The following is a 241,137-nucleotide window of genomic DNA, read 5'->3' as shown; positions in this document are numbered from 1 at the left end:
TGCCCACGTTAGTAGGGGCCTGGGTCACTCTTAGGCACTATTCACACTATAGGTAACGCAACGGTCCAATCACGCAACAGTCACGGTCAAGTCAAATATTATTAAACTATTTTTGAATTGGCATGTCTACATTATCGATAAAGCTCACGTCATGGTCCAATCACAATCAGCTAACGATCAATTCAAACAATATTTTATCGGAGCGATACCTGCCCTTTCCTAGGATAAATTATCAGTGTGAATTAGAAACGCGCACGTGCCAGTCGATTTGAATTTTTTTTGGTTTTGTGATATTTGTCATTTACATTCATAGTACCATGAATAAAAAAACCAAAGTTACTGGCTGGGATTTTGAGAAAAGTACGTAATTCATAATATATTACATTATGTTTTTATTTATTATACATTATACATTATATTTAATATTATGACTTATGATCAATAAAATAAAAACAATAAGTAATTTAATATACAATTTTTATAACATAGTTTTCAACTATATCATACATGAAATTGGTTGTTATTATGAACATTATTAATTAAATAAAGACAATATGACATTATGTACTTACCTACTACTTATATGAATAAAATAATTATTATAAACCTAAGAATATGAAACTATTTTAAATATTATATAATTTATTATTATATATCGTATTGTAAATTATGTGTTTTATGCAGGTGAACAGTTGATTGAACTGGTGAGGAATAAGCCAGAATTGTATGATTTAAAATGTCCCCGATATAGTGACAATATTTGTAAACGAAGTGCTTGGAATGAAATTGGATCACAATTGAATGTACAAGGTAATGTAAATATAAACTAAAATAATAATAAAGCAATAACTACATTTTAAATAATTAAATTATAATATAATGTTAATTTGAATGAGTATAATAAAATGGTGATAGGTATAATTATTTATATTTTATCCATTTGCCATGGCACGGCCCCAGCTGGTGAATTAAAAAAACATTTGAAATTATTTCTTACTATAAATGCTTCTGTTTGAGCATTTCCTCCATGTTTTTTGAAGTTCATGATTCGATTTTCATTTGAAGATTCATTTAATGTTTCATCGAGATTAAAATTAGCTTTATTTTTTCGTATAATATTATAAAGTATACATGTGGTTAAAATTATACTAGTAGCATTGTTGGGGTTCGATTTCAGTCTTCTTGTATAAAACCTAAAAGTTTGAGTAAGAATTCCAAAGGCACACTCAACTAACCTTCTGGCGCGTGATAACCTATAGTTAAATATCCTTTTTTCAATATCATGTGTCTGTGTTCCTGGAAAAGGTCTCATCAAATTTTTTGTCTGTGGAAACGCTTCGTCCCCGACAATTACATATGGAGCTACAATATCACTTCCTGGAAGTTTAGCATCATCTGGTAAATTTAATTTTCCTTCATATAAAGCTTTCCCAAGTTTAGAACTCCCAAAAATTCCACTATCGCTGTTTTTACCGTATGACCCAACGTCCACGGAAATAAAACGATAGTTAGCATCTACAAGAGCTAATAAAACTATCGAAAATGTCTTTTTGTAATTAAAGTATAAAGACCCACTCTTAGCAGGGGACTCGATCACTACGTGTTTGCCGTCTAGGGCCCCAAGGCAATTTGGAAAATTCCACATTGTCCAAAAATCTTTTGCAATTTTTTCCCAGTCACATTTATTTGGTGTTGGAATAAATTCTGATAACAAATTGTTATTAATTGCATTACATACTTCTAGAACTATATTTTGTACTGTTGAGTGTCCTAAACGATAACTGAAAGCAATTGTTTTGTATGAGTCCCCCGTTGCAAGAAATCTAAAACATATTTAAAAAATATTTATATTTATATTAATATATTAAAAAATTCATCCTATTGTATATTATTATTATTATATAGGTTCAGAGTGTAAAGAGAGATGGGAATCTTTAAGATCACAATACCGTAAAAATGAAAATAAACAAAAAACTAAAAGTGGTCAAGCTGCGTCAAATATTTCCAACTGGAAGTATGCAAGTCAAATGCATTTTTTAAAGCAGTTTATGAAAGATAGATCTCGTGTAACTTCAATGACTGCAGGTGACGGTTCTGATGAAGAAAAATCGGATGAAAGTACGAACGAATGTGAAATAGAAGCTAGCAATAATGAACAAACAAATGAAAATAATAATCAAGAAAACGTTGACAAAGATGTTGATAAAGAAGTGACACAGACAAGTAGCTTAAAAACGTCCAAATTAAGAAAAAAAATAACCCATACAGATACAAAGGAAAGTGCTTCAACAACACTTATGAAATATTTGGTCCAACAAAAAAGAGAAGAACAATCTCCTCATCCAATCGATATTTTTTTTTCATTAATGGCCACAAGTGTAAAAAAATTCAATGCAACAGATCAACATTTCGTAAAAACCAAACTTTTTTCACTTGTAAGTGACATTGAAGCAAAAAATATAGAGTCTCAAAACCGTAGAAACTTTCAACCTGAGTTTATTCATGGTCGTTCGTTACAGCCGTCACCCGTTCTTTCCCAATATTCGGCTTTATCTACAAGTACCTCATATAATGATGTTTTTGGGCCTAATCAACAGCAATTAAATCCAATTCAATCTCAACCTCAAGTATATATATCCGGAAAATACTCAAACATTCGCTATGGCCTTCGCAAACGATTTTAATCGACTGAATTAAAATATCAATTGTTTTGTTACCTATAGGTACCTATTATTATTACCTATTACCTATTAATATATTTATATTATATTAATTTTATATTAATATATTAATATAAAATACTTAAAAATAATTAAAAGTTTTCTTATTATATTAAATAAATATTAAGCAATCACATTGTACATGTAAAATTAAATAATTTATCAAAAAATAAACTTTATTCCATTGAAAATAATAATTTGTATTGAATTTAGATTAATTAGTTGTATTCAATAGTTTTAATTTTCATACCTAAGACATACAACCAATTTTTCTCTTGGCGTGATTGCTTCACGAAAAGTTGTGTCTTCTTTCTGGATATCTTTCTGTATTCTAGAAAGTATCATTTCAAACGTACCAGTATTCATACGAAAATATCCATGAAACATTTTTTCATCTTCTATTAAATGAGGTAAAAGCGTATAGAATTCTCCTTCTGTTTTTCTCTTTAAAAGACTCGGATGAATCCATATTCTTTTTCTTTTGAGGTGTTGACTTTCCTCTTCATTTTCTCGTTCTTCCTCGTCCAGGCAAATGGCAATCAAAGCCAACTGTTCCAAAGAAAATTTCGTAGCCATGAAAACAAAGTCTGTACCTTGTGAAAATCAAGCAACAACTGACTAGACTGACACCGTACTGTGACCGTTCAAGTATGAACGACTAGGGACCGTGACTTGACCGTGATTGTTGCGTGATCGGACTGTTGCGTTACCTATAGTGTGAATAATGCCTTAGTGTTCTGTCAGTATAGTATAACTTAGGGANAGGTCATTGATGAACTTGCCAAAAAGCCTAGGAATCTGGACATAATATTGTAAAATATTAAAACATTTTAAAACATATTTGTAAATGTATAATGTTATGTAATATAGAATGATTATATTTACATGTGTTGAGTTATTAAATTATACAAAATATAGATAAGGGGGGTGTGGGCCGTGGGGGCAAAGGCCCCCACAATTTTACCCTACAAATTTATTTTGATCCCCCCCCATCAAACATTCTCAGTTACGCCACTGGGTAGGAATGTTAGGTAGTTTATGAAATTTATATTTTCATTACTCGTTTTAATATTATTATAGCTAGGTATCTTTACTTCACAAATAAGAAAAAAAGTTACTCAATAAACCAAATTTATAAACCTACTGCTAAATGCTAATTGATTAGTTAATTATATGGTTTATTCAATGGTTTATTACCTCTTTCATATTACAACAAATAAACTACAAAGCTAAAAACCACTTAAGATTTCTTTTTTTTAAATGATGACCTATACTTCAATTTCCTTTAACTAAAATAATAAACCATATTACTTAATATTATAAACGAACGAGTAAATGAACTGAATTAAATTCATAATCATCTCAATAATTATTTACCATAGAAAACACAAAAACAATTGTTAAAATATATTTAAATAAATTTAGGTACCTAGGTACCTACTTATGTAAAATGTATTATTTTAATAGATTATTATCATGGAGGAATTTAAGATTTAAGCTTCAACCAAGTTTGAAGAAAATTTTATTGGCTAACGGTTTTGACAATTCATATGTAATAAGTAAAATAAATGAAAGTGATATTTCCAGTAATGAAGATTTTGCTAGGAATACTTTGCCTGATTTAATTTCAGAAAGTCAATATGAAGAATATTATGGAATCTTCAAAATAAAATATTTCCAAGTTCAAATTTCTCGATGGCCATAAAAAACAGCAGACTATGGTAATAGAGTATTATAAAAATCTTTATTCAAATAAATTTGAAATAAACCAAACACCAGAATCAAATCATAAAGTAAATAAGAATAAACCAAGTTAAAAGATCAATATTTCTAAAGAACATAGAGTTATATAATAACAAGTTTTAAACATTAATCTGCCAGAAGAGAAAAAAATAATTGAACGTAATATATCAGAATGGATAAATCAAAAAGATGTTAAAAATAATCTCGAAAATAATGAAAATGATACTGACAGTGTAATGTATAATAAGCAAGACTTAATCAAAAATATATTAGATAACCAAACAGTTTCTGTAAAATTATGTAATCAAACATTTAACAGAGAAGATCCTGATGATATAGAGTTTAACGAGGAGTTTAATAGTGTGACAAGTGATATAACTTGCTTTTGCGGCATTCATACTAAAGTATTTAAAAGGGTATTGGCTGGGCGTACCCATAGGACTTGGGTGTTAAGCAATTATTATCGACACATTATTAACCATATAGAAAATCAAGGAAAAAAAATTATTCAAAGGGTCTGTCCAACAAACTAATACAGTAAAAAACTATTTTACATTAGCTAATAAGGGAAATGTTGAACCTACTCCTACACATGAATCTATCACACTAGAAGTTATTCCTTGCACTTCAACCTAACAAATTCAAGATTCTTCAAAATGGAGGAACATGAAGTATAGTAGATCAGAGAGAGCAAAACGAGCAAGAGAACAAAATTTAATAGCTTGCGGAGAAAAACAGCTGCTTATAACAAACTATTTTGAAATTATCGATAAAATAACTAACTATGTAAAGGAGCATAATATATTTATTGAATCATTGGAAGATTTACAGAAAAGTATGCCGCCCTGGAAAGAAACACCTGCAGAATTAATGTTAAAGAAAACAGACACTAGCACTTTATTAAAATCATTGTGCAATGCAGCCTTAGATAATTCAAAATCAGCTAGTAAAAATTCCAATCGATATAATGAATCTTTTAAAAAGTTTTGTGTTTTTTTGTATTTTGTTGGTGGAAGGTTACTATATGAAACATTGCAGTCAAATTTAGTAAACTCGTTGCCATCAATTAGTTCATTAAACAGATTCATTTCCTTAAAAAAAGATATTTTAGTGGAAAGGGACAAGATGGAACTCGAGTTTAATTATGATGAAAAGACTCCTCGAGATTAAAGCCCCTTAATCTGCTGCATTAACATCACTTCCATGTGCTCTAAATGGCTTAACTGCAATAAAATGGGAATTAATTGAAGATTGTATGCCACTATTGACACCATTTGAGAGCATGACCACTTGTATGGGGCCTGCAGTATACTATTGGGAAGAGAACGCCAGACTGCCACAGGTCAAATATTAAAAACAACACTATTAAATGCAGTTTCCAGACGTTTGGGGTCTTTGGAAGGCAATAAAATAATTGCCAAATCTACATTGATTGATCCTAGATTTAAAAAAACTGCTTTTGGTCCGACTGAAAATGCGAGCAACGTTCAAAAATGGATATGTGATGAACTAGGTGCCATAACTTCCGAACCAGATCATTTAAATACCACAACTGCAAGTGCTGATATTAATGCTCATGAACAAAAACAATCGAATTCACTACGGCAACAATTTGACTCAAAATTATTAGGTACAAGTAAAAACTACTATTACTCCAAGTGTGATGATCACACTGATGTTACCCCAGTACTTAGACATTCCGCACTTGGAAAGAACAAAAAATCCATTGGAATATTGGAAACAATATAAACAAACATTTCACGAAAGGTACAAGTTAAGTTCATAATATTTATCTACTCCAGCAACTTCGGTACCGTCAGAAAGTGTTTTTTCTAAAACTGGACAAATCACAAATGACCGCCGAAATAGACTTTCACCGAAAAATGTGGATATTATAATTTTTTTAATTCAAATTTAATTAGTTCAAACTTATTTTAATTTTTTTTTTTTTTTGGATTTCATTATTAGGTATATAAAATATTAAGTTGAATTTTGATTGTTCCCATCACTACCTCCAATGCTTCCTGTAATGACCTGACGATCACAGGCGTACTGGTATAGAGTGCCCACGTTAGTAGGGGCCTGGGTCACTCTTAGTGTTCTGTCAGTATAGTATAACTTAGGGAGCTCCTCGTTTGCCTTATTGACTAATACCGCTCCTTGTGGACCATTATAGGCCCTGATAGTTACCGTGTCCCACATCTGTGCCAGAGCTAAAGCTACGGCTGGCTCCCTTGTACCAAAATTCTGCACATAGTCAATGTTACCATTTTAACATGTTATATTATAAAGTTTATATATTATATTTAATGGACTTAAATTCTGATTACAATATTTTGATTATAATCAAAGAGGCTACAAAGATAGCAATCACTATTAAGTTAACGAAAAAATGTTTTGAAATACAATTTTTACCTCGACGTGTTCTGTGCATTGTCATACGGAAACGAGGATGACACCGTTTAGACGGATGTGAATGTAGAAACAGTAAAAAACCATGCATTTAATTGAAGCGGAATTCGCATTCGCGTACGCCGTATTATCGAAACGCGAAAAAAAACACTTAAACGGAGTTAATATTATTGTCAATGATGTGGCTAAGTCGCTAGGAAAACGCTACAAGTCGAATAATAACGGACGCGGTGATTAGACGATGGCACGATGCATGTAAATGGCGGTCGGTAGATATCGGATACCATGACAAAATAAAATACTCTTAATATTATCTATATTACACCGCAAAAACACGAGGGACACCACAACAGATATGACTATTTGTATTATGGATTACGATTTATGAGTGACACTAGGGTACAGTACGTCAGTACGTCAGTACTATAAAAAAAATACACGAATAATGCGTATAAAAAAAAAATACAACGAATAAAACACGAAAACTCAACGACAGGCAACAGCCAAACAATGAACGAATGAACGGCCCTTGGAGCTCACCACTCAACATCAACGATAAAAATGATTTCAACGAATGTAAACTGAAAACATCATTCTATTATTATTATAATCATGATTATAATGTTCGTGGTTCGTGTTGTAAAATTTAAGGTTAGCCGGCCGGTGGTGCTTGCTATACATATTTACGTTAGGTCCATGGTCAATTTATATAAACAAATAAAAACAATAACAGCGGAAGCATGTTTGCTTGTGAGCGGAGACGACGATTGCAATACCACAACCACGACCGCAGTAATAGTTATTCACATATTCGTGGTGGCGGGTATTTAAATTTGAAATGTTTTCGTTTTTTTTTCTCTTCATAACTGAAATACCTACTGTTTTTAACTATATTAGTATTTTTATTTTATTATAATTAAGTATATTTTACTGAATACAAAACTGCAAATAAAAGTCGTTCCAATTTTTTCTTCAGTAATATAAAAAATAGGTTATACTGTTATATAAGTATATAACTGGTAGTTAGGAACTTGAATTAGTTTGGGCAAGTATTCAAACCATATAAGATGACTGAAAGAGCATCCCAATTTTCATTATGTATTTTTGAATTTTGTATAAGTTTAAATTTTTAATTTTTCCTGGATATTTCCAATGTTAAAATGAAAAGGTGTCAAGGTTTCAAGATCTAATGTAGAGCCTATTTTTTTAGTTTTTAGTATTTTTTGTTTCATTAAATTTGAGTATAATACTGCCAAAAATTAGACATTATTCATAATACACATTACTCTTTATACATTTGTACTACCTACACAGTATAGGCAGTAAGTTCTATTATTTGTTTTTTTTTTTTAATTTCAGTAATGAGATTATGATTTTAATGTATTTTTATAGTAAAATAATCAATACACAAGTTATAAATTATTTACAGAAGCTATAAACTTTATTCAATCATGAAGAAAAAAATATTGCAATTTATCATTTACTTACTAATTACTTTATAACATAGTTATTCTCTCAAATAATTGTTAATTTAAATAATTAACATGTAAACAATTCTGTACATATAATTATGGTTAGTTTTTTTAGTGCAATTTTACAAACTAAATAATTTTATTGAAGTAAACATTTATTCAAGTATAACTTTAACATTTATCCTACACATTTGTGTAAGATTATTAGATGTATATTATAGATTATTTAATCCATATAAAATCTTATCTCATAAATCATAATGACTCACTTTTAAGTACATTTTTACAGTAAAAAGTTTAGAGTTTCTAATGTTAAAAAAAAAATATTTACAAATTTAATAGCTAACCCATAAATGTTAGGTAGATACAAAAAATAAAACTAAGAAAATATAATATTACAAAGCACAGTTACCTATATAATATTTAAAATTGATCAGACCATGTCACATACAACATTTAAATAACCATACAATATAGTATAGGTGCATGCACTAATTATAAATAATAAGAACTAGGTAACTAAAAATTAAAAATGCCACAAAATATTAATAATATTTGACATTATTTAAATATTTGATCATTAACATATTATGGATTACAAATTAGATACACATAAAGTTAGATTTAGATCCTGAGGTAAATTAAGCATATTTACATTAAATGCTATCTCAATATTTTTTTGGGCTGTTTTGTCAGTTGTGGTGATGAAATGAATTAAACCTTCACTTTGCGACCCAAAGAACTGACAATTTTACTCACATACACATAGTCTTTTGGACTTTTAGGAAGATCATAATTTATAACCCAAATCTGGAAAATCCTAGCCTCTCTGTAATTCAGGAATAACGAACAAACACTGCTAGTACCTACCAGATTGAAACTGATGTAATATGAGATGCTGCTGAATGCTGATGAGTGTCCATTTCGTTTCGTACAGTCGACACTAAACATGTTGTAAGACTCATGTTTTCTGCTGTTCCTAGAGACTTGCTCCATGAGTTACAATAAACAGCAGCACACATAGGTGAATTAAATTGAGTGTTTTATGGAGTTCACAGAACACATCAAATGTCCATTATTCAGGTACATTAACACAATACTGTTATATATCTATGAACAAATACTTTTATTAATAATTTAAAATTGTATTAGTTATTAATAAGTAATAACCAATATAAAACTTAAAGAATTATAAATACTGCTCAATGAAAGTTTTTCATCTGGGTAGGTATATATATTAGTATATATAAGGATTCTTCATTAAGTCAGAAAACTGATCTAAGATTTCCTCTACTTTTGAAGTGGACACAATAATTAGTTGATGGTTATTAAGAAATAAAAAAATATATCTAATTTCTGTATCGTCAATTATAAGCATTTTAATAAAATCTTTACGCAGCTAGTTACATCTGATCATTTCGCACAAACCAATAAACCATGCAAAGTACTGATCACTACATGAGGCACCAGTGAAAGTTTACAAGGAACCACCAATGAATGTAGATATATTTAAAAAATTCCCAGTTGATTTCTTTGTCTAAAAAAAATTAGTCATTTAAAAATATTAAAACTGTACATGACCCTAATAATAAACTAAATATCATTGAACAGACAATGCCAATTTTTTAACGTTGGAACTAATACACTAGCTCGACATTAATTTAAGCTAGTGTTAATCCTTTGCAATACTGATATGAGGCACACTGTAGACTTCCCAGCATACTCTTGACTCTTGAGTATGAGTGCAAAATAATATCACGTCCATTAATATAATAGGACATGCATTGCCGTTGCAAGGGCATTAGATCCTGAATGCCATGCTGATGAATATCATTTAGTAAATTAATCCTTCAGGTCTATAGTAGGATATAAGTATATACTTTATGTAACTTCATAGGTTTTTTGTTATTATTTAATAGAATACAGTTTATCATTAATATTGGTCAATAAATTACTCAATTCTTCAGTATTAAACAAAAAAAATGATTTCAACTTTATTATTTGGACAAACAGGATTAAGAACTTCATTTTCATTAAAACGAATAACAGAATTGCAAACATTTTTAAACTTTTAATGTCACTAATGCATTTTGATTCAAACTGGTGGTTATATTACAGTTGATCATTATAAACTTGACTTTCTAATTTTTACCTCTGTGTTCACTTTTTATTCAATGAATTTGTTTGATACATCAGATCAGAGATATTCAAACTATGCACCGTGGCTCCCAGGTGTGTCGAAGGGAGCCGTGTAGTATAATTGAAAACCAATAAATATTTTTACGAAAAACATTTACTATAATATCATTGAGGCACACCGGTTGGGAAACATTGAATTGTCTACAACAATCATTCGCTAAAATATAGCTTTAATTTATTTTATATATGTAATATGGTAAATAAATTATAAAAATAAAATATAAATTACAACCATATAAACATTGATTTTTTTGTCATTTATAATTTGGGAGCCGTCAACATTTTGTGAAGACTTAAAGGAGCCGTGGGATGAAAAAGTTTGAATACCTCTGCATAGAATCTTCAGTAGTAGATGATAATGATGAAATAATTTTTTCTTCATATGTTTCAACATTGTTTGGAAAAACTGGATTATGACTATTATGAGTTTCACTTCCATAACTGGCATAACTATGATCATAGCTAGGTACCTAGCTACTTGATATGCCCAGGTAGGCTTTTTAAAGACATTTCAGGGGGGGGGGGGTGAATGGTACAGCATTTTATGGTAACACTGTAACAGTGATCTACTCAATGAACTACACTCCAAGCCTTCTATATACAACAGATAATGTAAAAATAGTTTTTAATTTCAAAAAAAAAATTTCACTATGTGGCTAAACATATCAAACAATAAAAGTACAGTAGAATCTCAATCATCCGTGTTTGCGATTAACCGTGCTCACTCTTCCGAAAATTTAAAAATAAGTATGGACTGTAGATATATATGTAGTTATAATCGAACATTTTATAGAAGTGAAGTAAGGAAAATTATTTCAAACGAAAAAAAAACAAAGACTGATAACTTCATATTTTAAGCCCTAATAACTAATTGTTGTATACAATATTATGGATGTATGTATATTTCTAATTATAATTGAATCAACATTTTTAAAATTTCATTATTATAAAATTGTACCTATGTATTTCTAATTATAATTAAATAAAAAATTTCATTATTATAAAAAGTCTTGATTAACCGCGATTTTCATTTATCCGTGTGACCCCCTCCCCATCATTACCCCGGATAATCGAGGTTTCACTGTACATGATTATATAAATAAATAAACAACTAGAAATATGTTTACAAAGTTTGTTTTATTTAAAAATATGAAATACACAAAATAAAAATAAACCCCTATCACAGCCTACCAAATAAATAATTGCTAAAATAAACTAGAAATACCTAGATAAGTTAACATAAAAAAAAACTAATTAGCTGTGGAAATAAAATACTAATCAAAATGATTGATTGGTGTTCAAGGAAGATAATATATAAGTACATTTATAGTTTTAACTTAAAAATAAAGTTATTTAACAATTCAATGATTATTTAAGTGATTTTTAGAGAAAATTAGAAAATTAATTTGGTGAAAACGCTGGTATAAATTGAGAAAATACATATTCATTCCAAAATATTCATAGTCATATCAATTAAAAGTTATAAGAATAAAAACCATTTAAATTACATGAGAAAGTTGCATATTAACTTAAACAATCATAATACTATTTTAATATCATTGCTAAAGCTCATAAAACAGGCAATTAATGGTAACCTAGTATCAAGTTGTAAGTAATTAAGAGATTAGTATGATAAATTTCTAAATTACTAAGTAGAGTTTAAGTCCAAATAGTTTTGTATAAGGAAAATAATTATCATCTTGTGTAATCAATTATCAAGCATGTGAATAAGCTATTAGTAACGCACTAACAAAAAAAAAAACAATTCATGCAAAGTTTGGTATATATATATGTACCATTGATTTAATATACATATTATTTATACATAATATAATATAACCTATATAATATATTTATTATTAAATAATAATTATATATGTAGAAGCACCTTGAGCTTATTAACATTTTATTTAAAATAATACACAATAAGGCGACACAGTTTTGTTAGTAAATTTAATGAAATAGTAACGGTTTGATCTTAATTCATAATATGTTAAACATAACATTTTTATCAACACAAAACAGAAAAGAGAAAATAAAGCAGTATATCAAGGAATTTAAAACTTGTAAATTAATACAGTTGGTCATTTAGAAGATATGCCCTATTTTAAACAATAGTCTTAACAATGTTATAAAATAAAAATAGTAATGTCTAATAAGTCAAGCATATCTGTTCCGTCATAAAATATGTATATTTAACAAATAATATCAGTTCATAGTTCAATACTCTTTTTCAAAAGAGAATAATCACTTTTTCTCATACAGTTGATGCTAGTGCATTGCCAAGACCAAATTTCTCATACTCTGCTCTAGTCATGTTTTTCAAAGATCATGCAAGAGATTTTTAGATCGTCGAAATCGGCAGCTCACCCATTAAAACAGGTTGTTAGTGGGAGATTTTATACACCGACACGCAAATCAGGTGGCCAACATCATTATTCAACTTATATTCTCTTTTAGAACAGAGTATAGGTCAAAATATCCAAATCAAAATATCTCAGAACAAAATAAATAGATAAAAAATTATTATAAAAATCCTAGGTAAAGTTTTAATTTAAATAGTATATAAATAATAACTCAAATAGGAAACAGACATTTTGAAATGTTTCTATAGTCAATAGATTACACTTTTCTAATAATATAGAAACATATTGTAATGAAGAAAAAAAACGGCTAGCAGTAGTATTAACGAAACATTACATTTTAAATATTTTTAATAATATAATAACTGTGATGGTATCGTTAAGCAGTTATAATGAAATATAATTGATAGGGCCTGGACTATCAATACAAACACATTTGTATCGAACTAGATTTTAAATATACTAATATCATACAAATAAGGATTGCATAAGTTCCGAGCCCTGGACTAGTTACTACTACATACATTATGCATAGAATACAATGTGAGCCGAGTTTGGTGAGAGATTTTATTATATAATTATTAACATGTAAAACAACAATGAAAAAATATATTTTAGTTTGGATATTTCAACGAAATACTACTCATAATTACCAACAAAGAAAAAAATGCATAACGTACATATTAATTTTATATAATACATCTAAAAATAGGCAAAATTTAACTGTCGAGAATGTTAAATTATACCCTAACGATTTAGTTGAGTTATTATAATATGAGATGTGGTTTAGTGATTGGGTAAAATAGAGATCCAAAATATCGAACAGGAGCAACATTTTTTCCACGAAATATTTTCAATTGAGTTTAGTAGTTTTATATACTTGAGTATTAAATTCGGATTGGAAATAATTTAAAAATGTATTAATGGTTCTCACTAACTGGACCATAAAATATTAGTTCTGGAATCTGCCCTCCTTGAACTCCAGTACCATTAGTACTTTCCGAAGAGCATTGGAATTGAAACGTCACACAACCAGCATTTATTTCACTAAGTCCTTCTTGGCCAAAATAACTTAATTCTGCACCATCTAATATAGCTGAAGCAGTATAAAACAATTCGGGATCTACTTGTACAGGATGTGCAAAATAAACATGAAAAGTGTTACTAGAACCATCTGAAAAGAATTTTGTGTTGTTTTCAGCTAAAATACGGCCTAAACGTTTGAGTTCGATTTTAACAGTGTAATCAGATGCCCCAGTTGACGAACCGTACAAACCGAAACCGACTATGAATACACGGCGATCAACACTAAACTGAATGCTATCGCAACGACCTCGATACCGCCACTGATTGCTGCGATAAGCACAGGACTGGAATCGATGGCACGTCTGAGGTTTTAGTCCTATTCGTGGTTTAGTTGGATAAGTTAAGCGAGGTTTGTTGGACGCAGTGTAGTGGAGAAACAAATCAACGGTTTCTTCTAATGTTAACATGCCCATTTGAGCAGGTCCGTTAGCAAATTCTTCTAGGGACATTGCTGGCAATCTGAGTAAATACAGAGCAGAATCTAATACTTGTCGTTTATTAGATGGGGTTGGTTCTATTTCACGTCTGCTACATTCAGCAGTGGCCCAATTCATGGCTGCTTCCCATAGGATGGTTTCTTTGCAATTAATGGTTTCACGTCCTAATACACTCTGTAACGTATCAGCATCAATGTCAACAAAGCCATCTGAATGTAATGCAATCTCTGCCTGTATTAGAAAAAAAAAAAATGTTAAGATTCAATATTGAAAAGTTAACTGGCACTTTTTTTTGTAAAGTTACTTGTGCATCAATCACTTCCCAACATCTCTGCATCAACTCTGGCTCCTCGAATAACCGCGATTGACTGAGGAGCAGACAAGCATTTTTTGCGGTTAGACTTGTCTCCAAGTAATTTACGCAAGCCCTGGCTAAATGTGGTACGATATATTTTTTAGCCACATACAATGTAGCTAGCACTGTGTCAGGTTCCAACTGGATTTCATCACAATATAAATATCTAGAAAAACAAAGAAAAGAACAGTTTTAAAATAACAATATAAACAGATAAGCAAGAATAATAAAAAACAAACCTTAGTAATGTGAGAAAAGCTGTTGGCTCAACATCAGGCACCTCAATTTCTTCTTTAGTGTCTGCTAAGCCTCCATAGAACATGGCATAAAAAACAGAACTTCCAGTCGCTAAAATGTACTTATGTGATGGTATACGTTGGGTGTGTCCTGAAATAATAACAATAACAGACGTATAACAGTGTTAGGTGAACGTATATTGTCAATGAGAGACTAACCTGGATTGCCCACGACAAAGTATATATCCGCCATGAGGTCGTTATTAAACATGGCAGCATTACGTTCGCGTACAGTAGACTTGATGGCCTGCCAGTTGGGATCTAGAGTGATGTTGGAGAAATCTGATAACAGCTGTGAGACTGGAGAACCTACTGGTGATGCCGGCGCACTGGCCGGCTGAGTGACAGGCAAGAAGCTGGAACTCTCTCTCTGGGACACAGTGGAACCAGACTGAGGCATTCCATACGAGTTGACGCTCAGCGTATCTGCAACGAGGAATACAGGGATATAATATTATAATGCTGTAAGGACAGTGGTTGTTTTTAAGTCATAATAGAGGCAACCGTAAACGGTTTGAGTCGGTCATGGGGAGACTACTGAATGGGCCAACACTGTGTTCATTTAATACATTATAATATTTTATTAGCCGTTAGGTACGCACAAACGTCGTTGTCGATCATTACCATTCTCACCGTTAATCCACTGGTTGGCTTGTGATATCTCTTGCAAAGTCATGCGTTTGGTCATGGGTTTGGTGTAAGCTAAGCTCACTTTATTGTAGAAATTCGACATTGTACAACCCCTAGCCACGAATAATTAAACTAATAATGCGACGTCAATGGGGCGAGGGCGGGTGGGCTCGGTCGCAAGACTCGAATGGGGGAGTAACGACGGGATTCGTACTCGCGTGATCTACATAATAAATCGTATTTCTTCGGAGCCGCCGAGCCGGTGACGAAGATGATACTATTTAAACAACGACGACGACGGTGGCCGTCAAACGTTACGACAGGCAACGAGCACGGACCGCAACCACAGTAGACTCACAACGCCGATGAAAACAACAACAACTACACTGGTCGTCTCTCGTCTGTTCGTCGGGCACTCGGGCGGGCGGCGGTGGTGGTCGTCATCTGACTGGGTCACGGTGGAGCGGGGAGCGGTGGCGTTGGTTGGCTGGCAATAGGTAACGCGAACCACCGTCGTTGAACGTTGCGGACGATGGCGCCGGTCTTGTGACGTCACGACAGACCATCCGCCCGCTAAAGAGACCGGTGCACGTCGCGCGGTGACGTCGTCGCGGCCCGATTGGGCGGGTCGCACGCTCACCCGTCGTATTTCTACCAAAATGACGTTATCCTCGTAGTCCAGTTTTGAAATAAGTCTTTTTCGCGTTTGGTGTTTCCCAATCCCGCCGCCGCCGCCGCCGCCGCCAGTCCACTCGAAACCCGTCGTCGGGTGTATTATTATTGTTGCTACATCGTCGGTGCTCGCAGTATTATGATATTGTGATTGTATAATAACATTATTATTGTTATTATTTTAATCCGAATCGGGATTTTATCAGAAAACAGCAGCTCTTGATATTTGAATAACTATTAAAATTGTTGTCTAGTTTTTGTTCATTTAATTTTAAGTCATTACGAAGAGACATATTTGAAAAAAATTTTGGTTTTTTTACTATTATCTTTAAATTTTTTTCATTTTAACGACATTTTCAATTTTTTATTGCAAAATCGGAGTGTTTCGGAGTATGTAAATACAATTTTGAATCACTAGACATCAGTAGTTATAAATATTTGTTGACCAACATTTTGCGGGGCAGTGGGTACCATATTTTTCAAGCGTTTATATAGCTTTTAAACCAATGGTGTTAAAGTGTTTTATGTCTAATGTCTTTATGAATCACCTGGTATAATAATATGAATAATATGAAGCGCAAGTAAAAAACAGCCGATGCGCAGTGTCGGTGTGTCCACTGTCCTCGTTTCGACGAGAAACCAGAACCACAGAATAAATTTTACTCAGTGCCCGAACCGCGTGAAACCCGATATTATGTAAAAATATTTTGTAACTATTTTAATTTTAGATTTTGAACTGATCGATGAATGTATTGATTTTACAATGAAGTCTGTTTTTTTGTGTCTGAAGAGACACCTAGATTTCTGTTCTACAAATGAGGTACCTACAGCAGAAATCATTTTTGTCCAAAACAAGAAAGGTATTTTCCATGTTCTCCATCTCTTTTTTTTAGATCAGAATCATGTCAATTTTCGTCTAAATATTAAAATTATAGGTACATTTAATTTTTTTCAAAATGAGTGGAATTATAACTCAAATAATTTGATTTGTATTCTTATAAATAAGTATGTAATATAACACTAATATATCGTAAATTAAATTTATTGTATTTCTATATCATACATAAATAAATTATATTTTACTATATATTTTTATTCAAATGGTCAATATTTGTTTTGTTTTTTGTTTTTATTTGAAGGAAATTGAACATTGAAGAAATACGATACCTATCTCATTTTTGATGGTAAAATGGCTCCATAATAATATCATAACATATCTTTGATTCTTTCCCTTACAACTATTGGTTCGGTTCAAACCGTTCGCATTTTCGGAAGATTTACTATATCATTATTCGGTTTTTTTTCGTCAACAGAAACACATTTTGGTAAAAAACAAAATTGGTAAGAAAGAGGTAGTTGACTCATAAGAGGTTTTTATACCTCAATGTAGATAAATGTATAGTAATATTTCGCTATATTTGTACTATGTATATTTCATATAACTAGAATAAGCATATACAAATATATATAGAAGTAAAAAAAAAATACATATGTTAATACTTATTACACAATTGACCTAAGTACCATTTCGAATAGATGTATAATTGTATGTATAAAATGTCCAAACAAATAAATGAACAGTATAAATTAAATAAGAATTGAAATACAATGTCATTCACGTATCTATAGGTATAATTATTAACCCTTATTTGTATATATATTAATTTATACTTTTTGAGAAAATGAAAGTTGTCAAGAAAAAAATACGGTCTCGAGCCATGGCTTAGGTCATTATGCAATGTGACAGTTGATAATGTTCTCATGGTGCACTGCCTATAATACATCATAAATTGTTGGCCGGTGTACCTGTAGGTACCTACAGTATTAAAATTTATTTTATGATATGTATATATTATGTATACATTATACACTTAATGAAAAAAAATAATCAATGTTTTAGTGCCTATTATAGAAAAATTACACTGAATTGAGATTCAATACAAAGTTGTATGTATTATTTTTTTTTCCAATATTTTTTATAATAATGTGCTATAGTTTATACTAAAATATTTTAATATACATCGCTAATTCGTTCGTACCCGTGCTCGATAATAATATTGACAATTTACCATTAAGTATAATACAACTAGGTGATCTTCATGAACTATTCAGTTTTTCTTTATAATTCTGGTGGTACGCAGTAATGGAAATAATCATAAATGAATAGATATTTTAATTTTGCATATTGTATTTCTTAGAAAAGATTAACGCCGTTTAAGGACGTAAAGGATGATAAAATTAATATTCATTCTTTCTATCATAAACATTGTTGACTGTTGTAAAACCGTATACATTAACATACTGGCTATTGGCTAAATCATGCAATTATAATACTTTTAGGTAAGCATATACCGCGTATACATATTGGTTTAGGTATTCAAAATAATAAGTCAAATATGTTGACAAATAAAAATATTTATTTATTAACAATTAAATAAAAATTGTTGTGCAATTTAATAAACTTACAACAATGTTAGTTTTCTTTTAATGGTAGAATTTGTAATTTTTGTTATCAAACATTTTTAGTACAAGTTATATTTATAATATTTTCATAACTACAATTTATACTTTATAGGTTAATTGGTTAATAGGTATAAGGTATATCATATGTAGATATATATCATAGATAATCGTGGTGTAGAGACGTAGAGTGTAGACAATAGTATATAATATATAGGTATATAGATTATAGATAATAGAGATATTAATGGGTACATTCAATTTTGACAGTCTCAGCGCTATACAGTTGATTTTTGTCCAGGGTAGTAGGTCACCTTCATAATATTTTGACCGAAAAAAGGTTTGTTGTTGAATATTTGGATTCGACTATATCTCGTGCCTGGTTTAATATTATATGACAGAAGTATTTTTACCAAAAAAAATTAATTTTAAACTAGTGAAATGTTAAGAGATTAATATTATGATAGCAAATAATTGTTTTAACTTTAAATCTTCTCCAAATGTCACACAATATAGTGCCATGCGATTTTTCTAAAAAACATGCAACCCATAATTACGTCGAATATTGAATATTATTGTAATAATACATTACATAGTATATTGTATACATAATGCCAAAGTGCCTTATTAGTTATTTGTTTATGGCTTTCAGTTATAACTCTTAAATATTTAACACGTCCAATAAATTGACTATTCAAACTTGTTTTATAGGTAGTTGTACGGTTATTTGCCTGTCAATTTTTCTGTATTCGTCATTATAAATTAAAACAATATAAATTATACATACATTTTTACCATACAGTTTTGTTTGTTTATTTAAATGGTAGCTGTTTTGTAAACAGAGGTGAAGAAATTTAAGTATCTATGCAGGTATAGTAGGTATACTGAATAGAAATATTTTATACTCAAAACGGCTAGGATTAAATAACACGATTAATTTAAGGAGGTAGAGAAAGAATAATGGATCACTTTTCAAAAAAAGTAAATGAGTAAACAAACTATTATATTGGTTAAACAATTTAAATAAATATCTTGCAGATAATTAATTCGTTATTCGTAATTATTCGTACAATTTACAGTTATATGTATAGGTAGTAGCCAGTAGGTACTTACTGTATTGTGCACTGATATCTAGTAACGACTAACGGTATGGCGAACGCAGTGTTTCACAAAAAATGTCTTTCTAAAACTGAATCAATAAGTTTTTTTTTCTAAATAATTCCATTTGTGGGTTAAAATATACCTTTGATTACAGAAATTATCCAGGTATAAGAACTTAATCTCAAAACATTATTTTGTGCTACAAATAGCTAAAAATCTGACGTTGTTGGAATTTTAAGTAGGTAGGCACCTAGGTGAAATTGATTTTATTTTAGTTGTACTTAACTGTTGGCTATCATTTTGGGTAACGATTTCTAATGTTATAACTTTCAACAATCGATAAACATTATTATAGGATTTAAAATCATACAAATTAATTGAAGACGTTAAACTGACATATTTTGTAGTCTCCGACTATTACAAGTGCGTAACATAACTAATTGTATGATTAACAGATCACGTTTCATGCCGTTAGTTTAAAAATTAGAGTGAAATGACCGCTTATAAAAATTAAAGGTCAGAGTTATATATAGGGCATTTTATAAGCTTTTCTTTATATTTTAATTTTAAAGCGAGTTATGAGTTTTTTAAGATGTAAGAACAATTTAAAATTTAAAAATACCCATAGCTCGCTTTAAAAGATGGTATCATAAATCCCACGGATGTCCTAGATAATAATCTTACTTTTTATTTTTATAAGAGGTCAACACTCCTTAATTTTCAAACTAAAGGAAGCTAAAATTGCCGAGCGTAAAATGTTCTATGTTACACACTTGTAAGACGGAGACAATAAATGTCAGTGTAACGTCCGCTTAACAAGGGTATTTTATTATCAATGTTGTTATAGTTGATGAGCATTTTATAAAATAGTGTGATTTTAATGAGAAAGAGAGAGTAGTATTTAAAATATTTCATATATTTATTAGCTATAATAGGTATACAATACATTTTATATGTATAGCTACTATAGCTATAATACATATATTAATATTTTGAAATGTTGGTTGAAAATGGTTACATAAATCTATCAAACTGCTAAATATTTTTAGTTATATTATATTATATCATAAAAAAATAAAAAAAATTAACATATTATGCTTGAAATTTGGACTACGGAATGTGTTTATTATTTTAGTAATTATAATTTGCAGATTAAGGTATAAAAACGAGCATGGATACATATTAAAACTATAATATTTTAGTCTTAAGGTCTCAATTGTTTATACAGAAATTGTAAAAATCAAAAATTACTTATGTAATAAACTAAGTTAGAAATATATTAAAATGTTGTAAGTACAACACAATAAATCCATGGTGATTAAACCCATTGCATATAATAATAAGACTTACAATTTCTGATTTCATCATAGAGAGGGCTGCAGTATCGTGTACATAAATATTAATACTTAATTACAATACTTAATATAATTGCGCTCCTAAAATTAAATTAAACATAAAAATATGACGAATTTAAATTACAAAAACATTTATTCATATATACATTCATTTATTTTGTGTTCTGAATTAATACCTGTAATGGCAGAAAACGTAAAATATCTTATGGTATACCTATTACGTACAATTATTAAAGAGCTTTAAAATAACTAATTTCTACATTGTTGTTAGCGTAAAAAAATCTGATATTATTTTTTAAATAAATTATAATAAAACATTTAATATTGGAACTCACTGTCGGGACTTTGGGAAAAAAAATTGCTAGCAGTTTAAATTAAAACTAATAAAGTGAATTCATGTTGTAAATGTTTAGTTATAATAAATATATATTTTATGTATGGAAATGTAGAAAAATATTTATCTTGAGAAATGAGATTAATGTACATCAAATGAAGATAAAACTGATGGGTAAGATATTATATTATAGGTAATAACTAATAAGTAATAACATAGATTATTCTGTGGTAATTACATTCAGTCGAGGTCAACAACAATTATAAAGACAGCAGTGATGTCAATCATGTACAAGACATAATCGAGTACCTATATTGTCCTAAAACTTACAATCATCGCTTTTTGCACTGAGTTATGAGTTTATGACTATATTTAGGGTTGGTTTTGTTAAAACTTAAAAGATACACACGTACTAATTATTTATATACCATATGTTTAATACTTGTTTTGATGATTGTTTATTTTTTATTTTTAGTGTGTTTACTGAATTTTGCAACGACAATACAACTTTTAAGTACTTAATTGAAGAGTTTAATTTAAGATTCTGAATAGAGCGATTACGGATGAATGTATTGGTTTTACATTACATCGTTACTTAAATTATTATTTTACCTACTCAACCAAATTTTCAAATTTTTTTGAACAAGTGCTGATAAACGTTTTTTGTTCGATAAAAAGTATTTAAAATGTAATATCCCACATAAGTTGTTCTTATAGAATTTTAAAAATATTAATATTTCTGAATTCATATGCATGGTTTTTTTTATAAGCGTCATAAGTTTAAATATTCACCTTATTGTTAAAACATGAAAATGAGACCTATATTGTAATAAAAATGCATATTTCCAATTTGTTTAGCTTAGGCTTAAGTAATTAATACAAGATTCCTCATAATAGTAATTCTTACTGAAATTCAAAAATCAAAAAAATACATAAGCATTATTTTTAAAATTTAAGTTCAAATTTTGATTAAATTGATACTTACATTTTATAAAAATGCATAGGTATTGAAAAAAGAAATGATAATCTAACAGTGCAAGTATTTTCTAAGCTTTGGTGATATAACGAAAACTATTGTTAGGTACCTAAAGTGCGAAGGTGTTTATAGTTTTGACATTTAATTGCAGAGTATACTCTGAAATGTCATTAAGGTCCTTGCAGGTCAAAAAGTACACTATCACATTATTAATTTCATGCTGTGATTATTCGAGACGACATGTAGGTGTGCAGTGGGCACTATATGTCGTATTTTCTCTTAGTGGGCGATAATCGAGTTAATAATTATTTGTTAGATATTTTTCAATTGTGAGGAGCAAAATAATAACTGATGAATATTAGATTCTATATGAAATTATATGCATCTGTAAAATAGACAATACTTGACACGTTTAGTTCATGAACACACTTCATATAAAGTATATGTTAAAACTACCACTACGAAGTTAGACGATATAGGCAGATAGCAGGATATTTTTAAGGCAAATTTCACATTTCCCGGGTACAATAATTTAATACTAAGTTTTCACTTTTAATACCAAAATAATATACTATTATTAATTATTGCAGAAACTCCCAGCTAATGATGACGGTCAGTAAAGTCATCATAAAGAATATGATATGTTAGATTAATTCTTGAATTATCAACGGATTGTGCACATCACACGATGAAAAAAATAATAAGATCACTCACTACTCAGTAAGTACATACTATAAGTACACTCTGCATTCGTTATAAAAATATCGGCATATTGAGTAGGCGACATTTATATATAAAAAGTATCATTATATTTTTATATTTTATATACTTATAAGACTCACCTACTCATTACTTACATATCTAAGGTGATGTACCTAAGTTTTTTTTGTTATGTAAATGATACACTTAGACAACTGGTTGACATTAAGAGAAAAGAAAGTAGGATTACCTAAATTATGAAAAAATACCTAATATAAATAATTAAGGCAGGATGTGAATTTAAAATACCTTTTTTTCAATTTTTTGTTTACGTTTTTTTGCATATTTTGGGGGGAAATTATGGATTGGGCCATATCTAGCTGCCTATCGTATCTACCTACTTAATGATTAAATATGATATTTTATTTTAATAAAAAAGTTTACTTGGTGTAAACTGTTAAATCAATATGACGTACCTACCTACCTACAAAGATATCGATGTCAAACACTTATATAGATTTTTTTTGCCACACAAAATATTGAAGTTTCAGTAGTATACCTACAACTTTAAATTTGCGATGGATAGAAAATACTTTTAATATTGTCAATCAATATCTCATACAGATTACGCATGAAAAAGCTTTAAATGTGATGTTTAATATTTGATATCGTATTTAGTTATAGGTACAACTAAAGGTTTATGATTAGAACAATAGAATTTTAAAAGTTTAACTATATTATAAAAATCTATAATCTAGCTTACTATTGAATTTGTTAGTCGAAACTCATACTATAGACTATAGTCTATAGGAATATTATTATAATATTTAATATTGTGCTTTAAATAAGATAGATATATTATTTAATTATATAGAATTTGTTAATAACTATTATTACATTTATCTTTAAAATGTGTTGAATATGAAGTGATAGTATGCAGTTTTCTATATTATGCACAACTAGTTTTTAACCATGTACCTATGTATTTTTACCAGTAGGGCAGTAGCCAAGCACACCATTTCTTTTATAGGCTCCTCGACGTTTATTTGTTATTAGTTCATAGAAGGTCAATTCATTTATTATCTATATACTATACTATTTACCTATTTATAACTATAATTTATATTGTAATTTACAAATGCACGTTAGTGTGTTACCTTTTATAATTATATTACACTATTAAATACCTATGTATTAATTATAGCAATATTTTTATAATAGAGCACGGCTAAGTACCATTATCACAAGAAGAGGAGTATAATTTGCAATAAAATAACTATCTACTCGTATATACATATAACAATTTCCCAGTTTGTTATTTATATTTAAGTAAATTAAGGTTCATCAAATAATATATTTTAATATTTATATATTACCTAGGCATAGTATTAAAATAAATAAATGAAATTAAAATAATAATTTTTTTAAAATTTAAATCTGAGATCAACCCAAAATGGTTTAAAGCGAAGGTCGACCAAAAACGAAAAAAATATCAAGATATATTATTGTGATATAGTCACTAATTAGACTATATATTGGTATAGAATGCATGCACACTTTTTATCAGAGGTTCAAAAATCATGAAACATAATTCATGAATATATTATATTATATACGCGTTATTATCAATGCTTTAATTATATTTTATAATTTTAAATAATATTTTTCGGTATATAATTGTTTTTATCATGATCGTATTTTACCCATACCTGATTAATGGCTATGGTTGATGAGAGTTATTTAAATTTTCTGGACATAACCCAATTCCCTTGCAATTTGCATTAATAAAGAAAATAAAGCAATAGGTAGGTAATTTTATTTAATTAATTATCCAAATATAGAGTATGAAATATATGCTCAAACTGTATGTATGGCATACAATATGCATGTTAGGACCGTGGGTCATATATTTAAAAAGAAAACCTAATTATAATTTTAACATTATAGGCCCATGGACGGATAAACGTGTTATGATTTATGGTGTAAGCACTATTACGTACTTACTATTTTAGCTGCCACTATTTTTTTAAATATAATTATTTGTTCGTTAAATTCGTTTCGTCAATGTTATTTAACAATGTTCTTATATAACTATCAACTGTGTAATATAATATTATAATGTATACTATTATCTTAAGTATTTTGTTTGGAAAAATCTACCTTGTCTATAATATGATGCCAATATGCTACAAATAAAAGAATTTGATCTTGACAATTTATCTCATTGTATATTATTATACAATTTCACGTCACGTATATAAGCAGTCATCGAAGACAAACACGCACGTCAACAGCTATAGATGATATTATATGTTGTAATACTAATACATTTTAAATCGGGTACTATATCACAAGGGTTGACTTGACAATGTACGCATTTTTCGGGATTCTGTAAACGATTTTACGTGAATATTTTTTACAAGTACCTATTTTGTTCTCTAAGGTCAATATATATTCTCTTCGAAAGTAATTTTGATCATATTTTATCCGAATTTAATTTATTTAATTCAATGTTTCAAATTTCGGCATTTTGGTTTACAGATTAAATTATATATGAAACAAACTACGTATATCGCAATTCCGTACTTTGTCATATTCGTAGAAGTACTCGAGTACACAGTACCGTGTACTAGCGGAAAACACTACATGAGTACGCACTACGTTGCTAAAATGTTGGTTAACCTCATACGAATACTATTACTACTACTAATACTATTACTAACTTTTTTTAAAATCCTGAATCGTCGACCCTACTACTATACTATTGCTAATAATAATAATAAATGTATAATAATGTTATAAAACTTTACTGTGACCTGGTTACTGCGATTTACTAGTTTGTCGTGATGTTTTATTGTACATATTTATAAATTATCCGTATGTAATTTTTCATCGATTTATTATTATACTCATAAACACAGTTTAGGTACATTGAATTACTAGTAAGTGTGTAGCATAATAATTTATAATATTTACAGCGTGTACCTAACTATAAATTATAATATTGAGTAAGTGTACATTATTTTGTAGATGGAAAACTATATTCATTTCTTAGATATAGGTACATATAGGTAGGTACGTTTCATGAGGGTTTTATAAAAATGTGAAATTAATTTGAATAGTTTTCCGAAGCGGTTTGTATTATATAATACACTCCAAGGCTATTTTAGTACCTACTATTATTGTCACTAAGAACTAAAATTTTTTTTTTTTATCAGTTTCTGGGTTTGAAAGACAATTATTTCGTAACTCCATAGGTAATGCATATTTTTCACCTTAAATTTATATTTTTAGTTAGGCCTAATTCGCGGCAGACCTGCTGGCACGTACCTACTTAATAAAGTGTTTTGAGAAATTGTTATTATTATACAATGTAATCTACTGTTATGATGATATAATTTCGTCTGTCGCGTCGAGTATTTCGGAGGAACCATGTCGGATCGTGTAACACAATGCGACCGGAAGACAATTTTCAGGCGATTTCGCCGCTTATCGAACTGACCATGGTTGCGGAATGTGTTCCGACTCGATCCGACGCACATCCGGAAATAGGAGCCTACATGACTACGATTTATAACATTCTCCACCGATCACCGATAAACGGACAGACTGCGATTTATTGAAAATCGCATAGCGACGTCAGGTCTTGATTTACAAATCTGCAAGCGCTGTCCAAGATTAAATAACGTCATATATTCTCTGATCTACAGGTACTTACCCACGCGAAGGTATATTATAACATCGTGTATAGTGTATACCCTTATCTATATAATGTGATTACTATATAATAATATTTATTATGATTTATGAGTTATTTCGATATGGGAGCACACAGTGCACAGTCCATCGACGTATACGTAGTATCTAATATATAATATTATATTATATATCATTTTTTTAATCGAAAAGTTGGACTCGTTTCATTTTCCAACTAAATATTTCATATTTAATCATATTATTATAATAGGTTATTATTATTCCTTATGTCGTCGACGGCGGGTGCACACCAGCTCCTGTTCTCCACAGATAATATATTGGACCCCATGGAAATGCCTTATCTGGCAGTGCGTAAACAAACATCGGCCTGCAACTTCATATCGTATTTATTTATCCGAGAATTTCGCATAGGTGCGAGGGCATGTAACGCGTACCTATATTTATATAATATATATATTAAGTATTTACGAAATGCGAGTTGTTGGAAATAATGTTTGTTCATATTTTTTTTTTGTGTACCATACTCAAACACCTATACCGACTTTCAATCATCGATGTCGAGCTGAAAAGAAATCACGAGTGTTCAGAGCACACGCACATTTATATACTTTATATATATACATATTTATTCTTTATATTATAATATTTTCCGGTGTAGTCGCTATGTATGAGCAGTAATATGGTGCAATAATGTTGGCATAGCAATATAACTTAACAATAATATTAGATAAAATATTATATACATACATTTTTTTTATCGTAAAGTGATATACTAAAACGTCTCTGGACACTTTTACTGCACCAGTATACCTATGCTACTCCATTAAACGGCAATCACAAAAGCAGATAACTCTAATACAGTAGAAATCTGATTATGATTGGTAGGTACATAAAACCAAATGTGCAAAAGTCTTTTATGTATGTGTTTCAACAAAAAATAAATAGTTAACAAAGCTTAATTGTAATGGCTTTTAAAAAAATCAATTTTCAGCGAAATTAATCCGAACAGTTTTCATTTTTTTACGATTTTCCACTCCATAGAATTGCACAGTGCACGGCATTTCTTGTAACGGCACAAACCACACTAAAACGGCTTTTCTCAAAGCCAACAAATGATTTGACTAAAATAGGACATCATGCTAATGTAAAACAACACCGTTGAATACATACTCCTTACAGAAGCATGTGCAAATGACGAGTTAAACACGAGATCGACCGGCTAATCAGGAGATAGACTGTATCGACAAACGGGTATATATACCAGCCCGTTTGCCGATATCGAGGACTCTTCTCCAACAATTCAAGCTCTTAACAACGCGAATAAGACAAGAAGAAACTGAAGACTGAAGCCGAAGAAATCTATGAGCAGCGGTCCAAGCATTTCCAGCTGCTCTAGACAACGACTTCGAGCATCATTATAGACAAAACGACCAGCTCCAGTGCCATCAACCGTTCCAGTACCGCAGACGAATAAACCACCAGCAACATTGAAAGCATATTGCGGGTTGTATATCTCACCGACTGACGGCAACTTAGTCAACAAACACCTCTCAGGGTTAATCAACAATCGAATACGATCTTTAAATCCAGACGTCCGACGAACGCCCTCGACGTGTTACAGATTGTGCTCGTCGTTTGTGAGTCGAGCACCTGCGGTGCATCAGAAGTATCGGCTGTGAAGCGGCCAAGCAGTGGACATTGAAGATAACTACGCTAACCATTTTCCTTCTGTACGGCTGATACCCGTACAGTGACCACGGGAAACCATAAAATGCCCTTTTCAGGGCTTAAAAATCAAAGTCCTCCCGAGGCACCTGCTCAGGTCACGCATCCCGGTCGGACCCTGTTGCCATACGCCAACGCCACTTGCTTAAGCGGGCCTGACACTGCAGTGGTACGCGCCACATCCCGCATTGTGTTAAACCCCATTCCTGAATTTATTGTCATCGAGGATATCAAGTCGTCGGGCGTACGGTACTCCGCCCCCTATATTTGTATCTAATATATAAATTAAAGAGAAATAAACCACAGTTGATTACTCATAATTTGTACTCAAGGCTAAATTATTATCGGGCGGTGACTCGCCAACGGATCATATTAAGATGCAATGAGGTTGTATTTTTAATGTAGTATTGATACATCCACTTTGTACTGGAAGTACATTGAGATTCTATTATAACATTGATTACATTAAACTGCTAATAAATAATAAACATATTTATCGACATTCGTATAACTCATTACTGTATATTGTATTCTATTTTAAGTCTTTAACCCTTTCCCTGCCAAGCAATTTTAGATTATTGAACACTCAAAGGTCAAGCCTTTTTTTAATCTGATAACGACATTTTGGTACACCACAGAAACTAGAAAATATTAATATTTTTAAAATATCTTTAGTAATTCCTACACTTTGTATTCTTGTGCTTAGTTAGTCTTTAGAAATACTACCACGGAATAATTATTCTGTGATATTACGAATAAGTTGTTATCATTTTTTTTTGTCATAATATCATTAGATTTCAATTTAAACTAGACGCACATAATATGTGTCAATGGCCTGTCAATATAATTTGTTATTGGTGCATATGTGCGTCATAGCGCCAATGACAGGGAAACGGTTAATCATAATTTATTAATTTTCAATAAGTTCATATTAAAAATCGTTTTAAATGTTAAAAAAAATTTCACAGCACAGTATAATAAATTTAATAGGTACATTTCGTGAAACATTTATTCAGGTAACGAATTGCATATAAATTGATATCATTATAATATAATATACTCTTACAGAAAATTATAAATACTTATAAGTTACATAAACATATTCACAATTACGTTAGGTTCTAACTTAATTTTAACGATTACTTTAGTCTTTGCTAGTTACAAATAGTAACGGTAAACCAATTAATAATGATGTTAACATTTTCGAGTAATTAGTATAAACAAGAGGTTGACTCATTTTCTATAGCAAATAATAATTGTTTTCTACTAAAATTTAAGTTATTAGGTAAATTACTATTTGTAAATGTGTATAATATAATCGGCTTACTGATGGTTCAGTATGAACTGTGTAGTATTATAAATTGATATGCAAAGTTGCGTAAATATAAGCAGAAACAAACATTAGTAACTACTAACTTCATCATTCAGTATTTCAGAACTAAATAGTTTTATAAGCTTTAAACTTTAATTGACGTCCAATACTCCCCTCTTCAAAGCTCCGAATTTAATTAATAATAATTAAAGAAGGAAGTAATTGAATGAACTTGATGAAATGCCAAATTATATATTAGATATTTTTCTACTGAAAATGATTGAAGCTTGGTGTAAACTTATTATGAGGCATACCAATAATAATGTTATATCTAATAATAAGTATTTTTATACTATCGTCCTTATATTTTCATACATAACATTTATAATCAAGTAATCAGATTTATTTGTATAATAATTATGAACTAAAAGACACTTCTTGTATATGGCGTATCAAACTGAATAATTATTTTTAATAGTACCTACAAATTTAAATACATTTGATGATTTCGCCCTCCCGAAAGAATTATACATTTTTATAATCAGATCTGTATCTTTCTACATAGTATATAAGTAACATCGTACGACCTTCATAAACAACGATAAATTATATGGGAAATCTAAATTCTATAATAGGGCGTACACAATGATAGGTGTAAAAAAACAACAACACTGGGTTATTTGGAAATTGCACAATTTATATATTGGCGTTTGTATTGTAATTTGTTTTGTACACGAAATATTGGACATATATTACTATAGTGTAACATGATAATTATCATCGAGTACTTACAGGCACACAACGTGAGATGACGTCAGCATCCCAGACATTTACTATTTATGTACTCTCTCCTAGATTTTTTTTAAACATTTTTTTTTTCTTCTGTTCATAATATTATTATTACGGAGACGCATAAATCCCAGGTTAATGTTTGCGAACTCCGCCGTGTGAATTGCCACCACTTACCGTCAATGAGTGAGTGGGCATGAATGCGTAAAATTGCGTAATTTTTTTGCAATTGCAGCATGCGATTCGGGTACCGCGTGTGTGTATGTACACGTTGTATATATATAGGTGTTTAATACATTGTATACATGTAATGCATTATACGAATATTACCTATACAATCATTGCTTCATATAAACATATATATATATATACTTGTAATGTGGGTACAAAATATTATTTATTCCATTTTTTTTTTTCAGACATTCGTCCCAAAAGAAAGGAGTTATCCTCTGCGAGACAGTATGAGACACGAGCTCGCGCGTTGGCGATTCGACTACGAAAACGTAGGAACACTGGAACAGGTTTGGTACAGTATAATATTATGGTATCGTGCTCGGGTAAATGGTATAACCTAATTACGGCATCGATTAGACAAGCCGTATGGTTAACGGCAACCGGCCAGCGTTTTTGTCCGATAACCGCGACTCTGCGCACAGTCAGTTTTGCACGTCTACAAGTATTTTACGCGAACTGTTGGTACATATTTTACAGAAAATTACTCTTGTAACCAACAGACGAGCGAAAATTTTATGTGAAGGGTGAGAGGCTGAAGTCTCCGCGATTTCAGAATACCAACGCTGATATCGATGAATATATATATACCTACATTATACATTCAGAGTTTCGACGAAATTGCGAAATTTCTTAACGATTTTCATTGAATTTAGTCATGTTTCACAGTCTTGTTGATATCGCGTGAGTCTTGTCGAAGCGTTATTGCTCGCCGAACGTGTGCAATAAACGTACACAAAATAATATTATAATAAGTATAATATATATAATATATATTATTGCGTCTGCGGTATATATGTTGCACACCTTAATACCATATACCGCAATGTTGATCGAAAACAAATGCCACAGAAAAAAAATGAGATCGAAATTATCGACTCACATAATATGTATACCAGATTTGATCGTTTTTAAGTGAATACGCTTAACTGGTGTTTTCATCATCGGTCAGTTATTGACCAACGCGCTCGGCGTTCATTTTTATTATACTTTGTCCTTGCAAATATAAGTACTATAGAGGTACTAATGACGACGAGGGGATTTTTAGTGGAATGTCATAATATTAAGTCGACGTAGAACTCGCACTGTGTCTCCGTCTTACAATCGTAGGTAGGTACAATGTAGCAAATTTGCGTTCAGTAGCACCAATCTTATGTTGTTGTATTTTATATTAAAGTGAATTGACCTATTTATTATTACAATGCTTTAAAAGGTAAAAATATCATCTAGGGCACATCATAAGATTTTATTGATGTTTGATTTTTAAATATTAAATTGATCTATAACTTATAACTCACTTTAAAAGTAGTGACTATTTATGAGTTATAACTAGGTATGTACAAATGTTATAATTTTAAAATTTTAACATGAACAATAGCCTACGAGATATCCTGGATAATATTATGCCTTTAAATTTGATTATAATATGTCAATTCATTTTAAACCTAAAACATTCAACACAAATGCTGAACTTATATTTGCTTTACACAAGCGGCACGTATACGTTCTTTTAATATTAGTCATATAGATAGACATTTGTTTGATGCTTGGGTCTAATCGTATTTTTATTTTATCATGTGATTTGTATAATGTGCTTCCCGAATACATACATTGATACATATACGTATCTACATGTTTAAATAGTATGTATAATATGGACATGCAGGTCGTAGGTACCTATATAGTATAATATTTAAAAAATTTTTAATTATTTTTAATTGATTGAAGTTTTCAAAACTTATTTACGATTATAGTAATTAATAGATTATATAACATGAATTTAAACAAACAGCAAATAATAATAATAATGTAATAACAATGAATGAATTTGAAATATTGTCAAGCTATGCAACAGGTTATTATGAAATCAAAAAGTTGACTGAAGTATGTTGTTTATTTGTATAACTCGTATTGTACATAACGTTAAATAATTAATAATTTATGCTATAAAATTAATCAGACAAGATTTATCGAATGGATAATTCAAAATGTTGAATTCACTGCATGACCTTCGTATATAACAATAATAGCGGTAAAACATAATTTTGCTCTCATTTTTGAGAATTTGCGATAGTTGTCGTAGCAATAATTAATTTAATAATAACTTACTTATGCTCTAAAATATAGGTAGTGTATTTGAGTTTCAAATTTCTGGAAATTAGAGTAAATTGGAGTAATCGTAAGGAGTTGTACGTAAAAAAGAATATGATTGTTCAAAACACTGTGTGTATTATGTTCGAATGGACTGCTATAATGCAATAGGTAATATAAAATATAATGTTAAAAAATCAGTCATAATGACAACGAATTAGTTATAGTTGGTCAATAGCAAATATAATAATAAAACATAGACACTCAATTTGCAAATAGCAACTATTATATAATATGAAAAAAAAAATACAACCTGACTGAAAACGGTTGAACACTATTTCTCATTTCAACCAAGTAAACTTATAGTAGCGTAAAGTATCTTTTGTATTAATATACATTTGAACTATTTATCATAATATTCGAAAAATTATTTTGATCTAAGATCAGCTGCAGTTCAAAGTTTAAGATCTCGCAGTGAAATTTATTTTGTATTTTTATCAGTTTGTATTTATAGTTTTCCTTTACGCTCGGACTCATTTTATATTACACAGATATAGGGTTGCACAAAACAAACATATTTTACTAGCAGAAAAAGCGAAAAAGAAAACCTATGTAAACTATATTGATCCTGTTTTGCTTTTCTAAATAATTCTAAAAGTGAATACATCAAAATCGAAATGTACTAGCTCAAACAGTTAAGCTTGTATTGTAGTTAAACTGTCACATTTACAGATTTAACAACCAAAAATTGCACAAACAATATGAACATTTTTATTGATTTATAGTTTTCTAAGTTCAGTTTTCTAATTTAACTATATTTAAATGATTTGAATTTCTCCGTAAAAGATTTTATTGACACCATATTTAGATAACTATTTATTAAGGTTCGAGGTAGAGTGCATAAGTGGTTCTTTATGTAATGTGATATGTATTTTATAGAGCTCCAAAACCCATATCTTTTTCATGATCTCTGCATCGAAATTGTAATTTGTTGTATAGTTTTATTTTGTTGAATTTATAATAACTAGAAATCACATATTTACTTTGAATAACTTTTTTATTGAATAAACTATAATAAAAAGTGACAGTTAAAGTTTTAATAGATTAAAATCTATACACCTACTCAATAGAATTACAATTTTAAAACGTAGGAAAATTGTTTAGATTACACTTAATAATTATAATGTTAAACGGTTATTAAAGTTTATTTACAAATTTTCAATGTATGTGATGCATTGAGTATATTATAAAGTATATCAGAGGAAAATAAATAACCATATAAATACAAATATTACTTATATATATTTATGTTTCAATACTATATTGTGATTTTTATACCTAGATATGTACTTTTAAATGTTTACAGTGAAATAATTCGGACGTTTTACTCATCACTGGCGAGGGATGTTATTTGAGGGTTTGTAGCTGTTCAAGACTGGCAAAGGTAATTATTTATTTTAACAGACTGAAGTTAATTTAAAGTTAAAAGTTACCCTTTAGCTTTTGTTTACTTCTACAATTTTAAAGTTAATATTATAAAATAACATTATTTAATTTAAAGTTTAAATTTCAAACGTTATAGTTGACCAATAGGTACAAGTTTAATTAGAAGTATAATAGGCGAAATCATATCTGAATGTCCTAAGTTATGGAGGTATAGATAGTATACAAATATACAATAATAATAACAATACCTAGCATTAATGTCATAAAAAAATACAGTTGTATAAGAGATTAGATCTTTGAGAGAAGAATGGTTGAAAATAGCTTCCCCAGGGTATCAATATATTTTAATGTATAAAACGCAGAAACTAAAATAGGTTAAGTATAACATTCCAATGTATTGGCACTTAAAGGATACTACAATCAACACTGGATGATTAAGAATGTAGATTCAACAAATTTCCAATTTGATACATTCTGTCAACTTTTTGTTTTGTCTTTCCCTGAGCTTTTGAGAATTACTAGGTCCTAATTTTAAATTTTGGCCCCCTGAATGCACCAACTAGATTTATTTCTCTACCAGAAAAGATACTGTATAGTTTAAAATCGAATTACTATTTCGACTACTTATCGTGTGCACAGACACACACAAAAACAAAAAAATAAAAATAAAATAAACACATAATTGTAAAATCAATACATTCATCACTCCGCTTCAAATCTAAAAGTATGTATTAAACTTAATTTGAAGTTAAATTGTTCTTTCGAAGAGATAATATTAATTCAAATTTTAAACCCGTTGAAATCTAGATTTTATTATTAGAACCTTGTTTGTAATTACATCGTTTAAGCGAGAGAGATGCATAGATGACTGTAGTTACAGGTTTGCTTTAATGATGTTTACTCTGAATATGATAGCTGGTGACAATGAACTGAATATTATTATAAGAGAACCTGTAAAAATATCCAAGTGGGTCAGCGGTTGTATATTCAGGTCCTACTATAATACGCACAGCATAGTCAAAGCAATATATGATCTGGCGTATATTTTTCAGCCGTTATTTATTCACGAATCATAAATAAGGTTCATAAACAACCGCTGAGTTTACAATAATAATCATCGTACAACACATTATTACAGTATGCGTCGATGTGATAAATTTATGTTATAATATTATACTGAACAATACTATTCATAACAATAATTTTGTGATCGGATACCGACGATTGATATTTTCAGACGCTAAAATGGTGGTTTTTATTTTTGTACTTATTTCCAAACACTTACAATATCACATCGGCGAATGACTCAATGTGTATAGTCATCAATAATAGGAAATTATGAATTGTTTATTTCTAAGTCATTCATTCTATATTACAACTTACAAACGATTTAAATTATAGGGAGTAAATACCTATATAATATTATTATAAGTCGTTTATGGGTACCTATACAAGATGGGTACCTATACAAGATGGTTTCAACGTCAATGATGTCAATAATAATGCACAGGATTTAAATTTAATGCATACCGAAATTTTACCTCTAGTATTTGAGAGACGTTTAATATTTGACTTAGCGAGTCAATGCATTATTTGCTTTCGGTAAATACGTGTCTTGATTGATAATACAGTATAATATTCTATCCATACCTATTTACGAATGGGTCAACAACTCAAAACTATATAGAATACTGTAAATTCATTAAACGAGTTTTTAATGTCTTATTAAACAACTCGTTCACGAGTTCTCAAAATGTATCTGTATGCATATGATTTGTATTTGGATAATCGCGAATCGTGATTTGCCGAGAACATCATCCGAAAACGAATCGAGTATCTCAATGATGTTGAGATATTTGAATACAGAATAACCCACATTATCCAAACGACTGAGATTTTGCTGCAGGAAAAATCTATAATAAAATGTAACCAACGATTTTCACAGTTCACTCAACTGAAATAAATTTAATCTTCATATTTGGCTATGCACACGATTTGAAATTCAAAAATTAAAGATACGTGTTTGTGTTACCCGAAATTCAATTGAGCAATATAATATAATATTGTGATCCTTTTGTATTAATGCAATAATGTTGTCTGTTAATGTCGACATTTTAGAAATGGATTCATTTAATTAAACCTGAGAGTAAATGCTAAGCCTAGTTAAAACAACCAAGACATTTTGGGATATATTTTCATCGAGTTTAAGTTGAATAAGTTAGCATTTATATATATAATTAATATGAAATAGTGTTTAATTTTACGACAAAAACAGTAGATGATTTTGAATTTAATAGTGATTATGATTTATGATAAATTATTTAACTATGAAAATAATGTTGTGAATTCTTATTTAAATTTATCAAACTGAACTAATTATCAGCATATGTGTTACCAACTTATCTATTATTTTGATGGATAAGGACATTTAAAACTTAAAATAATGATCCTGATTTGTTATGCGTATTCGACAAGGTAAATATAATATAGAGTCTATATTATGTCTATTAAAATGATGTGGCTTAACCAAAAATAATTATTGAAAATTTAAATCCATCACTGTTACACATGTATGATAAATTATAGGTAGGTATTTATTGGTGAATATCTAATGTTATGTAGCTACTCAGCTGTACATCGTAATTTATTTCATTATTTCAACTTGTCTTATACAATGCTTAGTTAAGTTAATTAGTAAATGCGATGATTAAAAATTATATTTTTTTAGACTTCACAGTAGGTATACACTGCAATAATTTTGACGATCACACCGTGACATTACCTATAGATAGTGCAATTTTAACAGATGTCTAGCGAACAAACAAGACATTAAACAGGAAGAATGTATGCTTTCAATTAATCAAAGTGATTATGTCTTTTTAAATTTTTTAACTCATTCAGTCTGAGTGATTACTTCAATACGATAAGCTTAACTACATTTTTAAGTAGTATAATATGTAAATATGTAGAATGTTAAAGGATTGAAGTATTGATTCTTTGGAAATCTTTGTAGAGGACTTTGAAATCCAAATGTAACATAATATTATAGTACAGTGTAATGTCAAACGAGCCTTTAAAATTTAAATAATACTAAACACATAATTAAAAAAGTGGATGTCGCTCTGCTGCACATTAGGTGCTTATGAGGTCGCTATAATAGATGGTACTAAATTATTTAAATTTGAATTCAGTGATATCAAATTATTGTATACGAAAAACGATTCTGAGTGGAGACTGTGTGTCAGTCTAGGATATTTTATATTATTATTACTTATTATAAATATGGTAGCCGGTAAGTTGAATTAATATTATTCTTAAATTATCAGTGGTGCTGGAAAAATATAAAATATACCTATGTAAAATTGGTCTGTTTTGGAACCGAATTACTACAAAATGATAACCGATAACCGTTATTTTTTGTATTAATAGGCAATTTTGTCCAAATTTGAAATTAAAATATCTGTAAAATATAAGTATAACTGTATTCATATATTTTTTAGTTACGAAAAAAATTGCTTCAGTGGAACCTTGTTTTAAATTTTCAATCGTAAGCTGTAGACATTGAACATTTTATACATTTTTAACTAAAAAATTATTTTCAATTTTTAATTTGATAAATATTTCAACATTTGAATTTTAAATGCTCACTAAAAAATCGTGCATATATATTTTTAATATTTTTCAACTTCTATTGTAAAAATTTATTAAGAGTCTTGTATTAAATTTTCATCTTTTTGACACAACCAATACAATTTTACTGATATTAATAGAAAAAAAAATGAAAATTGAAAATTTTATCAAATATAAGAATTGATGAAATAAACATTTAGTGTAAATTTCAAGTGTCTACAGTTTTTTTTCTCGTATCATACACGTGTGTGTTTGTGTTTTTGACAAAATTTCTATTGGGCAACCGTAGGTTTCTGCCGTGCCCGGTTGGGGATGGCGGCACTTGTTTCCGGTCACCGCGACTTGTCCGGAGAAAAATGCCACCCGGTGGCCGAGGATCGAACCGCGACCGGCTGCGTCGCAGCGGATGTGTCAGATCACTCGGTCACCTCGTCCCCAAGTGTCTACAGTAATTCGTTTTTGAATGACAACAAAATAAGAAAATCATTATAAGAGAAATCGAGTGAATATCCAATGTTGTAAACATTTCAACTTCAAATGCTCATAAATATTTAATTTGACTTTCCGGTTGGAATTTTTTTTGATAAAGGGCTCAACTTTTCTTTTAATTGTTATTAACAAAACCTTACAAGAAATCTTGTATTACATTTACAAGTTTTTTGACCAAGTGAACATTTTTTTATCGACTTAAGTTAAAAAAAAAAAATAATAATAAATAATATCATATGCCTATAAATAGTTTAACCCTAGTCAAAATATTTTGAATATTTTATGGTTTATATGGAAAACACCAATATTCAGTGAAAATTTCATGTAACCTAACCTATACGTTAATTTTTTTCAGAGTTACACTAAAAACCAAAATCGATTTTTTCTAAAACTCGTTTCACATAAAAATTCTCGTTTTTCCTTAATTGCTTGTATGTTTTCCTTGCTGATTTTGAAAACTATTGGGGATTTAAAATTTTGACCTCCCGAATGCATTAATTAGATTTACTTTCCTACCAGAAAAGTTGAGGTTTAAGAAAATCAAAGCACTTTTACTGCAAGGAACCGTGATGACACCACACAAAAAAAATAAATAAATAAATAAATAAATATAAAAACAGACATCATTGTGAAATGTTTACTTACAGTTAATAATTTAATAATATTTAAAGTACAATGTTAATGAATATAATTATAATTTATAAAGAATTTGTATATTATGTTTTTCTTTTTGGAATAATAATATTCTGTTCAATATTTATAGCAGAGATATTGATATGGGATATGTTAATCATAAACATGAAATTGTTATTAAAGAATAAATGAAATATACCTGTTTACGTATATAGAGTTTAATACTCAATAAGTATAAAATTACAGGAAATAAAATAATAATAAAAATATAAATTAGATAGTAACTTGTCTGAAGTAAGTATATAGGTACAAATAAGAAGAAATCAAAATACATAAATATACATTATTTTTGTGCTTCAAACATCAACTTTGAGTGTGGTTTCTGGTAGAAAATTTGATTTACTTGGAACTTTTGGATATCCAGAAATAAGAAATTCTAAGTAATTTTCTAAATAATTGGGGAAAACTAACAAAAAACCGAGGGAATTGAGAAAACGGAAATAACACCAATTTTTTGACTAAAGATAGGATTTTTTTTTTAATCAAAAAAATATTAATAAGTGTAGAAACTTGAAATAATTATGTATTACTCAAATTATAAATTCCCTTACACAATTACATTATCAAAATATTTATAACTAATTTTAAGTTATTTATAGACATTGGAAATGTTTTATTTTTTAATTTTTTTGTTGGATTTATGTTGATAACATTTTTGTCTGTCTGTCTAAAATCTTAAAAATTGAATATAACATTTCTGAGAAGAAGTTGTTTTTTTATAGAAATTTAAAAATATGAAAATTGCATAATGTGCTCAATGTTAAAATATTGACAGCGTTAAATATTTATACGAAAAATAACAAATTTTCCTTATAATTAAATTTAATTATTTTGTAAAGATACTTTTCGCAATCACGTATATTATTTTATTATATTCATAAATTAATTCATAATATATTTTATTCATCATTTAAAATACCTAATAGGTACACAAAGTATCACAGGCCTATTCCGACTATTCAACGGTACAGGTATTGACTTACAAGTTAAAGACAAGGTTTTTTTTCAAAAATTACTTCAACCTAACATACAAAGAAAATAATAACAATATTATAAAATATATAGAATGCCATAAATTATCCTTCGAAATAGATACTGATCCATCTGTATCCTAAGCACATAATCGTTTTTCTTATCTGATACCAACAATGATTTATTATTAAATTCAAATTTAGCTCGTTCATTACAGCCGTGTGACCTACTCAATGAGACGACCTACACAAGATATCTACTATACATCAAGTTGAGTGAGTTATCTGCTTAATGATTTTTTAATATGAAGTTGTCTACATCTAATTGTTCATAATTTACATTAAATTGAAAAAAACGCTATAGTACACATTACATGATATATGACTAAAATCCAAACCGACTCTAACTGTAAATTAGTTAAAAATGTCTAAAATACTGTCTACAATTTAGTACATAGTCAGTCAACACTAATTAAATTAGTCTTGGTACCTACCTAGGTAATTTATACTTTCCATTAAAATAAAATTAGATTTTCATAATTTTGCAATATGTCTACTTATTTATTTATTTTATTGCATTACACTTTATTTAGACCGTGGTGGTGAATATGATTTTCAATTGTAAATATTTTAGAATTAAATATTTTGTACAAATTTAAATATAAAATTTTATGATATCTTATTTTGTTTATTATTGATACCTAACTTATGTTTAATCGAAAACTGCTTGAATTCTGAATTTGGGTACACTTGGTATGAGTTATGACTTTTATGTAAGCTAAACCTATATAAGTATATATTTTTTAACTATTGGAAAATATTATATTTATTTATTCAGTTATTGGTTTCTTTTTAATTTTAAAAACAGCAAAGGTTGAAACACTGATGATTTAGAAATTTTTTGGTGACACTTTTTTGGTTTGTAATAAGCTCCAAAAAGTTTTGTGTACTTTTATTATAAATAAACAATTTATTTAAATGATACCTTCGAATGAGTTATTTTTAGTGTTCCCAATAGTTTCCTTAACCGTAAGGAAAACTACAAAATGCAAAAATTGCGAAAAATATTGAATAAATCTAAGCAAATATGGTTTTAAACTTTCAACTAAGCTTGGATAGAATCATTTTATAGTTCGGTGGCTTAAACATTCAAATTTATAATAATAAATAATAATACATCACTGTAATTGGTCTTCGGAGAGTGCAAACATTCTGCCGTGCTGTGCTCTTTTTTCACATCGCGCAAATAATTTTATTTTATAACTTATCGTATAAAAACTATAAAGGTTTTAAGTATTTCTTCGTATACAATATTAAAATATTTATTTTAATAACCGTTGTTTAATATTCTGTGAAGTGCTCCGACCTTTCCTCGACTATACTTTTTACGATGAAAATATCATATATTAATAAGTACCACAGAGCAATATTATGCAAAACACAAAACATTAATTTATCGTTTGTGTTTACTTACAATGTTATTTCAAGTAATAATCAATTCATTTAATCATTTTTTTCGTATAGATCATGTAAGATGTTTGTTCCGATTTAAATATACCTACTTAATGCTTATTTTGTAGAGTATTGACTAAATTGTTTCACAACGTTCGTATACAATCGCTTTAGTTCTGTTTCTTTACAATTCAAAACGTCTCATCAAGATAGTTGTTTTTATAAAATTGTAGTGCCTACTCCTTAATCAAGATTTTTCTAGAACCTAGTGTGAAGTGGTGAGGTTTATTGATATTAAAATGGTTGTCAATGGATATTTATAATACATATATTTAATATAAAGTGGCGTTCATTCAATTTTCTTATGGTGAGGGGAAGGGGATTAAATTATATGCTTATCTGAGTGCTTCACTCAACACAATGAGTTCTTTCATAGTTAAAATATTCAGATGTATATTTAGATGATTGTGTATATACTGAAGTTTATATTTTTCATTCTAACCATTTCAAAAATGAGTTTTTTATTTTATTTTTGTCCTTGGGGTACTGATATTGTAGGTATTTTTTTTATATTCTTTCAAAATACTGGGCCCCATTAGTATATACTTTATTCCTTAAATGAAATATTATAATATAAATATTGGTTAGTTTATCATAAAAACTGTTTATATTATGTCACCATATATTATTATTTATTATTACCTAATGCAAAATTCTTAACTGTTTAATGTTTAACCGTTTGCATAAATTTGAAGGGTTTTATAGATTTTTTGATATAATATGGGTTTCAATATATAATATACAGTTTTGTGGTTCGTAAAAATAAAGTATGCCAGGCTGCATGCCTAAGCCTGTTAGGTATTAATGAAATGTGAGAGGCACAATGCTAGACGATTGGAAAGGGCTATCAACTATAAGGGTGAGCGATCATATTTTAAACGAGTTATGAATTATGATAACAACAAACAAGTCGTTTTACTGAAAATCATCGTTTGGTCATTTCTAACGTTTTTTTTTTGCACAGTAGACGGTCAAAACTAATTAAAACAAACGTCAATGGATAAAAAAAAAGAAAACAACCAATTCCAATATGCATTTCATATTGTAACCCTGAAAACGTATTATGTAGACGGCCGGTAGACTCAAAAAAACTATACCTATATAATATTATAGAAGCACGTACTTTACCATTAACTGTGTAGTCCACTTTGGTAATTATTTAAATATTATCGTTTAAGTATATTATTTTTTTTTTATATTTATATACGAAAATAGACGCTCAGAAAAAATCATCTCGATTTTTTAACACAATATAACTTCATAATATCGCGTGTGACCTACTGGTCTGTTTTCGGGTGTTTGAAAATATTATGGTCTTCGATCGATTATTATTTATCGATATAGTGTGCGAACACGCGTTACATACGAATATTGTGTGCGTGGAGAATAATAACATTACTATAATACCAGTAACGGAACAACTATAATAATAGGGTCGACGATATGATGGAATTCGTTCGCTTTTATCTGATGTCTTATCGACGACAAATCACTACTAGGAGTAACCAATTAATATATTTTTTGAAGAGCCACATTATAAATGTGGACATTTTTCTAGGGTTATCAGAATCTCTGGCATCAGTGGCAAATCAATGAACAAAAATGATAAACTATAACTCTATATGTAGAACGTGTAATATTTTTCATAATATTGTACTTAGTTCTGCTGAATAAAAATTTTGGTGACCCCTGCATTATAACGAATAAACGTCATCGATTCCGTGCTAACTCACATGCTATTGCTGACCCGGCGCGTGGTGCATAAAAACGTATAAAGTTAAGTACAGTTTTCGATGGGAAGAATATAGCAATGACGCTGGACTACTAACCGAAAGGTTTGATCGTTGTAGGTAAAATAATATTAAATTTCCGCGGTACGACGACCACCTATAAAGAGCAGATTTCCCGGTTTCACAATCTACATAAATCAACCTCAACATAATCAATTCGGATTTTAATCATTCTTATGAAAAACTATTTGCTTGTAGTCAACGCAATAATTAGTGCTGCTCGATTATTATTTAAACAACATTACATCATCTCGACAGTTAATAATATAATGGTTTTTTATTTAATACAATGAAAACAAGTGTCTACGTATGGGTGATAGGTACTCAATGCAAAAAGATAGTTAATATTTTTTTTACATTAAAAACCATTTATTAATTGGAAATTCAGAAGATTATTCAAGGAAATTGATATTTAAGTACCTACTCGTAATGCCGACAGTTGTTTTTATCTAGATGAGGGGAGTTAACATTTAGGCACAAAACGCTGTTGTCATTAAAAATGTGTTTAAAATTATCATCAAGACGTAATCGTTTCGGTTGGAAAATCGTTTATCAAGTACAAATCTAAGAAACACAAAGTGCATCGTCGGGACGGAGTAAACGCGGTCACTGTGTAGCGAGAACTATTATTGCAATCGCAACGTACCTCTGCAACTGCCGGCGTCTTCGGTGACGTCGACCACTTCGGCGATGTGGGTGCAGCTGTTGCGGCGGCGGCTGGCCACGCTGCTCCAGGGGCTGTTGGCGGCGCTGTTGTAACAGCTTCCGCCGCTGTTGTAACTGCTACCGCAGCCGGAACTGCTTCGACGGCTCCGCGAATCGCCGGTGGACGGGGTGCGCGAGAACCGGCGGCTGGTCATGTAGGCGAACGGTTCGTCATCCGAGTCGGTGTACCCGTCGTCCGTGTCGTCCTCGTCCATGCCGCGGTACTGGTCATTGTCCGGCGACAACGACGACACCGACGGGGACGGAGCCAACGCGTGCGACACCGCGTCGGCCGACGATGGTGAAGACGGCGACGACGGAGGCGACCAAGACGACGACGCAACGCACGGCGCCCGGTGCGACAGTCGGCCGTCGGTCGGCGACCGCGGCGACGACGGCAGAGATCCTATGGCGATCGGTCGGGCCGCACGTTCTCGGTCCCGCGGTTCGCGCCGTTCCCGCTGGTGGTCCGGTTCCGGCGACGGCGGGGATCCCTGCTGCGCCTGGAACAGTTCGTCCAAGATGCCCACGCTCCGCGCCACCGGTTCGTGCAGGTTGACCGCCACCAGCTGTCCGCACTTGTACAAGAACAGCAGCCAGATGTCCGGCTGGGCCGTCAGACACCGCACAATGTACCGGCCCAGTTTCAACACGCCCGATGAACGTTGCGTCGCCGGCTGCATGTCATCCGGCCGCGCGCACAACATCGACGCGATTGAACGTGCACGCGAACACCGGCGGCGGCCGCGGCTCACCGGGCCCGCCGCCCGACCGACCGAATTCTCAAGGTAGACCGCCTCGGCGTTATCCCCTCCTCCGCCCGCGCACGGCGGTCCGCCCGCGCCGCCGTCCAATTTGGCCAATATTATGTAAATAACAATAACGTCAATATGGTGATACGATGATAATAATAATGATCGAGCGCTTGAGAAATCTCAGCTATTACCGGTTTTTTATTTGTTCGGGCTGTCACTCAGTGACGACGACGACGACGACGACGACGACGACGACGGCGATAACAATAAGTCACTCAACTCGAGTTTAACCACGGTTACGCGTATGGTACATATAAGCTGACCTATAAGTGTAACATAATGCGGTATCCGATAGTGCAACTGTTGCATTGTCGGTCTGAAAATCATCAGCACTCTTGCAATGGATGTGGTTCTATTGAAATAATATTGTGCGTTGTACAGGGACAAATGATTTCATATTGGACTGAATTATTACAACTCCATATTCGATCATAATATTAGGTTATATTTATATAGGAGGTAAGCGTAGAATGCGCCGTATTGCGTTTGTGATTTGTATATATTTGTTTTAGAAATGATTTTATTGCTGTGGAAATTCATTTTCCTGCAATGATTGAATTATAAGACGTATCTGTAGGTATTGCATATTTTATAACGATCATTGTAAGACTGTGATATTTTTCTGGTCCGAACGAGGCGTTCAAAAATGAGAAACGAAGAAGTAATATATATACGTAACGGTGAACTCGGAGAATATGCTAAAAAAAAATATGAGAAAACGTGACTATTGTGGCGAATCGAAAGAAACCCTAAATCTATGTAATGAATGTACCACATAAATGGCCAAAAATGTCGTTTTCAAATACGAAAAAAATCATTTTTTTAAGTGCACCGATAAAAGTCATAACAATAAAAGTTTTCTTGAAAGTTGAGTCGATGTATTTTTGGATTAATCTTTTACAAGGTTTGGAAAAATATAATTCACTGGTTGAAGTCTTCTAGCCGTGCAGGCATGTAAAAACTATTAGACTATTAGAGGACCCTGGCTTAAATACCGCATATCATAAGATGGAACCACAAGTGTGAATAATTTATTTTATTTTTTTATTTTTAGTGATCTTATACGCATCGGCGACTATGGCCATAAACCCATAAGCATTTTGTAGGGGGGTTACGGTTGGTTGAGGAATACGTGTGGGGAAGATTCTTAACTAAAAACCCGGGTGGTCACCCATCCGGTAACTAGTGGTGACGGCCGATACTGTACCTTAGAACACATTAATAATTCAGGCCAACCACAAAATCACACCAGGCCTCGCAAATAATTTATCACGCGGCAATTCGTTTTCAAACGAGGAGCAATCATAACAACAATCAATATTTTTGAAAATTTTTACCACTTGAAATGTAATATAGTTGACGCCGGTTGGGTAGCAAACTTCATCAACGAATTAACGGTGGTTGGCATATTATATTGAACGACTGCCACAGTGATGTCATTAGACTATTACAAATAAGTAGGACTCGACTGTTTGATGTGATTGTTTTTTTTTTTTTTTTAAACAATTGTCGTTGAATAAGACGCTATAAAAAAGTTTTGTTCCAACGATGGCCTGTTTCAAATAAGTCTTCTAGAGAACTGCGGCACACGCGGTACCCGGTAGTTTGTTTTAGGAAAAAAAAACATAAATTATTTTTTCGTAATTGCGATTCCGAAATCATAAAGTTGTTTTATCCTATTTTTGGCATTTGCGCTTACCTATACTGTAAATCTGGTGATTCTTATAGTTACTTAGCATATTATTCTTATCATCAGTATTATTACTTTTTTTTGAGATTTACCCACGATAAACGGTTATAACATATTTTTACATTCTATTGTATTTTTAATTTCATAGTCACGAAATATAATTTCGTGCAAATGTCGATGAATAATTAATATCGAATATTGAACGAATAGTTCTTAACCAATAAGAGTGTATGGATAAGAGTAGTCTGAAGTTAACCACTTCAATATTGGCAATTCATCATTCCGCTCATACAAACTTTAAATGCTTGTATAATATACATACTATTTAATTTAATCGAATTTTTGTTGAAGTTTAAACCAATAGGTGATTTTCTTTTCATAATATTGTATTTATTTACAATCTGTAAATAACGGACCTGTTAACCTCTTCTTTTCCGTAATCGAGTACTTAAGACGAAGATTTATGAATTCTGTTGAAGCAGTTACGAACACAGAGTGCATTATCACGATCTTAATTAACAAGGGAAAACGTATAATCATAATGATATTTGGCTTAATGTTGGATTCAAGCTATATTATACCTGTTAACTTAGATTGAACAGATACGGTGCAGCTGTATACTCGTGTTATCGCATATATCGAGGGTAGATATTATACTGAATGGCCAAAGTTTAGTCATAAAATAAACACGATTACATTTCAAAAGTAAGAAATTGAGACATTAAAACTTAATAATATATACACTGCAGGTTGGCGCGTAAGTTTGCACAGCATATATTGATGCATACAGGTGATGTGTGGTCATTCGATATGTGCTTTTAGTGCTTCCATACCAATACGTCAATATTGAAATATTATATATTTACTTTAATAATAAAATATTGTCAATTTTTTAATTTATTAGATACGATTTACCTTGGCTTAAGACAGTCGTAACAAAGTTGTAATAATATAGTATAGCAGTATGGTAAAATAAAAATAATTTTGTTCAAACTGAATAACAGACAATTGGAAATATTAATATAGTAAGATAATATAAAAATATTGATGTAAAAAAAGAAAAGTGGTTTTACTTTTAAATTTAAGTAAAATGGTTTACACAGACATATTGTATAATTAAATTACTAAACGTTAATTTCAAGATACACTCTGTTGTCTATACCAGGGGTTTCCAAACTGTTTTATTTGTGGCCCACATAAAATATCAAACGCTCTTTGGGGCTCTTTGAGGGCCAAAAACTGTATAAATACATATTATCATTTTAGATTTTGAACGGAGCAGTCACTGTATTGATTGTACAATGATGTGTGTTTTTTAAATTTTTTTGTGTCTGTCATAGACCATAGTGTCATCACCTTTTGTGGCAGCAAAAATATTAAGATAAAACGAAAATTCTTATACAAAGCCAGTTTTAGACAAAATCAATTTTTTTTGTTTGGTGTTTAGCTTACAAAAATAATAAACCGAGAATTAATAATTCACGCCGAGACACAGCACAAAAATAAGAGCTGATTATTTAGCAGCTTAATTTTAGCTGATACTTAACTTAACCTTGTTACACTCGAATAATATTATAGGGGTCCGTGAAGAAACGAGGCAAATTTTTTTTTGTCATAAATCAGGTTTGGACGATATTAAATTTTGATACAGAACAAATTACGAATATGTCTTTGCAAGACCAAGACTAATCAAAACAATCCTCTCGTATAAGAAATACAACGTACTCGGAACTGTGTGTAGGTTTTTTTATTTTCTGGCGTAAAACCAAATAGCTCCGAGAGAATTATTTTGATGAACAAGGTCTGGTCTAAATACAAGGTAGCTGCAAAATTTTTTTTATTTTCTCAAAAGTTCTAAAAATCGAATCGATTGGTTTTTGGACTGACCCCTTCAATTGCACAATTATAATTTATATTAAATAAATACTTTATTTATTTTAAGTTTGGATTAATATTTTTATAGTGGCTTAATACTTCCGGGATAGTCTTAAATACTTTTTTTTTTTACGTCATGTTAATTATAATTGGAATACGTATGTACCTTAAATTTATATAGTAGAGTAGACAAAGTTAACGAAAACCGACCAGATACACTGTATATAGTGAGACACGATTTTTCTGCAATTTCCCATTATTAGTATATTATGAAGGTTAATGTTTGTTTGGTTGGATAATAGCGTATGGTTAATTATTTAAAATTAGTTTGGTAAATATTATAGTTTTAATTTACATATTTTATACAGTACCTACTTTTACTCGCAAAGTTCAATTATGTGTTGGCCTTAAGTATTAAGTAGATAACTTTTAATAAGGTGAGTGACATGACGTATTTATTGTAATTAACTGTATTAAGTATACATTAAATATTGTTTACATTATTCTCACCAATTAAAAATTATCTTATAAAATCAACAAGATTAAAAATTGATTTTAACTTTCTATTTTCATGATATTTTAATAAGTATAGCCGAAAATTTTAATATGAGTAGTTGATAATATAAGATTACAAATAAATGTAAGTCCCTCGGCACTTCCACTTTTGATTGTCGCGTTGTAATGAAATTAGTTCAAAAACGTGAAACATGTTTTCGTATTTACCTTACAGCAATTATAGCGAATGGTTTTAAATTTTCAATAAGTAGTCGAAGAACCGAAATGTATTTGTCATTAAAATAAAATTGAAAACTTGTACTAAATTTTAGCAGCGTGTGCATTGTGCTTTTATTAATATCTTAATAAATTGAAATGCATTTTGCTCACACATTTTATTTTTGAAATTTTGAAATTTAAAATCGAGTCCAAATTGTTAATAACTGTAAGACTATAAGAAATTCATGAAACATTTTTTGTCGCTTAAATATTCCGTGAATGTTTGTTCTTACATTTAACCTTATAAGTTATAACTCATATACTTCACACCGAGACCCGCTGAGAATCATAGTTGTTTTTGGAATGCGGTTACGTTGTCACGTTCAAATTTAAATAAATAACATAGGTTTTACTATCACATAATATATTACATATAATATTCCACGGCCGAGGTGACCGATGTGATGCTTTTGAGATGTGGTATGCGGTACTTGGGATGGCTGTCCGAATTTTTATTTTGGTGTAGGAATCTTGGAAAAACAATTATTACTGCATATTTTCATGTATATCTTTCTTGTACAGCAGAAGTTTCATCTCCAAAGCGACAATGTTCCTAAGCTAAAACCTACTTATTAATATTATTGTAACAATAGTAGATACATACAATACAAGTATACAATTTTTTTAAACCCCCAGACGCCTCCCTGTGTATGGGATATTGGTAAATTACAATTGCATCACTATTATTTTCGGCTCAAAGTCACTAAAAATATGATACATTTTTAGTTGGTTAAATTAAAACATTTTTATTTTTTTTTTTTTTGATAAGTGATAATTGAAATGTATTACTAAAAACCATTTGTATTCAATTGACGAGAAATATTTCTAGATTGGTTGTACAGACAGACAACGATATATTTCTTTTACTATTATTATTACTAAAAACAAAACAAATAATAATAATATTATTTTTTGATTTTCGAAGTAGTGTACGTTTTATTATTATTGGTATTTTTATTTCGTTTCAACTGTATTGAATGGGTACCAGTGTATCACAAATAATATTAAAAATGTTTGGACACATTGTTGTAGTTGTGTTACAAAATGTAGATTTATTGGTGGGGTTTTGTCTGCAAGTTAAACTTATTGTTCGAAAAGGGTTTGATAAAAAAGGATAATAGTTATTGTTGAAATTATGACAATGTGCAAAAAGGTATTATTTATACAAAATATAATGCTTTCTACTATTAAACCTTTCAAAGATTAAGAATTCGATGTCACTTAGCCTTAGAGTAGGTCACATGAAATTATTTTATTGTTTTTAATGAAACTAAAATGTCATGTTAACACATTTCAATGTATCTATTAATAAATTATATTTTCCGGACATCAGACGACTATGTAGCTAAATATTTCTTATACATTTGTAAGCGTTCAAAGGTAAATAACTGAAGTTCTTCAACCACGTGAACGTTGACGTGTAAATCCGTCCTGTGCACGGTGAGCTTTATACTGAAATGCTTGAACTCTGAAGCATATAAATATTTCTTAAGAATTTGCCATGCTCGAAATACGTCCTTTTATATTATAGTAGTATAGTAGGTACGTAATACATTCTATCTGATATCAACCTGGGTACTATCACTATACCTACTAACCTACACTAAAGTATACTAAATGCAGAAAATAGAAACATATATTTTAGTTGCACAACATTTAAGATGATAAACAAAACAAAACAAAACACGTTGTGCATGAATTTAAATGACTATTTATAAGTATAACGAGCTGGTTGATTGAAATTTTAAAAATTGTGTTATTGATCTGTTTTTATCCAATTTTCTTCAACATGTGGCGAAGACTGGACATTTACGTAAATTTAAATACCATACGAATTTTATATTTCAAATTACATATTGTTACGATAAATTTATTTCCTAAACTATATTTCTATGGAGTCACTTTATTATAATTTGAAGTGGGTTTAGAGTGTGCCTTCTTAATTAGTCTTTATTAAGTTGATCATTGTAATAGATTTGAGTTCAATGATAAACCACTGATTAGGAACGAAAAAGATATTTAGCAGAAAGAGCAGCCTTTATGTCTAACGATATTTTATAATACATTACTTTAATTTGTTTTTTGTTAGTCGTACTATTATGCTGAATTGATTGTTGACTAAAACATCTATATCATACCAATATATCATTATAATATTAAATCATACTATTTTATTGTCATTAACTAGTAGGTAAGTCGTAAGGTAATACGGTGTGAATAGGTTCGTGGTATACATAGCTCATAATTAATCCAAATGTACAATCCATAAACAAAAGTATCATTGAATTCAAATTTAATACATACACATAGGTATACACATACCCACACCCGACAGGCGACACCGCACCTATTATACAGCATAGTCACTTCCCCGTTTTTGTTATAATATGTAATAATCTATAAACAATAATAATATGTAATGGAAAAACATTCGAATAATTTATTTACATAATTATAACATAATTATAGAGTTAAAAATTATAATTTAAATATAATAATATTATAATATATACGGTTTTGAAATAACTTTTTTATTTTAATTTCGGTAAGTTATGACGATCGGTTGGTTTGACCTATTTATTTCTGGTAGGTACCTTGAACGTCATTATATAAACGATGTATTTTGAAAATCTAAGCGTGTAAACAAAATAATTTAAGTGAAGGTGAAAAGTTTCGAGTCCATTATGTGGTTAACATTTTTTGAATTACGACAAAATAAGCTAAAATAAGTTGTTAGATGAGAAATTATTATTTTTTGTAAATACTTTTAAATTTTCTGAAATATTTTTACTTCGAATATCTATTGAAAAAAAAATGTAATGCATGTCATGTATTATCGATGTTTTTTAATTGTTTTGAGTAAATTCTTTAAAGAATCTTGTATTCCATTTTTAAGCCTAAGTATTAAATATTTAATGAATTTTTAATTACAAAATAATTTGATTGAATTTAATCTTGATTCTGATGAATTACTGTAAGTATGTTATGGGTACAAGTATTCTATTTTCAATAGTCATATAATGTTATGAAGTCGAAACTAATTATTTATGTATCGTCATTTCATATTTTGTTTAAATTTTGGTTTTTACTTCTTAATAATAAGCAACCCTATTTTACATTAAATACTGAAACATTAGTTTAATACTAGTTGGGCTTGGACCTTTGGAACCATTTTGTTATATATCCGTCAAATGAGAATAATTTTGAATAGATAATTTTATAAAAAAATGTTTATTTAATATTCCTTCTAACTTTTATGCGGGAGAACTTTCGAGGAGTGATCCTATTTTCATGCTTAAATTAAACATAATATATTAAAATTCTGATTTTTGGAATTTTTTAACACACTTGTAAACCATATTTTCAATTATTTGAGATTTTTTGTAACAATTAATGATGATCCTGTGGCAATACAAATGTCTGTTTATTGAAAAGGAGCCCCCATTTTTCGTTTTAACTATTCAGCAGATATATTTTTTTTAAGAATTTTGATGTACTTATCTAATTCAAAATTCTAACGAGTTGTTTTTTGAGTTATATAGCATTGTAAACCAAGGATAATAGGCAATGGGTTAAGTGAGTATGTGGGCTTAGATCATTTGTTAGTAATAACTTTAATATATTGATCTATTAATATAAATAATTTGTAAAATTTATCTAAGTAAAATTAATACTACGTTTAATTTTACCTACATAAAGTATATTTTTTTGTAAAGCCATTTTTAAGGACTCTTATATTTTGTTGTATAAACATTTTAATAACTCAGAAACTACTTAATAGAATGTCAATAAAGATACATCAAAATTTTCAAAAAAATCACTCTCTAAAAACTGTGCAGTAAAAGAGTAAAATGAACTTTTTCATTTGAAAATTAAAAGTTTGTAACTCCGTACTTCTTTAGTAGTGCGACAAATATTTTAGGCATTATTTTGAAATACGGTCTTTTGGTATAAAGAAGGTAATGATTCTAAAAATCAGAATTTGAATAAATGTATTATTAAAGGGAAAAGTGGGGATAAGCATGTTTAAAAAATTACCCTGTACGTATTAGACGATTGGAAAATTTGAACAAACTAAATTCAAAAAAGTTAGAAAAGAGTACCTTTAGAAATTAGAATACTCGTTTTTCTACTTAAGTCCTTAAGTTTTCTAGTTATTACACATTTTGTGCTAGGGATAATACATTTTATAATAGAGAAGAAAGATATGCTTAAACAGTTTACGTTGTTATCTATAGTCTATACACATAATATAAAATAATACGTCATTTTACATCTATTTAGTCACAAAATAAGGTAAATAGCAAGTAACATCCTTCTTGATTTATTTAGTTATTTTTCTTATTCAATGAGGAAAACTGTATAAGCATATCCCTATTATGGACTTTTATCCTTAGTACAAATTTTCCAATAACTAGGAAACCATTAGTTCGAATTTTGATTTCGATAAGTACATCAAAATTCACAAAAAAATAAATAATTTAAAGAAAAAAAATGTGGTTCTAATTTGAAAAACTAAGACTCGTATCACCACTTGACATTTCTTAAGTGGCACAAAAAACCTCAAGAATATGAAAATATGGTCTTTGAGTATATTCAAAGATTTCCAAAATCATATTTTGAAAAACTTCATTATTAAAGAAAAAAAGGGGGTGGGCATACTTGTTGGATCCCCCTGTATATACACCTATATATGTATATAAACGTAAAATTGAGAAGCAGCTATAAGATATTAGAGACAAAGTGTAATGTGTAAATAGTTGAGGATTATATTATATATAAGTACCAAAAAAATATCCAACCGATTTTGACAAAAAACAATTGAGAATATTCCAACTGAAGCAATGCGGAACGATGACAGATAGACCGATTATAATAGAAAGTCGGTAAACACATATATATCATTGGTAATTTATATAATATCTAAATGACGCATAATATGCAAATTCCACAGTTATTGACCAATGCTCTGTACCAAATTTTGTACACATATAATTTGATGCGATCTCGGACGGGTCGTAAGAGTATTCGAATAGAAGCTCAGGGATAACAGCTATTAAATTATGTAAAAGAAAAAGTGTATTGCTATGAGGCTTATAGAATCAAAAAATGCTCGACCAATTCAAGGAAGGTATAGTAGATAGTAGATTGGACCAGTTATTTTAGGGTGGTTTACCTACTGTTAATAACATTAAAATCATAACCGCATTACATTCGTCCTTTATTTTTCTGGTCACAATTGGTTACGCGTAAGAAAAAAAAGTTACAGCTACATTACTATCCGCCTCAGGAGGATTGCCCGTGACGGTTTCGTTTATCCCCACTCCATATCTCTACCTATGGTCTGATCAGGTTTACGGATTCTAATAATGCAATTAGAAGATTATTATTGTTACCATATACCTTTGTAAGAACAGACATCATAATCATCTCATTATTTCGAGATGTACAGATCTTACCGATTAAACTTACAACTTTTTACAACATAGAAAATACAATATCTGTACATTTCAAATCTCTTTACTTCAAATTTCATGACCTAAAGTTTTAACATAGCTATCTACCATGAATTATGAAAATAAATACATTTATGTTCTAAAAATATAATAATATTTACATAGGTGCCTACTCAAGCAAATAATATACAAATTATTATTGTAATATTGTAATAATACGAAATGGTAGTCTGTGCTCACAGAGTAACAAACATAATAAACTTGGGTCTAAAATATCAGTCCAGAATTATTTGAATGCATACTTAATTATATTATGATAGATATAATATGATTTATATAAAGCAATTAAAATGATTTGTTTTTTTTTTTAATAAAACAGAAAAATGTATGGTATTTATAATTAGCTACTTATTCAATACGTTTTATAAAAGGTTGTACACTTTTCACGAAAAAGAATTTCGTCGGAATTTTCAAAAGGCATTAGACGGATTGGGTACTTTTTGTATTTTTTTTAAATTTCCATAAACAATGTGATTGTGTTGTAATTGTTCTTGTAACACTTATATTAATAAAATAGTTTCTTGGCATTTTTTTCACTTATTGAAACATCGTAGAGTACAATAATTGTTAGTTTTTACAGCGGTATTTTGAATGAAACATAATATATATAGACTATGCCATTGATCGAGTAGATACTTCAAGAATTTATTATCAATGCACATTGCACAAGTAATTACTGCCAATGCGTATAATTTGTTCTAGTTATATTTTTAAGCTTTTGTAATATTTACTGTTGAAACTTAATCGTCATAAATTATTATTTTTTAATATTTTTATATTACAAGGGATTTACCAAGTCCCAGGTCCGAGAGACCGATTTGGTTTGGAAGCACCAGTCACCACCCTCTCTAAACCACCAATGCAGCATTGTTCATGGAATAATATAATATGATCTTGAAATTATTTAGAGGTTTATGTCATAAAAATATACAGTAAAATAATACTTACATAACACATTATTAGGGAGCGAATTTCAATGCAAATTTAATATTTTTTCTGTATGTCCTAAAACGGCTAATACAGTGCTTACCAAGCATAAAATTTGTTTCATATCATTATATAATTAAAAATAACCCCTTTATTTTGAATTTTTAGAACTTTTGTTATTTTTTCACTTTTACATACTTCATAGTGTTATCATAAAATTTGATAAAATTTATTTTGATTTCCTCCCATAACCATAAAAAATATTCATGCTTATATTTTTAATATAAAACCCGGCGATTAATTGAGCTAAATTATGTTTTTTTAAAGAATTTTTGAAAGGCATTTTCTTTTTTTTTAGAGAATTTAAATCCACTTCACACATTACATAATAATAGCATTTATCTCGTATAAATATTTATTTTTGATGAATAATTTTCATTTAAAAATTATAACTTCGGTATTCAATTATTAGTTTATACCTATTATAATGTACATTTTGCACAATATTCGTACAGATTACAAAAATGTTTGTCATTTGTAATTTTGTAATTTATCAATTTTATGCTTTTGTGATTACATTATTATAATATTCAAATGTCATTTTGTTGGAATTCAACGTCGATAAGTGAATAATACATTTTATTAAGTGGATTTTATTGAAAACTTATATTGATTGTAACCGTTTTTAACATACGATTATAAAAGATGATTTCCTGACGGATTGTTAATAGAAAAATAAATTGTGTTTTTATTGAATTTATTTGAAATATTGCGTTATGAAAATCAACTCTACAGCAAGCCTTTGTGGAGATGAAAGTACTACATTAAAATATAATTAGTATTATTTATTATGAAATATTTTATCACTCCATGTTGAATTTTAAAATGGACGTTGAAGTGTGACGGCCATGGTTCCGTTTTTGGTTTATTGTAAATTGGTATATACGATTTTTTCGAATGAGAATATTGTTCAATTGTTTATAGTATATTATTAAATTATATCGTAATGTTATAATTTCGTTTGCAGTTGGCGCTGTATATGTATCATTGTTATGGCCTATGGGTCATAATAGGTGTACGTGTAGGGGGAGATTTAGTCTTATATTTTGAATGTATGGTTGAAAATAAGTAATTTTTGAACAAACAGCTTTCAAATAAATGTTGACTAAAGTTTTTGGATAATCTATGAATTACTATTGGGTGGGTGGTTTAATTCAAAAACTCGAAGTCTAGATGTCATTGGTGTAAGCCGTTTAAGGCTGAGAAAGGAAGCAACTTCGCCACCCAAATAAATTAGCATTTGAGTGATTTGACATTAAGGAATACTAACATAAAAGCACAAAAGTGCAGGAGTGTTCTCATCAGCTACTTCTCTGAATGTTTTCTAGCTTATCAATTATAACCTATAATTTTGTCTTATAAACAAAAATACATAATCATTTGAAATTTGAAATTATATTTAAAACAGATAATTTCTGGACTTCCAATTATTTTCAATTATTTGACACTTCTCTGTTCGTTAACCTCATAATACTATCGTAGGTTAGGTTAGGTACCTCCTATTTTAATTTTTGACCGTGACTGGTTCTAGGGAGGGGTGAATCAAACCAGGTGGGGGGTACCTGGCCCCTGAATATTGTACAATATATTATATTATTTGTTTCGTTAGTTATTGATACAATACATGTATATTGTATATGTATGGAGTGCTTACCTATATATGAGTTCGAGGATCGACGGCGTGCGCTGCAGGCGAGAGTTGGTCGCACAACAAAGATAAGTTTTGGAAAAAAAAAAAAGAAAGAAGAATTATTTGGACCGCAGCTCGGTATAATATTACAACTGTGGTGTACGAAACCACCGCGTACGCGTACTAAAATATCGTTGCGATTTTATTGTAATTATTATTTCGAAGCTGTATTGTAAAATCATAATATAAAATAATGCGGCTGCAGTATCACATGGGCGTAACTAACACTTCGACTGACTCGACACGGGCCTTGGGCGATATTTTAATATTCTAAATTCCGTCGTCATCATCATTATACAACGACGACGACGACGGCGACGACGATGACGATAATAGTTCGTCCGCAATGTGTTATTTTTCACAAGCAATATACGGACACAGTAGCCACGCTTTTATTGTAATACATATTTTTAACATATCTAATATTGTACGGGGTGGGCCTTCGAGGCAAACAGAACCATCGAAACGCCTCGAAAATAGCCAGTCGCGACGAGCACCGCTCTGTATACGATTGCCAGAGATTTGCTTTTCTGTTATTTTTTTTTAAGTGTGACCCGACACGGTCAACGCTGTGGCGACGACCGATTCACGTCCATTGTCTCGTCTCTTTGTATATAATAATATACATAAAGGTGTTATATACATGGCTACTTATAACACGCATTATACAATATATTATAGACACACCGACTCGGGACAATGACTGTATATTATGATGTTATAATATGGCGATTTACTATTGCACATTAATTATCAATAATTATGCACAACGTACGCTTCGTTAATATTGGTCCAAAAGAAGAAAACCTTCGCCCATTCCGATCGAAATTTCGCAGGTAGGTAGGTATCATGCGAGTGTCCTAAATTTAATATTATACAGTAATAGTATACAGTATCAATATACCTACGTTATTTTATGAGACATAATGTATCATTAAATATATAGAACCTACAACATCAACGAAATTATATGATATAAAACAAAATTATATTACTTCACCTGGTTTAAGGCAAAGTACAACTTGAAGCAATGACACCATTTTCAGTTTTTTTTTACTTAGAAGAATAATAGAGTTAGAATGAAAAGTTCTGAAAATTTTCATAGTCATCCCAAAATGCGGTACATTATTATGGATATAGAACACGAGTGCAGAATATTACGATATATACCTATATATAATATTTATAGTTTAATACTCCTATAACACGTTGTCGGCAGACCGCGTTTTGGACGTATTAATATTATTTTGATTGGCAGATAGTGTTCATTTGTTTTCGCGAGAAACGAGAGATTTTAATTTCGACGTTATCATTGTTATGATATTATAGCGAATACAGCTAGGCAGCAACAATAGTTATTTTTATTATTATTACCGTTGAAACACACACGAGCGAGCGTTCAATATGTCTGCGGGCCACAGAACTTTACTACTGACGTTTCATTCGAAGTTTTTCACACGTCGTGAATAAAAAATTTCGTGATACGATATTTCTTGTTACACAAGTTTTAATCTGACACTCACTCTGTATACCTATATATGTAGTTCTATAAGCCTCGACGTCGTCGATTCTTTACACGGGTGGACTATTTTCGATCGAAATGTTTTGTCACGCGGCAGCAGGTACCTAGTGCCTAAATGGTATTTATAATATCATCGCATACCTATACCATTGATTAAATATACAAAGTATATTTAATCAATGCCTATACCCAGGTATCGTTATGTTGTGGTGAGTGTAGAATATTGCCGCGGATTACAGTGTGTGCAGCCTTTGGTATAGTACAACAATAATAACTCAAATATTATTATTGTACGTGTACATATAATATTTTGTTTGTAAACGTAGGTACCTACCGACTTAATTAATTAATTTATCTGGCAGTTTTAGTAATAATTAATCAATTTATCATCAGAGGAAACAATATATTTCGCTTAGAATTATTATCTATTATATTAAAATATGTTGTACCTACCTAAGTCTTAAGTACGGCATATTATATTATTATAGCTGCATTCAGTTGATAATGCGTCAATATTGTATTCTGGTAATCCTCAAAACAAATATTATTTCAACGCCAAAAACCGAATATTCTTAGTTACGTTCCATATTTTTTTGCTACAGGTATTCGAAAACTGTGAACGTTAATGCATCTTGATTTGTATCAACGTAAAACATTATTGGATACATCTATTTTGACAGGAAAACTGGACCGTTCCTAACAGATAAAATATAAGCAGCTATATTTATGATGACGAATCTTATAGCACCATACATATTGGCATTCTTATAAGATTTAATATGGACCTAATTAGTAAAATATGTACAAGTGTATAAATCTGTGATGTAATTAATGAAAAAACAAACAAAGAACGCGACAAAACGGTGATCAAATTTAATCACTATAAAATTAAGAAATCTACAATTTTTAGTTTTGTAGTTTATGTAGTAAAGGTGCTTAAACGTAATCCAAGTATGCACCATGTATTAGATTTACGTAGCACTTTAATTTTAAATCAGTGCTAAGATAACATTTGAGTAAAAATAACGCTCAAAAGCATCGGGGAGTTTTAAAATCCTCTTGGGACGTGTTATCTCGTTATTACCAAGTAAATTGTAAAATAATCAGGACAGGATGAAATGCAGAACCAAAAAAAGTCGTGCATATTATATATACGATGGCATGTACATCATGAACCATGATGATTTGATAACAACTCTAAACCAGAATTAAATTATGGTTTAAAAAACTGCTACTTCTCTTGAAGTTGACTTTAAAGTAGTAGGTATAATACAATATATACATTTCAAACGGACTTTATTTATAAATTATTATCAAAACTCAGAAATGTTATCGTTTTAAATTATTCTTACCCAATATAATATAAATAATTATGATTTCGTTATGGTAAGTTGTAATATTATATTTTTCATTGTAAAATGTAAGTATTATGACAGTTTAAAAATCATTAAATTATAAAATATAACGTGCAAGTTGGTATTTAACGAGAAATCTGTTAAAAATAATTGTCAATTTGTGTAAAACGGTCGAATTAAAAACTTTAATCCCATTAAATGACAAAACATACGTTATCTTCATAATATCCTCCACTCATATCATTTAAAACTATAAAACATTTCATACCAATAAAACTATTTTATTTGTACAATAAAAACTAAGAATTACAAATGTTATACATTTAATAAAAGTACTTGGGTATAGGGTATTGTAATTTTTTGTTGGATCGAAAATATTCTCAGACGCATTCGTAATATATGTATAATTGTAAACATAATATGGTTTCCTTAGTTAAAAATGTATAGTATTAATTTAATTAATGTAATAACTAATAAGTAATAACAAAGCACTCAAAGTTTAGATCAAAATGGAATACAGTATTATAATACAATAATAGCTGGTAAAATCTCCAAGGTCGTATTATATCGAGTTTAAGGTGGGGCTGTTAAATACATTTAGTCATTAAGTTAAAATACGAAAAAAATAATATTTGAGTAAAAATAAAATAACACATACAATGTTAAAATTATAAAACTACAAACGATAATTTCCTGGTTTTAAAACTTCTAACATATTTTAATAATTAAGATTACAACTAATTGTTCATAGGTAACCAAAAATTCGTTATAATTAAATCGACGCGTTCAAATTACCAGATACCTAGTTAAAATTACTAGCTTTAAGCACGTACCAACAAGTTAAAATAAAAATCGATATTAAATACTAAATTGATAATAAAAATAATTATGACTTTATTAGGCTGATAGTATGAATTCTGCATCAGTTTTTCGATACCTACCTAAAGAAACAAAAAACGGTTTGAAATGTTTGGACTTTGGACCTCGCATTATACCTATTATTTCGTAGGTATCACTGATTCACAGTTTCCCCACCACATGGACCATCCAGCAAGTTAAGGTTTGATAAAATATTATTTTACTAGTCTATATAAGATAATTCACATCTATATGGACGACCCCGTTACGGCACAGAACGGACCGACCGGCTATCATCCGAAAGAATGACGTGTTTTGACGGGCCGATTCGTGATAGTGAGTTTCGGTGCAATGTGAACATAGAACAGGCAAACAATAGGTACTGGAGAGAAAATATAAAAAAGAATGTTATTTATTATTTTAGTTTATATAATTACGATTATTGATGAAAAAGTTAAAACAAAATAACAAAATCGATTTCTAATCATTAAGAAAAGTAATGTGAATTGCTTAGTATTGACCAAGTAACCAACTAGTTTTTTTACATTGCTACCAGAAATCATATTGATTCATTTTTTCTGACGTAAAACCTGTCTTTAGACACATCACTGTAAAACAAATACATTTGTCAGTCGGCTGAAAAATCTAATACGGTTCTATAGGTGACAAATAAATAATAATAATTTATTAACTGTGTAAACTTATCTAGATGAATATATTCGTACGCGCCAGGTACGGAACAATATATAAAAACTCCGGCTATTAGCGCCTACAAATAGTGAAGTACTGTAATATGAAAAACTCCGGAAATTATAAAAAAATTTAAAATCAGTTTAGTCAAATTTAATAGAAAAATAAATAAATTGTAATAACATTAGTACCGGCATAGGTGATACGTGATATTGAAAGTTAACCATTATTAATTTTACAAAGAATCTTACGTTTTTCATATTTAATAAATATTTTAATACTCGCAATTATTAAAAACTATTATTTATGGAAGTAATAAAAAAATTATAATTAAATAATTAAAAAAACAAATTCTTAAAACGTTTTAGTTTTTACATTAACTGCATCGCTACTTTGATTTTATAAAATAATATTTTTTGTTGTTGTAATGTATCTGAAATGTGGCTACTTTAAAAGTTACACTTTAGTTTAAATATATGCAAAAATAATGAATGCATAATACTGAGAATATAAAATGACAAATACCTTTAGTTCACTTCAAAGAGATTTTAATACCGATGAGACTTCAAGTTATATATAAAAATAATATATATATATATGTATAAATAAAAAAACAAGCAAACTAAAATTGAGATAATACACAGATATATCTATTACTCAAAGTATAAACTTTGTATCAAAGATTTTTTGAAAATTGCATGTTAAGCCTTTTAACAGGTTTCAAGTATCGTCTAGTTTTCTTAAAATAAAAATCAGTTAAAAAATAAGATAACTGATTAATATTATTATAACTTAAAGTGCGATTTAAAAGTTCCCAGTTGAGTGTAGAAGTATAAATTAGGTTTTTTATAGTTAAATACTAATTTAAACATTCATAAATAGATTGACTAGGTACTGACTATTATAATGCACATTTATAAATATGGTTAATAACCGTGCTATTGACTAATTTGAGTATGTCATAGTATGTGTATATAAGTATATTTTTCAAAATGTCATTAAAATGTATGATCTATTATTTCTATGAAAAATATTATCGTTTTCATTTTAAACTTAACTTAGATTGGCTTTATAAATGTTTTTTCAACTGTCTCATCGAATAAATTACATTGTTTGTAGACTAATACAAGTTGTGTACAAGTTATTTTAAAATTACTTAGTCAAACGCACTACAATATAATCTTAGTTTATTAGTTTTTGATCATTATTTTTTTTAAAGTTTGCAGGGTTACATTAAAACTGTATAGTTAAACTTTTTTTTTGAGGTTCCTTTATAAAATTGTTTTTTTTTCTAAATATTAAGTTCTTAATTTTCATTGTTAGTGGGTGTATTTAATTTTCATTAAATGAAATATTGCTTTTCTACGCTAAAATATTATTTAAATACCTACTTATATTTTGGAATCTTTAGGTCGTTAAAAAACCACAATTATTGTGTCAAAATAATCCAATACATGTTATACACTACTAAATGTTTGAACACGGACATATTTAAGCAGCACTGAATTATTATTATTACCTACTAAAATAGAAGACAATTTTATGAATTTAATGTCCTCAATATGTGACATAATTACATGGGTAAGTTTGCTCAACTTAGATAAAAAATTTTTGCAAAATTTTTTTTCTTTTTAAAAATACATACATTTATTTAACACAATTAATGAATGGTATACTATTTACAGACAATTAATTTGTACAGATATGATTAATGGCGAAAGTTAGCTAACGAGTTTTCTCTGAACTTAATGCGTGTACGTGTATGTGTTTCCACGTTGGAGCTAAAGTCGTTATACCTCGCAGTCGTACGTGTATGGTTATGTTGTTCCGTCATCTGTAAAATCGTACATCGGTTGAATTATATCTTTTGTTTTTATACTTACAAGAATATAGATTATTCTTTATTTATTAAATAAATCCAAGAAAATGCAGTGTACGATTGTGTAACTTTTAGTATTTTTATGGATCGTTATTAAAGTGTTAGAACTCATTTTGTGAAACCAGCCAACCACGCACAACTCTGTTTTAAGGTTAAAAGTCAGCACTACATCTAAAAAGACACTTTCTAGAAAATGTTATTATTATAACTAAGATATAAATCAAAGCAGCTGATGGATTGGTTTTGAAGATTCAATATTGTCGTTTGATGTTGCAGTAACGTCCCCTCTCCACCTATCGCTCGGTCTTGATCGCGACCTGTGTCGATCTGTTTATTTTTAAGAGGTCTCGTGGACTCGACCTCGGTGTGTGATATTATTGTTAGGGATCAGGGTTACCTTATACGAAACAAAGTACACAACGCATATATATATGTAACGTATCGGTTATTAAATGTTAATGTATAAGTGTAATATATTTATGTTTAAGTATTAGCCGTATTTATAAACTGTAACAGAGGGTTACCGATCGGGTCATGGTGTGTCGCGGGTGCCGATATCCAAATCTGGGTTGGTTGGTCGTCCACGGGTCCTCTTCGGGCGTCGTCAGCCCTCGACTTCCACTCTCGACCATCGACTGTCGTCCAATCTATTGACTCTCGACTCCCGCCATCGACTGCCCCGAGTCCCTGTCGGTTATCAACACGACGAGTGCTAAACATCGCGTCAGCATAATATATACGTATAGGTATGCATATTTGCTATTACAAACATTCAGCATATTAGCCGTGTTCAACGTAACGAGTACTGTACGATGTCGATGACGACAATCGTTACAATGTCATTAATACTTTAAATTAGATTATCTTAAACTAACTAGTAGGTTTAATACGAATAGGTAGGTATAACCCTTATCCACACGTAAATATCGGCGATAAACGTCAAGTTTATACGAAATCTTTCATATCCACTCAACAGTCTTTACTATAATACGTGATTTAAATTAAAGATTTTTCACAACAGAGTACATGCTTTATAACACGAAGCTTTAACGGGCATGCCAGAACTTCGCAACGGTTTTATTGATGCATACAAATGGAATTTCAAATGAATGATTATAAGTTATATTAAGTAGGTATATGTAAATGTAATATAATATGTATATAAGTATATGTTAATATAAGTGTACTAGTGTAGTTATAACTGGTAATAAATAGTTTGTTATTAAATAAATATTTATTAAATCGGACATTGTTATCAATGACTAATTAATATAGGGATTTTCGTTTTGAAAATAAGTTGATATTGCAGTCCATAATAATATTATGTTGTCTTCGACAATTATAGAAACATAATATTAACTATAATCGATAGAAGAAAAATATAGAAGAGATAATATTGTTTGAAATATAGAAATATATGCGAGGGGTTATAGAGTTAAGCAGATATTTCCTTGAGATAGGACGATTATAGGTCGATTGACAAATATTTTTTCATAATATTATAATTATATTATTATTAAGGTACAGTACGATTTCCTGCCCCTCAACCTAACTTTACCGCAAAAATTGTTCACTCTTCGTATCTTCGACACGACGTATATGTGACCGTCTAATAAAACCCGTGAACATTTCAGCCCACGAAATCTAATTAAAATCTCCGTAGGTCGTGTGAAAGACACGGGAGCAAAAATTCCTATACATATATATACAGTATACACAGTGAGTGTATAATAATATATAGGCATATGTTTATACCTATATATACACACAGTGCGTGTGATCATATCACGTCTTGTAAATAAGTAATAAGTAATACGTATGTAATATAATAATGTATACTTAGGTGCCTCTAGTTATCTTATACCCTCTTCCACTGTATAGGTATAATATAATATTATTTTTGTAACTATTAATTATTATCATTAGGACATTACGACACCGTATTGTTGCAGGTCTGGGACTTAACAGGCTACAAACACGCTAATCTATACAACCACAACCGCCGAGACGTGGTTTGCTTACACGCTGGCTGTTCAAGGGACGGATCGATGCAATATGGAATGGCAGACTACCTTCCAACGACCAACTTCAGCCCAGCCTCGTCTATCGTCATCAAAAAAGTGGCCGAAACTTGGCCGGGTCGAGACCGACAAGAGGCGCACTTTCGGTCGCCTAAATATCGCCGAAGGCCCGACTGGAACACCGCGAATCATCTCGGAAATAAAAGTTTCAAATAAGCTATAAGTACTACAAATGACTAAAACTATATTATTATATTATTTTCGGAGCGTTTGAATCATATATATAGTTAGGTACCTACCTGTACACTATACAGTTACTGCATGTAGGTCTGTAGTATAATAATTTAGGGTTAACTACAATGTGGCTTATTTAGGGCTGAAATGTCGGGGAGGAGGCTGTAGTCGCTGGTATTAGGTACACAAAAAATTAGTGGTCCCATACATATTCAATTAAAAATATAAAAAAATTATACAAAATAAAAACAAATATTTATTTACTCAGGTTGTATTTTTCACAATAAAAATATACTGTCAGTCTGTCTTTATACATTCTAGTTCAGTGCATGTACTGTACAATTATGAATAATAATCGTACCAATATACTGACATACGTAAATTGTTTCGTTAAAAATAATACAGGCTTACAGCTAATTGATATTTACAATATTTATCACAGGCAATATAAATTGATAACTATTATAAACTTTAATGCCCAATCCCTATTTGTATTTTCAAATTATAAATAAGAATTACAGTTTAATTTTAAAAGGTTTATAATATTTTCGGAAACAATTGAATAATTTATCTTGGGGGTGCTGTTACAAGTTTTTTTTTTTTGGGGGGGGGGGCTTCCTAGATGCGCCCACGTGACTATACTTGACGAAACATGTGCAATGTCCGAAGACATTTATTGCTTACTCATATGTAAATAACGTTCTTTGGTCGAGGATTATGTTTACGTAGGTAACCATGATGGGCACTTGGTGAACACCTAATGTTAATTTTATTAAAACGAGTTTCTAAACTATCTCGAGGTGCACCCTGTATAATAGTTTACTCGCTTCCTATTTACACATATCGTCGTGCTTGTTGGCTATGGTCCAACATATATTATACTAAATATGTATTATATTATAATAATATGTAGACCGTAGAGCTTTAGTTATGCAAACAAAAGTGCAAAAGTGCTTGCCTCTGGTGAAAAATATACCTCGCTTCATACGTCGTAGATTACACATGTTCCATACTGTATTGTATAGTAATAAGAGGCCAAGAGGATAGGTCGTTCGTGGTCCGTGCCACCACCGTCGTTATGAATTTATTGTGATGGCTCGTCGCCAGTGAACGATTTCAAATCACTAGGCACAGGTTAAAATAATGATTCATTTTGACGTGTACAATAACTTTTATTTTGTTACAGTCGAAGACAGCATCGGCGGAATATTTTAGGCATAGTTTTTGTTTTTTTGCATCCTATCCTGAGAGCATTAATATTTTGAAACATTTTAGATAAAAATATCTGTGGTAAAATTGTTCAACAAAAAAACTGTCCTTGGCAAAGTTGTTCAGAATTAAAAATAGGATAAATATACAAATTAAATTAAATTATAATACACAATACACATATTTTACTTAACTAAAGATGTATTTAAAACATATAATTATTGTATTAAAAAAAAAAAATAATAATTATATTTGTTTTTATTTTTAAATGTCAGTTAATTAATATTATTCAAAATTGCCTTTCCCTACTACTTTATTATTACATTGTTGAAAAACATTTCTGGTTTAAAAAAAAAACTTATAATAATTAACACATAAACACCTATTACTTATTTAAAATTTATTAAGGTCAACGATAAACCTTTAAAAACATTTCCATATACTCCTTTTATTATTTTTATACTCCACGCATATTATTTTAAATTTTTCTTGGAAATCAACATCTTCACATTTTTGTTCTTTAGCTGGAAGTTGTCCAATTTATCTTTTACTTAATTTAACCAATTAGTAAAAATGTATAAGCTAATTTTGGTTCCTCCTTTGTTCCACTACGATACTCTCGTTTTTTTTTTGATTTTGAAAATTGTTGATATCAGATAATTTTTATATAGACTTCCAAATTTTTGCAGTGGGTATATCAAAAATTAGTGCTTTTTATGTTCCTCCCGCTAAGTTGAAAATGAGTGGTAGTACTCATTTTTATTTTTGTGTATTCCTGAAGTACTTATTGAGTAACTATTACTACTAACATTTTGTAGTTTATTGGAAATTTGTGCTTTTTATCCTCCAGCAGTGTGAAGTTAATGGGAGGTTTTTAGTACCGTGGATAATTGATAGGATGGAGCACTAATTTTGTTATTGTGTAATATTCTAAAAGCACTACAATTTGGCAGAATAGCTGGAATTAATGTTTCACGTGCTTCCTCTAACTTCATGGACCTAATATTTGTGTGGTTGTGATTAGGAGATTAGGAGTATTGTAGTTGCCATTCTATTACTTTTATCATACAGGGTGATCCACCAAGCATGCTTATCCCAATTTTCTCTTTGAACAATCAATTAATTTCAATTCTGATATTTGCAATTTTTAAATAATATGTTACTTGAAGGCCATATTTTCAAATGCTTAAAATTATTTTTAAAAATTATCTACTTTTTAAGGATAGTGTGATTTGATGAATCAATGTTCTATTTTTTCAATAAAAACCCCATTTTTCACTGTATAGTAAATGGTGGATAATTTTTTTACCATTTTCCTCATATCAATTATTCGTAAGGCAATGCCCTCAATGTCTTAGTGAAGAACGTCTTTTTACGTCACTACACTGCGGTAGTCATTGCTATTGTTAGTCCTTATTGGCCTAAGGCAAATCAGACTAGAACAATTAATTAACTTCACATAATTTGTTCCTATACGTACCTATATCATTAGCAAACGTGTATTCATGCTTATAATTTAAGTATAGTATAGCCATTAGCCTTACACTGTGTAGGATTAGTCTAGCTGTATATATAGTGAAGCACTATACGATTGACGAGTAATATTTTATTTACCGTTTGGTTTAATAATATTTAATATATTGCTTGGTTCATTTAACGTTATATTCAATGGGTTGAATGATTTGAAAAAAAAAATATTAATATATCAGTGTTATTTTACACGATGATTATAAGACTACATAACACAGTTTTATTATACGAATAAAACTGCGTCGAAACCGGCGGTGTCTCAGCTAAATCAGCACCACAGTAAGTAACCTTAACTCTATTGGACATTTTTACGGGGGATAACTTATAAAAAAAAAAACGCCTTCGACACGAGAGAAATATAATATAGTTTTGAACTCAGAAACTTTATAAACGTAAGTTCTACTTCCAGTGCAGTAAAATTAATAAACGCCCGCCGAGCTCGCGGAGAACTGCAACACATCTACATTAATGTAAAAACTATGCTATGAATCACTGTACCTAGGTAGTGTAACTAATAAATAGGTACTGAAAATACAGTAGGTATGTACTGTTATTACTCTTAAAAGTTTTGACCTTGGCGGATGGATACTAATAAACAATTTAAAAACAATGTTTTAACGACGTTGCCTAACAGGCTTGTCATAATATTAACATTTGGTTCACCTGCACGTCACAGCGTTAAAGTATAATTATTTTATTGATGATATTCAGAACTTAAAATTAGAAATTTTAATAATATAATATATTAGTATGTGAAAAAAGTAAATCATAAATAAGTTCGTGATTAGTTTATTGTAGGTATGTAGTATTCAAGTAAATATTACTTTTTATCAGAGACAAAAAATCAAATCAATTATTCCTTTATTTGAACTAATTACCTATTTATTATTACTAAAAGATTTGTTCTAATTATTTTAAATATCTACCGATTACTTGCATAACATTTATGTACAATTGGTAGCTTCCAAATTATTGGTTACGATTTTATAAATTATTTAAAATTGAATTGAAAATACCACGTTCATTTTATATACTCTAGAGTTATTTAATTATTAAACCACGTACACTACATCCCTTTTGCATTGCATTAAAATTCATTACATACCTAGTATTTGAAAACGTATATTATTATTTCTTTTGAGACAAGAAAAAATCTCGGGAATAAATAATTTATTAGAAAGCTTGGATTGGAATCTCAGATATTGTTTTTTTTTTACAATATTACGTATACATTGAACTGTAAATTGTTAAAATATATAATAGAAGGTTTAATAATGTCAATTAAAATTTAAAACAGATCCCAGAGGTGTTTTCGTAAAAATACTCTCATTTATGAATTTAAGACAAATATTCAATGCATATTGTGATTTTATATGCACAAAACTTATCAGATTTCTGTAATTTATTTTTCGAGACACTAACACAGAGTACATTCACAAATTCTTAAACTTAAAATACATTTTTTAGTATCCAGTTTTATAAATATTATATTTATGTACCTGATTAGTAGAAACTGTTGGGTCAGATTTCATATTCTATAACATTTGACTTCCACATTTATAAGTCTGTAGCCGGCAACTCGAACATTTTATCAAAAAAAAAAAAACTCCCATGATCACTGTCACGGCCGTTGCTTAAACAATACCAATACGTAATACCTGCACTTATAATATCCGGTAATAACCAATGATTTAATTATTTGTTACACGGTTTTAACTTATAAATAATTGATACGTGCTTATTTGTACTATATTTTTACAGGGTATATGCTAAATCCCCAAATGAAGGGATCAGTGAAAAAACTAAAAAAACCAGTTTTTATTAAACATCTGGTTTGAATAATATTTGATAAATAAAATAAAATGTTGAGTATTTATATTAGAGAAAGAGATAATAAGAAATATAACATACGTACTTAGAACAATTATTTGGTTTATTTTATTTTCTGGTCAAAAACCAGAGAGTTCCAACAAAATATTATAATAAATAAAATGAATGAATACTAAATTCTGGTAAAAATATGATAGCACCAAAAATTAAAATAGTTTTTTATTTTCTAAAAAAATTTGAAAATAGAATTGTTTGGTTTTTGCATGGACTCCTTAAAATGGTAAATGGGTATACACCGTACTACCCAATATACACTCCAAAACATAACTCCAGATACCTAGGTACCTTTTTATGTGCCAACAAAATGTTTTCCTACAGAAAAGGTATGTTTGTAATTTTTGTAATCACCAATAAATCCTATATATATATACCCACGACTGCGAATTATAACTGCATTCGATACCACAATATTTTTATTTATGGGTTGGCTGAAGAGTTTAGTTGATTTTTCGAAAAATAATGAAATAAAAATTATTGATTAGTACTTAAATTCAATGGTACTTGCCTATATAAGCTTTTAAATTATTTAAAAAAATATCAACGTTCACAGATTATATTTAATTATTGATTGTGTGAATAACACAAAAAATAAATCTATTCTGTCATTATCATATTATTTTTTCCAAACTTATTTCCTCAAATGATAATTAATATTTTACTGTTATCAATAAAGTCATAAAATCAGATTATGACATATTAAAATGCAGATAGTAAAATAAAGTAGGTATCTATATTATAGACTTAAAGTAGGTATTCAAATTGTACACTCCCCTAGTTCTCTCTCCTTAAGAGTTAACTATTACGTAGTACATTTAGGTTTTCAGAAAATCATTAAGTATCAAAATTTAAATTCAATAATAATTTTGTATTGATCACTTAATTGGATGTTATAAATAAAATAAGAAAATTATTTGAAACAATACACAACCATGTATACCTACAGTTTTTACTTATTGTAATAATTGTCATTTACTATTTATGAATTATTAATTAGAATTTAAAATTTATATTTTGAATTTTCTTTTTTAAAGTGTTGGCCATAAAATTAAAATGTTTCATGTGGTCCAGAGTTACGTCCCTAGAGACAATTTTATTGCATCCAATTAAAACCAGAATAGCATATTAATACGTTAGTGATGATAGTGAGTTATATTAGGTTTTTTAAAACTCAAACGATACAAAATTATTGAAGGTAATAAATAATAATTTACTTGAAGTGGTTATTTTCATATTATACATTTAAGTACGTATAAGAGTTACAACTTATCATATTTGATGACATGACCAAAGGTTAATACATACTGAATCATTCATTGAAATTATGTTTAGTGTGCACTGTTTAATAAATAAAATAAAAACGATTTGTAAAAAAAATCATTATAATGGTATTGACTTTGCCCAAGTACCTACCTATACTAGGTAGAGAACTGTATAGGCGTATTAATAGGTACTCAAAAACAAATATTTTCATATCTAATCATAATCATGGATTTAATTCTATTAAAAACAAAAACAAAAGCAAAAACCTATTTTATGATTATAAAGTTCGTTTTGTTGTACAGAATTTCGAGGGAATTATTATTTTTTCCTATTGATTTTTATTTATTAATTACTATACTAATAATCAATAAAATCCTGGGTCGATACATTTTTCACTTACAAGTTATTTTACATTATTTTAATTTTAATCGAATGCACATTATATTCTGTATATTTTCTGAATAATCTATTGCAGTTTATTATTGCATAACCACTTTAATTTATTTAAATTGAGTTTTAGATTATTCTTTTATTTCCTTGTAAATATAGTGTCACTGTGATGATAACATTTGTTCGTAAGCATTAAAATAAATAAAATAAAATTCTACCAGCTATAGCGTTCATATGGTGTTTGGTGTATTGGTGATCTAAAAAACCTCTTATATGGCACAGCAATAAAAGTTTTTTTTTTAAATAAATAAAATTCTAGAAATGAATCAGAATACGGGGTAGTCGCTCTGCTATATTGTGGGTACCGTGTGTACCTATTTATTGATTAGGTCACTATAATAAAAGAAGTGATCAATTTAAATTGAATGATAAATCATTGCATAATATGATAAACGATCCTTCCCGTCAGCCTATATATTTTCTAAGGATAATTCTTAAGATTTTTTATTATATAAATAATATATTGCCATTAGAAATATAATTTTAAATTAATATAATAAAGTTGGTTGAACCAATTTTTGCAAAAAACAAATCATAATAAATAATAATATAAATTATATAAGTGGTAATTATAGTATTATATTATTTAATATAATATCACTGGGTAGTTCTTATTAAATAACAAAGTCAATACAGACGTATCTACCGCAGAACGGTGTGATTTAGATTCGTGGTAAAAATAGCTAAAAATGAATCTAAATATTCTGAACATTTAATTTTGTATACATACGCATAGTTTGATACAGTAAATAATGATAAACGCTATCACAATTCCTAAAATAACGATCTATTTACTATTATTATAGTAGAGTTGTCTGTAAAATCTTAAAGCACTAAAAGTTTTTATGTAAGTTATGTTAATAAATATTAACTTAAACGAGTAATAAGTTGGAAAAGTTAATTTAATATTTAACATTATATAAGGAAAAGTTTGGCATGTATGTATTGTTTGTTTTTGTAATAGGGTTAAACACCTATGTACTTAATACACGCATGTCACATAATTATAATTTATTATACATAATATCCAAAGGTTACATTATTTACAGTAAGTTTTTTAAGTGTATTATTTATCGAACAGTGAGGAAATTTTAACATTTAGTTAGAGATTAAAAATGTAGATACCTATCATTTAATAATTAATATAATTTTAGTGAAGTTTGGGAGAACATTCTATAGGTACTGAAATAAGGTCATAAGTTATTATAACAAGTGAAGTTATATAATGTATAGTTTTAAGAATTGAGTTTTAGCATACTATTACATAAAAATGGGCCTACCAAAATATGCCACGATTTTAATATCCATTTTAAAGTTTGAGTGTCTTTATAACATGCCTATCCTTATGTTTGTAAAAGCTTGAAATTAGTCACATTCTATTTAGCTCTCAAGCCTTATTACTAAATTAGACTGTAAAAACATTATATGCTCATTCAACAATATAAAAAAATTGAAACTGTTAATTTAATGAATTTTAAAAATGTGTTTGAAAATGTTCAAGGTGAGATATTTCGATACGGCATTTTGCTATAACAAAAATTGTGAAAAATGATGAGCTGGATCAAATAAAAGCGAATAATGCCTAATTAAAAATTTTAAATGTTATGTTTTTGGATGACAACTATCTTTACTGAATTTTTTTTTAAAAATTGTATGGCTTTTTCATGTAACGTTCAGCCCTCTGTCATATTTAGTTCACATTAAACTCTTGAAGTTGTTAGTCGTATCTAATGCCGTTCTAGCATTTTAACTTTCACTATTTTGATATTATGATGAACAGTTATTATACGCAGTACCTATACACTAAAAATATTTATTACGTTAAAATAATTTGCTATAGAAATTGTATTTTATACTGGAGTTCACTGACAATGATACCTGCTTACTTATCGGTTAAGTCCATAAAACTTAAAATATTTCTATGGATTATTATTTATTATTATTATAATAGGTATTATATATTTAATAAAATACATATTATCTTATGAATTGTACATATTGTGAACTTATGTACTATCTTTAATTATTCGTATTAGTTAAGTTTCATTTTTTGTTAAAAACACAAATACCTTTACGTTGTCTCGAGCTTACATTAATTTACAAATTAAAATTAAAAATGCGTTTCGTCCAAAGATACACCCACAAAATATTTAATTAAAATATGTATTGCATTGTACAAATAGCTAGGTTTGCACGACAGGCGTTACGTTTGTTTATTTTAAATGTACAAGGTGACAGGTGTTTACATTTAGCTAATGTAGTGTTTTCCATGTGTATTAAAATTTAATTATCCATGATAATTTAATTGTATTTTATTTATCCGGAGAGGCTTAATGACAGGAAAAATTAATGTTCTGATTTACTCTGATTAAACATTCGAACTCGTATTGTGGTAAAACGAAATGTTCTGGTATTCGCACGTATTAAACGAAAGTATTCTGTATATTAAAATGTATAACATTTTATGTCAAAACTTATATTACATCAAAGTCTAAAAAAAACCACTTGTAGTCTTAAAAGTATTTGGGCGTTATGCTTCGATATACACGACAAGTGCATTCTTAAATTTCATAATTTATAAACAAAATACATTTTTTTATTTACCTTACGGATTGCACAGAAATTTCGTGTGATCATTATTCTTTTTCATTTCAATACCCAAGGAATATATACGAGGAGATTTTGTTATACTTTTGAATGCAGCATGTTACACAGTGTGATCAATTTCCTGTCACCACAATGTCAACTTATGGTTTATATTAAAAGTATAAGTAATGTTAAAGTTCCACGTCAAATAAATTATTGAATTATTCATTAGGTAACTATATTTTGTATTTTTTTGTATTTTTTTGTATTATTATTTTTATTTTTACATTTTATACAATATACGCAGAGATATCGCAGTGTTATTTCGTACCTAACTTTAAAGATAGTTATGATTAGGTACAGACATGTTGTATAGTAGGTAGGTACTATAATACATAATATACATGGGTATTATTACGGGCTAGTTGTATAATATAATATTTGCCAACAATTTACCAATAATATAATATAATTTGCTATTTCGTTTTATGTACACATCGTGTTTAATTAAAACCGTATACTTAATACTATAATAACAGTTTTACACTTAAAGTCTTAGCGTTTTGACTGGCATACAGAATAACGCCCGTGGTAAACGGGCGAGTTGTACTGTGTTGTTGTTATTGCAGGTGGTTAGGTTAGGTCTGCGTTTGAAAACCACTTTAATATTGTCGTAAAAATGTTATCGTTAAGTAATCCGGTATCCGTTGGTAACGCGATTCATGTGTGTGCAGGACGCGCAAGGAGTCAACGCAACAGCCATGCCCGCGCAGGACGAACGCAATATAAATGCTGCTCGACCATCTTTAATCCTTTGATATATTTTATGTTTATAGATCTAACCAATGCAAACGTTTGTCTGCGTTTTCACCCGTTTGAGGAGTAACTAGTGTGAAGCTGTTAGTATTTATAGTACGAACAGTTATTTCGCTCATCGCAATAACAGAAAAAAATGTCAAAAATAATGTACACATCGGAAGTACGAGTACAGTGTTCCCGTTTAAAAAGTTGAGCGATTACCTTAATCCACGACGACCATGACATGTTTCCCGAAAATCAGTAATATTTACATTTCAAATACTATTTAGTCAGTAATACCTACTATAAAACAACTTGACGCCTATATGAACTATATCCAGTGGCGGCTCGTGCATAGGTGCGCAGGTGCAAGCGCACCACATGCCATTTTATCAAAATAATATTTTTTATTTTTTTTAATACTTAGCCGTTGTAAATTTTTTTTTATAAATATCGGTGTTATTAAAAAAAAATTGTTTAACAATATTTTTCGGTAAGAACTATTATGTCGCGAACATATTATTGCTCCTAAAGTAAAAAACACTTATGCAAAATGCACACACTAATAGGTGCAACATTGACAGCACCGCACGCCTGTATAAAATACGTATGGTTGTCGAAGGGGGGGGGGGAGTCGCTAAATACAATGCAATTTGGCGCGCAGTTACAACTGCGAACCGATTAAAAAAAAAACTTTATCTACGATTAATTTTGAAATTTTTCCATTTGTAGTCTGATTTCTGTATCCAATTGTCGATATTATTTCATAATATATATACATAAATTTTAACGTTTTAATTTAAATTATAATTGAGTTATGATAAATGACTTACATATTATTAATTAGATACATTATTTTAAACCCGTAAAAACATGTTACATCATAGTAAATGCTTGTTAGTTATTATTTTATGCAATACCTATTTTTAACACCACTAGGCGCCACTGACTATATCAACGTCCAATAAGTATTCAAAAATCGTTGGTACTTTATAATATGTTTTTAGAACAAATAATAACTAAAATATTTGTATTGTTGAGTAATAGAAATTGTATGACCTATGTTTAATTTTAATTTTAATAGGTAAAATAATTTGGTGTCGATGATTTTCTTTAGGTTTACGAATTTTTTTTAACAATGAGGACGCATTTTATTTAAAACAAACATTTGCAATTGATTGATTTGTTATTAAATGTCCTTTTTCAATTTGTTTTAACGACTAAAAATTTTTTACCATCATATTATACTATTTTATTTTATTTTCAAAACATTTTACTAGACATTTTTATATTTAAACAGATAGTATTTTCACAGTGCGAATTCCTCTCTTAGGATAAACTTTTCATTGTTTTATTAAAAATATATTTCATTAATTCTTTCAATTCTTTTGTTTTTGATGATTACGATAACAATTGATTCAATAATAAATTGTTCCCAAGAGTAACAAAATAATTTGTCCTATTTTCACTTGGATATAGTTAGTTAGTGATTATTACTAATGAGTAATATTTTATCATACATGTGTCATGCATGCACTGACTGAGAATGAACAACCGAACTGTTAGTTACATACACAGCCCGGAAATAAAATTTATTTTTGACAAGTATGTACACGAATTGAAGTTAAATTACAATTGGATTAATCATTTATTTTATCATACGATGCTTCACGTTTTATTATACAAGATTTTCTTTTTTTCCGCGTCATATATATATATTATGTAATGGTAAATATTTTTAATATTATTTCTTGGTTATTAATTTATTATAATTGTTCATCTGTATGTCTGACACAGATTTTTATTTAGGATTTAGATTAAGATAAAATGTGTAATTCTAAATTTCGAAATCGTAATATATTTAGTCATATAAAATACGACACCATCGTAAAGAAAAAAGTACAATAACATTTAAAAATAATTCTAGACAGTTGATGCTAATAAAATATTCTCTTAATTCCAAACTGGTAGAATGGTGACCATAATTACTTGTAAGTAAAAAAGTTGATTAGAAAATTACTAATTGCTCCAACGAAAATATAACTTGTGCAGGGAGAAGAGAGTGTTTGAGGAGATGATAAAATATTTTGGTTGTCCTTAATTTTAGTTCTAGCTGTAACCTATGCCTACCCGTGGTTAAATAGTATGAAACGTTATTGTTCAGTGTTCACTATGATTCACCACATCCCGATTGTCCTTAAAATATACTCTAAGTATAAAAACCGGATTTTGGGGTGATTGAAACTTTTTATTTTTCTTTCCAAATTCTACGAAAACGGGTAATACATCTGAATCAAGTGAAAGTCAATTTAATCAAACTATACAAAGCTTTATTTTCCTCAGAATTGCATATTTAAGGGTTTTTGCCCTTTGAAATTTTGTTTTATTAAAACGCACGTTTATGTATATTATTATTGAATCCCTATAGGTACAGGTATTGTAGGTAATATTTGAAGTTTATGTTACTTAATCATTGTCATAAGTACTCATAACTGGACTTGGAACTTAATATAATGCACTTATGCGATACAATTAAGACAAAGAAGCTGTGATAACCAACCGACAATAGAAGGGCGGATATACTTTAAATTTTAAACTTTATAGTACCTACCCACAGTCTACCCTTCATGACTGTGTTGGAAGAAAACTTACATGATAGTAAATTTTAATAAAATGTTATAAATTATTTTAAATTGTATCTCCCTTATAGTTGATATGGCTACGCTGTATACAAAAAATATTATACCATGAAATATATGATTGAAAATATAATTTGAATTATATATTTAAGCTCACTGAAAAAATTGTTGTTTTTTAATTCCTAATGCATGACAAATTTAATTTTAATTGTGCGTTTTTCAGCCATTTGCTGCTCAAAAATTTAGCCTTTAATCATAATTAATAAGCTTTGAATCGTTATTGAAAATGAAAACGTAAATAGATGTACGATAAGAGGCATTGGTGTGCAATATTGTGCTAGTATACATAAGAAAAGGCAATAAAATCTAAACATTTAGCGTAGACGTACTTGAAGTCTGTGAATTTTCAAAATTAAATAAACCATTATTGACAGGTAAAATAAATTGAAGATGTAACCCAATATCGTTTATTGTTCATCAACGATTCACCTCTCATCGAACACAACCTAAACGTCATGTTATTGTCTTATTGAATCCGATATAAATCATAAAAGTTACAAGTTTATAAATAAAACAATTCATTACCTTCAGAACCCACAATAATTATTAATCACAGCGAAGTAGGTACTAAAATTTAAGATACGAATACGGTAGGTACTTAAATGAATATTAAAAGATTACTTTTAATGTAATACGCAGTTACATTGAAGTGTTTAATTAATTAATTATTATAGTTCACATTAAATATAATATACTAGGTACAATATTATATTATACTGATGTTACACTCCATAGGACATCCTTCTAACAACGAACAGTATAAAATCGTTCCAGTAGTTACCTTTTGTGTTATTTTTTTACTATTGTAATAATTGTGAATATATTATACGTCATACTATAAAATATAATATACTCGTAATCATATTATAGTAATATAATCTTAAACAAATTAAAATATATTTAATTTATTTTAATTGTTCTCGAGCGAATTAATTGCATTATATGGGAAGTATTTTTTATAATTAATACAATAATATTATGTATTTAGATTTTAATAGTACGTTTATGTAGCGCATTAACTCGCATAGTCATTTTATAGAACTATATATGTATATATATATAGACTATAAGAACATTTCCTTAAGTTGTGAAACGTTATTAGTATAGCAATAATAATTCTTAATATTTAGTTACTATAATTAGCTATAGTAATCGCTACGATCGTTGATTAAACATATAAAGATAGAGGAAAGACCTCCTGCAGCTTTTATTCCTAATCCTATTATTAATCCGTGCTTCGAATCCGTCACTTCGATTCTTGAATCTTCTGATATCCGCATTTTATTATTTAAATTTCGGCCAGACTTTACTTCCATTATAAACCTCCTCCTCCTTACAAAAGTTTGAAACAATATTATATCCTTTATCTTATTTGCTGTATTTGTTGTGTTAAGACTCATTATTGTGTTTACCTTCACATTATCGTATCACTTTATAACGATGTCTGGTCTTTACATGTAAAAATTATTTCTAACATAATATACAACTGCAATTTAATTTCCGAGTTGCAATAACATTTTGTTAAGGTCAAATCAAAAATAATAGATCATGATGTCCTTATAACTTATTTTAGCCATCTGATCGACACCTTATCAGTAGGTACCTATGTGTAAACGTTTGTAACTACCTATGTAATGGATTGTTTAATAGATATATTTATGATATATTTACAGTGTATTTCTAATACACTTTGGGTGGAATTTCCATTACAAATAAATTGAGTTAAATGTAATACTAGTTTTTTTTTACTTTTTTGGTCACCTTGTTCATAAAAATATGTATACATTTACCCACTTTTTATATAATAAAATAAGGAAAATAAAAATGTCAGTGTAGCTTAAGGATCTTGCTGGTCTAGAAACCATATTTTGACTTTTATTCGCATACGGAAAACTCGAAACTGCAACTGAGAACGGAGATTTGATTTTCAGTCTGGTCTCTTAAATTTTAACAAGTTGTTGGCTATATTTCAAAGATAAATAAAGACACAAGACATCCGAAAACATTGTACATTATTTTCAGGTGTACTTAACATGGCGACGCATCGTGAAAACTTTAAAATATATAGAATTGGATTGGTTTTTGGCAAAAGGCTTAATCGGGTATTTGCAACTAAGCCATAATATATAATTTGATGTACACAAAAATCATATGAACATGGACAAATTTAGAGGTAGGGGGAAATTAATCATAATCAAAAAAAATATAAAATTTAAAGTTATAATATAATATTGAGATTTTTTATGGGGGGAGGGGGGCTTCCAACAGTTCAACTGCATACGTGCTTATGAATTTCACGAATTTAAGTTACGTATGGATTACTCCGAGTTACGATATTCAACCAAAAATAAAAATGAAATAAAAGTAACCATATTAATTATGCAATAGATTTTCTGTACAATATTTATTAGATTTTATTTGTCGTTGACTCGTTCGATTTGAAACGTTTGACTTACACTACATTTATCTTGGAGCTAATATATTTTTATTTTTTATTTTCATTTTCTTAAAGAATTTATACAGTATTTTCGCTCTATATGACACCGAAACGATTTGCAAAAATAAGCCTTCAAAATAATGAAATTTATAGTTTGTATTTTCTTATGCGCATTCGCTGATTAGTAGTACAATAATTTTTCATGATCTTTGCGAGAAATCCTTTATCCTGTCAGCAAGAGATACGTTAATTGTAAGTTCTATTTTAAACCATTTCATTGGATTAGATTTTATATGATTTTATTGCCAGACACAGCCGACACAGCTGAAGTCACTGTCAAGCATCAAACATTACAAATACCATGCAAGACAATAAAAGAAACAGAGTCTAACATACCGAAGTGACAGCAGTATTTGGAAAAGAATTATCAATCTAAGAATGAAAAACCCAAAACAGTAGCATTAATGTATAATAATCAGTCACGTTATAGCTACAAATGTTTTAGGATAAAAGATTTATTAAATAGGTAACAATAAAAGTAACATTATAATAATTGTCTATGATAATAGCGTAATTTATACGGACAAGAACATTAATGAAATAATTATTAATTTAGTTAATGGTTTTTTTTTTAACTCAAATATTGTAGCTGTCTTCTAAAACTTAACAGTTTATAATTCAATTGTGGATAGAAATAAATCAAATAAATTAAATATATCTAAATTTGTACATGTAACGATGTTAATCATTTTAATAATGTTTAATACTAACATTAATATATAATATGTTGTATTATTTATTTTATATTGTACATACTTTTAAATAAACTAATACATATTAATACATTTTTAGTGTTTATTTTGTATGAAAAATTTTACTGTGAACAAAAAATGTAAATTTTTTACTGTAGTTTTAAAACAAAATATTTTAAAAAAGATACAATTTAAAGTATTAAATAATGGTGAGCAAAAGTAAAAACGTGTTGGTTTTTCATGAGCAATAAAATTCAATTTTTACTCTATAAAGTTTCGTCTGAAAAGGTATTATTATGTTATGTTTCATATTTTTCATACATTTAAGTGATCGTGTTATTTAATTATTATATTATTTTAACTGATGTTGTTAAATATACTATTGGAAAATGTCTGTTTATTTGACGAAGTTGATAGAAAATTAAAGAATATATATTATGATGTATTATTATTATACATGACATTGCTTTTCAACGTTTTTTCCAGTCAGCAGTTCCAACGTTTGAGATAAACACCATATAATTTAACTACGTCTATACCGGCAACATCATCATCATACGATTAAAATAACTGCATCGTTCGTATACCATTTCCTTAAGGTATATAATAGTAAATTATTACATATATTAATTAGTATATTTTCGCTGTTAATGAATATTATATTTCAGTTGGTTATGAACGATTTCTATAAAAGGCATAACCATTAATTAACTTAGTAAAATGTAATGTGACACATCTAGCTGCCTAGCAGTAATATGAGTTATTTCGTCCAGTTCTCTAAAATAATGTTTAATACTACTGTTCATAAACGATAAATACTCTCTTCTTTCTATATGATTAACAAAGATCTTTAGATCTTTTTTACCTGCCTTCAAACTCCTTATGAGGTTTTTACTGAATATAGTGATCAGCGAATGTTTATCTACCTTCCAACATGACCGTGAACGGCATAGACCTTCATCACGATATACAGAGTGGAAAAGGGGATGGTCTCCCACAGGAAATTCCTACTTGGTATACATCGATTAATGATTGTATTTTTTTTTTAACTTAAAATTGACTTTTTTATTATAACAAACGGCAGTCTCGGAAATTCCCAAAAATGTTCACTCCCAGAGGGTTCCATGAGCGAAATTGTTCCTAGGATCACAAAAATGAATAGGTATATTTTCGTATTTTTTTCAGCTAATTTATAATTTTTACTTACAATGATAATTTATTAAAACAATTGTTTTATCATAGTTTGTAATAATTTCCAGTAAATAAATATTCGGCTGTAGGTGAATCTAGTAAATCTGAATCCTTTCAACTTTCAATTGTACATCAAAACACACTCACGGTGCAAAAACCAAACTGCAGTGGTCACAGTGTAAAACAATAACAGCACCAAGTAGGTACTAAAAAATTCGGTAAGTTTACTCCAATGCGATTAGCATACTGTTACGGGTTCGTTACTAAAATAAAACATCACCCCATGATCCTAGTCACGAAATCGGGTGTCGTATTCACTTTTATTTAATGTGAGTTTAATGTGACTAAGTTATGTGAGTATTCAACGGGAATGTTGTTTTTTCTCGCCACTCAAATATCATGATCGTACCTACAATTATTATCGTTTTAGTTATATCGTTTGATCGTTTTTAGTACAACGCTGCAACAGAACATAATAGGTATCTATATAGTTGTTAATTATTATCAAGTATGAGTAATATTGTAGTTTGTTCGTTTATACTTACAGAGAGTGTTGCATATTGTTTATTTGTCTGTTTTATTTTGTGTATTGTGCACCTATACATTTTGCAAAAATAAATATTATTATTATTATTATTTTTATTTTTTTTTATTGATCTTGAGCCAGGCAACTGTGGCCATTAGCTATTAGTAGGTATTGTAGGTTTGTATCGATGGTTTGTAGGTTTTTAGTACGGTAGGGGGGAACACGTGTGTGTTTGTTTTGGCAGAATTTCGAATGGGGCACCCGTAGGTTTCTGCCATGCCCCGGGGGTGGGGGATGGCAGCACTTGTTCTCCGGTCACCGCGACTTGTCCGGAGAAAAATGCCTCCCGGTGGCCGAGGATCGAACCGCGACCGGCTGCGTCGCAGCGGAAGCGTCAGACCATCACTCGGTCACCTCGTCCCCCATTATTATTATTATTATGAACTATAAGCCGATGTCACGGACACAGGTATACCGGCCGTGCTGTCACATTACTATTATGCGCATTTTGGCATATAATTGAACCATTACTATTCGTTATGTAGCTGCTACTCGCAACAGTATAATATGCTGTATATACTTAGATACGCGACGCATCCGATCTGAACATAGTCGGTATTCTAATGAAAATCAAAGGTTGTCTGGGCATGCTCGTTGCGCAAGACATGTGTCCGTCGACCGTCACGCGGACGTGCGCCCAGATCACCACATCCAATTGGATTATCTAACTATATTATTTTATGTTTTTTTTTTAAATTTATCAGAAAAAAATACAACTTGTACAAAAAAGTACAATTATCGATCGGTTTAGCCGAGGAATATGATATTAAACTAGTTTGAAGAGAAATCACTCAATAATTGTACTAAATATTTGTACTGCTGAAGTTTTTTTACACTAATTAAACTATAATACACGCCTATCGTCTGCCTATATTATACATGCATAATAATATAATATACCAACTACTATTAATTATTGTTACCTAATTACAAAATATGAAATATGATTCTGGATCATAACTCATTATGTCCAATTAAAAATGTCTAAAATGGGATGTTCGTTTTCCACTACAGGTGGTTCAAAATATCTAACAGTGATTTAATCATACACATTTTTTAAAAAATTATTTAGTTACCTATTACGTTTTATTGCATTTTATTCATCATAGTATAATATATACATTATACATGTTACAGCAGTGTGATACCGTATATCGATGACTACATTTCATTGATGTGCTAAAAACAAACTATAACAGCTCATATACAAATGCAAAATAACATACGATCACAGACCGCTTTATTTATTATTATTATTACTTTTTAAATACGATACTTTGTAATATTTCATGTTTATAATATCTACATATAGAAAATAGTATACATATTAATATATTGTTAAAAATATAATCAAAATATAAAAGTAAATATGACGCGTTTAAAAAGGCGTTCACCGCCAGCAAGTGTACTCTGGTCGTTGTGATGGGTATTGGGTACCTAGACATACCAATTTTAATATTTTTGATCATTTCAGATCAACTCGATTACACCATAATATATAATATTAATAAGTGGTTGCACGGGTCCATAAAAAGGTGAGTAAAACGGTCTAGAACGTTAGGAAATTGGATATTATCCTATTTAATTTTATACACATTACGTACGCGCGATCAACCGTGTTACGATTTATAAGAGCGTACCACACACCCGCAAGTGTGTATGGGTGGTTGGGTGGCGGTTGCTTGCTAATATAATCGGCAGATTTAATTTTCGTAGTCACGATCGTTTTTCCCCCTTACGAATTTAACGTTTTCTCGACGATGAACCCTCCTTGCGAACTGTCATTATTTTTCACCGCATCACATACCGACATATATGCGTGTAATAATCTACAAACATAAAATCTATCATATAATATAACCTTTTTATTTATAGGTTGAGTTTTTTTTATAAACCACAGACACTCTTTTTACCAGATTTGTTTGATGAACCAGGTTTTTCAAATCTATCTTTTTAGTTTTTACAAAAGTATTTATATTTTGTCCTAAAAATGTCTCTTCGAATTGGTTAGGTTACCTTATACATATAAGCTATTTTTAGTTGATAGATAGGTACTTCTATAAGGCGTGTCATAGCTGACACAAAACTCCTTTTTTCCAAATAATAATTGCCTTTTTTCTTTTATTTTGTTAAGCAGGTGAAGTTTTTGAACCTTATGATGGTGACATTCAACAATTATTTTAGTAATGAATATTTATCTATATACATTTTGTAATTAGTAGGTATTGTTAAGAGCTCGTAGTATAGTGTAATGAATATTATATAATATCATTATTATTATAATTATTATTTTACATCCTCTATTCGTACATGTTCTATACATTTTCGTAAAACTATTTTTAAGTACTATAAGTCTATACTTCTATTGTCCATTGTATATAGTATAATGTACACCTTATAAATAACTCAGCAACTACCTTTTTCGAATTTTGACTTAAATAATAAATACATAAACATTTTCAAGAAATCGACTGCTTAACAGCGAACAGAATAAAAGGTTGGATTTTGTTGAAAAACATGAGTTTGTTTCTCAACTGGATAGTCCTTATACTTTAATTATATAAATAAATGTTAATAATTGAAAATATGGGTCTTCAGTGTGCAAACAATTAAAAAAGTACCCACCTACTCTATACAAAATTCCAAAAATCAGAATTTTAATTAATTCATTATGAAAAGAAAAGTAGGGGTGAACATGCTCTTCAATTATCGTGTGCGTTATATTATTACTCGAATCTCGCTTTAGGAAACTAGTGAATATTACTTTATAATTTATGCGTGATCTGCGCAGATTTGGAAATAGTAAATTTGAATTTCCCTTTATACAGAGTAATTCACTAAGCCCTTGTTTTTCTTCATTCATTCAAATTCTTGTGGTTTTTGTGCAATTTAGTCAGTGTTTTGTGGTGGTACAAAAATTTGTCTTTCAAATGAGAACACCCCTTTTCAACTGTTAATAATAATTCAATGGATAATTTTTCTGAAAAATTTCTCGCATCAGAATCAAAATGCGTACTAGTAGTTTTTGAGTTACTGAACTTTGCGTTCTCAGCGTAAAAGGTCCATGATAATGAGCTTATAAGTTATGGGACCTATGGTGATTTGAAAATTTTAGTCATCAATATTAACCCATCAATACTAAAAAAATTGTAAAAATAGCCAAGGTATAATAAATACTATAGTCCGTTTTATAATTTTGTAAAACCATTTTTAAGGACTATTATCCTTAGTACAAACATTTTAGTAACTAAAAAACTACTGTTTAAAATTTTGAATTAGGTATAGGTACATCAAAATTTTCAAAAAAATATTCACTAAATAATTTACAGTAAATAAAGGGGGGGAGGAGGAGTCCGCATTTGAAAAACAGAAGTTTGTATCGCCGGTTGATGTACAGTATAGGTCTAGTGCAATAGCTAATAATTTCACGTCAACGTGTTGTGCGGGAATTGCACACACACATACATGATGAGTAGGTAGTTATATATTATTATGTTTATGCATAAAGTGGAGTATCGGCGCGTTACACGTTCGGTGTACGGAATTAAAAGCCACGCACTAAACCGGAAGTGCCAGGAAACGTATACGTATTATATAAATGTTCAAAAATTATTGTGTCTGGGTTAGGCCCCCATAGAGAGTGTGACTTTGGCGTGGGTATTCCTTCCGCCGCTTCCGGAAATGGCGTTGTCGTTTCGGCTGCAGTGACGGTAAATCACACGACGGACCAGCGTACCCGGAAACGCGTGTTTCGCGCTAGAAACTCTCAGGGAGGAGGGGGCGTATGCTTCGTGTGCGAGGAAAACTTTTTCCGTAGGCAGGTACCTACGCGATTTATCGGTCGAAACGGGAGTGCAGACGACCGCGGCGTTACCACAGGTACCCTAGATTCATAGACCTCCCATCGAGTTTTATACTCGGTATTAGGTATATAGATACCCTTTTCTACGTATTATTACAAAGCCGGGTTCCCGCCACCGTGGGCGATCCTAGGGTTTATTTTAAAGGGGGGTTTGGAGCGAATTTCGCTGACTTCCGAGAACAACATTTGACGACTGATATTTTATAGTCGTCGGCAGTCGTTTAATGTCACTATTTTGGTACTGTACAAAACAGATGACATAAGCCGACTGATGAGTGTGAAAATTAAACGAAAGTTAATGTACATACCATTGATTTTATAATATACTAATTATTTTAAAATCAATACACATATGTACGCCGTTTGGCCAGTACTCATACAGTTTTCGATAACAATACAATTGAAAACATCAACTGTGTTATGGATTATGTTATAATGTTAAACATTATAATGAACAATGACTACTGCTATTCAAAAGCTATTTAAGCCAGGATTCCTGTATGATAGCACTATAAATTATAATATAATAAGCTATGTGTTTTATGATAGATTGATAGTTGGATATTTTCATCTTTAGTATATTTTACAACACGTACACATTAAAAATTAATTGATAAATAATCAAAAAAAAAAAATAACAACAGGTATAAGCTATTTTGAGTTTAAACATACAATTTTCATTTTTATTAAAACGTTTAACTTGTTATCCTATTCTTTGTTTAACCAAGGACCGCTTTGTAAAAATATGTATTTATGTTGATAGACCTCGACTGTACTTGTATTTGACGAATATTTGCTATAGACTATTATAGCCCGTTGATACTCTCCATGTTTTGTTGGGGACAGAGAGTACCTACGTTTTGTATACTTACAAAATACTCGGTATTTGGTAGTCGAAATTCACCACACTTTTCCATGCGGATATTAACTGTGACATACGAGTCAGAGAAATATAGTACATATATTAATATTAGATTGGTAAAACACACGAATAGCGGGAACTCGGCTTTATAATATGGCTAAGCGAAGAAAAAAAAGAACGCTGTTGGAACGACAACGCCGAAACCTCGACACAGTAATGGTAACAATCAATAAGCATTATCATTTTTATTACATATTATATTGCAGAAATACTATGAATTAATATTGTGTGCAAGCCAAAAGCATACGTGCTGAAATAATCGTTCAAATATAATATCAATCGTTGATAATCGATTGACTTAATTTTTGTAGCCATGCTGCAGAGTCGCTGCTTTACATCACGACCCTCTAGTGAAACGAATCGTGACTACCGAGGACAGAGGAATTTCGCTGGATACTCCAGCACTGTCTCGACATAATTTAATATCTTATATTTTCCAGCTGCCGTATACGCGCACATTGCAATTTACAATATATATATATATTTATATGATATGATACGAATCGACATATATATATAACACATTGTGTATCGAGTATATACTGCTGCGTTACGCAGTGGTTTATGTCACGTGTGTAATAAATAAATGATAAAAAAGAGAAAGATAAAGATAAAAAAAAAAAAACCGGAAAAGAAGAAAACACCTCCGTCGTGTTTTTTTTTATGTATCTACACATATATATTATATCCATATAGCCACGTAACACGCCGTGTCCCGAGCTGTGTTTCGGGCATTATTAGAGGTGCACGGTTGAACAGAAAAAAAAACGGCTCGCATAATAAAAAAAATACCTTTACGATTGTTTTTTTCACTCGAGGAAGCGTATCGTTTCGGGGATTGGACCGTTCGATTTTCGGTCAGAATATAACGACAAAAATATCATACCATATAATCTACGGGTGTGTGTGTGTGTCGGAGTGAAAAACCAAACGGATTTGGAAATATTCACTACGTTTCGGCGCATATACCCCGTTTTAAGGGCTTGCAGTTAATCGACAGTTTATAGCTACGGCGTAGCGTCTTCCTTTCCAAGGATTTCGCTCGCAGTATACGTTCGCCCAATAGGAATATTAAGGGATTTATACAGATCGCTATAATTAAACCGGAGTGCATAATGTGTATTATATTCAGTGCTCCCGTTTTCAGACGATAAATCGGACGACGAACTTGGACCATAACCAAATAGATAACATATTATGTGTATACCTCCCCACGTCAAACCCTCGAGCGGCGAGAACTGGTTTTATTGTTAATTTAAAACTTCAAATGATTATTATTAAGTCCTAAACCGTTAAACGGAACGCGTATGTGCACTACATACGTCATGCCGTGACGTATATTATATGATCCTCTAAGACTGTATTATTATCATATTCCACGAATGCCCGCAATATAACATGCGCCGAATGTAGTCCCCGGCATAATATCTCGTGTGAAATTCATAAGACATATTATTATTATGTTCTGTGAGAGTGTGAATAAAATCGATAGATACTCACTCCTTGTGTGTAGGTGCCTGCCTGTTATACGTACCGAGAAAAAGTGTAAACAAATATTAGGTAACCGTTTTAATTATATTTTGAACTTTAAGACCGATTGTGATACACATATTATATACAACAGGCGTTACTCGCTTTTGGACAGAATTGCAGACGTTAAAACTGAATAATATAGTGAATACCTACCTTATGATAAGAATCATCCGCCGCCGCCGCAGTTTCAATTAAAGTTCTCGTATAGTTTGAATGCGAGCCACAGCGTGTTTAAATTAAATGTAAACATCGAATTAGGCGATCGCATTGATACGTGCAGTAGTTGTGACAAAACGTTATGACGAGTTTGTTGGACAATATTCATGGTGGTTGTCGTAAGTACTCTCGACGATAATAGTTCGTGAACCGTCCGGATAATTATACAAAAATGAGATAAATTAAGCGTAATAATAAATATTATGTTCAGTATGATTTAAACATTAAATTAGTTCATCAGCTCCAGTGACTTTTCGTGGCCTGCTGAATTTACATCAATATTATAGGTGTAATGGTGTATATTATACTGCATAATATAATGTTGTGATTTTTTCTTCGCGGAGTATAATTTATGCACAATTTACATAATATAGTTTCTTGAATACTGTTTGAACTGAGTGATAAATAATATTTTCCTTCCTCAAAACGAAGATTAAAATAATAATAATATTAGAGCTAAGATTTCGTTTAATATGGTCCTCAGGTATATGTAAATATTGTATAATAATAGTAATATAATATACTGTGTACACATTTTTTAATTTATTATTTATACGACCAATTATTTGCATTTTGTATATTAATGTCATACTATAAATATCTATAATACTGGCATTTAAAATTCAATGCCCAATGGTAATATTTTTTATTTTGTCAATATTGAAGTATTGAATCACCATGGTTCAACCATGTATTTAATCCTCGTATTGTAATGAATTTGTAATGAACACCGATATAATATATATTTTTGTCTCCATTTATAGCAAATTAAGTAAATGTACTGGCGGTGCGATATAAATTCACATTTACTTGATTTGTTGAAAAACTCTCCAACAAAGAACTCACCATGATTATTTATGATTTGGAGATGTGTATAATATTATTATAAGAAGTTAAAACTTGGCCCTCGGTGATATTGTTTTTTTTTTTACACCGGTATAGAAAAATAGGTAGGTATGTAGGTATAATTGAACGAAATTTGAAATAATAATAACCGTCGCCGATGTAGGTTTATAATGTTATTTATTTCATAAATTGTCTTCGAAACATTAAAAAATTAAACTAAACAACACACACACTTAGAGCAGCAATACAAGTTCATCAACACTAAATAATGTATAGTAAATCTTTATATATATATATATAGTATAATACAACATCTATAGGTAGTCAAACATTTATTAAATTCTCTTTCTAACGAGTAAAACAGTCATACACACATGAATATCGTTCATTCGTACAAAAGTAAAACGCGGAACATGAATATTATACACTTGATAATTATATTATATATCTATATGAGATACTTAATGACTTTAAAGTCGTCATTAAAATATTCTATACAAAACATGAGTTTTTGAGATTTTTCAAAACATTTATAATATACTGTGTCATATTATAATATGTGCAAATTACATAGATACAACTAAATAATGGTTTAACACTTTTTACTATACGAATACAATATTTCATATTATTCATTTGTCGACTAATCGACTTTTCACGACATGTGCCGTGTGTTGAAAACATAATTTACTCTCTATATAATATTAATCGCAATAACATGTGCCGAAATGTCGCATTCTATATGCACTTACCTACTGTACAGTGCACGTTGTATATATATGCATACAAGGCTGGGCATTAACAAATCGACGAGTTAATAATTACTTTCGTCTAAATCCTATAAAAAGTTAAATTTTTTTTTTTGAGACTATATAAAATCTAACTTAACGAGTTAAAATTTATCCCATGATATTTACTGCCTTGTCTATAAGTATAGCGTCTATCATCATTCATCGGATGGTCTCCGTTTCTGTTCTTTCACTGTTAATTACTCTTACGTGACGTATTATTTTTATAATATATTTTTGTTTTTGTGTGCTTTAACGAACTTTACTAATATTGTGATTTGGCATGTATTTGAAATATCCAATTTTAAAAAAAGTAGTTGTCTAATGATTTTTAACCGAGTTACGTGCGAGTTATTATTTTTCTGTTCAAGTCGTAAAATGTTCAAGTCAAAAAGAAAGCAAAGCATCTTTAACTTAACTTACATGTTTTACCTGCATAATACTTGTATATAATATGATATTAACTTAACGAGTTGAAACAAATAGTCAACTCACCCAGCATTGTACGATATATATATATATATATAAACAGCGTACACTTACCTAAACTCACCTATCTTATATCCTTTCACGCGGCAGGGTCGTAAAATGGAAAATGGAATTGTTTTTACAGAAAACGGACGAGCAGTTTCACAATAATAATTGATCATCTCATCGGCAAGACACGGCGGCGAAACTCTCAAAAAATCTGGCGCGCTCGTCAAAATAGTAACAACGAGTTAATTATAGTCGAAAATGGGCGGCGGTCATGGATTTCGCTCGGATCGACGGTGCATCTTCGAGCGTCAAAACGTCGCACACGGTCACTCGCTGCATCCGTCTCGCGACCTCGGTCGCAGTTGCATCGAAACGACCAACACGGAATCGCCGTCGTAGTCGTCGTCGTAGTCGTAGTCGCGGTCTCCGGCGGCGGCCGTACGTCAAGCCCGGTGCAGCGGCATCAGCTCCAAGTTCTGCTGCAGTGGCGTCATCAGCGACGGCTGCTGCAGCTGTTGCACCGGCGACGGTGTGTGCGGCGGTGAGTGGGTGCGATGCGCTGCGTATTCGGCGCTGCAGTTGAGCTGCTCCTGGAGCGGCGTCAGCGATCCCGGCCGGCACGCGACCACCGAGTCGACGGACGTGACGGTGGTCATCACCGAACCCCGGTGATGGTTACTGCCCCCGCCGCCGCTCTGTCCCACGTCGTCGTATCCGCCGCCCCCACCCCCACCGCAGTCGTCGCCGCCACCGAAGCCACCCCCGCCACCACCGCCACCGCCCCCGTAGCCCCGGCGGTCCCGGTGCCGTTGCGCGTCATTGCAGTGGGCCTTGCGGCGGCCGCACGGCACCGGGCCCGTTCCCTTGTACTCGTCCGCGCGGCGGCTGCACACGCCGAACCGGCTGAGCAGGACGAACAGGTCGCGGCGGTACTGTTGAGTGAGCAGAGCGTACAGGTACGGGTTGGCGCACGAGTTGAGCGGGTAGAAGAACACCAACAGGATCTTGGTCTTGGGCACGTCGATGAGCGGGTAACCGGCCAGCGCGGTTAGTCCGAAGAACGCCACCGGCGCCCAACACGCGAAGTCGGTGAACACCAGCAGGGCCATGCGCTTGGCCACCGTCATGTCGGACCGGGCTACCGAAGCCACCGCCTCGCGGCCGCCCCTGATCGATGAGTACATCTTGGCGTAGCAAGCGCATATCACCACGAACGCCACTCCGTTGAACGTCAGCAGGGAGAACAGGTACACCTTGTCGGCGAACGAAGAGTTGTCCATGGGTAGGCAAATGCTGCAATTATCATAATATTTAATTACTGTCGAGGTGAACGCAAGGGTGGATCCGAAATTTCTTTAAGGGAGGGGGGACTAAAAGAACGTTTTCGCGGTACTAATTTGAAATTTCTAATAATTAATGAAAAATTGTATAGTATTTTTTTTGTGAATGGTAGGTGGCACGTGAACTCATAAACAAGTTCACCCTCCAAATACTTATGAACAAAAAGAGTTGAGTTAATGAAGAACGTAGTTTTAATTCGGAGCACATTCGTTAGACAAATGTTCTCAATATTACAAACTAAATTATTAATTACCTATTATGTATAGTATGGAGTGTGGACAGCTGAATTTATATTATATTAATGAGTAATTAGAACTCATTATAAAATAATAGCATTATTATATTATTATGATAATATTATAATCCATAAAACAATTTTTAATTTTTATATTTATTTATCTGATGAATGATAGTGATCTGCATAAAAAAAATAGTGGTTTTTTAATTAGTGATAAATTGTCAAGGACGACCAATCAGATGGCATTACCTCATTGTCCCCTCTCTTATTATTGACCAATGTACTTCAACGACTAATAAACATTTAACAAATTACGTTCAAGTTCATGTTACTATACTGAGGCCGCCAAGAGAACTCTGCTTTGTGGCACACTTATATTGGCAAACTGTTTTGTGTGGGTGGGTACTGCTTACCTTTAATTTAACATCAATGATAAGTAAGTTTTTTAATACACTATTTATTGACAAGCTCAACAAATGTATGTTTTTTATTGAAATTTATAATTTTTTTCAAATATTAATGATGTAATCATTATAATATGACCAACGGTTAATCGTTAGATATTATTCACCCGAAATTGAATTAGGTGTACAATTATTAGGTATATTATGGGGCTTAGTATAATAATATGTGATATAGCTGCAATAGTCAGTGCAGGTATCCTATCAAAGGTTAGAATCTCCAATGTATAACTGCCCAAAAACAGATATGGAGTGAAAAATCCCAAAGGAAAATAATGTACTACACCTATACAGATACCTAGGTATAAAAAGATTATTTAGACTGATACCTGCAGTACAATAACCACAATAAATCTGTGCAGTGCTTTCGCCTACGCAGACCGTTCTTAGCCGTTTGTAGAGGTTCTCCTCGAGTTTCTGGTTTCGGAAATAATCACGTGAAAAAGAAACTCACGTGTCTGGGCGAAAAGCGGTTTTAGAGATTCGGTAAGCTAGATAATGGTGCTCAGTACATGCTCGAGTGGTGTACGTAATAATAATAATAATAATAATGATAATAATAATATGCAAATTCGACCTTAATAATCGCCGAGCGCTTTTATTCTTCGGTTACACGCTACGCCGCCGTCGCCGTTCACTCGGCGTCACTGTGGCTGTATTATAATATTATCATATACGTCGCGATCGTCGAGAGACGGTTATTCGTGAAAAATTAATTACATAAAAATATTTGTTTAGTTTCAAAATCGATTAAAAATTAACGGTGTTGTGAATCCCTATACAATATATAAATAAATTATAATAATAATAATAATAATATTAAGTTCCCCGTAAAGCTGTAATTATAATTAAAAACCGTTCAAAAATAATTATTTTCGTTCGTTAAGTAGATAAGCGCTGACTAAAAAAAATAAATAGATATAAATTAAAAAACTAATTAGTAAAACTACACCGTAACTTTCCTCGAGTTTATCAAAGAGCACACGTCATTGTTGTACCCGAATACGCCTCATAATAATAATAAATTTGTCATGACCCATCTATGGGTACTTAGAATTCGTTCACGTCATATCGGCTGTCGAGGGATTTGACGTTGCTCGCAATCATCGTCACACTTGTTCATGTCCAACCGTCGATGAAGTACAGTCATTTTTTTTTTTTGTTTTGTGCACTCGACAACACTCTCAAAGCCAATTAAAATAAAATATCAACATCGAAGTAAAAAGCCGTTCTCCTTTTTGATTTTTAAGAAATGTTTAGACGTTATTGACGCATTAAAGTGCCTCGATTATAAGACGCATACAATATCGTCTCAAATAAGTCCCCAATTTTAACAAAAAAAGAGACAATTTTTTCATCTATATCAGAATGGAAGGGTCCGTTTATCGATGCGAAATTTTAAATTTTGAAATCGCAATTGATCCACGGTGGGATCAAAATTCAATATAAACGAGTATAGTGCTCACGTGCCGAATTTTCGTTGATTTTTCTTCTTAAGAAACATGTATAGAGTACTGAGATGAAAACTATTCACAATTTTAAAGGCACACGGACATCGTGTCCAAGATATATTTTTCCCTCGAGATTTTAGTCGTCATAAATCGAATTCCCTTCTTCTAGAATTTATGTTCATATTTGGCTTGTGGGTAGTAAAAAAAAACACACACATATGAAATATATCAAATACCACGTGGTATAAACCGGGTTGTGTTGTATTAGCAATTCTAATGGAATGGAATCGTTAGCTATTGTCAAAATAGGATTCTGTATAAAATAAAAAAAAACCATCATCGCGTGGTTTATAAATTCGTAAATGTATAAATTATATTGACGAATAATACTGTGGTTATCATTACGACATTTCATAGAATATTATATTGGAAGGACAAACATATTTAGTGATAATGTTGCAGCCCAAACGATTCTCGTCAAAAAAGGCTCCACCCAAATTTACCCAATGTATGAGTTTTATATTTTTTATATGTTTTTTTACTTTTAAATCACATATGATTTTTTGTATAATTTTTATTATTTACTTTGAATATGCAATTAAAAAAAAAAATCATAACATTTTTAACCACATCTCTTTTAAAACAGTTCTAAGTCTGTATGAAGTTCAAAGGTGTTTGTGTTGAAAAAAACTGGAGCCATTTGGGAATTGATCTTTTTGTAAAATGGGAGCTGAATGTCCTATGCCCGAAACCCCAACCCTATCAGTTTTGTTTTATTTTTAAAATAAAAATAATCTAGTATATTTTAACTAATATATTAAATGTAAGGTACATCTAGCATATATTATAAAAGTTGTCATAGGTACTTGGCATAATGGTATATATTGTTATTAATTGTACTTAATAAAAAAACACTAACATTTAAAAAAAATGACCAATGTTCATAATACTTCATAGAGTTCAACGATTTTATAAGGTTTTTAATTTAAACTTTGAATTGGAGTAGAAATGTATTTCTTTGGTTGACTTAATGATTAACATCTAACCATTGATTTCAAATATGTAATGCAACCTGATAAAATAATTGTTGTTTTGAAACATTTTATATGTAATTTATATCTAGTTGCTGCATTGTGCCAGTACACCTATATATCGCTATTGAGAATGGAATCAAACGAAAAGCTTCTATAACAAAAATTTGGGTTACAAGTACACTTTTGACGACTATTGTGCTTACGCACTACATTGGATTTGAAATTATGATTTATGGAGTATATAAGTTGAAATAAAGTTTTCAAATATTTCTCAAGTCGTAACAAATATGGAACTAGCTGTTTATACTTGGGGTTTCCACCCAAAATTTAAACAACCTGTCTTCGAAATGATATAATCGTATCTATAAAAAAAAAGGTAAAATACGAATATTTTTATTATATAGTCGGCGTTTTAGATTCGCTCCTGAAGGCTATTGATTTTATAGCATATATTTTTATTTCTCAGAATAAAATCTTTGGAAAAATATATTTCAAATATTTAATTTACATTAAACTGTTCAGAAGAACTGTTCGAGAAATTAATTATTGGTAACTTATTAGTTATTATGTATAAAATAACAACAGATTTGGATAAAATCAATTTAAATTTTAAATTCTTAGTGGTTTTTTCACAATGTAAAATAAAATACAATACAGGTTATATATAACTTGCACAACCTCTTAATCAAACGTTATTTTTTTTTCAACCACATTTTTATTTCCAATATCGTTTTATTTAACGTTAATGACTTACTGCGTACTGAATTTTATATTTAGACAAAATATCATAATATAATTTTTTTTCCTGTTTTTTTTTTTCAACTGGATCAAAATTGCAATCATAATATTCAATATTTAAATTTTTTGATAACTCGATTTAATAATTTATAAGCATACATATAAAATTTGACACCGGTTTGTCGAGGTTTTCCTGCCAGAGTTAAGATGGGAAGATCATTTGTCGGAGGATTATCAACTTAATTTTGAACTCAACAATGAAAGCGCATTAGAAAATAAAATTCGTGATTCTACTTCAAATGATTTTATTTCAAAATCATTATGAAAAGTTTTTAGGTTGAAGTAAATTGGCCTTGGAATGCAATATTTTGGAAAGCTTAAATTCTACTTGAGTTTGATTTGTCGTTGAACAATCAAAAAATTTTAATTTGATACACGTTGTCTCTCTCGAACTATGTATTTCCAACAAATATTCATTTCTAATAAATTTACGGTGAAATAAAGTCTCTTTCAAAATTGAAAATAATGATATTTGAGAAACGGCCTTGCAGCAAACTTGTTCTTAGTAATTTTTTTTCCTCGTCGAAGAACACTCGGCTATATGTGCCCTGATAGTCCATATACCACTCACCTGGTCTTCGAGTAACCACTGGTACCCATCAGCGGCAAAGCACCCATGACCACCGAGAACAGCCAACCGACTGCCATTATGTTGACGGAGGCGCCGAGCTTGAGTCGACGGTTGAGGTGTATGGCGTAAGTGATGGTGTACCAACGTTCGCCGGTGATGATCATCAGCGTGAACACGGACAGCATGCACGAAAACACAGTCAGAAAACCGGCGACTTGGCAACCAATACCTGCACATTTGTAAAACAGTGACCGCCAAAGGGTTTAGGTTATAGTTTATAATCTTAAAACATTTATAACAACAACAGGATTTGGTTTGTTGTAATTCATTGAACGCATTGTTACAAGCACCCGACAAATTAACTTATATTAGTATCGTCCTAACCAGTGGCCTATCTAAGATTTTTTTCTAAGGGTTGATATGACGTTAACTATTTTGAACATTAAGAGCCATGCTGGCAGATATCCTTTAGGACCTAAGTCAACAAGGTTCTATGATCTTGGGCCTAGGATATCTGTCCCCTGCTTCTCCTTTTGTTACTTACCTTTTAGTAAAGAGAACTTTTATAGGCTATGATTTAACTTATAACTATGCCAGCATTTAAAATATTAAACATTTATTCAATAGTAAAAAAAGCTCTTTGGGGGAGAGGGGAGGGAGGGTGTGATAAATCTCCCAGATCACCCTCCATAAAATACGCCACTGGTCCTAACTAGCTTATGATAATTTTAGTTATAAATTATTATAATAAAAAGGTGTCTGGGTTTCATAGTCGTTTGAACGACATAGATATAATTAATGTTCTTTAATTAATTAATTTGTGTAAGTATTATTGAGTGTGCAGTATATAACCATCATAATTTAGGTACGAGTATGATTGAAAATAGTTATTATTGTTTCTTTTCGATTTCGCTCGCTTATTTTCAATCGGCGAGAAAAATATTTCTATGTTTACACCCCGCGTTAGAACATTGTCTGATTCGATATATTATTGCTCCAAGTACATGCCATAAATATTGTTTCGTTTAATCTTCTACATTATTTGTCTATAATAAAAAACATCTACGAGTTCAAGAACACCAGTGAATCGGAGTGATATTATTTATTGAACATATAATTTTTGTAAATTTACTCCAGAGTTACCGTATTTAAGATATAACATATAGATTTATATTTTATGCTATCGACTAATCACTAATATTGCTTACATAATCGTAGTATGATATATTTATTTGGGGGAGGGTGCGAGGGGAGCTAAGGCATATAACGTTTCAGGTACATGAACTGTACTCTAAAAATGAAACTAAAAAAATGTACGGGCTTAGTCCCCTTAGCCTCCCGCCATTATACGCCAATGACTGCGTATATCATGCATATGGTATATCAATACACTCATAATACTAGGTATTTATAGTACATTAGTACGAGTGCATGACCGATACTTTAGTGGGTAAATAAAAAATCGTGAAATCGTTACACTTGCCCGAACTGTGTTTAGCTATCGACGAAATTAGTCGCAGACGAGATACTGTTCAATTAGTAGTCGCCTGTAACCCGGCAGTTCGAATAATGCTCATTTTTACATAGAGCATGTTGTCCACAAGATATATTATAATTTATAAATACTGATTAAAAATGAGTAAACGAAAATGTGTTTTCTGTTTTATGTCGGAATCACAAAGAACTGCTCTCAAACTCTGACGCGGCCTTTTTTTTGCCATAAAAAAGCCAATTACGAAAAATAATTAAATTTTGCTGTCGAACATCACACGGAATGATGCAGATTGCAGGTATCTTGTATGACTGCACACTATTATAACTAAACAGTCACCTCGAACCACTACATAATTAACGTATGTTAAACACTATAATTTAAAATTAAATTAAAACAAATTGGACATTTGTAATTATACTAGACAAAATACATGTTAAATCTTTCAAAAATAAAAATAAAAATCGTATGCGGTTTATAACATTAGTGGTTAAGTAATTACTATTCAGCTACCAAAAGCTAGTAGGTACCTATCTACTATAAATGATAATGAGTAATGAGTACATAGGTGCTAATGATTGGTTATTGGTGACTACTTATTAAATATATAAATTATAATGCAATGAATTAGTTGAAATTTATAATTCACATTAATCAAAAATAGTTGTAGATACGTGAAAACGTGGTTTTTATATAGTTTGGATAGTTTTTTTTTTTACATTTTTAATATTACTTTTATTAAAATATAAATTTGGGTGATACCAAAATATGAATTGATATAATATAATAACTGTTAATTTATTTTAATAGTCTAGTAGCTTTATATTTGGGTATAGACCAGTTGGGCCTGAAACAAAATTTGTATTTTAGGAGCCAGTTAACGAATTGTGCTGCTTATATTTTAGGTCAGCGTACAAATTGAGCTGCATATGCTTTATGTGTGTTTATGTATATTAGGCATATTTTAAATATTAAATATTAAAAACTATTATTGACAGCCATTGTACAACGATTGAAAAATTTGAAGAAAAAATCATTTTTATTAAATCTGAAGTAAGCTACTTATCTATACATTATGGATAATTTTTAATCATATACTAAAAATCTACTGTAATGTAAAATAAATTATAATTATACAAGTGGTTCATTTAATTGCAATCACATATTTGTGTATATTACTCGTATTATGTTGTATGTATTATTGCTCATGTTCATTTTATTCCAATGAAAAGCTATTGAGTACAATTAATATTACTCTGAAAATTGCCGAGTGCAATTGGTCTATCGACTCAGAAATTACCGACCTCAATTATTAGTCTATCGACCCAGAAAATGACCGAGCACAATAATTGGTATAATATACGATATCAAGTGCGTTTTGAGCTCAATCTGTAAACTACCGTACATTTATGTCTGGGTGTGTAAGGTAAGTGTCCGCAATTGAGAGTGAGTGTGTGAGCATGTGTGACAGACAATACACCTTATAACCTGTAATTGTGTGTTTTTGTACCTACGCACATTACGCAATATTATATTTTATGCGCAGACTATTTTCCGCGTATCTCTTTTATACACGCACAAAGTCCGTCAGCGAAAGTATAGTAGCCGTGTGCATGGCACAACGACGCGACGGTGTACGATAAGGCACCGAGTTGTGCTATAAAGTGGCATTTATGGCGTTTAGTTATTGCCGTTTTAAAGGACGAGAACGAATTTAACGTTTTTAATGTCCTTCTACACAACTAAACGTCCTATATTGTATAAACCGTCGTTATCAATGTTAATAACCCGAACAACTGCATTGTTTATAAGTATAATATTGCAGTATTGTACCTTGGTGGTGATTTAGCCGACTATAGTTAAACTGGGAATTGATATATATTTTTTTTTTAATATATTTAAATGGATACAATTCAACTAATAAAAAGCGATACTAAATTTTTTTTTAATGAGGAATCGTACATAATGAATAAAATTTGAACGCGATATTATTAATATACATATTATATATGTAAAGTATTGGATAAAAGCGCCACCGGATGGATGAAGTTTTCATTTTAATAATAATATTATATTATTAACTATGGTACTTTATTGACACTGTTATAGTTATAATATGCACTTTTTCGAAGAGTTTTTTATACGTTTATACGATTTATATGAATCTACGAGTGTCGCAAAACAACTGTCACGCGGACAGTAATAAGCGCTAACGAGTCGGATTTTGAAAATTCGCAATATAAAGGAGCAACAAGTATTTATACCTATATTTAGCACGCATAAACTAATAAATATCGTGACAATCATCGTAACCCATTTGGTACGTACGCGACGAGTTTCATTTTTTAATTTAAAGAAACAAAATACACGCCGCCATACATACAGACATACAGTATTGTATGTGAGTGGTACATATGATGTAAACAATTAAAATCGTCTTCGATTACAGCAGCAGTGTTCCACTTGGCGCATTCTCTCTCGCCGATGATAAAACTATTTGTTCGTCTGGAGACCTAGAGTCAACGGCATAATATTTTATTTTCGTAATTAAATACACGGCCCACAAAACTGCAAAATGTACTCGGCGAAATTGCGCGTAACATCATCGAGTAGCAGATCCGGTGTAAAGTTTGTTAAACTTGTTATGATGTACGTCTCGTCGTTTTTGAACAACGTCCAATTAATGTGTCCGATAATGATACCTATGAATTTCAAAGTGCACGGACAACAAACCCTCCGAAATAATTTGATCAACTAAACGCAGATACGGTATTTTGAGGCAAGGGATGTCCTTCGGGACAGCTCACTGATTAATATTATAATATATTTTAATATAATTATAAATGAGCCAGATGCATGTACTTTGTTCTATGCGAGTAAGGCACTCGTTTTCCCCATTAATTGTTGTTTTTTTTAAGGTTTTTGAGGCTTTTAAACTCAACAATGAAGTAAAATATTTAACATCGTGATTTTCTTTTAGGTTTTCGAATTCATTTTTAAAGGCCGCCCACATTCTTAATATTTCTTTTTGTTAAGAATAATATTTTTGAAAATGAACTCATTCATAAATATCAAACATCGAATATCGAACCAAAAGTTGCAGTATCTATATAAACATTAAAGTTTCGACGAGCAATGTGTAACAATATAATATCGGTACATTATATTATGTCATATACAAAGTATTTAAATATTAAAAATCTGAATGTATTGTGTAAAATGATTTCTACTGTATTTGTTTATTTGCTTAAATTATCGTAATTGAACATTACATGTTTAATGCTTATAAATTATTTAAAGGTTTGGTGGTGATGGTATATGTATATGATACTTCTATAACAAATATTCACAATTGAAAATTAAAATTACCTCAGCTATTCCGCACTAATAAGAATCTCTAAAAAATTACGAATGAATTGAAATGAGTATCCTACTTTAATAAAAATCTTCGCATAATATAGTTGTGGGCGGAGTAAATTCCATGCATTCAACTTGTTATAAGATAAAGCTGCAAGTAGGACGCTTCCGTTCACTATTCGCCTTGGACAGGAAGGAAACATTTAAGGGTGAAAATCTTTCACCTTCCGGTACTTCGGTAAACCTATATGTGTACCTAATCACAAATAATTAATTCTTGTTAGCTGGTTACCTCTCTGCCAGAATATGGCGTGATTGAAGTAGTGGCCGATCGATCGGGCGTCCATAACGGCGATCAGCAACAGATAGAGTCCCATGCAAAAGTCGGCCATGGCCAAGTTGCACATGAGGAACTTGGGCACCGTCAACCGGAACCGACTGCTGAGCAACACGAACAACACGGCCATGTTGCCCAGCAGAGCGGCCACGGCCACGATCCACACGGCCACGCGGAGAGTCCAATTTCCCATCAGATCCTCGCAAGGGTTGAACGCATCTGGCGCCGGGTAGCACTTGACTTCCAGATAGTTTTTCGACACGTTACCGCAAACCACGTCAACTTTGGTGCCGACCGTCACGTCTGAAGCAAACGGTTTGGTCAGTCGGAATTAATTATATGGCCGTATGCAGAGCGTACCTTAGAGTAGGTATCGGCCCCTACCCTACATGCCCTTTTTTTGCCTCGCTTTATAAAAAAAACTTTATTCTGAGGCCTTAACAAAAATGAATTTCGCCCAGGCATAAAATTATTAATTGATTGGCTGGTTACGTTATATGGTGGACGGTAAGTGTGGTAATTATATTATAAGACTAGATCAGTGGCACAATTTGACCGACGATGCTATGGAATGAATTTGCATGAATTTGGTTTTGTTGTAGTGTGGTTTGTTTCGGTAGTTGATAATTAATAAGCCTACTCTATTTCACTTCCTATCAACATTTGAAATGACGCAACTGTATACGAAGTATTTGTATTAATTGTTTAACTAAATCCTTATTTTTTATCGATTCACCCTCTCTACTAGAAACAATACGTTTTAAGTTATACGTATATACTATTATTTTTAGTTATTCTATTCACGTCGAAGTACGTCCGTCGGGAGGCCGCTTTTTTCTTTTTTTTTTTTCCTAAGTCGTCATTTATTATATTTATCACTTAAACTTATTTTTCTAATTGAAACAGATGTCACACCTATAAGAATTTTGATAAAAAATTAGTGATACTGAAAGATTTCACTATTTTTGCAACGATAAAATAACTGTTGTTCTTATTTCAGGTAGCAATGGTAGATTAATATTTAGGAATATTTTGTTTTATAAATAGTTGCCAAATAGATATTGAATAATGAGTAATTTAGTTTATTATTTTTAAGCATTTAAAGTTTAGACACTCGGCGACTCGTGGAAAATATTGGTGAAATATTATCTCCCCGCAATTCAAACATTGTTATGGTGTAGTCATAATAGTTGAGAAAATGTTAAAATATTTTCGTAAAAACGTTTTGTACAATATTATATATAATATACAATTAAAAATAATGTTTGCAATTCAGTAAGTAAGAAATCCGTGCTGGAAAAATAAATAAAACATATTTTGATCTCCATTATATTTTTCAACAATGTATAATGAAAAACAAATTGGAGAAAAATAATGGTCTTATGCTTGAAAACTATTATCATATCTATTACAGACATATTTGATCATCCTAATATTATACCTATTATTATTCACGTGAAAAGATTTATGCGATAATGCTTGACGTTAATATACCTACTGTCACTGCCAAAAACTCAAACTCATAATTATTTATCATTGACAATGTTCGTTTGGGATTTAGCTGGAAAATAATTGAAATATGTTATTGGACACGATTTGACTATGAATTATTTGAATGCATTAATTTATTGTTTAATCGATATCATTGTTAATGACGTGTATTTATGAAATATTATACATCTATGAGTTAATGGGCTAACCTATTACTGTATCAGTGGCGGTCAAATGATTTTGTCATGATGGGGGATATGACTGTTTTTTTTTTTAAACATATTTGATTATTAAAAATATAACTTACGGTTATTATATCTTAAACATTAAAATTTAATAGTAAAATTGAATACATTAACATTATAGTACAAATTCAAAAATGTCATTGGTATAAATATTAAAGAAAAAAGGTCATGGGGGGATGTATCTCCCCCCCTCCCGTTTGACCGCCACTGTACTGTATTAAAGTACAAAATTTTAAATTATTAATTACAATTCGACTGCACATTGTCATCGAAACTTTAAAACTAGGTATATATTATGAACCCTAATATTATGGATTTATCATCTANATATAATCTCCAAAAACGGTTGATTTAATTAATTAAGTTAATACATAATTATTATTATTTATGTACCTAAGTATTTTCATGTTTTAAGATTAAACGATAGTAGATAGGGTAATTGCTGAAATTCAGTAATATTTTACGGACACAGTTATTTTGAATTAGTCATTTATATAATCATATACTTAGTTGAAATAATTATTGGGTCATATTTTACATTCTCTTATGTGCATATTTTTATGAGCATCAATTTACTTGAATTAATTTTAATAAATATACCTACTGAAAAATAATTTATACATTCAGAAAAACTAAAGCTATAATACAAACAACAATTGTATAATACAAATTTTATACTTATATATTTTATTTTAGAACAAAAAACTAATTTATGACCAATATATTATACGAAGTATTTATAAAAATATTGAAAAATTAATCATTATCAAGTTGATACGGAATAACTTTATTTGATTCACTAATTGACCCGACATTTCTTAGTTTATTTCAATATGCATAGATTCTGATGGCCTGATTAAGGGTTGAAAATAAAAAAAATTGATCTTGAAATATGAGAAATCTCCTAATACAGTAATTACGTCATATACTTGCGGGGTATCTAAATTGTTGAAATTATATGGAAATCTGAGGTCAAAATGATTACTGAGTCACGTTAATGTAATTTAAAATCGTTCCCACATTATTTTTACAGCTCAAAATTTGAGCATCGTCATTTCGGTACGCTTTAAGTTTCAATTAGTATTTTATTTATAACAATATTTGTATTATATTATTAAATCAATTTTAAAATTTAATAGTAAAATTGAATACATTAACATTATAGTACAAATTCAAAAATGTCATTGTTATAAATATTAAAGAAAAAAGGTCATGGGGGGATGTATCTCCCCCCCCCCCCCCCTTTTTCCGCCCCTGTTCTGTAATTAAAGAAAAAAATTTAAATTATTAATTACAATTCGACTGCACATTGTCATCGAAACTTTAAAACTAGGTATATATTATGAACCCTAATATTATGGATTTATCATCTATCGAAAAGCAGGGATTTTTTTGTTTTGAGATCCCTTTTTCACGACAGTCCTATAAATAAAAAAAGAATTGAAAGAATTAATATTCTCCGTTTACGTTGGTTGCATTATTATTTATTATACACTCAATAGTTTAAGGTTTTTGTATACAAATATTATTTGATTACGGTTGACTGCATTGTTTAAAGTTAGTTTTAATATTTATTTATTTTATATTGATTTTGTAATAGTTTGTGTGTCTTAAAAATTATCTAATAATATAAAATATACAAAAGAAGACATTCTTAATTTTGGTTGAACGAAATTGAATAATTCCCTAATGATTAGTGTCAATTTTTGGAATAAGTATTGATGTTTTTTGGTGATGATTTCAAAAATAAATATTATAAATCCGTCCACCATCTAAACAGCGAATATCAACTGCTAACCAAAAGAAAAGTTTTTTATCATTCAACTAAATCAGATTGATTTTATATTGACTGACAGATAAATATTATTAGCGTTATATTTATTTACAATTTTGTTGTTTGTACTTTATATGTTTGCACTTTTCACATAAATAAATATTGATAAATTTATTTTACATAACAGCTTGAAAATAAATTAAAGTATTATGTATTTACTCTTTTAAAAATTAATTGTATTTATTAGTTTTTAAGCATATTACAAAATCAAATGTTTTAAGTAGACATATTCCATTTTATTATATTTCATAATATAATAATATTATTTATATTTGATTGTGTAGAGTATATTATTTGAAATAATTATCAATTTACTTGAATTAATTTTAATAAATATACCTACTGAAAAATAATTTATACATTCAGAAAAACTAAAGCTATAATACAAACAACAATTGTATAATACAAATTGTATACTTATATATTTTATTTTAGAACAAAAAACTAATTTATGACCAATATATTATACGAAGTATTTATAAAAATACTGAAAAATTAATCATTATCAAGTTGATACGGAATAACTTTATTTGATTCACTAATTGACCCGACATTTCTTAGTTTATTTCAATATGCATAGATTCTGATGGCCTGATTAAGGGTTGAAAATAAAAAAAATTGATCTTGAAATATGAGAAATCTCCTAATACAGTAATTACGTCATATACTTGCGGGGTATCTAAATTGTTGAAATTATATGGAAATCTGAGGTCAAAATGATTACTGAGTCACGTTAATGTAATTTAAAATCGTTCCCACATTATTTTTACAGCTCAAAATTTGAGCATCGTCATTTCGGTACGCTTACACACTTAGTGTGGCAATTATAAGATAAGAATCTATTGACGGTTTCGATTAATATAAATCACTTATCATTAAGATATGCACATTTATTTGAATATTGCGTTAGCAAGGTACATTATATTTAATTTAAAAACATCTATACTTGCATTGCGTTAATCCTGACTTTGTTGTTTAAGTCAGGTTTTCTAACTTGTAGGTTTTTTTTTATACTGCAGATACTCGTTTTATGGCTTTCGTTATTTTATAGGTGCAGTTGCAGTTGCGGCATATATGATAACAATAATAATTTCCAACTAAAAAACCATGTTTGAGGAACAATATTTTATAGTTTTTGTATGAACACATATAATAAGTATACTATAGACTATAGTGTATAGAGTATAATACAGCATATCATAATATGAACTATAACACATTTTTTTTTTTTTTTTATTATTCATTTTGATTTAAACATTCTTTGTAAAATGTACAACTATTACCTTATGAGTTATGATTTGTAAAATATTAAGTATTTGAAAATGTTGGTCATATTTTTAATTTAATATAAATGGTGTAGGGTGGTAGTGGTAAAAATTGAGTTATGAAGTATTCATAAAACTAGTATACTAGTAATTTTTACAAGCTATTGAAAATAAATGAATGGATGTTTATATTTTTTCTCATGTTTACGTAATTTACTTGAAAATTTATTATTATGAAATAATTATGTCATTCATAATAATTAATTGCATATAAGTATTTTCTAAAATAATGATCTCAAGTAATATTACAAACTATAGAAAAATAATTGCCAATCAAAGTCATTAAAAGTAAATTGATTTATTGTAGAATGTATTGACTATTGTAAGTATTATAAATAATTCACATTTATAATTTTTTTTTCGGATTTATATGTTCCTTACATTACTGTTGCATATTGTATTTTTAGTAATTTGTAGTTTTGTTTCATTTAAATATAATTGTTTTTAAATTATAGTTTAAATATTTATATTTATGATATAACCATATGCAGGTATTCTTAATATTTATTTAGGCATATAATCTCCAAAAACGGTTGATTTAATTAATTAAGTTAATACATAATTATTATTATTTATGTACCTAAGTATTTTCATGTTTTAAGATTAAACGATAGTAGATAGGCTAATTGCTGAAATTCAGTAATACTTTACGGACACAGTTGTTTTGAATTAGTCATTTATATAATCATATACTTAGTTGAAATAATTATTGGGTCATATTTTACATTCTCTTATGTGCATATTTTTATGAGCAATTCATAAATTGCACTTAACAGATTGTTGCAATTTTTTTTTTTTATCAATATTATAATTTGATGATTGTTGGGCAAAATTTACCAATTCACATATTTTACTTTCTATTTATCGCTACAAGTTCAATGTAAATTCTGTTTTATAATTCCGGTTTTTTTTTGTGCACGATCACTTAAGAAATAAATATTATAAAATCAAATAGTTTATTATTACTTGGACAATATATAATAATACAGTAATCAAAGTCTTGTCAAGTATTTAAAGTGGGACAGTGACCATGGTACCTATTCTATATCAAAGTTCAACGATAGTTAGGTAACTATCTTTTGATATTCGCATATATTGTGCGTTTATTGAGCTCGCAAAAATATATATCGTTATAATAGTAATAATGTTAAACATTATTTAAACATAAATGCTTACCGCCTGAATGAAACATTTCTTCGCCAATAAAATTCTCCGTGGTCGAGTGCATTGTTTTCACAGTAGAAATCGGGTCTACAAATGGTATATTTTTGCATTCATGAAACATTTTTTGTTGGAGTTTCTAAAATAATAATAATAGAAAAAAAATTGTTATGATAACGTTTTATTTTTACTAAAATATAATATGAACATTTTTTTGATGTTGTTTTAGGAATCACGTACATATAACTACATCATATTTGACAATAATATTACCTCATGATCTGCGTATCCTTGCGGGTTGTGTGTTTTCGGAAAATGAAAAGCACAACAGTGATACGGATACGTTAACCAAGCTTCTTTAATGTTCTGTAATATAATATCATTAAATGTGTACTTATAATAACAAGTCAAAATAATAATAGGTTAGCGCTGAGCGTTTAGTCGAGAAAAAAATGTCACCACGTCGGGTGAGTTTATGTAACAAAACGACGAGTACAATATCTTAAGAGGACATCGAACCCACATGTGTTGTCTCCGTCTTACACACGCATGACATGGTGAATTTTCTGTATTTTCACACATACTCTGTGTTCTCTCTTTGGTTTTTACAATATTTTAATTTTTAAGTGAGTTATAATCATTTTCAAATATTAATGCTTAACATACTCACTTAAGAATTAAAATATCGTAAAAAACTGGCTAGAAAACATAGATAATGTTCTCATGTAAAAGTTCTCTACGTTAGTTGATAACAGGTTGATTCGCTTAAATATCAAAACTAACGGCGCACTATTTAAACTAGTGAACGAAAATTTGCCATGTCGTGCGTGTGTAAGACGTAGACAACACATTCGGGTGCGACGTCCTCTTAATACAGTGAAACTTCCATATAACGAACTTCCATTTAACGAAATTTTCTGTTTAACGAAATATTTTTAAGAACTATTACCTTCATTGTTAATTACACGTAAATTTATCTCCAAATAACGAATCCGATGTTTCTATATTATAACGAAATAATTATTCGATAAAAACCAGTTTTTGTAAATGTTGTCACTATCAAATTGATAGTTTATGTCATAGTAGGTCTAAAATTGTACATGAACCCGTACATTTGTACATTGAACCCGACAAAGATAAGACACTGAAGGTAGGCAAACTGATTAATTTTACTGTAGTACACTTCAGTTCCAATATTGGTGCAAACGAGTATACATTCTTTCGTTTTCTCTTCGTCCGTACAAAAAAATGTCAAAACGTAAATGTTTATCCATCTCCGATAAATTTTAAATTTTAAACGAAGTTGATAAAGGTGTTAAAAAAAAAGATATTGCCGCAAAATATAGTATTCCAACAAGTTCTCTATCAACCATTTTGAAAAACCGTGAAAACATAACCAATCAAATGCAAAATTCTTCTCTCCTCAGCAATAGAAAACGAATGAAAATTTGTGTCTATGAAGAAGTTGACAACGCTGTTCTTAAATGGATGACTTGTATACGAAATAACAATCTGCCTATATCAGGTTCGTTAATCAAAGAAAAAGCAATTTATTTTGCTCAGAAATTTGGTTTTATCGATTTTCGTGCAAGCTCTGGATGGTTAGATAAATTTAAATCGAGACATAATGTTGTGTTTAAAGTTATTTGTGGTGAGAGTGCTGATGTTCAAGAAAATGACTGTGATACATGGAAATTAAATGTTTTACCAAAATTAATTGAAAAATTCAATCCAAAAGATATTTTTAACGCTGATGAGACAGGTTTATTTTTTAAATGTTTACCAAACAAAACGTTAACTTTTAAAAATGACAAATGTTTCGGAGGTAAGCATAGTAAAGAGCGAGTTACTTTGATGGTGTGTTCTAATATGACTGGAACTGAAAAACAAAAACTTCTAATTATTGGAAAAAGCAAAAATCCAAGGTGTTTCAAAGGCATAAAATCACTTGAAACAAATTACGATTTTAATAAAAAAGCGTGGATGACATCATTAATTTTTGAAAAGTGGTTACTAGATATTGATCAAAAAATGAGTCAAGAAAATCGAAAAATAATTTTATTTGTGGATAATTGTACTGCTCATCCTCGTACCTTATCTACAAAGTTAAAATCTGTAACGCTTGCATATTTTCCCCCAAATACAACAAGTAAGCTCCAACCAATGGACCAAGGAATAATAAATAATCTTAAAGTGTATTATCGAAAACGTATTTTGAACAAAGTTATTTCAAATCTTGAACAGAGAACAACAATTACTCNATAATAAACAAACAAAACTTACTGATTATTTCTTTTAAATTATATTTAAGGTTAAAAATTAAATTAAACTATATTTTTATATTTATTTCTTTTAAATTATATTTAAGGTTAAAAATTAAATTAAACTGTAATACATATGATGTTTGATGTTGTTTTTACATACATACAATATACATAATAAAAAAATAATAAAAAAAAAGTTGAAAAAAATACGTAATTCTATTTAACGAATTCCTCTATATAACGAATTTTTTTTGCTGCTTATTCGACTTCGTTATATGGAAGTTTCACTGTATATAAAAATCACGCGTACAACGAGTTTACGTGCGATGCACTCCAAAACTACACAACCGATTTTGATGAGATTATGTTCAATGTGTGTGATTTGGTCTGACTTAAAATATAGGACAGTGATTGTTATCTCGATAAGTGGCCCTTAAATTTTTTATTGAACATTTAATTAAGTAAGATTTGCGATGGAAGTATTGTTATTTATAAATGGCCGCTATTGGTTACAGCTTACAGATTACAATACTATAACAGTGATAGAAAAAATAAGTATTTATTGCCGTTGCAGGTTACTCGGGCAAACGAGATAAAAGTATGCATTAAACCGTCACTTTTATGGTTTTGAATAAAGAAATCATACAATAAAATACACAATAATATCATATTTTTTCCGTATGAGCGTCGATCGAATACTATATTATATTTTATCCCAATAGTCATGCATTCTTAATTAAACGCGCAATCAAGGGGAGATACAACAATGTATAATAGTATTCACTGCGAGTGCGAAGTCAATCCCGTCTCATCCATCTTTGTTGTGGCGATAAATACGATCTCGAGATATCCAGCTACAGCTCGAGAAGTGCTTAAAACATTCAAAGGCGGCGGTTCGCGGGCAAAATAATTACAATCAATGGTAATAATAATATCTAACAATTAGTGTGGGCCCGAAATACTGTATACCGTATTATACGCATTCCGTTGACATGCGGACGACAAAGATACGATCTAATTCGCAGACTTGCAGAACAAACCGTATGCAAATGCACCCACACACACACACACACACACACACACACACACACACACACACGCACACACACAAATGTGTATATGTGTGTGTTTAAGTTGTGTATTATGTTGCCGCGGTATTATAGCTATCGCGTGTCCAACATGAATAAACCATGAACGACCGTTGTAACGAGTAATGCTATTATTTTGGGGATGAATCGAAATCGGTTGGATCGCCGATGACTGTGCAGCAGCAGCAGTACACCATAATAATATATTACATGTCTTGCAGTATGTAATACGCACTAATATATATATATATATATATACAATACTATATTAATACATTAATATGCTTCCACTTGCGAAACTCCGATACCGGAACGCGGTCATCGGTCGCATTTCTATAACGACGTGATACTTGTATATGTATATAGATATAGATAGGTAGGTACAGCAATATTACGTCTTACAACTTATAACACGAGTGTTCACAGTACACACACCTACGTATATATATATATATAGATGAGTTGGGGCCCCTCTATCGAGAAGAAGATTATAAATAAAAGAGTCTAGTGGATTTGTATGTCATTAAATTATACATCTAGGTACCAACTATTATCGCATCTTTGCAATGTTGAGTGTATGCGGTTTGATGGCAGTGAAAATCCCAAACAAACAAGGTTCGTTAAGCACAGATATATATATTTTTTTGTTTTTTTTTTTGTTTAGGTATTTTAGAATATATCGAGGTTTGTCTGGCATAATATATCATAATATCATTATAATAGTTTACTCAAAATAATAATACCTGGAAGTGAATTTAAATTTAAAATGTTCATTATTGATTTTAAATTTTGGTAAGCTGTATAGTGTATATTATACGATTCGTATTAATCATTTACCAAATAACGTTCTTTCGCACTAACTATGTATTTATAATAATTAGGGGTAATTCTCAAAAAACAATTTTTAATTTACATATTAAAGCATGTTGCGTAATTTTGTTATTCGTTGATTATTTTTGCATACTTTTCTTATTTTTAAAATGATGTAATTGAAATACATTTTTTAGTTTTTTTTTACAGTATATATTACAGTATCGTATATTTTTGAACATTACCGGGTCTCCAACATTATAATTATAACATATGATATCGGTGATATGTTGATTTAATGGCTTAAAATATGTCGAAACCTGGCGACCAATTTTGATTACACCGTCGTCTTCAATTCTTCAAAATCTTTACTGATAAACATGATATTTGATATAGCGAAAAATACAATATTGTACTTTATTTCGAACCAACTGTAAGTATATACATTTACGATTTTCACGGAGACCGTTGTTTAAAATAGTACAGTGGCGAGATTTTTTTTCTGTGGATACTCTTTTGAGTATTACTTCGATAGTTTCAAACGTTTCGCAAATAGTCACATTTTTTGTCGACTGAAAATTTCATCCAGTTCGTGCTTTTTACAACGATATGTGTTCTGATTTTCGTTGAAAAAGGTTTACCCGAGCGAAAGGGAAAAACTATAGAAAAACTCCGGAACATTATACCTATATTAAATAAATGTAGGCAAGCGCGGTTCATGTTCACGTCTGTCCAAACTTCGCTCGGAATCGTTTTTCGAATTCCATATTCTACCTAAATAGAATTGTGATTGTTGACGAATTTGGTATTTCGACAACGTTCGACTGGGACAGAGAGGCGCCCAACTTCAGTAAAGACTTTTTTCCCCTTCTATCTATTTTGGATTTAGTGACCTTATACCGCGAATCAGTGGCCTTTTTAATGTCACAACACCGACACCACTACTGGTACTATACTACCAAATATAGCGCGGTTACCACTACCGGAATGTTTCTACACGTGTACCATATTAATCCCGAGTCGCGCAATCACTAAACATTTAATGAGTCAATAGCAGTTGTTAATTTATTATACTTAAACGCACTATTTAGTATACTTTATTGGTCCATTAAATTATACAGTGGCCAATCAACCTAAACCATTTCTTATTCGACCCAGAGATAAGCGTAATATTATAATATTTAATCAAACTCCGCGCCCTGCCGTAGTTTCGAGTTGGTATAATTTATTTTCACCTTGAAGTTGTAGATGGACGGGAATACGTTCATGGTGTAGGTTTTTTCGATTTTCAAAACACCTAGTTCTTCGAGACCGGCTGTAGGCAGATCCTGGATTGATGTTTCCGACAAGTCTCTGTGGAAAAACAATGCATACATATATATATATATATATAATGTGTGTCGTAATAACGATCCGCGGAAAAGCGGCTGTGTTTGGCGGCGCGGACAAGTGCAGGTTATTGCAGCTGCGGAACACAACGTGGACAACGCGGAAACAACGAAAGTTACGGATGACACCTATTTCAATTCGTCTAAAACAAAACTTGTTATAATAATATAAGTTCACACGAAATTATCTTTGAAACTATTTGTACATTTCGTCCTACTGTCTTGCCGCGTCTTAGGTACAGGTATATGCTCCGAGCCCAAATCGTGTTGCGTTTATTTAATAAAAACTTCGTAAATGCTCTTAAAATATCTTTTTGCGTCTTAAAACTTACAGGTAGCGGAGACTTTTAATCCCGACGAAAGCTTGAGCGTCCAGTTTTTGAAGTTTACGATTGCCTCTCAGTTTACTGCAACGACACAGGTAAATATGCGATGAATGTTTTCCCTTATTGGCTGGGTACTTATTAAATATTATTTAACATTTCGAGTTAAATTTAAAAAAAACTTACACCGTGGCGATTTCGGCATCTTTGAATGCCAATGGTCCTAGTTCGGTAATGCAATTATAATTAAGCTGACTGTAAAAAAAAAAAAAACAATTTAACTTCAAAAAGTATATTGAATTTTATTTGATTAATAGTATTAAGTATATTATGTTGTGTAAGTTATACAATGCGTGTAATATTATAGTAGTACACACACTCGTAACATTGTAAAAATGAAAATTTATTGAGTTTAAGATTATAATTATACATTTTTTCATTAGATTTTTAAATGCACATTCATGAAATAGTATAGACAAGAAAATGTCAAACTATGGTCAAATCCTAAAATTGCTTTTTATTTTATGATTTTAAAAGCATGTATTCATAATATTATGTTCTATTAATATTAACTGAGAGGATTTTTTTATTAAAGAAATATTAACGAAAAATATTATTATGTTTATCTACCTCTCAAAAGAAAATTTTGCAGTAGGTACTATTATATAATTACATATGTAATATACGACAGTTATAATATCCTTATTGTATGTATTCAAATAAAAGTATAAAATATCTATAACATAAAAATAAAATGTATATCATAAATTATAATAAGCTAATAGAGAGCAATTATAGAAGGTTGCTAAAACTCAGACGTGTAATTTTTCTTATTTTTTAATTAAATATTATATTTACAAAGGTATCATTGTAATCATTATGATGAGTTATAAATCATTGTCGATCTAATTAGTATGTGTTAAATATAGTTAAGATTCCCAATATAGTTTATCAAAAGGAGGTATCTAACAAATTCTTTTCATCAACTTTTACTGTTTTTATTAATTTAAGTTCCTAACTTACACTATAATTAATCAATAAAAGTCATGTACCTGCGTTACTAATATTATAACGAAACATACGAATACCTAAGTGGTTGTTTACGTTAAACGAGTGACACCCACTTTACACCATATTGTAATTTTTTGTTCAGTACTGTAGAACAAATTACTGTTTGGACAAATACCATTTACATTTCAAGGGTGAATATGGGATAACTGATCATATTGAATTTTCCTAATAAATGACTTGCTATTTACAATATTACACGTTAAGTCGTAGCAAGAAAGAAAAAAATATTGTGCCGAAGCTGTTAATGAGAACAAGGAGCAAGCTTACAACATGTGATGCTTAAAAAGTTTCGAACTATCATAAAACGATGTTTACTACTAGCGTTAAATATTCTGAAATACCTAAGTTTATATTGTTGTGATTTAGTTTTTTTGTACTTTTTGGAAAATAAATACTTTAAACTTCGAAGTAGAACTTTGTTAGGGCAGAAGAGATTTTGTTTTATTTTTAAAAATACAATCGAAAAATTGGGAAAAATGTCGAAAAACACTCGTTTTGAAGAAAATCTACATCGTTTATTTCGTCGTAATTCAGAAATGTAGAAACTATAATAGCTGTAGCCTGTAGGTCTATTAACTTAGTAATAAGTAATAACCCAGCTAAGTAATATAAATAATATAATATTTAGGTACCTACTTCATATTTACCGGTTATTTATTTAACTATTTATATATAGACGTAACCAACGTAATTATCATTTGTATGATTAAATAAACAAATTCTGTCCTTAAGGGTCTTATCATAAGCTTTACATTTAGTTGTTTTGTTATTTTATAATTTTTAATTATTTAGTACACTATCCTTACTTATTATGTTTGAAATTCAGCTTGTACGTTTTTCCAATCAAAAATAAAGATTGCCTTGTGTTGGAAATGTTGGGCCTCTTACAGATAAATTTAAATTATCGTTTTTCTCTATAAACAGAGTACCTTACCCTTACACTATTGTTGTCATTGTACATTGACTTTTTTATTCATTTATAAGTAAACAATATTTGTATAATAATAATAATCAAATATCAATATTTTGGACTTTTAACAAAAATATTGCGTTTCCAATTAAAGATTTTTGAAAAAAAAAACAGGGAATATATATTTTGAGTTTGATTTCGTCCACCTTTATTGAATATTTATGTAATATACCTGGTATGGGTGAAAATAAAATCAATTTACAACAATTTATTTTATTTAACTAGACAATAACGACTTCATTGCATTATTATCGAATACATATTTTATATGGTACTTTATAAAACAAATTATTAATTAAAGAAATAAACGGCTTCTTTATGAGAATATATTATTTTAGACATGAAATGGGAAATTAATTTTCATAGTGTTTTTTTATTTTTTATTATAAATATATTTTTCTTTAAGGGCAAAACTATGTATATGTATATATGGTAAAATATGATATTATTCAGTAATGCAAATTGAACGCGTTTACGTCTGAATTGCTAATATTATACGTACAAGAAAAAAATTGTTATTTTGAAACTAGTGGTATTTTTTGATACCAAGTTTAATAATTGTATTTACAGTTTTTCGTTTTATATCATATAAATATATCTATCAAAAATTCTGATGTACAACCTTTCAGCTACTTTTTCTGAAATCATTAAACAAATGTTTTTTTTTTGAGACCATTTATTTAATTTTTCATATAAATTTGATAAATCGCCTAATGAATAAATTTAAATTAAACATAGTTTTACTTTGCCTAAATTAGTCTGCAAAATTATTCATACTCAATGTCTAAGAAATATGTAAAATCTATTACTTATAATGTTATAACTTATGAGTTCCTAAATGATATGAATGAACAAAATTCTATTTGTAATTTAGTTTTTTGATCACCACATAGGCATCTACTGCAATAAATATAAAATAAATCATAATTTTTAGACATATTCCTACTAGCAAACATTACAGCAAGTTACATAGGTAAATACAATAATATCAGTTTATTTTTGGCATCCCGATGATGGGTTTGAGAATTCAATGAACTTCACGCTGGTAGGGTTTAAGCAGGAGTTCTTGAATAGACTGTGATTACTGATTGCACCCTCCATTAGAATTATCTTGTATTATTATATTATTAGTATACACGATTTCAGTTTTACGATAAGTGAATAAGAATTAAGAGCATGCTTGTTAGTGCTATTGGTTTTCAACCAATGGGTCACGGCATCTTTGCCATTAGGCGCGTCATGACTAACCAAGTGCATTTTAAGTTCAACATTTGATTTGTATTTTTAGTCTTTATTTCCATCGTTTTATTGATGAAACTAGACTACTTTTTTGTATTTGAATTTATGAATATCATGATAAACGTTTTGTGCCCAAAGAGGATGGTATGACTGACGAGTGACGAATCATAAAAGGTCGAAAGCAAATGTGGTTTTTAATTGTTGTTATAATGCTACACTGCACAGGATACTAGGCTTTTGATTCACCAAGCATTCTCACTGGCATTTTTTTATTTTAGAAAAGAATCAGCTTTAAACAATTATTCATAGAGTTTTCAAGTATACCTACCACAAAGTAAGAATCATATTTTCAATTATTTTTATTTTTATATTGATATTTTAATTTAAAGAGTGTCTGTGACGATACAAACGTCTTTTATCAAATGAGAACTTACATTTTTGCAGCAAATTATTAAACATATAATTTTTTTAAAAATGTTGAAGTGGGTACCTTCATGAAAATTCGAACGAATAGTTTCTGAGTTTAAAAATAATGTAATACTAATGATAATAATCCTTAAATTGGTTTTACAAAAATATAAAATAAATGTTTGGATTTAGCATACATTTTTATTTTTATAAATTATTAAAATATGTTGATAGAATGATAGATTAATATTAATTAATACGATTTTCGAATCATCAAAGGCCCTATATATTCCAAACCCATGGATTTATAATAGTTAATACACAACATTAAATTACTCAACAATAACTAGTTTAAATTTCGATTTAGATTCATCAACATTTCCAACAAAATCATAAGATTAACAATTGACAGGAAAAAGGGGTGATTTTTATTTGAAAAACATAAGTTGGTATATCCTCAAGACCATGCTTGAATGGATACAAATCTAAACTTTTGCGAAAAATGGTCCTTAAGTCGGTACACCTACTTACAAATTCCAAATATCATAATTTGAATAAATGAGGTTGAGCTGTCTTGGTTTAATACCCTATATTACTGCCAAAATCCTCCTTTTAAAATATTGACAATGATATAGTTATATTAATAATATATCAGTGCTTATCAAATTTTGTTCAAAAATATTAAATACATATTATATTTTTGACCCAATAATAATATTAATTTTTATTTTACAAAACGACTAAAACTAATGTAAAATAGATTTCTATCAGCAAGTATGTATCGTGATTTGTGAAATGTTTTCCTTGTATACTTCAATTCAATTTTCTCCTTCGGTGAATCGGCACAATATAGTATCCACTTTCAGTATACATAGATGATTTTCTTTGGTAAACTAAATTTGAAAACTATAAAAGTATTTTCTGTGGTTATTTAATGTCTGCATGCACCACATATTAACAACAATGGCATTTGGCAGTCTGTACAATAAATAACGATTCCACAAACAATATCGATATTAATTAATTAGAATTTTATTTGATTTGAAAATTTAAAAATCAAATCTTAATTATATCGGAAATATAAATTAAACTGTGTAATAAAAATAATACACGTAGGTAAATGTTTTCATTGACTAAGTGGCTTCCCCGGAAGGCTTCGTTATTTTTCAAGTCATAATGTCATTCGTCTATTTACTTATTGTTCTATATGTAACAAATTTTAGATTGTATTATGACTAATGAGAAAAGAGAAAAAAAGGTTAATGTTTATTTTTACATGATAGCATATTTTAACAATTTTATTCGTGTTAATGGTATGTATACCTGTATGCTATAGTTTGGATTTGGTAAGAAAGCAGCCATAGCTGTTTGGTTAAAACACGTTTTTTTAGTTATATCTATTTATCTATTTAAAACTATATGACTCATTTTGTTGAAATACGAGAATGTCTACAATCTTGGACTGAAATTTAAAGTACCTTTAGAGCTAGAATCGAGTTCAATAATTCACATGTTAAAACTTTTTTCGACAGTTTAAATCACGCACATTCTTATCTACGTGACATAATTTATACAGAAAATATACCTGAAGGAATCATTATTTTATGTTTATGTTAACATTTAGCATAATATATGTAGGTGGGTGAAAACGTTTTTTTGAGCTCAACTCGTTACCTACTGGCTACTAGTTATCTACAACCGAAATGTTTACATATTATTATATGTATAATTATTTTGTTTTAAGGTTAATAAGCACTATAATACATTTATAACTATAGGTTAGAATACCCATTCATTTTACATTAGCTATTTTACCAGATTATTTGATTTTAAATGTTTTAAACGTTTAAACAAAATAAAAATATCAAAATAATCAAGTCTTATATCTATGCGTCGCGCATACAAATATACGATTTGTATCTTATAAAAATTATTACACAATATGCATATTGTATAAAATGATAAATAATTTGTACCTACTGGCTACTAAAGCGATCTATCTAGAAATCGGCTGGTCGATCTTTAAATTAATATTGGTCGATCGTATTAAAGATTAATTATTCCCAAAATAGGTTGACCATGTACCGACAATTTTAAACACACTCTTAAGCATTATGAACAAAGTAAAGTGTTTATAAGCATGGAAAAACGTACAATTTTCCGCTGGATGATAAATAAGTACAAAATAAGAATATTACTAGGTATAGGTACAATAAATGTATTGTTATGCGCATGTAATATAAATAATATACCTAAATAAATAGTGGTCGATCATCAGATACTTTAAATGTTTAATTTAGCCCACTAAATTCTAACTCCTGTTCTAAGAGGTTACACCCCCTAAAGTATGATCCTATGGTCTATAGATTACTTAATGAGTTATCATTGATAAACACAATATAGGTAGGTACTAAAATATATTACGACTGTAACCCTATTGCCTATAAATCAATAAGGTACATATTTTACACGTGTAGGCAGCTACTTGTTGTGTAGTAATTAATGTATAATTTTAGTATAATTGTGGGTTATTAATGTTCATGTCTATATAGGTATCTATTATTATGTACGCTATACAATAATATTATATTATCGTTAAATCGGTCGTTAAAAATGTGTTACCAAATTTTTGGATTCCGCGCTCACGAATTTCTAAATAAAAAAAAAAAAACGTTGATTTTAGGAAACCTAATAATTTGAAAACAAGATGTTCGATGTTTGACGAGCGTAATATTTTGTTCTACGAACAGATGAACGGCAGAAAATGGCAAATATCATGAGAACCCATGAATATTAATACGAGGGCTCCCGACATATCCATGTCAACATCAGCTGCAACGTTGTTATGATCCAAAAATTATAACAGTATACGATGGGGTGTCTGCTTACGAAAATTATGAAATCTTCTGTTTGAAATGTAAATTAGCGTGAATAACGAAATGTAGACGAATAAAACGTGTCGTCGGGTTTTCCCCGCCGCTTGTCCTTCGAACTGGAAAAGCATGCACTAATTTCAATATTATACAGCGTTTATGAGGGTTGAACGTGCAGAAATGTAAATAACAGTTACAGTGTAGTACCTTTTGTGTAAACGTGTAAAAACCACGAATTGAAACGTCATAACGGTGACATTACGTTTTTTTTGAAATTTCAAACGACTCGAGTTATTATACCTACTAATAATATAATAGCGTGTTGTTTATTTATTATTCTTTTACTATAGGTACCTACAGTTGACGGAAACGGTTGAAGTCGAACTTAAAACCAGATTGCGAACAACCTTTCAGTTAATCACTTGTTTATGCTGTATTTGTTTATTTTAAATAAGATACTAGAATAAAATATTATAGTTATAATAGTTGTAGTAGAAAGCAGAATTTAAAATACAAATTTATACAAAAGGAAAAATAAGTGTCACTCATTTTCGAAATAATAATTCAAAAATAGAGTTAACATACATCACTATTAAACGCTTTAATAGAACGCTGTCATTATAATGAGCCCATTAGATTCATTTTACTACTTATGTATGTATATGGTTACACCTCTCACTATTTTAGTTTTTACATACGTATTACATAGAAAAAAATAGTTGAATTAAAATTTAAAAGTCTCAGTGTAAGTGTCATCTCAACTTTGTTTTTTGGTCAAAGGTGCGATTTGTAGAACATTTATCAAGAATGTAAAAACAATGTTTAATTATAGGTGAGTTGTTTTAATTCCATTTATTATTAGTACGAGTAGTACGATAAGAATTCATCACAAAATAATTTTAATTTCAAAAAAACTGTAGGTCACCAATATTGACTAATGACTATATTGTTATTGAAAGTAAGTATGTGCATAAAATAAATCAAATCAAAGTATTTAACATTGGTACATTTGTTAGTTATAAGAAGAGCACGAATTTTTATGAAAAGTATCGCAACAAGTGTCATATAATTTTATGTGAAGTATAAATCGTGGAAATATGCAATAAATATGTGAATAATTGTTTAAAATAAGCAACTGTAGAAAAAAATGTACAAAATGAAATGGTTTATTTGGTGATTATTAATTAATTAGGTATGAAAATAATTGTAAATATATTTAACAGCTTAATTACTCATTAGGCACTCAATGCAAAACAAATATATTTTTCAGTGAATTGTTTGACAAGATTATGAACAAGGAAGTTCACATCATATTAAAAAACCCATAAAATCGATATTTGTACTCTTTCGAGTCGATGAATCATAATAAACGGTGGGTAGGTACTGGATAATGACTTTGACTTATAGAGAAATCCGACCAACCGAAATAAATTAATTGGTAAGTCCAACGCTGAATGATCGATAATGAACAAAAAATTTGATGCACCTACAGAAACTTCGAGATACAAAAACTCGAGATAGCGAGAGACCACTGTATATTTGCAATAACGGTGTCTATAAAATTGCTTAATTTGGTTTCTTATACTCGGCCTGAAAAAATAAAAATTCTACAATTGCATTAATGTTTTGACAAGTTTATCACCAATTATGTAAATAATATATAATAGTATAAAGAAAGTTATAGCGATAAACATAATAGAACTAAGATAATAAAACATTTTTAATAAGACGATATGTACCTAACTTTTTGAACTCAATTAGGTATCCTACTTAGAAGTTAAAACTTACATTTTAGGACTTAATATTTATATATTCATCGAATTATAATATAGTAATTAGTATTTTTAATTATTTAATAACACGTTAAAAAGCAAAGATTATAGACTATAGTATTAGTATTTCGACGAAGTTTCTATATTAGTTTACCGAAAAATGATAGGTTTGTAGTCTACATAATTTATTATTAGGATTTTCTACTTCGATAAAGTATTATATTTTACGTCATTATTAAACTTTGAAAATATAATATAATTTCCATATGCAATAGATATTACTTTTTGTCCAAACTCTAATGATGTAAAATAATGACGAAATATAAAAGAAAAAATTTGTCATTAGCTTGAAATCAAAAATATAAAAGTCAAAGGAAATTATAATAACATAAAAACCTGTTTTAGTTATACGTTAAACTTATAACCCATATTGATTCAGTTTGTGTTGATATGACAAGTATAAAATAATTTAGATTAGGTTTTTTTTTTTTTGGACTTCATTTGTGTTAATGACTATCAATTAATTTATAAAAGAATAGTTTCTCTTCAGAATAATGTTTTGTTAAAAATTTTAGATTATATTAAACAGTAACTTACTGAAAACGAAAACACTACGCATAACAGCTTAATATTACTATAAGCCGAGGTCTTTACTATGTCAGTTTTCATAAACATATTATATTACCCCTCGACAAGCACACCAGCTAAAATACTTCTTAAGTACACTTCTTTAACAGCCTCTTACCTAAACTTTAAAACTCACATATTAGGTGACTGTGACGTAAATACTTAACGAAAATCAGAAACCCCACTTTTAAAATATATTTACATAAATTGACTGTATTATGTTATAAAATAATATTATATTATATTATGCGTTTTAATGTTTTAATTTTTCAGCTTAGGTAATAAGAAAAAAAATATTTATATACTCTTTTGCAGTAATAGTTTTACGAAATCTTGTTCCAAAATTATTTATCAGGAACGATAGACATTTACTTTAGACAAACACGATGAGATGTGCTGTGCACACATGGGTCGTGTACTATAATACTATATTTTATAAACGACTGGATTTTATAATACGCTGTGGAATATTATTATAATATTTATGTCATGGCAAATATATTATGACGTGTAGCGTTCACGAGGTGCATAATTATTATGTATTATTATGACATGGGAAAAATCCGAGGATGAGCATAAATTAAGAACGTGATGAAAAGTAGAAGGAGTCTGTAAATATTTCCAAGGCACTGTCGTACCTACATATTGTTTCGGCACATCAGGAATATATCTACAAATAATTATGATTTATATAGGAAGATACCTACGTAAAATGATGCTGCAAAACTTTCTGGCCCGAGACGACGACATTAATAATATCGTGTCATACATTCGACATAAATATATATTATGATATTTATAAGCACTCGATTTTCTTTTGTTTGAATCCGGACCCGGGGCGTTTATTTATTACCATATTTCGTTTAACGACGAAATAAAACCAATACTCTCGCCCATTTTCGACCTCATGAACGTTATGTTTTAATCTTTGAACGAATCAATCGTCGAATGACTCAAAAAAATATGTTGAACAACCTTATTTCGGTCACACGCCAAACACTTAACCCATTTTTTTTATTTATTTTTTTTTTATGAAATCTCAGATTGCACACAGTAAAAAAATAAAAATAATAATTACACAATAAAAATTTATAGTGTTCGTTTTTCGTTTTTTTTTCTACAAAAATCCGAATGACTATTAGACGTTATTACGCGTGCCTATTACTCATGAAATCCGTTGCGCCCATTACAATATAATATTTTCATAATTAATTTTCATACCGGCTATAGTAGGTATATACCACATATACCTGCATCGTTTATTACCTCGTTGTCGTACATACAGTATAATATGATGTGCATGTTCGTGGGTGTACGCGTTATATAATAAAACATGTTGTTTTACATTAAATCCCCTGTAGCATATTGATGAGGTGGGTTAAATCAACAGATGCCCCGGTATATTTTGGTGATCTTACACATACTTACAAATATTGAAAATCGTACATCATAATTGCAAATGTTAATTTATTTTTGTTTCATGATTTTTTATTAGTTAACGAGTTTCAAATTGCGTATTGAAATTTGAAACACATACCTTACTCATCAGCCATTTCTTCAGATGTACAGGTTAGTTTTTCTTTTTTTATGTATCATATTATTTGGATGTTATCCTATGAAAAGTACCTATATATCCCCACAATAATAAGAAGACAAATAACCAATAAGATATAATATTTATGTATGCAGAGGCTATTCAATTTTGACAGTGCGTTCTTATTCACACTAACAACTAATTGGTACAACAATTATTTTTGAAAACGTACCTTTGGTATTAAAAATCAGAATGACCACGTCATGTAAGTTAGATATACGAGTACATCATTTTAAATTTACAAACCATATGTATAATAATAATAAGTTATTTTAAAAACACAGTCTCTAACATATTATATACTAGGTAGGTACTATCATTAAATATTAAATCATATTACGAATTAGGGATTTTTTACGGCTTTATTTTTTAATTTTTCATTTAGAACATGATTATTAATTATGCTCACTTGAATCTTAGTACTTAAGATAAATTAATACTAATTATATTATATTATATTTTACTAACTTAATACTCTTCTCCTAGCGTACGTTTTAGACATTTTCAGCACGAACGAGTTACTCACTCAGAGAATTGAGCGCATGTTTATTTAAGTTTATAAAAAATAATTAAAGATCGGTGTGATTTAGTACTTAAATTTAAAATTATAGCTGAGTCTTCGCAACATACTATATAATACCATAATAATCGATACGTTGTGCTATTAAATCATCGTGCAAATCATTCACTGGCTAACCTTGGATTTATTTTTTTTCATTATGATTCAAAGTTATGCACAATGTACCTACCTATAGTATACAACATAAAACGTACAAAAAGCGTTTGTGATGAAAGTAATGTTTTCTTGCTAATTAGGTACACGAGAACAAAGTCGCTTGTTGACGACACTTTCAACAAGGGAGGAAATATAATATATGCACGTGCACAACATATATATATAAATTTGTTTAAAAGGTCACGACACAGGGGTCTTTAAGGTGAAGGGATTTCGGTCGACTACGGTATATAAAAAAAAAACAACAAAAAACTATCGCATTGACATTTCCCCACACGACCAACGTCGTCCATACATGATTATTAGAAGATTGAAATATGTAAATCAGAGTTAACCTGTTTACCTGTTTACCTATATAGTATATAATTAAAGCAACAATGCTAATAATTTTTTTTTTCTCTACGATCCGCTATGTACGTATAACAGTACCTACTAATTATTTGTTTAATTCAATACGCCCAGGTATGGCGTAATAGGTAATTCGGATATTCACACACGATTTGTAATAATATTAAAACCATCTCCAGGCCTATCGAAGTCACTATACGTATATCGTATATGTGTGCATATTTAATACTGCTATAACATCGTGTACGCGTATCTTATGGCCGAGTTAATAGTGCGCTAGAATAAATTTACGGAGAATAAGCGCCACCGGAATAAAAATAACTTTACCGGAAACAAACCGTAGACATTCGCGAACCCTCGTCGTCCCTTAGCTTGCTCTTAAACACGTCGATTAATTTTTACTACTTACGGGTCAATAGCCAACGCTCATAATATAAAGCTGTAAAACCCGATAAGGATGGCGCCACATGTGCGACATCGTCGATCCGCACAACACACTGGTCATAATATTGTTGTTAATTCAAATCCGCGTCCAATGGACGTATCATTATTATTATGCCGATGATATTAGAACCAAATTTCGATTTTGGGCACGACGTCATGTCAGACATTATGTCGTTTCGGTAGGTATACCTACAACGGTAATACGATTTTTTTTTATACGTTTTTATATTAACTGCCTCGGAAACTCGGACAAGAATCTTAGCAACCAAATTGAGGAATCATTCATTCATATCTTATTTTGCCGTTAATCAAAATAAAAACATGTTTAATTGATTATATTTTCACTTAGAAGTCTTAAAAAATTTCAAATATATAAATCAATATGGAATAACTTTAAAGTTATTTTTAAATTCTGATAATTAACCAAATAAATTAATATATGATTTAAACACTCAAATGTTTCACATTTTGTCTCACATGATAGTATGGGTTTGACAAATGGACAAAATATAATTAAAGAATAACTCCATTACATGACGGGATGCCGGGATGGCAGGACAAGCCTTCTTGGCTTCATATATGCCTTAATTATAAGAAATAATTTGTTGTGTCATGTTGTTTGTGTCAAATGTTAAATATTATTTTGCACAATTCTTACAGTTGTTCTGCGCTGATCGATAGTTGTCCCGAAATCACTTTTTCTATTCTATTGCTTTCGAGGTCTCTGGAAAATATGATGGTAAATAAAATAATTGTATCGTTAACTATTATAGTAATTTGACATAGCTCGAGATACTTACACTATGCGAAGATGTTCGTTGGTCCTCAACAAACTTAGGTTCGGCGGTTTCTTGATTCCCGTTCGCACGATTTCCCTATTTAAAGGTAAAAATCAAATTAATTTAATACTTATTTAATATACCAATCGTTTGTGAATGGTATATTTTATTATTTATAATATTATAACAATGGATGTAGTTGTATATGTTTTTCTTTTTACTATCAATATTTCTAGAATAGTTGACAAGATAAACGAATATTTAAATTAAATTATTAAATTTTATCCTAAAAGCTAATTATCCTCATAACTGATAACTGAAATAATAAAGTCAAATAATTGTTCAATGTTACTTATTATGTGTTGTAGGTAGGTATTTCATTTACGCGTAGGTATAAAAAACATTTTTAGAAAAGTATTTTAGGAAATTAAAAAATATGGATTTTATAATAATGTTTGTTATTAAAAATTAAAAATAACTAACCGACCCACGTGATAAGAAAATTGCAATAAATGTAATGTTGAAAAAAATGTATAAATATAACTACCAACAGTTGTCTGCGTATAGATATAAAAATGTATTGAAATAGTTCAAAAATAGTGTCTTACAAATTAGTGTTATAAAAATCGATATATGTATAAGTTAAAAATGTTTTTATTGGTGATTTTATAGTTTTAATGAACAGAGCGTTCTGCAATTACTGTTGGATTCATAGTTTCAACAATAGTTGAAGAAACTAATTAATTTTCTTTATTTTTCTAGTTTTATTGAACTTAGATGACATACTCGTATATTGACCAACGGAGTAATAATGAATAGGGCTTCAAACTGAAATAACTCTGTGCTAATAGACTTCTGTAAAATCCATTTGATTAATGTATTCAAAACAACATTTTAAAATATTTATACATTACAAAAAACATGAAAACCTATCAACCATCTATGTTACTTACTACCTTTATCTTAGTAAATACCCGATGAATTATAATTGATTAAATATCCATCATCCCATCAAAATAGGTTACTAGAAAACTAAATACTCCTAAAAATTAAATTGTGTTTGAGTGTCACAGTTATTTATTTGAAAACAATACACATTTTTGAAATTCGATGGACTAAAATCTTGATTTTACATATAGTTTGTTGTTACAATTGGAGTGTGGTTACCAATTATATTGTAATTGACTGGATATTAATAATTACATTTACAGTATTGTAAAATATTGCTTTTTCACTTAGGTAAAAATCAGAATTTTATGCTAAAGTTAAAAAAAAAATTGTCTCCTGTAATCTATATTGTATTAACTATTGAGAAATAATATCTATCTGCAAAGACTAGAATAGTACATATTATGATAAGTAGGCAAGAGGTAAACAACTTTTTAGAAAAAATAAATCTATTATATGGTTGTAAACAAAACCCAAGTTTACAGCAATAATAATATACAAATCTAGGATCTGAATTTTCTCCACACTGCAGTTTTTCCCAGAATTCGGGTATTTTCAGTAATGGATTACTAAAAAAAACCCAGAGTATACTCCATGTTTTACGCAGATATAGGTGGTAATGGTAGAAACTCTGTTTAAAGTCAAAACAATTTTTTAAGGTGAAACCTAAAATAATATTGTTTTTTGTGTCCAATATTATTCAAATCAGATACACACGTAGTTGTTATGGTAAAAAATCGTTTTTGGATATTTCTTGTTGTATTTTTCCAAAAATAAGTCATGAACGTTGTCCGTCTACATGACTTTTATAAGATCAATTTTGATCGTTTGAGACTAAAAATGAGGATTTTTCACACATTATTATTTTTAAAAGTATAAGAACAATACTATGATATGAATCACTCGCACACAGAAACATACACACAGTACACACGCCCACACACTCATAAGTATAATATTATTTATGATAATTACATACATATTATGACCAGTGTTGGAAATAGATAACTAATAATTTATCTAGACAAAGATAAAGATAAAAGATAAATAATTTTTATCTAGATAACTTATCTAGATAAATTTATCTAGATATTTCCCAACACTGAATTTATGACAAGAATAACGAATTAAAAAATACTCAGAAATAATAAATGTATTGGTTATTTTTTTTAGTGTTTTGTTTAAAATTACTATCGAAAACCACCTGATATCTATTATTTGTGCCGTCGGAAAAATTAAAACTGCAAATAATTATAGAATATTTTGTTTATATCACTGTAAAATAATAATAGGTATAAACAGGACCGTATAGGTACCATCGTACTTTTATTGAGTTTAGGTTTGCGCTAAAAACTAAACGAGAGAAGTGAATATTCCCTCACCCTTTCAAAATACAACTACTGAGTGTTTCTTTAATAATAAATTTAATTAAATATAGTACAGTCATAATATTAAAGTTGTATATAAAATATTTGAATGATTGCAATAGTTGTAAAATTTATCGAAAATATGTTTTGTGAGTATACCCATTGCCCCAACTTTAAAATTACACATAAATACAACTTATTATTATTATATGAAATGTGCACAAACAATAGTCATGAGTCATCGCAAAATAAATTAATGTCATTCGCGTATGTATAATATTGGATAGAAGTGCAGGATATAGGACAATCACAATATAAACTAGAAATAATTCAAACTTTTTAAAACTTTTTCTACAATAAATAAGTTGTGTTGTTGAAGTTAAATTCGCTCAATTTTAAAATGAAGTTACTTATACTTTATTCATATATTTGAATTGGTCTTTATATACGTGTCATGTATTCAAAATAAGTCAAAGACGCGAAAAAACTCGTATAAATAAATATGTATTATTAAAAAAGAGGAAAAATCTATAAATATTTTATTCAGATGGTATTTGTGAAAATAAATTTGATTGTTATATGATATGAACTTACGAAAAATATATTTTCTGTTTGTAATTTCAATCAAAAATAACCGTGGAACCTATACTCCGTTTTATAGTGAGTTTCGAGTGTATATCAACCTAGACCTTGCGATATTCTAGCCCCTCCACTGGACACAGCAATGAATCTGTTAAATTCGAATTTAATTATAAATCATTGCACACGAAAAACGATTTTGAACGGAAACTGTGTGTCGACCTTTGTAACTAATTTGTTTATGAATAATATAGTATGTTTTTTTCGATACCATAATATATTATGGCAAAACTTTTTCATATCCAATACACATAATAACCAAAACCGTTGTGCAAAAAATAGTCATTTTTCATTCAAATATAAAATTTCTTCAAAATTCATATGAATTCAAATTCTTCAGATGTCTATTATTAAATTTGTGCATATAATATAATATGCAGAAACCCGATGTTGCGTAAAAATTCTAGTGGTTTTAGTAATTTTTTTTAGTTTTTCCAGAAAAGTACTGAGAATTTTTCATTTTCGAAACATCTACTATATATAGATCCAATTATTACTACCAGCTGATACCACCCGCAATTTCGAAGTTAGAAGCAATTATTGTTTTGTTCCAAAACTTGACTTTTATGACAAAATCAAAAATAATCACTCATTGTAAAACCAATACATTCTTTGTTCTACTCAAAATGTAAAAGATATTAATTTTTAATGATGACTTTGGAATGGATTTGTGTTGAATTAAAAATAATAACATTTAGTATAAAAGCAAAACTATAACAATAATATAATATTTTTTTTGGATTAAGGCTTCAACTACTAAGGTCATTAGCCTGGTACTGTGTGTTGGGGGGGGGGGGAGTGATTGGTTGAAAAAACGTTTGTATGTGTGGCAAAGGTGTATTGCTAAAAACCCGGATGGTCACCCATCCGAGAGCTAGCAACGACGACCGGTACGAACTCTCAAAGCGTTGCCGCAGATTGAGCGTACAACCGCGCCTCACCAAGCCACAATATATTACATAATTATAGTCAATTTCAAATAATACTGAGTAGTTATGTGAGTGTATTTTTAAAGAATTATTGTGACATTTTAATGTACATATTATTACTATACAGTATTACGCTATTACTCCGTATATTATTAAAGCAGGTTGCGTGACTGAAATTATATTATGTTGACATTTTAAAATGTGCACAGTCACATTAAGCTAATTATTCAGGAAAAAATCATTCAATGATTTAGAGTTCTGTGATACTGATTAAATTATTAATTTAATTAATTTCAAACAACACGAAAAAACAATGTGTGTATTTATTTAAAATTAATACAAATTAATTAATTTAGAAAAAAAAATTAATTTGCTTTCATAACCATTTACTTTTGCAATAGTTAATACACAAAAGCAAGTCGATTGAATATAAAATAGTATTTCAGTTATTATTTACAAATGTTTTAGAATACAAAAAAATTACTTGTGTTTATACCTCAACCAGGAGCATGTTTAAACAACATTTGATATTATGCTTTTATGAAAACATCGTCATACCACATTTTTTTACTAATAATTGTGTATTATTATGAAAATTACACTTGATTATCATCAACATTTCTATAACTGATTTGCAAGACTATTTTATACATTTCTAAAAACATTTACAATAATTTGTGCATTACATTCATCAAATGACTATTTTGATTACGAAATTTGCTCTTTGACATATTATTCACTTTTGCATATGACATAATCTCGATGACTGGTACCTGTTAAATATCATCGCGAGTTTGATATCTTGAATATTATCTTAATTTTAATGTTGTATGTTTATTAAAGCACATTTGAATCTGAACTTGATTGGAAAAAGTCATTATGCTTAGCATTACACATGTCACATAATATTATCAAGGTTATTTGGTGAACATATTATACATATCTACACTTTCGGCGGCCATCGAGGATTTCAGGTCAGCTTGAAAGTATTATGATAGCGCTGTAAAATGTTGCTATGGAATAGATCTTTCCTGCAGGGCAGAATACCTGAGGTTGCAATTTACTTACTAATAAACTCTATTATTTCACCGCATTATCATCTGGATTATAATTGAGTTAAATAGATACTGACAAAATCTAAGTATAAGTCGCTTTTATTTTAAAAAGTTCTTCTCGTCAATTCTCTTAACTAATTACGAAAAACACTAACACCCCTATAAGTATATTATTGGATAAACGGTTGACTTCAGGTCGTCATATTAAGGGGAAAATAAAATCAGCACATATACGATAACTTCTCCTCCGTCCTCTCCTAAACTCTAAAATTTCACAACGTAAAAAACTTCTAATAAATGATGAATCATAAGGATGTTTGGTCCTATAGAATTGCAATGTGGGGTCCTGCCAAACCCTCGAATATCTGACCAATTCGTTCATTCCAATCCATTGCACAATTCCAAAATGATTTGTAAACGTTTTCATCAAAATTTAAGCATGTGCAAAATAATCATTCACTTATTCCTCTTATTTCTACCATCATACTCTCAAAAATTCATCACACAGACTAAAACGGTGTACAGATGACAAATGGTATAGAGACCCATATTAGTTTAATTAAGAAGTGTTAAGAAAGGGTGATTTCCTCATCATGTTATTCATGTCATGTATCATAGGTACCTATTATATTAATTTATCAGATTTATTTACTGTTATAATTTCGTGCTGATCATAACTTATTGTTTTAATTTTTTTTTTCTAAAGAGAGTATAATCAAATATTGAAAATCTATCCATACGCGTATTCATAACTATTAGGTACTATAGACAAACTTACAAGCAATAGCGATGTCTATGATATTTCGATAGTTTGTCTCTTATTTGGCTCAAAATAGTATGAAATTCTATACTTGTATTTATTTATTCGATTGTCTCAAGCACAAAACAAATCGTTTTTGCGTTGACGAGTTTATTGCCTATCACGTACTTGACATTTAAGAGTATAACATTACGACGGTGACGAACGTAAAACGAAGACAGTAAAACATTTTTAAAACGACGATATTTACCTTAATTTTTTAAACTCAATTATCCAACTATAGAACTTACATTTAACGACTTGATATTTTTACTTTTATGCAATTATCTCGTACTCTTTATTATGATTTATTTAATCACACATCGGAGAACAACGATTACAGACTAATAGTAAGATAGTAAATGCCGAACCCGGTGTAAAACTGAAAATGTCTAATTTTGATGTAACATTTTTTTTTTACATAAAACTAAGAAAAACACGAACTTGTGAAACTAATAAAATAGGTACATTTTGACGCTGCAAAAATCATTTTTTTTTTCTTACTGTTGTAATCGTATGGTTCGTAACGAAAATAATAATCGTGTGAAAACCTCGACCGTCGTAGGAGCGGTGAAGCGGAGGGGAAAAAATATAGCAATTATCGGATTGGTGTTTGACTGGTAGAACAAAAATACAAAACGCGTATAAATGTCGCGGACGACCCGGTCGCACGATCATAGTATTATGATTATTGTCGTGGTGATGGTAAATCGAGGAGATGAAAACCGATATCATGAAAACCAGAGGAGTATAATAAATATATCGTGATAAGTGTAGTGCCGGAATACGGTTTATGAGTTATGAGTCGTAACTTATGACAGACGAACGATCGTGGTATAGACGTTTATGTGGCATCACTATAACATTTTATACGATGGCTACGATGTGTGTCTCCGGCAGGGGCGGCACTGATGCCGCGCGGACCATTATTATATTATACGCTTACCCGGTGTTTGACCGGTTTTTCATTTTTCGTATTTTTTTCCACAGTTACAACAATAATATGATATTATGATTTCGTTTTTCAGTTCGTATTAAGCGCTGTTCAATAAAATAATGTATACAGCATACGGACGACGTATCGAGTAATTCGCATACACATATACACGCAGAAAATATTATTATATAGACAACGCGCGTGTGCTGGCTGGTTTATTATTTATGCGTGTACGAAACGAACAATATAATAATAATACGAGAATTATAACCGATATTATATAGGTATTTGCGATTGTTGTGCGCGGCCTATGTATGCATTATGTTATAATGTCACTGTCGAATGCAATAATTTATCGAAAAACCAAAATAATAATAATATGTTTTCAACTGTGATGAGCACATTACACGGCGCTACACGTGGTGGAGTTGTACACTTATATTGTACCTGCAGTGCGGGGACGACCGATCGCATGCGATAAAATATTCAAAACACACTATAGGTGTACCTGCACTTCGGCGAAACCGATGAGAATATCATTATTTTTCAGTGACGACAATGAACGCATTCGGTTTTTACCAACTTTCGACTTGAACGACAACGTTTTTGGTTTGTTCACTGACAGTCGATGTCAACTTTCAGTCATCTCATAATTAATTACACCTAACTGTGGTATTGTATAGTACACATTGGAGTGGACCGAATTTTCGTCGAAGAAACGACTCCATGGACGAATATTTAAGTATTTTCACTGCAATTTGTATATATTATACGAATTGAGATATGAGATTTTATTTTTGTATATTGTTATTATTGTATTTTATTCTGTGTTATTATGTATTATTCACTATTGTCCGGCGTCTACCAATCGCATCTATATTTTCAACAATTTATGGATATTATATTTGTAAGATGGAAACTTCCATTCTCAATTCCAATTTCGTCTGTCGAACGAAATATTTTTGAGAACCACAACAATATTACAACCAAATTTATTTAATTCTATATTTATAACAAATTTTTCCTTAATGTGAATTACTTTTGTTGACGGTCGAAAAGACTTCGTATGATGATTAAAGTTTCACTGGACTTATACCTTAGGTAAATTTAGGGAACTTGAGCTCGAACTAGTTCGCTTTTAAATAGAACTTTAAATTTACCCGACACTGCTATTTCATAGAATCCCTGTACATTTTCAAATGCCACTTAAAGATTTCATCGAAAATTAGTTTCACAAATAACAAGGTCTCTCGTATACGGGTAAAGTAGTATTCATAAAATCACCCAACACTTTTATTGCGTTTACCGCAGATATACCGTGCAAAATAACATTAGGTAACTGTCGAATATACATCCGTGACGTTTAAAAAGGTTTGCTATTTATCACAATTATTATTATTATTTTAAATATGTCTTTCACATTGTACTGGTAGGTACAATAATAAATGTTTGAAACGATCGCTAATCGGTTTTATACTTCATTCGAATGTATTGTTTAATGCGACTTGGTGTATAATAAAACAAAAAAAAACCGGAATAATGGCATTAAAATAAAATATTTTATATGGATACATTACTTTTCAGTTTTCACTAACCGATTTTCATTAATATAATGACACTGCAGTTAATTACTTCATTATACATTTTAATATACGCCTACCTAATGTCATTAGTTTTTTATAAGTGCGTAATTATGGATCATATGATATTATAATAGTGGAAACATTTGAGTTTCTGAGAAAGAGTGAAAATGCCGAAGATATAGTTTTGTATTTGCAGTGTACGTATGTATTTTTTTTTTTAGCAAAACACCATTTGGAGCAGTCAATATATTTTAAATTAAAAAATATACGTGGAATCTGTTCAAACTTTATATCTAGAGTCTTATAAATAATAATTTTGAAAACGGCTAAAAAGTTAAAAGACTATGGATCCAACCCGTGGTACACCCGATTATAGCACAGCTGCAGTATTTGTGGAATTGTAATGATTTTCTTTCACGAATTGTGTCGCAATTTATCTAATCACTGGCATATGGTTGATTTATGATACAACTCATGCTGTCGATTTACTTAGGTCCTTAAACCCACAATAAATTATTCATGCCGAGTAACGTGAAATGTATACAGTGCTTGAGCAGTCGAGCCTCCGAGCAAGTATTATACTTGCTGCAGTTTTGGCGTTGGATACCTATATAGGTTATAATTCTAGTTGTGCGGATACTGTCCCTGTCAGATTATCGATTTCTTAAGGTTGGCTGATTTATACGAGTGTCGATATTAATATATTAATAACTTATGATATTTAAATAAAAAAACTCAAAAGTGCATGGGTAGTAGGTATAATGTATATGTTAAATATTTTTTTCAATGTGCCCATTTCATTTATCAATACTTGTGAATTATTCTGAAATTCTACTAAAAGAAATCCTAATTGAACAGCTTCCTCCGAGTAATTAATTATAATTATTATTGTAACTATTTAGACTATACATCTTACAATGATATAATATGATTATAAATTAATTATATTGTTTTACTTGACTTTAAAAAACAAGATATAAATTATTTAGTTAAAATGTTTGATAATATTATATTAAATAATAACATCATGAAAACATTCATCACATCTGTTCTTCTGCACTGTGAAACTACACCTACACATGCGTAAACATTGTTATACATATTTTTGTTTTAATGAGAAATTTATAATATTTTTGGTTCTTTTTAACCATTTAAAATAACACTGTTATTTTCACTATTTAATAACATGCATGTGATTTATAAATTTAGTGAAGTGAGTTGAATGTTTATCTCATAAATTAGGTGCCAAGTGGACTTCAGCCACATCATGTGTCGTGAAAAAAAAAATATTTTATTAAAAATATTGAATTTCTTTTGACATATCTCTCATGTAGTTGATGTGTATTTGTGACAAGGGTAACAAATTTTAAAATATTGACTATAAATAGAAACTAAGAATAAATATGTGCAATAGTATACAAATAATATAATATAAAATATAGGCAGTCAATATATTGGTTTTCTGTCATCCATATTTATTTCAAAATGTATTAGTTTTTATAAACATTATCTATTGATACGTATTTGATATTTGGACAAATATAAAACGTTGATTGAAAATAAATATTGGGTCATTTTTCAAAAATCATAAGTTTGTTGTTCTTAAGTATTTTTTTTAAAACTGTCTATAAATGTTTACCTTACCTATGTTTGTAATATTTTTAATATATTCAAAATTATATTTATCTAATATGTTTACATTCTAACCGTATGTCTGTATTGTTAAGTAATATCACCACCGTCCACCAATATATACATTTATATTTTATTTACGATAATTGTATTGCATCTCTTATAGATGACACGAAATCTGGCATATTATAAGTTTTATTATATGACCTTCTAAAAATAAAAAAACTGTGAAAATCTTTTGGCACCATTATGCCTACTTAAATTAATTCTAAGGGTATATATTGAATATGAATATTAGACTAATAATTTTAAAAGTTTATTCGTTTGTTTATTAAGTGTTTATTGTGTGTAATGTGCATGCAAAAAAAAAAACAGAGAAGAATTTATTATTTTTTTAAATTATAGCTGTACATTGTTAACCCGTATCACAGTTTGCAATTTGAAGTTGATTTAACACTACTGAATTTGTCAAACAGCTTAATTATAATAGCTTTGGAGTGTTAAAATAACAACAGTGTGTGTAGAATGAAATACACATGGCTCAGCACTAGACCTATACTCAACATTGCACTAAGTATATTAGTATTATCAACTCTGGATAGATGTTAAATAGTTGAATATTATATTATCCACTAGCTTATAGTTAAAGTAACACCGGTAAATCGTTGAATTAAATACATTAAGTGTTAAATTTCAAAATATATTGAAAATCATGTGGGTAATCATTGGGTATAAATGTATTCACTAGAAGTCCATAAAAATAGTAAGAACTGCCACAAGGGCTGCACTATCAATGGGTGAAAATAAAGTTCAAACTTGATTATTTAACACTTAATAATAACAAAGCCGGATTCAAGCGACCATGAACTTATCAAGTACATCAATAATAGCCCATGTCGAGAGATTTGCAAAATATAGAGTGTTCCGATGACTGACGTATTTATCAAGCCTGCATAGGCCCACATTCAGTCTTAAACTTCATAGGTCTAATATGTTTTTAACCAAAGTAGCCCGTGAGGGGATTTTCCCACTCATCCCCTATACGACTTTACAGTTTACACACCAGGCATAAATTAATTTAATTTCAAATAATAATTATAAAATAATGCGTTCAAAAAAATTAAAGTAGTAACCCTGATTTTCGATAAAGAATATTCTGTTGACCGATATATTATAACCAATTATTACAACGACTATTGCATTCTTCGATGAACGAGTTATGCAATCAGGGTCATCCACATTTTCACTACTTTCATCATTTTTATTTTTTATTTGTTTTATTGTATTTATATGTACTAAACATATTTAAACAGAAAATATATGTCCTCGGCATCACTGCATTACTAATACAGACTGGAGTAAACTCATCATTATAAACGCACAATAATTACATTTTAAACAATATTTTTAACTCAAAATAATCTGGGGGCGTTAATTAAGGACTCGGAGTACCAAGCACCTCCTGGCACCTCCGTATGTGAGCCAATGAGTAGGCTAATACTCGCGCACTTGTAGTCAAGTAAACTGTTCACACAGCTGGTTAAGTAACGTCAAATATTGGCGGGTGGGGAGAGTTGCTTGACATAAGAGTGGATAAACAAATATTAAGTCGTCAAAACAAATGTATGTAGATGTAGGCACTATATATAATATGCACTTTAACTTAAATTTAAATCTCATAAATACATTGGCACTGATATGTATAGGTAATTTACATTGATCTACTTGGTTCTTGTTTAGTTGCGTTAGAATGTTATTTGCTAATTAAATTCACGAGTACAAAGCGTTGTATCTCAGACACGGAACTGCGTCCTCCGGGGTCTTTAAAGTTGCCCGTCGTGTCCAGTAGATATAATTGAGTCTTCGTAAAAATGCAAAAATGAAACTGTTTTTAAAAATAGACTGTTCTTCGGGACACACCACGCCATGCACCAGTTATTTTGTAGGGAAACAACTCGTTAACTGCGAAATACACGACCCGACATGCCATGCGTATATGTACTGTATAGTTTAGAAGCAAAACGTACTATATTTAAATTCAAATAGTCGCGTGCATTAGAATGTGTCACGATTAATCAAGTTCCGCATAAATCAATGAGCGCATTATACTATTTTCACGTCAAACGATGGATTTTGGTTTTTACATATTTACGTTATTACAAAATATATTTGGGCAGGATTCGGAGTATAGAGTGATAGTTTGACGGCTCATGATAATGGAGTGTAATAATCCGGGGAAAAATGATTTCCAGCGATGTGAGGGAATAACATCGGAATTTGTTTTGACTCAGAAATCCCAGACAATAATGCCATTTACAAATGTATATAAACAAAACGTTGAATTGAAAATTCAATTTACTTAAGGCGTGTACTTACGTTGTAGTTACATACGATTCGATCCTGGATCAATGCCGAATTTTTAATGCTATACAAATAATAGTCTTAAAATACATTTAGATATTTGGATCAACCGTATTTTTTTTATGATTAAGCTATTCTGATAAAAGCATACAATTTACGATTTTCGAGCTGAAGCATCCAAAGGTTTCTCATAGATTTTGTTATAGGCAGATGTCACTTACACAGTTATATCAGCCGTAAACACGATTTAATAAATTCTGACAAGTTATAAATGTATTAGTATTTATGTCGTATTATAATACTTTAGACTACAGTAAACGTATCGTTACAATACACAAATCGTATTAGTGGTTTATCAGACTTGAGTAAAACGAAAGAGGAAACGTGGCTTGCGTTAATTATTTTTCCCACGGTTTTTTGCAGTGTAGCGACAATACGAGGAAAACTTTAAAATATATTAATTCGGAATTAAGGCGTTCGGGGGGACAATGCACAACTTTAAACCGCCAGATAACATTAAATAACAAGTTGAAGGATAACAGTTTATTATATTTTTTTTTTCAATTGAATACTTATAAGGCACTGACGAATATGGGTACCTCTTTCAAGTTACTGATACACCTAGGTACGTCTGTAATAGTACACGTCTCCTTTCGAATAATTTTATAGAGATAACTTATTTTTTTCCCCCGTTGTATTCAATATTATACAGCATTTCGTTATCGTGAAGCTGCCACGAGCAGAATCGACTCCTGTCGGTCTACAAAAAGCACGGGTCAGATAGTTGTAGTAGTTATCGTGATTAAACCGTTTTGAATTTAACAATATGATGTGGTGACACGCATGCGCGTCACAGCGGGCCAAGTACCTATACATCGCGTATGGGATGTAATTTCCCAATAAATATATTTTGTTATCCGTCCGAAGCATCAATCGCAAAAAAGATATTTATAATTCAAAATTCGTACACACAAAGCCGATAACGATATTTTAACGTTTGGTGAACGTGTATTAGCCCCTGGACCACATCATACTTCTGAAGTGGCGCCGAAGTGTTTAAAATATACTATGAAATCGTACATCGAGGAGTGTCCCATCATCTCCCCCCCCCCCCTACATAAAATATTATAAAATTAAAAACTTGATATTTTATGGCTTTGTAATTTTACCATAAAATTATCAAAATATACCCTTATATTGATATTACAGCCCGTATGTAAGTATATTGTTATTCCAATCCATGCCTACCAATATACATTAAAAAGTTATTTTTCTAATTTCATTTGACTACTTCCACTTAAATTGTATATACACTTGAACTTAATTTAAGGTCCTTAACCATCCAGTACATACATAACAATGCAAATGCATTTATACACTTTTTCAATTGTAATTGCGTATCATAGGTATAGTATATTCTCACCATTGACATAGATATTTTAAATAAAGTTTTCGCAATCAATGTTAAAGAATAAATTCAAGGTTATCATTAAGTACTTGTTGTTGCATAAGGACGAATTCATTTAGAAATTTCTACAAAATATTGTTTTAATATATTATTCTCTGGCGTAAAATGGACAACAACATGATTTACACTTAGATACCTTTACATTGTATGTGAAGCAATATTAAACACGAAATCGACTTATCATTTTTGATTGGTATAATATGTTTATGTGTATCATGTTATAAATTGTGTTAATGTTACTGTATTAAGAATACTAGTTTACCTTATTTAAGTCGGGTTGTATGGTTAATCTTACAAATAATTAAAATATTATTGCACTGTAATGGCTTAGCGTAATAAATATTTCATAATTCATTTTTTTTTTTTTAAGGAAAAAATCATGTGTACTTACATTTATTTACATACTAGCCCCGTGTTTCCCATGCCAAAAATTTGTTTTTGTTATAAATATATTTTTAAACAATGTATACATCATATTTCTTCTAAACATAATAGTAATATTATAACCAGGGGCAATTATTTAAATTGACAAAAACATTTTCATTTTTCGTTTGCTGAAAAATAACTCATTTGTGATCGACCCTATATCTACCTGTTAGGATTGAGAAATAAGCTATAAACACCTTCCAAGCTTCGAGGAATCTATTGATATAACTTTTATTGAAAACGGTCCAATATTTTTGAGGCTATTAACTTTGAATAAACTAATATTCATTTTTAGTTATATAAACTTTTTTCGTCCCTTAAAAATATAAAATACACCGATATATAGATGCGTCGAACCCTAACCTAACCTTTAAATACCTACATTATGTGTTGTATTTAATTTGTATAAAAACGATTGTATTCGTCCACAAATTTATTTTTCTATTTATTTAAAATTATGTATGTTCTTATTTTGAAGCCTATAATCTATATAATACAAGTATAGCGAAATCTCTAAACACCGGATACTTTTAGTCAGCGAAATTTAGTCCCCAAATCCAGATTTCAGATTGTAGAAAGTTTATAGTTGGTTCCCTAGAAAACGCCCATTTCCTATCGAGAGGCATCCGTTAGGGAAACTTTCACTGTGTATAAAATTACCTATAATTTGAGAAATGTACGTACTACGGAAGTATTAAAAATGTTGATTTTCTACACCGACTCATTCGAGACAAAATGTGTGAATCAAATACCTACACTTTGAAACTAATTATATTTAAATGTTTTCAAAGCTGTAAGTATATAATAAATATTAGGTGAACAAACCTTAATGAGATTACATATGCATATCAGTATATATTGATTAATTACTTTAAATTCATAATTTATTTTTTACGATTTTGAACTATCTATGATCTTACTAACTAGGTAACTAAATATTTTATTATTATATTATAATTAAGTCAGAGATGTAATAATAATGAAAATAAGACGTCGTCTCACATTTGTATCGCTGGAAAAACTATCAGAAAAAATCAGAAAATATACTATACCCGAAAAACGATAAATTGCACAGATTTCGTAGACATTGGGGAAATTAAAAATCTTATGAACCTAAACAAGTGAAATTACTTTTCTCAAAATGATATCAACAGTTTTTTTTCATCCATAAATCTTTCAGCGATTTATTATTTGTGTTTTTGGTATAATTTACGAGGGCAAAATGCTCGCTTTCTAAATACTCCCCGAAGGACTCTTGAGTCTCAAGTGCTCTCGTGTACGATTTCTTGTACGTCGCGACAAGTCTAACTAAGGCTTTAAGACATTTCATAGCTGTATTTTCTGAGACTGTTTTTGCACAAAATATTTATTTATTGTTATATTCAAGGGCAAATGGTTTTTTTACAAGATTTTAATAGCTATTGTAAAATTTCTGACAGAAAGTCTAAAAGACAAGTGTATAATATTATTTTATCACAATTATAATATAAATAATAATATAAACATACAACCTTAAATCTCAATATAATATGTTGTTTTGAAGAAGCTACAAAAAAAAATTTATTTGACGGTTATCGTATTGGCCAAAACAAAAGCTCTTGAAAAAAATGCATTATTTCTATTGTTGGTATTTTAATTAGGAATTACAAATAGATCCAAGTCTCTTGCGTTTCTACGTGGTATACCGAAACCAATCGCAAGTAATAACCCTGAACGGTGGAGGATGTTGTTTACAATATCGTAAACTGTTCATTGTAAGATTTGGTGGTTATTTTTTTTTACTTTACGACCGCCTTGTAGATTTTTTTCGTAGATTTAATTTTATTTGCGGTTTAGAGTTTTAGCTGTCTCAGCTATTTAAACACACACTGTCCATTGTTCAATATTCGATTGTAGTACTACAGTGATACGGTACATACTAATTTTAAATTTCAATAATAATAACATGATGTGATCGTATAAAACCAATGTTGTATATATAACGAAATTATAAAATATTAAAATAACATACGAAGCAGAAGTCAAAATTGCTACTACTTAAGGCGACGTCTGCGACGGGAGCGGGACTGTTTTTTTGTTTCACTTATTGTCGTAGCTAACAAGCAGTATTTTTACGTTTCTTTTTATTATTTGTTTTGATATATTTTATTATATTTAATTCCCTTTTTTAAGAAAACCAAGTATCACTGTTTTTCTTTACTTCTTTTTTTTAGAATATTTTATCTTACTAGTGGATACAGACACGTAGTGGTGAATAACACTTTTAGAAAAAACAGGTAGTAAGACACTGTAGTACTTACTATCTCGTCCAGCACTCACTATCGTGGTCAGTCGAGAAAGAGTAAGACTTTGTCTAGGTAAAAGACATCTCACCCTCGAGCATCCAGTACTCGTTATCGTGGTCAGTTGTTCGGGAGTAAAGTAACCTTAGAGTTGTATAGTGTAAATCCTGTTGGGCTTTTGTTTAATTATCCTTTTGCGCAGCACTCGTTATCGTGGTCACCAAAATGAGAACTTAAATAAAACTCATACAGCAGGTGTCGATAATTTACTCGTTCGACGGTTAGAGAATCGGAAACCGTAATACATCTGTTATATACGTCGAGCCTTTGCGTGGCGTATGCGACATTAACAATAATATAAATAACAGCAAGTCCGCACTGAACTTATTATCTTATATTACATAATAATTATATTATTGCATGTAAGGCGATGTCATGCAAATATATATTATATTTCATTAAAATCGGCTGAACAACAACAAAGCAAAATAAATACGAAAGTCATCCATACAAATGTACAATATAATATAATAAACATATTATGTATGATATTTTTACTCCTGTACCGCGGTTGCCACGGGGAGAGGATGATTTTTCATGTTCACCGTTTACGTTTGTTTGATGGTTACCTATTACATATACCTATACTATGTAAATGTGTACAGTAAACATATTATATAGTATATACCTACTGCAGACGCCGATGAATTACGAGTTTAGAATTTCCAAGTGGGGTCGGGAAATCACTTTAATATGCTCTTTAGAAACCAACCATGTGGCGCGCGGCGTAATTAAAAACAAACTGGTAAACACAATTGAAAACCGAATTTAATATACCACGTATATACCTATATATTATAATAATATTATACAGTCGCCATAATATATTACATAGTTATGTGCTCGTGTCATTTCAAACCTTCGTATATTTTATATAGGTATAGGTAATATCGTGTACCGTGTACATACATCGTCGTCGTCGTCGTCGTCGTCGCATAACACTATAACCTACCTGCAGTCTACCCATATGCGTAAACAATAAACATTTAAAACGGTTTAAGTAGGTAAGCATATATATATATACATCGCATCAAACAATTAATATCATATACCTATACGTTTTATATTATATTGTTATAATATTACCCGTACGTTCAAAAATTACAACCACAGCTGCCTTTGTGCTCCGTCGAAATGCTAATGAAAAATCGACTTTACGACCACGTTATGTATTACATATTTATACGCACTGAGACTCACACGCGAGTGCGCGTAAATGGAAGCAATCAGTTTTCTCTCGATTAGTGGGGCTCGAGAAACACGTTAACGGTTTTCAATCAAATATCGCGTTCTTTGAGGGTGAAACGTTTAAATATACTTTCTCACTGCGCAATCATTAATACCAATATATCGTATAAAAGCAACCCTATTCTTTAGGCAGGTACAGTGATTTCAGTATATTATAGATAACCTGCGCTGCAGTGTACGTTTTATTTTTTATTTTTTACAATAATCATTGGTTTTGGAAATAATACATGGGTGGGTAATGCCATCAACTGTTTTGACTTGCTTTAAAATAAGAAACAAGCGGACAGGACGTATACACCCTCCAAACCGCAGCTGTACAGTAAGTTGTAGGCCTCGAGTGTACTGCTATTGTCGATGAGTATGGGTCACTGTATAATGGATGTGCAATGCATTTTAAATCATATTATGCTCGAAAAACGATTCTGACGTTAGACGCTCTGTCTCAGCCTGAATTACCAACTTATATAGCAATTTATTATATCATATGGGTAGTCTACAAGCAGTTCGCAGAAAGGTTGAATTAATCGTTGTCAAAAACATTGCATTTATTATATGAGTTATTGTTATTATAATAGTATAATATAATTAGATCATATACCTACTATTGTTATTACTTATTAACCAAAAGTCCGAAAACCTTTGAGCCAATGCCGACTTGCCGTAGACGGTTTGAATAGATTCGTGGTATAAATAGACAATAGCTTAAAACTAATCTAAATGCTATTGTGCATAGTAAAATATAATAATGTATTCAAAAAAATTTTGTCATACATAGATAAATAAAAAAAGACTTAAAAAGTAGAAGATTTAAAATTTCTATTAACAGCACAAAAGAAATATTTTGAAAATTATTTCAGTCTAGTAAATGTCTATTAAATGCTAAACTTAATATTTGGTAAACATTTAAATCGCAACGGTTATTTATTTTTCAGTTACAGTAAAAATATTTTTCAAAGAATTAGTTTTGTGTAAAATTCTAGTTCTTCAATATTTTTTTTTCGGTATCTAACCTATTATTATTAAAAGTACTGAAAATATTTTTATTGAGTACCTATCTACCAACTAAATCTAATTTTCTACCAGAAACCACCTTCGACGTTAAAGAGCAAACCATGTTTTCTTCTTTAAAACGAGTACACTCACGAAAAAAAACACATTATTGTAAAAGTAGTAGGTACATTCATAGCTCCTCTGCGAATCTAACCATTTTCACTTTGCTTATACAAATTTGCTATGCATAATATATTTATATAGTTGATTATAGATATTATAATAGTTATAAGCATTCGATTAATAGTATTTTTAACCAATAGTTGTATGTGTGCTTATTAACATTAAAGGACCGATTTGTGTAATGATACGTTCTAAAGCATAGTGTTTTTAATTTTCTAATCAACATTACAGTCAAATGAATATATGTGTCCTAAATTTAAGACAGAAATCTGATTACTGCAAACGTTTTGAGACACTCTGTGTTTACTTTTACGAGATGTATAGACGTTTACCATATAGTAGTGAATAAATGACTCTTTACAGATGATTATTATCCCTTCGTGTTTATTACAAACCATGATAATTTAGTCGACAATACAACCGAGTAATACACACACACACATTACATACATGTGACCACATCGGCTTTGTATTATTACTATTACTATTATTATTATGATTATTATTACATCTGTAGTGAGACATAAACGCGTGGTTATTGGTGTCACGTAAAGTTTAACCCTTAACTATTTATAATAAACAACACTTGCAGACATTCGACGTGGCTATCATCGTAATACCATGTAGGTACGTATAGAAATGTGTCTCCGAAAACGTAAAAATAAATTGTTTGCACTTTGCTCCACAAGACCAAATATGTATAATGTTATTATACTGCACGATACGTTTCAAATAAAACATATATTAGCCATATAATAAATTAAAGAGAATGATAGGTGTAAATACCTATACCTACCTATGTGGCTATGTGCTAACAATCATTACCGAGAGAGGAAATACGAAATAATTGTAAATACTCGTTTAACACAAGATTTAATTTTTGCCCTTGACACATAGCCATATCCAACCATTCAGGTTCAGATTAATGGGTGGCAGGGGGAGCGTCCCCGGGGCCCACTCTTGTAAGGATCCCATATTATGGTGTTGTCAGTTTAAAATGTAATTAAATGTTACTTAATTTGTACTTTTTATAGGGTTTTTTAAATATTTTATTTTAAGACAAACTAAATGAAAGAAAAATTATAACCATCTGTGTATAAATATACATAGTATAGTGCCATATCACAGCTAGAGGTTTTAACTAACTTATGGTTTTAGAATATCAATAATATTATTCCCTAAAAGATGACGACCACAACAATGAAAATAAAATTTTTTTTATCACTTTAGTAATTTGGCCAAAATTAATCAAACCAGAAACACATGATTGTGAGAATTTAAATTATAATATATTCAAAAGTAATAAATATTAAATATAATATTATTATATCTATAGAAATGTCTGAAACAAAAAAGCAGTTCAGTAGAGCAGAGAAGAGAAAAAAAGGAATATATTAACAATTTTTTTTTATATTATCCAAAAATTACGGGGTTTATATTTTTTCTTCTAAATTATATTCACATATATTTATTTAAGAAATATTTCAAGGGTAAATAGGAAAAAATATATAACACATAATTAGTATACTTTGATTATTTCTAATAAATTTAAGATTAAAAAATATTTTTTTTTATCAATTTAGTTACTTAACTATATTTTTAAATAAACACATTTTGTTAAATTTTGTATTTTGTATTTGTTTAGGTACGCAAATTGCAACGTTTAAATTATTTCATTTTCGAAAAGTAATAATATGCTTACCTGGGTACATAGACATCCAATACGTATTATTTAAAAATGAGTATGTATTTTTTTAAAGTGTTAGTGCAGTGTCATCATAATGTTGTATTAAAGATGATAATATATTTAACAATATTTTATGAAAGCTTCTAAGTAATAAAAAAGTGTAAAGTTTAATGAGAGTACCTAATATTATTACGTTTACGTATTATGTATAATCAATCGATTGTGATAATTTATATAATATATCATGAATCCAATGCTGCCAATATTATAATACTTTACTGTTCAAACATATTTATAGATAAGAACAGGACTGTATTTGTAATCCACTGGGGAGGACCATAACCGAGTATCACTCTACGTCTTAATCTGGGATTGCAAAGAAAAATCGTTTCCTCGTCTTTCGTATTATAGCTCTGTTATACTAGGTATTCGAATAATATATCATAGGTTCTCATAGTATAGCTTATACTTACAAGACTTTCAATCTAGGCAAATACACGTTGAACAGCGAGTGAGATATCAACTTCAGGTTCGGAGCGCTACGAATAACACTGAAACAGAAATATAAACAACATATTTTATCATCACGTCTTGTTATTGTAGTGTTTGGTTTCGATAAATCATTAGACGTATATATTTATTAAATTTTGAAAACAAAAGTTGCAGCTACATAGTATGCGCAATCCTCTGACATTTGTTTGATAAAGTGCGTTAAATACGTATCATACATATTATATGTAGGTATATTAGGGAGTTTTTTAAAAAATGATATACCTTATTTTTTTATTATTATATTCTAAAATATTTGTGTATCTGTTGGACTGCCAAAAATACATCAACGATATGATTTATTTTTTTATGCAAATCAGTTTGTATGTAAATTTTTATCAACTTTGATTAATATTATATGTTTATTTTATTCATATTAAATATTTAAATATACGTTGTCATTAAACCCTACCTATATTATCGAAATATTAACAGAGTTCTATTTTAACTTTTAAGACTTAGTTTTTGTGAAGAATTCAACAATAATTCACATAGTATGCCAAATAATATTTGTATTACCTTAAAATAAATCATTAGAAGATTTTATTTTATATTTTAAAACAGTTATAAAATAGAAAAAGCCACGACCGTGAACATGCTTCTCGCACTAAATACTCATAATACATTGATACTTGAAAAAAATAATCAAATTTTACATGCAATTATATTTTATGTGTAAGTTAGTAAGTTCCATGTATGATTATTAAATATGAAACATTCTAGTTGAAAACAAACACTAAACATGCTCAATTTAAAGATTTCAAAATGTATTTTTTTTTTGTAGTTAAAAAATTGTCATTAATTAAATTCAAATCGATTTATGCTAAAAATATAATGAGAAGGACTGTCATATAATTTAAAATGTATGTCCACTTTAGGCACAGTGATTGATTACGACTATTTACAGAAAAAAATCTTCCTTTATGTTAAGATGTGACATACATTATATGAGGTTAATCTACAACTCTTTCGGGAACCCTTGTCAAAATGCCTGTCACGTCTGAAATGATTTCCTAGTCTTTCCCTGCATAAAAGGATTACAAATACCAAATTACCCATGACCACTTACTGGTTTTAATTTATGTTATCGTAATGCATAATTTAATTTAACTTACTCACACCTATGACGTATATACTTATAACATTTTACTGTGTAGAAATGGAAATCATAAGTTTAATAATATTATAATATAGATTAGTAAGTTACTAAGTTATTATTATTATTATTCATTAGTCAATTTTTAGTCTTACTGTTCAATTATTTGGAAATAATTATATTTATGATTTTAGACGCACATAATATAATTACTTACATACACGTACCTATACAAGTATACGAACGATTTTATCAATGTATTTATGACAAATTATTGAATTAATATTAGAATTTTAAGTAGCAACTTCATATTACACCCTAAGGTCATCGTTATTTAAATTTAAAAACAATAAGTAACACATTTTTAACATTTTGAAATATTAAAGAGTAACTACTTTGTCTTTACATGAGAAAAATAAGTTAATATTTTAATAGCCTATAGCCTATAGGCTATAGGTACACCTAAGACCTATTTATGCGAGAAAATAAAATTATAAACAGCGAGTGTTTAAAAAATCATTAGCATGATTATTAAGATTTTAAATATTACAAATAATATAAACAATTTTCATTTCAGTTCTTGAATTCCACGTGGTACTATTTTAATTTTTTTCTTAATATTGTAATCAATCTGTATTTTTAAACAAAGCAATTTTTTTAAACCTTACACATAATAATAACCTTTTTATAATGATTTTAATTACGGGTTTAACGATATGAGTAGTAACAATATTTTGTAATATACTCAAATAAGTAGTGATAAATAAAATTAAAATAATATGTTACTGAACTCGTTTACTTGCACTTTGTAAAATCAGCTAAAATAATTTGAAAAGAACCCATTAAAAATATGACGTATCCAGGTATCCAAACATGGATGTTTAAAAGTGCCAGTGTCGAACACAGTCAATTTACTCTGAAGGTACTTCCACGTCAAACACACATTATTAAAGATGGTTGAAAAAAAAATATTAATATACATAAATATATTATAAGATACACCTACAACCGTGAATAAGATCACTCAAATAGTCAAAACCAGTAATAGAACATTTCACCACAGATTTGAGTAGAGGAGGGGGGGACACCAAAGAAACAGTGATAATTAAAAATAACTCTAAGGACTTTTTATACTTTTCAAGTATAATACGTTTAAATAATTCAACTTTATTATTAAATTTTGTACAAGATTATTATTTTGTTTGAAACAAGTATATTTCAAGATGTTGCGTTGGAAGATGTACGCTTCTAGAGAGAAATATACATATATAATATTGTATAGGTAGGTATTTTACGGTAACAAGATGTGATTCTTTTCTGAATAACACTTTTTAGATGACTAAAACTAGGTATGCATTAAAGCGTTCTGAGTATTAAATTATAATAATATCCTTTTGATTGGCGTTGGACGAAGCGTTTACCGAGTGTCTGTGTCGAAATTCCAATTATTCTCTACAATACCTTAAGAAACTGCAAAATCGACTTTATCATTACCAAAAATAAGGACAGAATGTATTTGGGACTTACAAACTATTTAAACCGTATAAAATGTACAAGATGATTTTTCAGCAATAAACACTCATTATTTTTAAAAAATATTAACGTTTGTGAAAATATTATTTTACATAATTTAAGTAGTATATATATAATACAATTCATTACAAAAAAACATTTTTTTTGTTTTTTTTTTTTTTTAAATTATATTTTCACTATTTATATTTTATCGTTAAAATTTATAAAGTTTTTTTACTTTTTCGAATATCAACATCCATTTCTAATTTCATATTCAGGAGAAGAATATTTTTTTGAGAATTTAATGTATAAAAATCGAATTTCAAACGAGCAGTTAATTAATCATAACACTTGTAAGTTGTAAGTTTCGATAATCAGGACAGAGTAATCGAAAATTACGGTGTACTCGTATTTAAATATATTTGCCAATAAACGATTGAAACAGAGGAGTAGTATTGTTAAAATAGAGCCTCTTCTGTTGTCGGTTAAACAGGAAAAAAGAAAAAGAAATGGTACTAAAACTACCACTCAACTCGTTCAAAATGTAAATGCTTATAATTTATATCTTATTGATTATGTACTAATTTAAAATTTGATTTGTATATGTCAAAATTCTTAAAAAAAATGTTCTTCTAAAATTCAGAATATGAACTTTAAAATGGATGTAGTACAAAAACGTTAGTTGAAAACTTTTCGGTAGTTTATAGGAATTTACTATTAAAAAAATCAAATAATTTTATTAGAATACTTATTGCTATGTATAATAAAGGATACAAAGTCGCATGTTGTGTTTATTATTTTTGTCTTATTATATTATCATACCTAGTATTATCTATGGTTCAAAACGTATAATACGGATGTCTAGTTTAAAAACGTAGATGAAAAAGTTCTAAAATCTCATAAATCACACGGAGCGTAGTATGAAAACAAATGAAATAATTCGTAGTTGTAATCGTTCTACGAATTCCGCAAATATATAAATATATACTATTATACAGTACAGTATGACATAGTTGTGCACACAACATATTATTGTATTAGTATTTAGTAGTATAGTATTATTATTATACATAGTTTAGGTATACAATTTAAGTTGTAATTATAAATTATTGATTTTGCTGTATGGTTCAAGAACAAAAATAATGTCTATAAATCTTACAGTTGATGTAGAGTTGGAACAAAAAAGTTTAATCAACTCTTAAGATAAATATTATAAACCAGAACTAATAATTTGTACGTAGTCACACCATTATAATATTCCGAATACAGTTTGGTATCTAATTCAAATGTTATTTTTCACACTGATAATGTGATATTACTGACCCAGTGACCCAGTATAAAAGCCTCGTGAAAAATAAACCAAGCGCTAAAGTTTTTATTTTTGTAACGTTTATCAATCGATCATTGGATGATACCTGCAAACACCAACTAGAATGTGTATTTAAAAAAAAAAAAGAATAGAAAAACATCAAATAAATCACCGAAAAGACGTATTGCATGGGTTACGTTTCGGCTGAACACCAAAATACGTATACATCCCACTCTGAAGTTTGAGGAAAAAAGTTTTGATATTGAAATATTCATAGAAAATACACATATCACATGTGTTGTGTGCGTGCGTATATGAGCGTGTGAGCGCGTGTGTGTCTGAGTTTTTTATTAAGTCTACTTACTGTTAAGGATTCAATTAAGTCAGTCAATTTAAAGATTAATTCGAACCTCTCCGCTCCCGGGGGAAATATTTTACGTGTGCAAGCAATTTGTCGGTGAATCAAAATTGCCGGCAAAAAAACTTTTGGTTACAGTACGTGTCATACGCTGCACACGCTGCACAGTACACAGTGTATGAAAATATTACAAGAGACCCTGTTTGTAGCGGAACTTTAACAATAAAATTAATGAAAGTAAAACATTTTTTCGATTCAAACATTATTTTTTTCATTTTTCGAAATTCTTTAGAAAAGTTAGTTTTTCTCGCTTTTGCAAGACGAACTTCCGAGTGAAACTAATGGAATTGATTAAAAAGAGTGCACTATAATGATTTATTGTTTTTGCTCTGCTAATGGCAATATGAAATAAACAACAGTTATTAAACGACGTTCACGCTGATCGATTATCATTAGCGATACGAATATTTTAGTTGATACCTAAGTACGTCTTCATTTTTTAGAAGTTAACACCTAAATAAGAAATATTGAAACCATGGACTCTACTTGTATCTAAAGTATCGTGTAAGTCGATTGCTTATAAATCGTTATTTCCAAGTAGTTACTGTAGTTACTATTAACTTGTAGTACATTTAGTACATACTTAACAATTATTTATGTTAAATTGTTAAATTAGGATTAAAGGTCTTATCTACTACAAAGTTATATATATAATATATATGCATGGTGCCATGGTATATTTAATACAAGATGACCCGAAAAAATATTATTATATTAAATTTTTATAAAAATAACTATTAAAATTTAAATTTAAATTGACTCTTCGAACACTTTTGTAAGTAATCAGTGTTAAAGGGTTTTTGTTATGTTACATAATATGTTTGAGACAAAAACAACAATAACACTGCAATAGCATCTTGCTGTTCATAATGAGCAGCACATTTAGCACTCTATTGAAAACAGAAAAGGTTCATCAGAAAATTGCTTTAATACATATGTCACTAATAGTCATAAAATTATTTAGGTTTGGTACCAAATTTTTGGGTACTTACATAGTTCGTAGTTGACGCATATTATCGAAAATGCCATTTTCTATGTTAACTAAATTTCTTAAATCTCTTAATGCTCTGTAAATAAATACAAATAATAATATTATCAGTTGTAATATTTAAAAAAAAAACTAATAATATGTTTCAGTATAGAGCTATTTTATTTAAATCAATATTAAATGTAATTTTCTAATTTCATAATAATTATTATTTCGGGACCTAGTGAGATTGTGAAACCTATTTATGTGTATAGTATACATTTTTTTAAATTACTAATCATACTACTATAATTGATAGTTATTATTTGTTTTTGCTTCAAACAAGTTTTTGTACTTGTAATGTTTTCCAGCTTATAGATTTAAGTTTAACAAAATGTTTGAATTAAATAAATATGATATTTTATACAATTTTTGGTTAAACTGAATAGTTTTTAAATATTCAAAAGAATTAATGATTAGACGATTCATCTGAAGACTCAACTCTCAATGAAAACAGTTTAACTCCTCCGAATGTCAATTTCCTAGCTGCCGAGTATAGTTCAATAAATAAAATCAATTAATGAAAAATTTATGACGGCGTAGTACTCGGGTTGAATACTTTCAATTTACAAAAATTATGATAATTTTTAAATCAATAAATGAAAATTAATGAAGTCATAAAGAAAATTCCAAAAGATTACAGTGAACAAGTTGATATACACAAAGGTACTTTGCTATTATTTTTATACGTGTTTAACAAAAACGTTATCTTTAAAATCATAATACATTTATAAATCTAATAATCACGAAGTAAGTCATAAAAAAGCTGTAACGTTTGCTACAGAGTGGGTTACTGCTTTTCAAATGTAGGTAATATATTTTACGAGATAATTATTACTTTATAATTTTAAGTTATTGTCTATTATTATCTGATAATTGTTATCAAGTCGCTATCACCTTATATCATATGATCTAAGCATCAAACGAATTACGTCACAATACAACAATTAATTATCTCGGATCGTGAGTTTTGTCTGAACTCCTCTCATTAATTACAATATTTATGAATACGATAGGTGTTCAGAGGTTCTAGCACTATAATAGTAATTGTGTAAAAGGACTACATATACGGAAAATCTATTTTCCAAATTGGGTCATTCTTTGATTTCGAATTGTATAAAATAGTTTGAATACCAAAAATATTGCCAATACTTTTTTATCTATATGATGATTTGTACTTAAAATATAGTATGTATAGTACCCATACTTACATGTCTCTAAGACTTGTTTTGTAATTGGCGAATGAATCCTTTGTTAAATTTTCAATTGAAGCACCTCCAATTATCCTTAAATCAAAAATAGAAATGAGTGTATGTGTTCAAGTAATATATAAGACATTTTATCATCGTACAACTCGTGTAAAGGCGTAGGCAGGTCATTTGGAATTTCTTTGAGTTCGCTGTGAACACATTGGCATTTCACCGATTCGTTATCATTAGTCGTGTTAAAACATTTGCAAAATTTATGAGCAATGGCGATTTCCACACTTCCAACCGAACCACATAAGTAATCAGCGAAAATCAAAATAAGTGCTACAACACCAGTGATAATGTAGTTGGGTGGCATTTTCAGACCTAGAACATAAAAATTTAATTTATTTTTAAAAATATGGATTTACAGGTAACGATTTTAAAGTTGGATCATAATAAACAGTACAGTGGTCACCACTTAATGTAATCACTTCGGTACGGGACATAACTGATAACATAATCCGATTGATGACACTAAACGAAACTCGAAAGTGTAAAAAGTTATAAAAAATAATAAAACCTACGTTACACATGTAGGTATAAATTTGAAATGTAAAAAAATGAAATATAAATAAATATGTATAATATGGGCGGATGCATACAAACGCGATACTGGTCGACGGGCAGTGATGGTACTGTCTTAATGCTGTACGAACGAAAGGTAGATAATATAATCATATAAATGTGTATACTGAATAGACATTTATATTTTTACTACAATTTTTATCTTTATTATGAGACATTTGACGAAAACATTGATTTTATGTTACAAAATGATGATTTTATGACCTCATACTGATAATATTACGCGGTGTATTGATTACAATAGCCGACATAATTTGCACATATAAGTATACATCCGGCCCGTACTTATATACTTTTCGATAACAATAAACGTTTGATAACACTAACCGCGGTTATAATAAGCGGCGACCACTGTATTTTGGGGGATAATACATTGGTTTTAAATATTGTAATTCAAAAGCTAAAAAACATAGGAACCAACTACATTTTTATTTTTATTATGTAATAGTATAGAATAATATACATTCCGGAATACAAAGGATATTTTATTTATATCTTCTAGACAATACTAACTACTACGGTTTTGTATTGTTAGTAATAAGTATTCAAATCAAAATTAAAATCACATTCTCATATTTTTTTCATTTGCACATAGTTTTTAATGTAAACATTGGTTTGTCGCACTCTCCATTCTTGGGTGCAGATTTTACATACAAAGTCGACGATAGACCTCATTAATTGGTCCATAAGATTAAACAAACAAATCCGAATGGATATTAATATTATTGTATGGTTACAATGATTATTTAATATATTTTAACAGTTTGTACACTCATTGTAGGTAGTATTATTACGTATGTGTTGACGTTGAACGGAAAAAAACAGATCTCGCAGGAGTTAACACTTAATACCAAAGTTAGTTACAGTAAGAAAACTTGCTATACGTATAATAAATGTATACATTTTTGCAATTTAGTGATTTAGTGAATTGACACTCGAGGAGATTAGACTAGGACTGGCGGTATTTCAATTGTTGATACCGGTATTCGGTTTCTGTTTACTATTACGGTATATACGGTAAGAGTATCTCGGTAACCGGTATTTTCGATGAATTAAGAAATTCAACCCAGGAAAATGTTACATCTATAAAATCGGTAATTACCGAATCAGGTTTCTAAAATACCGCCAGTAATAAGTTAGACTATGATAGACTAATAGATGTGATGGAAAATATCCACTGTCATCTGATCACTGATGTATATTTATAAATGTTTTATTTGTTTATAATACTTAGAATACGATAACACAATTAAAAATGTATGCATTCACAAAATAAATCATATGTTAGAAATGACTATAATATCTATTATGTTATGTCAGGCATAATAAAATATTGAAAGATTTTTAGATGAAACACAATACAAATTAGTCATTACTCATTACCTAAATACAACTTGTTTAATAGTTGCATCATAATACGCATTAATGACTACCGTTAATAGTTGTAATAGTCAGTTATTATTATGGGGTGAATTTTTTTAAATTTTTATATGATGAATATTTCTTCATTTTGTCAGCTTGCAAAACAAACTTAACAACAATACAAAGTTTTTTTTTCACTCTAGATTAGTGATTACTATTAACATTCGCATAGAATTATTAAGTGGAAAACGCCGTGTCTGTGGAATTACTCTATTGTTGCAAAAATACCTAAAAAAAAAACCACGAAACTTTTCCTATTAAATTGTTTAAGTCCCATCTGTAATTTTTAGAACACCAAAGTCTAGATATTATACGTGAATTCTCGTTCGAAATGTTTTTAAACAAATGAACGACCAGGCGTAATTCCCCTGGAGAATAACGACGTGCTCGACACTGAATGTACTTGTCATTTGGGATTTTAAATTATTAGAAAAAAAACGTAACATTTTGTTATTCGAAGAAAAGTTCATGTGAATAATGACGCATAAAATAGAAATAAAAACATTTTTTGTGTTATTAACATATTATATAATAGTGAACTGAACTTAAGACTAGTAATTTATTTGACTATTTAAAATGTGACTTTGAATAATAATTTTTCTCTTACTTTCTGTAAAAAAATGTGTTTATACTTGAGTATAAAAATATTTTTTTGTTTTAAATTTTTATTAACATTTCGAAAATATGTTACAATAATAATGGAGTTAATTGTATAGACAGTTAAAATTATAAATTTGTCCAATAATAAAATAACCTTATTTATTTCGTGAAACAATATAATCATTATTGTTGTTATGAATATCATAAACCTCATATTACTTATTTACAAAATAATGTTTTATTGCAAATTAAACTGGTAAGTATTGTATGCAAATAAAATGAAGAGTGTGTTCACACATAACGACACGTAAGATCGATAAATTATTTATTATAAGACGTTTATATAATATAGCGCACGTGATGGATTTCAATTTTATATTTTATATTTTTATCGTTGAAACTGACAATTCGTACAATTTTAACCTGACCTTCTTAATACCTATATATGTACATTGTACACTCGTATTTAAAAGTAATAAAAATTGCAAGTCCACATCGATTTGAAAGTAGTAATATGAGAAACTATCATAACGAGAACCGCACGATCATTTGTGTCACGAATCACGATCATTGAGTAGGGCCCGAAAATGAATACATTAATGTGTATCTTTTGTTTACTTCGAGTTATTGTTGACAATTCGGTGTTATTTTTTTAAAAGCAAATAAAATCGTCTAAAAAATCAAATTTTTCAGTTTTTCAATTAGTTGCAAAATGATCAACTTGAGACATCGATAAATTGTTATTATTTGTTGAAAATCCAAACAAAAGTTTTTTTTTTGTTTTAAAAATTAAAAATTCGTAGTTGTACATGTCCTATAATATTATGCTTGTGTGGATATTTTCGATGTAATATTTATTCACGAGCACCCTTTTAAAACCGTGTTATCGTATGGTTCATAATATTATGTATAGGTATGTCGTGTTACATTAAGTCACTCGAGAATCTTATAGCCGGTATGATTATACTTGTACATTAACGATTAACCGTTTAAATAGAGTTAATACACTAATAAATTTCAGGAACAATTTGTTATCAAACGCTAGGTAACCGAATTTTAGGCGGTTAACGTAATTTTGACAAAGCGAGATACGAAAAAAAAATGCTCGCAAGACGCTGCACACGAAAAAGTCTACAAAACACCAAAACACAAACGTACACGATATCATAATAATAAATAATTGTTATCTAAACCGTCATCAACCGGTGGTGGTTCGAACTGTCTGGTGAAATATCGCGGCCTAGTCTCGGTGTGCGGGTGAGATAATAACGCATTAAACGCAATAATAATAATATACTTAAATCGCCCATATAATAATATATTACGCGACGAAATGGCCGTACGGCACGTTTTATTTTCGTCGTTAATAATTCAAATCTCCATCCTTCCATTTCAGACATTACACGGGATTTAGGAGGTTAAGATTTTACTATCGAAAAACACTTTATTATATTTGAGAAGAATACGACGCGTCGCGAGTGTGATCTGGTTAGGTGACCACGGTACATATATAACCAGACTTAAAATAATTTATGAATCTATTATTCATCGTCTATCGTTTTCCAAATATCGATCATTACAAAGTTATAGCTGCACCTACCATCAATGTTAACGTTAAATCCAAGAGTTTTAATTCATCAAGAATATATGCTCCCCACGTACACGAAAAAAAGTTGTTGATACTATAAATAATAAAAATGAAAAAAAAACACTTAATTATACATAACACATCACTTATAGGCACATATATATTATTATGTAGTAGAGGTGCACAATACTAAAACGTAATTTATTTATTTTCTCTTATTTTTATCTCCAATGTTATTGCACACTAACATTTATTAACGTTTAAAATGAAATTTTTCAGTAAATCAAGAAAATTTCAGAATTCCAAACCAGCATAATAATAGCTATAATTTATATATATATATGTGGACTTCGGCGCCAATCGAGAATGAATCCGTTAACATGTTCAAAGAAAAAAAAAACCAAAGTTACATTTTTCAATTATTGCTCTCTCTATTTCTCTCTCTTGAACTTTACGCCTTAAAGACTTTTTAGAATTCATTTATTCCGTTTTGTAGAAGATTGATTGATTTTCACAGCCATAAGGTTATTATTGATCGGTACGATTGAGTTTAACAGAGAACGTTTCCTGTATTAACGAAAGAGAGAAACAAATTTAGATATTTATTTAATGATTTTAATGTTTTAAACATTTATATTTTTGTTACACTGCACAACAATAACATATCAGGTAATATTTAGTGATGAAAAGTGCCTCATTGATTTATTATTCAAGTGAAACTTAATATATGCAAATCACGTTAACGGATTCAACGACTTTTTTTGAACAGAACTTAAAATTTTGGAGTGAAAAAATTAGAAGAATTAGCATGTAATTAAAAATTAAATTTTTTAAAGGTTAAAAGCTGTCATGTGTCAAAAATAGATGCAAGTTTAATATACAATGAATAATGGTTAGTTAAAACGCTAAGTAATTTAAACAAATAATTAATAATATTCTGTTTTTATATTTAAATATTTAATGTTTATTATCTAATGATGAAAGGGTGCGTTTGAATTAATAAATTTGTAATTATTCAAATTAAATTAAAATATTCTAGTATTATTTAAAAATAAATATATTTTATTTAATCGACTATAAAGAAGGATAAACTTATTAAGGCGTTGAAATAGTTTTACTTTCTAAGGGCATAAATTCATCAATATTATTAAAATGTATACAAAAAAAAAATTTCATAAAATGACAAATATTCATTTGCACTCAGAACTTGACGAGAAATATGAATTTTATATTCTCAATAAAGCGAGGAATGTATTTGTTTTAAAAGGATGTTGTTTTTATTGCCACCTTTTCTGTGAACACATTTCGGCTAGAAGGAGTAAAACGTTATAACTTGTCTTGTTACCTTATCAATCGATTGTAAAATATAGTTGGAATTTCAATTTTTAATTTATGAAATAATTTACTTATGCTTGAGCATATTTTTTGATATTCTTAATTCTTGTCTATTAATTCTCCCTAGAATATTTCTAAAATCGACAAAAAGGGTATTGAAGAAATACAAAAACTATAATCTGCAAGCACAGGTTTTTAGCTGATGACCGCTCAAAATCATTTTTAATACAATGAATTATTATTCTTTTCGGACTAACACTCTGCAATCACATACCTTGGTAAGATTAGCAAGCTGGATGAGTTGAACCAGTGCAATTTAAGTATCACGATCCTAACCTCGGACCAACATATAGTTATTATGCAACCCCTCCTACACCACCCCAAAAATATGTATTATACTTCTTTTTATAAAACTTTCTTATTCAATACAATAGTTAAATTACAATATTAAATATACAGTTGAATCCACGTATTATGATTAATTATGTATTACGATTTTCCGGACGAAACGATTCCCAGCCATGTACTTGGTTGGTTTTAAATCTCACGGCACTGTGTTTTTGTCATCCGGATATAACCGAGTTTCTATAGAACGATCCGACTCTCTAGGTCATTAGTAAGAAGATCGTTATTACCTAGTGAATTTTCCTGTATTTCATAGAAAGTAATTAATAATACATTTAGAATATTTCTAAAATTTAAACAAAAATTATGGAGTAAATGTTTTATAGGTAAAAATGTCCATATCAATTTATGATGAGAAAAATTTTTAAATCCTCTTGTAGCCTAACATATTATTTATTAGTGTAGATAGGTTTGATTTTACAATCTGTTATCTGATTCTATTATATTAATACAAATCCAATATATTAGTTAAGTATTTTACCCAGCTTTTATTTCCGTATGTTCTTCTGTTTCTGGGCATATAGCTAATTGTTTCACATTCTATATGGCTTATATACGATATTTTTGATAGGTCGCTGTTTATAAACTAGATATTAACAGAGAAAATATCTTTTTTGTAAAAATAAAATATAAATAAACAAAAATAATTTTAACCTTAAATCGATTAAAAATTCTTAAGTTAAGTTTTATTTGTTAATATAAGTACAATAATAATGTGAAGTAGAACTGGTGTAGAACATAGGTATTAATTCAATTCATAGAAACTTTTTTATTTGCTTTTGCGTATTATTTTATTAAGATAATGGGAAATTAAGGGACGGGTACAAATTTTCCGATTTTGATAAGCGAAAAATTTTTTTTGATATCTCGATATACCACAACTCGTACCAGAATATACCAGAGATCCAGCAGTGACACCACCAATAAGAAATAATTTACAGTGATGCCTTGTTAGCGGCACTCGTTGCTACGCTCCTCGGCGCCGTCGCTCCGCTCCGCAAATCGAAAATATCCCTCGACTTGCTATGCAACACCACCTCAAGTTGGTCACTGTGTAACCGTTGTTATACCAAAGAACAACCACTCTTATCATTTCGGCCAAAAGCTTATCACTACCGCTATCAAAATCGGGAAATCTGTCCCGGCCCCGGGAAATTAGTTGCCTTATCGGTAAATCCGCTAATTACTTTCGATGGTATCGTCGCGTCACAGGTGCTCATATTATGTTTATTGGTCATACAGTATTGAGCAGTAAATCAAGACTATGAGAGTACAAATTAAATTATTATTTTTTGTATTATATCAGTCGTTTTTTTTTAAATTTATTACTAACTTAACTGAAATATTTTAATTTGTAAGTAATCCATATATAGAATTAAGATACAGATACAGATTTAAGTATAGTACCTATTTATTATTCAGAATTGTATTATATTAAAATAATATAATACAATTATTATTAATGTTATTATGCCATGGCAAACTTCATATTTTTTCACCTTTTGCTCTCCTTCCTAATAAAGAGTAAATTTATAGGTCACCATAAGAACAAATAAGTTGGAAAACACTGAATATAGTATAAACTTTTTTTTAAGTGTCTGTTAAGTGAACATTAACAATTGAAATTAGTGGGATGTATAATACGCACATTGTAGGTATAGTGAATTTAATACTTTATATATTTCTTGTAAAAATACATCGTGATTTACTGTTATTATTACTTAAATAGTTAACCACACTCATATTATCTCCTTATAAAATAAATTTTTTTGATGTTCTTTCTTTATTAATGAAAAAATTCTAATTAAATTATTTTTTTTACAGATAAAATTTGTTTATATAAAAACATAAAAATATATTTATCTTCAAATAATAAACATCGAACTCTAGCTGGACTACTCTATATAGTGCCCATTCACAAATTCGTAAACGCCTTTCCTCATCACCTCCATTCAAATTTTGAACAAATTTTGTTTTATAATGCTTAAGTATGTTTTTTGTTACATTCTATAAACCAACGATTTGCTTACTCAAACCTCCATGCGCCGATCATACGTAGTTACGGATAATTTTGGAGCTTCAACAATTTAATTTACTTTTACTAAGACAATGTTCTATGAAATGCAATTATTTTTTTTTAAAACCGTCTTGCATAAAAATATGATCAAAAAATGATTCTAAAAAAGTTTTAAAAACTTAGTTGTGTTAAAATGTATTTTTAAATTTTTCGAATTTTTGAAAAAATGAATTTGAATTTTCATCGTTATTATAGATATTACTGTTAAAAAACCGCATTCAAATACATTGATTTGCCATGGAAATACTAAGGGTGGTGCCGGACTTCCGGGACATACTATAAAAAATTATAATATTTGCCTGCCATATTTATAAACAAAAAACCTAAATCACAATAAATTATGAACATTAGTAGGTATGCAATTATAAAAAAAAAAAAAATTGCTTATACGTGTCGTAAGAATTATGGCTACCCATGATTACCGTCATTTTGTTGGATAATCAATGTGATACAAAATGTTCTATAATAATGTTATTATATTATTCATCGTTATCATTACGTAAGCAGAGATTTGGCTCATATCCCTACTTTATTAATTCATTTTCAATGAAGTTTGAAAATCAGTATTTTACGTTTAAAATGTTTAAACCATGTCAATATTATTATTATTATTTATTATATTGTACACAGAATCTATTATATGCGTTGCGGTATAATATGTATTGGGCAATTTTCGAATAATCATATGGTTTTGCATATCGTGTTCGAGTGGAGAGTTCTGTGGTGGAATTGTGTGAGCGGTCACACTAGTATAATAATAATAATAATTGCTGTCTAACATTAGTGTTAAGCCGCTCCTCTGACTCCTTGTTATCTCGGTTGGTGACCACTCAAAAATTAAGCAACACGACACGTCACGTCCTATATTATAATGTATTCAAACGTTAATGGTCGTGAAAAAAATTAATTAAAAATCTGAAAATTGTATATTATTGTTCACTATGACTGACCGTATAGTATATGGCCGCGTTGAATAAACAATTGTTTAGTTTAATGACTCTGTAAAATTTAACCAATCTATTGTGGGCAGCTAAATCATATTTATATGGGACCATTAGCTAATTTTTGATTCATTAAATATTTACTGATTGTCCGTGTTCCATGGTCACATGGCATGAAATTTGATAATGTATGCATAGTACAGATTAGGTTATTATAATTTTTGTAGTATATTTCGATAAGACAAAATCACAAGTTAGTGTACAAATTTGTTTTAACATCAATATATACATAGCTACAAGGCTATACAAAGTATGGGTTGGCTGCAATTTTATAACTGTATAAATTATTTGATTTTTAAGCATAGAATAATGTCTATAAATATTTAATTTATGGATAATTATTAGAACATTTTTTAGAAAAATTATAGTGCAATTTTACAGTGCAGCTGTAACCGTAATTTGATCGGAATATTTTTGTTTCCGCGCTTTAATTTATATCAAAATGTAGAACCATATACAACTATTATATTTATATTTATATGATGTGATACAACTATTTGCAAATGTCCAACACCTATCCCATATTTATATACAGGATTAAGTTTGGTTGTTTTTGTTTTAATGTTGATGTCATGGCCTACATATTTACATAACTGTGTTTATGGGTTAAACATTATTCTTATTTATTAAAAGATGAACTGATTCTGGAGTGTCTGAACTTTCGACCTAAATAATTTACAAATTGAGAACAAAAAAAAAATGTAATATACTTATAGGTAATGAAAAAATATGATAAGATATACTCTATAGAATATAAAAAATATTTTTGTTTTAAATAAAAGATTGCATATTAAATTACAGCCAAGAACAATAATATAATATAATATAGTAGGTAACTATTATTATAAATTTAATATTTTTGAACTATTTCAATCATAGTTGTTTACTGATTTATTATACGAACGTAAATCTCGTATTATATATCTTTTTTTACACATTAATTCCTCGAATCCATAAGACTTAGGTAGATTACTGAGATTGCGATTAATTTTCCAAAACGACATCCCCTTTTAAATTAGTTGCTTGATGTTATTTTACATTGTACTAAATTCAACCGGTCCATTAAGTTTTCTTACCAACGAATTCCAGATTGCAGAGTCGAGTGATTAAATTATCAACTTATCAAGTCAAAAATCTCAAATCTAGATGATAACTCTAATTCACTCTACATAATCACCCGTTATTGTATAACAATAACAATTTGATCTTCTTTTTTACATATTGTATCACTTTAATGACACGACGGAAAATTTAATCTATTTTAGTTACTCAATGGAATGTCTGCGATGTATGACAAGCTTTGTGTGTGTGTGTAGTAAAATGTGAGCTCGTATCAACGATGAATAAATTGCGCGAAAAAAAGATTTCCATGGTATGCCTTACACTTTACACTACATATAGTAAACTCTATTAACCTTTGAACAAAGATAATTAAATAGACCTATAATGTACTAATTTTATTTTTAATTCCGCATAAATTCAATTACTTCGTATAACCATTGATTAAATCAACGGCATGACCAATTAAAAAAAAAACTCAACAATTGCCGCAGTGTATAAAACATAATGTGTAATATGCTGCATGATAATTATTGTTAACAACTATACCTAAAATTGTACCAATAATTTAGTCATCACTGTGTGTCATTATTTTCCTATAAATAATTATTTCAGAAAATAATATGTTCCAATCAATATAAAAGTCAATCTAACATAATTTCTTATATTTTATAAACCGTAGGTTAAATTAGTTTAAAAAAGTTTAAATTGCCAATTAAAACCGGATATTAGCTTTGTAAATTGTATACTTAGTAGGTAATATTATATTGTCTCTTAAAAATACAACTAATATTTAACACGGAAACATCAAATAACAAGTTACAACAACATTCAACGAAAACTAAAAGCATTTCCTGACTTTAACTATAGTGATTAGTAATATTATTTTCTTTTTATTGATTTTATTATTATTTTTAAAGTTCCCGTAGCAGTCAAGAAATCTTTTAAATTATGAAACTTGAAATTTGATGTCTTCATGTTACATGTCCACAGAAACTTCTTGAATAATAATCAAACCAACAAGAGTAAATACTATTACAATATTTAAAGATCCTAATAAAATCGGAAATCAGTTATTATGTATAATTAGAGACTAATTTGTTTTTGAATAAATTTATAAAATTGTAGACAATGTTACTGTAATACACCTTCAAACATAATAGTAATTTCAATTATTAAAGAATCACAAATTTCGCCCAGATTAACCTTTAGAATTGTAAATTCATTCAAGTTTTAAGTAGGTACCTACGGAATACAATAAAAAACTTAATTTTCCATTTTTATACATATTCATTAGCTACTCATAATATGGTTAGTATCAGAGATCGGGAGCAAAATCTAGATTAAAAAAAAATATATAATTATAATACACCGAGGACAATTTAAAGCTATTAATCCTGAGTTTATTTTAATGGAAAATATAAATGTAAACTGTCGGTCATTTAATATTAGCATTCAGCATTTAAGTATAATTTTAAATATAAAACACTGCTCAACCATATAATAAACAAAATATCAAATTAAAATAAATGAACAATTCATAAATGTCTACCCATGTTCCCAGCATCACTTTTCAAAATTTTTTTTTTTCATTATAGCTATTTTTCCATATTCAATTAATAAAAAAAAATTGTTTGTAATAAAACAATGTTGTTAAAACCTATAATATTATAATATGTGTTGTGTTAATAATTAACGTAAACGCCTTCAGCTGTTACTTAAGATACGAAATTTATACAAATTTTAGGTAGATACCTTTTGAAAACTTACAAAAAAAAAACTGTTTTTATATCTGATTGATAGAGTGCTTAACAGTTTTGAGTTCGTTATTCTATCTTCAGTTACTTGAACCTCTTAAGAATTTTTTAAAACAATTACAAGTAAATAGCATTAACAGTTCATCTAACAATGTAAACGTAATAACCCTTCCCTTCCGAAGAGAAAATTTCTCAAAGCATTAAGTTACAATAACCGAAATAGGGTACTTTTTCTGAACGAAAATCAATACCATAAAATATATAGTGTATTAGTGTTTATACATTCATATACAAATTGAAAATTATTAATAAATAAATAATCAATCATTGAAATTAATAATTTGAAAACAATTGTGTATGTAATATGTATGCCTACTCTTAATTAAATACCTACCACTATTACATTACATAATAATATAGTATAGGGTATTTTATATAATTTTTTTATTTCATAATTTCATCATAATAATGATAATATTTGTATGAACATGAATACTGAGCCTCACTTAATGGGAAGCCAGGCCTCGTGTGGGGTTCAGGAAATATGGGTAATGGATGTTGAGCCAACTGCAAATGCATACATGAGACGAATTTTGTATTTTAAATTGAAATATGGACGTTTTTGCTACGAGAATAGTATATCTTCTATAGCACAAAAATAAATTAAACATTTACCACATAGATACAACTTGTAGGAAACAATATTGTAAACATACAATAAATTGAAATCATTAATATTCTTCATTCAAACAAATAAATGTGTGCATATAAATATTTTTTTATATATGTTCTTTTCATGTATTTTTTTTTATTTATATATGTTAAGCAGTTAGTAAATTTTGTTAATATGTTCGTTGTAATAATCAATCTTAATATTATTATAGTAAATTGTTGACGATAACATAATATATTATGAATTGTATGACGGCGTTCCGAATAGGCAATTAAGGTACACATAATATTGTAAAAAAAATATTTTTGTTTACATGGAAATATCAGTCATGATGTTATATAATTTAATACAATGTTATTTTGGCTCTGGTTGGAAAAATAATCACAGAAATAAGTATGGCACATTATATTATGTACATATACTTATAATAAATGATACGAAACATTAAATATTTTTAAACGTTCTGTTCTTATTGTTTTAACATTGTCCTACAATATAAATAACATCAACATCAAAAAGCTTAAATATTATACAGCAGAAAACTTAAGTATAGTAGTTTGAGATTTTCAAAGAACAATATTATTTAAATTGAATGATAATTACCTATAATGTATATTTAATTACTAGTCGTTTAAATAAAAAGGTATATGTAGTGTGAAATTCGAAGGCGTTTTTTTCAACATCGACTGCTTACTATTAATTTAAACTTCGGATAAAAAATACATTTTAAGACAAAAAATAATAATACTTTGAATTTCATAATTCTGAGTATAATATAACTATTATGCAGATCACAGGCATTCATAGAAAATAAAATTTATATTCAACAATAAATTGAATTACAAATGCAGTTCACTGTTATTTTGTGCTCACTTCAGTAAGAAAAAATGGATTAAGTAAAAAAAAATTCAAAAATAAACAATTAAATTTATTATTATTTACCATAAAAAACAACTTAAACAATTGTTCAATGTAAAATATATAAGTGAATATTTATTTTTATCATATAACACATTTGTTTTATTTTGAAGGTTAGGAAACAATTTAATTGTTACTTACTCACAAAAATGTGGATTTAACTAAATGAATTTCAACCGTTGAAACAACTATACTTTATTGACAGTAACAGTAACAAAAATCTAAAAAAAACTAAAAATATTTTATAAGCCTAACAAAAATACTCAATTTAAAAAATGGAATGTTTATATAGAGTACGGCTTATTATTTTTTTCGAATTATGATCTATATAAAAGGTATCCAATTATACACTTAACCTAACTTACATTAATTTTGAATATAAATAAATATTAAATTACGTTTTAATTTTAAACTTTATGATATTAATTTATTGTACTCGGCAGTTATAAAAAGATGAAAAAAAATGACAAAGAATGCGTAACCTTTTATTTTACTTTTGAAAAATATGTTAATAAGTTTGAAATATAATCATTAGACAGACCCATAATCATACAATGTAATTAAAATTACATTACTGTGATAATTACTATGGGTTTTAAAATTATATTAAAATATTTGAAAGGCAAATTAAATAATGAACTTCATTTTATGTTACGATAATGTAAACTCAACAACCTATAATTTATAACTATGTAGGCTTCAGTTGTTTATTGGAATCTTGCATTTTATTATTTTCCTAGCTGAATGTGAATTAGGTAATAGTAATTTCTCGTACTTAAATTTAATAATTAATGCTAAAACCAATTGCAATAATGAAATATGGTTAAAATGTAATTTAGGTAATTATGTATGATAAATTAACACTAAATAGTATATGTTATGCTTAAGTCAACTTATTAGTGCGTACAAAAATGTAGTTCAACTAGTTTCATTAAATATACGACGTTATGGTATCATATAATATATTGAATGCGATAAACATTGCTAAAAAAAACAAAAAAACAAAATTTAAGAAATCGAAAATATTATTATGAATTAGCGAAAAAACGCATACTAAAATAAACGAAAATAATTTTACGTCCTCGCTAAAAACAAACTTACGGGGTTAAGATTTTGACCATAACAAAAACGCCGACTCTCGTCTGATAGCGTTTTACTTTTACTGCTTCTTTTCCCGATACATACCCAATTATTGTGTATATGTATTGCACGCATATGAATTGCATGTATGAGTCTATACGTGATCTAAATTACAGAAAGTTGACGGAATTCATTGAGACAATTTTCAATTGTACAACGACAATAACACTGAGTACGTATTTCAATACTACGGGAAATGAGCATGATACTCGAATATTTATTTTTCACGTACTCGAACACAAACACATACGCAAACAACGCATTTTTCAACCCCCGCATATATTTACTGTACGTGAAAATAAAAAGTTTATTATTGAAAATAACCATAATATATACGTGATATCGTGATGGCGTGACGATATAAAAAAAAAAGATATATAAATGGTCAGTGTAGCCGTGGTGACATCACAATATTATCAATTATTGTTATACCAGAGTATCTATTATTAAATATTTTAATTAGGTAGCAATTATATCGGTGAATAATTAGGAATTTAGAATACATAACGCTTTACGTACAATTCAAAAATATAAATATCAAACTAAACAAATAAGTTTGTTTGGTATATATTTTATTCTTTTCATTGCTGAATTAAATTGTAAATAAATTATGATAATTTATGGATACAATTAATTATATCTTTTATAAACACCTATTATTTACACTTTATTCTTTGTTTTAATAGGTTTATTTTAAAATAGAATATTAATTATATTCTTAGCTGAACTCCTACGGTTCTCAAGTATAGTTTTTGAGGTATATCTAATCAAAGAAAGTAGGTACTAATAGGTAATGTACAAACTTTGGAAGTCTTACCCCAGTTTTCCCAAAGGACTCATTCGCATGGATCCATAGATTTTATGGGCACGTACTACGTAGTTCGTAGGTACCTACGTTAACTTAATAGTCGATAAAGATATTGTAATATTTTTCAATCAATTTTTATTTCATAAATGCGTGGATAACCGTGTAGGTCACAGCTTTGCGAACTATTTGTCACCAAGGCCACACCTTAACCACCATAAATGATTATCTGGCTGGCGGAAATGTTCTGCATTTTAGCGCATAAATGTATATTAATTAGTATCTTTAATGCATACCAAAACAAATGTCGGTTTAGACTTGGAAACTACTACCTATTTGAAACTGACACTTCAAAGTTAGCACGACAATCTAAAACCTCTCCAACAAGATCTCCTTGGACTTCTTGGACATGTGATGGAAGCTATTTTAAAAGTGCCAAGTGGCACCTAAGTTTTCATGCATATCCCTTGAGACTACAAAAATGTTTATAGCTTCATTTATCGATCCATATAAGTTAGCAATCTACTTGGATGACTCTCACATGAATACGTTTTAGCTCAAGAAAATCAAATTCTCAACAAAGGTTCTAACCGTTAATCAAAGTCAAAGTCGAAGACCACTTAACGAAAAAACTGAGCTTTTGAAAGACATGATACCTACATTGTAGCCAAGTCTACTCTTTATTTGGTTCATAACCTCACTTCACTTCTGTCTCTTACTTTCATGAGAAACAATGCTCTTTTATTTTTATTGCTTAACACTTGGCCAGTTTCTGAATTGGCCTATTGTGCATTGTCAACACCTGCACAGAGACCAACACGACCTTTCATTTTTCGGTGTTGACATTTTTTTAATGATGCGTAAAACATACAAAAATATTAATATTTCACGCTTTTGCCCTTCCCTAAAGTGGCACTAACTATAATACACTTTAAATTAGAAGATATTCACCTTTATTTGCACTACACGAACATGACTAATCTTTGGGTAAAATTGCATGTTTTTGCTCATATGAGAAGTGCCTTAAAATATTTCGATAAAGAGTCAGTAACAAAAATATGACCTTTGAATGTCTTTCATGTTGTGGACTGAATTGTTGCATTGTCCAAAGCTATTTCGAATAACTAGCATTAATAACTAACTAGCAATCAATGTTTCAAATTTCAAAATCCAAAGAGCCACGAAGCAGAGATAAGAGGGTGATAAAAGCCTGGTAAATGGTTCATGTAAAGATACACAACGTTCAGCTTAAACTTGGTCTTGCGCACTACCATGCAATTCGTTTTCTTTTTGTTTATATTATAGTTGGGCAGGGTTGCCATTGGCTACAGAATTAAAAGAGACTTTTAAATAATAATCTACATAATATTATACATAAATGAATGCACGCGTGTTACTTATATTGTATTCGAAAACTACTCGACCGATTTTAACGAAAATTCGAAAAATTGTTCTCAGAGGTATGAGAAAAGTTTAGACAGTAGCTTGAGCCACGTTCAAAAATATATGCCATGTGCTATATCCAATTTGCCACACATGGATTTCCCATCTCGGTCGAGTTAGTTCACAAAGTTAGGAACGCCGACGTCGATTTTGAAAGCCGTGAATTGAGGTACACTTAAGCCGAAATACACATATAAAGCGCTTTATTTTATACTTAAAAAAAAAATGAAATCATTATAATACATTAAATGATGATAATTGTGCACCGAACTCTGACGACGCTTTATTTTTTAAAGACTATACGTGCATTAAATGCCACAGATAATCGTCTAATTTGCATGCACGTGACGAGTATTCCGTAGAGACCTGTTCGGTAAATCGTCTTGCCCACGTCGTTATCGTAAAACAATAGTACGAGAAATGCAGTGCCTAATAAAAAAGTAATGAAATTAATTCCGTATAATATTTTTCTTTGGATCTTTGGCTCACCACGGAATTGTTTTTTGCACTGCTCTTCGCAAAAAAAATTGTTATCTACCTCTAGACTTTAGGAGATCCTTCGACCGTGTTTTATTTCTAAAATTCACGAGACTTTAAATTGATACCTAATTGAATGTGAAATGATTAATCTCGTTTAGTGTCAGTTATATTATGACCTGTATTGATGACTATATAATAACTGGGGTTTACTTTTATGCTCACATAAAATATAAACGCTTCATGTGATGGAACTTTATAAAAAAAGTTATAATTTATGTTCTACGTATACATTTTCAAAGAAACAATTTTGTTTTTTCCTCCATTCATTGTTGGTGTTTACCGAAACAAATTTTCAAAGTTTAAATGTTGATAAAATAGTTCTAAGACAAAAGTTACTTTTGAAACATTTTGTTATTAAATTTTTTTTTGTATAATTTCATTCGACAATAATTCTCTTAAAAGATTACAAAGAAAACAGAAGTACGGCCTAAACAATAATAGAATTATATAACATTATGTTTCGTGGACCTCGACCACACTCATTCTTTATCGTAACACCATTGACTTAACTAAATATACATAACTTTTTCGGGTTTAACCACCACAAAAAAAGCATTAATAAAGCGTTGGTTCAAACGATCATAGTAAAAAGAAAAATTATTTGAAAAATACTATTTGATGCACTAATATCTTAACATTTATATAAAATTCCCTTGAAAATTGTTACTAATATCATTTTTATTGAAAACAGCTATTTATATTATTTAAATTGTATAACTAGCTTGTTTAGGTTTTGTTATAAGTTAGGTTAGGTTCAGCAACTGACATATATAACTATATCATTACTCTATATGTGACCATACATGATGAATATTTTGTTTGTCATACCATTATGCAGCCGGCCCTGCTTTTGTCTGGTACATGGGTATAGACAGTTTTTTAATGTATCTACATCGTACCTCCAAACAATAACTAATAAATGAAGGTTAAAAATAGGTCAAAAAGTTGTTAATACACAAAAGTGGTAAGTGAACAAAGTTTTATAAGATTTCAATCAACCATGAGTTCTTTTAAAATAAACGGCTTAGTAAATTCAAATAACCATTATACCAGTGGAAAAAAACTGTATAGGTAAGATAAAATGAATTAATTAAACCAAATAATTAGATCCCAATACATTTTTATTTCAGCCTATGTGTGCGAGTATTAGCAAAGGAATTAGTTACTCATATTAAACCCTATACATCAGGCGAATCCGATGAACCAGTGGATGTCGGTAATATCAATGAAAAAAGGTTTTTAGTGTATTTTAGATTTTAATGGTACGAGTTTTAACTAATTAACTAATCCAAATAATTACTTATTGAAGCCTGAATGTGTTAGCAAAGAAAATATAGAAGCAATGAAAACGAGGAAGTAGTGGAGCCTAATAAACCAGTAATTACCGACAATACCAGTGACAAAATAGTTTGTAATATATTTTAGTACTATAAATATGACATTGATTAAATAAAAACCATATAATTAGACCACAACATAAACTTAACCCTATTTTTCCTAGAAGAAATATTAACTTTTTTAAAAATATTACATAAGTAATAAATAATGTGTTAAAATGACATTTTGTTTGGTAGCTGAAACTTTTTTCCTGGAATCTAATCTCTAGCGTATGTCTGTGTATGTTAATATTTTGGATATATGTCGAAATCGAAGAATGGAATATTTTGTCAATTTTACGTTATTTCCTACTTTATAGTTTATGTATTATGTATATTTTCATTTTGATGTTTTTTCTTATATTTATTTATTATTCATAAAACTAAATAATTGTTGATTACTTTTCATTTACATAAGATTGTTTATTTACTAAATTTTTTTATGATTGTATTTGTTTATCAAAAAGGGCATTATGCCCGTTCATGGTATATAAATAAATAATATTTATACATATTATGTTGTTTCTTTTAAATAATAGAATATTTGTTTATTTTTGTTCTTATTCATACTATAACTTGTTTTTTATAGACGGAAACAGTAAGTGGTAGAAACAAAATGTTTGATCCAGTAGATCCGTGTTATGAAATACTATTTGGCATTTGATAAATTTGAAAAAAATAAAAAGAATAAAGGAAGGTTCATATTAAGCGAAAATAATATTTCTTCGTATGAAAATTTGAGATAAAAATAGGAGTTTTCAAGGAGCGTGGTATGAACAATTCCACTCTTTGGAATATTATAGTAAAGCACTAGATGCTGCCTTTTGTTTTTATTGTCTTTGTTTTTCACTTACAGTCACTTCACATAGAGGTCATATAGATTATAGATCAATATTTTATAAAAAAAAGGGATTTAAGGGTTAGAATTGTGGAAAACCAAGTTTAAATTTCATCAAAAATCTTCAATGCATGTTGGTTGTTTGTATCCTTGGGATCAATACATTAAATAAAAGTCTATTGATGTTTCTATTAGAAATATACTCATCGCTCCACTTAGAATCTAAAATTAAAAGAGCGGTGTTTAAAATTTAAATTAGGTGATTAGAAAAAAATGAACTGATAGACATAATACTTTATCTAACTGAAGGCGACCACCTATTCCGAGGACATGATAAATGTTCAATAAGTTATGGAAAAGGATTATTTTTAGATATAATACTTATAATAATTATTAGTTATTACCATGTGCTCTAAAGAAGTTAAGATAAAAACATTCAATGCTTAAGTCACCAAATTCAGAATGAAATAATTGACAACATTCAAAATGTCATGCTCCTCACAATCAAGTCGATCTCGTAATCCACCCATCTACATATTACCTTTCCTCCCTAATATATTATGATATAATAGTTATCTATATCTGATCGATCAAGTAATATTGTAAAAACTCATTTTTTCCATTATACGCGGATCTTCATAACATCGCCCATTTTACTTCTTATCATGGTTCATGACATCAAGTACAATTTATGAAATCAGTTTAACATAATATTGTAACTATTTCTTGGTTAGAACTTTGTGTGAACAACTTACGACGCACTCATTAGTCATTATTCCAATTAGCAGTTTATTTATTTTTAGTGGAAGGGATTAAGAGTGCTAATTTATGTGAAAATCCAGGGAAGGTTTGAAATATCATTCACTTAAGTAAAAAAAAAAACAATATCTACCCGGATAACGAATAACTCTTTTTTTCAGATGGGACTCTACTTTGATAAGTTTCAAGCTCTTAAACAATGAAAACTGTGCAAACGTAGCTTGATAGAAAATCAACCTAGCTTGAGTTTATTTGAAAATAGTACGAGTTTTATTTATATACCAGTTTATCGTACCTGACACCACTGTATGCAGTAAAAATATTAAAAAATAAATAATAGAAACGTGTCAGAAAACGCCCAGTGAACACGGGCTCATACAATAGAAGAAAGACAAACAAATAATTAATCTAGTACTCCTACTAAAAGTTGTCAAAGAAGAAAAACTTTATCACTTTGGTTTGTTGCAGTTTAATGGAAAAAGAAAAAAGTCATTATACTTTCATATCAAATTAGTCTCGCCTTGTAATATATCAAACAACTACACACACTGAAAAAATGGTATTCTAAAAGGCTATTTTGGTAAATAGAAACAAATTTAATTAAGTAGATAGACGCCACTAGATAAACCCAACCAAAATTGTGGAGAGGGTACTATACGTAGAAGTCCTTACTAGAATTAAAGCGTTGCGTAAGACACAGTGACATAAAATTATTGTCAAATACGACAATTTAGGGACGCTCATAAAAAAAATAGAAAAACAACACAACGGCATTTCAATCGCATAAGCCGAGGAGTCAAAAGAGATCTTTTATTACAATTTTAACTATCATTGTTTTGTTATAGTTCGAGAAATCTGATGAGCTGATACCGGATAAGCCGGGGTGGACCAAACCGATATAGATCAAATTTCAAACAAAAATATAATATTCATAAACGTAATATACATATAACATATGTCATATATATATATAATATATATATACTAATAAGATGTATATTGTAATTAAACACCAATCAGTCAATTGATCAATAATTAGTGTTACCTTAAAATAAATGGCAATTTTGCTACTAAGATACGTAATTGACTCCGGTGTTCGTCAATTGCACCAATTTTTCTAGACTACCTGATATCTATAATTCTATTGCGCAGGCAGATTTATCACGAAATCAAAAGGTATAATATATCTTATGGCTATTAGCGAGTAAGGTGATTTGTGGTGGGGAAACAGATGGGATGGTAAAGGATTCACAGGATGTACGGTATATCCAAAACTTACCGAAATATACAACTAATAATAATAATCAAACAACAATAACGGTTGAATTGAAACAATGGCAAGTGTCGTTATAATATTAAAGTGGGTACAAAGATAAAATAAAATTCACCAGTTATAATATGACTTTGACTTTTTTGATTTGAAGAAGTTAATAATGTCAATAAACATTGAAGATCATGGATACGGATAAAATTCAATATAATATTTTAATGCTGAAAGTTGGGATAACTATGCAGACATATATGAACACATAAAAACGAAGATCCGATAAAACGTGAGCTTAAGAATAGGACCAGACAGATAGGTAAAATGCTAAACGATAATATGTATATACTACCTATACGAGGGGAAAATAATCTTGCAAATTTCCCGAGTGGTAAAATGTGAAACAGGTGGACAGACATTGTTCGTATGTTTACTCATTTACTATTTCATTTACTAGATGTATGCAATCCAAATATTTAATCACGCAATACATTTATACATATAGGTAGGTAACTATTAAACTAATAAATTATATTAGGTATACTATGGTACTACGAGTACTGCTATAACTGTATTCCTTGTCTTATGTAATGGAAAATAAATTGTCAACATATAGCTGTTTGATACACTTGTTAGGTTTTAATCAAACATATTAGATACCATTTAGTAGGTAATTTAAAATTTGTCTTTTCTGACTTTTCTATTCACATTAATTTACTGTCCAAATGTTTACGTTAGAGTGCATTAATTTTATGAAGATAAATTATCATTATAAACTGATTATTATAAATATAATAGTATTTTTAGCATAAATAGTCGACAAAAAAAATGTATTATTAACTTTAAAAAAAAATGGCGAACTCGCTGTTGTTATTTAGTAAGTCTCGAATAAAACGCGTCATTAGACAGATCACTGTAATTGAGGTGTTAAATTTTATTAATTCAACGATTAATGATTGACCCTATTTTAAAAAACACGATTGTGAGCGAATAATACAAGATTGAGAAGATCAACTTATACTCGTAGTTCTATTTGTATGAAAAGCTTAGGACAAAAACTTGTATGGAGCACATTTTTGTCCAATTTTCTACCCCAAAACGTGATAACGGACAAAAAGTTTTTTTTTAAACAAATCATTGTACTTGTAAAACCAAAATAATACTCAGAATCTAATTCACGTAAATTACCCAATTGACATAGTCTAAATAAACCATAAACGTATTAATAAATCCATCTTGAAATTATTTATAGCTGAAATATGTGATATGAACTAAATTGTTGATTTTCATTACCTAATTTTACTAAGATGCAGCTGTATCTAACGGATAACAATAAATAACAGTTAAAATTATAATTAAATATTAAAATAATTCTAAGTATACAGTTCTTTGTTCGAGTTGCCAATGTTTTATCTTAAATATTGATTTGTATTTTACCAGTTAATAACTTTTTCCCATCGCTATACCACCTAAGCGACTGTCATGATAAATGTTAACGAGTTTTATTTTTAAAAAAAATATTGAATACGCCATAAAACAATAAATTATTAGTATGCAGTTAAAATAGAGACATTATTATATTATATAAAATGAAATAAGCTTTTTTATGTGTTTATCCATACTTTGTTACGATTTCCATTTCAATCACCGATAAATGAAATAAGTAAGACGTAAATTGTTACCTTCGTAGATTCTCGTAAAATAATTTAGTCATCGCTAGCACAGTAACTTTGTCGATGGAAATATGATGAGGAAATTAAATGTCGAAGAAACTTTAAAGAATAATAGTAATAATAACCAGAAATGAATAAAAAAAAAACCATCGTTGTTCAAATTATGTTACATTCATTATTAATTAAGTATCAGCCGTTGCAAAAATAACGCCATTTTGAGAAAATTTAAAAAAAAACTGAATATTCATTATAAAATTGGTTGTGGTTTCGAAGCAATTTTATTAAGTAAACAAAATCATTTTCATTAAATAAAAAATGTTTAATATTTATAGGATTTTATGTTATTCGAACGGAATATAAAATAAAATCAGTGTTTACAATAGACGTAAGGTGTACCAGGTACCTAACCTATACCTATTTACCCGTGCAAGAAAAGAATAAATCGTCAACAATATAATATTATTTTGTTAAACTGCATTCTTCAAGAAAAAACTTTTCACCGGTTTGTGGACTTTAAATATTTATTTATGTTTATTGATCTGTGCCTTGTTGTCGGTAGTGTAGTGTATTTCAAGCATAATAATTGTTAAAGTTAGCATGGTGATTTCACCCCCCTGCAACCTCTTCTTTTCTCCGTTCTGTGTTATTGAATGTTGTAGGTGCTACAATGAAGACGAGAACTTCTAAATAAAATATTATTTAATTTTCAAACCTGTTTCTAAGTGTATATATAACAACAAATGCCTTGTATACATACAGCGTGTTCAGTGTTCACCTATTTAGGGAACACCGAATTTCTGGTCCGGATTATATTGAAATAAATCGATTTTTTTACAAGCTGGTGGTATAAAAATACACATTTCGGATAAGTTTCAGATTTTTAACCTTCTCGGTGCCCGTATGCGCAATACAATTGTAAATGGTATAACCGATATTTTTGATACCAAATTCGGATAGACTGAATTTTTCATGTAATTCTGTCCTATTAACAATGGATCAACAACTAAAATTGACTTAATAGGAGTCGTTTAAATTTTAATAAATATTACTTTTTTTGCGATTCATTAAAATGCATAAAACCATTTGTAATTATTTATTATTGTTTACTTTTTGAATTTTTTTTACGTGTTACAAGCAAAATCTCCGAATATTATTCCTCTTGATTTTTTTTTTATATGGACATTTGAAAACAATGGTCTAAGCAGTCCACCAGTTAATCTAGAATATTTAAAAAATAAAATCGAGATTGTGTGTAATAACCTTATTGAAAACCAAATAATGTCACTATGTCAGCAAACGAATAGAGGATTTCTACAGCATTTTCAATTATGCATCAAAAATCGCTAGAGCCATATTTTTAATATTTCAAAATGAATTGAAAAAATTCAGTCTATCCGAATTTGGTATCAAAACTATCGGTTGCCATTTAAAAAAATGCAAATTGTATTGCACATGTGCTTATCGAGAGGGTTAAAAAAATGTTTAATTAGTTCACACTGTATATATTATATAAATATTTAAACGGTTAAACCTTCGAAAGAAAAAATGTTGTTTGAATGTCAAAAAATAAAAAAATAAAAAATATAATATATTATTATATTATTATAAATCATGCGTTATATTTAATAAACGTTCCATCAACTGTTTGGAGTAGGTTTTTTTTTAATTTCAATCATTAATTCATAATTTACTATTAAGAAGTTCACTAATGTACTGTATGTAACCTTACACTGAATTTAGTGAAACGAGACGAATATAAGACGCAATAACCATAACCCGCGATGGTCTCTGTAACTCAAACCAACTCTACTCTATATTTAATGTTATCCAATTAACTGTTTCACGCGAAATCTGTTTAAGTTAATGAACGCGAAATTAATTTTGCTTAGTACACTATAATAGACTTCTATCAATTCTAAATTATGTAACAAAAGTGTTGTTATTAATAAATTATATTAGTTTTGACCTTAAACAAAAAAACCGTTGTAAATATACCCATGACGATATTTTTCTTAAATTAAATATCTGATTGCATGATATTTGACGATATTCATCAGACTCATAGTTAAAATAATATAATCTTAAGTATATCCCTAAGCATATTACTTTTAAGAAAATTCCTAATTAAATAAGGGGGTAGAAATTGGTTCAAATTTCTTTTTTTTTAATGAGGTTGCGACCATCATCATCGTCCTAATTATATAGATACTGTTCTAAAGCAACCCAAAATTATGTTACACAATTACGTTTTTGTTGGAATACAAGACAATAATATGATTTAGCCTTATATTAAAAATACTTATAGAGACTTACTTAAAACAGACATGACGATATTTTTCGCAAATGAATGTGTAATCTATTAAATTTTTATTTCTTTGTCCTTTGCTCTTGTTCTAGCTATTAATGATATTGTTCTATGATAAAACGTGAAATAAATTTCATATTAGATTATGAAAAAAATTCCTATCAAAAAATATGTAGCTTCTGAAATATTTCCTTTGTTTTCATCTAGATTTCTATCTCCATTTCCGATGTCACAAATCTAACTCAAGTCAAAAGCAACGCTATCGGGAAAGTTAATAAAGGAACGGAACTACCCAGATGAAAATATAATTGGAATTAATCGCATTAACAGTACATCGAGTTAATTCAATTATCAAGACACTGGCTGGCTTCCTTGCATTTCGATTACCCCGAAGATAATGTTTCTATTAAACCAACAGCGACGGATTAGGGTAAACGTGGTTACCGCATAGTCCATAATATTTGGTTTACCGCGGTATGTGGACCGTAGAATGTGCGTCACCGCCCTTCGGCCGACGAATTATAATAAATATATGTGTCGCATAAAATATGTACTCTGCAGTATGTACCCCTACAGCGTTAAAATGGAACTAAATAATTCTCACTTCTATAGTTATATTTCAAAGTTATATTATATTTTATTAATTTATTTATAGTTTCATTTTTGCATTATACGCGAATATATTTAAATTAAGTCAAACTTAAAAGCATATAATATAATATTGAGCAGTTTAATACCACCATGCAATACACCGTAGTAATGTACGCTGTTGGTAAACATAATATTTTATATGTATTGTGTATAATACAACTACCTATATAAAATCCAAAAATGACGTTTTTGTCACAAAAAAAATTTGTATTCAATATTGTCTGTGTTATCTTTTTACTGAAAAACACGATACGCATAATATAATATATATGTTTTCTCCTAAATGCGTCCGAGGCATTTGTATGTACGAATTCTTCACTCTTCACTAAATGTACGAAAAACGTCAAATTTTGTTAGGTCAAGTCGACATTTTAACAGTCAAAAAGTTGATATTTTTTTTATCCATTTACAAAACCTTGTTTGACGTTATTTTATATCTCACAAAGAAAATATCATTTCTCTCTTATGGTTTAATATGATATGTATGATGATTATAGTTTGCCAAAACTTTCTCGTTGGAGTTAGGACTGAATTCGATACATTTTCAGAATTCAACCAAACTCGATACAACTATTTAGCTGTATAAATTGTTAGTCATATTTTTATTGCACGAAAATACATAGTACTCACCAATAAAAAGAATATATAAATCAATCGTTTATTCAATGGTAAATCATAAAAGAAAAATAATCCTATATATATTTGAGTTAAATAAACATCAATTAATTCAAAACACACTAAATTTTAATTTCAACGTTGGACTCGCAAAATTAAATTTACATTTTATAAGCAATCAATTTTTTTTTTTACAACACCGAAATAATAAATAGCACTTACACTGCTACACACAAATTTCTAAGCTGCTTGATAATAATTCAGATTTGAATAAAAGAATAACTATTTCAAATTCTAAGCCTACGGCATCTTTATATCTTCACTGTGGGTTATAAATTTATAATAAAACTTTATTTCGTTCATATTTTCAATAGATTTTTAAAGATTCATTGTGTTAATTTCATGCTACAAAAAAAAAATTATTATACCAAATACCTAAAAACCAAATAACTGATTAATACATTAATATAGTAAGATTATAAATGTGCATATAAAATAATACTAAGTAAAAATTACAGCCATTTTGGATCTCTACAAACAAAATGTTTATGAACTGCAATATAGCTTATAATTTCGACTTCTCTTATCATAAATGCACAATGTACATCAACTAAAATTAATTATTTTCTAACTATTTTTGATCATCTCAAATAATATCCCTTGATTTCTACCGAAATGATTGGCTAGCCAATAGTGCAGAGACCTCATAAATCCGAATCAACCTTCAATGAATCTCAACCAAAAAAAGTGTTGCCACTGGGTGGCTCCTTTTTATCATCAAATTTATGTTGACCGTATCATCTGATCATCTACTTACTTAAAAAAAGAAATCATTTACAGATGTAAATATTTCTTATTAAAAATAAAAATAAGAACATGTTAGATATTGTAACAATTGTATTGGTATAATATATATTAGCAAATATGTTAGTATGATTGTAATATTATTGATTTACATTCATAATAATTAATTAGATTTAGCATTATTATAAATAATAGTTAAAAAAAAAAAATTATTTGAATATTGTATTATTACAAAACGGTAAACTATCATGGAATCAAAGTGGCATAGTGTTCACTCGTATATACAACTACATTTCTTTTCATTAAATTTTTTTTTTTTATAATTGTTTCTTCGGAGTTCTTATTCATTTCCACTTTTGTAAAGTTTAGTCGATGTAAGAAATTTTCTGATCACTCTGTTCAGATGACATTTCGTTTCAAGATAACAATTTTTCTCTGCGTGTTACAAATTGATTACGAGTATAAAGTTGATCGCTAATCCAAAGTCTTGTATCTTATTCACATAAGTCTACTCCGATATATACAGCCAAGATGTCTTGTGAATCATTGAGTTCCAGGTTGATGTCTGAAAAACTTACTATGACTGCATCGCCGACATGTGCAGGCGGAAAATCTTGTTTTGAACATTACAGCTTTATACTACCTATTGCTTGTATTTCAAGTTCGGCTGGCGCTATAGTTCTATTTTTAATTTCCCAGTCCTTTTTTTCGTTGATATTGTATTGGTTTATCTATTATGATTAATCTCTATTTATATGGTTAAATCAGCAGGTTTTCAATATTTTGCATAGGTAATAATTCATTTTGGTTTTGGTGGTTATTATTTTTTTCGTCGATTCTCCTTCTACTTCGGGTGCCTGGGTAGATCCTTATTTGCTTGGTTATATTTGGTTTTGGTACCTACTACTTACTAGTAGTTAAGAAATAAAAATCTTGACCTTTTCAACACTTCGCTAGATACAAGTATAGTTTACACTCTCTATTTATTATGTCCTATAATATAAAAATAAAAAAAATTTTGTTTTATTTGCTTATTGACTGCGTTATTTGTAAGCTGTTATTCTGTTTCTAATTTTTTCAGTTTCTGCTTACGGAAGGAAATATTGCAAAAGGTCTCTTTGAGCATAAGCACCCAATGTGTGTTCAATGTTTATTTATTTTTTACTATTATTTTTGTGAATGAAAATGCTTTTATTGCAGAAAATATGATTCAATATTGATTATGGTTTCTGGTAACAAATTGGATATAGTTTGTATTTTGGGTAGTCAGAAGTAAAAAATGCCAAGTACTTTTCAAAATAACCGGAAAACCCCAAAAAAATATAATGGAAAAACAGAATATATTTACGTAACAGCAGTTTTCGACAAAATCTATTTTGTTTTTTGTTACAATTTAAAAATGAACAACCATAAACACTTAATATTATCACGAAAATATTTATGTTATCAATCTAAACGTACTATAATTTTTAAAATATTTTGGATCTTTTCAAGTTATTCATAAACATTTTACATTTTTAAATTGTTTTAGTTTTTTTTCGATTTATGTTATTAAAATACCTTGTGCTTAGTCAAAAAGCTTGCAAATATCAAACAAGATTTCTGGTATTATGTTTTTTCATAGTTATTTAAAAATATTGAAAATACACAGGCAAATTTTTTATAAGCGTTTGATGTTCCAATTATGACGTTATTGGATATTTACTAAAAATAAAGATTTTAGTTATTTTTTATTATAATTTATACTTATAAGTCAATAGCAACTATAATATAATATAATATTTTAATAATTATTATTATATACACCTATGCTATGTTTTGGGAAAAAATAGTTCAATTTAGGTATCGTTTTACCAAATAATAATTAACATGAATAGTGAATATATTTTAAGAAATCTTTAAAAAAATAGTGGCTACTACACCAATTAACTAAAATTTAACACACCAATTAAGCAGTGACCTATTCAAAGACAAGGTAAACTTGAAACCTACTAAATAGCCGTACGAGTTTTCACGTGTTTTTTCCTTCCTAAAAATGAATTTATTTTTTCATAATCAATTTTTCTCATACATTCCGTTATTTAAAACTAAATACAAAAAAATGTCAATCACTCGTTGTTACTTGTCAAACACCGTCGCGGTGGGTAGTTAATATAGCTAACAAAATCAGATTGACATGTATACTGTATAATGTGTATATAATAACAACTAAAACTATCTGGGGCGATGACTGATTCTATAACGAAAGCACGTCCCAAACTCAGATTAAAAGTTGTAATCGATTACGATAATGCGGTAACATCTTAATATCAAAGTATCTTATCGTACCAGCTATATGGTATACACAATATACCGCACTTGAAGCGTGCCCAGTTGCATTGGTGCATGTTGACAACTACCGGTCTATACCACTTAAAGACAATTTATTTAGGTATTGTATGTATTGTCATACACGACCACCTTTGTGACTATCAATACTCAACAAATACGTGTCCATGCACAATGCACTTATTTTTATCGAAATTTCAATTGCATTTCACTGCTTCGTTGAATATTATACTTTGTGAGAAAAGTATTTTTTCTGTCATCAGTGATAACATTTTGCTGTTACAGTTATTTTTGTGGGATGAATTGATCAATCCATTTATGACTAGGTCGATTACAAACAATCATTGCTCCTGGGTAAGATTATGTTCACCGATACAGCGATGTAGCACACTCGCTCTTACGTTGATATTAAATATTAATTACCAAAACTGTTCAACAGTTGGCTTTTGTTTTTATTAAGTTATTCATCTGAATCTAAGTCACGTGCACAGACGTCAAAGCAATGATTATAATATTTAATGACTATCTATCCTTATAATACAGAATTTACGGCCAAAAAAGTAAATTCAACATATTGTAATATCATACTTCATATCATTTATATCGATAGTAATTTTTTTAAACTCCGACCCTTGTTTTTGTACATACATTCATCGCGTGTACCTATAATCTACAGTGCGTATACATCACATACTATACTGCAACTACATTATCTATTATCCGTTCGTAATATTATGATTTATGGACCTACAGCATTATAATATGATCCTACGACTGTGACGTTTGAATGGTTAATTTATCATCTCCGTTTCTGTTACTGTGACCTACAAAGGTATCGTGCATCCTAAATTCTCGTCAAACAAACCGAGAGTCAAGTGCTTCCATTGTCATTTGTCCAGTAATATATGTTTGTATATGTTCGCAGTATTCGCAGTGGATAACGTAAGATTGTTAGTGATCTGTAGAGTTGAGAGGTTTCCTGAATGGCTCGGCAAATACAGTACCCTTTACGAGTCCTGCCTAATTGCACGTTTATAACATATACCTACTATTTAACCTTTGCATTCAAAAAAAAATGTCTTCATAGAATTTGACCATGAAAAAAAAAACGTGCACAACCAACATTTATTATTATTATTAATATACTCGTTATGCATGTTTTTGTATTCTCAATAGTAGTTTACTACTCACAGCGTCCAACAATCGGTTTAAAGTGAATATGACTGTTAAACGCATACAGTTACAAGGGTCGTACAAATTTGGAGAATGGTGATCACACAAATTCATACAAATCACACTAACACCTACTAAATATTTGCACAAAAAAAATTATCAATAAAAATATAATTATTTTAAAAATAACATTATCGACGGTACTGTTTGAAAAGTACGACTCAAAGTTCAAATATTACTTCCTACTTGCAAATAAAAACTACACCTTCAATTATTTTACATTTCCTGTTAAATTTGTTTCTTAGTTGTTTTTTTTTTGAGAATCCGCATCACCTCTAATAAAATAGGACTGGAGTTATTAAACTTGAAATTAATTTTAGCAGTTTGCTATGAAAAATATTGATATAGACTATACTGCGTAGCACCGGTGTCATTAGTAAATACCTAAATCGATGATTAATCTTACAATTTAATATTTTAACATTAAACACATTTATAATTCTTAAAAAATGTATTGAATATTTTTTTACTCATGAACTGTAATTATGTTTAGTATTCTTTTATATATATTAACCTAATTAACTTAATCATTTTACTAAAAGAAAACAATTTTTAATATATTTTTTGTTTTGAATTTTAAATTACGTTAAAATAAAAAAGGGTAGAAAATATTCGACCTTAAAAATAAACAAAAATACATAATCATTTTCGATCAAATATTTTATGGTATTTTTCTTTTGGTAGAATTGCATTGTTATGAAGTATATTAAAAACATTTTCAAAATCAAAACAAAGTAAATTTTAAATTGAAATATGCATAGTTTATTAATAATAATATGTGAGTACCAAAAACTCTACAAAGGAAATAAACTAATGTTATGTTTGTTTAAAGTTCAAATATATTCATAAACTACCAACACTGAAGGCTCCGCGCGTAGCTCAAATACGAGTTGTTTTTTTTTTTATTCAAATAACGAATATTAGGTATCAAAATATTTATAATAATAAAATAGTTTACCAGAAGCAGTGAACATATTATTATTATTAATAGCAACAAAAGTGCATAGGTAGAAAATATATTGTAGAAGACCCACGCTTTCAAAAGAAAGAATCTTTTTGGTGAAATAACATCGTCATTTGGTATGCATTATCATATTGCTATGTTATATGTCTTCATCTTGAAAAGGTTGGGAAAAATGAAAGTTTTTAAATATTATTAAGAATATTATTACAGTAAATGCATACAAATTATGCCTTAGATATATTATGAGATAAGTAAAACCATCATCATAGAGCAATAAAACTTTCAAAATATAATAATTTAAATTGCCAATGATAAACTAATACTAATAATATATATTAAGCTGATATAATATACTAATCTACCACGTGTTATGTGGGCATCAATTTTATTATGTAAATTATACGTCCATGGTACGCAGTATAATATTATGTATAGACATTTGATTCATCAATTAATATTATCGATATTGTGTAAATAAGTGACTGTTAGATGTATGTAATCAACTATAAATTTACATTTTCCAACAATTCGTAAAAAAAAACAATAAACCACCACAACCGATTCGGGTATTTTCATTGTGAACGCGATAGATGCGACTTCTCCATTCTCGGAATTCAGACTTTTTTTCCGATATATCATATTGTAATATTATGCACGGTTTTAAAATTGTTTTTGTTCAAGTATTTCATACTGGTTAGTGAAAGTTACCATTATTATGATAACACGGCGTTATGGATAGGCATTTTAGGTACACCACGATGTCTAGAGCCTATTTTTCCGATATTTTACAATAATAATATTATAATTTGATATTAATTGATATTAATCATCGTACATAATGTAATCGTCTCATAATTATATGATAATATTTTGATGCTTATTATCAATAATTATCCATCAAAATACAATATAAATATAAAAGTAAATAAATCTAATAAAGGTTAAATTTGTAAAAAACTATATTTTAATTAAGCGAATAATAATTACTCGTTATAACGAACGAACGCAAGGTTACTTAACATGGTAATTGTTTCACTAAAGTTTGTAATTTAAAAAAAAATTCTATGAATAAATAATAATGATTAATAAAACAGATTTTCAAAATGTATGTATACCATAACTATTAGCTATGCTGGATTTTATAATAGCTACCTCCAACATATTAAATCCTATTTTACAACTTGACCAATCAACAACCAATCATTTTTATCCGACAAAATAATAAATTCTTATTCATAATATACAGTATTTTAACGTAAATATAAATATATTTTATGTAAAATGTATAAATGTTCGTATGTTAACCTCTAAATCAGCTAATAATCATATCTACGAAGTTTAGTTAAAGACTTAGAGCATTCAAGTTAAAAAGTCATGATCATTTCTCAAATAAGTAAATAACTTATCTATTTCAATGCTGCATATTAATTGTAATGTATGTAAAAAGTCAATTGATATTGTTAACTATCTAAGAAAATGTATAAATGTTTATTTTTAACATATAAAAAAAATTAAATAATTGTTTTAATGCCCACTTCACCCAAATCCTTTTTTAATGTCTTGTACTCCCAAAATAAATTTTAAAGAAATCTATCGTTTTCTAGTTTTGCATAAAAAGGTATTGAAAATGCAAATAAATGCAGTGTATGACCAGTATACCTACATTATGTGTAACATAATAAACCTTTTTCAATTTTATTTGTCACGTTTGTCATTTATTTTGATAAGTTTGGTAAAAAATTGAAATACCTTCTACGTGAATATATAGCAACATACCTATAGCCTATCAAAATGGATTTTAAAATTGTAAACCCAAAAACTAGGTGACCACTCTGCTGTATAGTGCAACTAACTCGTCATTGAGCGAGTCACTGAAATATTTTGTTAAATTTGAATCCAATGCAAAATCACAGCATACAATGAAAGAAACATACATCTGAGTGAAAGTGGTCTGCTAGTCTTTATTGCTAGATAGATATATTATGCTATGATACGTTTGTATTACTGCTATAGTAATTTATTTTACCATTGCTATGTTGGATTAATTTATGCCGAAACCATTGCATTTTTATATTAATTGTTAAAATAGTACCAATGTATTAATCATTTAGTATATTATCATTACTGTTATTAATATAATACTAAAAATATTAATAATTAATTTAGTAAATACGAAAAAGTTTCAAGTTCACACGAATAATATTTTTGAATTTCAACAAAATAACTAAGCTCGGTATTCTTCGTTTAAATATCTAATTTTGTCCAAATTTGAACTTCAAATGATTTTTTTTATTGGTCTTCAAATTTCTGTTCTGACAATTAAAGCCATTAGCATTGCACTTGTTTATTATACATTTACATTTTTATAATAAATTACTTCAGTTTCAAAGTAATTTTAAATAAATTCTATTCTAAAAAAATTGAAGCACTTACTGTTATTCATTTTTGAACTACAACAAAAAAATAAAATCGATTTTCTCAAAAACTAACATAATGTATTATTTTTGAGTACAAATCCCATTTGCCCCTCTCTCATTTTGTTTTTTTTTTGTGACGGGATTTTCCCAATTATTTAGGAATGTACTGAGGTTAGGCTTTTTTACTGTTAAAGTCAATCCACCTGCCTACCCACATTCTTTAAGTACCAACTAGATTCTCCTACTGGAAAAGATATTGAAGTTGAAACTCTTAGCATTTTTATTGCTCCAGGAGGTCAATAAACTGATAACACCATAAAAAGACACTAAAATAAAACAACAAGTTGTCGTAAACTCAATACATTAATCGCCACACTCAGTATCTAAAAAAAAAAAACTATCGATTTTATGTCTCTGCAGGTACACTTTGAAAGCACCTACCTTATAGTCACAGGATTAAATGATTAAGTCCAAATGCACACACAAACGCACGCTGATCGGTCACTGCTGATTAGCCATACCAGTCAAAGATTAATTTGAGCGGTGTACACGCACAACAATCGCACTCCTGAAATACACGCGATTATTAGTCTTTATTTATTTTACACCGTGAAAACTAAACGCTCCAACTAAATTCAAAGCAGTACACTCATTACAGGCCGACATTATTGCCCGGAAAATTTATTTCTAAAAGTTTAATATTCAAATATTGATATAATAAAACCAATGCTCATTATTATCGTCCTAACAGATTGCGATCTTATTCAAACTCGGGTCGTAAAAAATAACAATAACACTAACTATAATTTACGCTGATAATTACCCAAACCGGAACCTACCTAAAAGTGTTCTTGATTTATTCGAATTCATTCTAATTAATCTGAATAAGAATTATAGGGATTAAACAAGGCTGAATAATGAGCATAGACCTTTTTCTAAATAATTATTGATACTTAGCATACACATAATTACATTTTAAAATCAGCAATCGAGGCATTCGCGTAGGTAGATACTATATTGTAGGTATTAAATATAGCTGTCCTCCCCCCTCCCCCCTGGCGTCGCCACATTTGTTTTTTTTTATGTAAATGCAATATTCATACGGTGGATTGAATGATCGATGATGCGACTCCATTCAGTGTTTTTTGTAGGTATGTAAAAAGTGTAATATCAAAAACATAGTTTGAGTGTCTAGAAAGATAGCTAATATTAATTAATATAATATTACGGAAGTAAAAAAAAATTCAAAAAATATTTTAAGTAAATAGATAGATAATGGAAAATAAGAATAAATTATAATTATAGAAAATAAATTAAAGTGTTGGAAGATTTTCATTGTGTTATGGTTTATTTCTACATTTTTCAAAAAACACGTGAGTACACAAAATACAGAGGATCAATCCAAGGGTCGGTCATAAATATATTACAATACATGAGTACATCTTTTATATTTTTTTATACGAACAGTTTCTCGAATTTTCAATTCTATATAAGTGTAGGTACGCTATTAATAGACACCCATTCATCATAGATGAAGTTTAGTTGGAGTAGGTATTCAGGCTTACAATTGCATGTGACTTTTTCAAAAAAAATGATCAGACCCAATATGTACAACAGTTACATAAACAAAAACAATATTGTTGACTATCGAATCAAATGTATAAATGTCTATTTTTAAAATGAAAAAAGTTTTATAATGTATAGGTACATAAATTTAAATGAATTTATTTAGTTCAGTAATTTGTATTGTTTTACAAGTTATAAGCAAGCAAAAATTCATTCATCATTAATATTGTTTATGCGTATGTTTTAAATGGTTAACAATTTGAATTAAACTTTAAATTATAGTCAGTGTGTTTAATTTAACTCTAATATAATTATTATAAAATGCATTGTTTAATTATCAACCATTAAAAAGTGAACATTATAAGTAAAAATATTTGTAAAAATTGTTAAATGTCGTCCAATGTACATCAGAATATTGAAAATAAACTAATCTGAAACCATATTACTCAAATGGACTAGTAACAAATAGTCACAAAATATATTTACTTTTTTGTAGGTATTTATTCTAGTGGGTTCATAAAAATAAAAATTATTGAATAAAAGGAGTTTATGGTAACATTGGTAGCTACTTTACTCTATCGTGCACTCTGTTGCCAAATAAGGTTTTAAAACTTCTCCAATATCCAAAGTTTCACCGTATAAGTTTTCAAATGGCAGTACTTATGATATTGTTTAAACTTTTTATTTACTAAAAACTGACATCATCAAATTAATATGAGCATTTGTATACAAATATAGTTAATAGTTAACATTGTTTTGTAAGTATACAGGGTGATCCAACAAGTATGCTCGACCCCCTTTTTTCTTTAATAATGAATTTTTTCAAAACCTGATTTTGGAATCTTGAAATATATTCAAAGACCATATTTTCATAATCTTGAGATTCTTTGTGCCACTTAAGGAGTGTTCTGTGGCGTTACGAACCTTTGTTTTTCAAATGAGAACCCCACTTTTTTTCTTTAAATTATTTAGCGGATAATTTTTTTGAGAAATTTGATCTATCGAAATCAAAATGTCTAGAAGTTTCCTAGTTATTAGACAATTTGTACAAGGATAATAGTCCAAAATAGGGATATACTTATTCAGTTCTACACATGGAATAAGAAAAACAACTAAATAAATCAAGAAGAATTTTACTTGCTATTTACCTAAGTGTTTGATTAAATAAATATAAAATGACGTATTACTTTATATTTTGTGTATAGACTATAATAGATAACAACTTATACTGTATAAGCATATCCTTTTTCCCTATTATAAATTATATTATCATTAGTACAAAATGTGTAATAACTAGAAAACTACTCATTCAAATTTTGATTTCAATACATCAAAATTCTCAAAAAAATTATCCGCTAAATACGAGTAGTTTACAATAAAAAAAAGTGGGGTTCGCATTTGAAAAACAAAAATTTGTATCGCCACAGGACACTCCTTAAGTGGTAAAAAAATCTCAAGTATATGAAAACATGGTCTCTGAATATATTTAAAGATTCCAAAAATTAGATTTTGAAAAACTTCATTATTAATGGAAAAAGGGGGTGAGCATACTTGTTGGATCACCATGTTTATAGGACACTAGACAAAATAACATATTTTTGTGATAGATATTTTGTGAAAATAGATAGGTTCTTACCTAAATGTCATAACTGTTTTTCTTCCATTTAGATTATGGAAGGAGCGATGAATCAATTGATTTTACAATGAAAGTTTTTTTTATATTTTGTTCTAGTAGAAAAATGCTTATGTTTTTAACTTTGGGGAGTCAAAAACCATAAAAAAAATCCAAGTATTTTTAAAATAACCAAGAAAAACGAAAAAAAAACCAAATTTTTTAACCAAAACCAGTTTTTACAAAAAAATTTTTTTGGTGTAACTATGTAGTAAAGAAAATTAATGAGTTATTTTACGTTTTCGACAATTTATTTTGAAATATTTTTAAAATAGTTAAAATAGAGCTAGGATAACTTCTGAGTTATTCACAACTTTAATTACAAAAGTTGCAAATATTAAAAAATATATCAGTCTTTTGCTGCAAAGTGGGAATAATGTTTTTTTCCAAAAACTTAAAATATAGTTAGAGCTTAAATTATAATTATTGTAAAAATAAAACGATATTAATTTTCTGTTTTAAGTCTCTGTGATCATTAATCTCAGAGTTCTAATTCAGCTAGACAGGCAACCAAATTATGTCTTTAGACTTACACGGGAAAAAAACAAAAGTTACTGGTTAAAAAATATCTGGAAATAATTTTATAAAATGCAATTAAATACCAATATATACCACATTAAATATTACTAATTTATGAATGATAAGTATAATTTGAGATTTAAATTGATCTAAACGAACGGCATTGTACCTATTGAAGCTTGTATTAGTATAAAACTGACTGAAGATAAAATGTTTAGATATTTCACCAATGATATTCAATCATAATTCGTGCGGTACTAAATAATACAAAACTAATATAACACAATAGGAATGTTATTAGTTTATTCTTCCCACAAGATTTGTAGTATTCATAAATGCGATAAGTATATAGGACCTAGAAAAAATACTAAAAAATGACAAAAACGACTCCATGTTCTTTACAACTATACATATAAAACCAGTTCTGGAAAAAAAATCCATTAAATGTTATTATACAGGTTACAGCTTATGAGAAGGTATGACTTACAGATAAGCATGAAACTTTTTGAATTCCTTTTTCTACTAAAATAAAAAAAAAACCAACACTGTAAAACCGATACATTCTTTTCTTTGCTAAGAATATAAAGCATAATCCTTAAAGTTTTGTTTTAACGAAATTGCATAAAATATTCACACAATGTAAATTATGTAATAGAAAACTGAGTGAATATTGAAACATAAAAAAAATCCAGTTACCTAAATATCGAATTAAAATTCTAAGAAAGGTGTGTTATGTAGCTTAAATAACAAAAATCAAAAGAACACGGGAATAGAAAAAAAAAAGTCAATTTTTTTGTTTTTATTCTATATGCTTCGTTAAATATAGTTATATACAGTCCGAATTTTGCGAAACACTATTTATAACAATAATAAAAATAACTATAAAATGGCATTTTCTTTATTATCACGGCGCTTATTATTGAGTGTTCCGTTTATTGAAAACTCAAAAGTATTATAACAATAATAACTTCAAATACAATACGTGCTGTAACTAATTTTAAATAATATTAATAGCTTTTTAGACGACAGTAAAATTCTTTATATTCAATAATATAAATCGGAATATTTTGAATGTTTAATAATTTAGTATTCAGACTTGGTATTATTATATACCTACCTATAGTTAATATACCCAATGTGTACTAATTTATTAAGAGTATACGCTATATACATTTAAATATAAAAAACCTTTGTGAGATTTTGTGGGTATCCATTTATAAATGTGACAGATTTTGGTGATTGAACTTTATTTTATAATTTCAAAATTTTCGAAGGAGACTTGCATCCGGTAACACTAGTTCGATAATGGAAAATAAACATTATATGAGTCTCAATCGTATACTTATAATACGTTTCCAATCATGTACAAAAATTAAAAACGTTGAAATATTTAATCGATTAGTTGTATTGAATTTACAAATATTATTTCAGAAATAATCACAAACATTAATTATAGATAAAAGATTGTAATAAATTGAAATATTTGAAATCTAAGTGTGAATTATTTAATAATCCAATGGAAGTTGATTTCTTCTAATCTCCTTCTGATATTCTATTGGAGTTGTATGATCTGATTCGGATCCTTTCTCCAATCGGAGAAAAAATGTTGGAAAGTTTTATCACACGAACAATTTTCAAATCTATTGGATTTTTGTTTTAAAATTCTAATATTATTAGGAAGCGTTTATATTTATGAATCAATATTTTTTCCCCTATGAATTTAAGACTAAATTGAGAACTCGTGTCGATAATTCATCATTGGAAATTGAAATCGTTCAACAAGAGTTAATTAAAATGAATGTTCAATTTACAATGAAAAGCATGAGAAAGACATGCATTAGAAAAACAATGCCAACTTTCAATACGTTTTTCATATCACTATAACAAATTAAAAATAATAAAATATAAATCAAAATATACAAAACATATTATGCTTAAACATTTTTATTAGAATGGTAAATTTGAATGTTAGTTAATTAATCGGTTTTTTGGCCATCCATATTTATTCAAATGTATAAATTATCTAGTGGACTAAAGAAAGTACTTGGGCTTAATTTCTAAATTACAAAAAGTTAGTATTGAGCGTCCATTTACGCAAAAGTATCTAATTTATAAAATGTAAAATTAAGTGCTTCCGTCTAGAAGAATGGGTAAAACGGCTTTTTGATAAACAAACCTGAGAAGGGATTTCAGAAGATGAATAAAGTTCGTGAACTGAATATCCATTTCGTGAACGTAATATCAATTTCACTAAATGGATCCAGCTACTTATAAATTTATGTAATATAATAAACTCGAAGGATTTCATTTTTTTGTACATCACGGTGTATGAGATTTTGAGCATCGAGAGAGAATATTATAATACACGTCTGAATGGTATAATAATTTCGAGAAGAAAACGCCGACGACGTCTAAAAATGATTGAAAAATGTCTAGTGGAGTTGTACACTTGAAGAAAAGGCTTTGAGTGGAGGTCGAGTATGTAAGTGTGGACGATCTCACGTATTGAACGGGGCAAAAGTCTGAGGAAGAATGACGAATAATAATGTTAGGTATGAGCGCCGTGTTTCGTTCGAAAACCACTCACATTGGCACCCTTAAAACGCACGCCCACGTGGTCCGATTCAAATGGATTAGGCGTTTCCGGAAAATAGTAAGTTACACGAGTAAAAGTTTTCTAACTGCATTCACCTTCACATCATGTGAAACACTTACAGTGGTACATATTTATAATACGGGTGCACGCGCTAATATTATAATGGCGAAATGGAATCTCGACGAAAGCGACGAAAATAATCAGAGTGATCGATATTCGAATAAAACAATACGTAAATATACTGCTATAATACAGAGCATTATTATATATACGAGAGATTTTTATGGATTTTCTTTTCTTTAGAGGCAACCACTTCATACTTATACTATGATATTATATATTTTTAGGGGGGATTTTCTCTATGACTCGTATTTCCATGAGCTATCCTAAATTGACTAAGACGTAATTATATTATGCTGTAAACATTTACATAATAAAGTATCATAATTATTTAGGACATAATATGCGTTTTTTATTCATTTAGTTTTTACATGCACAAAAGTTCCAAAACCTTTTTTTTTTATATTAAGCTTTATTAGTTACAATACAGTATTGTATGTAATATCTGATTTCAGAGTAATTATTTTTCATAATTATTCTATTGTCGTAAATTATTATACATTTAGTATTTTGTTGTAATAGTTATGCATTATGCCAACAACTTTTTACTTAATACGTTTTGAATAAAAATCCGTAAATCCGTGATGGCGGATTGAGGGATTGCATTACCATACAGTATAAATGGGATAATACGTCAAATTCTATACACACGCGATACCATACTTTCAAATTACACTCACCGCTAACCACAGTGCAGTACCTACTGCACAAATACGAACAACTAAACGAATTAAGAGAATATAAAAATTTAAATTGTTAAAACACGCCATTCCGGGACTACGTTCGCCGTATTGTTAGTTATTTATTATATTTATATTACAATGCTTGTCTATAGTATATTTTTTTAATTAAATTCAGAAGATTAATATTAATCATAGTAATATACTTATACTTAAGTGTGTACAATTGATGTTGATGAAGCTCGACAGCGGTGAAAAAATGTTTTTACATGATTCGTGAGAATACTTCCCCTCCTGTCCTCCTCATTAATTGGTTTATGGAATTTTTTTATCTGCACGTATATTCCACATATTTGTACGGAGCACTCTTAAAGCGTACGATTAAGCTTACAACTTTCAATGAGAAATGTCTCGCAGACGACTATCCACATCATAAAATATAACTGACCACTGTTGTTCATAACCGTATGCGATTTACTCATCGGTCATCAATGAATCTGCGCAATATGAATATAATATAGGTATGTGTACGCAGTAATGCACTCGGGAAGATATTTTCGAGTTTTTGACATTTGAAACTCACAAAAAGATTTATCATGTGGTTAGGAATCACGGTGACTTATACGCTTTTAGGATTTTTCTTTTTTGGTACGCACCATGATTTGTCAATTTAAAATCTCAAACGGCATCTACGACACTCTCCTATTATAGCTATAATGGGTGTTCAAAAAATATTTTTACAGACCATGTGATGTTATCTTTTATTACTTTTATTCCTTTCAACACACGAAAAGTAGGTACGAAACACATTTCTATACCATAACATAACGACATATTTAGTACGCCGAGTTGTAAACATTGTATGTCAAACTTTTAAATAACATTGTTTAAATGATATTAATAATCAAATTAAAATACTTAAAAGTATACTAGACTCTATTACACTCTTTTCGTAAAAATGAAGAGTATAATATTATTATTACAAAAAATACTCGACTCGTAATTAATAGGTTCAATTTAAAGAAGGTCAACATATATAAAACTGACTAACAAATTCAATAAGTTTATATAATTTGTGGCATAAATGTTACATAATTTGCTTTTTTTTTTTTGTAAGCCTCCACAACATGGACCATTGGTTGTGTGGAAAGTTACGGTGGTACATGTGTTCTAGATGTGTGGCAGATATTCGTCACCAAGAACTCAGGTGGTCACCCATCTGGGAGCTAGAGACGTCAGACGATACTTTACCACAGCACACGTTAGTGTGTCGTATATTAGTTATTATATTACAAACTACAATCAGTATGCTCAGAACACCTAAAACTCACTTTTCTTTGTACGTTTGAAAGATTTTAATAGGTGCATGTTAATTGTTATTCATAAGTCACTAGACAGAAATGTAAATGATATTAATGAGTTAAGAATTATATTCGTTTACCTTAAGATTAAAATAACTGTAAATTATAATATTTTGGCATCACACCAGGCCCTTGAAAAAAAAATGATTTATATAACAAATTAGGTGCATGTACAATGTACCTACATACATACATAAGAGTAGAAGAGCAATTAGACCTTGTTAAACTCAATCCTATTTGTACTTTTAAAAGATTTAAATATTTATTTTTCACAAAATCAAAAATCACAATAGACATTGTTGTTACATTAATGTATTTAAATAAAAGCGGGTAAGTGGTGAATGTTTCTCTGCTGTACAGTAGGTTACAAGTGGGTCTCTGTAATTGATGGTATTAAATTTGAAGTCAATGATTAAAACCATTATGTAAAAAAATTATTCTGAGCGAAGACGGTCTGTCAGCCTATAATATTACTTAATGGTTTAGTACGTATATTTAATAGTATTATTGTGATTAAAGTAATTAATTTTACTATTAATCATTAGTACTGCAATAGTTTAAATCCATTTTTGTCAAAAAAGTTACATTGGAAAAGGCATTGTGTGTATACAATATTAAAATATAATAATACACTTAAATATTTTCAAGAACCCAAGAATTCTTTAAATTACAGAAAAATAACTTAAATCATTATTCTTGGTTATTCAATTATATGTAATTTCGTCCAAATTCGAATATAAAATAACTATAAAAAAACTTTATTCGTATATCTTTTTAGGTTTTTGCTTACAAAATTAACTACTTATGTGGAACCTAGTTTAAAATGTTCAATTGAACAATCCTTAACTATAAAAGTTGAATATTAAATTTATAAAATTTTTCAACTTAAATTGCATCAATATATTTTAGATATTTTTTTTGTATTAAATTTTCAAGCTTCTTGACACGACAAATACAATTTTATTGACATTTATAAAAAAAAAAAAACTAAAAACATGACTATTGAAAATGCCTGTAAAGTGTAAACAGCTCAAAACGAGACAAAATATGTTGAACATTTTATCTATGATTTGATAAAATACACATATGGTGTAAATTTAAAGTATCTATAGTTATTGGTTTTTGAATCCCAAAAAAATAAGAAAATCGCTACATGATAAATCGAATAAATATTAATTAACCGGTATTGTAGTTTATTTATACAATAATTGAATAATATTAAACACCTATTGTTAAACATTTATGTATTTTAGCTTATTTATAACATTTTTCTTCATCAAATCTTTCTAAATAGGTAATTAATAGCTAATAAAATATGTAATTCGATTTTAACACTTTATATAGTTGGTAATATTTATTGGACGATTGTGCTTGAATTTGATGGGAACAGAGGCACTGAGTCCACCGACAATTTTTCTATTTCTCCAGTAATCATTTACCGTTGCACCCAACGTTTTTTTTTTACGAAATTAATTCTTATATTCATTAATTTATATTTTACGCAATTGTGTTGAACAACATGTTCAAATTAAATCTCATGAATTATGCAACTACTTATTTTTATAATACATTAATACTGAATCACAGCTATGGATTATAATTTATAATTTAATTGTAGTTTAAAAAAAGATATACATTTTTATGGTAAAGGTTATGGAAAAACCACACCATGTATGCACATTATTCTGCCTCTTCGGCAAAAAATAAAGATATATATTTTAATGAACATTTAAAATCAATGATAAATCATTTTAATCGCGTGTATGACGATTCTAAGCAAAGCTCAGTTGAATCTTGAAACCATGCTTGCTGAGATTCCTTTAACCTGTTTTGTTGTTTTCAACTTTCGATATTTTTCGTTACGGCTAAGAAAACAACCGATACAATTGAAAGTTACAGCTTCAAAAAACAATCTAAATGAGATTTCCAATCTAAGGTGTTACATAAAATAAAGCTCATATCCAACTTTATATATATTGTTTTGTGTACTATTATACAATATTTTCTTTTTTTTCATTCATTCATTCAATGTGTTAACAATATACGTATTATTTAATTATAATATTATAATTTATTTGTGAGTAACGGTCAAGTTATCAATTCGAAATAAAGAGAAGATAAAAAAAATGTAGAAGATTGTTTACTGTCAGTGGGTATCATAACAGGGGTAATATACAAAACAATATTGAAAAACCAATAACAAACTATTTTTCTTTACTTGCAATCTAAAAAAATGCAGAAATCTAGATAACTTTATGAACATGTAAAATATAATTCTACTAAATGTATAAAGACATAAACCCATAATCAAGGTATTAATATATTGGATTAAAATCAACCGTAAAATATTATTTTTATTTTTGAAAAAAGTAAAATTATATTAATTGAAACATTCAATATCATTGTAGTTATTAATCGTTAACAAGTAAATAGGTTCCTCTCGTGTTGTTAATAATTATAAATTATAACCTATAATATTCAAGACTGGTGTTTCATTGCATTTAAGAATCTAAATAAATAAATTTTACTCATATTTAACAATATATTGTATAAACATTAAATCATTTAAAGGTGATTCAAGCAATACCAATCAATTTTTATTCTATAACATTTTCTGTTATTAATGTGTAAAAAAATATAAGTACTAAAATTGACCAACAATAAACATTTAGAAAAGTTCATGGGCATTTGTTTTTGATGACAAAGATATAGACTGTAGAGAAATATTTAATACCTAACTAAAATTCGTGTCTGCTATTTCTATTTCTGGTTCAGTAAGACATATAGCGTTATAAGAGCAAAATATCGTTATCTCCTACTATTTTATTTTTTTGTGAATTTTAATCTTGAATTTATTGCGTTGATTAGTATTCTTAAACGAGTAATTAAAATCGAAAATCAAATTGAAACTTCGATGTTCAAGTTCGTTCCATTTTACAAAGATGATACGCATAAAAGAAAGATAATTGATTTGAAGTTGAACGAAACATTTTGAAAAATGAATTTCAAAAACAATCAGCAGACCGATTAATTATACTAATGAATCATTTGATTCAATGCATAATATTATTACGTCCATTCAACATGATTGAATTAACGAGCGATATAACTTCAAGTTGTTAAATGCAACAATATAATAATTGTTTAAATAGGTATGCAGCTATATAATTCATAATATATCGAGATGTGATGAGAAGAAAGCAATAATTATTTTGTAATATTCAATTCAACAAATACTCTGTGAATGCATTTATAAAATAAAAAACATACAACACTGATTGTATTAGTATAATTAGTACTAGGCTACCTACCGGAAAGTATGACATTCCTCTACCTGTCATATTCCGATAATAGTTATGCATTTTTTATTTTATCATAGTGGTGATCATCAGCAATACATTGAGTAAGTTTTAGTTTATTAAATCGTAATTAATTAGAAGTTGGAATACACCATTTTTTTTTTTTTTTTAGGTAAATACTCGCCCTACAGTTTTTTGACAGGTAGCATACTATACACGAGTACCTATTAATATTATATTCATATTGTGTATTGTATAGCCAGTGTGAGTAATTGACAAAAAAAATATATCTATATAAAAGCAATAAAGGACTGTTTGGCACATTATTGCAACTAATCTAAAATAAAAATAATAAATATAGTACGTCACGCGTATAACAACTATACTGCTATAATGTCAAATTCAAAATAATTTTGACACACGCCATACATATTATTCTATACTATGATGTATTTACTGACCGCTCTTGTTCGGTTTTATTGATTTTATTATATCATGTTCTACAATGGAAATAATTTTGCTTGGATGTAAATTACACGTTCTGCCACATATTTTGTAATGGTAAAATGAGAGACTTGTGTTGTGCTTGAGTTTAACGCCTTTATGGGAGTTTATTTAAGAACATTGAAAAAATATAGTGCTCAATAAACTGTATATTTGACACTGCTAATAATAATAAAAAAAAACCTAAATTATAATTTGTTTATTGTCTTGTATATTTGAGATTCTAAGCGGAGCGAGAAAAGTATTGACTATTGATTTTAAAAAGAAGTGTGTTTTTTTCTTCTATCTTTAACGTCCACGGTATTTTTTTGTAGGGCATTTTATCTAGTTGATACTTTAGGGAAACGCAGAAAATTCTCAGTACCTATTTTTATCAATAATTAGAAAAAAAAAAATAATTAGACAGCGAGAAAACACGTTTTGGAAGCATTTGGAAAATTTTATTTTTTGTTGTAATTCTTAAAAGAATAACTGTAGAATCTTTGATTATATTTATGATTTATTGAATCCAAGAAATAAAAGTAGAGAATTGAGTATTTTCTTGTACAAATGTATTCAAATTTCAAATAAATTATAATTATATAAATGTATTATTATATACTATACATAATATTATAATTGTAACTCGAGTATAAAAATACTAATAAGAATATAGTACTATACGTAGTAGGCACTGCGTACTTAGGTGCTAATATAGTTGTTCATATTATAGGTATATAACGATTTTTAATTAATCAAAAAAATCGAACATGAAAAGTATGAAGAAAAAATATCATGAACGTTATTAAAAATAGTATGAAAATTCGAAAGATTTGATAGAAGATACTATTCAACTATTTTTAGATCACTAGATCCTTGAAATAATAATTAGAAACTAAAACCGCTATTGTTCATGGAAAAAAGGTTTTTGAAAAACAACATGTCATGCTTCACTTCAATTGGTATTTAAAAACCCAAAACAAACGTACATATATTTAATTTTCTTATTTGGAATATACAATATTTATCACCTAAGTAGACATTTATTATTTTAATTTTACCTAACTTTATTATTTTTATAAATTACCTCTTTTTTATTTAAAGCCAAGCTGTAATTTTAAACTTACGATGACTTTTTAAATTTTCCGTGCTATAATAAAGTTTGTAAATATTATGATGGTATAGGTATACAATTAGTAATTATGATATATTTTACTTAATTTTGAAATTTTAAATTATTTTCTTATATTTTGTTTAAAAAGTATTTATTTTAAGGTGTAAGTATGTTGAAACAAAACAGTGGAACAGGCCTAATAATCAGTCTTAGGAAATACACGAGGACATAATATTATGAAAACATAATACATTTTTATTTGTATACAAAAAAAAATAATGTATACTCCGTAAATGTATGCAATTTGTTGACTATATGAGTGGGTACTACCTACTGAATAAGATATCCAGGCTTGTTAGGCAATGCATATGAGCTTGGAATATTGATCTTTGAATTCAATCGTCACAAAACGGTCAAAGAATGGAAGAATCCTTTTAGATGGATGACAATCGGAATCTGAAATAGTTTTTTTAATTACTTAAATGTATGTGCTAAAATCCCACGATAACAGGATTTAAGGTTTAAAGGTATGAAGAATATGCTAGTTTTAAGATTACGGTTATGATATTAATCTAAATATTTTATCATTTAATGTTTTTAAGAATAGTCCAACTATGATAAGTAAATGGTTAATAGACTAAATACTGCATTCATATTGTACTTGATGTATTACCATTATTTGGATTATCTATACGTATAGGTAGTTAATAATGGGTAAAACTTAGAAACGAAAAATGTATTATTCTGAGCAAAGATGGTCAGTCAACCTTTCAGTTATATACATCATTGTAAAACCAATACATTCATCACTCCGCACGGAATCTAAAATATTTTTATATCGCCACGTGACAATTAACAAGGTTAGGTTAGGTATGGAATAAAAAACCAAAGTAACTGAAAATATGGCTTAAATTTTTAAGTATTTACACTTAAAAACTCCACTTATCAGAATTTGAATAAATGCTTATATATAGGATTAAAAAAGGTCCACACTTGATAAATCACTCTGTATATTACTAATCAATAAATAAATGCTCAACAAAAACTAAATTGTTAAGAAACTGTAGATCACTGTAAAATTCCAAAGGACACTTATAATTAATTATAATACATGTATAAAGTATAAATATATCATTACAAACCACATACTCAATGTTTTTATGTTATTTTAATAAATTATAACATTGTTTTTGTTTTTGTTTTCTTGTTCCACTTCAATTCCATGCACATGGCTGACATATTTAATAAATCCTTCAAATGATTGATCGTTCCAACAAGTCGAAATTATTGTATAGCTATCGCTTGATCCATATACTTTTCAGTGTTATGTTTCTAGAATTTATGATCATTATTTTATTTGTTTTAATTAAATAAAAAGGTTGTACTCATTCGGCACGCCACACTTTCAGTTTCTTCTTATTGTATACAAAATGTATTAATAATATAAAATAATATTTGCATATTTTTTTCTTAATTTAATGTATCACTAAATAATAGTATTTGATATTGTAAGCAACATTGATTATTACAAATTTAACGTCCAAACTTTTTACATTCATAATACGAGTATATTATTTTTTTACAAAATTTATAAACCTCTTATAATTTAGACTTTTTCTCTCGATTTTTACGATAATTATTCTATTTTTTTTTTATAGATAGTAGTAGTAGTATATGTTGTCTACGAAAAGTTAAGGTAAGTAATAAGGAAATGAGGTAATGTATTGCATTGATGAAGAGTTTATACAAGTTTTAACTTTTAAATTGTTATGTAAAAAATAATAATCATTATATTTTATCAATAAAATCATCAAACTATAAAGAAAAAAAGCATACGTAACTCTTCCCTTTTCCGAGCACAAACCAGAGTGCTCACAATTTTTACAGTTGACAAACGGTCCGAGAGAAAATGTATACAGAGTGATTCACCAAGCATGCTCATCTAATATTATTCGAAATCTGATTTAGAGAATTTCTGATTAACTTTAAATTTTAATATCATATTTTTAAAATATCCCAAGTATTATAAATAGCAGATCTAATATTACATTTATTTTACATAATATTTGTAAACCATTTTTATGGATATCCTTAGTATGAACATTTTTATAACTGAAAAACTACTAGTTAGAATTTTTGATTAGGTAGGTACGTCAATATTTTTAAAAAAATTATCTAAATAATTTACAGTTAAGAAACGAGCGTTCTCATTTAAACAACAGAATTTTGTATAACCAGAAGACACTATTTCAGTTGTACAAACATTTCAAGAATTTTAACAAATTATGGTGTTTAACTAAAATTAAAAGTTTCAAGAATCCGAATTTGAATAAATAAATTATTGAAGGAAAATAATGGAGAGAGTATACTTAGCGAACCACCCTATATATTTTAACGTTTGACATTGATTTATAAAATATTATTTTTATTATTGTAACAACTATATGAATTTACTAAAATAAATAAAAATTATTTTAATTTTAAATTCGATAATTTATAGTTGATCAATTTTATGTATTTATTGAATAACGAACTTCGTACGGCATGAGTCTTTTGCACATTTTGGTAGTATAATAGGTTTTTCAACATGTTTTCACTGCTACTATTCATAAATAAAACAACCATAAAACAAGAATACGCACTTTTCACCAAATACGCGATTATATGAACCATCTTTAGACCTTATACATATATGTGTTTCAACATAAGAAAGTAGACATTGTAATATGAGTGATATGAACTTAAATTATGTTCAAATAAGAATTACTTACGACTATAAATAAATTACACGGTAAATATGTCATAAATTACAAAAATAACAACGTTATCTTTTAATCAAAATAATGTCCCCAAAAAATGTTAAATTACCAAAACCATTTGAATATTTATGTATCTAGGATACCTACGCAACCGTCTGTATGGCTCAATTGTCTCCTGTAATAATTTAACTTTATGTGCTTACATAATATTATATCAAAAAGAAAAAAAAATACAAAATAATAATATTAAACTTGCATTTTGATTGCTGAAATTTAAAATGGCCATGGTATTCACATAACTCATTTTATGGTATCTACATTGGACCCAAAACTGTTTTGTTTTCGCTCAAAATAAATCGCTCAATAAGAACACATAATAATCAACCATACTTAAGCTTTAAATCTGAAGTTAATTACCTATGTACAATGCACTACTTAGGTATAAGCCATATAATATAAAACGCAACAACAATTAATCTATTGAAAAACGTCTGATTCTACAAAATGTCTATTATAATCGTGTAGTGACATCAACGAGTTACCATTCATGGAATCGTATCAAAACACACGCTCTCGAATATTCTGCAAAACGTCTACCTATTGTCTAAATAAAAGGATAATTATAATAATCGAGCAACATTATCGAGTAATATAATCGAGTAACAAAGAAAAAAATTACAAAATAATAATATTATACTTGCATTTTGATTGGTGTTCAGCATTGATTTCTTATACTAGAAAAAAAATGTATAATTGCAATGGCATTCACTTAACTCATTTTATGATATCTATATTGGACCCAAAAGCATTTTGTTTTTGCTCAAAATAAATCACAAAATAAACCGTACTTAAGCTTGAGACCTGCAGTTAATTACCCATGCACAATGCACTACTAAGATATAGGCTATATACTATAGAACGCGACAGTAATTAATCTACTAAAAATCGTCTGATTCTGCAAAAATGTCTGTTTTAATCGTGTGATGACATCAACGATTTACCATTCACGGAATCGTATCAAAACACACGCTCTCGAATATTCTGCAAAACGTCTACCTATTGTCTAAATAAAAGGACGAGAAGAATAATAATCGAGCGAAATTCTGCAGCCGACCAAACATACAATATTATATTATATTTCTTTGCTTTGTGGACACAGGTAAATCTCGTTACATAAAAGTGTACTGCACGAGGATATAGTAATAATATGTTCTTTGGACGGTATGCCCATCACACACTATTACAGACTGCAGCCGGTATAGACTGCTTGTCTTTTGTGCGCCACCGCCGTCTGGATTTTTCAAAGACGATATTATGTTTAACACCGTAGTCGTCGGCTGCTCGTATAACGTATAGAACAATAATATTATATTGTCCAAGTTTTTCTCATCGAATTATTATATTATATTATTATGTCGCGATAACGCAAACCATAATGGAATAACTTTAACCGGCGTAGGTACTCAACGAAATATGTTACACGCGCGCAGCGTACTATACCCGGTTTAATGTTACCCGCAGAAAGTATAACTATACAGTGTGATATACCTAGGTATAATATATACGTCGAGCATGTAGTCTGCGCGGATATCTTTTATTTTTGTATTTCGTCGCAACCTTCCAATGGTTTTAACGAGCATTATATCATATTATGTATTATGTAGAACACACTAAAGTATAATAGACATACGCGCCATTCCTTTTATACAATCATTATGAACAATACATGTTTTGTTCGACGATTCTTCTGTCGGTTTTTCACTCCTATGTGGGTACTCGCCCATTGAATCTGCTGCAGTCTGCACTATAACGATAATTTGTTGATATTATAATACTTGGCGCTGGTCGGGATTGCAACTTGTTGATGTCCCAACGCATGACAAAAATATGTGAAATTAATTACAGCAGTATAGGACCCCCATTGGTTGACAATAATATTGTTAACAATATTAATAACAGTCGTAAAGTAACGCGCGCATATAAAGGTACCGTTATTTTTGTTTATGCAATAAAAATATGCGTTTTTCAAACCAACATTATCCCGTGAGAAGTTATTATAATAATGCAAAAGTAAAAAAAAATGTTTTGACGACAAACATAAAAAAAAACTTTAAAAAAACTGTTTTAAAACACTACGACATAGATACGTAGGTACCTACCCAACACATAATATTATATATTATAAGAAATAGTAAAACCCTTTTAGCAATATTATTTAGTTCTTATAAATCATAAATAAATTGTTAAACTTTCTTCATTTATACTTTTTGTCTAATGTCTACATCGCATGATCATATGATACCTATGACCCGATATAATGATTTTTTTCTTTCACGAAACATTTGTGAAACTGAATAGACGCAGGACGTCTAGCATGTGAATATCTATCGCCGTAAGAATGAGCATCATTGTGATGTAACACCTTTACGCGGTCTAAGACTCGCATCTCTGTACGAATGAGTTGGAAAATAATGCCTAATCATCATATTAATTATATTGGTTTGATATACCAAAAAAAAAAAAAAACATTCATAGAAATTTGGTCTTTATGAGCAACTCTAGTAAACAAGTAAATATTTAAAAAGTATTTTCGATATATTTTTAATATGTACCTATTTGTGTACTGTTGTATTTAAACACTTGTTGGACAATTTAATACTTAAAATACATATTTTACTTTTTCATTCAACAATAATATCTAAATACTTTTTCAAAATGCATTTCATAAGTGTTCTTTACAATATTACTTAAATCGTCGTCTAGCAAATTATTTATATGGTCTAGTAAAGCGATACAAAGGTATACTTTGGTCGTTAATCGCTCGTTCTTTTTATTTAACTGCAGCTATAATGCGTATGGCACACCAGCCAGCGAAAGCAGAGATAACATGGGAAGATTCTCCTCTCCGTTCCTTCCGATGACATAGGTAACTACTTATTGTTTTAAATCCTGCGTGGCGTTCGTTTTGGCCATCTGCCAAACGCATTTTGTTGCTCGGCCGAAAGTTAGTCTCGATTAAACGCGAACAGCACCACCGAAGAAAAAAAAAGTCATGATATTTATACATGGAGCGCAGGTAATGCAATAACGTTTTATTCACGCTTAATCGGGTTTTTTTTTCAAACTATATAATTCTACCATTTTCAATCGGATTATTCAACTGAGGAGATGCGATCGTTAATATGTCCTTAGCTAGGTTATATAGGTACCATTTGAATGGTCTGAACCAGCCCAAACGATGATACGATAATATATTTTATGTAATTCGTGAACTATGTGTTTAACGAGATCAATATAGATGGATATAGCTACCTTACTTATATTGTTTACGAATCTAAAATTCTATAAGCCACTGGTGAAGTTTTATCGAAAATGTGCAAGATATACTTGTAACTCTTAAAAAGTCTATAGGTACAACGTGATTTTATTGTTTAACATTTGAGTGAAAAAAAATATTTTGAGCCACACTTGTGGGTTTTATATGACACAAAGCAATTCGCAGTTGCTTGTCATTTCTATTACAAGCACAATTTAAATTAATTTTACATAAAACGTAACTCTGTCAGTTCCATTATCACTATTGTCCCAACTATACTATTCAATTATCACAATTTCTAAACCACTAGTAGGTAACAAAAAAAATATGTCCTCCCTATTGAGAAAGGGCTGACAAAAACAAAAATATACTAGCCTCGTGCAACAAGCAAAAAACAAAATACCTTCTAATTGTGGTGTTTAAATTTGACATAAACCATTTGAAACACAAAAAATAATATATAATATACACAAATACAGATCAGTACAGAAATAAAAACATTTATTCATTTGCAAAATGTTGACACAAAAAATATCGTAAAAAGTGTATTTGATTTTGTTAAGATACTAATTACTGTTTGTATGATTATACAATATTAAAGGCATACTACAATTCAAAATCTAAAAACCTAATGAAAAGTACACAATTTATTTAATGTACCTAATGCTAAAATTGTAAATGTAAATTCATAGGTTTATTGTGCGCCAAATAGACTATGTTGCCGAGGGTAAATAAAAAAAAAAGTGTATTATTCGCATATCACTAAGATTCAAAAATAGTTTACACTGTTCTGCTCTTCATATTATTAAATTATGTTCCGTTATTCTATTCGAACAAAACGTTTTTTATTACTTACCCTACGTACGAAATCGTATAAATTATTTTTCTCATCGTGCCACAAACACATGTAGGTAGGTACGTGTCCAAATAATAAGCCTTGTTTTCAAGATTTTATTGAAGCTATATCAACTACACCGGAGAAAACATGCCACCAATGTTTTATCTTTATCCACTATAATGTACTTTATAAGAAAAAAGAAAAAGCTACACATTTTACATTTTTTTTGAATAATTCCAAAGCATTAAATGTGTGACATGCAGACAATTTTCATTTTTTTTTTTAAATACATACTAAAAATACATAATCAAACAATATAATTACCTAGATATTATATCCATTATACCAATATGTTACCTATTATTAGCAATACGATTTCGCATAAAACTTTTATATGAACACTGAACACGCCACATATATTTGGACAATAAAAATGAATTATAAGATGCCATACGGTTTACACTTATTCTATCTGTCTAATGGACAATACGATTCGGTGAATACCCATACGATTTGCTATTCATCGATGCAGCGTCTTACTAACAATAGTTGAAGGAGATTAATAGTTTCATCGAATGGAATACGGACAAAAAAATTAACCATTTTTCAGTGTTTTGAGATTCGACAGCCAAGCGTCTGTTGTCGGGTTCGAATCTTCAAAATTAAACTAAATTATGCATCATAAAAAAAAAGAAGAACGATCATCGAATTAAAGTATTAACGCTCAGACCATAATCTTATAACAGTTAAAATTGGTTTAATTCCGACATTGTAATATATATTAATGTATATTAATTATATATTAGTGTAATTAATAATAGATAATGCAAGTATGTAACTCACAAAATGAGAAGTTTGTTGGTTAAATTAATAATAGATTTCACGTTACCGATTTGTTTATTTTATTATAATTGATTAACCTTGTCCAATTAGAACAATATAATACATAAAATATAATATATACATATACATTAATATTTATTAAATTATTAATTACATATTCCTTCACGCGATATTCAATAGCTTATGTAATTAAAATATCCTGATCGTTTTGTTTACCTTTTTTTACAGATGGAAAAAATGATTGGTTATTATTTCAAGCACATTTCAAAGTAAAGAAAAAATATCTTATTGACTTTAACAAACAACATTAATCGATTTTTGCTTCTATAAATATTGAAAAGCCATATGATATTTTCTTTTGTCTTTATCTTATGTAAATAGTTGTAAAAATATTATAAAAAAAATCTCTTTCGAAGTCCCCTTACAACCAATGATGAAGAATTGATTAATTCATAAATTATTCTCAAAATATTTTATATATTATGTAAATATATTGTTTTAAGACAATAGTTTTATCAGTTTCTAAATTTAAATTTCTTTCTGTAAACAATTATATACATGATATATATTTTATAAGCAAATTAAATTATAACTAAGTATTTACTAATTACTATTAAACCAAAATGAAATTAATTACATTTTTTTTTTTTTTTGACCAAACATGATTAATTTATTCTCCTGACTTTTAATATATCCATCCTTATTTCATTCACATTTTTATCTAAGATATGAATAGCTTAGAACCAAAACATAAGTCGTCGACTATTATAATATTATAGTTCAGTGTTTCCCAAAGGGTATGCGTGAATTTTGAAAGGTGTACCGTGACGACAACTTGAACTTTTTCCGCTCCTAAAGTCCTTATTTTTGGCAAATAGAAAATGTTTATCCAAAGTGTGTCGCGACTTATAATAACTAATAGTGTGATACGATGGAAAACAGGTTTGGGGACCACTAATATAGTAAATAATGGATAAAATATATGCAATATGTATTTCAATATAATATGCATGGTGGATGATAATCTTGGAGATTTAAGTAGATTTTATTACCTCCCAGACAGCAATTTGGTGTCAAAAATATTAAGATAACGTTAAGTATTATCATTACAAAATGCTGTCTGGGATACTCAAAAATATACAAAACAATAAAAAAAAACACATATCATCCGTCCATAGAATGACTGATAATTAATTATGTAATAACGAAGATAATTTAAAATGTGCTTGAATACTTTTGTATCCAAGACAGTAGTCTATAACCTATACATTAGACAATACATAGTGTCATTAACTTTCGAGTTAGTAGTAATAGTGGAGGATAAAATACATTTAAATTGCATATTCGATCAAATAAAAAAGAACAACAATTTGAAAATAAATTGTAGTTGATAATAATGTTTTTAAACAACACATGAAAATATCACTACGATTGTGGTTGTATTATAAGTTTGGGTATACCTTCTTATTACTACATTATTATTACATTATTAAACGTATTGCGTTACAATAACCACAACTAAAGAATAAATTATTACAATAAAGTATGACCTATGTGTACAATGTAGGTACCTATTTATACTTTTATTATTATTCTCAATCAAAAATAATTCGTTTTCTTTTAAATTATTTCACTCCAGTTGCAATATCCATTAACGAAACGGTAGGTATACCAACTTTAATGATTTGTATTTGCGATAATTATAATTAATACATTATCCTGATCTCAAATATCGATGAGAATTTATACTGTACTTTTGTAGTATTGTATCTGATATACCTAGATGTCTAATGTAAACTCCTACACAAAACAAATTTTTCTTAGGTACCAACCCGGGTAGGTAGGTATACTAACAATATTATGTGAGCTTGTTTATTGAAATGCATTAATAATTGTACTGTACGTCATAATGTGTGTAGAAAAATACTTGCAAGTTCAGAGATATAAATTATTCATGATGGAATATTAAAAATAAATGTTTTTGTTATAAAAAAAAAAACGATGGAGCGATTCTACACAAACATTCCGATTTCCATTCACTTGTCCTTCTATATTATAATATCTATTTTGTGGATTTAAACATTGTACAAGAAACCCGAAATCCGTAAATAATACAATAAACTGTTATTTTTTTGTATTTTTTAGGGTGTATACATACAAGACTATATATATGAATTCAAAACTAAACCATTAATTTACTATAGTTTCAAATTTGTTCATACAAATAATTTGAACTCAATGCAATCGGAACAAGTTTATTATGTCTGCAATTTTGTATGATGTTATTATTCTACCGAAGTATAAATAGAAAGGTTTTTTTAATCGTAAAACTCTCATTACGTCAAAACACACATTTTTTTTTTAAATTAAATAAGCCTCTGATTAATCTTCGGTACTCATGTGACAGTGTATTCAAATTTAAATATTTTGTTAATACAAAAATAATTATATAATGTATTCAAGAACCTTAAAATGATCATCCTGTTTTAAAATAATAACCCACTGGTTTTCAGCGGAAATCCCTTCTTTATTTTACAATTATAATTCAGAAAATGTTTATATCTCATATTTTAACAATCGCCGAGTCTTGCATTTAAATTATATGGTAGTGGAAAAGCGAGGCAGAGGAGTCTTTATATCTTTATAGTTCATGCACAATATATTATAGTTATAAATTGCTCTTGAATTGGCAAAGAAGGCGAATAGGCGGACTCGGTTTACTTACAAAAAAATACGTATCCTCGACTTTTTTATTTTATTTAATTCTACTTACAACGGATATTACTCCACCAATAGTTTTTAAAACTTTTTAAATCAATTAAAATTTTTATTTGCAGCAATTGCCTAGTTTTCAGAGTGTTTGAAAATAAAGAACTTTCTATGATATTCCATAAATATACTGATACGAATAAAAAATGGGAACTTATCCAATGGTAGTAGTATTAAGTTTGTGGGATACTTTTGAAATGAATGGCCCTCGGGAGAGACGTAATTCGATTACCAGTGCTCCATATTCATCGACAAAATGAAAATGTTTAGATTTTATCAAACTTTACATTAGTTTGTTTAAAGGTGTTGTTCTTATTTAGTTATTTATCTACGTAATCACATCTTCGGAAAAGAGTGCCAACAATCACTAAAATTGAAACTTCTATTTTAACGATAAGGAATATGTTTTAATCGAACATTTAAAAATAGTATGCACCATTATAATAGAATTATTTTGGCTTTTTGATATTGTATTTACTATTTAAATGTACAATTTCATAAATTACACACGATAATATCATAAAGTTTAACACGTAGAATTAAGTGATAAACTTCTTACCGTATTTCACTCATTTAACATTTCATTTTAATAAACATTCAACATAATTGAAATGATTAAAGTATCATTACCTATTATAATAATTATAAAATATTATATTAACTGTATCTTGTGACAAAAAAAAATTAAGAAAGTTGTTAGTGCCTATTTGATTATTTTCATTTATTTAGTTATTTCTGAGTATTAATAGCTCTTAAGAATCAGAATATTAAAAAATCTTCTGATAACATATGATATCATATGTGTGATAATATTATTCATTATAATTTATAATTGTTGTAATCGGTTCTAATACTATTATTTGACAATGTAATTACAATGAGTGAAATACGGAAAGAGGTTTTAACAATATTGCACGTTTGCAAGACCGAGATAAATGTATACTGGTTTGCCCTCTTAACTTGAATATTTAAACTATACAAATATTCATTTAGTTCTGTATAAAATGAATATGGATATTATTAACGATTAAATAAAAGTTAAACTTCGTATATAAACCTAATTTAATTATAACTCAAACTCATATTATTTAATCTTAGTTCTTTGCTATAGTTTTAAATCATGGAACCGAAAATATTAAAATATACCTATTCAAATTTATATTCAAATATGTTTAAAATATTATAATGAAACAAAAAAAGCTTGATCAGTACATTTTGACTAACCTGTATAATTTTAATTATAATGCAGTTAAATAGTATTTATCAATATTTTAATTTATTAAATCATAATACATTTAAATATATTTTAATTCAATGCAATGAATGGTCCAAAATATATGTATTTTTTTCAAGTAGTGAAAGCTATACCAAGTATACAACTCCAACTATACCGTAAAAAAATATAATAGGTACCTACCACAAAATCGACAGTAATTATTTTTCATTAATAGTTTTTAAAAAAATCACTTTAGATTTGAAAACGCTTGAAGAAGTTTTTACCATAAAAGTATTAAAAGCTTAATATTATTCCAGCGTTTGCCAATAAAACTTTTGATCTTAATTTCATGATAACGCCTCATAAGCATAATAAGTCAACAGCAGTATAAAAGCTCAATTTGTATACATAATATATACAATCACACGTAGTTATATATAATGTGTAATTATCGATGAATATTTTTTGTTTTCTTGAGTCCGTCTCATTTATTCCTCCCGAAATGTACAATGAATGGCAATTAATATTTATACAAGCATAAAATGTATATTGTATTATACCTTTCATCATTTATTCTTGTTTTTAGAAGTATTTCAGTAATCTTTTCAGGTCATAAACATATTTTACTACATATATATACCGATAATGTTGTACTTTAAAAAGTGCATCTATGTTAATAGTAAATTTCAGTTGACATTTAATTGCATAACGTTTCAAATAATATTATCTGATTATATTTCAAAATATATTTCAATACGTCATCATCTACTTCTGTAAACATTATGAACTGAGATTGACGGCATTTCACGTTAAATATTAATATGTTTTGTTATATGTTGTGTAGCTTTATTTTTAAAATTTTTTTTTTAATCTAGTTTCAATACAAGTCTGTTAACGGATACATAATTACCCCTCTGTGTTAAATTATAAAGTCCAAGTATATATCGTCGTATTGCATCCTTATAATATTCCTTAAGTATTAATCCCATTGTATTTATTATTATTATATTCAACAATGAATTTAAAGCCTTTTATAGATGAAACACGGCACGATGACTTATGAACTCTTGATACCAACTAATAAAAACAAACTCACAATTCGATCACTTCCTTTTTGCAATGAATTGTATTATTATGTTGCAAGAAGTTTAAGGAAAAAGTCCAATTTCAGTACGAAATATTATATTACAGCATGTATAGACTTGACCTACGCACATGTGATAATATGAAATAGTTATAAATCCGAATAAATGTATACAACCAGACATTGTACACACCTACCGGCTACCATATTTTAAAATAATCGTCTAAACAAAATTAAATAAGATGAAGATGAATAGTTGAATGCGTTTTCACAGGATATAAATCATTGGAAATCGTCTTTAGTCGTTGTGTAATTATTGTAGGTACTCATGCCACTATAGACTAATCAAAACTACCTTTCCTAAGCACTAGATAATAACATTTGTTAGCTTGATTACATTTTTGGGAATTGTACACACGTCTACTTGCTTGTAAACATATATATATAGGCTCAATGTTTAAAACATGTTCAGACTACAGATAAATAATAGGAAAAAACAACATACCTGCTCTCTTGATTAAGAACACATCGAAAAGCCGATATGTATAATAATCTATATTAGCTATAAGTACTCTGTGAACGCTATTCAGTTATCTATGACTATTAAGACGTACCTACCGCATTAAAATTTTAAACATTTTGTTTAACAGCACACTGTGTAAAAAAAATGCAGCTATTACAACAAAACAAATATTTCACTAAAGATTTTAATCGAAAACGACGTGCGTAGAATAGTAACGAAAATATTGTGGAAAAAAAACGGAATAAATTAATTATCGTCAACCACAGCATATAGCTGATATCATGATAGTACGATGGAATATAAAAATACGAACAAATTACACGTTTGCGATAAAACATTAATTTAGCCAGTGTTTACAGTGTCAATTGATCTGAAGACTATATATTTTAGTAGGTACTATTGCATCGCGTAATATTTTTAATCGTCCCGGTAGAAAAAATAAATGGTGTTATAGCAGGTCATTGCTGAATACGAAAACCCACGACAGTGAAAACCCATCGTCGTAGAAGACACGTTGTATATTATACACGCTGCAGCTGTATTATAAAAACGCTAATCCATTCCGTTTGGTTTTAGATAAAAATTAACGACACTATTTACCGAATAATATACTGTTTTAAGAATCGACTAATGATAACGGTCGAAATAATTTTATCCTCCATCTAGACGCTATACCTAATGTGTACTTCCGACACGTATCTCGTGTTCAATGAACTTCGGGATTTTATGTGAATGGCACAATGTGATAGTGAACAATAAGCGTCTAGAAAAATAAAGGGTACGAAGCAAAAGAAGAACCAACATCAATTATATATGTTATTATATAAGCGTTATCTTTGCAGAAAGTATACTAGGTGTATCGATTTCTTGCCAAAAAAAAAGAAAAAATTGTGTGCGTATGTAGGTACGTGTCTTAAACATTTGGCCGATTAGACGATCATTGTAATTTGCGTAAAAATAAATTGATGATGAAAAGTTTCACTTTTATTAACGCGAGGCTAAAATGCGATAATTGCTTTTGTGTGTTTATTCAGTATTCGCAATTACACTGTAAAGTAAATACAAAATGAACAAAGCCACCAAACGTGATTAAAAACTATATTGTTGTTTAGTGTTTAATAAATTATATTAGAAAAGTTAATTAAGAGAAGTTGTAAAAAATTGCCTATAGACTTACGGTTAGATTATGGTCGCAAACTTGCAAATATTTAATTTACTTTAATATATTATATCATTAAATAGGTACAAAAAGTTTTTTAAATAAACATTCAAACCCCAAAACTTTCAATTTCCTCAAAAACAAATAATATTATTCAAAAATACTTTTTTGTGTATGGTAAAATAAAATGTGAAGTAAAAATGCTGAAAGTAAAAAAAAAGATCTTTGTGCATTTAACAGCTTCAAAAAAAGTTTCACGAAACATATAAACAACAAACCCGCATATATATTAAATAATAGTTTTTGCACTCTGCTTAGAGATTTATAACAAAATAACTTCAACAGAAATTAATTTATACAGTATAAATTAAATAACAATGATTACTGCTTGGAAAACAAAACGGGTGCATTAAACTAATGACAGTTATTTCAAATTAAACATAGGCCAAATCCATATGAGCAAATAAAGATATTTTATAGAAAAAAAATGTGTTTAATATTCGTAAAAAAAGGACACGTACAACTTTACTGTAAATATAATCCATTTAGGTACTCGTCTAAATTTCAGTGATTCATGTTAAACCACAATACATCGATAACAATTAATTATAATAAAAGTTATGAATAAAAAATATATAAAATACGATCTTAAAACTCGATGAATTTCAAAAAGTTGTATGTTGATCTATCAAACTGAGTCAATTTAATATATTTTCTCTTATTTATTATTTTTAACATCATATACCAATGTAAAACTACAAACAAACTACTGTAAATATAAAGTAATCTCGAAATTATTTTTTACACGTGATGATATAATAGGTTATTTAAAATCTAAACTATAAATAAGTATATTATACTTATATTATACTTATATATTATACTTATTTATATATATTATTATCTACACTAAAATAATACATTAAACAAATCAGAATGAATATATTATTTGAATTTTACCAAGCTACATTGAGGATAAAACTAGACACTAACACAAGTTACTCTTTTTTTTTTTTTAAAAAAGTGAAATTTTGTAATTACATTAGGTTTGTTACAGTTATTGTAGTTTTGTAAAAATTGTGTTTATTTCTTTCTATTTTCTACTCATTAATTACTTTTATTGCACATTTTTCAACTTTATAGGTGACTTAACTCATTACATTTCATGTTTATAAAGAACTATTCACTGATTTCATTCAAGTACATTTAAAAGGTATGAACAAATGTACAGTGTACATGCACTGAAACCATAGAGACCATACTTTATGGTTTGGTGGACATTACTTAAACAGTTAAATTCCTCATAAATATTATAACTTATAACTATACATTTTTTTCAAATTTTATTAATTATTCAAAGTAGATTTTGAAAAGTTATGTCTTTCGCAGTTTTGCTCTCACTTCATCAAAGATCAACAAAGTAGGCATAACATAATGATAATATACAAGAAGAAATGACCATGCTATAGGTACCTATATGGAACATATCCAAACAGATACTTTATTATTATTTGCATAACTTATTTTTCCATGTTTATTTTAGTTAATATTTTTTATTTAACAGTTAACTTCAGTGGGTATGTGACTTTTTCAAATCATCAAATAAGTAAATTGTTCAAGTTCCTCATTTCATAAAATCATCTTATAATATAATAAAATTATAAGACATGCAATTTAAAAAAAATTCAATAAGAAACGATCCATATTCAAATGTCAAACCAGCAATAAACTATAGATGCAGGCTTGCAGATTATAAAAAAATAATATGCACCTACCTACAATATGTACGTCATGTTATATGATGACGTAATCAATGGAAATGTTTATTAAATAAGTCATTTAATCATAAATTAATTAATAGACTTAATAATGCTTCAAACGTACAATTTTTAAACCATAAAAAAAAATGTTTATGTAAATGTTAATTTAGTTTTTTTGTTTACAAACTATACAAATTAAAAGTAATATATTAAAAACATTTTTTTCGTACGGATATGATTATATACGTTTTTATATTCAAATAACACACTTTCAACGTGAATATGATACCCATGTCCGGGTTCAATAATTCATAAGCAACCGATAATTAATACAATAACATTAATAGGTAGGTAGTTATAATTCATCGCATATATAACTATATTAGAATTTAAAAGCTAACATACCTGTGTGTTCGTTTATATTGCACGATCAATGTGAAATTAATATCTCGCTTTTATTTTCGTCTCAAATTCGAGTTTTTTTTACTCGTCTAATCATCTCATTTTCACGGGACGTCTGAACGACAATCATGTTGAAATAATCGAAAATAAAAAAAATCGTGACAAATTTCGTACCAATCCTCGGTCGGGCCGGAAATGGAACATAAATAAACATAAAATATGTTACGACATGACTCGTAAAAAATCACGTGAACTCTATCGTTGTGTACGGCGGCGCGACGTGTTAGTCGTTCCAAGCGCGTGGCACGACTGGCGAATTTTGACCAGCAACGCGCCTCCCTCGAGCTTCGACTGCCATACGCTTGCGGCTCTATCTGGCGCATTTCAAAGTTTCTTTGATTCATGCGCGCGTACGACTGATTGAGATGAGCTATGAATTGTCCGATATGAAGGTTCGGCGGGAGATATTTTCTATATTTTTATGACGAGAAAATATTAAAATGTCGACATATTATTATTATTATTTCGTCGATTTAAAAAAAAAAAAATGTTTGCGTAGCCTTGCAGAGTGCCCCGATATACGTATATGCTTTAACACAAAAATTCAAAATACATAACAAATTTATAGCAAACACTTATGTTATGTAATAAAAGTAAAACTTTTCTTAAATCAAATACTTTGATCTTTTGATCTATAAATATAAAGCGGCAAACGTTGTTTCATTTTTATACTTTCAAGTGTAAAATAACTTTTACGATTCAAATACGGACAGTATTATATTATATGTACCTTAACGCTGACCTTAAAATTAAACCAATTTTTTTTATTATTTTTTGTGTTATTATTTATTATGCATTTTTATAACTCAGAGCTATTTTATAATTTTAAATTGTTCACTATTTCCTAATTTACTACTTACACATATAATATTTATTGTTTAGTTGTTGAAATTGAAAAATTATTCTTAATATTATTTGAAATTAATATTATATGTTTACAGTTAATTAATTGCAATAAATGCCCTACATAGCAATAATGTAGGTATTACAATTTATAGAGATTAACAAGAAAAAAATAAGTAGACAATTCTAAAAAAACCATTAGTTAATATTCTAAAACTGTATCTATGGTTATCTTTATTTTGTTTTCCTTGTTGTATAATATACTGTGGTTTATGTAGTAAAATGGACAAATTACCTTACTTGTACTACCTACTTACGTGAAAACTTGTAAGACAATAACTCAGATTTGGCACGGTAACATGTTGTGGGGTCTTGGGGTCGCGAAGAATGTATTTTTATACATAAGTATTAAAATATGCGTAATAATGGTTTTGATATTTTTGGCACTATATACCGTGAGCCATATAGACATTAGAAATATTGTTTTTTTTTTTACTTATCGATATCAAAAAATCTCCGGCTTATAGTGTAATATCCAAATATCCACACGGTTACGAGTCACTCGCAGCAATTATAAAGACCACCAAACGAAAAGTTTTTGTTCAATATCATTCAATTTTATGAAATTTAATTATTAATTTAATATTTATAAACATATTATTAGATTAAAAAAGATTCTACCACAAATAAATTTTTGACACTACGTAAACATTTATCTATATTATATATTTTTTTATGATCAATATTAGAATATTATATTAACATTTAGCGAGTAATACATTAAGATATGATCAAATATGAATTTTATAAAATATCGTATTATCTTTAAGAGACCCCAATATAATTTTTAATTTGGTAAATTAATATTATTTCATATTGACGAAAATATCATATTCTGCTTACAATGTCCAAGCACTAGTTTATAATTTACACGGGGTTTTGACACACGAATAGACTTCATATGAAATTCGGAAGCATTGAGCTATGGACGACACGTACACTTCTTGATAGCTTATACATAAAGGCTATTACCACAACAAATAAAGTAGAACAGATTTGAGGTAAAGTAAAATATTATCAGAGTAAAATTAGTACCTAAGTTCATAATAAATTTAGTTCATAACCAAAATAATAAATTAATTAGAAAGTTTGAAATATATTTTTATATTATGAAAAATGTACCACGTACTTATAACTTACAGAAAATAAATTTAATGCATTTTAAAAGCATTGTAAAATCATTGAAAGTTCGGTTACTTTTAGATAACCGGGTATACCTGTAGGATGTAGGTAGTACTACACTATTACAGTCTAATGCGCACACGACGAATTTCAGGAATCTATTATTTGTTAGTAATAAGAAGAATTTATGTTTAGATCAACGATATAATATTCTTGTTATCTTTTACATTATTCAGTAGATTCCTGAAAGATGTGATTTTAAATAAGAATATTTTACCTCCAGAAAAATATTTGTTTCGAAATGGTTTCTTATACGTTTCAATGACAATTTAACAATAATATAATATGTAAATAAAGCAGTGTAAAAACTGCTTTGTGTAAACAAATCAACGTTTTTTTTAACCTGTAGGGCCTTAAGACTACTAAGGTATAGGAACTATATGATTATATTGGCCTTCACACAAACGAATATTTAATTTTAACCTACTTCATTCATACGTCAAATTTTAACTATTTATATATGAGTAAATTAAATTAATATGTAGATCCATCGGACGACTGCATGCGCATATACGAGTTTTATAAGTTATAACTTGTAAAAGATTATTTAAACGAAACAAATCTAAGCTTTGAAACTACTTGGCGTTTGCTATTATTAATGATGTTTATGCTACATAGGTTACATCAATTTCAACTGTTTCAATAATGGCCAGTCTTAAAGTCATCAAATGAAACTAGTATCAAAAACATTAATAACATCTTGAATATATAAATGCACATAGCACACATGTAACTAAATCATTTATTCAAATGACTCAACTAAATAATAGACTCACGGAAACACGAATGTTATACATCGTGTAAATCGAACCCGATACATCTAAATTCTAAACTACAAGAATAGTTTATTTGGCATGGATAAATTACAGAAAACAGAATTTGTAATTCAAAAATACTTTATCTACTTCAATTTTATACTATGTAAAAGTATAAAAAGTCGAACCCGATCCATGGAAAAAAATCCGTGACTATAGAGCTGCAAACTCTAAATCCTTTAACTTATTCAATATACCCACCCTTGAAACTGGATTACATCGATGATATTCGAAATTGTTAAGAAATGTGTTTCTTGATACGAAAATGAATAAATCATAGAAATTTAATAGATTGTAGTAGGTATGAACAAAATAAAATAAACCGTGACAATAATTTAAATGGGCTTACAATAAATTAGATATATATTACAAATAGAATAACATTAAATTGTGTTCTCAAATTATATCTTTAAGAGCATGTCAGCGCGTTAGAGAGAAAACAATTATTGCACTGACATCCTCTTAATACTAATGTGCATTGAAAATAATAAAATAAATATTATGTACCAACCTATCCAAGACGATTCCTCCAAGCTCCGGTTTCCCTTCGTTGAGTTGGTAATGTCCCCTTGAATCTGGATATTGAAATGCTCCATAATATTATTATTCTAATTCAAGTAGATAATTTATAGAATATTATTCATTTTGATGATATTAAGCAGTCGGTGTATTGGATATATCACAGCCTGAATTCTGAATTGTAAAGAAAACGGCCAATATTTAATTTTAAGACTCACGAATATCACAATCGGTGATAAATGTCCGGTGCAATTAAAATACCCAAGTGAAGGAAATATATGAGGCTCGAGGGTCTGAATACCGACTTAATTAGTCAACTGAGTGTACTAAATAAATTATGAAAAATATTTGACTACTGACTAGTGATAAAACAACATTATAAATATTTATACTACATATTATTTTATACTAAAGACTTTAATCTTAAACCTAATTGGATTAGTAGGAAATTCGACCTTTATTCGTGGAGGAATAAAACAGCATTGGCATAATTTATAAGTAAAAAATACGTATTAATGAGCTTATTACAAGTTCATTGATTAAATAAATACATTCAACAAACATTTTTGATTACCGTAAAATTAAATTCTCTAAATGATAGATTATAACTAACTTATATTATTTGAATCAATTGCAAATGTTTTATTCATAATTGATGCGATTCTTTTCAATTTACGCTTATTTTTAACAGTTTGGCATAAATGTACCAATTTAAGTTTGATTATTATAAAATATAAAGATTTTTGAATTGGCCTTGGTTATCAGAAATGTAACGTCATAACTAAATTACAAACAAAATGCGAGATAGCAGGAATTTGATTTGCTACTGCGTGTCTATCACGATTCATGGAACTTTAAACTTTAAAGCTACAATTACACAAATATGTTTGATACGAAATTCTGAGCATAGAAGTTCCAAAAACGGTCTAAATATTGATGAATAAAAAGCTATTTACTTACATTTACTTAAACATTTAAACGTTTCCATACACCCCATCTTGTCTTCAACTGCCCTAATCATCACCACAACACACACGTCTATTGCTCCTTCGATATTCAAAATAATATATTCTCCACCCAAAAAAAAAAATGTATTCCCCATCGTATAGGTACTATCATTCTTTAACCATCATACAGGCTAAAAAATTGAATTTTGATATTACTTAAATAATTTAAATGTATAACATTTTAATCTTGTGAATTTAAATTCAATATTTTAACTGTCGAAACTAATTGTAAAACAATTTAAATGAGCATTTCAACTGAAAATAATCAAGAATTACCACCTGTGATGGTAAACAACTTACTTATTCCAATTGTTTCAAAAGTTTAATTTGTTGTGTACAATCTACGAAAGAGAAATTATTATCATACGTTAAAAGTTAGAACCAACTTCAAACGCTTATAAAAAATTATTGTGACTTTACCTACTATATTTAAATTTTATTTTTTATTGAGATTTCGTCCATCCAAATAAAAATAAATATAACAATGTTTTTTAATATTTTTTAAATTTCTAAAAGAACAACTTACAAGGAATCTTAAATAATTAAAAACCAAAAAAAAAAAGGGGTAAATGTATACGATTGTTTATACTTATAAGTCACTCAAAAAGAACTAAATCATCATTCAAATTATATAGTATCTAGAAAAAAAAATTAATTTTTTTCAAATCAATTTGACATCTTATTATTTTACATTATAATATACCATCTAAAGAACACTACTCAATCTCAGCCATTAATGATAATAATGCTTAATCGACCTTGATAATTTTACAAATTTTGTTGTTATTTTCCATTTCGATTTGGCAATAGTTTAATTGTAAATATTTGAAATGGGCATTTTATACATCATCTATCGCTTTTGGTAATGAATAATTACCATCTAAACTGTAGCCTTCCTTCGTCAAGAAGAAGGATCTTAAAGGCAATTTGTTAAAATGTACGATGTACCTCAAAACGTAATAGTATTCTATAAACATATTATATTATGTTAAATATTATTGAATTAAGCGTACAATTATAAAATTTGAGTATTTTTATTCGCCTAGTTAATTAAAAGTACCTAGTAGTGATGCATTATTTTGTTCAGTTTTTATTTTTCATTGTAGAAGCCAATTTGAAAAATTGTCTTCTTATATGTTACCCGTAAAATCTCCAAATATTTTAATTTTAATTTAATCTTTGGTATTTTATTACACATTTGTTTAATGTGTGAATATTTTAAACTAAAATAATAACTTCAATAAAGAAAATAACTAGAAAAACCCTAGAAAACAATAAATAAATTTGATACCAGAATATTTAGAAACAAAATAATTTCAAAAGTATTCGAAATATTTTTTTTTTATAATTATTCCAACATTTTGCCAAATATTCTAATATTTTTCCAAAAAGTGTATTATCCATGTCTGATAGTAATATTAGTAAATAGTACTATCATGATTATAAGCACAGGTGCAACAGAGTTTATGTTTGTAGCACGCTTATGTTTGCCCTATAGATGTTAAAGTTAACATTTTTCATTATTAATGTGTTGTTATAATTCAATACAACCCATAATCTACAACATTACAAGAGCATTCGTAAATGTAAAATAATTTGTATGATTATATTGAACATAAATGATATAATAATACTTATTGAAATCAATTATAGGAGTAGAAGAATAAGGTTCCATAAAATTAAATTTCATTGAACCGATGAATTATTTTTAATCAGGGCCTTGTTAATTTTATTATTTTATTTTAAAATGAAATATTTACTGTAAGTACATTAATTATAACTATAAACGGTATACAAGAATGCCAAATGGACATTTAAAAATATTCATTGCACCTTGTTTGAAACTCTGCGCACGCCTACGAGCTATCGGTATATAGTTACACATCATGTATACATAAAAAAAATTGATATACCCAGTGAAAAGAAAAATAATATTTTATTTGTTATAACTTGTAACTACCGTTTTCGTTATTGTACTTATAGAAAGGCTCAAGGGTTATTCCGTTGGTGAAATTATAGTGATAATCTAATAAATACGGTTATCTTATAGTATTAGTTTAACAATATTATTGCGTTCCAAAATAAAAATAAACTATAAAACAACAAAATATAACCCATATATGACAATAGTAAACACACGTTTTAAGAAAACTTAAATGCTTAAAACTTTAATATTATAGCCGTTGTTTTCGTCCATACAATATACGTACACCCACGGCGAATAAAAACAATCTAAAATACACTGATGATACCTCTACAGCCAGAGTAATATAAAACCACTCATCATAATGAAATAATTCAAAGTCTAAAATTAAAAAAAGTTATACGTTTCTACAAAAAAAATAACAAAACACGTGTAGGGCGTATAGATATGTTTTACTAGAACGGATCAACTCAAAGACTTAACTTAAGCTCCATATACTCCATATACTGTCGTTTTATTAATAATTATTGACTGTCATATTATAAGTACTATCTTATGCATAAATGTAATAGGTGACTTACTAAAAATTTAGTTCAAAAACTTTGAAAAGGAGCATTTATCAATTAGATATTCGTTTACAATCTTTTTTTCATTTCCATTAAAAAATGTTGTTATAAATGATATAAACTTACAAAAACTAAAACCTATACGATGCACCGATTATAGTGTATATATTATTTATTTAAACCTTTAAACCTTTAATATAGTTTTCGTTTATCAATTATCTCCCAAACACTATTTCAACGCTTTTATCGTATTTTGCTTGTCAGTGTACGAAATAAATAGACTTTCGATTCATGAAAAGAGAAAATAAAACCGTTTTTGTCATTTTGAAATCACAATCATGTAAACCGATTTTTTTTTTATTTCAAAGCACACCGACGAATTCCAACATCGCCAATGAACCCTTCCTATATTCGTTTTCATCTGATGTGTCATTATTCATTATGATACGCACTATGATTTATGGGCATTACACGCAACTCCATGCGTATATTCATATATGTATTTAAAGAGCCACACCTCTCGCAACACGGTTTCAAGTTTTATTTCGATTATGTATATCTGCGAAACAGGGTTATAAGTTATAACTTGTAATTATAATTTCTTAACATTGTGTCGTGTGCAGTAATTGTTGCCATTTTTCATCTCACGGCATATAATACGCACGTTATGCGCCTAAGTTTCCCTCGGAGTGATACTCTAATATAATTTTATCCTCCTTTTATCCTCCTTTCTCTTGTGCTGTACCTGCAATACGTGCTGTGCTTTCGTATTATCCGTTTGGGCAACTTACTTTCCGTGTGCTTCCAATATTTCAGTTTATACCGGATAACAGTAATCCTCGCCAGATAACCTTTCCTTCATAATCTTTATGCAAATTAAGATGACATATTTCCTACAGTACTGCAGGTTAATATTATTATCTTACCGTTATCATTATGGGCACTTGATCAATATTTGAATAATTTGGAGAGTGATTAAGGTAAGTACACATGTAATAATAATAATCTATTATTGTGTATTACTAATAAGTAGCTCTGTTAATAATCTGTTACATGCTATTAGTTTTATGAACAAACAATTATAATCTCGATACATTTAAAATACAATCATTGTTAAAACATAATTATATTACGTTTCTGACGACAAATTATAGCATGGAATCAAAAACATTTTCACCGCACATTTCAAAACTGTACAGTTAATTACTATAAAAATAAATAAAAAATATATAATACGCATTTTACCACTTTTTATTTATAATTGACACATCGTTTTAAATATTTAATCGATTAACTGAAAAAATTAATTTAGTAATTGTTTTTCGGGACAGCGACAATCGAAATCAAATCACATTTTTTAATCGGATTCGACAAAAAGTTAAACTGACTGACCATACACTGTGAAAGTAACTTCTTGTATAATTTACTGAAATAATGAAATATCGTACATTATGATTTAATGAAAAAATTATCGAATTTAAAACAGTTTTGATTGTTTTGAACTTTATTTTATTTAACTTAATCAGAATACGTTAATAAAAAAGAGCAAGTCTTTAATAATTTTATTACGAAATTCCTAATGTATATTTTAAACTTAAAAAGTATTTTTAAATGTTTTACTACAACTAACGTCCTATAAAAATGAATTTAAAACACGATTGGGTTCTAATACGTGTGGTTGGATCATATTAAACAATCGCACTTAAACTCAACAACGATAATACTCTCAAAGTCTCGACATAAAGTGAATTACAAGTTTTACCTAACTTTAGTATTATATTAATCATAAATACTATTATAGCACTGTATACTGTATAGGTACATGTGTAGTTTGCGTTCATATGTACAACTCCGTCCACGTTTGTGCAAATTTGAACTTTTCTAAAATGTCATTAATTTCTCATAAACCATTATAATGGTGGTCCTAAATAACTCATATAACCATATGAACATTTTGATTAATACAATCTACAAGTGAAACTAATTACTTGCAATGAAATTCCTTTAAAATCAAAACAGAACAAGTAACAGATTTATTTAAAGTTTTAGTTGTTGTGGGGGTTACGCAGACTACGGAAATTGCACTTCTTAAAACTAAAAGTGCAGTTTACAAGCACGAATTAGTTTATTTTGAAAAATCGTACTACGTCAAATATTGCAGTAAAATACCAGGTAGGAAATGACGAAAATTGGTTTTCTAATATCATTACATAAAAGTAGAGCAAGGTGTTGTAAAAATAGAAATGACAATTTTACCCTTGCCTACTTTTCTTGCCTAAACTTAAAATAATTATTTTCATAAACGGCTTGTTCATCGTATTATATAATATATTGTGTATCTACATCAACATCAACATTTCCAGTCAACTATTTTCTATTTAATTATTTAAATTTAAATATGTATTTTCCGTTTAAAAATCTATTAGCTCCAGATATTGATGCTCTAGTTTATTCATGAATAAAAATGATTTTTTTTTTAACACTATCTGTAAACTATTTTTATTTTGAAATAAGCATATGCGAATAAAATATGAGGAATATAATAAAACTTTATGAAAAAAAAATTTTTAAAGTTGAACAAAAAATTATTTATAACGTTTAAAAATATTAAACATTTAAAAACATAAAAACTAAGTGCCTGTGTATAAATGTATGATAATATATTAATCAGTTTCTCTGGTCTAAGTTATTGGATCCCCTGTAGTCTGTATGACTGTACTCTCACATTAATAGTATTATGTTTTTTAATAACCACAATAATATGAAATAATGACTGAATTTAAAAAAAAAAACTTTTTAATTTAATTTAAAACCAGTAATAAACTATAGGACTATAAGTTAATAAGAAATAAAATTGTGAATTCAATGAAATACAATCACCCATAATATAATACCTGTAGGATTTGTGTAATTAGTAATAATTTCATATTTTTCATATTAAACACCTAAAAGAATATAATATATACATAGCACTTTAGAACTTCCCGGCACAGAATTATTTAAGACTAATGGATGGAGGAAAATATATTAAATCTTACTTAATATTTTGACTGCGATTCTAGGTATTTTTAATTACTCTTATAACATTTAAGCAAAGATATATTGAAGTTGTTATTCCAATACTTGATTATGTACACTAACGTATAGTAAAAATGAACAGATTACAGATTTGTACATCTATTTAATATATTGGATTGCACCCAGGAGGACGTCAAAACGTTAACATTTAAAATTTTTTTTTAAATAAATCACTTCGTCTTTAGTGATGTGTATGTGCGCGTACATGTAGACAAAAATAACACAACCTAAAATAAAATAAAATCTAAGTTATTATAATAAAACATTTTTTATACCCTTGTGGTATAATAGATAAAGTACTCGTGTATGTAACACACGTTCAACAGGATGAAATACAAACCAATAACCATAAAATACAATTATGTTGAGATAAAAATATGCATCTAAAAATGATTACTATAAACGTCAATCGGTTAAGTCCATTAATTTTTCTGCTTAGCTTTTTATGTTGCTTATCTTAATTCTTGCGTAGTTGCTCATAACAATATTTCTTTAAAAGCGTTTACCGTTCTTGTAAGTTTTTCTTTAAAACCAAGCTTTTCCTATATGTGTTTTATACAATATAATATACCTACCTGTCCTACCTATATAATACTATGAGATTATTTCGGAGCCAATTAAATTATTATTGATATATTAATGTTTCTTCTGTGCGAAAATATCATGAATTTCGATAGTTGAAAATTTAAACTCCAGTACCTATAGTAGGTAGGTACCAACTTATTTACTCCATTCGTCCATCAGTTTAATTGTTGATTTTTAAAATCCCTTTACTGTTGTTCCAAATGTGTTTATCGTGATAATTAGCTGATGTATTGCTTTCTCGTATGTAAAACGATATTTTTCTCGCCTTTAGATGTACATTTGGATTTATGTCATCGATCGAGAACGGATTTGGAATGAGGCAAATCTGTATGGCACCCAAAAGCAAGATCATTTCTTCGTTTTTTTTCGGAGAAACTTTTACTATAATTCATTAATAATTGAATAGTTCCTATAAAGGTATTCCATACTTATGGAAATTAATGTTAACTATAAATACGTTTCGTGAAAATATTTTCCAAATGTGGAATGACAATATTTAATAATTTTTTTTTATTCAATAGCAATGAACTAATTGCACTTTTAACTGTCAATATTTATTTTTCATGAAATTATTTTGCTATTATTATGAGTATGTATCTCGCTTTTGATCTTTAATATTATTTTGTTTTAGTTCCATTAATTCAATTTAATTATTAGTTTATCTACACTAATATAATTTTAGATCCTATTTTACGATAACATTTTTACAGTTTTTACCACAATACTTGTAGTTGTCCCCTTTAAATTGCATTATGTTTATTTTTTTCATTTTTAGTGATTTTTATACTGCTATATGAGTACAATATTTTTCTTAGTTATAAAAAACCATTTCAATCAAATAATTTTTAAAAAAAACCCTTTATTTACATAATTTTTTTATATTATATTGAAAATAATATAATATTATAACATGTTTCATTAACATAATACATTAAGGCAATTTATTATGCAACTAAACATTATTATTTATTAACTCTATTGCCGATATGATAGTACTTCATTATTAGATTAAATTCTTCTTGTTTTTAATTCCATTAACAGATGATTAATTCAGTACAAGTAAACACCAATGTTTACTGATGGCTTAATACTAAATTTAAAAATAAAACATAAAATAAATAAATGGTAATGTTAATTTTTAGTTAAAAAAATAATTTTATGATTTGAAGCTGATACTCATAGTATAATACAATAATTATTAATTAGTACATTTTATAAAATATTTGTTTGAAATTCGTATAAAATGTAGTCATCACTCATTCGACTCACTTAATGTTTAAAATTATCATTTGAAATCAAAATGAAAATAAACATGCTATTAGACGTGTGGTTCGTAAATGTAGTATATTTGATAGTTTGATAGTTCTTTCGTAATTCGTGTTGTTTCTATATGTAATACATATAATGTATCTAAACAGTTTAATAAACTTGTCAATTTTAATTAAATGTTATAGTATGTTGTAACAATTCCCTACTTCCTATGGCTACATCAGGCATCAGCCTATGCACAGAAATATAGAATGCTACGTTATAACAAACAACAATTTTATGAATTTCAATTTTTGACTTTATTTGCCAAAATAGTTATCTCGTTATTAAAAGAATTTCTAACAATCATTTTGATAGCATAACACAACAAAAGTTGAGATTTATAAATTTAATATACCCATTTGATATGATTGTAAATAACACTACTACTATTGTATAATATTTTATAAGCAGATTATTAAATAATAAGTATCACGGACATCTTTACTAAATTCCTAGAACTAAATTAAAGACGCGAAGGACCCAATAAAATAAAATACATTTCAAATACTTGTACAGGTAGTAGGTACCTTCAATGTGCAGTATGTGAATATAATATAATATTATGTTTAATCATTTTTCTTTGGGTACATCCTAACCTAGGATCTGTGACCATGTTGTAGTTATTCGACAAACATTCTAACGCATCGATAAACCCTTTTATATTTGGGCATCTGCTACTGAAAATAACCCTTTCGTGCACAGCATATATAGGTACTTCACCGCGATCCCACTATCGTTGCAACGAAACCATGTTATTGCAAAACACCCGGAACACCACGTGGTTCGTAATATAATGGGCCCATTCAAATTATCATCTGCTAAAATATATGTTAGTATATGTATACCTATATCACAAATATTATAAGTAATATAACATAGTACCTATGTTAGCACATGGCGGGAAAAAATACACCTTTTCCGCCAGTTCAGCCCGCCTTTTTCGACAGCACACGTGGGAGTCAGCTTAATAAAACCGAACATTAAATGCTTCATCCAGTAGTAACATTAATGTGTCGTCGAAATATTAAGAGGTTTTCCGTACATAGAGCATGCACTATATTTTCAATTAACTATTAATTATTATTACCCATACCATCGAGGGTCGTGACTCGTGATAGTAGATACTATATGCTACTAAATACTCGGCAAGTACCTACTTGATTCATGTTCAGAAACTTGTATACAAACGATGATGAAATAAATGTCATTAAATAGCAGTGCATACCTCTGAAAATATAGCAAGATTATTATACAGGGCGTCCCAAAATGATTCATCCGATTTTAGAAGACTATAAATATTGTTCCTGTAATTTGAGGTAAACGAAACACCGACCATCTGAAAGGTGGGTTTATCGAATTTTAATCGATTGCCGATAAGTCACGATAATGTGCAGTCTAGTCATGTAACGATCAGCTACTACAGCAACGGATCGGTCGCTGTAGTGCTAATGACGCTACATTTTGTCCATGGCCGCCCCGTTCGCCGGATCTTAAAATCTGTGATTTTTTTTCTCTGGGGTTACATAAAAAGCATTGTTTATGTACCTCCTCTTCCAAAAGATCTTGACGAATTGAATAGTCGCGTCACAGAAGCCATCAACTTGGTTACAGTCGACATGCTTCAACAGGTTTATGAGGAATTTTAATATCGCTTAGATGTGTGTCGTGCAAGTAAGGGGGGTCACATTTAACATTTATGATCATTGTACCTAAAACTTAAAATAATCCATTTAAATGTAAAATGTATTCTAACATGATTAATCAAATTTTACAATAAATATGATTTTTTGAAATCGGATGAATCATTTTGGAACACCCTGTATGGCAGAGGTGGTAAACATTTTTTGTCCCTACATATCAAAGTTATTATAAGTAATAAAAGTTTTAAAAAAAATCGTTTGTCAGTATTATGTGCTAATTCGCGCCTATAAACAATTTTTTCTCAGAATGATGTTGACCTTAAAAAAGTTACCTAACTAAAGTTATTTTAATTTATGTTGTGTATTTTGTTTGCGTTAATGTTTTAATGAAATAAGCAGCATTAGCTTCATTCAATGATATAGGTATTAATGTATTATTGATGTTTTGATTTGAAATAATTCACTGCGGAAAATAAATTCACATGGTAAAGCAAATATAGAGCTTGTTTGGAATGAGCTGGTTTTTTCGAAGTAAAAAATATTATGTCTGAAAGCAGCGAATTCTCAACTTTTATAATTGATGACTTTTTGTTTTAGAAATAATAGAAAATTGAGTGATAAAACTATTAAATAAAAATATTTTAGAGTGCCGTAAACATTTGGCCAACGTGGCACTTTTGGCACGCGTGCCATAGGTTTGCCAGTTCTCCTCCCTTGTTATCTAGCCATATAGGTATACTTGGGTTCATTTTAAACTGTGAGTATTAGAAGTGCATTAATACACTACATAGATATACTCTTAAATGTAGAGTATGATTAAAATATCATTCTCATATTTTCGGTAAAAAATAAATTTAAATGCTCAAAATTGACTTTGAGCAGAAAATTAGTACCTGGATTATAGGTACTCACAAATCAAAATAAATAAGTAGGTACGTTCTTTTCCGTTTTATTTTTATTTATTTGTATTTAGGTTTTAAAGATTAAAAATGCGCAAAATTATCATGTAACCACGTAGCGTAATAATTATATCTGAAATAACGTCAATGACGAACAACACTGTTTAATTTATTTAACGTGTTCTCACGAAAGTGTTTTATTTTCAAGAGGAAAATGTTGTCAGAAAATTTTAATCATTTCTAACATATTTCGAAACTATGGAAGAAATCACTATAAGAAGTCATCGCCTCATTGGTTAGGTCTGAATACAAGACTGGGCGACAAGTTGAAGCTGCTGAACAGTGAAAAAAAATTGAAATTAATTTATTATTTTGCATATAAAACAAATATGAAGTAGGTACTTACCTAAATCCCAAACGTGAGTAATGTATTACCAGAGCCAGAGAGAGGGAGAGTAATGTATGAGTATTTTCTTTATACAAATAAACGAAAATGAAATACTCTGTACAACAATAGGGAATTGTATCATTTTTTCAAATAAAAAGTGACTTCTGGATTCTGGAAGGAAAATTGAAACGATTGCAGTGATTTTGTGGAGAAGATTATGAAATACTAAATTTTTTCATCATCATTTTTGTGAAAAATGCTGATAATTTATTTTGTTATATAAATTTAAATTAATTATAATTTATCATGGTAATATAGGAATTACTAGTTATTAATTTTTTATCATTCTTGTTGTTCTTACTTCTAATATTTTTTATTCGACTGTTTGGATTATGAGCGAGGTGTATTTTCAGTAGTTTCGTTTTTATTTATCATTGTATGGTAAAAAAAAAACCAAAAATAACATTATAATAAACAAAATAAGATAATTTTAGTACATATTTTATACGTTCATAATGAATAGGTACACGAAGTCATGTAGAAGTGTAATGGAAATGTACAAATAATTATAAGTTAAGTGATTTTGTTTTAATCATGTAGAGGTAATACATTAATTTTTTGCGACCGATTAAGTTAATAAGTTATATTTTTATAAAAGTATGATACAAAAACTCAAAACACTATTATTTTGTGACTATTATAGTCTGGTGATTTCGTAATTTCCAACCAATAGAACACAGATATCACTGATGTTCGCAAAACCCTCCCTATCCTAGAAATTGTATTGAGTGTTTTGTAATATACAATAAAGATATATTTACTTATATATTGCAGGTGATGTTTTTCACCTCACAAGTTAGCCTTACTATGATTCCCAAGTTTCTGTACTACCGAGTGCATGCGGTGCAGCTGCAGTTTTAGGTGCATCACCCACATATTGTGTAGTACAGTATCGACCTATAAATTATAATTATATTTAGTATATAAAATACCGTCACAGTAGCTTCTTAGAACCCGGACCCATACAGAATACCTACTACCTGTAAAACACCTTTTGCCGCCAAATACGATGTCGCAGTATCTTCTTAAAACCCGGACCCATACAGTACACCTACTACCTGTAAAACCCCTTTTGCCGCCAAATCGAATAGACTGCAAGCGGGCGCCGTACACTCACAGGTTCCATTGAACCTGCACCAACCCTTTTGTCATATAAATCTGTCAAAAGGTGAAGGCTGCAGTTCAATATGCGTCTGCTGCAGTCTGTGTGACCCAAATGCATCGTGTTGGGCGTGAACACAAACTGCAGGCTATAAACAGGTGTTGTGTCTTAAAAGTTATTCATTCGCGTTTACTAACCGAACCAAGACGACACAGCTGCAGCGCGAAGTATTGTCATATAATAATATGTAGCCATGCAGGTTAAGACAGGTACCTACTGTGCATGATATTATAATAATAATATCGTATACTGACGGAATCGATGGCAATACCTGCAACATAATATATGATGCTCGTGACTCCCTTATTTTTACTCTTTTTATTTATTCTTCAAGAATATGATAATGGGCCCCACTGGAACACGTTCGTGTTTATACGAGTACAACCCTTTTCCCGCGTATAGTGAAGTCGTCTTTCCATTCAGCTCTCCGAGCCCGCCATTTCACCTGCTATTTAATATAATATCTTGAATATCCCTCCAAAAATACGTCCGTTTTTCCGCCAGGTAATTGGGTCGTTTTCATGCGCGGTCGACGGTTTAACTCACAACCATTGAAATCCTGCGGCTTCGTAGTTGATTTTGCAAACATTATAGTAAGCACCTAATACTACTTCTGATACCAAATATTTATATTATACACTAAAGATGTAGTAAAATAATATACATGATTGATGCAATTAATGTTATATCAGCTGAAGCGTAAGGAATATTAAATGTGTTCTACTAAAATATGTACGTAGATACTGAATGGTGGACCGAAAACAAATGACAGTCGTACCTATATACATGTTATACCACCAACGCCAACCAATCATGGGCAGAGTTAGGTTTTACCAGTTAATGCTATGATTTTCTGTTTTTACCCAGTAAAAGATGAAAATAGTAATTTTTCTAAAATCGTCGCGTAAGCCCCAGGAGGCACAAATTGTGTTAGTAAAAGCTGATTAATATACACTGTAAAATATACAATAAAAAAAACTATTGTAAGTTCACAAAATAATAATACAATAAAAATTGGTGGATGCAATACAAAAAATGTTTGTAACCAATTAAGTGTGTGATGTTAGATTACCGAAAATATAGTGAGCGCCTCAAAATATTATTCATACTTGCATTGGTAGGCACATAACCACCAATGAGTTACCAGCGCATATATGTACTCAATCTTATTTTAATAGATAGCTTTTAACATTAATTGTGGCTTCTCAATAGCCTAGGCATTTTATTACATATTAATATTATTCTTCATTATATTTCGGAGAATATAGTTTTTATTATCCGCTAAAAAAGGCTATATTATATTATATTCTATACGTCTATATTATTATTGTATGCACGAAATGTAATAAACTTATAATAATTATTGTCAGCCAAAATTTTATAATTGGATTTCAATAAACTTTAATCATACATCATTAAAATGTTAAAATAATGAAGTATACTATGGAAACAATTCGCATTGAATTTATTTTAACTACCTATAGTATCTACTTTTATTTCTTATACATATAGTTGTTTTCGTAAGTGCAAGTAATCATTAAATTTTATCATTGCATATAATTATGGTTCATCGTTCGTTGTAATGATAACAATAATATAAGTATAAAATAACTTTTATAAAAGAGAAAATAATATCTATAGTTCAAAAACACTATAATGTAATGTATTGTAAAAAAATATTTAAAAGTTCATTAGTTCCAGACTGTTCAGCAGTAATTAGTATAATATGTGTCGATTGGATTTATGAATTTATGACCACTATTTTCGCCTATTATTAGTATAGGTAAATACTAGTTTATTCTTAAGATTTTTATAATTTATGTTTGCAAGTCTTCGCCCACCAAAATCCGCTATCCTCACGAAAGGGTTCGCCTACGAGATCTATTGAACTTCAGTATTCAAAAGTTAGGTGTGTGGGTGAGTGTCTGGCCGATGTCTTATGGGCGTTCAAAGTTTCCCGTATAAAATCATAAGGAATAATTTATGCGTTTGATATTTTATTATTTATGCTCAAGATATATACTTTTACACAGCTCATTTCAGATGCTTTGTTGTTTGTTAAAATGGCTATATTTTGATCGGAGCAAGACGCAAGCATGTCAAACACAAACTGGGCCAAACATATAAAATAGTTTATTATACTAAAACAGCTGCACAAACAAACTTATTAAAAAAAAAAATTATACTCAAATGTTTTATGACTGTACTCATTCAGACCATCATGTGACACATTACGTATTATTAAAATATTTAAGTAATTTAATTATTCATTAGATATTATTTTAGTTCCAATAAAAAAAAATTAATGTTTTGCTATAGATAGATACCTATCATACATTATACAATTTCTTATTTTCACTTAATTTTCCAATGATCGTGGTGACCGCGGGAAACAAAAAAAATACGAGTCGAATTCCTCGCGTTTGACCTTTAGCGTTTCTGTAGTATTTGGGGGGGGGGTGCATCCACTCTTCGGGGCCCGTATAATACATTTTTTTTTAATAATAATCCATTAATTATATTATAATAATATGTGAGATATAAGGAAATTTAATTTTTATAAATGTTTTCCATCATTGTAAGTTTAGTAATTGTTTATCAGATATATGTACGTCGCATTATAATTTACCATGATTAATAAGCAGTGAAACGATGGGTTCTATATAAGTTTTGAAAATAACGAAATTAAATGATTATCTAAGCATTTCGTGGTATTAATTTGAATGCGATTCGTTACTATTGTTGTATACCTAATTAATGTACAAATAATTTTCACTATTTTTTTTTTTAACTTTGACCTAATATCGCATTTTGGTCAATTTGCTTTTATTTCTAATCGTATGCTGTAGATTAAAACAACGGCTGTGCTCAAGAACGGCCTAAAAACGCATATGTAAATTAGTTACATATTTGACATTAATAAAGACATAGTATATGTAGGTAATTGCATTAATTAATTAATTAATAGCGTTAATTAAATCTATATATTGTTTTGCATTGAATAATTAGTTCTAGGTATTGATAAATTACAACTAAGTAATTTTACATCTTAAAATATCTCAAATAGGTAGGTACCTGCCTAATGTATTCTTTTCAATTCAAATGTTTGTTATTTTATTTTTATTTTTTAATGCTCTACATATATCATACATAATATATTAGATTTTATATATTTATTATTTATTTTAAACCTTCATAAATATTGTGTATAGTATTGTGGTGAGGTTGAAATGATTCAGGGATGAAAAAAATCAAAATATCAAGTCTCCCGCGGTCATAAAAACTGTGAGGTACGCCATTGAGTTTTTCACGCTTGCTGCTTTTGGTGTAAGATAACCAACGTACAACCATACACCAATTACCTGAAAAAATTAATGAAAATTAATAAATGGATTATTTTTTTATTTCGTAAAGTAGGTACTGTAAAAGTACTGTAAATTAAAATACTGGGTTGGTAATAATTTGTTTTACTGTATAAGAACCTATTTACTTATTACTACAAAATACAGAATTTACGAAAATGTATATACATATGCATTTTATATCATAGGTGTATCAATCATCAATATACATTTGAATCGTTAAAGAATGATCTAGCGTGGACGCGTGGTAGCATATTATAGTATGACGGGAAGAAGGTAAAAAACACATTCGATTCATCAAAATAGCCGATTTATAAAAAAAAACCTTTTTTGACTATACAATTATGACAATCCAATTACAAATAGTCCAAGTTCGGCTGCAAATTATGTAAATACTATTATATATATATATATTCTACGACGTAATGTAATTATTTTAGATGCTAATGGCCACGCAGTCGAGGTGTATAATATAAAAAAAAATTGATGATAATAAGTAGGTACTAGGTAACCACCGACTTATCTATAAAATTATTTTATCAAACACATTTGGGCTTACCTACGTGTATCATTTTATATTTATATACTATATTAAACATGCATACAGAATTACAGTCCCTGCGACAATATAACTCGAATATGACACGAACATAAGAGGACTGAAAAACAATCATATAATTAATCAGTCTCACTTATTTTTTATCTATTTTATGTGAAACCACAGAAATATACGTTTAGAACCGTAATATAACATGCTTTAATTCTTACAATAATTTCTATCATATTAATATTTACTATTTAGTAATCAATGATTTCCTTGATTGAAAAAAGATAGCTTTTAAAAATATTTATAAACACATATCTACCATATACAAACATTGGCCAAAAAAAGAGGGTATGGCCCCTCTCCCAGTTGTGGGTGCTATCGTACATTATATCTACCAACTCTACATTCATATTGTAGACCGTTGACCATTATAAGTTAAATATTTGTCCATGATAAAGACTTCTCTTCTGTATTAACTGTCGAGCTATTATAGTTTTTTTA

At 28.9% G+C, this 241,137-nt stretch overlaps 4 protein-coding genes and 1 pseudogene across 9 annotated transcripts; 1 reads left to right on the top strand and 4 right to left on the bottom strand.

Moving 5' to 3' along the window:
* The first annotated feature begins 46 nt into the window (after positions 1 to 46).
* On the top strand, positions 47 to 2,761 carry LOC111036028. Its single transcript, XM_022317909.1, has 3 exons — positions 47 to 360; positions 685 to 810; positions 1,906 to 2,761. The coding sequence occupies exons 1-3, from the start codon at positions 318 to 320 to the stop codon at positions 2,682 to 2,684; spliced, it is 948 nt and encodes a 315-aa protein (XP_022173601.1). The 5' UTR covers positions 47 to 317; the 3' UTR covers positions 2,685 to 2,761.
* On the bottom strand, positions 804 to 3,454 carry LOC111036027. The gene is made up of 2 exons (XM_022317908.1): positions 2,971 to 3,454; positions 804 to 1,823 (listed from the first exon to the last, which is right to left on the bottom strand). The coding sequence occupies exons 1-2, from the start codon at positions 3,294 to 3,296 to the stop codon at positions 926 to 928; spliced, it is 1,224 nt and encodes a 407-aa protein (XP_022173600.1). The 5' UTR covers positions 3,297 to 3,454; the 3' UTR covers positions 804 to 925.
* Positions 3,455 to 9,224: 5,770 nt separating this feature from the next.
* LOC111036031 lies at positions 9,225 to 10,517 on the bottom strand (annotated as a pseudogene).
* A 1,904-nt stretch (positions 10,518 to 12,421) lies between these two features.
* Positions 12,422 to 45,139, bottom strand: LOC111036030 (BTB/POZ domain-containing protein 6-B). 4 transcript variants are annotated; one of them, XM_022317910.1, is made up of 5 exons: positions 44,353 to 45,139; positions 15,243 to 15,509; positions 15,027 to 15,174; positions 14,737 to 14,953; positions 12,422 to 14,663 (listed from the first exon to the last, which is right to left on the bottom strand). In XM_022317910.1, exons 1-5 carry the CDS (start codon positions 45,116 to 45,118, stop codon positions 13,830 to 13,832), a joined length of 2,232 nt encoding a protein of 743 aa, XP_022173602.1. In that variant the 5' UTR covers positions 45,119 to 45,139; the 3' UTR covers positions 12,422 to 13,829. The 4 variants fall into 4 exon arrangements, with proteins under 4 accessions (XP_022173602.1, XP_022173603.1, XP_022173604.1 ...); XM_022317911.1 differs by lacking the exon at positions 44,353 to 45,139 and adding an exon at positions 15,708 to 16,110; XM_022317912.1 differs by lacking the exon at positions 44,353 to 45,139 and adding an exon at positions 15,717 to 16,110.
* A 46,105-nt stretch (positions 45,140 to 91,244) lies between these two features.
* LOC111036026 (lutropin-choriogonadotropic hormone receptor-like) lies at positions 91,245 to 220,967 on the bottom strand. Of its 3 annotated transcripts, XM_022317906.1 has the most exons (16): positions 220,632 to 220,967; positions 190,991 to 191,117; positions 156,076 to 156,298; positions 155,936 to 156,010; positions 154,690 to 154,764; positions 149,287 to 149,364; positions 128,241 to 128,315; positions 128,099 to 128,164; positions 115,545 to 115,613; positions 115,368 to 115,442; positions 114,883 to 115,000; positions 109,759 to 109,851; positions 109,501 to 109,624; positions 103,385 to 103,732; positions 98,244 to 98,472; positions 91,245 to 93,642 (listed from the first exon to the last, which is right to left on the bottom strand). In XM_022317906.1, the coding sequence occupies exons 3-16, from the start codon at positions 156,288 to 156,290 to the stop codon at positions 92,793 to 92,795; spliced, it is 2,490 nt and encodes an 829-aa protein (XP_022173598.1). In that variant the 5' UTR covers positions 156,291 to 156,298; positions 190,991 to 191,117; positions 220,632 to 220,967; the 3' UTR covers positions 91,245 to 92,792. The 3 variants fall into 3 exon arrangements, with proteins under 3 accessions (XP_022173598.1, XP_022173599.1, XP_022173597.1); XM_022317907.1 differs by lacking the exon at positions 190,991 to 191,117; XM_022317905.1 differs by lacking the exons at positions 190,991 to 191,117; positions 220,632 to 220,967 and adding an exon at positions 156,381 to 156,449.
* Between the last annotated feature and the right edge of the window lie 20,170 nt (positions 220,968 to 241,137).

The sequence above is a fragment of the Myzus persicae genome, unplaced genomic scaffold, assembly GCF_001856785.1.
Source record: "Myzus persicae strain clone G006 unplaced genomic scaffold, MPER_G0061.0, whole genome shotgun sequence".
NCBI lineage: Eukaryota > Metazoa > Arthropoda > Insecta > Hemiptera > Aphididae > Myzus > Myzus persicae.
The sequence above is the reverse complement of the archived record's forward strand: the minus strand, read 5'-3'. Positions and strand labels throughout refer to the sequence as shown.

Bases quoted from the DNA above. Each gene is read 5' to 3' on its own strand.
- LOC111036028 (XM_022317909.1), top strand. From the start codon at position 318: ATGAATAAAAAAACCAAAGTTACTGGCTGGGATTTTGAGAAAA. The intron at 361-684 runs GTACGTAATTCA...TGTTTTATGCAG, and splicing joins TGGCTGGGATTTTGAGAAAA to GTGAACAGTTGATTGAACTG. The intron at 811-1,905 runs GTAATGTAAATA...ATTATTATATAG, and splicing joins ATCACAATTGAATGTACAAG to GTTCAGAGTGTAAAGAGAGA.
- LOC111036027 (XM_022317908.1), bottom strand. From the start codon at position 3,296: ATGGCTACGAAATTTTCTTTGGAACAGTTGGCTTTGATTGCCATTTGC. The intron at 1,824-2,970 runs GTATGAAAATTA...AATATGTTTTAG, and splicing joins AAATTGGTTGTATGTCTTAG to ATTTCTTGCAACGGGGGACT.
- LOC111036030 (XM_022317910.1), bottom strand. From the start codon at position 45,118: ATGTTGTGCGCGCGGCCGGATGACATGCAGCCGGCGACGCAACGTTCA. The intron at 15,175-15,242 runs GTTAGTCTCTCA...TTATTATTTCAG, and splicing joins CTTTGTCGTGGGCAATCCAG to GACACACCCAACGTATACCA. The intron at 14,664-14,736 runs GTAACTTTACAA...TTTCTAATACAG, and splicing joins GGGAAGTGATTGATGCACAA to GCAGAGATTGCATTACATTC.
- LOC111036026 (XM_022317905.1), bottom strand. From the start codon at position 156,432: ATGTTATCAGTTATGTCCCGTACCGAAGTGATTACATTAAGTGGTGAC. The intron at 156,299-156,380 runs GTACTGTTTATT...TTTATGTTCTAG, and splicing joins TACATTAAGTGGTGACCACT to GTCTGAAAATGCCACCCAAC. The intron at 128,316-149,286 runs GTAAGTATAAGC...ACCTTTAAATAG, and splicing joins TTGCCTAGATTGAAAGTCTT to GGAAATCGTGCGAACGGGAA.